Genomic DNA, 288,358 nt, shown 5'->3' on the forward strand with positions numbered 1-288,358 from the left:
CAGACACTGTTCAGAGAGGTGTACTGTTTTCCCTCCTTGTAAATCTCACATTTGATGATGGACCACAGGTTCTCAATGGGGTTCAGATCAGGTGAACAAGGAGGCCATGTCATTAGTTTTTCTTCTTTTATACCCTTTCTTGCCAGCCACGCTGTGGAGTACTTGGACGCGTGTGATGGAGCATTGTCCTGCATGAAAATCATGTTTTTCTTGAAGGATGCAGACTTCTTCCTGTACCACTGCTTGAAGAAGGTGTCTTCCAGAAACTGGCAGTAGGACTGGGAGTTGAGCTTGACTCCATCCTCAACCCGAAAAGGCCCCACAAGCTCATCTTTGATGATACCAGCCCAAACCAGTACTCCACCTCCACCTTGCTGGCGTCGGACTGGAGCTCTCTGCCCTTTACCAATCCAGCCACGGGCCCATCAAGACTCACTCTCATTTCATCAGTCCATAAAACCTTAGAAAAACCAGTCTTGAGATATTTCTTGGCCCAGTCTTGACGTTTCAGCTTGTGTGTCTTGTTCAGTGGTGGTCGTCTTTCAGCCTTTCTTACCTTGGCCATGTCTCTGAGTATTGCACACCTTGTGCTCTTGGGCACTCCAGTGATGTTGCAGCTCTGAAATATGGCCAAACTGGTGGCAAGTGGCATCTTGGCAGCTGCACGCTTGACTTTTCTCAGTTCATGGGCAGTTATTTTGCGCCTTGGTTTTTCCACACACTTCTTGTGACCCTGTTGACTATTTTGAATGAAACGCTTGATTGTTCGATGATCACGCTTCAGAAGCTTTGCAATTTTGAGACTGCTGCATCCCTCTGCAAGATATCTCACTAGTTTTGACTTTTCTGAGCCTGTCAAGTCCTTCTTTTGACCCATTTTGCCAAAGGAAAGGACGTTGCCTAATAATTATGCACACCTGATATAGGGTGTTGATGTCATTAGACCACACCCCTTCCCGTTACAGAGATGCACATCACCTAATATGCCTAATTGGTAGCAGGCTTTCGAGCCTATACAGCTTGGAGTAAGACAAAATACTCATTTGCCTAATAATTCTGCACTCCCTGTATGTCCGACAATATTTTCATGGACTTTAAGGTGTCGCGGATAAATACAACAAAATAAAACCAGTACCGGTACCAAAAAAAAGAAGATTTTTAAAGCCCAGAAAAGACTGCCTCTTTAAATTAGGACCTCTGACACTTGACATCTTCAAAGCTGCTTCAGAACAAATCTTTGCTGCCTATTATTTAAATGTGACTGATTTTTGACACTTTTCTTTTCCTTTGTTTTCTTATTTTGTCTTTTATTTTGCTATATTTTCCTGCTCTATCTTGTTCCATTTAGTTGTACAGCACTTTGGCCAACCTGTGTTGTTTTCAAAGGTGCTTATAAATATGTTGACTTTTTTTGAATCCCTGTGTAATGTAGTGCAATTTTTCGTGTATGTTAATACGACAAACAATATAAATCTTTAATACATTAGATTATTTACACCATCAAATAATATGATCACAAAAACATAGGAAATATTGTGGTAATATTAAACATGTGGACCATCAGAAACCTCTTATTTTATTGTTATTTTACGTTTCTATCCTACATTGGATGATTTATATGTGCAGTCTAGTTACTATGTTGTTAGATGTGATTCAGATATGTTGCTACAGGTGAAGTTAGTCAAGTTTCCTTTCCTTCTCGCTCTGTGTGTTCTTTTATAGTTTCGACTTTTTTTAATACCAGAGTACATTTTTCTCCAGACAGCGTGAAACAGAAAATGTTGTAAATTTAGATCAACTGAAAAGAGAAGAAATAATGTTTAAACAAGACACCAATGTATCATCCACTTAGTCTGGCAGACATCAGGATCATCTGTTTTGGTTGCTTCAGCCTGCCGCCTCACCCATCCACACCACTATCCACACACACACACACATACAGCCATCGCTCCACTCCTTAACCTCTGAGTGACAGCAAGCTGGAGAAGTGATGTGAGGAGCAGTGGAGAGGCGAGAAGTGGGAACATGTGGGGGAACCCCTACTGGGCACGACGACACATACCCACACACGTCAGACAGAGCCCTGCAGTCCCACCTTTGACACTAAGCTTCCAGAAGCAGGGAACTCTGGCTCATCCTCGCTAACACAGATTGGCAGGTGAAGCTAAGCGCCCTCTCGTTTCTCCTCCACTCCTCTCCCTTTTTGTCCGTCTTCTTCTCTTTCTCCTACCTCTGTGCGTTTCTTTCTTGCGCTCACTTTCGCTCCTAGTCCTCTTTTCCTATAGCCATCTGTTTCTTTCTCATACCCCACCACCTCCCTCCTTTCTTTCTTTTCTCTCTCTCCTCTGTCTCTTCCCCCCTCGGAGGCTGCAGGCTGGGGTTTGAACTCGTCTGTCAGGATCAGAAAGGGTCTGGAGTGACGGGAGACTCCTGTTTCAGGAAGATAAACAGCCAGCACAGATCAAAAATACTCTCCCTTAAACAGGCAAACACACACATTCAGACACGCACACCTACTCGCACGCACAAAGGTGCACACGGAACGATCCATCTCGTGCGACGTCAGATCGAGGGTGTTAGCTCGTTGTCAGCTTAGACAAGGTGCGGCATCCAAATTCAGCAGGCACCTGGTTATTTACAAAGTTAATCGCAGAAAATTCTGCTAAACTTGGCCAGAGAACTCAGGCGGCCTGTGATTGACGGTGACCGAGCAGAGACGCTGATATAGATCTTTAGAGGAGGCGAACATATTTTTGGATGAGACACAGAGACATCTGTATTGAATGATATGTCGAGAGCAGCTGAATATCTTAAAAAAACTAACTTGCTGCTCCCTCTCTCTCTCCTTTTTTTTCCATTGCAGACGAGAGCTACTTCAACACTTGCCAAGATGACAACGGTTGCCCAAATGTTCTATTTGATGTTTCGAGCCTCAAGAGCAAGTGGGAGAGAAAGAGTGATACAGAGGGGAGAGGGACCGAGGGAAAACAGAGAAAATAAATGGCAATAAGAGAGGGAGAGAGGGAGGGAGAAAGGGGAGAGTGAAAGCAAATGAGAATGAGAGGAGTGGAAAAGAACATTAGCTCGAGAGGTGCCAAGTTCACTATCTGCCAGCCTGAGGTGTGTGCAGTCCCGGGTGTCGTAGTGGCAGTGGAGGGGCGGGAGGGAATGGAGGGAAAAGAAGGGAAGGAGGGGTGAGGCAGTGGGTGTCAGGTATGTCTCTCTTTCTATCCAAGCATTCCAGCGTGCGCTTTTTTCTTTTTTTTTGCTGCAGCTGCTGCTTGCCCGGATAACAAATCATTCCCTACAGCGCCTTCTGGTAACCTCGTCATTCCCGCTTAATAACATTTGGAGATGCTAAGCTTGTAAATTAGCGAATCTGGACCGAGGAGATATTATTTATGCTTGTCTCCCATCCTGAAAGACTTGTCTTGATGGGTAAATTGTGTTTAATTCTTGGAGGAAGCTGTTTTTTTCTGCGCCCCAGCGTGAGATGAGATTAATCCCTTGACAACCTTTGCGGGCGCACTTCAAAATTGCTCCCAAATGTCACCACAGCCGCCGCCGCCGCCACTGCTGCTCCTGCCACCGCTGAGATTTGCAGAGGGTTGGAAAGAAGGGGGGGGGCCACCGTGCAGAAATCGGGGACACTCACGTTCCTCCCCTCGCACACGCGCGCATGCACATATTTTCTTTAAGTGTGTTTTCGTTCCTTCTCCCTTCTTAGCATTCACAGAAGAAGAAGAAAACACACACACACGCAAAAAACTCGAGGCACAAGCCATCGCCCGCCCACGTCCACAGACACACACACACCTTGCACCCTCCTATAGATTATGTTCTTGTTACACTGACACACACAAATAAAACTGTCTCACCTCGAACTGTTTGAGCAGCAACAGCAGACACACGCGTTCGCACGCAGGAGCAGTTGTCCTAACGCGCGCGCACACACACACACACACACACACACACACACACACACACACACACACACACACACACACACACACACACACACACACACACACAACACTTACAGCTTGTTCCCCAGATTGCCTTTTACTAATTTGTTCCCTCCGAGTGAGAGTTTGTCTTTGATTTAATGTGTCTTTATGGCTCTTGGTGAGAAGACAGTTTTAGATTTATTTAACAAGAAGACAGACATGGTTAGAGAGGCCCCCGCAGCCTGGAGTTGCTTTTTTATTTTGCACATAATTTCAAATCCTGACACACAAAAAAACCCCACCTCCAGGTCTCTCCACGCAGCTCTGCGCACCCTTGGAGTTTGGGGGGTTTGTCCAGAGGCTTCATATCCCTGATCAAAGTCATCCACCCTGTTTGCTGAGCAGGGGGGCCTGGATGATGAGTCTTGGTCCTTGTTCAAGCTCCTCCGGAGGGTCGAGATCAGCACCCCGGAGCAGAGCACGGGCAGCGAGGGTATGTCTCTCTTAATGACCCACAGAGTGGCAAACATACCAACTGTCAACACTCATCCTCCTCCTCTTCCCCCACATCACTGCATCGCTGCGTTTGTTTCTCTCTCCGCACCGTCTCATCTTCATGATTTACTGGTTGTTGTTGGTTTTGCATGTGTGAGTGTGTGTCCAACCCCCCCCCCCCCCGTTCAACTTGCAGCTGGGATTGGAAGTGGGGAGAAAAGAGGAAACGCACGTAATTAGATTGTAAATGCTTCATGATATCTGAGGACTTCAAAGGGCACAACCAGAACGATGAAGGTTCTGTGTTTGTCGAGCGCGCGCGTAGTACGTGCGACAATAATGGCGCGTCTCACATTATCATTATCCAAAGGCGGCCGCTGACCTCTCCTGCTCTGCCAGCTTTTTGCCGTGGCGGAAAACACTCACAAGTTCATTTCACACCAGCGCGCGGAGAGTTCAGCGGGAGCCGCGGCGCGCCTGAAAACAATGAGCTTTAATGTGTTAAAAATGAGTTGCAAAGTGCTGTTACTCAAAGTTCCACCGACATCTGACCGCCGCATTCAAACAGAAAATGACGCGGGTGACTGTTTTCATGCAACAAGTCATTTCTGGTAATTACAGTTATTTGTGGCAACCGTCCCCTACACACCAATTACACCCGTCTGGGGCATTTCAGAGACTGTGCCTATCTGCTTTGAGAGAAAAAAGAAAAGAAAGAAAGAGCGCCGTTTAAAGCAAACAATTGTCACATAAAAAGATAAACACTAAAATAAAAATTTGACTTTTTTTTCATTTGTTAAAAAATCAACTTTTTCTCAACAACACCAAAACCATGACGTTAACCTCTGACCTCCTCTGGCTAGAGAGGATTTGTCCACTTCCTGTCTGCTGGTCCGCGTCCAGGTCAGTTTCTCCGGGGCCTCTGAGCATGCTCATTGTGACCACGTTTATTTTTAGAGGAACTTTGATGAAATATGTTTCTTTGGTGTGGAGGGGGGGGTATTAAAGTTGTTTTTGCAGAGCTGAAGAGATGTCATTTAAACAGAACATAATCCATAAGCTGAATTACAAGCAGAGACGTCCGTTCCCTCCCAGCTCTTCCTCCCCCCCCCTCGCCCTCCTCCTCTGTGTGTGTGTGTGTCTGTGACACAGCTACATAATGTCTGTCTGTCGCCGTCTGAATGTAGGCTGTAAATCTGGCAACGCACATGTAACGGGCACACACACACACACACACACACACAGAGCTGTCCTCTTGCTCAGTAATGCTTATTTATTGGAACACTTTAGAGCCGACGTACTTGTGTCTGTAAATTGACAGCTTGGCACAGTGCTGCAGGGAAAGAGCTTGCTGGACCGCCGCTTCATTTCAAGACCGGCTGATTGGCAAGAATGAAAAATAGTTCCACTGTTACTGTACGCCAGTGACATTTTAGTCCAGAAAAAAAAAAGAAAGAGAAGCAGATTTAACTCTCACCTTCTAACGAGCCGCCATTTGTAAATGCTGCAAAGTTTAAACAGATGGAAGCGCTCGATTTCCAAAGGTACGTTTTGAGTGATTCATCGAAGGAAGCTTCCTCTTAAAAATAAAAATAAAAATAAATCGTGCTGGATATATGAAGATTTTACACAACAATGAAATGAAATAACAATTTATTTTTATTGTTTGTTTTTTTATTCTGCGCTTAATTTCTCTGGATTAATGTAAAAATGATTTCTCTGAAAGATGATGCACACCTTTAACTCGAGACATTATAAACGGATCATTTGGGATATACTGCAGAGCCGTGATGTAAAAACTGATCACTTTCAAACAGATGCATTTATTTATTTAGCCATATTAACGCCCCACTTTAAAATACAGGTCTTGATCAGGCAAACATTCATATCTGATAATTTGGTCCATAATCTCCAAAATGTAAATGAAGCCCTCACGTTATTATCCAGGGCCTGCTTATTTTTTAATTTCAGTTTTGTTTATTTTTTTTTGTAGTTGTTGTGCTTTTTGCTCCCCTGCGTGTTTGCCTGAGAATCATTTAGAAGGCCACATTTCAGATGTGCTTCACCTGTGGGGGCGGGGGCACATCAGCGGCGTCGTTTTTCGCCGCGGCGCGGTGGATGCAGTGAGCTCGGCGCGTTTGACGGAAATCGCTGTTATTTCCAGTCGTGTTATAAACAAAAAATATGCACCTGCTGATCAAACTGTTCTTTCTCTTCGGCTCGTCTCTGTAGAGCAGAACGAGCTCCTTGAGCGGGAAAAAGCCGTGACGGCAAATCAGAAAACATTTGGTTAAACTTGGTTTCGACCACATCAGTGACGAGAAAAGACATGTCCATCTCGTTGTGGTCATCCACACTTTTATGTATATGTATAAGCAAAGGACAAATCAAGCAAATTATGCTTCTCTTGTGGTATTTTTGCTCACAGTGGAAATGCAGTTCTTTCACATCATAGTTTGTAGTTTCTGGGTAATTACATTTGAAAATTGCCCCCACCCCCAGAAAGCTCCACTAATTTGTGCTGGTCCAACTTTAATGCACCCGCTGCAGCATATACACAGATATACACAGACTGTTAAATATATGCTTTACACAGAATCAGGTTACTGATGGCCAGACCTGCTCGTGAATTTAGAGCTCGCGTTCTTTTTATTTTCAGTGAAAAAACTCAGATCCACCTGGCTGCTCGCTCACCACAGAGAACTATTGAATCATTACTGACAATATAAAGTCAAAAGTTCAGATACTGTGTGTGGACATGTTGTTGGTGATGCTGATGTTGGTGTTTTAACGCCTGTTTTAGGAGCAGACCTTGATATCGGTGCATAAAGCAGGACGTGTTCTTTATCAGTTTTAAGCTTCATTGTTGTCAGCGTGGTTGCTCGAAGGCCTGCAGCCCTCGGCTCTGGGAGCTCTTCCTGAAAAGTGTTTACGGAGCTGTGTTTTGCGGTCGGTGTGGTCTCCCGCTCGTCCCCCAGGCCTCGTAAAAGAGCCTCACCACAGGGCGGCTCAGCCACAGACCGCAATACCAGAAGTCACACATCTGTCGAACAAGCGGCGTGCCGAAGCCTCAGATTTATGTCCGGGGGCCCGACGGGACACGAGGGAAGGGCTGCACGCTTCGCTGTGGGTTTGCAGTCATTTTAGCTTTCTGGCGCAATTCACAATCATCAAACGCTTTTGTTGCATGTCTCTTGAAGGTAAAGACGACTTGGATTCATAGAGACACGGGTCAGGTAGGGTTGCACTCGAATTTTCATTTGCTTTTATTGAAATTCCATCTCAATTATCAGAAACACTAAAGTCCCACAGATTCAGTGAGAAAACATGATTAGTCTTTCAAAGTACTTATTTTTCATCTAAAAGAAGCACAGTTTTGCTTTTTATATTATTTATTATACTATCTATTATTTTGTAATCACTTTTCTTTTATAAAATAGTTGGAACGAAACCGATGAGGTGAAAATAAATTGCAGTGATTGTGCATAATCGTTGGAATTTCCCATTTGATTAATGCAACCAAAAGCTTTTCATTATCCAGAAAGCATTTCGGTTACATAAAGCATTCATTTGAATTCGTTTAAAGCATTTTCAGAATAGTGTTTCGTATTGTGAACGAGACAGTTTGGAATTTCAATGAATATCAATGCCGTGAACATTTCATTGTCCTGAATCTTTCTCTTTCTCTCACACATACTCACACGCGCACACGAGCACGCGCTGCTAGCCCTGCGATGATGGCTAACGCAAGCCGTTTAAACAATCGTCCCAATCCCCCCCTTATCTTCAGGAGTTATGCCTCTAAATCTACTCATAATACACAGCTCACTGAGGGTGTAATCCCCGGGAACATCAGAATAAATCCACGCTATATCCGCTACATGCAGACCAGCAGGCCGAGCCAGGGCCATTATGGAAGGGACGGAGGAAGAGGAGGTGGTGTGTTAGCGAAGGCCGTTAATGGGTTGTCTATGAATACATATTAACACCAAGCCATTAAGACACCTCCATCCAGGAAATCCCTCTGACCCTCTGATGATACAACAGCTGTCCAAAGTTGAAACTTTAAACCCGCAATCCCTCCGCTGTCACGTCTCTTCCTGCCTCTCTTTTCCCTCGTTTTACTCTCAACCATACTGTGGCTGGATTGTCCTGGATTTGTCCCAATAGAGAGGAGAAAAAAAAATCTTCCACACAGGACCCAGAGGCAGAGAGACGGAGCCAACCGCTCATATTTGGGGCCCGATGAGAGAGGACGCAAAACCCAGAGGAGGACAAATAAATGACGACAATCAAGAGGGCACTTGTTTTTTGGGGGGAGGGGGGTTTTCGTGCGACCTTGTCTATTTGTCTATTTAGTTAAAACAAACAAACAAATCAAATTGATCGCAACTCTGACTCAAAGTCAACTGTCAGGACACATGGCTGTCTGCTGCATGGCTCGTGGCTTCCGTCCTGCCATCTGGAGAACATGAGTTCTGGGGAAATCCTTGTCATTTTAGAAAAAAGTCCAGAGGAAGATGAGGAGGAATAAGTGGGCTTTTTAAATCTTGGAGCAAAGTGAAGTGACGGGGCGATCAAATTAAAAATGCAAACTTGAGCACTTTCTCTCCGTCTCTCTCTCTGTCTTCGCTGCTCTCTCCCCGTGTCTCTCCACCCTCCTTTCCCAGGCCTGAGCGAGCAGCCAGCAGAGCCATCTTAGAGTCGGGAGGGGGGAAAAAAAGGAAAGAAATCGAGGCCCCTGGGCTCTTTGGCTCCTTGGCTGGACGACAGTTTCCTGGCCTGAAGGGGTCAGCGGTGGGCTGTCTGAGAAACTGGCAGCCATCGGGGCTCCAGAGGGGATGTTTTTCAGTAAAAGAAGGGGGTGGGGGGTGTATCTTGTGGCTGGTTGGCACAGAGCGGACACTGACAGTTTCCAAATAGTGTTGTTCCTGCCAGGGCCCGCTGAGCTCTTACACATTACACCAAACACAGGAAAAGACCAGAGGCACTTGAGGCCTGGTGTTATAAAGCCCCTGACAGACTCCTAAGAAAACGATAGGGTGCCTTATTTATTTAGGGTGCGCACGGCAATGTTTTTATAACTCTCAATTCTCCAAACAATTATTCATTGCAACATGGTGTATGGAGAGTACGTTCCCTGGCAGGAAGAAGCCTTCATGATTGCTCTAATAAGTGTTTTTTAATCATCCTTAATTTTTTTCTTTTTTTTTTACATGCTATATAATATAGTATTATTGCACTTTACTAACATTTGACAATAAAACCTTTTCACAAACTTTTTGGTTGAATCTACATTTGGTTGCTTTAGGATCAAAACTGCTCGCATTACATTAATATCAGACTGTATATAGAAGATGCACACATCCACCATGACATCACACACTGGTCAGTGGACTGTTGTTCCGAGGCCTTAACTTCCGCATTCGGCTGTTGCCATCATCAAGCTGGAAGTGATCATAGAGGGAGGAGTGCTCCACCACCACTACAACCACCACAACCACTGGGACAGAACACTGTTAATTATTATGAGAGCACGGACCAATGGTGGGATGTAACTTAGTACATATATTGGTAAAGTATATGTTTAATGTACTTGTACTTGTATGTCTTACTTTACTTTGCACCTCTGCGCTGATACATATATGCATATATTGTTCTCACACTGTTTATTAATCCTGAACACGCCTGTCAGCCAAACAAGCCACGCCTGCTAACACTGCCTAACTGTGAGCTTCAAAACAATTAAAGCCAAATTTGTCAAATAATTTTTTTTTTACTTTTTTTGTTTAATTGTGGTGTAAATTCATTAAATTAGCCTAAAATGGCTAAGCTACAGCAATGCATCCACCTTTATGCCTTTGGACAAAAATTGTCCCATTGAAACCCATTATAAACGCTATTTTTCACGCCAGAAAAATTACGGTCAAATCGATCGTCAGGTTTCCAGCTTGGGTTTCGTTTTGGACTACAGACCTTAGAGTTGTAATTTTTTTTATTTGTCCACCGGGTGGCGCCCTTGCTTCACATTTGACCTCTGCTGGAAAACAGCGGGCTGCTTGGACAGACCTGCCGGAAATGACGCCTCTTTTCCGGCGTGCAGCAGCGGCTTCGCCCGCTGATCGTGCGGGACCATTTTTTGGTCCCTAGGACCATGAGAGGGTGCATTTTTTTTTTAGTCAACAGGAAATGACGTATTTGTTGTCACGTGGTATCGGACGTGTGGGCTGGAAAAAGCAGTCCCCGGTGATCGTGCCCCGGTGATCGTCGCGACTTACCCCGGCAACATGCACTTATTTCGGCCTAGAGGAGGAGCATTTGCCGCCTGGAGACCATTTTCTGGTCCTGAAAAAAAAAAATAAAAGGCGATCGAAATGACTGTTGGTGGCAATCTTTAGTCCATCTAAAGGCCTAATTATAATAACAATCAAATATTACTTCAAATGTTTTTTTGGGAAAATATTTAGTTTTTTAGGTTTTTTTTTAGTTTTTTTGTAATTTAAAGGGTTAAAACAACGAAAATATAATTAAAACTTTATATGAATATTTCAGGGAGAAGTAGTTTTAAAAGACTGACCAATTTAAAGTGAAAAAAAATATGAATATATAAAGTTTTTATAGCACTTTTTGAGGAATGGACATTTATTGTCCTTAGGCACAAAGGTGGATGCATTTTTCTTAATGTGCTCCTGCAAAAAAAATAATGGCAGGTCAAAATTCATTTTGGTGCCAATCTTTTGTCCATCTGAAGGCCTAATTATAATAACAATCAAATATTACTTCAAATGTTTTTTTTTTGAAAATATTTAGTTTTTTTGTTTTTTGGGGCTAAAAAAACAGGGCGCTCGTGTAATGAAACTGGGATTTAAAGGGTTAAAACAACGAAAATATAATTAAAACTTTATATGAATATTTCAGGGAGAAGTAGTTTTAAAAGACTGACCAATTTAAAGTGAAAAAAAATATGAATATATAAAGTTTTTATAGCACTTTTTGGGGAATGGACATTTATTGTCGTTAAGCACAAAGGTGGATGCATTTTTAAGACGCCTCCAGGTGTTAATCCACTCAACACAGTGAAAATGGTTTAAAACTAAAAATTCAAAAGACAATAAATGTCCTTAAGAACAAGCGAGTTAAACAGAAGTTCAGCTGCTTTCTATTTGTCAAAGATGGCTCAATAAACTTTTGGAGCCAGCCTCCAGTGGCCATTAGTGGAACTGCACTGTCGCTTCATGTTTCAGTCCCAAATGTTGCCACCCAAGCTTCCCAGTAAAAGCCCGAGATTGGGACAGTGAGGAGAGAAACTGGGAATCAGTCACCACAATCATTTGTCATAAACATAACCAATGAAACACTCAGCGCTGCAAACATGCTGACAGACAAAGGACGTGATCTCTCGTCGAGTCTGGCACTTTCTATAAACGATTATTTTTACTTTAAGCTACAAACATAAGGAGAGTCGGGTCTGAGCAAAACAGTGAACCTGCGCGGCAGCTCTTCCAGCTCCAGCGTGTGACTGTGTGTGTGAAGCAGAGGAAAGTGTAAAGCGTTGCTGCCTTACTGCTTTGCTGATAACGCAGCCAAGCGCTATATGAGAGCAGTACATTTACATAATGAAGCCATAAGTTAAACGATGAGCCGTTTTACCACGGTTTACTGCGGGTCAAGAGCATCGCACTTAATTAATCATACCTGTGGGTGCAGTGTCACCTTCTGGACACATGCTGCACGCTGCACTCCCACACGCTCACCCTCGTTTCAGCATGTGAGAAAGAAAAGAGGGCGTCTTTGATGCAGAGCAACCGGTTCAGTCGTGAAACCGTGATGCCAGCATCTGACGTCAGGCAGAGCAGTGAAGAAAGGCCCGCGTGACCTCTGTGTGACCTCTGAGCACGACTGCCTGATGAAACATAGTTACAGCCTGAGTCTGCGCTACCTTGAGAGTGAGAAGGAGTGATTGCCTTCCATCCAGCACTATGTCGAGGATGCTTGGGGGAGAAACGCAGTTGATTTTTTATCTAAAAGAAAAAGAAGAAAAAAGTTTCATCCAGCCTGATGTGCACTCTTCCTTTTCCCCCCTGTATGTGAATCATATTAAGTTTAAGTGTACCTAATAATGACTCTATTATTACATGTTTGTCTTTGGGAAACCCAAAGCTGCAAGGCAACCAGTACATTTCACACAACGTACTTAAATACTCAAAGTGATTTATACATACATGAAGTCATGAAAGATAAATGACTTTTGAAGCTCGACTGTGTTGTGATGCTGCAGCTAAAATAAACTCCCTCATGGTCGTCCTGTGATGTTTCCATCCGAGCACATTTTTCTCTCTTTAATTGTTCTTTGTTCCTTTTACTTTAAATCTTTCTCAGGTGACTTTTCCCCCTTCGGACTGACAAGCGCTTCCATCTCCTCGCGTTCATTTCTCCTTTCACAGCACTTTTTTTTTCCAGCCTCCGTTACATCCCCTCGCCTTTTAATGTCTCCCTTTCAGCCTTTTTTTACTTATTTGTTTTACCTTCGTCCTCTTTCTTTCTCCCCTCACCGAGTCTTCCTTTTAATCCCCGTGTCTGCTCGGTAAACCCCTCTTTACCCCTCGTCCTCCTCTTATTCCTCTTTACCCTCGTCCCTCGGCTTCTCCTTCGTATTTCCATATCCCCGAGCTGATTCCCCTGTCCCCCTCACTTACAGCCTGTTGTATTCCCTGTCTCTCTTCTCATCCGTTTATCACTGGCCCTTGTTCTGTTAATCCCCGAGGGTTTTGTTTATTTGTGTTGGAGCTGCTTTTACAGCTTGCGACTGACCCCACCTATTTTCTCACCAGTCATTTGAACAGCAGGGCTGCTTTGCAGCTACTCCACCAATTAACATACCATTAGCATAATATTTGCATGTGTGCATTAGGGTGTTGATGGGAAGAGAAAATAACAGTTTTACAGGGTTTTTTTTCATGCCACAAAAAAATATACATATTTCACGGACTGACGTTAAAACACCCACGGGCTTCTTTATCTCGCTTTGATTCTGCTGCTGCGCGGTGAAAAATCATCCTGTTTTCAAGTTTACTGTGAAAAGTTCTGCTGCTCTCGTGTGATTGGCCCACCTACACGTTAGCATCTGATGGTGATGAGTTCAGTCATTTCTACTTGTCTAATTTGTTATGTCACCATTATGGTTCGATCAACCTGTTACATAAACGTCCATGTTTTTTACCTTTTTAGAGTAAAAGATAACAAACAAGAAAAACTTGGTGAAGGTCGGCTGTTTCCTGCGTATGAAATATAAATGAAGACTTGTATATGTTTTGTAAATATTTGCAGGAGGACGACAGGGACACACGAGGTCAAAGGTGAAGGGTAGAGGCTAAAGAGGAGGGTATAACAGTGCCCATTCAAAGTCTTATGAATGAAAGAAGAAAGGAGCACAAATCACTGAGAAAGACACACAGACGAACACTCTGCACAGATGCATGAATGGAAATAAACAAATGTCGATGGAGACGCACCGACGGGGATACAGAGGGCTGAAAGTAGGCCAGCTGCCGGCGGATTGAGCCGGCGATCGTTTCATGTGAGAGCTGCGGCTGAAGCGGAAGGGCGACGTGTCAGGGGCGGCAAGCCAGTTTTCCCGGCCTCGACTGGGGATCAGCCCCCTGGGCCTCACTGTTCCCCTGCGTGCCACGCCTGTCTCTCACACGCCGCCGCTCTCAGATCTGTCACATTAGGCCCGTCGCTCAAACACCGGCGACGCTTTGTTTTTGTTTGCCTCGTGTCACGCCGATTACTCCGCTCGTTGGAGGACCCGACTGAGGGAAGCGGATGAAGTTGCGCTCAGGTCACGCTGGCCATTTACCGCTAATGTCCGCTTGGTCACTGGCCATGTTTTCCAATCAACACCCCCACCGCCATCTCACCCCGTTTGTCTCAAGGCTCGTCTCGCATTGACTCACCCCCCTCCCTCCCCAAGAAAGAACAGATGCCAGACACAAGTGATTGAACGTAATTTGTCATGTTTGCATGCAAAGACACAAGGACCAAGCGGGGCTGTCATGTGATGATGCGATATGTTCTACATGTGAAATGTCACACATTAATCCGCGTGCAAAGCTCCTCACACTTAAATCACGGAGAATAAAGTGACTGGGTGGCCATGTGCCAAAATGATTTTTTTTCTTTTAAAAATATATTGAATATACCATATGCCTGCACGTCTATATTTTATTTTACATCTCTGCACCATGTGACTTTGTTTTTATGGTTTGAGTGCAAACACTTTCTGATAAGGGATTATTTTATGGACTCTTAATGCATCAGCCACCTGATATTAATGGCCAGACGCACAGCCTCTTCTCTTATTTCACTTTTCTCCCCCCTCTCTTATTTTTTCCCTTTTTTCTTTTACAAAATGAGACATGACTGATGAAATATTTGGGGAAAATGGCAGCTTAAGTACTTGCTGAAATCATTTTTATGATGCTTTCATTTTGGGGGGGGGGGGGGGGGGGGGGGGTAAATGATGCTGCAGTTTGTGTAGACATTAGTATGTTAGACTGAGGATTAGCTGCTCTGCCAGGATCAAAGATGAAAGAAGGAGGAGGGAAAAAAACAGACAACTAGACCCGCAATCGTGTAATGATCTGGGTTGTAGTGTAGAATTAATATATAATTGCATTTTTAAAAATTGTGTTCGCCTCTAGAATCAATGAGATAACAGTGCATTTTCAAAATAAAGGACCTAGTTTTTACCCTTCTTTTCTCATTTTTTAAAATAAAATAATAAACTATATTTAAACAGGTTCATTTTAGATTCAACGTATAGCAACAACGGCGATAATTATTAGCAATTTAGCAGTGTGCTGCTATCCTCCCCAGCTTTATCGATAAAAACTAATAAGTAATAAAACAACATTAATACAATCAAATTCAATTCCAGGCTCACACTGCATGATTTCAAAAGCAATTCCCGCCTTACCCTTTATGTGTGTGTGTGTGTGCAGTCCTACCTCCTGCATCGTGCAGTATAAATGGAGTTATATATAATATCTAGAAGGCCTGTTGGCCCTGGCTGCTGTGCTGCACTCAGCTCTCTAGCTGCTCTTGTCTCTGTATAATCCTCCTCCTCATGAATACATTAACGCCGGAGCCTTAAACTCAGCTTAGCTGGGGGCTCAGCGTCACAGCACATCCTATTACCGACTTTAAATCATTAATGTGACATCGTTTTCACTCAATTTCCAAACACCCACGGTTTGAAGAAAAAAAAAAAGCTGTATATTTGAGCCGAGGCAGTGCAGGCAGAGGGCCGTGCTCACAGTCACGCCAGGTGCTCGTTCACGCATTCAAGTTTTGTTGTTTTATTTTTTTCAAGCGATCCACGGGCTACTGGGCCTGCGCAAAAACTTTGAGCAAATTAAATCAGAAAAATAAGCAGGCATTCAAATGTAAATATGTGCTCATTGTAATAGTTTCCCCTCTTTGGTCTGAGCTATTGTGATGGAAATACCCGCTAGATATAAATGTGGTTTAAGCTGAGCAAACTCCTACAGTACACCTTAGGGTGTGTGTGTGTGATTTAATCTGAGTATAGCCACTGTTTGCTTCCTCCAGCATCTCACGTACTGCTGACAATAAAGAAGAAAAAAAAAAAGGGGGGGGGGGGGATCTGAATCCCCTCTCTGCTCCTCAACTATTCACACATAAACCTTTTCTCAGATTTTACCTCCAGGCCGCCTCTGAAAAATTCACAAAGCCCAGAAGGAAAAAAAAGAAGTCGTCCTCTTAATGTAGGAGTTGTGGATCTTCCCCCATCCTGCCTCTTTATTGCATCAAAAGGGTCTCTGTGTGTGTGTAGTTATGGTAATTACCAAAGCACGTAAAATCATCTCCTTGGAGTGCATTTAACTGTTTTCACGCACAGCGCGTCGAGCCGGGCTGTGGAGGGGGTTTAACATATGGACACAGATGGGGGGGACAGTGCTTTAATGGGCGCCCTGAGTGGGGTTTTGTGTTTTTTAACCCTTCAGAAGTGGAGGCACGAACATCCCCAACCTTCTTAAGCGAGCATCAATTAAAGATTTCACTTTTAAAACTGGTGACAGCAGCACAGCCAGCACTCTGACAGGCCGGGGAGGCTTATATGGACACTGCGAATATAGGCTACTCTTCTTCTTTTTATGATTAGCACACACACACACACACACACACACACACACACACACACACACACTTCATCACTTACACCCCCCCTCCAGCCCGTCTCCCCGTGTTCCCTTGTTGTGCTTAATTAGGTTATCAGGTTGCTAGTGGGCCATGATTCTTCTCCACGCCTCCCAGCTGGCCCTCTGATTGGAGGGGCAAGAAGGTGGACTTGGCATAATTAACACGTTGTTATGGAGATGATTGAATCGTTTGGCGACACATGGGCTCACATTAAGCCACTTTAGAAAGAGGAATGAAGAAACGTCGACACTACCAGCACTACTACTACTTTAAAAAGTTGTCTGTCTGCTCGTGTGTTTATGCTGTGGTGTGTTCACTGCACTATACCTTAAAAAAGAGGGGGGAAAGTGGCAGTGTACATTTGTATGTTGGTGTGGGGAACCGTAAAGCCGTGTGAATGTGTGGAGGAAAAGAAGTGACCAGGACCAGGACAAGTTTTTTTTACTGAACACATTGCTGTCTTTATTAGAGCCTTGTCTGGCAGTAATACTGAAAAAAAGTGAACTTAGAACAGATGGTGGCAGCCCACGGCTTTTTTTCCCCTGTTTTTCTTTATTTCTTTGATATTTTTCTTCTTTTTTTGTGCGAGCACTGTGACTCTTGCTTTTCTGTGGCATGGATAACATCAATAAAAGAGACAGTAGGGAGAGGAAGAAAAAAAAAGAAATATACAACTTATATTACACTGTGTTATGAACAAAATATAAATCTATAACTCTATGTTATATTTACATAATTATCTTTCTTGAATTTTCAAGTTGAGATGGTAAGATATTTTTTTTTTGTTTACTAGTAATAATTCTCACTTTGTTTTGAGCTCCACTCATGACTTTGATTGTCTTAAATAATATCATCATCATCATCATCATTTTCATTGTCTTGATATGGGGACGGACCTTGCCAGCAGGGATGACTGATCTCTTAATGCCCCACCCAAACACCCACCCTCCTGATACTGTTTTAAAAAATGGACTTATTCATTTAGTCCCCTCTTTCCAGCATGGGGTTCAACAAAGGTGTGATAACAGGGGTGACTATACAGCAAAATTAAGACCCAGAAGCTTGTTATGTGGCATGTAGGAAACATCTAGAAGCGAGAATGTGACATGAAAACAGCACACCTGAAGAGCAGTCATGGCTCCTGTAGCATCGTGTGGAGCTCAAACAAAGCAAAGGGCTCCTGATGAAGATACTGCAGACCCACACGCGCACACAGTGGAACAGCCTTGGTGGATCGCAGTAAACACTGCTTTCTCATGATTAAAAAAAAGTCACTGCTACCACAAAAAACAAAAACAACAACAACAAAACAAAAAAAATGTCTATATACAGGATTTTTTTTTCAAGAAACAAAAAGGACAGCATAGGATTTGTTTGGTTGTCATGATAATCTCTTCATTTGAAATGTGCCTGTATGTGTTGTATCTGCACATTTGGGATGTACTGATATATCGGTTGAATATATTATCAGCTAATATTGACCCTCGTTGACAGATATTGTCAAATAGGTTTTATTTGGATTAATTCTTTAAAAAATCCAATAAAAGACTCTAAAACTGGTCAGGTGGTATCTCTTTAAAACAATTTCATTGCTTCACTGGTAAAAAAAAAAAAGACAAAGGGGGTGTATAAATACCCCCCACCCAAAAAAATGTATATTTATATGTATATATATATATATACATATATATATATAAAAATGGCCGATATATCGGCCTAATATCGTTATTGGCCGATATTCAATCCTGCTGATTTCGGGATATTAACAAATAAGACATCCTTTATTCTGAATGTTCAAAAAATGTGTGATGAAGATCTGAAAGACTTTCAAACAGGTCAGTATATTTTTGTACAAAAGAAAGACACTGAAAAAATATTGGTATTGGCTGTCAGCTACATTATAAACATCAGTGTTGGTATTGGCCCAGAATTTCATCGGTGCATCCCCCAGTGCGCACACGTGTGTGTGTGTGTGTGTGTGTGTGTGTGTGTGTGTGTGTGTGTGTGTGTGTGCGTGTGCGTGCGTGCGTGTGTGTGGATCCATGCCAAAGATGTTCCACTGTGTCGCCGTGAGGCAGCCAAACTAGTAAACGGGGACGGGTCTCTGTTCACAGAAAAAGTGACAAACCAAAAACATGTAAAAATTAAAAAAAAAAAAGAAGAAGAAGAAGAGGAAATTCACATTATACATTATGATAATCATTACAAATAAAATTATAATAACAATATAAAATCATGTTCTTCTTCTCTGACTGCACAGAGTCTGAGTGCTTCTTAGAAATGGGTTCGGACATGATAAAAAGGGTTACGTCTTCAGTTCGGACGAAGGCTGGCGTCCATGTCTTTCAGTCCAGCTCACCCGCCCGCAGAGGATTAATAGGAGGGGATCAAAAATAAAATAACATAAAATAAAATTGCAAAACAAAGCAAGGTAAAATGACAACTTTTTGTTTAGATCTAAATACCTACCAGCTAAATAGAATAATGCTTCATTGACTGTTTCATATGGTCATAAAAACCCAATAAAGAGGAGAAAAATAAATTATACTGTACATAACTTACTAAACTTAGGAAACGTTGACCATCCTTATAATTATTGTTAATAATATTATTAGACTAGAGGCAGTTTGAAGAAAAATAATAATAAAATACAGTATTCAAATACAAACAGAAACACTGACTGGCTGACTTCACCTCAGCTCCGCCCACTGCAATACAGCAGGACAACGTTGATTGGAGGGTGGGGGGTTAGGAAAACACTGGACAGAACACAGTGTGTGCGTGTGTGTGTGTGTGTTACAGGAAATAACAGCAGCAGCATTAGTTGCCTGTCTTTCTGCAGTATTATTAGCTTTCTTTTTGCGAGCGCGTGTGCAAACGTCCAATGGTGGAGCACACACACTGACACACACTCGCACTGTTGGGATGTTTCGATCGAAGTCGCACTGATGTGTGGGTTTTTTTTGCCCTGGACGAGATCGAGATAGAGGGATGGAGCGAGAAGGAAACCGGTGGATTGTCTCGCAACACAGTGCTTTTGTTTCTGCTCCGTGACGCCAGAGAGACTTCCCTTTGCTGCAACCCGCCCCTCCCCACACACCGAAAATCCACTCAAAGTGGGACAGTCCACTTTGTGCTGGTCAGTCCCGGCTGGACCGTCCCATTTGATTCCATGCGATGCAAGGAGGGGAGGGGGGGTTAGCGGGCGGTCACAAAAAAACACAAAGGGGGAGAAAAATTGGGGGGGATTGCTGACAGCACACTGCGAGGTTGAAGAAAAGATATCTTTTTGTTAAAAATAAATGTCTCATGTCTTTCAGGTGCTTTACAACAAAAGGGGAAAAAAAGAAAAGTCTCTTTTTTCTATTATTATTCAAACTTGTAGCACAAAAACAACAAATCACATTCACAAGCCACTTATTGGCACCGTGTACCTGAGTGAGAATAGTATAGAACCAAAGAACAAAAAAAGCTGTTTTATTTTTAAAAATGTCTCTTGATAATAAACAGGTCCGCCATCTTAAAGTGTCATGTTAGCCTTTGACAGGTCCTCTGTTTTTCAGTTTTTCTTCAACAAACGGGACTAAAAGGTTGCTTTCTGAGAGCCATGTTGCTTTCTCTTCACTCGTGGCATTACACTCTAACACCTGCAGTACTATGTGGGTATTCCTCAGCGAGCTTCAGAACTGCCTTGGTCGTCTCTTCCTCCAGTCAGTGTGTAACAGTCAGTGTGAGTGACAGGTCCTGTGCTTCGGTTGATTGATCAAAGGATGCTGGTATCAGGACTCCGGGGGGAGAGGAAGGGGAGGGGAGTGGATCTGGCTCTATTAGAAGAGTCCATGTTAGTCGGGGGGGGTGAAACTGGTTCCAAAGCGATTGGCAAAAGTGAAAGGTTTCTTCCTGATTGGTGGGGATTTTGTGAGATTAACCAGCGGTGATTGGCTTACAAAAAAACAAAACAAAACACAAAAAGCAGGCGGTGCTGATGCCGTCCTATTGGGTGATATGGTTCTCGTTATCGCTGGCGTAGTCGCCATCTTCGTCCTCGTAGTCAAAGTCGTCGTACACGTCGCCATTGCTGTCGTCTAGCCTGAGCTCCTCCTCCTTGATTCGCGGCTCCTCCCCCTTGAGGCCAGGCATGCTGGGGTTCTGGTGGTGGTTGGCGTTGGGCTCGGGGCTGCTGGACATGCTCGAGTGCTCTGAGGGCATCTGGGGTGAGGGCATCCCCGCCATGGATAGGGCACCTGGGTAAACGACGCCTGCAGAGGACAACGGCAGCTGACCCTGCTGCCTGCACGCACAGAGGAAGAAGGCTGTCAGCACATTAAATGCAGCGCTCGCAACACTTTTGAAATCACATAAATGTTGAGATCCCTCCCTGAATGGTGACTCTCTCTCTTTGAGCCATTAAGAAAATTATTACACAAATGGGGAAAAACTAAATCCCTTTCATATCTGTGTGGTAAATATAAACCTACAGCCTGTGTGCTGTTAGCTTAACTTCTCATTAAAACTGGAATTGAGAGAAAACTGACAGTTTGACGTCTTCAGTCTTTTCTCAAGCACCAACAGTGATTCTTAAAGCATCACGTCTGAAACCTCTGACATTTACAGTCAGCGTGTTTATAACCTGAGTGCGTGTTCTCAGCTAAACACTCAGAAACAGCTCTTACTTTCTAAACACAATACTGCACTTGATGTGGATGAAACCTCATGGCCTGACCCACACAGAACGCATGATTTATCCTGATGTGTTTTTTAGAACAAATGTTTCTTTTTTTCAGAGAAGAAAAAAGAATTAAACTGCATTCAGTCTGTAATGTTTGGATTCTACATCCATACTTTACACATCTGGATATCCATGTGCATGTGTGGTCACTTAAGTATATGGCCAAACTTTAATGCAAATGGCTTCGCCATGTACGCACAACAGAAAAAAGCCACATTTGTAATTTTTACTCTCTGCTAATAATATTGTTATTAGCAGAGAGGTATGTTTATTCAAATAATGGTTTATGTTTCATGCAGGAAGACAAAACTGATTTATTTCTCTCATAAGATTTTTGGAACAATGGTTTGATTCATCGAGAGAGTTGTTGTAGTTTTTTGTTGTTGTTTTTTTCAACAGCCTTTAGTTTCAAAATACAGGATCTAAGCATATAAAATTAATAACATTAATACAACTGTAAAGGGACAAACAAAATCTTCCTATGGGCAACCATAGGGTTCAATTCTAAGTGGATAAAACCATATAAAGCATATAAAACTGTAGCTGTTGCTTCTCTTGACTCATGATTTAGGAAAATAAAAAAATAAAAAAATCAAATCAAAGGTAATATCCAAAAAAACCATCCAAACAAAACTGTGCATTTTGTGCTTATTATCTCATAACACTCACTGTGACCCCTTGTGAGAAAAGTAAGCCTGCATCCTGTAGTTTAATTTCTGATATTATTATTATTATTATTATTTAAAGGACTGTATTTAAAAACACTGAAAATAGGAAATTTAAATCACACTAAAGGAGAACACCTCCTGCTTCTGTTTATAACTAATTCAGCATCTTGTTGTCACGCCTGTTCCGACACAAAATTCAATTTGTTAAGGTGAGGGGCGGGCCTCGCTGCAGGTAGGTCGCAAACAACAAAAGGAAATTATGCAATTATGCGCTGACTTGCTTTCTCCAAATTTCTGCTGCGATCTTTTTTTTTGTTAGTAATTCATTAAAAACTGAAAGATTGATTGATTTTTTTTTAGGCATTTGATGTGACAGGAAAACAAAGAAAAATAAACAGTAACTCGTTTAAAATATGAAGTACAAAGTCAAACCAAAAAAAAGTAATTGTTAATCCCTGTTTTCTTACTGGAGAAAAAACAACCAACAAACAAAGAAAGCCAACCCACTCACCCCACACTGAAGTACTGTCTCATTTCCTGCCTGCGGGACCTCATGATGGCCTTGTACTCGCCGATGCGCAGCTTCTTGCCGTCCACCAGGCAGGTGCGTTTGGGCCGTGGCTTGTACTTGTAGTCGGGGTATTTTTCCAGGTGCTGCTTGCTGAGCCGAGCCTGCTCCTCGTAGTACGGCTGCTTCTCCAGGTTGGTCATGGCTTTCCAGCGTGAGCCTGCACACACAGAGCATGTATTGTTAGGGATGGCTGCGTGTCTTTGGAAAAAATAAAATAAAAACAGGCAGATGGGGGGTTTCCAAAGAGAGCTTTTGTCTAAGGGAGGAAACGTGTAAAACTGTGAAATGTGATCATAGAGCAAGACGACAAATAACAGCACAGAGATGAACGATAATGAAAAGCTGGCATCGATGTCGCTGCACTGTGAGCGCCGCTGAGATAATGTTGGACGTTTCACCCGGAAAGAGAACGCATAGAGCGCTAAAGGAGGTTAATGAGGGGAGCAGCGGGGACGACAGGTACTCATCTCAGCTAATGAGGACTTCACTTAACCTGCTGTCATCTCTCAGCTCAGTTTCTGCTTGCAGCATCAGCGCCCTGCATGTGTGTGTGGGTGTAATCTTGAGTATGTCTTCCCCCTGTGTGTTTCATATCTGGTCTGAATTTGCACTTGACTACTGTATGTTTAATGGTTAAAAGCTGTCAGCGCTCGGCTGTTCGCTCTCTCGGTCTTTCTCTCTCTGTTTTCTGCGATCTGTTAGCAATCGAGAGAGAGGGAGGGAGGGAGAGGGAGAGAGAGGAGGCTTATTAAAACCAGATTTCCCTGTGTTATAAAACGCTTAGGAGCTCTTTAAAATGTCAGGGCCGATCCCGGCGGTCTGGGGGAAATGTCAGGCGGCCTCGCGCTGCTTGTTTAATGCATAATGAATTATATCATCATTTGTCGAAGCTGTACTCTCCCTAACCGTTCATTAACAGCACTTACACAATGCCACTGCTTGTAAGGAAATCACAATTAGTGTATGTGTGCGAGTGTGTGTTTAAGAAAGTGGAAAATACAACTCACACCGCTCTTCCTTTCTCTAGGGTTATTCACATGAGAGGGTGGAGCAAAGCCACTTGTCATTCACACCGTGCGAGTGTAGGTGTGTGATTTTTACCAAGGATCTTGCTGATGTTGGAGTTGTGCATGTCGGGGAAGGCCTGGAGGATCTTTCGCCTCTCGTCCTTGGCCCAGACCATGAAAGCGTTCATCGGCCTTTTGATGTGCGGCTCGCTGCTGCTACGACCCCGAGACTCTCGGAATATCCTGGAGTCTGACACGCTGGGAGAGCCTGGGGAAGGGAACCAGGGTGTCAAACGTATACAGAAAACTGGACAAGTTTTGTTCATTAGACGAGCTAAAATGCTGGGAATTTTTTTCATGGGCGAGAAAAATCTGTTGCTCATTAAGCTAAATAAATATCATAAAAATCATTTTTCTCATATTATAAAAAAGTCTGACTGACTCACTGATCACACGTTTGGGAGGACAGCGACTACACAGAGTTTTACTCTGTATGCTCAAGTTCATAGAAAGGTAACGGTTATTTTCTCTTTTATTCAGGAAAAACAAAAAACAAAAAACTTAATTATGAAAATTATTGATATCATTAAAAGTCTTTCAAATCTTCATTACTCTGTCGTGGAACAATCAGTGAGCGAAATATCGTGGTGAAACAGATAAACAGCAAATTGGTAAACATGACCTCATTTGCAGGCAGGCTGATATCAGTTAATATAAATATTTGGCAGATATACGGTACCAGCCCTGGAAGACTTTCATCTTCTTGTCATCGTTCATCAACACTCACAGCCTTTTTCTCAGTTTAGTGACTCCATGCATAAACTGTGTGTGTGTGTGTGTCTGTTTCCCTACCGTCAGAGTCTCCACTCATGGTGAAGTCCAGCATGGCGTGGCTGAACTTGTTCTCGGCCTGCTGCTTCAGCTGTTGACTCAGACTCTCCAAGGCAGCTTTGTCCTAAACAACACAAACAGTTCACAGTTGCAGTCGGTCAGTGACTGAGTCAGGGAATATGTGAATGAATGAAACCACAAACCTGCAGTGATGCCGAACAATTTCCTTTTGCACCCACAACAAGTCATTCTTGTGACTGACTCTCTGTCTCTGATTTCATAACTATGAAAAGCAACGACTGTCTAATGTTTAAATGTGTCACAGTTTCAGTGACCGGAGAAGCCGACTCTCTGTCGAGAGATGAGAAATTCAGGAATATTCCTCATACTCGCCTTTGATCTGAAACAAATCTGTTTATTTATCGTTTTTCTATCAATACAGAGGCTGCAGACAAATGACGGTTGTAATTTAAGTAGAAAGGCAGTTTGTGTTTTGGTTCATTTCAGTGTCAGTTTGTGGAAGCATCAAATTGTTTGAGTGCGTTATGCCCGCATGTTTGAACACACATCTGTGTGTATTGTTTGCATGTGCAAGAATGTTGATTACATTTACTCCTATCTGGATGTTTGCCGCTTTGTGTGTACACTGCATATTCTGTGTGTACAATGGATTGTGTGAGTGGGCTTGTGTGTGTGGCAACTCCTGGCAGCCACCTGCGAGAGTGGAGTGCTGCGGCTTGCCTCTCTCTTGCAGAGGCCCCCAAGGGTCGACGCATTAGAGAGAGAGAGAACGAGAGAGTGCAGCACAGACGAGAGCGAGGCCACGCCGCACGGCCCCCTGGGTATTTATTACAACCAATAAAAGGCTGATTTACTGAGCATTTACATGCTTAATGCAAGCAGCCGGCACACTCTGCGCTAGAACTTGACTGCAGACGAGCACACACGCTCGCACACACGTACACAGAAGCGCACCAGCGCGAGCGTTTTACAGTTTAATTATACGATTAGGAGCGCTACCCAAAACACTGTCGTCTTCTAAAACAACCTTCCAAAAAGTGTCCCTCTCCATTTACATGTGACCCTGGCGAGCTGGCTGGCTAGATGGAGGGAGGGCAGAATGATAATGAAATGCATTTTCTCTGTTTTTAGTCCAATAGAGTTTAATTGTTAGCGATAATTTCCTCCCCAGATTGGAATAAATACTGCTAAAAAGACAGGAAGGGAAGCGGGAGAATAAAAGCCAGAGGCGCGCAGCGAAACATGTTTTCGCAAGCCTTTTAAAAAGTATTTTATTTGGAATTTTGTATGTTTTTATAAACGCTCAATAACCTGCCAATGGGTTGGAATTATCCAGCCATTCTGCATGCAAATCAGAAGTATTTAAAGAACCTTCCTCATTGCGCACAAATGAAAGCCTCATTCAAACTTTCTTCCACAAAAAAAGATAAGAGCACAAAGTGTGCTTCTTACTTTTAGATCATAAGATTAAATGTGCTGTTTCGAATGGTTTTATGCCATGTGTGTGTGTGTGTGTGTGAGGCAGAGATGGAGATGAACAGGCAGACCGAGTGGATGACAGCCTAGTCTGACATTAAACCCCAGTATAGTACATGAGAAACGTGGATTGAATGGCTGACACTGGAGCCAAGACACAAAGTAGCGACAAAACTAATCCTGTGTGTGTGTCATGGATGACACTGTTGTATGTGAACGGCGGGAGCTCGCCTGTTTCACACAAAGCCAAAGGGAACAGGAGTCAAGGTGAGCGTGTGAGGATGCAAACGAGTTATGACTTACAAAAAAATATTCCCAGTGCCGAAACTAAAAATGTTTTATAGTAACAGGATTGCATGTCAAAAAAAAAAGAAATGTAAAACAGAAATAAGAATTTCTTTCAACAATTCTCCCGTTATTATTAATAAGTAATTATTATATGATTCCACAGTACAACTGATATAAAAAACTTATAATAACAGGAACTTGAACTGATCTAACGAGACATGAAAAATGTCAGTGTTTAAGCACCTAAATGTCTCCACGTAAGGAACAAACCGTAAAATACGTTCCCTTACTCACTGGTATAATTATCATATTTCCAGTTCTCACTGGTTATAGTCATGTGTAATGCAGTATGTTACTATCTGTGTACAATGCAGAGATCAGTGTGGGTTAGACACTTTGAAATGTGTCACATCAAAGTAAAAAAAACAAAAAGGAGAAAGAAAGAGAGGGATAGAGCTGTTGAATGTCAGCAGTGCAGATGCTTCCAGCACGCTGTTACCCTGCATGTATGCACCCGAGTGTGTGTTTGTGCGTGTGTGTGCACCAGCTGACTCCCAATGTGTTTAACAAATAACCACAATTTGGCCACGCTGCCGAGGAGCCGGCGCCGTCATTTCACATTACCGTCTCCTTGACGCTCTGCTCTGCCACACACACACACACACTCACACACAGCCCTGCAGTGCGCCTTACAGACACACTCATTACCTCTGAGATGCCTCTGGTTTTACCTTATCTGGCCCTGTTTAGCTTCAACACATTTCAGCGAGAGCATTGTACACCGATTTACCTCCTACATAGTGCAGCGAGGATGGCATATGGCACGACAAATTATTACACGCTGACAATGAGACGGTACAGCTTGTGATGACTTTGGAGAGTCGGGTGGATTTACAGTATGTGTTCAGTCCCAACAATTCAGATTTTTAATTTTTTTCCTGGTTTAAAAATGTGTATTTATTTGTAAGAATCCACATACACTTTTAACTTAACTGAACACTTTGCCATAGAAATGAGGTCATAACTTTGATTTAGTGTGACCCAAAAAAAAAAAAACCATTAACAAAATGAAGAAGTAAAATAAAGCCCATCATGTTCTGTTACGTAGATGCAATTTTAAGTGCTTTACCTTGTCTGAGCGGCCGTTGTTGAGGCTGAGGTTGCTGACGGCTGCCACCTTGGCATCCAGCACCTGCTGCTCTCTCTTCAGCTGCTCCTTCATCTGCCGAGCCTCGGCGAAGGCCTTGGTCACCGCCTCGTGGTCGTTCAGGTAGGCTGTCGAAGACAGCGACGACAACAAGTCTGCTGAGGCGCAAAGACGGCAAGAGACGGAGACACACGCACACAAACACACACGCAGAGGACAATCAATTAATGTGGATAATCATTAGTGAGTGAATATGTAGGTGGGACTCATGTTGAGCATCTTCATCTCCTTTATTTCCTTTACAAGAAAAACACTGAATAGCATTTTGCTTTAACAGTTGAGCTCGGACGGGAAAATTAATATGTCTTGAGCGTGTGCTTGTTTATTTTTAGGAACCTGGCAGGAGGTTTTTCATGCAGAATAAATCTTCTTCTGAACCGTGAGGTAAAGACATTAACATACACTTGATGAGGGGACTTTGCCAGAGCATCTGTGTATGCCTCTCTCTGTGTGTAGACTCGCACACTCACACAAACTGACCATTTGACTGTTGAGCTGTGGATGTGAGTCAGAGAGCGCCCCTAGGTAGCCTTGTTGCAAGCTGCCCACCACCTCCCACCTGCCATCAGCCTTAAATACACACACACAGCCACTCTAAACCACTCAATATCCTTTAAACGACATTAAAACTCACTTTCGCACATCTGACGGCTGTGACTCTTTTCATCTGAGCCCTCACAGTCCTGCTTTGAAGAGAGGTGGCCACACTCTTATTACAGCTAAAAAGTCCTGCTAATTTTCCCAGTTGTGAACATCTGCTCTGCAAAGATCAGATCTCCCCACTCCTTCTCACTGCCTATTACTCGTATTATTTCTGCAGCTTAGCTTCTGATGAGGCATCTGCTCTGTGTGCACTGCTATCGCCTCTCCCTATCAGTCGGGTAGGTTCTTAACAAAGAGCCCCGGCTGGCTTATGAGGCCTTTATCTGCGCTAATCCGCACCGCTAATGCCATCTCAGGCCAGATTACCAGCTTCAGATTGGTAATGACAGAGCTGTGAACTCTTACAGAAGTCATAACCGGAAAATCTGGATGTGGAAAAAAAAAAAAGAAAGAAAAGAAAAGAGAAAAAAAGGGTAAGGGGCAGCACGGTTGGGAGGGGATGGAAGAGGAAGAAGACAGAGGGTGATGGAACTGGGTGGCGGTCAATTTTAATCTGGAGTCAAAAATGGGTTTTTTTCGTGCCTACAATCGTGTTCGTCGCCTAAACTGACTGCAATGCCAGACATCCAGACAAGTAGATGTGACCCAGATAGAGGGGTGGGGTTGGAGGGGGGTCTTGCTCCCTCGGTCAACTTTTTTCTGAAATCTCTACAGACAAGTGTGATACATTTTAGACCACACACACAAAAAAAAAAAAAACCTCATGCAAGAGGTCAGGGGGAGCTGCAGCGCTTTATGACAGCGACAGAGACGAATGTGTGATCGTGGTAGAAGTTACAGGAGCTGACAGCACTTCAGTTCAGTTTGAAATGAGGAGATGGACAGACAGACGAAGAGGCGGAAAGAAGACACATGCCTCAAGCTTGATAGGTGTCAGAATTTGAAAGGAAGCAGGACAGTAGGGCGGATATGAGCAACAGACAAATCCAAACTCACGCATATTGAAGCCTTAAAGAAAAAAAAGTCGACTTTCTCCAAACTTTTTCGTGTTGAACTGTATTTGATTATTAGCTCCAACATGTAAAAAGTACTTTTGTTTAATTTTTAGCTGTTTGTGCTCGAGATTGTTCTGATTCATTTTTGTTCGGGAAGCAGCAAAATAACACGGAACAAGCTTTCAGATAGCGATGTAAAAATAAAAACAGCATATCCCACAGGAATATGGTGGAGCAGAGAAAGAAAAAAAGCTCATTTTATGATTTCTATAGTCTTAAAGAGTTGACCTGAGAGCAGATGACTGAATTCAAATAACCTGAAAAAGGCAGACATAATCTGCACCATCCTGACAAACAACTCGCTTCCACATCAAAACAACCACTTCTCGACTCCATCCCAATTGGTCTGCTCCTTCCATCCCCGATAAACTACGTAACAGGAATCCCAATGCGGCTGTGAGTTGTAATAGCAAACGCTCCGGCGACCGGCTAAACTCAGTGGCAACAGATGGGACCATGAGCTGCAACATAACTGGGATCTGACACACTCGTCCCCACGCTCAAATAATTCAACAGGGATCACACACAAACTTTAAACACTGTAATCCATTTTTCTGAACAAAAAACATCTGGGACTGAAAATCCACTAATCTGATATTAAATCCGCCGATTTGTTGAAAAACAGTGAGATTAGCCGGGAAGTCGGAAAAACTGCCTATTGCACAGGAGGAGGAGGTGGTGGTGCTGGGATTGTGTTTCTGTGCGAGTGTGTGTAAGAGCCTTTGTGTGCGTCTGAGTGAATGTTTGAGTGCGTGTGCTGTCATTGTGTCATTAATGCTGGGTGTTTGCGCTGTCCCGGCTCATGTAAGAGGCTTGTCTAATCTCATTGGTGATACCTCCTGTCTGTCATGCACTCCTCTCTTTATTATTCCCCCGCTTAGTTGCATGGAGGGGAAAAAAAGTGCTAATCCTCATCTCTCTCTCTCTTCCCCCCCCCCTTACCTCCTTTCCCTCACTCCTCTGTCTCTTTCAGTCACTAATAAACACATAACAATGAAGCAGCCCCGCGGGCAAATAGCGACATGGAAGAACAGCACAAACACACTAATTATAGCCCGTTACATATGTGTAATATTTGAACTATCAGTGGTGCGTGAAAAATGGATTAAGAGTACAAAATAGTGATTCATTTATGTCATATTTTGTACGTGTGCATATGGCCGGGTCTGATTATGGTACTGGCACTCGCAACAATGGCACCACTGCGAGAAGAACGCTATTCTTGTCATCAGAGCTATAACTGTTTTTCTAAAAGAAGTTTATTGTCGTTGTGGTAACAACCTCCAAGCACCTTTCACAGGAGAGCATTGAAATATATAAGTGCTTATGGAACTGTGGTAAACATCCACTGACAGCTTATTGGCAGGAAAAGAATTCATTGTTTAGATCAGGGACACCAAAACATGGCTATAAGTTACATTTCCTATACTTTAAATGGCTTTGCTACAAATTACATCGAAGGCTTATCAAGCCAACGGTATATTCTGGGGCATTCACTAACATCAATGAACGAGGCTCTGCTGGTTATTTTGAGGTTTCTTCCTGTAAACTAAGGATGGATGGACTGAATGGATTTGCCATCAGAGCTCCCAAACTGTGCAGCAGTCCCTCTGAATCACCACTCTGGTGAATCTCATGATACATTCTTTATTCAGAAAAGATTTTTTTTAATGAAAGTTGGACATTGTGACACTTTTTTCTTATCACGTTTTCTCGTGATTTGTTTGTTTATTTTATGATCCTGGGATGTTTTTATCACTTGTGGTTTTCTTTTGTTCTTTTTTGGAGTCTTCCTGCAAAGCACTATATCATTTTGTTAAATACAAATTTGATGAGTTAATGTTTATTTTTGGTCCATCAACCTATGAACAAGTATGTGGTTTAAATAATAAACATGCACAACCAAACTACTTTGTTCTAAACACTGAATACCCAACTTTTGGCCAGATAAAATGGCTTAGCTGGTCTGTGTAATCCTGTGTAAACATACCTGTAGTGAGTTCAGCACCTGTCCCAATCAATGTGGAAACTGGAGTACCAGTTGCCCCTCAGTCCAAGAAAACAGATATTTTGGTATAGGTTTAACTATTTTACATCTATGTAGGTGTCTAGCTTTGCAGGAGTATGACATCAGCACAGTGCAAACTGCTGTGATTGTTTTTTGTGTGTGTGTGCTGTGAATGTGTGAGCATTTAAATCCACTTACCAATTGAGCTGACTCTGGTCGGTGGTCCTCCAATGCTGGAGGGGGCAACGCTGTGCTTCATGGAAGTGGGGTCCAGCTTGTTCGCAGCAGCAGCAGCAGCCGGCACCTGTGGGGAAGTTGGGGGGGAGTTGGGTGACTTGCTCTCGGATGCCTTAGGCTTGGCCGACAGGTTCAGTGGCTGTGCACCCTCACTGTCCTGCAAAAACCAAAACAGCACAGTTTCGCCTGCTGTGACCACCGAAGGAATTTGGAAGCGGGAGGCGCGGGGCCCACCCTCGCCCTCCCCTCACCGAGACCACTTTCAATGGAGGTGTGCTAATCAAACGGGAGCCCATGCACAGCAATCTGAGGCAAGCCCGGGCGGGACGAATCACAAGGTGCATGCCACTGCCCCTTTCCAAACAGCTCGTAATAAGCGAAAAGATAAAACATAAAAATAACGGCACATACAAAAATAAATATTTGCATATTTTGGTGCGAACCACTGACATTCACATGCAAAATAACCGACTTCCTGTCACAGCAAACTCGACCTTCAAACAAGGCAGTTCATGCACGTGCACACTCCACATGCAGGCTCCGGCAAACATGCACTATGGTACTTCACATGCTAAAAACAACCAAACACACGAGGACGAGAAACACCTTGAACTCATTCGTAAAACTACAGTCTTTCACAGAGAAAAACACCTCCCTCAGACAGTCTTTAGAGGTGTGAGAGTCTTAAGACACTGTCTGTCACTTCAATGTGCACTTGGTCCATTAGAAACGGGGGACCTTCATGGTCGGGAACATGCATGTGTGTGGGGAAAAGCAAAGAAGCCCTTTCTGCCTCACCCAAAAACGCACCCATAGCACCTAACAAACAATCAATACGATTCTTAAAGCAGCTGGTTTTTGAGGTCCATTTTGTTAACAATATTTATCAGAGATGAACAGAATCCCTCCACTTCCTATTACTCGTACTGCACAAACCTGGGCTGCAATTAAACCAGAGGAGCAGAAGGGGGCGCTCGTAAGATAGCCTTCAATTAATAGGAATTAATGGAGCTAAAATAATTTTTCTCAATCTGATTTTTATTTTTAGACCAAAGCCTCAAATTTTATTTCGCTATTTTAACTTTTTAGAAAATATGTCCGAGCTGAAATAGAATAACTTTATCTTCCTTAAAGGGAAACTTAGTTGTCCCATAAAAATGATAGCATTTTGCTAATGTGTGTTGATGGGTCATTAAGGTTAATAACACAAAACATAAAAACTAAAACATGGTTAAAATGACAGAGAACGACATGCGTACAAGAAGCAGCTGTTGGGGGAGGTTGACTGTGATCGCTATCATGTGGCTGCTCGTAGCCGCTGCACATTTCGTGAGTGAAATCAAAATGGTGCGTGCTGTTAAGTGGCTTGTGGTGTTGTGACACCCCAAAGATATTTGACAACAAATAAATGATGATCACCTTCTATTGGAAACAGAGACCATTTTTGGAGAAAAAAAAAAGTGTTTACTCCAAAAGATTTACATGCTTGACGTGTAACACAGTAAGGATCCATTTGTTGACCCTGAATCCTCCCTTAGTTATGCTGCAATAGACGTAGGCTGCCGGGGGATTCCCATGATGCATTGAGTTTTTCCTTTCCAGTCACCTTTCTCACTCACTATGTATTAACAGACCTCTCTGCATTGAATCATATCTGTTATTAATCTCTGTCTCTCTTCCACAGCATGTCTTTTATCCTGTCTTCCTTCTCTCACCCCAACCGGTCGCAGCAGATGGCCCCGCCCCTCCCTGAGCCTGGTTCTGCTGGAGGTTTCTTCCTGTTAAAAGGGAGTTTTTCCTTCCCACTGTCGCCAAAGTGCTTGCTCATAGGGGGTCATATGATTGTTGGGTTTTTCTCTGTATCCATGAAGCGCCTTAAGGCAACTTTTGTTGTGATTTGGCGCTATATAAATAAAATTGAATTGAATTGTTCTGTACCATCTTCTGAGCGCCCCGCATGAAATCGGAAATCCAGACACTAAAAAAACGTAAAGTATTCCTAAATTCTTTGATTCGATTAAATTCCCTCATCCATCTATCACTGTGTTGCTCGGCACACAGCAACATCCTCAACACAACAGGCAGCGCTCCTTAAGTAAATCGCCATGTGGACCACCACTGTTATCATGTTAACTGTCATGGCAACATCACCCCTGCTGATGACCTAATCCAATCAGGAGGACCCTTAGAAGGTCACATGACAGGAAGGAAGAATTGGATCGCAGAGGGGCCAGATGTACACAAACCACTCTGTGTAATTAAAACTCCACAATTAAAAGCCAGACACAACATGAGAGGATGGACGGCTTAACGGGTCAGCCAGCTAAAGGCGCACAACAGAGTCAAAATGAGGCCTACAAATACAGTTTCCTTGGTTGTTTCACAACATTCATCTTGTGTATACTTTGGAAAACAGGATAAAAGAGAAATTTTGCCATTACAGGTGTAGCAAAATTTAAGCCTTACAGCAGAGAGAATAGAGACATTATTTGTCCTTATTTTCTGGTCATTAGTCTAATTGCTGCTTAGGCAAAGTAGAAACTGGCATACAGTGGAAAAGAGAAACTGTTGTGTGTATGTGTGTGGTATATTCACTCATTAAGGCCGACTTTCCCTGATTCCCACTCCTTGAGTCTTACTAAGCCTTATGAGCCCCTCACAACTCAATTAAGCCTTTCCAATTAAGCCTCCCTACATGTGTACGTGTTCATGCATGTGCGTGAGTGTGTGTGCACGCAATGAGGCCTAACCGGATTGTCCTTCATTAGGAGGGGTGGGGTGGGTTGGGGGTGAGGGCTTTCTAAATAGATGGAGGACCCCCCAAAGATGCCTTCAGTGAGACAATGGGCTGGAGAAGATGAGGAGAGAAAGGAGAAAACTGAGGAGGATCTTCTCAATCCTGACCCACATTATGGTGGGCTTTGGCTGGGAACGTGTTTGAATATTTATTACAAATAGATAATGCCTATGCCTCTTGTACAGTGGATTGGGGGAGTTTCCCTTCGCGCCAAGCCAAATCCTGTGGTGGGAAGGTGGCCAACCTGCATTATGCCAGTGTGGAGGAATTAGTTTAGACAGTGGAGCTGAGAGGCTTGGACCGACTTGTTTGTGTGTGTGTGTGTGTGTGTGTGTGTATTTGTCCGCGCGTGCACGAGTGTGTGCGTGTGTCACTGTATGACATTGTTCAACAAGCTCTAAATCTCATGACAGTGTGTGTGTGTTTATGTGTGTGAGAGGCCTCTAAAGCCTCTGAAAGGCTTGGAATCTTGAATTAATACAATTGCTTTTGTGTCTCTCTTGGCTGATGAAACAGTCTCCAGCTTTGAGACCGAAAACATGCAGAGTGACAGTGAGAGCCAGAGGGACACAGAGAGACAGAGGAGAAGCAGAAGGGGAGAGATAACAAGTGTGTGTGTGTGTGTGTGTGTGTGTGTGTGTGTGTGTGTGTGTGTGTGTGTGTGTGTGTGTGTGTGTGTGTGTGTGTGTGTGTGTGTGTGTGTGTGGGCTGTATTTCACTTCTGTGGATGCCGACATGTGAACGCGACATCAGGGTTCTGCATCTTATCGCAGGAGCTGACGGTTCAATTAACAGGACAAGTGTGTGTGTCACTACAGTTTATCCCAGTCAGGCCTGCGTGCGTGTGTGTGTGTAGGTGTAGAGGGGTGTGTGTGTGTGTGTGTGGGGTGGGTGCTAAGGACAAGACCCTTAAATGTGCCTTTCACTCTTCATCTCTGCATCTCTGCATCTCTCCTCTCTTCCGCATCTCTTTCTTCCCTTCCAGCTATAAGTGACTGTTCAGATATTAATTACACTGTCATAGTTTCCTGTGTGGCACACACTCAAATTAACTTGTTGATTTGTGGATTTTCTATCTGACTCCAATCATGCAGGAGTTTTGAAGATAAAACGGGCAGGAATATTGAACACAATATACTTCTATTATTTGAGTAAATGATTTTCATATATGCCCTCTTAAATAATGAAGCACAGTATTATGAGTTATAGCAAATTACTGTAGACCCCTGAGGGTCTCCTGAATGCACTTTAAGAAGCACTGTACGAGGCTATCAAGGTTTCACAAAGGGAATTCTGTACCCACTGATAATGCACATCGCCATTAAAAGGATAAATAAGCAATGTGCAGAAAACATATTACTACACAATCAAATAGTCTCAAATAGGGATGCAGTATTGAAGCAACCGGGTTACGTGTGATGCATTGAAACAACATTGTGTGGGTCTGTATGCATCTGAAGATCCACTCTTGCATATAAGAAAGCTGCATGTAATTGCAGCTGCAGTGATTTGACCGTGTGTGTGTGTGTGTAGGTTCTAGTTGGTGCCTAGCTCTACACCTGTGTGTGCATGTGTGCTTTTTTTTTTTTTAATGTATGTGTGTTTGTCCGTGTATCACCAGAGGGTAAAGCACTTAAGCAGTGTGAGCCTGAGTCCAAACAGCTGTGAGCAGAGGCGGGCAGTGGGCCTTTAAATGACTAGAGACCTGAGATAGAGCCACAGGGAGAGCACACCACTGAAATATACATGTCACTTGACCAGAGAGAGAAAGAGTGTTAAAGGGAATCAGTGAGAGCACCTCAGTGGTCAGCCTGAAAGAGAGAAAGAGGAAGAAAGAAAGAAAAGAGAAAGAAGAAATCAAGAAAGAAAACTCTCCAAAGCACTTATCTAATGTTTGTGAACAGCTCTGTGGTCAGTCTGCGATTTTTCCTCTATGGAGACTGTCGGGGTCCGCCTTGGTCCACTCCCCAGTCAGCCACTCCCGCTGGACTGGGGAGGCCATTACGACTCCCTGCTTCTCCTCCATCACAGGCCACAGAACTTGCCTGTCTTCCATATATATGGTAATAACGTGTGTGACAGTGGGGGCAGGATGGCTGGATGGCAGAGTGTGTGTGTGTGTGTGTGTGTGTGTGTGTGTGTGTGTGTGTGTGTGTGTGTGTGTGTGTGTGTGATGGAGATGTAGGGAGGGGCTGATGGACAAGGAAGTAGGGGTGCAAGCTCTGGGGTCAACCACATGCTTTAATATCTGTCATGAACCAGTCCTGTGTGTGTGTGTGTGTGTGTGTGTGTGTGTGTGTGTGTGTGTGTGTGTGTGTGTGTGTGTGTGTGTGTGTGTGTGTGAGAGAGGTGGTATGTGTCCCAATGGCCAACCAGATATTCATAGAATTCCACTTGGATGGTCACAAGGCTTCTCCTCGCCCCTATTGGGCAGCCAGCCGAGAAAACGGCAGAAGCACCAATACATCCTGAATTCCGACCAGATACCAGCTGGAAGTTTCTGATCAACCTTTGGTGTTTGAGGTGAACTGATCGAGGACCAAGTTGTACTAAGGTATAGAATGAGAATAGAATGAGAAGCAGATCGCTGCTTGGGGCACTTGTTTGATAAGAGAAAAAAAACATAAAAATGTGTTTGCGACACTCGGGAACACATTTTTCAGCTCATGCACTGGAAGTCATTCACTCTCAGCTAGCGTGGTCACACTGGAAAGGCCAGCGTGTGCGCAGTTCGAGTAATTAGGCTGTTAAAGCCTTTTTGAGCATTAATTGACTGGATTTTTTTTTCTCCCCTGAATGAACTGGAAGAATTTACCCGACGCAGTAAGAATATTTCAACTACCATCAAGAATTTTTTTTAAAGAAATAGAGACTGATGCTGAATTGAGAAAATAAAACTTATGGAAAATACTTCCACAGACAGAAAGCTGAAATATTCCATTGACAGCTTTCTTGCAAACTTGTCGAAAAATAACACTTTAGTGATATCAGAGACAGGAATTTGAAAAGCAGATGTGATTGCTAATTAAAAACTTCAGGAATTAAATGTTATTTCCTAAGCTGTGGATTTTTTTTTTTTTTAAACATTCATGAAGTCGTGCTCGTTATTGACGAAGAAACCTTGTTAGCCAGCTTTCAAACCACAAAAACATGCGCACACACACAGATATGTTACATTTCTTCTTTCTTACCTTGGTTTTATTTGGTGGCGGGGAGCTGCGGACCTTGTCACTCTGTGAATGTGTGTTGGTGGGTGGCGAGTGCGTGCCCAGGTTGGCTTGGGGAGGAAGGCTGCCTCCATGCTGCTTGGCCCCAGGGGAAACCTGCATGGCTGCTAGCTGAGCAGCATACAACTGCTGCAAGGTCAGAGAGAGACAGGTAGAGAGACAGGGACGGGAGGGGGAGACAGGATAGAGGCAAGAGTTGGGTCGGTGGGACAGCAAGAAAGGGAGAAGAGAGGGGGTAAAAAGAGAGGGGAGGAGGAGGAGAAAAAAAGGAGAAGAAAGGATGACATGAATAAATGAATAGTCAAGACCACAAAAAAAAAAAAAAGAAAAGAAAAAGGCGGCTAAAAAGCTCTGGAAGAAGAGGCCATTAGTGGCCCGGCCTCTGTTTGTGTGACAGAAAGATAGAGTGGGACATCTCCACTGTCAGCCCCCCTCCCACCCCATGGGAGAAGCGCTAACAGCCTCTCTGACAGGCCTCAAGACGGCCATGTCCCCTCCAGGTGCATCGTGGGAGAAAGGCAAACACTCTGCCTATCGAGGTCACGATGGCGAGCCCAGCTCTTGCTCAAGGTAAAAAAAAAAAAAAGTGATGATGGAGAAGGAGAGAAATTTGTGACGCTACATGCCAGATGGGACATGCCAGGAGTGTCTAGTGGCCCTGTGATGTTTTTAATGCGTCGACAATAAGATGCAAAAACAGACGCAAATGTCGTGAAATAGGTTTAAAATAAAGATAAATTGATTCAATAACTACAGTAGGAGGCAAAAAAAACCAAAACACTGTTTTCGTTATTCTTATTTATGTATTTAATTAATTTCCAATTAAATAAAAGCATTATGGTGTGAGCTGCGATGGTGCGAACATACTCTGGGATATTTATGCAATAGCATTGTATCACACAAAACAGTCTCTGGCCAGTATTTCCACAGCAACAGACACAGCATAATATTCACAACTTGGACGAAGCTTCAATATTCATAAATGCCTCTTTCTGTCTTTCTGCTCAAAATCATCCCGCAAAGCTCAATTACTTTCATGTTGGCTAATACAAATCTCTAAGACGCTGGTTTTGTGTTCCTCTGAATTGTTAGTGCTTCCTCTGAAGAGCAACATAATGGTTGTTTTTGCACGAAGTAACTGATGTGTTGTTTTTCTTTTCTTTTCTTTTTTTTTTTTGAATAGTTATAATTGTTATTATTTATTTCTGGTGGAATATTTTTCTGGAAGAAGACCATCCTTTTTTTTTTTTTTAGTTTAACTTCCGTCCTTCTGTTGGTGCTTGGCTGCCGGCCACCGGCGTCAAACAAAGGCCTGTTTATGCAAATGGACAAGGAAGAGATGCTGTCACTGCTGTTTCTCTCTCTCTGTCCATTTGTACCTCACTCTATCTCGCTTGACAGCCACATTAGCTCCTTCTCCTCTTTGCTATCTTAAAGTAAGACATTTATCTCTTTACCAAGGGGGAAAAAAACAGAGACATTCAAACTGTTGGCGTGCGCGCGCACACACACACACACACACACACACACACTTGCACAGCGGCATACTTTTTGGAAGAATCTCATATTTGAATATGAAATAATCTCTTCATGACTGCCATTCATTCAAATAGTACAATATTTACTGTCCAACAATTCAACAGCAACGCAAAAGCATGTTTTCTACGACAGTTCTCTCTATCTTTTTCTATTACTTTTATTGATTTTCTAAACTTGTAATTTCACTCTAAAACAGATACCTGCCATTCCAAGAATTGCATTCAGAGGTAAAATAAATAAATAAATCAAAAATACTGTGAAAAGTAACTTCATCCCTGATAAACACTTTGGAGTTATGGAGGGAAAAAAAGGGCAATCCACATTTTTCACTGACTGTTGAGAGCCTTGCCCCCCCCACTCACTCTAAAGTGTAAGGCTCTCACACTTTACTGTTTGCTCCTGAGTAGTCTCTTGTAAGTGTAAAATACACATAAGCAAGTATTTCTTCTCTGATGAGTATCTGTATAGATTTCTCAAACATGAGTGAAGTGCATGATTGAGGTACATAATGTGCACTGGATGTATTGCTGCTGCTGTGAGTTCCATGGACGCGGCACAGTTGACCAGCTCGCTGAGATCAGATCAGCCGGTGCTTGTTCATTGCTCTTCAATTAGCTGTACTGTAGCTCCTGCAAAGGAGGGGAAGGCGGGTGGTGTGGGGGTGGACTTCCAGCCGAGCATGAAAACCCCTCACCCCCCCTTCCCTGCTAGCCAAACCCCCCCGGCGAGTGGACCACAGGCGGTGTGTCTGTGTGTGTATGTGTGTCCTGCCATATTCGGACCAGTGGTTCAAAGGCCTCTTTATTTACGGAGTGAATTGAGTTCCATTACAAGGCCAGCTCTCGTCACTCAAAGCCTGCTCAATGGGCCGGCGAGCAATGACACACACACACACACACACACACACACACACACACACACACACACACACACACACACACACACACACACACGGTACAGAGGGCAGAGGCACTGTGGAGCGTGCCCAGAGCGTAGCCACAACGACATACATGTCAACAAACAGGAAGTGACAGCGCAAAGCCCCCTGGGGTGACTAGAGGAGTGAACACACACACAGATTGGGGAGGGGGTGCAATTGCAGTTGCAGGATGAGACTAAGGAATTTGAAATGTCACTCACAACCCAGGCACACTGCTGAGCTGTACAGCCCTTCCCTATTTATGTCCCTAATCCCTTAATGTGAAACAAGCAATATGTCAATAGAATTTTTACATGTGTGTCTGTGTGTGTGTGTCTGTGTGTAGCCCGACCTCTACTGACATCAGGTGGGGAGGTGATGGGAGACTGCTGGTGTTCTCTGACTGAAAACATGGGGTCACTCTGTGGTATTAGTAGTACTGACACTATCTTGTGTGCATCTTCCCTGACACACACAATAAGCTGTGTCCATTCTCTTGTTTTGCTGTTTCTCTTGTCAGCTTAGTCACTGGGGATCTGTGTGTGTCTGTGAATCTTGGTCAATAATCTGCAGCCTTAGACAGATTACAAGCTTGCCTCATCTTTGTTGTCCGAGTACGCGGGCGCCTCAGAGCGGTCTGAGCTCTATTGTTTACGTGGACATGAGGACTATTGTATAGATCTTAATGGATTCTTCTCTGTCTATCTAAGCGTGTTTTTTTCACCCCCACTTGTGGGTTGTTTTGGTACTTAGAGGCAAAAAAAAGAAGACAAGCCTCGGTAAAACTGATAATGAGTCAGAAGCGTCTGACACAAACGCTGTCCGATCTTTACGTCTTATCAACCTCTTCTTCGATTTTGCTTTCGAGCCTTTGTTCTTGTTTGGAAACCTATGTGAGATTGAACTACAATAAACTGAATAAAAACAACCCACACAGAGAGATTACTTCACCACAATATAGTGGTCAAGTTTAAATAAAATAACTACAATGCTTTCTTTATACCTTGACAGCAAACATCTCAAGTATTTTGGCTATTTCTTTTTCTTTGTGCTCTCTTTAAAGTATTGAATAGAACGAAATAACCAATATTTAGCTTTTACTTTAACATCGCTGGGTTACTTAAAGTGAAAAATTTCTCAACAATGCAGTCTATACTTTATTTTGTAATTTCACCAGAATTTAAAGCCGGAATATAAAAACTGCCGCTCAAAGTACGTGGGACTTATACACCAAAATGTTTCTATGAACTCTATTTTCTATAAAAATCTATTTTTCTCTTAAGGGTTCAGAAGTTTTATCTGCTATCCCTGCTGCTCACGGGCTCACAGTGCAATCTCAAAAATAAATCTCTCAGCACCTCCAACACTGAAGCATCTGAGAAAACTGCTGTGTTGCTATCTGTCTTCCTTCCAGATAAGGTTTTGTAGAAAAAAAACGACTTGCGCGATTGATTTCTCGTTTACCTCTCTCATCTGTTCCTCTTTCCCCCTCCCCTCCTCCCTCTAACCGCCTATCCGTTGTTCGTCCATCTATGTCTCCGGTGTACAGTGCGGTAATCCAGGACAATATGTTCCAACATCTGCCTCTCCATATGATGCCTGACCCATGCCATTGACCCTCTTTATACCACGCCACACACACACTTTGTTGCGCACAAACACACTTTATTCCAGTGCTTACCTCCGTTCCCTCATCTCTTTTTCTCTCTGTTTATCCTTTCAGCTGATCATCCTCTGGTACTTTTGCCTTTTCATCGTTACCTCAAATCTCTCTCTCTCCCTCACCAGGATAAGTGGATTTTCTTTTCATTTTTCAATTCTCTGTCTGTCCTTATCAGTCCATTTGTGTGATGTGGATGATATCAATGATATCAAGGGTCAATAGGGAGCCAGATTAACATGCTCTAATGCACAATGTCACACTCATCCCACAGATTAAGATGCTAAATGCCAACCTTGTACACTCCAAAGCCTCCACTGCCTTGAAAAGCTTCTGTAGAGGATTCAGTGTTAAGCTTCTATTGACTTTAAGAGCCACTCTGTTGATTTCTATGGAGGACGGTTCAAACATAGAAAAAAAGCTTTAAAATCATTGAGTTTAATACATTTTTCTAAGAACTGCACTTATCTCGACACTGTGCTTTTGAAAGGTTTTCTTTCGGTCTTCTTTCTTTCTGTGTGCACATTGGATACACACAGATTAAGCCATTATTCCAAACTTGATTTCTTGCTTCGTATCTACAGTCTATCAGCTGCAAGGAACAAGATTCCAAATAGGACTGAGATTTCTGCGATGACAGAAATAAAAAAAAACTGGCACAAAAGAAGTTTCAGTCAGAATCACTTTAGTCAAAAGAAAAACATTATTTTTTTATCTGCGATTATTTATATTTGGCTGTAAGGCTGTACTCTGTTTAGAGCAGCAAAAGGACCCTCATACAGAACAGAGGAGGCATTAATGACCACAGATGAAGTCACACAGTGTGAACGGAGGAGCTGTGGTGGAGGTGGGTCGCAAAGCGGCTTCCAGTTGTGCAGGAAATGTGGGCAAGTTTAAGCAAATACTGCGCCCTGTGTAAACTTTGCCACTTGGATGCATAAAAATGTATAAAAACGGAGCTATCAGCTTATATGAGCTGACTGCCTGACAACTAACTTTATGCAGGATTGTGTCAAAGTAACATTCTTGTTCATATTATGGACTTTAAGGGAGAATTCATCAATTTAACAGTTCTCTAACTTTAAATTACAAATATGTTTGTTTTTTTACATTTTAGTGGGTTTGCAGAGTCCTATGTCACAGAAAATAGGACATAAAAGACAGAGGTGTTAGTTGATAACGTGCCAACAAAAGATTGTGGGGTTCTGTGTTTTGGCACTTGACAAGGAGTGGAGCCAAGGGGTAACCACAGCCACGACAGACTAAAAGCTGGCCACCCAAGACAACCAGTGGTGAAGCCTATTAGAGGCTACACTCATACTCATAAAACTAGAGTTACATAGAGTAACAGCTGAACAGTTTCTCTGTGGCTGTTGTTCCTACACAGACAGCTTAATAACACAACTGCCCAGTTAGACTACAGCTCTCCTCTAACAGCTTTATCAGCAATAAAAAAAAAATCACATTAGCAACTGCTCAAAGTGTGAGCTACATAGAGAAGCTTAATATATGAGTGTATTTAAAGGAAGTATTCATGCCTGCATAGGCAAATAAGTGAGTGAGCAAAAAAAAAAATCCTGCACCTATACACTGGAAAAGGAAGAATATCCATAGCTCAGACTATACTGCTTACAGTTTCATCAATGCAAGCTGCTTGTACAGGAGCCGCTGCTGTTTTTAAACAATAACTTCAGTCATTTATTAGCAGAAAATTAAGAGGGATGTATAAAATTGCCAGGTATACTAATTTAAGCAAACTGAACCAGCAAGGTACCAAATGCAGTTTTTGATCCTATATTGTATCAGTGGGTGTATATAATATACCACTTTCCCCAAAGTGAGTCAGTCAGATGTGCTGTGATACCAAAGTTAACGACCTAAACCGGATCAATAGTGCTTAAGATAAGAAAGGCTCTTTATGGACTGTCAAAAAAGCCCTTTAACTCCTTTTCAAATCAAAATGTATTGGATTTGAATTTAATTCAATTTGGACAACAAATATAGATTCTTCATATTGTTGAAGACTAAACCTTAGACCCCAGGCGCATGGGAAGTGTAGCATATGTGAGAAGCGTGTGTACAAACTGTAATCACTATGTTTGTGTGTGTGTGTGGTTCAAGTCCAGCCCACATGTTGAAATAACACACCCGTGGGCATGTCTGCATGTTCCCCTGAATGCACCTTAGTTTATTGTCCATTGTATCTGAAAATCTTTCATTTTCTGTCTTCATTTGTGTATGCGTGTCGGCTGAATGGGTTCACTCGTGTCTTCCCCGCCAAACCGCTGTGTTGCCGTGGCGACCCGGGGGCCGAGCTAACTGTCATGTCTCGTCTGGGCGACAGAAACACCTCCTTATCAAATGAGGGCGCAGAGACGATCCCAAAGGAAATCCATCCACATTGAGACATCTGTACTTGTGTTAGCCCTGGCAAATCCGTTTCTTTGTGACAAAGCCTTAATCTCAACGTGCGCCTGCGTTTGTGTGAGCGTGCATGTGGATGTGTATTTCTCTTGGAGGATTGGAAGAAAGAAATCTGACTGAGTGAGATGGGTTTTCCTTTTTTTTTTTTTTTTTTGCACTTGTTGTGTTCTTTTGCCCCTCCCTGCTTGTGTGTGTGTGTCCGATTGCAAGGTGGACAAAGCTGTTCGACTGGAGATTTTGAGTGAGTCTGAACACAGTCGAACATATGGACAGCTAGATTGAGGCAGTGATAACAGACAGAGAAAATTATTCTGGGGCTAAACACAAACGTGTACACACACACACACACACACACACAGGCGCGCAAGCAATAATGAAATCAGTGACGACAGCGGGGTCCGTTCTCCATGATAGAGTTACACAGCTATTCTATTCTCCCTGTAGTGTCTAGCATATGGAGCTGCACGTTTTGGCTGACAGGTGCAAATATATTACACACCCTCTGTCTGACCTTTAACCCATATTTTCTCATCATTCCCCTTGTGTGTAAGTGAAAAGACGTGGAGAACTACATGAAAACATGTGTGTCAAATGCAGCTGTTTCTCTCAGATGTACACAGGTGGCCAAGTGTACTGAGGGTGAGCCCTGCACTAGTGCTTAATGTGTTTCAGACAGGCGAGTGAGAGGATGCCAGTGCAAGCTCTTAACCCCTCTGAGAGGGGGGCCCAAAGCCGACGTGGATCTCTGAGTTCTAGTCGTGTGAGGGCAGACAGTGGTCAAGATTACATAAGTGGCCGCCATAGGGGCACCTATTTTACATACACACAGAGGAAAAGCACGAATCTCATCCTCCTTTTAAGCTGGATAACAGATGTCAGCTTGTTTTCCCACCTGTGTTTTACCTTTCCTATTTAACTCTCTCTCATCTCTGCCCTGCTTTCCACAGAGTCCCCTGAGGTGCATGTAGATGTAAGCTGCCCCTTAAATCCTGGGTTCAACTTTGTCATAGTTTCCTTTGTTTGGTCAACATCTCCGAAACAGATAAAATGAAGAATGATTGATTGAAGAATGATTTAATGCTTTGACTTCTGGTTTGTGATGCGAAAAGTTTTGGACACTTCATTTTAAAGGCATGCTTGAGTACAGTGATCCAAACCTATTCCTTAGGTTAGAAATATCCCTCTTTTGGTTTATTCAGAGCCTTCGGTAAAGTCTGTGCTGTAAAGGGAGATTGAAATGTCTTCAGCATCACCCCCAAATTACCTCTGACAGCCAATCTGAATATTTCTGTGCTCTGCTCTCCATGCCGGCTCCCACTGAACTGCATCAACCACATTTGCTCCCTATCACAGGACAAAGCCGAGGGCTACGCTTACATTTGTCACATCTCTCTGTTTGTGTGTGCTTTTCTTTCCTGAGCGCTGATCATAAAGATCATGTTTTTGTGGGATCACTTTGGTGTCAACACTTTGGCTGAAAGTGACAGCTGCGCATCCCCCCCCTGTGGCTGTGTTTGTGGTCTTGTCTAGCTCAGTGAGCAGCAGAATGTGGTGTGAACACTGTCAGGGTTAGGGGAATTGTTCACAATGGCATCATCCCAGTGAGAAGAGAAACGTCTGTGATATATCTGAAGGTTTGTGGCTACTCCTGGAAGTCATTTTTATGTTTCTGGCCCCTACGTTTATTTCTGAGAGCTCAGCTGTAGGTGCTATAGCCTTACCTGGAGCTGTAGGGGTCCCAGACCTGGTGTGGCGGCAGCAGCAGCAGCCATCGTTGTGGGGATGAGCTGGAGAGGGTAGGGGTCACCTGAAGACAAGAATCACATTTTTTCTATATAAAATGAAATATCAAATTAAAAACAATGACTGCTTTCGAGCACTTTACACACCAATGGCACCTTATCCTCAATTTCTCCACCTCCCCCCTGTTAAGACTAGGATGGCTCTGTGACCCCTTCTCCACCCACGTCTCCATTTTCCTCTCCTATCAGCCTCCATCTCTCTTGTTCACTCTTTCCCCTCATCCTTTTGTTTTTCTCCTCCCTCTCATCCCGCTTTAGTCTCTTGCTCCCTCTCTCCTCTCCCCCATAAACCCTCTCTCCCACCACCACCACCGCTGCCACCTGAGTCCCTTTCTGCAGCTGTTAAAGCCATCCTTTGTGTCCGCTGCCGGTAAGGCCCTAATGAAAAGCCTGATTGTGTGTCCTCCTCCTTAATACCCCCTGACAAAGAGCAGTGAGGTGAAGGGATTCTGATAAAGCCGGCCCCAGCACCGTAATTAAGAGCCGCGACTGCCGATTGCTGTTCTCCGCTCTCCCTTTTTCCCCCTCAACTGTCTGTTCTCCTGCTTTGTGGACACAGCGCTGCTTTCACTGCTCCCCTCACTCTTCTCCTTTGCTTCTTTCCTTCTTGGTGCCTTCTTCACAAGTTACTCGCTACCTCTCCATTTTGTCTCTTCCTTTCCTTCATCCCTCTCTCGCCCTTCTGTCAGGAGTGATAAATCAAGAGATAGATGGATGAACAGGGCGGAAGAGATGACAGAAGCGAGGTGGAGAAAGAAAGGGGAGAAAGGGGCGAGTTTGGATTATTAGTTAGTAAGTGCAGATAGGCTGCACTGTAATTACTCAGAGAGAGAGAAAGAAAGAAAAAGAGGGACAGAAAGGTCAGAGATAACAGGAAAGAGAAGGTGGAGGGTGAGGGATAGCAGCGAGAGGAGCAGAAGGGAGAAAAGAAGAGGATACGGTGTTTAATTATGGTCATATTGTGCAAACATGCTGGTTGAAAGCTCCGATGTGTATTTGAACTTGCTCTCTAACTAAAGAGGAGTTGGTGGACGAGATCGGGCTTTTGTGCTGATATCTAATCCAGGAAACTTCTTTCATCTGAAGAAAACTCGAGAAGCTTCTCAGTGCTTGACCTTGCATTTCTGACCTGAACCTTGAGCACAGTGATCAGCCTCTTGGCTCTATCTATTGTGTGTATTTGCCCGTGTACGTTTTGTGTCCTAGCTTGGCACAAGCCAGACTTTCCTTACAACATATTTTCCCATATATCTTCACTCTTAAAAATAACACACACAAAAAAGAAAAAAAGAGGGTGAAAGCAAAGCTGAGACATTCCTTTGTCCAGTTGGGAAGGAGGGCAGGAGGGATTAAAGAATTATTTCAGGACTGTGTATTCTAGGAGATTGGTCTGTTCTCCTTGCTCCCTGGACAAACATGAGCCCAGTGGATATTTATGCTCCTCCTGGGGGTCGCTGTAACAAAAGGGAGAAGGACAGAGAAAAGCAAACATGTTGCTCTTGGCTCGGGGACAGCGACCTAGGCGGACGAGGCTGAGATTTCTCACTGACAAACAGACGAATGAGGGAGATGGATGAGGGCAAGTGATATATACAAAAACATTATCAGTGACACTTTGATGTTACAATTTTGCACATTTTTTATTTTTAAAGAGGTATTATAGAATCTTTCAACATGAAAGCAACAGTGAGACGATGCAGTTTTCTTACCATACAGAGTAAAGCTTTCTGTGTTACTTTGTTCGGAACAATTTCTCAAGTTACTCAGACTTAATTTTTGAAAAGAAAAACCTGTGTTTTGAACTTGGGATGTTTAGTTTAAAACACCCTTTGAATCACTTTAGTCTCATCTCCAAATAACAAACAAATAAAACAGAGTTTGTCAAACTTTAGAGCGGGAAACAGCATATTTAGGCCAAAGTTTTAGGTTTTTCCTGTTTACTCTGAAAGTTAAAGATATAAAACATGGCCAAAATTTCAAATAACAAAGTGATCTCTTAGTATGAAGTTGCACACTCAGACATGTTTTGATCCATATGATATCATAAAGAGTAAACATTAGATCAAAGATCTTTGATATGGTCATCTCAGCCTCTCCTCCAGACTCAAGCACAGAAATGCCACCCAGCTTCTGCTCAAAGCTTCTGTTTGAAAGTGTGGGCCCATCTGGGTTTAAGGAAGAAAATCTAAACTGGCACGTTTCAGACTGTGGATGAATTGAGGGGCAGCGTCAAGGTTTAGTATCAGATTAAAGAAGAGTATTTTGAACTGTTGTTCATGCAAAGCTACCCTAAAAATAGCTGGAATTAAGCTTCCAGCTTTTTTCAAAAAGTTACAACCATAAACGCAGGTATGTTTTGCACTTATTTATTCGTTATCCTCCCTCGAAGACGCTAGCTGATTTCTTAAACTGCAGCGTGAAAAAAGACTGCGTTACTGTTCAAGTGCTTAAACAGGAGAGGCTTGGAATGCGCAGAAATCCATACTGTGCAAATAAAATGTATTCTTGTCTTCCAAACTGCGAAGCGCCGTGAGAATATGTCAGCGCACAATGCTACACATGTCCTATTTAGAGCTTCACCACCAAACTACATCGACTCACAACAACTTCGAAAGTTGCCAGAGAGTTTTCTCAGGGGCGGCTTGGCCTGCCGCAGTGTGCCAGTCCGGTTGAAGTTGGCTGAGGCAGTGAAAAGACAAGCCCACTACTTGACAGGGTATTTACGTGGGCAGTGGGCGTGGGTGAAGATGGCACTAATTAAAATGGAATGGACTTGTTTGGGAAGCTGTGAAACTCTAAGTGGGGTGGGGTGGGGGGGAGTATGCACGAGCCTGTGCGCACACTTACATATTTGTGTCTGATTTGTGTGTGTGTGTGTGTTTGCAATTCCACAAAGCCATTTCTGGCTGTCTGGACGTGTGTGTGTGTGCGCGCGCGTGTGGGGGCTGCTTTGGAAACATGTTCTGGCTGCGTCCCGTGTTAATGTGAGGAGAACCTGGGGCAGGTCACATTACCACCCTCCCTCCCCCCCCTTCTGCTAACCCCCCCCACTGTGCATTTATTCTCAGCATCCCCTGGCAAGCACCAACCTCTCCTTTTTTCCTCTCTCTCTCCCCATCTCTGTGTGTCTCTCTCTCTCTCTCTATCATGGTAAACAACACATTGCCACACAGCCGGAGCGTGATAGCCAAAAAAAAAAAAAAAAAAAAAATTCTGCAGGACACCTTCATTTTGTTGCTTTTATACATCAAAAAATAGACAAGACAAAAGGAAGGAGCCAAAAGGACTGAGTGAGAGAGGGAGAGAGAGATAAAGAGAGTGTAAACAGGAAGGGTGTATTTGGACTGGTTTTTCTATTAAGAGGGAGATGTTGTTATAGGGGCGAGCTCGTCTTTTGGGAAACAACCAGACTCCTTGTGTGGGAAAATGGTAGGACTCTACCTTGCTTGCTTGGTGAAAAACATGTGAAACATCACACATAAAAGCTACTCTGAAAGTTGCACCTATTCATGAATGTACAGCATGTGTGTGCGCGCACGGATGCCACTCACTGCAGCCAGGCTTGTAGTTGAAGCCAGGGGGCATTAGGAAGCCCTGCTGGGCCGCAGCTGCCGCAAGAGTTCGCTGGTCTGGGGGAAAGACAGGAATCATCAGTGGAGGGAGTTGGCCCTGGACCTGCTGATGAAGGAGGGGGAAGAACAAGGGGGGAGGAAAAGGGGGAAAAGAAAGGGAAATGAGAAGGCATAAACATTACGACCTGTCCATTTGTACAGCTCTTCATGTGTGCATGCACTGGGAGCGATATGAACAATGCTGAAAATAAAGGTGTGTTTGCACAGTGACACAATCAAATGCATTCATATACATACACTGTATGCATGTAATCAATGCGGAACACACGGCTGTAAAGAGAGCATCATGTCATTTCAAACACAAAAAGCCACGTCACGAGGACAGTTCACTAAACTCTAACAACAGCTGGCCTTTTCGTTTTATTTGGAAGACAGTGCTCTCTTCCCTTCTCCCTGCATCAAACCTCCCACCAACCAAAACACACAGACACAACGCTGTGTGCGCGCCTGTCGGCAGAGAGCCATACGACTTCATAAGGTTTCCAGGATTTTAAAAGGAGACGAAGGGAGAAAAAAAAAGAAAAAAGAAAAAGAAAAAGAAGCTCCTCCGATGGGTGACTTTGGCAGGGATGACAGGAGAGAGAGAGAAGGAGAGAGAAGTAGGAGACAGATGGTTGCACTAAACAGCGTTCTGCCAAAAACAACACACAAAGACTTGCGCGTGATGGACTGACTGACAGTTTGAGAGGAAAGATAGGAGAAGATAAGGCGAGGAAGACATGGAGAGTGGAAAAAGGTGGGAGAAGGAAGGAAATAATGGAGAGTTTCTACCTATAGCTAAGGTGTAACGCGAGATGAAGACAGCAAAGCATCCCAAAGCAAAGATGGTGAAATTGTTCTAAAAAAAGTCAGAATGTAAAAAAATAATGCGACAATCTTGCGTAATCCTCTGAGCCAGCCCTAGGACACATCTTGCCCTCTTTGTTGTTTTTATTCAGTAACGAGAAGCATACAGTTTGCCTTTTTTATTGGCCACCAGTTTTTTGAATATTAAATGGCAAGATTACAACAATGCTGCGCCCACACTGTACTCAAATAAAATTAGAAGTACAAGAAGCAGGTCTTGGAAGTGTAATATATTTAATTAACAATTTCACAGCTTCTGTCAATTTAACTATACCTTTAATGATGTCTTTTTCTGTTTTACAGTATAAACAGATTTCTGTCAGGACCACTACAGTCAAAAGGAAGATTGTTTTTTCCATCTGCAGTAATTTGTATTTGGCAGTATGCCTCTGTTCCGGGACCTCCCTGTGCATTTGTGGAAAGACTAAATTCAGGAGTAGCTCAGAACAGAATAGGCATCAGTGACATAACAGATGTGACACTGACTGAGTTTAAAAAGGGATGAAAGGAGGTGAAGTTGGGTTCCACAGCGGCTTGCAGAGGCCACACCAACCAGGCTGATGATATGCAGCTTTCAAATATGCAAATACGATGCACAGAAAGCTATTAGCTGAGCCATCAGCTGATGTGACTGTCAATGAGAACAGCTGATCTGCCAGGGCTGCTGCCTCAGGCTGACTGTGAAACCTGCCAGAACTAATGCTATGTTCAATTTAAAAGAAAAAAAGCAAAGGAAAGACGGGCATCCTGAAGTTTCCATGTTAAACTGTGAGGCTTCCCCGCTTAAATCAAATCCCTGATAATGTCTTAAGGCCCATGACCTGCACATGTCTGGTTGCAAAGCACTTTGCTCCCTCTTTGCAACTAATCTCTCTTCCTCTTCTTCTGTCACTCTTATTTTGCCAGGAGACCAGAGAAGGTAATGGCTGAATAGGATAATGGGTGAGTAAAAGCTGACTGATGTGGAAAATTGATCTGGAATGAAGGAAATGGCTGCACAATCATAAAGAATGGTGGTGGTGCCACGGTACAATCGGGTAATGTCTCAGCAATGTGAGCCCTTTAAGTGGTTAGTGTTTGAGACAGGTAAATAGAAAAAAAGAGAGAGAGAGTGGCTGTCGCTCAGTATCAACAGTGATTTTACAGTGTACTGTAAATTCCTGTGCGTGTGTGTGTGTGTGTGTTTCTGTGTCTCCTCCTCATCCCCCTCCTCCCGCTCCTGTGTGTGTCGGCACGCGGCAGCCAGCAGCACTGTAATCAAACTATCACAGCGCAGCTCCTGTTCCCCCCTTACACCAAAAACAATAATTACTCCACCATTTTGGTTAACCATAAACCGTCGTGCCGCCTGCGACGCACGATCAGAAGGGGGAGGCGTTCCAGAGCGACGCTCGGACAGGACCCCTGCGGGGACGAATCACAGACAGAACAGTTCTGCTTTGCCTTTCAGGCCTAATTGGACATATGCTGGAGTAGAGCTGGCTAGAAATGCTGTAATATACCGGAGGGAGGAGAGGGAAGGAGAGCAGAGGAGCAGAGTAAGATAAGTTTGAGGCAGATGTAGCACATATATACTATACATACACACACTAGTATATCTATATTGTGTGACTCAGTGTCTGCACATGACTTTGCTTCTTTCTTTGCCAATGAAAACGCCAGAGAAAAGCTACCTTCTCCTCTATATCATCCCCTCCTTTTCTAAATCTCAGAACAATATGCCTGCATACAATAGGCAGACATTAATCAGCCTACAGAACTGTTGCGCATTATGTACAGTATGAGTCATCACAATGGGATAAGAAGATCAGGAGGAAGAAGAACAAAGGGATGAGAAACAGAGACAAGAGTGAGATGGGGAATGGTTTATAGAGAACAATTCCCATACATAGGTTGCTCTCATAGTAGCTGAGTTAGTGTAACAGCTGCTGAGCCGATCAGTAGCAGCAATCGCCTAACGTGCTCACTGACACTCACACTTATCGACTTTCATAAGCCACACAAAGCAGGAAACGTGGGTCGCAGCAAGTTGAGCGAGGGACTCAAAAACTGAGAGTGTGTTTGTTTGTGGAGTGGCTATCACATAATACAGAGGATCAATCACTCTGATACTGTAGGAGCTTTCTTTCCCATTTAATATTGAATATACAATAATGCCTTAAAGCAACTCACGAGCTCTGCCTTGTGATCACGCCGTAAACTTTGAAACCAACAAGAAGAAGAGGGAGGGAGAGTGCTATAAAAATCAGAGACAAAGATGAGCTGACAGAAGGAAAAAAAGAAAAGCGGGAGAAAGTAAGAGTAGGAGAAAGGGAGAGCAAGGCTGGATCTATCAGACAATCTCCAGATCTCACATAAAGGAAAAGGCACATCTTAAACAGCAGGAGCTTTGGGAATAATGCGCTCCTCAGCTTCTCTTTCACATCAGGCCCAAAGCGAACATGAAAACCTACAATACACACACACACAAATCTTCACACTGCTACTGCTGACGTGGAGAATAAGAGGCGCTGCCGCTTTCATCTGCAAACCCCACCTCCACACCCAAAACAGAAACCTGAAACGAAACCGGATCTGAAAAATGCCTCTAATCAGTGAAAGCTAAATGCAAAACAAAGAAAAAAATTACTCTAAGCAGAAGAAGAAGAAGGGAAAAAAAAAATCACATATATTAAGAACAAGTGTGAAACTTTTTCTCGAGAAATTTCACAGGGGCAAAGGGGACGGAAAGAGAGAGAGAAGTTGACAATTCACCCTGGCGAGACAACTTCTCAGGAAATAAACAGCAGATAGAGAGAACAGAATGAACAAGAGAGGGAGAACGAGTGAGAGGAAGAGAGACGGAGAGGGGAGCAAGAGTTGGATAATTGGCAGCGAGTCGAGGCTGCGTTCACCACGCGCCAGGCGGCACAGCTTGAACTTAAAGCGCCGCTGCGGCATAATGAAGATGTGGCCGCTAATTAACATATGGGGTGCGAAACAGGTTGGTTGGCACGCGCTGCGCTAAAAACTCCAAGGTAAAGTTATTATTGGGGAGTAATTAGCTCTATGAAGTTAATGCGCCGAACAATAGCTGCCAGCGCCGCACAATATGGCTCGCATCTGAGCGCGCGAAAAAATAGCCCTCGCTAAAGTGCGAGTCCCACAGCTAAAATCTGTTGGCGACCATATGCTCCGGCAATTAATGCAAGACCTGTATGACCTATTGCTGAAGAGGGGATGTGCGAGCGATAGAACCAATAATTAATTTGGAGAGAGAGAGCGAGACCGAGAGAGAGAGAGAGGGAGCTGGCTTTTAATATTAGTCCATTAACTTTCTATGGACAGTGGGCTATTAGGCCAGTGTGCTGTGAATGTAGGGGCATGGTTCAGGTGGCAGTGCCACTGCAGGATGCACACACAGGTATATCTGTGCCTGAGAAAGCGTGTGTGTGTGTGTGTGTGTGAGAGAGAGCGAGAGGGTGGGCCTCAGTGGGAAAGGCTGTTTGGTTGCAGTCCAGTTTATTAGTGCATACGTGTGTGTGCATGCTGACACACACTGTGTAAGGAAAACACAAATTACACTGGCTGCGGTGTAATGGGGGTGATTAAATAATTACACAGCCAATTGGGTTAGCTGCTCCTATGCAAAGACTACAGAGGTGCTCCTGTGTTACGTTCATGGTCTGCACCGTGTGCGTGGAAATCAATAAATGTTTTTCAATGTTTTTGTCTGCCTCTTCCCAACAATGAAAAACACAGATAGAGACAGGAGTTTGTGCTTGTGATTGCATCAGGTATTACACTTAGCTTTGTGTATGTGAGATAGAGTTACCAGTGTAGGATGGCCTTAATAGAGACCTTGTTAGCTGCTGTCGCCGCCAATTCTGGGCTCTCTTAAACCAGTCAAAGCATCAGGTGGCTTTACTCATTTTCTGATTTTTTTTCTCCTTTCTCTCACTCTGCTCTGCTGCCTTTGACCTATAGCAGTAGTGATTCTTGATGAGATTAAAGACAGCACACAGGGGCAGCGCTACAGGAGCAGACACAGTTGAAAGTGTGTGTGTGAGTGCTTTGCATGAGTGAGTTTTGATTCATTAGGCAGGCCACACTTGTGTTCTCTCATCCCTCTGTTTCAATATATATTGTGCATTTGTGTCTGGCAATTCTATAAAAATGTGTGCGTGTTCTCAAGGTAAGCCCTGAGCCTCACGGCAGGTGAGCTGCTTTCATCCCTGTCGCGCTTCCTCGCACGGCAGCAACAGTCGTCCCCGGCAAACACCGGGGGGAGCCTCGGAGACAAGACGTTTAATTAGAATGAGACGAGACGAGAAGGAAAGTAAAGGGAAGTTTGAGAAAATGTGCTCACCCCTTCAAGCTTAACAAGAAGGCCCCTAGCAGGGGGTAGGAAAGTGTGTGTGCATGTGTTTTTGTGTGTCTTGTACGTCCTTATGTTCACACATGTTCCTGTTTTGGAATTTCTGTGTGGACAAGTTAGACTGAACCCTTGGAATGAACACAAAGTTTTATAACATAAAGGGTGTTTTTCAAGGTCTCTGCTTAACCAGAGGGAAAGGTTTCGTCATGTTTGGGGTTTTGGTGTAGGATTATGGCAAAGTTAGAGATAACGTACGGTCAGGACTTCAATTAAAGGTTAGGTTTAGACGGTTTATCACAATAAAAGTAAGGGTTACATCCAGGGAAGATTGAGGATTAGGACAGTGTATGACAGCTCACTCAAAAGTAAAACAATGTGAATGTGAGGGAGAGTGTGTGTGTATGTAGTGGATGATTAAAATTAATGGATTGTAAGTGATGCTAAATCATGGATCATTTCAGGTAGAATCAATTAGAGTGAGAAGACAGCCAATCACCGACTTGTGAAGACTAATGAGCGTCTACACAATGAAGGTGCACATGTGCGTGTGCTGCTCCTACTGTATGCCATTAGCCTCTGCTGCTGTTATGCCCGTCTGTGCAAATGAACTTTCTTACACCGCATTCGGCGAGTGCTGCTGGCCTAAATAGCGAAAGCTAACACGCATATCGCTAGCCTGAGAGGGAAAAAAAGAGAAAAGAAAGCAGACACAAGGACAATAAATAATTTGTCCTCTTTTCATGAAGGATGTGTGTCACTCTCCTCTCTTTTTCATGAGCTTGATTATTCGTTTCATTTCATCACCTCTTCCAAGTGGACGGTTGAAAGCATTCTTCACAGGCCTTTGGGGGTTCAAGTCTAACAAAGCCAAGGACGGAGACACACAAACACAAACACACACAAACACACACACACACACACACACACACACACACACACACACACACACACACACACACACACACACACACGAAGGGACAGCTGAACTCAGCCTTGTTAGGGGGAAATGCAATCACAAGGGGCTTATCATACAGACACAAAACACACATACACGTACATACACACCCGAACACACTGAACCTGGTGCCCTCTCTCTGGCAGGCCATTGTATTGTGGGATTGTGTGGACAATCTCTTCATGAATGATTAAGCAGTGTATTTCTCAACCAAGTCTTTGATGACGAGTGTGTGTTTGATCATCGAGCGAGTGTGCAGCACTCTCCACGACCGCTTGTGATATGTGTGAACGGGCAAGGGAAGGCGTATATTTTGGATGTTTGTCCGTGTATTCGCATACTTTGTTGTGTGCAACATATATGTGGATGTCTAAGTGTTTTGAGCTGCTGTGATGAGCGCCTGTTGATTGTGTGTCTCTCTTAACGAGGCTGCCTACAGCTGCCCCTGCTTGTGAGAAACTATTGTTGGGCCTGTTCAATGGAGAGACGCTTGTTTGGGAAAAGGTTGCAAAGTCATGGGAAAAGAGAGCTTTGTCTCGGCGGGGTCGTGAGGGAGTGAATCATGAGCGGACGTGTTTATGGCTTCACACACACAGCTGTAGTGCGCGCGCACACACACACACACAAGCGCATGGGTTAAGAAACGAACGCATGGAGAAGGCACAGAGAACTCCTCAGACGCAAACATGTGCTCGCTTTTTTTGTCAGAGAGACAAAACGCGGACAATTAAGAATTTAATTCGCATAAAGCAAATAAACACAGCTGCTTTACACAGTATCGTGGACACACACAGACACACGTCCTACACACATGCTATCACAAGGTTTCTTATCACACAAACCGTGTATGGCTAAACTCTCAGGGGAAAGGGAGTGTGTGTGTGTATGCGTGTGTGTGCGCTTTCTTGGACAGGGTGTCTCTTTATGATACAAAGCCCAGCTTTCTCAGCTTAAAATTCAGTGTCATCTGCCTTTACAAAGGGCTGGGCTATTCGTTCCAAGCCACCTGGACCAAAATAGAGGCTCCAGTGTATGGACCCAAAAGTACAATACTTCCATTTTTAAGTGTTACATATATAAACCCACCCATTTTCTCAAGCCGAGGACCAGGCTCACATTCAAAAGGGACTTTTAATTTGAATTACTTTGCAGTTTTATTTGACTTTACTGGCTATTTAACATTCACTTTTATACACCACATGATAAGATTTGGCCATTACTAAATAAAGGCCTATTGATTTTGCATTTAATAGGATTCGGTGGTGATGAAAGTCCCTTACAAATCTCCTTTGAAGCGAGAACATAAACAAGTATCTCATACAACAACCACCCAACTCAAAAATATCACGCAATATTAATCACATCTACAACTGAAACGTTTATTTATTTATTTTTTAAACACAGGGTACTACTTGGCCTGCAGTATGAGAGTGTGAGGATTCTTATTTTATTATTATTATTTTGCAGTGTTAAGAGTGTTTCTGGCATCAACCTCTGTTCAAAAGGGGAAAAAAGTGTGAGTCGTAGCAACCAGGTTAATCAGGTAGGGGCTTAGCTACGCACAAAAAGAGCAAGGATGCCATATTGGACAGTATAGTTTCTATGGGTTTGCAGTCGTACAAAAATCAACAATGTGGAACTTTCCTGCAGAGCTGTGCCGAGGTGGGTGTGTTTATTTGTACTTTAGAACGTAACAGCCTTGAAATAATCAGAAAATAAGGTTTTACTTGTCTGAGTCTCTCTTTCACACTTGCTACCATTATCTAGGTTGATTAGCTGGTGCTGTATTCCTTTAACAGTCACTCTCAGACACAATGGAATAAACATCAGAAAAGTGGACTTCACCGACAGTGTGACAAGCAAGTTAGATTTAGGTAATAATCACTTAAACCGCACATACTGCCAACAGAGTACTTTTGATTTTTCCAAGCAGACCGACCTATTTTTAAGTGATTACACAGGTTGTGTATGAGTGTATGTTAGAGGAGGAGGGGTCACCATTATAAGTCAACGTTGATTCAGGCCCCAAATGCTGATGGCTGAGCATAGAAAAGCTGCAACAATCACAATCACAAAATTGCTATTGTGGGTGATGCCGACACGCGCGCAGACATACTCGCACGCTCACACAAACCCAACACACAAAGGGCACATACACAAACATGCGCGCACATCATATGGATGGCCATGCAGACACAAGCTGGCCTCACCTGGATTTGTTGCTGCAGGAGGTTGATTTTGTGTTGCTGCTGTAGAAGCTGCTGCTGTTGCCGGGCAATCTGTGGACAGAGCACACCATGCGCTTTTAGAACTGCATACAAAGTGCATGCGTGTGCGTTCGTGTGTGCAGAGCCTGTGGGAGATGCGACACATCTGCAGGTCTCTGATGCCCCAGTTGCACGACAGAGGGTCAGAGCCCTGGTATGAAATATTAAAAAGCTCATTTCATATGGACTCAACACCGACCCACTTACTGACATGCTGACAACTGACTGCTTTTGATATACTGATGTTAGCTGAAAAATAATGAGCACACAATTTTTAACAGTTAGCCTCATATGATAATTTAAAGCTGCTTGTTTTCACTTATGTGACTGCGTCTTTTATTTAACTAGGAAAGAATTACACAATTATGTGAAATTTGGCTTCTACAATCCTAGAAAACAGACAAAAATACAAATACTTTTGTTCTTGAAAGGTAATTTTTCACTTTCTTTACCTTTAACTTTTGTTTTGCATTCAAAACAATGCTTTCAATGAAACACAACAGCTACAGCGAAAACATAAGTAACTTTTGAGCTGAAACTCCAGCAACTCCTAAAAAGAAATGGAGAAACACAAGAATTCACATAGAGTACAGTCTTCATAATGTCAGAGTCATGCACTGTGTGCTGGTGCAGGATGAAGCCAGGAGCACTGTAATGCATTGTGTTTGTCACAGGTGATTTGTCCTTACAGCTGTATTTCTGTGTGTGTGTGTGTGTGTGTGTGTGGGCCCATCCTTCTCTTTGTAAAACCAAGCCTTCCAGGAGCAAAAAAGCATGGCAAAAAAAGGGAAACCCTTCTCTATGCAAATACCTGGCAGACTCTCGCCTGGGAGCTGGGAGTGTGTGCATGTCTCTTCTACATCCGCTCCAACACTACATACCCTCAGCTGATTCCTGTGTAATGTCCTTGTGTTTAAGCTGCCAAAGGCGCATGTCTCTGGCTGCTTGAGCGCTGCATGAGATGTGTGTGTGTGTGTGGAAGAAAGAGCGTGCAGGGGACAGAAAATCCTGTGATTTGTTGCTTTTCAAATCCACCTTCTGTTGTAGACCTATAAGATGCATTTTAAACAGTACTGACCTTTGAAGTTTACATTTTGCAATGCGATCAATCAAACAATGTGCTCCATATACCAAGTAATGGAGACTGAATGGCTTGTTAGTATGGACATTTTTTTTTCTTTTTGCAGCATAGGCATGGAGTAAACGCCATTTCCAAATGAGGCCCTTCACATGCACCGTGCTCCTATACCTGATCCTGCTGCTGCTTGGCGAGCTCCATCTGCTGCCTCTGCTTCTCCATCTGTGAGGCGGCCAGCTTCTTCTGCTCCTCATGGGCCGCCAAGAGCTGCTCCCTCAGGCTGCTCAACTGGCCAATCATGCCCATGAGTTGGCGCTCTTTCTCCGCCAGGCTGTCTGGGGTACCTAAAGGGCAAGAGTGAAGAAGGGGGGGCAACAGAGGTCAAAGGTGATATGAAATAAGCAGTACTCTGCTAAGGTTACCCCGTGCTTTTTGAAATTCCACTTCCAGTTTTTAGACTTGATATTTCCTTTGTTAAATTAAAAACAGGCTGGTTACAGCTGGATGAGTCCGAGCACCTCAAATATTAAAATTAACCCTGTAGTTTACTGTTTTTTTTTTTTTCAGTTTTTGTAAATTAAAATGGCTATACAAAGGATGGCATGAATCATTGGGGTTGAAGTCAGGGTCAGAGAAACCAAAAAGAAAAAACAGAGCAAAGCTATCCATGACTTGTTAGCTGACTTAATATATGACTGGTTAGGGGCTTTGAATGGTAGAAGGGGGCATGTCAAAGGAAGATGGGTAAAGTGCCGTTTGTGTGCAGCAGGGTTGTAAAACCAGATGTTGACTCATTCTCCTGGGCACAGAAGGCCAGCAGTGATTAATCAAGCCACATCCATCACCACTTTTATTGCCGTATTGAAATAAAGAAAATAAAGCTGGCTGAGGAAGTATTTGTAAACAGGCAAAATGTGGTGGGAAGAAGAGGCAAAGCAAATGTAATGTCTGAGCCAGAATCGTACGTTTACCAAACAAAACGAATCTTCAGCCAGGTTTGCAAATTGACATTCTTCACTAAAACTTAAAGTACAATCAATATTTATCCGATTGGTGCTGAAATATGGATAAATTTGGAAGTGCTCCGTAGCAGTATTGAGTTGTATTTTTTTTCCTATGAGTGTGCTTGTGAGAAAAAGAGAAGGAAAAGAGAGAGAAGGAGAGTGTGTCTGGTCTGTGTTTACCCTGCAGTCAGCCAACCTCCTGCTCACATTTAGCATGGCCTGACCTTTGACTCCTTAGATCCTGACATACCAGCTCCATTACAAACACACATACACACACATGCGCGCGCTTCCACACAAGGCCTAAATCATTCAACAGGATGTAGTTAGAGAGAGGCACACGGAGGCAAAATCAGTATGTGTGTGCGCCCATGTCTGGTCATATATATTGATGTTTGCCTACATGCCTTTGTTGTGTGTGTGTGTGTGTGTGTGTGTGTGTGTGTGTGTGTGTGTGTGTGTGTGTGGAACAGCACAATCCCCCATTGTTCTTCAGCTGCTACCTTTAACAGGGCCACATTCCTGCACCAGTCAAACCAGATGAGGACAAGAAAAGAGGGAGAAAGAGAAGGAAGAGAAGGAAACGGGAGAAAAGAAAGAGAAGCACAGCAGGGGATGAAAGAGGGGAGCCAGAAGACGAGATCTGTGTCGGGGGGGGGGACGTAGGCCATGTCTGCTGACCTGGCCTTTGACCGCTCGGGAAGGTGAGAGCCATCCATTTGTCTTCCCCTGTTGGTAGCTGCCGCCTCACCCACCGCCACCCCCACTGCACCCACCGACACCCCCTTTCCCCCCCTTCTCCCTCACTTCCCCCCGCGCTCCATCCATCCGCCAACAATGAACAATAAAGGCAACTGTCGGGAGCACTGGCCGCTGGAAAAATAAACACGCCGCTGTCCTAACTCACAGACTCACCTTTGTAGAGCCAGAATGTATATGTGTGTGTGTGTGTAGCCAAAACTGACCAAGACAAGAAAGAGCCTTGTGTTACAAACGTTGGCATGTTCAAACGGAGGGGTGAAGGGGTGTGAAGGAAGGGGAGAAAAAAGAAAAAGAAAAAAAGAGGCTAAGAGGGGGGTTGCAAAGGTGAAAGGATGGATCAAAGGAGGCTTTTTATTGTAGGGCTTTCTTGTTAGGGTTAGCCTCCCTCTGCACACACACCCACACATATAGAAAATTGGTTCCAAACAGTGAGCGCGTGCGCGCCGATGTGAACGGACATTCTTCGAACCAGGAGCCTGGAAGACGGTCCTCGTTCTTTTTCTGCAAGCTGTTTCCAGCTCCCCTCTAAGGCCGGGGAAAACGACACGCTCAGTAACTGAGACGAGATGTCGAAAATCTCCAACGCCGACATGAGGCGCCCCCGTCTTTTGCTTCTCATTTCTTCCCATTCACACTTTGAGAATTTCTGTGGTCACCCCATAAATCAGCTCGCGTTGCCTTGTTTCTTCAGCTGCTGCGAGGCAGGCAGGTGGATCGATAACTGGTTTCCTCCATTGGTTTACACACATTTCTCCTTAGGCTGATTGCCGCGGCCTGAGCTTACCTACAAACTCCCCGAATCGACACCAACTCTCTCCCTTTTCGCTCTCTCTCACACACGCACACACTCGTGCGCAGGGTAATTAACCAATTTGTAACAATGTAATACTTGTCACTGTGTTCGGTGCTAATTAATGACCCCGGCTGCACTGATAACTCCCCCTGGGTAAGTAAGGAGGAGTGGGGATGAGATGGCCAGGGAGGGAGGGAGAAAGAAGAGGAGGAAATGGATTATAGATGTGAAGTAGAATAAGAGAATGCAGAACATATGCAAAGAAGTATATTTACTTGGACACAAGAACTTAATTTCTCTGAATAATCAATTTAGTTGATATCATCAAGTCAATACTAAGGTGAGAAATTAAGGTACTTAACATGGTGGGTGTTTTGTGGTAGTTTGTAGTAATAAAAACCAGAAGAATTGGTTATCCTAATAAAGTTACTTATAGTCAGACCTTTCTATTGCATTTATTGTTTATTTAAAGATAAATGAGGAGTTTAAAATGCACATAGTAAGTACATTATTAGGAATACCACTGTTGCTCCTGCTAGCTGTGTGTGTACCTGCCTGATCCTGTTTGCCTAATTTGTTTTAGGAAGACCAGTCAACAATTACCTTCTCCTGACCGGTCAGTGGAACCAAGTGAAACTCCTCCAACTCTCTTGCTCTCTCTCAGCCAGCATCCTCTCCCCACACAATATTAGCTGTTCCTTTTAATTGTCGTAATGACTTTAAACCTGGTTTTGTCTCATTCTGTATGGGTGGTGTACAGAATGAACCTAAAGTACCTAGATGGTCATATTAAACCAGAGTAAAGACAATAAAGATAACAAGGTCAGTGAATAAGTAATCTTTATGAGCCAAAAGCTTAGGTTTAGCCCTCCTCCAGAAGCTGTGTTTCAGGCAGTGTTTCTATTCTTCAGCCAAAGGAAGAGGATACCTCGGGTATCTAATCTCAGAGTCCAGAAGCCTAAACTACCTGGTGTTTGCGAGGGTCAGCCAATCACAGAAAAATGGCTTCAAGTACAAAGCTACTATTTAAGACTATAAATGGCACCAGTTTATTTTCTTTTTGTTGCTTTTCTCTTCCTTTCTTTTGAGCAGCTAAGCAAAGCGATCATTTCACACTTTGGAACTTTGGAACTAGACTTTACAGTGTCTTTTCACACAACTTTATTGTAAAAAGGAATGCAGTGTAGAGATAAATATTTAGCAGAGATTTCAAGCAGAAGTAAAAAAGAAAAAGCAAACAGCTGTACAAAGATTATCCCCCCCCCAAAAAAAAGAGATTGGTGCAGCTTTAAAAGTCTCTTGTATGGGGTTTAAGCATTTCCCCTCATATAAACGTAATGATGAATAAAAATGTTATCCAGATTTCAAGCAATTGTTCTCATCTGTGCTGTCACTTTTTAGTGTGGGGGAGCGACGTTAATAGCATAACACCGTGGGGAGATTTATTCCAGGACTATGAGTTCCATAATTGTGTGTATGTGTATCGCTATGTGAACCGCATGGGGCCTTTTTACCAATGTTTCTTCTCAATAAAGCCAACGGAGCAGGAGGCAGTGGCTCACTTTGTTCCCCACAAAATGCTCTTCAATGGAATTCGATGGGGGCAAAAAAAAAAAAAAAAAAAAAAAAAATCAAGAGATGCGCTGACAGTGTGAGAGCAATGTGTGCGCTCACCTACACACTGACGCTATTAAAGCAAACACTTTAGTATCTCCGCAGCTCTACCTTTTCTCACAGATTCTTATGTAAGACACGCACCGGCTTAACAGACACAAACGTGCATATGTGTGCTTCCGCTGCATGCACACACATTGCTCCCCAGCTGTTGGTGTGTGGTGCACCAAGCGGGACGCCCCTACACAGAAATGTCAGCGCGGCAGGGAGCTGGGAAAAGGAGGTTTGATCAATGGAGCCCTGCTCTCGATGGCCACGCTGCTCCGCGAGGCTCTTTGATTACATATTGCTTTGCTTCCTAATGAAGCTCAATTACTGGAGGAGAACGACGGCTTTGCCCTGGAGTTACAGGGAATAATGGCCACAGTCTCTTCTGCCTCTCTTATATCTTTTCCCCTCTCTCGCTTTCGTTCTCGTTGATTCTTGCTCCTGCATATTCACAGCACAGCTCCACTTGTTCCCTTTTTGTATCCCCTGCTGCCCTCTGTCCTACTCCGCCTGTGTCGCTCTTGGGTGTTAAAGAGGGTTGTTGTGGATAAAATGGTCGATTAGCAGTGAATTAACAGCGAGCTGCGAGACTAGCAGAGACGCCATTAACTTTTTTTTTTTTTTTGACGCGCTGGTCATACGCACAAGATGAAGCAGGTGTCCTGGTTTAGTTCAGGACAGATCAAGTTCATTTAGGATCACTTCATCTGAATTCAGTTCATATTAGTTCATTTCAGGTCAACTTTAACCTGAGCTGTCATCTTTACAATATGGCCCCATCACTAGATGTCATACCTACCACGCTTTAGGCCTTTCTGCCTCATATATTTAATCTAACTCTAGATGTTTTACTCCCGCAATGGACATCGTCAGTGCCTCAATCAAGTTCACAGGGTTAAAGTCTTTAAGTTCTGGCATAATTTAGTTTTACCGTACCTTTAATTTCTCCGACGTGCCCTGAGCCCATGGCCAAAAGTTTATCCTTCCAGTCCTTTGACAACAGCCTCTCAATGCTGGGGGCCTCTGTTTAGGGGAGGATGAGGGGCGGGGGGGCAGGGGAGAGGGAGAGAGAGGGATTCAGATGGCTGGCCAACATGACAATAAAGCTCATTTAAAGTCCATTTGCTGTAATAAAGGCAGCAGCGGCTCAGCCTAATGGCCGCATCAGCAGGAGAGAGAGGGAGAGAAAGGCGGAAAGAGAGGAGCTGATAATCGAAAGAGAGGAAATCTGAAAAACAAAAACAAGTGAGCGAAAAAGGGAGAGAGCGAGGGAGCGCAACGCAAGATAAAGAGAGAGACAAGTGGAGGAGATGGGGGGAGAGAGAGAGAGACGAAAAAAGAGAGGCTTTTTTCCCTCTCACCTGCTGCTAGAGAATCATTAGCCCTGTGGGCCCTGAGACAAAGAGGGCCTTAATGCACCCGCCACAATGGACACATTATCAGCTAGTGCTTTGTTTTCAACACACACTCCACACAGACGCTTACAGGTGCACGCACATACACACACGCGCACAAACCACTACCTAAACACACACTCGCAGACTCACTAATTACAATCAAACTATGGTAACAGTTGTGCACACAAGTACACATACAGTGAGGGGAATGGAAATGTCACACGGGTGAGTGTATACTTGGAAAGATCCAATCCTAAGATGTGTGCACATATAAGCACCGGAAAAAAACAAACGCGTACACAGATATATGGCCATGAACCTCGAGTAGTCACAATGTTGGCTGTGATTGACGTGAACGAGAAGGAGAGAGGAGTGATCAGACAAAAGAGGGAGAAAGAAAGAGAGAGTACTTTATTTACTGGGAGCCATCTGCACTTGGGATGGGAGGCCTTCCTAAGGAGAGAGGTTTTACACTTTGAGTACGGAGATTAACCCTATCAGCCAATGCAAACACACACACGCTTGAATGTGCTCATACAGTATATGTGGCTCCACACATAGATGTATACACACTTGCAAACGCTGACAGCAGGAAAAAAGTTTGTTTGTCCCCAGATTATTTTCCTTCCCCTATAATGACAAGACTGATTTAAGAAAAGTCTTAATCTCGCTGGTGTGAGACAGCCTGCATGCATAAACCCATACACATGCATACTGATGCACAAACACTCAGGTTTTCCACAGAGGAGAGGGGGGGGATGTCCGGTGTGTTGAGTTGAACAGCTTAGTGCATCTTTTCCTCTAAAAGAGACACGAATGTACACATATCTTCCACACTCAACAACAAATCAGAGTACACAAAAAAGCAGCACTTTGCCTAAACTTCTTTCTTTCCTTCTCATCCGTCTATTTCCCTTTCTGTCCACAGTGGAGTGTTGACAAACCACCTGGAGATTTAAAGGATTTAAACGACACCCGATCACCTGCAAACCTGCACGCAAGCCCCCCTCACATAATGACACACACTCAAAAAATAGAGCACATTAATTTCTGCTTCCCTCAAGGCCTGAATCAGGTCCTTTCCTCTGGCGTGGAGACGACAACATCCATGCCCCGCTGATTACAGTGAGCACACATTTGCAAAAAACACACACCTCGGGATCAACGCTGAACTTCGAGCCAAGTCCACTTCTCACTTTTTCCTGTTCGTCTTCCCACTGTCCTTGCCCTGTTCTGTCCTTGAGTCTTCAACGCTGCCACTTAACCAGTAAGACAGCAGCCCTAGTGCTTTCACTCAGAAGCCACTGTAGCCTTCAGGGAATCGGTTCACAGCAGGATGAAGGTAGGGCGAAGAGGAGGAGCACGAGTCGATAGAGAGTCTTTTGCAAAAACATGCATAGAAAGAGTAGAAGAAAGAGTGTGCTCCTGTGTCCCCCCCCCCCACCCTCCACGACAGCTGTCTCACCATCACCCCAACAGGTGCTATTAGCCCCTGGCACTGCCTCTTTCTCTCTCTCCTTATTTTTCTCTGTCTCTCACTCCCCTCCCCCCAGCCCCCTCTCCCTCAACAATGACAGAGGCTTTTAAGCCAAAGAGCTTTGACAAGTGAGAGGGAACAACAAATGGCAGTGTCGCCTGTTCTCTTTCCATTGCACTCCCTCTCTGTCTCCATCTCCTAGTTATTATTTTTATTTATTAACAGGGCTGCAGCCATTGTCCCCAGTGACAGGCTGGGGCCACTTTAACTATTAATAAAAGCCAAGAGGCTCTTTCATTGTGCAGCGGATGGCAAAATGGGAGGAAATGGGCAGGAGGAGCTGAGAGGGAGAGAAAAGAGGGGATGAGAAGGAAAGAGGGGATGGCGTGCTGTATCTTTTAGTGGGATGTTGATTGATGTGGCGAACACTAAGAGAAATGAACTTCCACTGTCACCCATGACAAACTGCAAAAATACACGCACACAGAAATAGAGGTCAAGAACCCACACATACATGTGCGAATCAGTTAAAATGATCTGTTTGAACCACAGACTGTAAAATAAAGATGGACATGGACTCTTTGACATCACTCATTGCTTTCTGGGCTTTGCATTTTGAAGCCACAATATTTGGGTGCTGTTTTGGTATCAGAAGTAACCATATTTGGATGAGAGGGTGGCGTGCCAAGTTATTGGCTTAGACTATCCAGCTACCTCTATAAACTGTATGAATGTAATGCAATGATGTTCTGTACCACACAGCAGGCTGTGTTATTTACTGCGTAATTCCATTTAAATTCTCCAAAAACCACAAACATCACAGAGACAGCTGAGAAGATCAATTCAGTGACTCAAATTAGTGGTGGTGACACCTGACAGACAGCAACAGACAACATTTGTCTGCATTGGTTAGCTGTTGTTCGACTGTTTGCTACTGTTAGAGAAACTTTCTTTGAAGTGGAGAAAACATAGTTAGACTCTGACGCTTTTTAAATAAAGTCTCATACGATGTGCGAATTGAATGAAACTGTTTATAAGAAGTAAAGTGTCATTTTTAGAGCACTCGACATTAGCTATATATATATATAATGTTATATAATATGAGATATAATGTTAGCTTATAATCAACTGTTGTCGTTTAGCTGGTCCATTGTCAGTCCTCAATCCAGTTCAGGAGTTGAGGCTTGAGGTGAGGAGCAAGCTGTGTTGTCTCTTTCCTTCACATTTTCCCTTCTTCAGTGAAGAGGACCCCTTTTCAGCTTTTATCCTGTTTTCCTTCTCTCACCCCAACCGGTCGCAGCAGATGGCCCCGCCCCTCCCTGAGCCTGGTTCTGCCGGAGGTTTCTTCCTGTTAAAAGGGAGTTTTTCCTTCCCACTGTCGCCGAAGTTCTTGCTCATAGGGGGTCATATGATTGTTGGGGTTTTCTCTGTATGTATTATTGTAGGGTCTACCTTACAATATAAAGCACCTTGAGGTGACTGTTGTTGTGATTTGGCGCTGTATAAATAAAATTGAATTGAATTGAAAAGCTGATCAAACATAGGTATGATCCTTCATATCTTGAGTTTGAAGGTGCAGACATGAATACGGGTTAACTTCTTTTCACCTTTGGTGTACTACATATGAGGCCATATGAGGTGGTATTTTGTTGTCCACTGTGTGTTCAAAATGGCGGGGCAACATGGCACCTTCCTCAAAATGACACACACTCCTATGTATTTTTAATAAGTTATAAGATTGCTTTCAGAGATATACACATCGTATACTAATCAATAAATCTTTATTAAATAACCTAAAAAAATGACCGACTGTGCCATTTATACTTAAACTTTAAGTGAAAGGCTTTTAACCATGGGAGACTGTGGGGATTAACGTGCTTTTGGAGCCATCCTAGTGGTCACTAAAGGAACTGCAGCCCCAAACTTCGTTTTTAAGCCCCAGAGGTTGCCGTTTGGTTTAGAAAGCCTGAAACTGTGACCTGTCTATGCATTATCTTCTTGTTCACTAGTTCATTAGAAGCAAATCGCTTGTTTTTGTCTTCCTTCTAAAAATATATATATAAATACGTCCACGGCTGATGTTCCACAACAACAAAAACAACTTGTCCAATACAAATCGGTTCTTGAAAGACTCTTTCCACCTCGTTCAGATTCAAGGATTTATTTCCTTCAGCTCAGCATATGGAAATGCACTTAATTCACTCTTCATGTTCCATAATGTTTTAAGAAGTCTTTTTTTTTTTTAAAATAAAATCTGCTTGATAGCTGAATGGAAACATAGCAAGAATCTACTAGTGCTAATTACGGGCCAAAAATCACATAATAAAGGAGGACAGCACAACACTTTCCATGAAAATACGAGACACTACTCCCTGTTTCTCTGACGTATGGGATGCTGAGTGTGTATGCGAGTATGTGTCTGCGTATGTTGGTGTTGTGTGAGGTAAGCGGGTGGAGTCTGGTGCCCACGCACGGGTGTGGGTCGCATATTTTCAGGATTGGGTGGTGTGAGATGAGGGTGAGGGAGGATACCCCGTGAGAAAAAAATAAGGTGTGAGGGGAGTTTATTGTGTTAAAAGAAAAATTAGGCAAGAGGAAGTGTTGAGTATTTAAACTGCAGTTCTCTCCATTATTCGCTTCTTAAGTTGCTTTAAGGATGTAAATAATGTTGAAAATATCACACATACATATTCTGAAAATTCTTCAGCTCCTTGTTTAAACTGTATGATGTCTGCACTGAGTAAAATACCAACACACGTCATTCTAGATGTTTTTCTGCGCATTTCCTTCAATTTATATTTTTTTGCCTGCAACATTTTGGCGCTTGAATCAATCAGAGTGGATTAGGCAGTTTCAAAAATCATCTTTCCTTGTTTTGTCTGTATGGTTTGGAGCGTACAGTACAAACAACTGGTGATCCCACTGTTGTATTTTCATGCGTAAGCGAATGAATTCATCCGAGGGCGACGTTCTGATTCGGATCCCGCACAGCTGAGAAGGATTCTGGGAAAAGCAGAGGGGGGAAAGCGCTGACAATAACTCTGGAATCGTCGGCTATTATTTTGGCTCATTGGCTCAAACGGAGTCAAGCTGCTGCCCTGCAGCCGAGCCAAAACAACCCCGTCCACCTGCCGAGAGACGGAGAGAGAAACAGTGTGTGTGTGTCTGTGCGTGTGTGTGTGTTGCAGCAAACCCCCGTCCGGCTTTTGGATCCACAGTAAGCTTTTGGTTCGGGAGCTGCTGGAGAGAGGAGAGAGAGAGAGAGCGAGGGGAGGAGACTCAACCTCAGTCCAGCTTGCTCGGACCAACCTTACGAACAATGCCATCTCTCTCTCTCTCCCTCTCTCACTTTCTATTTTTCACTCAGACGTTTTGCCCTGAGTCACCAGAAGCAGCCAGCTCTATTTTTCCTATTATCTCATATTTGTGAAGACTGGAGACCTTTAAAGGAAAAGAAAGGGGGGTGGTGGTGAGGAGGAGGAGGAGGCGGAGTGGTGTGTGTGGAAAGAGAAAGAAAGAAAAAGAGAGAGAGGCAGAGAGGGGAGGAAAAGAGAGAGTATGAGAGACAGAGAGCCCGGGTCCTCGGGTGCACAACAAAGGGGCCTCTGTGCCAGCGCCAGGCCCAGCCGGGCTCAGAGGAGGGTGGAGGATGAAGGAGGAGAACGAAGACAAGGAGGAGGAGGAGGGCCCACAGGAAAGGGCCCTGGCTTGGGACCCGTGGCCGGCGCTTATATCCCGCAAAACAGGCTCCACATTGACTTGGGCCTTGGCAGCCATGAGGAGACTCCATCTACTCCTCCCCCCTCTAACCCCTTCCTCCTTCATTCTCCTCCTCCCCAACTGAGCAGGGGTCAGCTTTGAATAAGCAATTATACAAGCACTGGTGCAGTTTGTCTAAGACTGCCACCCTGAACACAGAAGTATTGAGATGGCAGGAAGAAGCAACAGAGAGGCAGCGAGTGGGGCACTAAAACGTGTGGTGACTTCTGCAGTTAAGAAAGCAAAAAAGCACACACGCACATTAGCTGGTGGTCATCACAGAGACAGAATACGCATGTCTACATGTGATCTAAAGATTAGACTATAACTAGATTAAGGTAACTCTGTGCAACAGTCATGCAAACACCTTAACAAGGTTACCCTAAATGAATCAAAGTCAAAATCACAGAAACATAACTGATTTGACCTGCTCGTCATTTTGGATTTATAGCCTTTAATCAGAATTGTCTCACGATACAACAACTGATGAAATTTCTTAATGCATCTAGACATTCGAGTCAGCTATAAAACAAATCTGATTATTCCGAGCTACATAAAAGCACTAATCAAACTTTCACCTTGTATCTGGGGGGTGGTGTACTGTACGAAAAAGACTTATAAGCACCAGTTTGAGGATGGAGTCAAACACACCTACACATGGATTCGTAATTAAGAACGACGTTTGATTCCAGATAGCTTCAAGCTGTAATTACCTGACTTAATGCTTCACCTAAAACAGATTTATTCCGGTATATCTATACTTACTCCAAAAAAGCAAAAAGGTTGGTTGTTACTATTTACAAAATTGTAGCTAACCCAGTCTCGCAGCAGTAAAACGCTTCAACTTTAACAGTCTTTTACATTATGGAGGTGTTCAAAGAAACTTTTGAATTTGGAATACAACTCACTTATTTACACCCTCTCGATACCGCAGCTCTTGCTTTGCACAGTCTGTCTACCCCCGACTCCTCCCTCACGCTGACGGCGCCAACACGCTCCATTACGAAATGATGATGTTGATATTTTGATGATCAATTCATGTCTGGTTGAGCTGGGCCATGTGTCTGGACACATTTTCATCGATTCCTTCTAAAGACAGTCCAATCGTTCCAAAGCAATGAGGATGGTGCCAAGATTATGGGCAGTCTCTTGTTTATAAAAAAAAAAAGGGAAAAAAGGAAAAAGAAACAGAAACAGGGGCACTATGTTTCAGAGAGGAGATGTATCAAAAAGCTTTTTGTCCAAGCCCACCTCGCACCACCACCTCCGCAAGGTTAGCTGCTAAAAGTACCAATTACTGGCTTGTTGTTGGGGAGAACGGCGCTTGGCAACAGTTGCCGCGGTGGCCGGGCCTCTGTGTAAACACTAAAATCCCTCTCCTCCTCCTCATCCTCCTCCCTCCTTACTTTCTACCCCCCCCCCGCCCCCCCAGTGCTCCGTTTCTCCCACTGAAGCAGAGGATCGCAGCAAGAAACAGACAGAGGATGTGTGTGCGTGTGTGTAGATTCAGTCCCTGGTCGGCCTCAGTGTCCGCAGTGACTCTTCATTCAGAAGCTGCTCCAACTTTAGTTATTAATAAACACCCAGACCACTAGACTAGGGAGGACACCAGCACACGCAGACTCAAAGTATCTGGCATGCACTCACGCTGAACAAAATCAACTTCAGAGAGTTGCGAGGTTGTTTTTCACCTTTTAATGTAAGTTAGGTTTTTGGGTGAAGCGACGGGGAAGGTGGGGGGACATATGGCCCTCCCCTGAAGTGCTGTGACAATCTCAGCTGTGTTTCGGTGCGACACACCTGTTAATACAAACCGTCACACACGTTATCACTTGCCAAAACACCTGAAGTCTAACCGAGCGGGGCGCTTTATTTTAGTCTTAAGTTGTAGAAAAAGGACACGTTTTTATTTTTTTTTCTCTCGTGCTGCAAAAAGAAAAGATCGAACTCAAAACAACAGATGCAGCAGGACTTTTTTTTTTGCATTCTAATATTAGGAATTGCATGGATGTATGGCAACATGTTTCCATTAAGTTCTAAGAATAGGCCGCGCCACATAAAGCGAACATTTACAAGGGTGTCAGTCAACAATTTAATAAATTGAAAATCCATTTATCTGAATGCAGAGTTCTGCCCTTCACTCCACTGCCTTTCCCTAACAGATGGTGTTGTGGGTGCTTATGTCCAATTTGATTTGAACCAAACCCTCAGCCAATTTTTACACTGGCATGAAATCTCAGCGAGCCAGATCCACACACTGGCAGTCAGAAATAGCAGCGGAGAGGGCGCGACATTGTGAAAGAACGATGAAGGGCAAAATCTGGAGCGACATTCGAGAAAGTCGCACAGAAACTTTTCCTTGTTGTTTCATTTCGCTTGTGTGTTGTTGCATTATTTTTTTTCCCTCCTTTCTTCTCTCCTCTGCGTGTTGTTTTTGTGCCGAGCCGGTGAAATTAGCGATGCTATCTTAATGCTGTGTTTTTGCGGGAGACAGAGAAACGTTCCTTTCACACACACAGACATACACACAGCATTTTCCCAATTGCCTCTGTGACCTCCATTATCATTAAATGGTGTTTGATAGGATCTAGACATTTGAATCCACTGCGGACTAATTCAGCTCAGCCCCTGATAGCCGCTGCCACCACACCTTATTAGGGACAAGCTATGGGACTGAACACAGATCCCATTTTCATTTTACTGCCTCATACTTTACAGGCTGAAGAGACCAAGTGTCAACTGAAGTACTGATAACCACCAAATACTGCCTGCTAATTGCCTGGTTAACAAACAGAGCCTCATGAGAGACTTTTGAATAGATAATAGAAGTTCACATGCAACAATGGGTCATGCTGTATTTAAAACTCAATGTATTCACTGAGGAGCCTCTGAAAAGCTGCTCTGTTGCCACATAAAAAACCCTGCATCTTGTGACTGTGAACTTTAAAAATAAAGAAAGAAATAAAGAAATACAACTAAGAAAATCTCTGTTTTACCTTTAGATTTTTTAAATGATCCAATATGTTTTCAGCCTGTTTAACAAGGGTTTAAATATGGCTTGTGATGTAATCTTTCAACTAAACTATGTAAATCGCTAAAATTAGGTTTTCAGCATCTATTAGTTACTTGCAAATTCAAATGCAATTTACCTGAAGTCTTTACTTTCATGGAAAAATCTGATTCATACCAATGAGCTGTGGCTCAACCAATCAGATAAGCCATCTAAAGTAAAAGGGAAAAAAAATCATTAAATGTGTTTCTATAAGGATGGAGTTAAATACTAGGGGCCAGTGCTCTTAACGCATGCACATCTCTCCCTGTCAAAAGCATCCTGTTAAAGTGGGCCAAGGCATGTGCACCTTGTGTGCGTGTGTGTGCATGTGTGTGTGTCACACACAGTGGCTCAGGCTGCTGTAATGGAAAATGACACTTGCAATCTGTCTCGTGGCAATAACCCCTCTTCAGTGCTCTTGTCTCCACTCCATGCACGCACGCACGCACGCACGCACGCACACACACACACACACACACACACATGCACGCAACACACTCGACGTCTCTGTCACTGCAGCAGCCCCCGGGCCGTCCTTGTCATTGCACAGCTTTATTGCATCACTTTAACGTGACAACAAAAGAAGACATTGTGTATTGGGCCTGCCGAGTATAGAAGGGGAATGGACCCACGCATTAACTACACAAGAGACAGACTGAGAGTGCGCGCTTCCGTGCGCGTGCACGCATAAACACACACGCAGACACACAGCAGCAGCGTTTTCTCTTGCGAGTCATGACATTTTTCGTCTGCCTGTCAAAGCAATGACAGAGAGACAGACAGAACAGCAAGACACTGCTGACACACTAATGCTGTTTTGCATGTTGGAAGCCTATTCAAACAGTGCTGAGCTGTGACTTTAACCTCTTATGTGTGTGTGCGCGTGTGAGACTGATGGGTGAAGACCGTTATTTCTGATGTTATCATAGTTTTGCCCTGTGTTGGCTGTTTGATTGACAGTTGGCTTGGCTTTAGAGTGGCTTTGCTTTGCTGGACAGCGGAGGCGGGATCCGCCTATTCCAGTTAACGCGGACGCCGCTGACAAGAGCAAACAGACGCGCACACATGCGCACACACTTCTCCCTCTGTTTATGTGTCTGTTTGAGTCTTGATATCCATCTCTGTCTCTTTTTTGTCTTTCTTCTCTATGTGTGAATGTTTGTTCCATCTGTGCGCTGAACGGCTTGAGACAGAGCATGTTGTAAAGTCTTAAGAATAGCCCACATTGTCCTGTGTGCAGCTCAAAGATAGGGCGACAGACATGTGAGAACCATTAGACCAATGGCAACAACAGTCCAAACAGCAGTGGAATGTTCTGCTGACTAGCATGTGTGTGTTTGCGTGTGTGTGTGTGTTTGCGTGTGTGTGTGTCTGACCTGTTGGAGCCTTATGGGTCACCGTGCACCAATTACTCGGGCATGTCAACGTCGCTCCTTGTAAATCTTTTCCTATTCTCAAGTTTTCCTGGCAAGATTACGCCGCAGTTAGGCGAAGAAATAAGTTTGGTTGATGAGATGCCTCGTTGATAACAACTGATGGTTAGGTCACGTTTAGATCACTTAGCCATCTGTGGCTAGCAAATAGGAAGAGTAAAACTCGCGCATTAAATGACAGAGTTGTGGGTGTCTTTGCCTTTATTTTACGAAGCAAATGACAGAGATAGACAGAAAGAAAGGGGGAAAGAGCAGGAGAAAGACCCGGAGTAAAGGTCTGGCTAGCCTGGATTTGAACCAATGCCTCTGCTGACATTTGAGCAACTTGATATAATTAAACTATAACGAGGGATGACGTAACAACAGTGAAGTAAAACAACAACCCTGTGGAGGTGACAGTGATGTCATCAGGGTTACTGTACTTCCTCTCAGTCTTTAGACTTACAATTTTTAACAAAAAGCACCAAATACAAGTTTCCAAGTCAACATTTTGGGAGCTGGAAGACAAAGTGTTTGGGAACTGAAAAGTGAACTTCTGCCGCTGCTTTAAACGGCTCCTTTCTAAAGTTGTGAGCTGTGCTTGACGACCCTTTCAGACATATTCACTCTCACACTTAAATCATACAGAGCCAGCAGAAGAAAAACCTGCCTGAAACCAAGCGTTTAGAGAAGTCTGGAGCCCGAGCTTATGCCTCACGGGTATTACTTGTACAAAATGTTGACCTTATTATTTGAAACTTTGGTCTTGTTTAATATGAACATTCACCTCTATACAAGTAATATACTATAGAAGATAACAGTGTAACAGGTCTACCCACTACCAGCTGAAGTTTGAAGTGGGTTAAAACAGCTGTCAAAAAATTCAAATTCAATTTACTCAAAGCCAAAATCTGATTGGAATATCTGCTACGACACTGCTTCAGCTTTTCTTTGGAAATAAACTAGAAACCAATGTTTATCAAAACATATTGTGGTTCTTTTTTTTTAATTAAATCAACCCGCGCTTAATCTTATCATTCATATCTTTTTCAGAACAAGATAACTGAGTCAAGTCGGGTGCATGAACTCTATTGATAAATATCACATCACATTTATTGTAAACCCTTATAAACACAACATGTTGTGTGGTACTTATTTTCTCCCTGAACATTCCTGTCTGTGTTGACCCTCTTTTCCTCCTTCTCCCACAAGACACCCATGACTCCTTGATTGGACTAATTGTCCTAACAACGTTTGGCTTGCTGGAAACTGGAGACTACAGTGGGGTATAATAACCTTGGAAATAACTTTGTTAGTGTAATTCAACACACCAACAAAATGGACGAGGCCGTGATCGGCAGTAAAATGGGGTAAAATATGGTTCAGTTGGTGGGTTACAAAACAGCAACAAGCGTAAACTGACAATCTTATCGTGGGATTGGGAGGTGGGGGGTACACTACAAATAGGGCTCAATATTAGAATATCTGAGTTTGGGAGAAAGAGTGCCAGATAAACCAGCACCACCTTAAAAACGTCTCTCTGTGTGGCTCTTCTTAAGCCACCATCATGAGACTGAACTGATAAAAAGATAAAATATGAATATATCACCACCAGTATCACCACTACAGGGCCAGCAACCCACCATATGACACACACAGACACACACGTGTACCTCCAGTGAGTCTGCAGTCTCTACCCACATCTGATGGAGCCATAAATAGCACTGTTACTAATCGCTGATATTCACAGTTGATCATAATTTTAAATCATCATTTTACTAACAAACTTTAACAACAAGGAACCACATTCTAAATTTAAGCAACTGACAGGCAGAAAATGGTTCTTCATCAAATGTCTTTTACTTGAATGTACCGATTGTGAACATTTGGGTTGACGCCAGTATTTTTGCTGTGTTTCTATAGTTATCTATTCTCTCTTTTGTGCAGGAAACCTTTAAAAAAAACTTAAAATGAGAAAACTGACCGTGTTTCACAAAATCAGAAAATTTACAGAGAGGGCAAAACTGATTTGGCAAAAGAAATTGGCAGCTCCATCCATCCATCCATTCGCTTCCGCTTATCCTTTTTTTTCAGGGTCGCGGGGGGCGCTCCAGCGCTAAACATCACTAATGACATCACTAAATGTCATTTCTTTTGCTATTATCCACCAACAAGGAAATTCAGCTGATCCATCAGAGGTTGGTTAGTACTACTTGTCTTTTATTATTATTTTTAGACAAATATCTAATTAAAACTAACTTTTGAATGACAAACTGCTTAATTTAAGATCCCGAAATGGTTAAGTGGTGTCTCTTCACTTCAAAGTAACTGTCCACAACAGGAAGACTTTTAGCATCGTCATTTAGTGCGCCAAGATTTCTTCTATTAAATTAAGGGACTCACAAGAGTCATATTTCCTGTCTGCTAAATGCCCGCTCCCATGGTTTACAGCCCCGAACACAACTTAAGAAAACGCTGGTAAAGTCATTCTTTGAGTTTAGAAAATTCCTCGAGCCCCACTCAGAACATTAAGTATTCTTCTTAACTGGAACCGGTGTGAGTATTGCTATGGTTAAAGACAAAAAAACCCTTAAAAGATGACTGTCTAAGTGAGTCTTTAGCAACTCTGGCAGTGTATTAATGATCACTGCAGTATCTTGTCATATACTCTTTTATACCGACTGTCTGTGATGTTTTGGAAAGGCTACAGAAACACACACCTGGGTTATAGAGAAGACTGGCATACAACAGCTGATTTGCTCTGTCAGTATTACAAATGAGCCAAGAGGCCAAGTGCTTGTGTGTGTGTGTGAGTGCGCGTGTGCATGTGCAAGCACACTTGCATCTGAGCATGTTTGGATGTTTGAATATGTGTGTGTGTGTGTTTGTGTGTAGGTGACAACTCCAGCCCCAAACTGACTGGCATCTGGCGGTGGCAGTTGTTTTAACAGCTGAGCTGACAGCATTAATCCGAACGCACCCAAATCAAAAGGAGACAACACCTGTTCACTGCTCCTGAGCCCAGCCGAGGAAAGGATGAGGGGGGGGGGGGAGAAGAGGGAGGATGGAAGAGAGAAAGACGCAGAGCGAAGTATGAATGAAGGCAGGGAGTGAAAGAGATGGAGGGTTGGTGATTAGAAGCAGGTGGAAAGAGTGATGGGGACAAAGGGAGGTGGAAGGAGAAAGATGAAGGGAGCGTGGCGGAGAAGAAGAATTTAGGCATAGATAGGAGAGGGGTAAAAAGCACGGAATGAGTGAGAGAAGAGAGAGATACGAAGGAAGGATGGCATAAAAAGCAAAGGAGGGGATGGGGAGAAAATGATGAGAGCGGGCATACTGCCAGGCAATACACACACGGCACTCTTTCCCTTGAGCGAAGCGGAAAGGGGCAATGGGCCAAACAAGGAAGGAGGGGGAAAAACAGAGGGAAGGGAGGGGGAGAGGTGAAAGGATGGATCCCACAGGGAGACAGAGAGAGGGAAAAAGGTGGGGTGTGGGGTGGCAGACAGAGGAGAACAGCAGCGATCTACCCAGAAGAAAATCAGAGCTCTGACTCGAGTCGCTGATGGTGACCGCTCTGCTGGCCAAGCAGCAGGGAAAGAAAAGAATGCAGCGCAGACCCTTGCTCCTTAACATCTGGCTCAAATAAGGCCGGGGTCATGCTGAAGGGGCAGGTCGTGACCTATGCGGCTGACAACACAGACGCTGCCACTTCATCTGCAGGACCTTACCCCTTTGAGCAGCCAGCCCGGGGTTAATTAATAAAGACCTTGTGGTTTCAAAGACTGACACACTGACTGGCTGCTGGACCAGACTAGGACTGGCTTCCTGACACACTACAAGACAGATTTGTTACTCTCTGCGTGCTGAAGAACACCACCTTAATATCTGTGATATAGGACGGAGCAGAAACGGTGGGGCTGGCTCGTGGGTGGTGACTACGTGGATAGCTGGCGTGTGGCCATTCGCTATCCCTGATGCATCATGGGAAGCTGTGACTCCTTGGTCAGGTCAAACAGCTTGGTGCATTTATCATGCATGTGTATGCAGACTTGAAAGTATGTGTGTGCAGAGAATATAACTAGAGCTATGTGGTGACATCAATCCCACGCCTCCAATCAGGTTGTTAAAGCCCCTTTACATCCATGTCAGGCTTTAAATCCTGCTCTGGACGCTGCTGACATGGGCGAGAGCGGACTACAGCTCTGACGCTTTCACATCTGTGTTAGAGCTGAGATGTAAAATTGCACTGAGCAGATTGTGCTACTTTGCAACAAGCCTACATGGATTATACAGGGGAAACCGGAGTGCAGTCCCTTACACACATACTGTATACGTTACCACAATGTACAGCAAGAGATTTGGTTAATGTATGGAATAAAAAGTACAGAAAGTCTGCTAATAAGCTAATCACGGAGGATACTCGCTTCTGTTTAAAATACATGTTTTATATCCTACAGAAAATTATACATTGGCCTTTATAGTTTTGATTTTAAAGCTTTCTGGTCTTCAGGCTGTATATCAATTACACTACAAGTAAAATTATGTTTTGGTGGAACTTTATAAGACAGATTAACTGAACATGCAAAAGGTTACTAGTGTAGCACAATGATATAGTCAATGAATTATGAATTATGAGGTTTTTATCAGCACCAGAGCACATTAAGCACATTGTTGTGCCCAGTAAGTAAATGACAGACCTGTAATTAACTGAGAAATACAAAATATAAAACAGGCAGCTCATACACTACAGCATATATGTTACTCAAGTTCTCAAAAGCATAACTTGTGAGCAATTTCCACCTATTTAAAGTCAGCTCAGTGCCTTCCTGTGCACGCACTACAAAATGTACACATTAAGAGAAGTTTGTGGAAACCTTGCAGCTAAGTGATACCTTTTTATATTTTGTTGTGGCAAAGAGTCAAGATGAAAAAAAAAAGAGAAAAACTCGAGCATTTCTTTCCAAAATGCAACATCCACCTACTCACAAAGTAACTGCTGGTATGTCACTAAACTACTTAATGGAAGATTGTTGAAGTTGTTGGCTAACTTGACAATTTTTCTCACAAAGTAAAAATGTTGGAGGGCACAGTTATTTGGCCCCTTTGAAAAACTGGTTGAACTCCAAACAGCAATTGCACCACAGTGTTTCTCAGAGTGTTCTTGTTGCTTAAGTGCCTCGGTGAAAAGTTTGGAGATTTTCTGCCGCATTTCATATCCTTTTGATAAAGTAATTGAGGGACAAATGAAAGTCAGCGCACTCTGCACAAAACTCATTAATCTTGCAGCCATTTTGCAGCATAAAAACATTCCTCTGACTCTCCATGGGAATGGGAGAAAAGACCAAAAGGAAAATGAGAGAAAAAGGAAGAAAAACAACAAGTGGGTGTGCAAATGAAGAGAGTTTATGAGAAAGCTGAATAGATAAATCATGGATTCCGCTGATTTGGTCATGGGACATGACGCTGAATGGAAATTAATGGGTGAGTGCCAAAACACTGGGGCCTGTCTAATATTTGGGAGTTAGGCCTTTATGGGAGACTCACACAAATACACGCGCACAGAAGCCCAAACATGTAGCACACATGCACAATTACAATCTCACCTTGAAGAAACGCACACCTCTTGCCCAACTCATCATCAGATATCCACAAACACACACACACTGTACTCTAGGACAGTCAAACTGTGACTAGGTCACAGCAGCTAAGCTATGGAAGCCCCGGCTGATTCATGAAGCTCGAGCCTTTGTCCTTAACTTAATGCCACGCCGGGGGGGCAATAATACACACAGGCGCCCACACACACCTTAAGAAAAACCACAGGACCCTCTCTCCTCTGTGTAAGCGCTTTTATGCTCATGTATTGGACAAAAGCTGGGGCACTGCTTTTCCCCTCAAAAACACAAACACACACACACTATTCATCTACTTAATATTGCTCATCTGGACACAGAAGAATGGCAGAAAAAGAGTTTCATCCTCAGCGATTGTCTCGTGCAACGCTGGAGAGAGAATGCAACGCTGAAAAGCGGACGCAAAACAATTCAATGAGAAAAGTGACTTGAATGCGCCTTTCATCAAGCCAACAATGGCCAGCCCCACAATAGGCCTCAGGTTCGCCCCATGACGTTGCCTGTTTCTCATGCCACAAAAGGAGAAAGAAGAAAGAACGAAAAAAAGGAAAAGAAAAAGAAATGCCAAATTGACTCGATTTGAATTGTGAGCCATGTCCATGATGATTTTTTCCCCTTTCTATAACAAACCCAGCAAAGTTAACTAGCACAATGAGACTCGGATAAGTGGAGAGAACGATAAATAAAAAGGTTTGGTTTTCTTGGATAAGCAACATGAGGCGTCCACTTTTTCCTGCTTCAAAGTGAGTTTTATTTCAGCAAAAGGTCGTTGTTTCTTTCTTCTTCTTCTTTTTTTTTTTAATGTGGAGATCTTTCTAAGCAAAGAATGTTTGAATTTTTTACTACTGAGGGCTTTTTTCTTTTTCCACCAGGTCACCGAATAGGTGGTGAAGCATAAAACACAAAACACGAGTCCACATCTCCTTAGGAAAGGGTTCAAGGTAGCAGCAGTCTCACAAGCATGGTGTCAACTTCTCTTCGGCAAATGCTGTCCGTACATTTGGAGCGCTTTGATTGGCGAATGAGAAAAATCACGCCTTTTCTTGCTTCATCCCTTCATTTTTAGCGAGTTGACAAAAGCAAAAAGGAAAAAAAAAAAATCTCTTTCAACGCCCCCCCTCGGTTTGGTTTCACTTGCTTTCCTTTTCCCAGTGCGACAAGAATAATCGCGGCAAACAATGGCTGCGAGAGTCCTGCTGCACTTCATGTTAATTTATACAACTAACTAATTACCAACAAAGGGTGGAAATCACATAAAGACGTTCAACCCGCTCCCACGCTAGGGGTGTGAACCTGCTGCTGTGTGTGTTTAGATCCATATATGTGTGTTGCAGTCTGCAAATTCCCCTCAGGGATCTCTGCTTAAAAAAAAATAAATAAAAAAATCAAGAGGTCTGTGTGGTGACTTGCAAGGGCCGTACATGCCATTGTTGATGTTTGTAGTGTGTGCATGTGTGCGAGCGTGTTTGACGTAACCCCCCAGATAGCAGAGAAGAAGTAGGATTAGGCAAAGTGAGGATGAGGAGGGGGTAGAGGGGAGGTGACGCGACTGATGGACGGATGAACAAGAAACTGCCTCGATCCCTCCGCTTCTCTGCCTCCTTTTTTCCCCCTTCCTTTCATTCTCTCTCTCCTTCTTCTTAGGAAGAATGTATCCGCCCTTCCCATTGTCACCCATTGGAGTGTACGCAGGCGTGAGGGAGCTCCGGCCACTGTGCGCCTGTGTGGCACAATGGCCTCGCCTAAGTGCTGTCCTATAAAATGCCTCAGTGCTCTCTAAAAGCAAGCCCCTGGTACCCCTCCATGTCTCGAAAATAGATGAAGTGCTGCGCGTACATGTGCGAGCATGTGTCGGTGACTGTGTGCTGCATGACATCTGTCACTGAGTTGGCATTTTCAGTATGGAAACCTGTGCCTTCGAGGAGCTCGGGGCGGCGAGTACGCTCAGCAGTAAAATACCGTTTTGGTTGACCTTAAGGTTGCAGACCGGCGTGCGAGGTTACAAGTGTGTGGGGACGAGTGCGTCTCTTGTTTCTGTGCACGTATGTACAAAATTAGGTGATAAAGAAGAGTGGCGAGGCTCTGACCTCAAACATGCACGCTGGCTCGCTGAAACGACAGCGTTGCCATTTACTGACCCCGACAAACACTCTGACAGGAGAGACACATACATCAAATACATGACAGTATTATTGCTTGTACTCTCATTCATATCGATGGCAGTAGACTCAGGTACATTTTTTCTTTTATGCAAATGTTAACGTTTACTTTCAAACTAGTACAAAACTCTTTCCCAAGTTGTATGAAGGAAAGGAAGTGTCACACTAAGAATCCAGTTTCCTGCAGACTTTGGTCTGAATAAAAAGCAAATACCTTTAAAAAGATATTTCAAGGCTGTTTCTTGTTTTTCTCAAATCTTCAAATGCTAAAATGCCTAAATGTTGTTAAGTTGAACGGACAGCTCACCCCAGAATTTAATTCACATAGCTTTCCTCTGGCCTGTGGTGCTATTTATCCATGTAAACTGCTGTGGTGTGAGTTGCCCAGTTTTGGAGACATCTGCTTTCTCTTAAATGTAATGGAATGAAACAGGACTTGCCCTGAGGTGCCCAAAGCACCAAGGAAAAAAAAAAGTACCTATAAAAGTAAGCTACAATGTTTCTTTCTTGAAATAATAATAATACATTTTAATGATATAGGTAATATAATGAGGTGGTTGCTCAAAGAACAGCTTTGAGCCTTGTTATAGTGTAATCACATTCGTGTCGGGACAATTTTCATTCTAGAAAACTACACCTAGCGAAACATTGAGATGGTGTGACAGGATGTAAGCATTAATGGTGTCTCCCTCACCTGCGCTCTTTGATTCGTTTACTGTTCATAGACTGTAAAAAGTAAATACTGTCCACATTAAACTATTTGCAACAAGATTTTTGACTTTTCTGAGTAACTGGGTCTCAGTTTTTGCAACAGAATGTAAGCTAAATACAAAGTCGAAAGTTGTATCTACCAAAAAACACATACAGCAGATTTTCTGAGCGACTTCAGGCTGGGAAGCTTTGTTTATCCCTGTAACAGCTGAAGCTAAAAAAGAAAAAAAAACATTAAAAAAAAAAAAAAATCCCAAAGGCTATGAAGCCCCAGTGACTGGTAGCTGTAGCTGGGTAGCAGAGGGTCAACAGACGGGTCCAGAGATGGAGCTCAGCTGGCACTTAATGTGCGAGCCACTTACAGTCCATGCCGCCATGTAGTGAGACGAGGAGAGGAGAAGAGAGGAGAGAAAAGGAGAGGAGAGGAGGCTGAGTGTCTGGTGAAAGTCCAGGGCAGTGGAGGCACCACTCCAGGGGCCGAGAGGAACATCTGTGCCCCATTTAGTGATGTTACTCCTCCTTTTAATTCCCCTCATTTTTCCTTTTGCAGCTTATAACTTCTGTCTGTCTGTATGTCTGTCTGTCTGACTGGGCTAATAGGTTATCACTGGGGGTTGCTCTGTGGCGTATGGGTCACAAAAGGTTAAATGATGACTCCGAGGTAGCTGTCCAGGTGTGCATGCGTGTGCTCGTGCAGCCATCTCTCTTGGGTTTCTGCACCGCGTCTCCTCTTGACCCCGAGCCTCCTGCCATGCTCTGCACTCTGCACTCATAATTCCATGTAATGGCACAACGCACACGCTCCAGCATGAGCCGCTTGCCTGACGGCCTCTCGCATCGAGTTGAACGCACAGGAACGCACATGCACGCACGCTTTGTCATGGCATTTTTATCTTCGCCTTGTCACTGCTGAAGAATTTATTAAAGACAGAACGCTGTGTGTCTGTGTGTGTGTGTCTTTGCACATGTTTTGGAGCAGTGTGTTTGAGAGAGTGTGCGCGTGTGTGTGTGAGTATCTCGCGGGTAGCAGGTGGCCGTGGATTAAGACAGGAGATGAATGTAGAGAGCAGGAGAGCGGTGGAGCATGGTTGGGCCAGGCCATGGGGGACAACATGGCTAGTCATTTATTAGAGGCCAACACACACACCTTACATGTATGCAACCAAATGCAATCCTTCCCACAGCAAACACACACACTTTCTGCCACAAATACATATGCAAATGCACATGCGCAAGTATATGTGCTCCCAAAGGCTTTAACAGCACTCACACTGACCTAGTATCTACTATCTCCATTCATCTAGCCTAAGTAGAGCAGCACTAGCCACAGACACAAAACTAAATCTTTCAAACTTAAGGCATTCTTAGCGAGCGTGACTGTCTGTGTGTCTGTGTGTGTGTGTGATGTCTAAAGAGCTCAGGGCCTGCCTTCGATAAGTCAAGCCCCTCTTTCTGTTTCAAGATGTTTATCGTTTTCTGACCCATTTTGTGTCCCTGGCCCCTTGTTCACATCCCTCCTGGTGTCAATGTTCGTACACTATGAATGTGTATGTGTGTCTCATTGATCCAGCTGGAGGCTTTGTGTATGTGTGTGTGAAAGAGAGAGAGAGAGAGCGCAGTAATATTCCAGGCCTTTCATAATGATTAAAGCCTTCATTAAATTTTCATCCCAACCTGCTGTTTGCTGCTAATGGCCTTTGTGAGCCACACAGCCAAACAATAGCTAGCCGGGCACAGAACACAGAAAAGGGATTTCTATCTCACGTTCAATACTGCCCCTCATCGTCTCCCCCCCCCCCCCCCCCCCCCCACTTCCTCCATTTCCCTCTGCCTCTCTTCATCTTTTCTCAGCCTCCTTTTTCTTCCTTTGCTCTCTTTTCTTTTTTCTTTAGCCTGGGTTTGTGTGTGTGCGTGCTGGGTCTTGAGGCGCTGGGGCCTTTTGTTAGCGCGTCTCATTTAAACATAGAGAAGCTAATGCTCCAGGTCGGTTTGGATGCTGCTCCGCTGTGGCACTGTGCTAATGGGGTCTGTGAAGACACTGGTCTTTCTCTTCTTCACTTTCCCTACCTTCACCTTCTGTCTCTTCCTTCCCCTTCTCTCACTCTCCGCTGGCTGACTCATAAAGATCCATTATTGTTGTTTTTTTTCCTGTGCAGCCAGTTCACGAGGTCCACTGAAGCAGCGAACAACCCAAAACACACCTCAATTACAGCTCTACTCAACAAACAGTTCAGTTTTTCTCTCTTTCTTTTTTTTTTCCCTTAAAATGTGCCACAACAGGTCTCTCTATCGACTGGAATAAAAACAACCAGACAGCGAGAGCTGACCAACAGTCTCGGCCTTTTGAAAACTCGGCAGAAAAGCCTGGAAAATAAGGTTAGTGCATCGCAGCTTGAAATGAAAGCCTGTTGATGTACTGGCAGAATACAAACACATAATGCACCTACACTTTAAAGGCAAATCCACACTGCACCACTGAGCTGTTTTTTCACCTTTTGGGTATGCGGCAGCACGGTGGCACGGTGGTTAGCACTGTTGCCGCACAGCAAGAAGGTCCTGAGTTCAATTCCACCATCAGGCCGGGGTCTTTCTGTGTGGAGTTCGCATGTTCTCCCCGTGTTTGCGTGGGTTCTCACCGGGTACTCCGGCTTCCTCCCACCATCCAAAGACATGCAACTTGTGGGGATAGGTTAATTGGATAATCCAAATTGCCACTAGGTGTGAATGTGCGAGTGAATGTGAGTGCGAATGGTTGTCTGTCCTTATGTGTTAGCCCTGCGACAGACTGGCGACCTGTCCAGGGTGTACCCCGCCTCTCGCCCTATGACAGCTGGGATAGGCTCCAGCGCCCCCCGCGACCCTGAAAAGGATAAGCGGAAGCGAATGGATGGATGGATGGATGGGTATGCGGTTATGTGAGCTTGAGGCTGCTTGGTCAGAGATGTACAAATATTAACGCGTTGCAGACTTGAAAGCTGTTCTCCAGCGACCACTTCAGGCTGGGTCCAAAAGCTCGTCCATCCCCAATAGATGATAAAACACTACATAAACTGCATCCACGGATCGTTCCCCCTAATTGTAACACCTATATGAAGGGTGCATTTCTTTTAAAACCCACCTGTTTGGATTTTTTTAAGGCTTTGCGTCCGTTTTGCTTATGGAAGCAGCTTGCTCACAAACTTGACTACACTTAGCTGATAACTTAACGCTTCACTCTCGCCTAAATATCACTTTCGGCTCCAAAAACAACAAGCATACTGGAAGCCACAATGCAAAACATTCAGTCCACAGACCAACAGGTGACATCATACCAACATCATGTCCAACTCTGACAAACTGTTTTTGTTTTTGATGGAAACTGACTCTTAATCAGCTCGTCTCAATCAGGATCTATTCGGGTTAATTAGATAGGACTTTCCTGCACAACAGGTTTTGGTAGGACCCCAACATGTTGCAGGCTCTAAGCTGCATTTCTTAGGGGTGCAGTATATCCTTTAAAGTTGACACTGACTTCTCTGTGAAGCATCTCCACCAATACAGTAACCTGTTATTTATATTAGCACATCTTCCTAAAGGGGATGGACACCTGTTGTCACATTATCTCTTAAATGCATTTCATGGTGACTTAAGCCCCCATTTGTGGGAGCAGTGGACATTAGTGGGCTAACTTTATCTTCTCTAGACTCCAACTGTTTAGCCTGAGGATACATTTGAGAGTCAAATGTGGGGGCTAATCGAGCTTAACTATGGAGGCCCTGCAGAAAAACAATGTTTGGAATCTGTATCCAACAGAACATGTTACAAAATTACTAAGAAAGGTGATAAGATGATCACTGAGCTGAGAGAATTTTTAAGTAACTGCTTCAAATTAAAGCAGGGAAACATTTGGTGATTTGTTAATCTACTAAAGTATGTTTGGAGGCCTTTCACTCTCACTCCAGTGCACACTACACACACAAGCACGTGCATCCACACTTGCATCTTATTTGTCAGGTTGTGATAAATATGCAAGGCACGGTGGACAATAGGCCCAAGCAGCCAATGTTGTCTGTCTGTATGCTGGAAAAAAAACAAAGGCTGGCCTCTCATCTGAATGTGTGTGGGTTCAGAACAGAGGGAAAGAGTGAGAGAGAGAAAGAAAATAAGACAGAAAGAAAGAAAGAAGATGATGAAGAAGAGGGAAACGACAACAGAGTGTAATAAAAGTCGGGCGCAGAGCCAGGGAGATGGTGGGGACCTGCAGATCACACATCTGGCTGTAGCAAGCGTTTCCTTTCATCACTGACCTTCTGGCTCGTTTTTGATCAGCTCCTCCATCTTGCGTTGTTTCAGTGTGTCCACCACGTCTGCCAGGCTGCCCTTGCGTCTCTCGGGGGTGCCCAGGGTGCCCGCGGCCGAGCCCCCGTCGCTGCAGAGGCGCCCCCCGCCTCCACCCTCTTCTTTGCCTGGTGAGGTAGCATTGTGCTGAGGGTAAGGACTCAGGGAGCTCCCCTTAGTGCCATCCTGCTCCTGGAGAGAGGAAAGAAGAAGAAGGGGATAGGGATTAATCAATTCTTAGCTTCAAAAAAGCGATTTTAAAGACACAAACAAACTGTAGAGAAAGAAAATTAAGAGGAAACGAGGGAGGAGCTGGCATAAACCCATTCATTATCTCCATCTTTCTTCCCTACTCTTGCTCCTGTTTTCTACATCTCCTGTTCTTATACCCCAAAGCAACAACTTTCATCCCTGTCCAGTTATCTCAAGTTAGGGCATACTACTTCTCTCTCTCTCAGATCCTCTGGAATCTGCATTTGACTGACTTGGAGGTACTTGACAGAACGAGCACATGAAACAGTAAAAGACTGCACACTCTTTAAGTGTCACGCTAACTCTTCATTACAAAGCGTTCAATGGCTTCCTTTGAGGGATGTCCAATGCTACAAATTCCAAGCCCAACTTTCAGCGCTGGTTTACTTTTGTCCTAAGATTTTCAAAAATTAATGCTGTGGATGCAACTCCGTCAAATTCAGAGATAAAAAAAACTCCAAAAACGGCTCCGTTGTGAGGTCAAATCATTCCCCTAAACTCATAAAGAACTGAAAGGGCAAAAAACATCATTGTAGGAGAAAAGACAATCAGCATGTCAGCAACTAATTATAACGTATACAGCTTACAGTAAAGCTCTCTTCTATTGCCAACACGTTTAGTTTAACGATGCTTGGAAGTAATGACTGTGGCTGAAAAAAGATATTTAGAAAAGTGGACTTTGCAGAAGAACAAGTTTACCTCTTTCCACTAAACAATGTTTTTCTTATTGTTTTCTTATTATATTTAGAAATCTGTATCAACTTTCACTGCCATATTTTTGACCACCGACAGCTCGAACGCACTTATTTACATTTAAATAAGCGAGTCTGAGTACGGACGTTATTGTTCCCTTTCAAAACGAAAGCTCAAACATGAACAACAAGCCTCAGGACAGTAGCCGAGTGCTAAGTAACTCTTAGCATCTTAATCTGTGACCCCATAAAACCTGTGTTTGTTTCTACAGGCGGCGTTATAGACTTAACGCCGGCTCAGCCCAATTAGCGGTGACACTGAGAGTGAGGATGCCGTCAGCTTCGAGAGGGAACGCTGTTATCTCTTTGTCACATGCACAGATGGATTCATGAGGGTATATATGCTCTACATGCACAGAAGTGCGCTCCTTCTTGAACTCGCACTCAGGTGTGGTAAACTGTGCGTGTTGCTGTTTAATTACAAAAACAAATGAGTCAGTCAATCAGCCACGCAGTCTGTCAGCTCAGCTCTTCGTGGGGTCAATGGTCCACAGGGTTAATCTTTGGCTAATCTCACTACAGTATGGGGCACGCCACCTGTGACAGCGGCACACATACACCGTACCTGTGTTTGTCTTTGTGTGGGTGTGCATCTGGGAGAGACACAGAGATGGACGGGCATGGGGAGGCGGTGATACATTCCACCTTTAATAATGACATTACAGAGCATTAAGGTGGAGATGGTTTTCTAATCATTAACTCGCAGGCTGCCGGTGGAAGTGGAACTTAATACTAAGATCAAGGTCCACAGTGAAGTCATTTAGAGTCTAGACAGACTGATCTGTGTCTTTAATTTAAAAAAAGCATTTAAATGGGACAATTTAAGAAGAGAAAAAACTCAAAACAAAGTCTCAAATTACTTTTTCTTGTCCTTTTAAGAACATAAAGCCAGGCAGAGGCTTTCCATATCGATGATGCTTTTGTTGTCGGAAGCCAAACATTGTATGAGAGGTACAGCAGACCATTATCACTTGGCATTTTTGACACTTCGCTGACTCTCTGTGTTGGGCTCTGTGTGTTTCCACACTCTGAATAAGTCAGCGCACTCAATAATTCACCCATCCTCTCCTTGGCGTTCTTGCACATGCATTGTAACAGAGGGACAGATTGTGACAGCAATGATAAGGTTGGAACGTTTGTGTATACTGTATATGACGGGGTAATGAGGTTTCAGTCAGTCGCTGCTGAGGCCGCTAACAGCCTTGTGTCACAAGTGTCTTGTGATTTTAAAAGCCCTGAAAGACTTTGCTCTTCTCCTCTGACCACCTGACCGAGTTGGTTGCTCGTGCCTCTCTTTGTTCCCTCACCCTCTCGCTGTTCTTCAGATTAGGGAAAGTCAGACTTCAAAAATGAGCGGATTTGTGATTAGGAGTTGCATCAGCGCCGGCACGACGTGCAAATGTAACGAGACGGAGGGAGAGATAGAGCGTAAGAGTGTAAAAGTCAAAGAAAGCAAGAAAGAAAGACTGAGCGAAATCCCCAGAAAAAAAAAAGAGAGAAGCAGCGTTATTAGAGGAAATGAGAGTGAGCGAGAGCGTGCGAGTTGACAGAGAGATGCATGGAGAGAGAGAGAGCAAAGAGGAAAGCAGGCATCTTGAAGGCAGCGGTCACACCTGTCACATCCCATTTATCTAATCCAGCGCCTACTTAAAACAGCTGCACTCTTTCTTTCGAGAAAGATGTCGCGCAAACAAAACAAACAGAACAAGAATATGCAGAGGGAGATGTGGGGGGGGTGGTGGTCGGAGAGATGGAGTTGGAGAGGAGTGGGGGTGAGGGGTTGTCGGATCTCTTTACTCTGCCGAAAAGCTGCCAGAGAGATGTCATCTCGCTGCGTCCAACAATGAAGGTCATTTCCCCAATCAAAGGGAATTAGCAGGGAGCCATGGCTTCTTCAAAGACCTGGTACATTACGGCCTGTGACATTATTTATGTGTGAACTCTGACAGACAGCCTTATCCCGAAGGCAACTTAAATGGCTTATGTTTCTCCCCCCACCTCCCGATCAGTCTCCCGGCATATAATCCACACGCCTCGCTGGCGATTTGTACGGCAAAGTCCAAGACAGAGGGATCAAAAAAGAGACAAGACACAAGGCAGATTCTCCGCTGTAAATGGGTGTCAGTCAGCCGATCCCGGAGTAACGCAGGTGGCGAAAACTTTTTCTCATCAGCATGCATTTATTCATGAGTGCAAACAGAAATTCTGGCTACTGTAAATGTTCATGCCCTCCTCTCTGTGCATGTCTGTGCGAGCAGGTTTTTTTTGTGCATATATGTGTGACACTGTGAGTGCACCACATAGCCTGTAGGTGTGTAAATGTGTGAGTGTCTGCATATATGTATTTATATGCACTGGATGTGGCAGGCTGGCAGTGTGGGCGGTTCTGCCTTTAGTTTGCAGATGTCAATTCTCTTCCAAATGACTGGAACAAAGTAAAAATTGCGCCCCACTCTCTTTATCCTTTTACTGCCTCTGCAATGGAACCGAATTAAACAACTTTTGTCTTCTTAAGCTCATCTGTGAGGGGAGGTTGGTTTAAAAACACTTAACTCTTGCCAAATGCTATTTTTTTCCTACAGCCAGCACAGATGCCGCTGTTCATGTTCTTCTTTTTTTTCTTCCTTCTCCTATTCCTTCCGTCTTCTTCTCTCCCTCCTTCTCCGTTGCCCGACAGAAGAAACTCTCTCTCCCCCTTCTTTCTGCGCCACAGCCTGACATGTCTCGGGCTGTGCAAGGTGTATGTGTGAAAAACAATATTTGATGCTTGGCGCGTCGTCGTGGATCAAGGCATGGACAATGTGGCAGTAGGAAGAGCTGGAAACAGCTGCTCAACTAAAATACGTGCCCACGAATACACACCGAGAGAATGTCACCGATCGCTCCTGCGAGGGGGGGGCGAGACTCAGCCCTGTGCCAGAGCCTGCCAATCTCCACAATATATACACTTAACACACCTCAGATACAGCAAATCCCTTTACATGCCATGGCTAAACACAGACACTGTCAGTGGTGACTCGGGGGGTCCTTCAGGATGAGGACAAGCAAGAAAACACACAACGACACGCATTAGTTTTCTCCTTGCGTTCCAACAATATTGAGCTATGCGACTGACCCCCAAAACTGAAGAGGAAAAAAAAGCCAATAAATTACAAAATTTTAATTTGCTGATTCTAATTGTCTTATTGCACACAGTTGCCCTTTCCTTATCTAAAAACCTGCAGCTGTATTTTAAGTAGCAGTTTGGCTAAAAAAGAAAAAAAATACGCCAGTATATTTTACCAAGACCTCTCACTGTTGACAGGCAAGCGTGTGTTGATTCATTAGTGCATCACTGGCATGAGAAATTAAGTGTGACCACTGTGTCTCAAGACTGCTCAATGACTGTGTTAAATCTGTCAAATTCACATTTACACACACACACACACACACACACACACACACACACACACACACACACACACACACACACACACACACACACACACACACACACACAGGAACACACATAATCACACATACAAATTAGACAAAAAAGAGAGAGAGGAAAAATGAATAAGAAATAATGCTTGATGAAATATCTTTATAGTTTTCTAACGTGTAAGCGTGCATCTCGCCTGTTAATGAAATAATTAGTGTTTGTCCATTAGCACATTTATGAGAGAAGATGCTTGCCTCTGCCTGATGTGAAAACAGTTTTTTTTTTTGCCAGCATCTGCAAACATAAACATAAAAAGATCTAAAAGAAAGAAAGCAAGAGAAAAATATCTCATTCACGGGCGGTGGGCTTAAACGTTTCCTGTTGTCATTTACAATTTTCACATACATTTACACAGATTTTTGTTTCCCTCTGTAATTTTGGCGGTGTCATAACTGGATTTGATTGGTTGACCTCGCTGAACTCCCGACTAAAATCCTTCCCGTAACGCATTTGAACTCAGGTGCTCCCACCCAATCAGGGTCCAGCTGCATAGCGAGAAGTTCGCATTCAATAATTTTTTTTTAAAGACACCCTTTTTAGCTAAACTACATTCATTTGCAAACCATTATGAGCAGTGCTATTCTTACTCACAGGCAGGGGGGGGGGAATAAAACACATAAGAAAAAAGGAGAAAAGTGAATAATCCGACACCTTTCACGCTTTTAAAATATGCGCGGGTGCCGTTTTCACTCAGTGTGGTTGTGCAGCTGTAGTGGGCAGGTAGAGCAGCCGAGCCAAAGCCAAACAGGCAGGCGAGGCAGCCAGAATGAAGAGGTCAGTGTGGAGCTGAGCGCTTCTCCACCACCGTGTTAATTTACTATGACAAGATAAGGCTGTAATCTGCCCCCCACCCTCTCTCTCTCGCCTCCCGCTGCCCCACATCCAAGTCAAGCAGTCGCCGATGAGCCATTTACTTCCCCCTATCACTTTACAACAACTGCCCTGAGAGAGAGAGGGGGGGAGAGACCATCCCCCCCACCTCTTTGTAAATCTCCCCTATTTCTCCTCACTCTCCAGCCACTCTTCACTGACAGTCAGCGCTGAAGGGATTGGCACTGTTAAACACCCCCCTCTGAATCCCCCTTAAAAAAAAGAAGAAGAAAAACTTAACACACATCTTACAACATGCCAAGCAGGCAGTCGGATAAGCCCCCATTCCACCCCCTGCCAGACACACACACACGCGCAGAGGCTTGCACTTAATAATCCACATCAACTATTATTAATAAGACTTTCCACATACACATACATGTCAACAGCCTCCCTTCTGGTGTCCATTAATGAATAAGAAAGCAGCTGTGTGTCATTTTGTCGTGAATATTTAAGGTTTTTGTCAGTCTCTCTTCATGATCACCTAAAGTGGTCAGCCACAACGCCTAAAATATTCATGAGGGTAATGTTTGTTTGGATAGTGTAAATCTAAATGAAGTGGGAATAATCTCAACTACAGCAGATAACCCAGTATGAAGATCTGCATCTCTGCACACCTGTGTGTTTCTTTATGTATTCCCCTGCAATCCCAGGACTTTGGTTTGCAGTCCACAGCTACCACACATACAGAGTCCACAGTAGGAGGGGCTTACTGGCTAATCAGCAAGCTAATTACAGAATTAGCTTTTAATTACAGTTGCTAACCACTGTTTCATTGTTTTATAGCGCGTGGGTATTTATGGTCAGTATGGGGGAAAGGTCGACAGGTGTTATGAGAGCACTGGTATGATAAGGTGTGTATCAAGGTGAAGGGCCAGGAGAAGTTTCCTTTAGTTTTTTTTTGTTTTGTTTTTTTGCCGTTTGTTAGGTAGCTTGCGTTAAAAAAATGCACAAGTTGCCTTGTGCCACATTTAGCTACTAGCTAACATGGATTTCCTGGCAGCTAAGGTAGTTATAGGTACATAATGAATCTACTAGTCGAAAAACATAAATAATATTGTGTTAATAACCCCAACACTCTTATCTCAAATTAAATTAAATAATTTGATCATCATTATATAAAAATAATACAAAAGTCAGGGAGGAAAAGATTAAATGTGTTGCGTCAATACTGTTTGTGTCAACATATCACAGCAAGTTTAAAGAATAAATAAACGTCTGATACTCACAAACTAACTAGCAAAAATACAGCTCAATATTCAATTTGAATTACGCAACTTTACATATACACACACTGACACACAGACACCTTTACAAATACAGCACCACCAAGCAGCCTCACACTTCATCCCCAAGAAAATGACTCACGCAAATGGCTCACATTTTAGCAGTCACGCAAATGTGCATCAAATGGGCTCAAGGCAACGGCTGGTGGCGCACACATAAAAGTGGAAAAAAAGGGGAAAAAAAACCTCTCTCTCTCTCTCTCTCTCTCACACACACACACACACACACACACACACACACACACACACACACACACACACACACACACACACACACACACACACACACGTGCAACCAAATTTTATCCTTGAACCTAAAAATGTTCATATTTAAAAAGAAAAAGTCAGCTCCCAGAAAGAACCTGCTTTCTACTTGCAAAGAAAGTCAATTTCTGTTTTTGTTTTTTTAGGGTTCTGCTTCTTTTCACATCTACCGTCAGTCAACAAACAAATAACCTCGTTTTCTTTTATCGTTGTGGAGATACATGTACCTTTTCATAGTTTGGCTGCCATAAGAAGAGTAAACAACATACCAAAGTTAAAGCAGACCCAAACTGTTAATGCATTCAATATGTGAAAAAAAAGCTGTTTACTTATCCAGAAATGACTGGAAATCCCATAAAAGCAAAACCATTCTAATTAGTTAGGAAATGCTTAATTCACGAAATTAAAATGACAAATACACAAGGTCGAGGAAGTTAATTTCCAGCTGAATGCATCTGCAAAATGAAACATTTTGCAAGCAAAGATTGTAGATTTTTGTCATACAGGTACTAATTCCATTTTCAGCCTAGGCTGTCTTAAAAACAGAAAACTGCTATGCTTTCAATAATCACTTAATTCGAAGGGTTGAAACTACCATGACCACAATCTGATCTGGGGTCTGAGCCTTGGGGTTACTTTCAACCCCAAGCCTCTCAAACGCACACAGGTAGACAGCCTTATAGGAAGGAATTGGAAGGGCAGAAAGCCAATGGAGATAGAGAGATGAAGCCAATGACCAAGCCTGCAGTCTGTAAAACTGAAGGTCTACATTGGTAACTTAGACACATTTCTATGCCAAGTGGTTGGTTGTGGTTAAAAAAATGTTTTCTTTTTTGTGGCCTATGGCAATGCAGTCCCAAAGTCACACAAATGTTAGCATCACTAAAGGTAGAGTCATAGTTTTTTTTTTTAACAACTAATCATAACAGCCTGGACACTGACATCATCAAGTACCATTAATGGATACTGCACTTCTTTGGGCTCCAGCTATAGTCTTAAGCACATGAGAGAGCAAACATACAGAGATTCCTTCATGTATTGGTGAGAATCGCATGACTAGCTAACATGGCTAAGTACCATTCCGATGCGGTTTACTGATGACACCAACTCACAGGTGGCGTACAACATCACTGATCCCACCAACGATGTCACCTCTGTGGCCTCTTAATGCTGCCTCTCGTTCTAAATACAATAGCTCATAAATAAGGCTTTAAAAACAAATATTCAACAGCTGGCTGCTCATAATCACTGTGGCATTCAAATACCTTTGCTGACACTAAACATATCTGTGAATGTAGGGTCTGCATTGTATCTATGTATGGGATAACCATGCAAGTTTAGGGATTATTCTTCTTCTGGGCATGCAAACATAAGATCAATTTTAACTCCTTTTTCTGGGTTATATCTGTTTATATTTCAGAAACTGGAAGCGTGTAGGACCTGCCAACGGTCATTTTTACAAAGTTTCTCTACAAAGACTTTTGACTTCTCTGATGAGTTCAGACACAAAAGTTCCTCCAAATGTCTCTTCAACTGTTTCACCTGTAACCCCAAATCAGCTACTGTCACCCACAGGTGTGTGCCCCAAGCGTGAGAAACGATGGGTGAGACTGATTTGAAAACCGTTATTATTTACCATGTTGGGCGGGCTGTCCAAGTTGCGGTTGGGGGGCGAGCGAGGGGACACCTTGTTGCAGTAGGAGGCCAGGGGGAGGTGGATGACACCGCCCAGTCCCTCACTCTCCTCATCCTCCACTCGCTGTCTGCTGGTTGCCATGGTTACCTCTCCATCTGTCCCCCCATATGGAGAGGCTGGTCGCTTGGAAGACATCCTGGAAAATAAATAGGAGATAGAAAGACAAGAGAGAGAAGGAAAAACAGGAGGAAGAATGAGCAACACTCAAAAGATGATATAATAGGCTGACAACTCCACTTATATGTTGGTAGCAATGAAAAGTGTGGAGGCTCCAAACTAGTTCTCAGAAACTCCCGGATAGTTCAAACTTTTAAGTGTTTACCCCTCTGCTATCCATTTACTGCCTTCCGGTAGACATTCATCTGATCAACCTGCAACATTTCTCCATCTTAAGTTTTCTGGGGAAACCCTTGCCCTCATAAAGACAACAACGGGGCATCTCCTCACATCGACTTTAGCGAGCTTCTTGGCAGACATTCAAACGCACTCTCGGGTCTTACAGTATGTTTACCATCGGGGCCGTTACTGCAAAAGAAGCGCGCTTGGACTGGCATTGTGGAGGAAATGACCATGTCTTGACAATGGGCTTTCACAGAGAAAAACAGATTGTGAAAGAGAGAGAGAGTGTGTGTGTGAGACAGAGAGGGAGAGCAGTATGTACAGTGACAATAATGTGTGTTTATGAAAACCTCTGGACAATAGAGTGACGGGAAGGAAAAAAGGTAGCAGCACGACAGCCCCCGCTGTTTGCATTTGTTACTCTGCCTTTGTTCCCTTGAAAAGAAGCAAAGGATATAAAGCCACATCTATTAGGTGAACTCTGTCTCTCACAAGGTAAATTTGCCTCCCTGTACTTCAGCTGAATAGGGATGCAGTGACTATGCGGCAATAATAGAATTTAATGTGGTTCTCAGCATCGCCTGAGTGCTTTCAGATGCACTTGTCAGCCTTGAAGCCACTGCGACTATGACCCTGGGTAATAGGCTGCTAACGCTCAGTCGCACAGAGGCAACACATGACAGCGATGGAAGGATGGAGGGATTGTGAAAACTTTAGCGGAGGGTTGATCCTGATGAAATAAGCAACAGGCATCTGACTTTCAAACTCCGCTAATTTGTTCCTTCTTTTGACTTAACAAGCTGGTTTTTTTCACTCATCCGCTCACTCTCTTTATCCGGCATCCATATCGTGCCTGCCTGTGATTTCCTCCGTTTTCCTCTTCAGCCTTTCTCCCTCAAATTCTTCCCCTCTCTCCCCTGCCTGTCTCTGGTAAACTGATTACACTCTCAACTCTATTGGATTTCCTCTGGACTGTACATCTGGCATTTTTCCTAGGAGCAGCCCTGCTGCTAATTCATTGCTTATTTACCTTATGACAGTGGAAAGGCAAACAATATTGAGTGCAGCTCACTGGAGGCGATGAGGAAAGCGCCATGCTAGGACACGCAACATGCGGCTTTATCACATCGAAGGAAGGTTACGGTCAAAATCAAATAAACTCCGCTGAAGTATAAGGATTAAAGAAAAAAAGAAAGAAAAAGAAACGATAAAGATAAAGAAAGGAAACCGAAAAACCCCTGCACCATAGTGACCTAATTTAATTACATTTAATTGATTTTGGAGGATGCTTGCAATATTCATAGATATACATAATCTAATAATTTAAACTGATTTACAAATTGAAATTTGTATTCTCTGTTTTCGTACTGAGTGTATTTTGTATACAGGATCTCTTTTTTTTTATTTTATGTAAAACCCCAGGTTTTCAGGATCATGGAACTTTCCTTCCATGCGTTTTTGAGTTTCAATGGGCTCTGCAGAGCTGTTTAACGCTGCACCGGACTATTTCATCCACTTAGAAGGGACCCTTCATTTGAAGTTAAATCAGAAAATTGCTAAATCACCACTACAGATATATATATATCTTTTACTACTAAATCAGAAAGTTCTGTACAGCTACAATTGTTTCTTTTCAGTGACTTTCTCACAGCTTTAATCAAGGTTAGACTGGATGAAGCATGTTCTAGTAGTTACAATAATGTTGACGGTGGCTAAGTGCTTTCATGAAGGGCGCCGTATAAAGTACACGCAACCAAACACAGAGACAGTTGTCGAAATCAACTGGCTGGTGTATCTGCAGCTGATTTCTTTATCGGTTTCTCCTGGACGCTCTCTCTTGCTCAGCAAAAACTAAGGCCATAAATGACAGCTGAAGAATGTGTATTGTTTCGAAATAAAACTGCACAATGAGAGCACTAAAGCAAATTGATATTAAAACTGACTTGAGATAACATTTATGATGCATGTTGGAATGACTGTGGGGAAAGCTATATCTGTGCGTGTGCGCGTGTGCCGCCGCGCTGTATAATGCAAGCGGCAGGCCCAGCTGTACAAACTACACACACACACACACACACACACACACACACACACACACACACACACACACACACACACACACACACAGAGAGAGAACAGAGCAGAACACTGCAGGTCTGTCTTCATCACCGCCTGTTTACTTTACCTCCTTTCACTCTTTCACACTAAGGCCTTTTGTTTCAGACACACACACACCTGTGATCAGTTTTGAGAGCTCTTGCCTCGCTAATGTTACACTTTGGCTATGTTACAGAGACATCTTTGAAAGCATGGGAGGATTTTAATTTGGTTTTTACAACGTTGTTATCCATCATTTAACCACAGTAGCCACAGAAACATATCGAGATATATGGGCAATCCATAGACAAGAACAGTTACACATTAACACAGAAGGCAACACAGGTATCCAAAAGCTCTAAGGGGCAGGGAGCGACTTCAATCTCTGGATTTCCTTCTCTCCTCTTCTCATTTGCCCACTCCTCTCCCGCAACTCTGCTACTACTTCCTCAGAGGTGGGTGTCTATGAATGGGGAGGCCATTCGCAGCTCCTCTCCGGCTATAAAGTCCCTCTTTCCCCCGTCTGTTCGCCTTTGAAGTCAAATTACTATACAATTGGGCACAGCGGGTGTGCAGGTTTCGCTGGCTACTTCATTTAAAAGTTTGGCAGGGCTGTCATGCTGGTGGTAGACCTAAAGGAAGCGGTCTAAACAGCGAGGATTTAAAGAGATAATGTGATTAATTTCCAGGCTGTCTTAGGTAATAATTAAGGGAAATTAGCATAATTTTGTTTAAAAAAAAAACGAAACAAAAGAACACCAAGGAACATCTCCTTCTCTGTTAAACACACGAGACACATGTATGTTTCTTTAACATTTCTTTAACAAATGAGATGACGACCCTTTTTTGCCGTATTTACAAATTCAAGCAAAAAGAATTTTAAAAAGTCATCTTTTTGCCCCCCCGCCTTCATCCAAACTCATTTCTTTCACAGAAAAAACACATACACACGCAACACCACACAGTGAGAGTGCTAAGCTGAGATTAGAGTGCCACTTCCCTTTGGCTTTTTGATGATTAGTGGCTCCTCAACTAAGTCCCTCATATCACATATGTCCACCGCAGCTAAGTCACTAATCGGACAGCGACGGACGTCCATTAACAGGCCGAATAATCGCCATCAGCGGTGGTTAACTGTCTCCTGGCCATCGCTTACTGTAATCAACACGTCCATTTCACGTTGGCACGTCAGCGACGGAAAGCTTACGCAAGCGTGTTTAAATACAGGCAGCGAGCTTATGAACACGCGATCGATGTTGCTCTCACACGCAAAACATCCCCCAGAAATGCATCCAGACACATTTCAAATGAATTAAGCAAAGTGGGGACAAAGATTTGTTTAAGCTTTGAGGGAGAGCGAGAGAAAGACAAAAGCAGCCATCACAGAAATGTCACAGACTATCGCACACACACACACACACACACACACACACACACACACACACACACACACACACACACACACCCCCGGCTCTTTCACTCTGTGTGTCTGGCTGCTAACATAATCATGGTGCTAACTGCTCTTGTTAACTCCTCTACTCAGAACAAGCTTTCAGGGAGCGTGGGAGCCTCCTCTGGAGAATTCCACAGTAAAGTGTGCGTCTGTGCTTCGGCATATGCACGCGTGAGTGTGCGTGTGCGTGTTCGCACCCTCGCTTTAAATTACAACCCATTATTTCAGCCACCACACAGTCAGTTGGATCTATCGTCTGCAGTAAAAATAAGCGCAGAGGCTAATTCCAAAGGGCTGTCAGGAGCCAACGTGACATTTGTGTTTTCGTTATTCCTCCCCCCACTACCACCACATCCACCACCACCTTAAGAGCGCTAAGAACTGCCTGCCTGTCACTCAGGTGTGGGGTCTATTTGCGTGGAAATGTGAGCTATCTTTGAAATTGTTCTCTGAGGGGATGGAAGGGCATATCAAAATAGTTGAGCGGAATGTGCCTTTTAGATAAGGCGCCCAGAGCGTTTTGCCTCAGAGGAGCAGACCGCAACATTTACGTATGACACCTCAGGCAGGAATTTCAACAAATGTTTCCCCCTTGTGTCACGCTATCGCTCATTTTATTGCCATCTTTTTCTTTTTGTTTATCCTCCTCTTTTTCCTTCTTCACTTCCCAGCTTTCAAAACAATTTCCCCATCTCCTTCTACCTCCGTCTCTCCGTCACACGCTGTTGAACTTATTTGAACACTGCTTGTCCTCCTGCTCTTTCCCTCTCCCCGTCTTTTCTCCCTCTCCCTCCCCCGGTGTTGTCTTACTCACTGTTCCCTCTTTACACAATCAGCTGTTTGTAAGAATGTCGCTCCATCGCTCCCCTCTCTCTCCCTCTCCCTCCTTCTTTCCCTTCTTCTCCGAGCAGACTCTTAAGGATATTGCCTAATATCTATTTATAGACTGTCCTTTCGAACAGTGGGATGAGTGGGGCAGCAACAGAGAGGAAAAGCTGAGATGGAGGCGTAAAGATTAGGAAGGAGGTGGTCAGCGATATTCCCTTTTACTTTGGTGCTGCTTTGCTATATTTAAATATTCTTGACAAGCACAAGATTTCGTTTTGGACTCTGAGAGAACTTCGGACCAATAAGCCCTCAAACATTAGCGACTTGTAGACAAAATACCAATTTTATAGGGAGACATTCTGATGAAGTGTGAAAATAAAGTTTAAAAAATTTGTACGAATTTCACTAGAACTGCTGTAAAACGCTGAACTTTCCGTAATCGTTTTCTCTCTTTAAATAAACAGCGCATAACGGGAAGAAAATGTGAACACAGCTCCTGCCTGTATATGCTCATACACTCACAGAGACACACCCTTACACACACACGTATACACAAAGGCGCAAACACACACTCAGCCTCACAAACACAAAGCATCCTCTGTGAGGTGCCCTAAATCGGCGCCCGGCAGCTCAAACCGTGTTTCCTGTCCAGCTTAACCACAAAAGGCAATAACACACAACCCTAATGTCACCACTGTTAATCACACACACACACACTGGAGAAAAGTCATGCGTGTAGTGTGTGTGTGTAGAGAGAGAGACAGAAAATGAGAGAGCAAAGGGGGTGAGCGCAGAAAGACGTGGGCTAACTCATGTGGCCTCTGAGACTACCTCTCTCTCTCCCTCCCTTATTCTGTCTGTCTCGCTCGCCCATTCATCCACCCAAAGCTTTAGTCACCAGAGGGGCATCGCTCCACATACTTACAGTTTCATTTTTCTCCCTCTTTAAAACTTTTATTTATGTCCTTACACGGAGTCACTACGTGATCGTCACTGGCGTTTTAGTGACAGAGAAAAGATAAAGCAAAACGGGAGAAATAAGGAAAGCCATCAACGCAACGGAAGGCCGTGGGAAAATCTCAAGTGCTGCCATTGAAAAAGGAAGACGAGAGGCAGAACTGGGGGAGAAGTGGGGAGTGAGGGGATGCAGACGGCGAGAGGAGAAAAAGTGCATCCGGTGGACGGCGGCCCCGCTCCCCTGGTGTTTTGCGAGGGGGAGACGATGCATAATGTTTATTGAGCGACGGACAGTGTTTTTCCATTGTTGTGCCAGGGCCACTATTTGTGCTGCATTTGTTAAGCAATCCATAAAGGAGCCACAACATTTGTCTCACTGTCAGCGACTTGGCCTGCCCCTGTAAACACACACACACACACACACACACACACACACACACACACACACACACACACACACACACACACACACACACACACACACACACACACACACACACACACACCCAAAATGCAAGCTCATTCTCTCACATAAATGACAACACACAAATACGAGCGCACACAGAGTCCCAGCTGGCCTCTTTCTTTCGTCCCCGCACTTTGAAACTCTCCCACCTCGGCCCAAATGGTCTCCTCCTTTTTCCTCCGACCCCCCACCCCCTCCCTACCCCCATCTCTCTCTCTCTCTCGCCCTCGCTACCTGGAAAAACAGAGGTTTCATTGTAGCGCTCCGGGAGGGAGCTCCAAGCTCCTGAAACTGTCTCCTATTGAAGATTCGAAGGATGGAGAGTGTGTAAATGTGAACGGCAGAGAGCGACAGCAAAAGCAACATAGTGGGATTAGCACAACACAAGCTGCCTGGATTGATGGATGGCTAAAGAAATGGGGGAAAAGAAGGAGAAGAGAAAAAGCGAATATACAGTGCATGCACACTGCTAAGCTTTCTGGCTCTGCTGACAACAGAATCCCACCACCTGACCTTTGACTCCAACCCTATGACCTCATGTCATATGACTACACTCTAGTTAGCCTGGAGGGAACACCTCTGTCAGTCTCTCGCTTTTTTCGCACGCACTTTTTTTCTTCCCCTAAATCGCTTCTCATCATTCTCACTTTCTTTCATCCCCTCCTCCCCCATCCATAAACACAACAACAAAAACAAATGTGGCCTAATATTTCCCTGTCTCTGCTGGCTGTTGGCGAGGGTCAGCTGAGCACACCAGGGTGGGAGGTCGCGGTGGGAGAGAGAGTTGGAGGGGTGAAGGGTTGGGTAGGAGTGTGCTGAGAAAGGGGAGGAAGTGGGGAGGAGGGGTGGGGAGAGGCTTTGGCATTCTCCTCTGGTATTTTTCTGTCTGTCGTTCTTTCTTTCCCTTTCTTTCTTCTTCTTTTTTTTAACCCCCCCTTCTCGTTCCATGGATGGAGACACGGTTATCAAGCCTCTCTGGGGACAGACAATATGGTCCAGACAATGGCCTCCAGTCCAAGGTGGTGGTGGAGGGGGCGGGACACAGAGAGAGAGAGAGGGAGCGAGACAGAGAGAGGGAGGCCAGGACAGGGCCACAAGGGAAGAGAAGGGCAGAATGGCGCATTAGTTTTCAGAGCACGGACACTCTACTCAATTACTCTACTCTCTCTCCTTCAGACACACATTCTCCTTTTCCTCCAACACACACATACACACACACACACACCACTTTAATCTCACCCCTTTTAAATGAAGTACAGCGACACTTGCACTGCAAGCAGCACTGCTCACTCAAATTGGGAACAAGTTGTTATCGGCCAGCCACAAGAACTTGGTCTTTAAAAACTGTCCGTTCCTCTATAATTACAAAACGAAAGCCAATAAATATTCTAATAAACAGAAATAAACAGCAGCGGAAGACTCGAGTCTGATTTAGTGGAAGTTGCAGATTCACAATAAAACGCCGTTCTTATGTCTACAAAAAAAGAAAAAAAAAAAATCACAAAAGTTTGAAAAGTGTGCAAATCGATCCTACAATGGGAGAATTATTGCTGCCTGACCGAAACAGCTGATTAATATGAACAATTCATCCCATTTCAGGTGTTTATCTGAGAGGGTAGTTAACAATTAGAGGTGCCTGTGCTCGAGTAGAGGGCATGATTAAATGTGCTCTGCCACTGAAGATAAATTAAAGTGACAAATATTGAAACTGTTGAAACGTGTCGAGGAAACCGAGTCAAGTCCTTCCGGCTGCTAATGCCGCTCTAGCTGCTGAGTCCAACGCAACTACTATCACTCCGTATCTGAGTGTGTCCTGCTTAAACTGTTCAAAGTGTTGACACATCCACTGTTGTCTGTCTCTACCCCCTTCATCTCCACTCACACACACACAAGACGGAGGGGACAAATGGAGGGGTGTGAAAATCCACCACTGCTTTAACACCACATTGACAGGGACCTCTTCCTCTCTTTCCTCTCGTCCTCTTACTTCACCCCATCACCCCCACCCGCCCTTACCCTCTTCATCTCTGGCACTCTCACTTTTCTGTAAACCTGCTTCTTTTTCTTTGTGGGTGAGGAATGTGTCAGTTTGACCACATCATTTCTTTTCCTTCATCTCTCCGTCCACCAGCAGCGGCATCAGCGGCTCCTTCAAGTGTCTGTTTTTCTCTCTTCTTCTTCTTCTTCTTTTTTTAAACCCCCTCTCATGATTTGGTTGCTTTGGCTTTCTCCGTTTCTTCCAATGTGTATATTTCTGTTCTGTTTGTGCAAACAGATGAGGCCGTTCTAGCGAAGGCAGTCTGTTTCCACTATTTTCAGTTTCACATTGGAAATTCTGATACACAGCAGAGCACTCAGAGAAGCAAAAAAAAAGAAGAAGAAAAAGTGATTGAAATCACAAAAAAGCAGAATGCAAAATTAGAACATGAAATAATGTAAATTGCAAAATTATGAGTCTTTGTCAAAGCAACAAGAAAAGACAAAAATGAGATGAAAATTCTTGCATTGTTAAGTGAACGACACAAAAATATGACTTCTCACTTGCAAAAAAAAATAAATCATACATTTACATAGAACTCTTTCAAACTCTTCCCCAACTGCTATTTTTAATAAAAACTTAATTTTAGCAAACTGCATGATTTTCAAAGAAGAAAAGAGGAATTAGAGAAGAGGAAGTTTGATGGGAAGATGAAGAAGAAGAAGAAGAAGCGCGGGTGAAGGAGGCGAGCGGGCACTTACAGAGACACAGGAACCGAGAGCATCTCAACCACCGAGGCTGGAGCGCACACACACTCTGGCAGCTCGCGCGCGCTCTGCTCGCCGAGAGACAAGTGCTCGACGCACACACTCGAAACGCACCGCTCAATGGAAGGTTCACCTCGCTCGCCCGCTCATATGAAAATACACACACTCACGCACACAAACACATGTAGCACGGCCACAGTGATGGAGTGCATTACTGGAAAGCAAGACTTTTAAGCGCTCTCCTCCTAAGTCATTGTAATCCCTGCATTTATCTCCATACATTCTGCTTTTCTGTGTAATCCTTTAAATTTTTAATTCCTCATAGCTGTTGTCATCTTTTTTTTTCTCCCCTCTCTCCTCTAACCACTTTGCCGGATTGAACGGTTTATTAAAAACACTTTTTTTTTTGCCACATCTAAATGTGTTCTTAATTCAAGGGGGGCCCCCGCCCAACACACTCACAACCCACCCGCCAACCTCAGTTTATCTCTGAACAAAAGATTAGTTTCATCAGGGCATTAAAAAAACAAAAATAAACAGAGTGCTACTATAATGCAATAAAAGTCAAGCAGGCAAAGGAAGACAGGAGTGTGTATGTGTGTTGGTATTAAATCGTAGGGTATTATAACATAATCTGTCTCTCGCAGCATTAGCATCAAACAACCATTATTCCGCAGGCAAAAGCCACTTGTGTTGACAGTGTTGGGAAAGGGCAAGGTTAGAGGGTTGACACCTCTAAATGAAGCAGGCCTGCACAAACAACATTGAAATTAACATTAGCATAAGGCAAGGGGGGAAAAATAGAAAAACAACACCACTGCCATGGAGACTGACAATAGGATTACTAAGGGTTTGCATGAATTTGGATTAAGTGAAAAATAAATCTCAAATAAACAGAACTTTAAAAAAAGGGAAGCGGGGCAGAGTGAAAACACTTCAAATACAGGATGGCATATTTCTATATTTTGGCCGATTATTTTTAAACAATTTAGTGTTTGAAAAAGAAGAAATGTTGAGTTTATTTCTGACTTGCTCAGATCAACTTCTTATATATTAGGCTGGTTTAGGTTTACAGGAGGAGTTGCGAGTGGACGCACGAGTAGAAGTTGAGGTGAGTAAGTGGTGCAGACGAAATGATGAGAGGAACGGCGCACACGTTCTGACTTTAACACACACACACACACACACACACCTCTGAGTTTACTTTTTCTCTCTTACAGACACACCAAGGTTTTGAATGAACAGAACTTTAGTCAGTAAACTCAAAGGAGGGGGAAAGAAAGAGTCCTTTCTCTCACTGTTGTTACAAACGCGTACACATATGTTGCTTGATATACGTTTCCTTTGCATATACCAGAAGCATAGCAGTCAATCATCAAGTCTCCCCCCCTTACCGTCTCCCACTGTCACACACACACAAACACAGAGACGCACACACACTCTTCCAGACTCAAACTCAGCGGACTCGCTGAGACAGCTGCTCAACACACACGCGCGCACGGAGTCCGAGTCTTCTCTTCACACACAGCAACTTTCTGCTTTATACCCCTATCCTCCCTGCCTGCATCCCGCTCCGTCCTCACCCTCTGTCATCTGTATGTGAACGTGTGTATGTCTGTGTTTGTGTGCGTGTGTGTGAGAGAGAAAGCGTCACGTACCTGTTACACTCCTGAGGTAGCTCAGGCTCAGTGAGCATGCTGGAGTAAGGGTCCGTCTCTCTCGACAACAACAACATAAAACAGTCCCACAATGCTCAGATGAACAAGGTTAGTCTCCCAAAAACAAGACGGGATAGAAGTGATCCTTCAACCTCACACACACTGCTGATTCTCTCTCTCTCTCTCTCTCTGTGTTCCTCTCTCTCTCTACTCACACACTTTCAGCCTCACACCCTCCCTCTCTCTCTTTCGCTCTGCCTCCGTCCCTCCTCTTCTCCCTCCCTCGCTGTAAGCTGTGAGATCTATGCTCTGCTCTTAAAGGGCCAGAAGCACAGTCTCTTTCTCTTTCGCTCAGTGCATGACTGTGTGTGTTGGGGTTTGTGAGAGAGTGTGTGTGTGTGTGTATGCGTGTATGCAAAGGGGAGGGGCTGTTTGACCAGAGGGCTCATCTATCTCTCAGCGTAAATGCACAGCAGTGCTGCCCCCTTCCACAAGTCCATCTCTCTCTTGCCCCCTCTCTCTCTCTCTCTCTCTCTCTCTCTCTCTCACACACACACACACACACACACACACACACACACACACACACACACTGTTCAAACACTCAGTTACAGATCATGTAGACACACTTCAGAGTGATAGGACCACTACAAGCCCTCATACACTTTATTATGCAATAAGCAGGGAATTAATGACATGACACCTAATAGAACAAACTACACGCCTCGTCTGAACGTGATGCTAGCCGGGTTTTTTTCCAGGTTTAAATTGCACTACTGGGAACTTATATAGTCGTTTGCCACACACAGAAAATCCTGAGCATTAACTGCATTTAACAGGTAATCATTTTCAACTCTTCTGGAAAAACACCGCAAACAAAAATTCACTTAACTTACCTTAATTAATCACTTTTACTGCATTGCTGCAACCTTTTCGTTTGGGTTTATTTTACTTTAATATTAAAAGCTACACAAGAGTTCTACAGAAAGAAGTTGGTCCAAGTTTGACAAATGAGTAACTCAGTTTGGGCCATTAAACACTTCTACACACTTCTAATGCTCTTACTGAATGTATACATTCTGCTTTCATATTATCCCTACTCCAATGCTGTGGACTCATCCGTGCTTAATTGGTTATCTTGTCTTGTCCCAGCCTCTTTCACTGTCCCTTTGGTTCCACCGTGTTAGGAAAGTGAAGCTGTTTTGTGCTCAACTTTGATTCACATCACGCTTTTGACATGATTGGCCATGCTAACAGAGTAAAGTAAGAGAACAGTGGATGTGAAATAAACCTTGAAACGAGATTAATACGAGGTACCCCAACACTTAAGTGTCTGAATTATTTCAGAGTACTGACTTCCCTACACTACAGGTCAAAAAGCAAAATTAAATGACATTAATACTACTGCTGTGTCCTCTACCAGTCTTACTTTTCACCACACCTGCATTCGTACTTGAGCACTATGCCATCTCTTAAGTTGTTATTCCTTTGATATGCATTTAAAAGCTAATTTTTGTCATCTGGGCCAAGCATGATGCATACAACTCACATCCACCACCCAATCCAACAATTTTGCACAGTCCAAAGCACATTTTCTCACCTCTGCTTCAGACCCAGCATACTTGTGTAATGAGTCAAGTTTCTTTTAAAAGAGATGTATATCTACCAGTAGTCTACTTTAATCACCCATCTCTTTGTTTGTACCATCTTGACCTTTCCATGTATTACTGTGCTAACATTTGTTGCTATTAACATCAACATAATGTTAGAATATTTCTTTGCCTTTAATTGATGTAGGGGATAATGTCAAGGATATGCACTACAGGTATTGACGAATGACTTCTATCGTCCAGCCAATCAGAGTGCGCCTGTCTTCATGGCCATAATATAACAAATAAAACCCTTAAGTGACTTTAATTTCCTTTCATTTTCCTTTTTCTTTGATACAGACATTTCATTCTGCCACAGAGAACAGTCTCGTTACAAGAAGACAGCTGAACACTTCCAAAAGAACATATGCCGACGCTCACATGCATGAATGAACGCATGCACACACGCGCACAGTTTCAAATCACACAATGCACATATGCAACTCGACTGAAACCTTCACCAATCAACTAAAACCATTATGTCCTTAGGTGTGCGTACAACACGAATGCCTGTGTGTATGTGTGCATCAGTGGTGCATGCTGCTTGCAGCCCTTAGTGCTGTCAGTCACTATTAAGGGTGTGTGGTCTGCGTGTCACACACACGGCCAATCCAGCTATTGTTCTGCGGAGCACAGAGAAAAGCAGAGCTGACAGACTGCCACTTCTGTGATACTTTAACACACACAGACACACACATACACACTCAGACACTGAGAGAGGCACACACAGAGGAAGGAGGGAAAGCAAGCCCTGTCACTGTACCTACTGTAGACAAGCAGACACCTACTGTATGTGTGTACACACACACACACACACACACACACACACACACACACACACACACACACACACACACACACACACACACACACACACTGCTGTTAATATAGTGAGAGTACATTAAGATGTAGTGATGAAATCAAAAGCTCATTTTTGACTTGAAACAGCTGGAAACAGCCTTTCACAACATCCATTTGGTAGCTCTTTTAAAAGCAATATTCCTAAGCAGTTTGACTTCAACCAGTTGGTGTGAAAGTAGATCTAATGTTAAGTTTTCTTTTTTATTCTCTGTATTTTTAGTATTTTCTGTCCATGAACATATATAGAAAAGTCAAGCCTGAGACTGCATTACTACATAAAAAAAAAAGAAGTAGTTCAAGGTCAGTGAAGTCCTCTTACCTTATGCAGGATCAAAAATTAACTTTCAGTCCCTAGAACTGTTACAAATGTAAAAACTGGACATATGCAACTATATATTTTTTTCTATCTTATTACCCATTTGCCATCTGCGAGTCTGTCTGCCTGTGTGTGTGTGTGTGTGTGTGTGTGTGTGTGTGTGTGTGTGTGTGTGTGTGTGTGTGTGTGTGCGTGCGCGCGTTTGTGTGTGTGTGTGTGTGTGTGCGTTTGTGTTATAAAAGCAAAATGTGGTCCGGGGAACACCTACTGCAGCAGGAAGTACCACAAAGGCAGTACTGAGTATTGTGTTTATTTGCCTGTCTGTCTGTGAACAGATTTTGTCAACAGATTTTACAGGTGTGTACCGGTAGTTCAGATTAAAATAAAGGCTGACTTCAGGGATGGTTGCAGTTTGACCTATGACATCAGAGTAAAGACAGCTGGAAATAAGGGGACAAGAGCTTCTTACCTCATCTGTATAATATTTACTCAGTTCAGTATCATTTCACGTTCTTTATTTCCTGTTATTGGGATACTTCACTAAATTGTATCCTTACACTTTGGCAATCTGTTTTTATAAGCTGACATGCTGATAAAATACTTCTAAATTGATCTGAATACAACAAAAAAAATTGGTGGAGACGTGGAGCACAAACACAGGAAGACCCACTAAATTCGGGTGAGGATCCAGATAAATAAAACTGAGGCAGGGGGTTGCGAATGACCTTTGAATGTACCCTTCAATGTTTTCTAAAACATTATGCTTAAGCTCTTTCTTGTGAATTATGTTCTCATTACTAACTCTAGATTTCTATTGTTGGACTACTACTAATATTCAGTATTGGTTCAGTCCTGCACTTCAATTTATGTCTGAAACAAGCTCGATTCTTCCATCCTTGAAGGCAGCTTCTGTTTGATTGGCTGTCCATCAGAAACAGCAAGTTTGAAAAGCAGGTGGGCTTCTGTGGTTACAGCTAAATCCCCCAAAAATAAGATGCCCATATTAGGGTCATCTGCAATTTCTTTGGTTCTGGCTTTGACTTCTTCTCCTCCCATATCTGCACTAACATGGCGTTATTATCTGTGGCGGCACCTATTGCAGCGGCTACCTGCGAGTAAAGGGAGCAATACACTTGTTGCACATTGGTTTGTAGCTGATGATTAGCCACAGGCAGATGTTTTAGGGAGCGGTTACATAGTAGTCCTCTAATGCATTTATCACCCTGTCATGTGTCTATCAATGATATCTTCCACACTCATTTATAGTCCCTTCAATTGCTGACATCGAGGACAAGAAAGAAAGAAACTTCTAGTTATTTCACCCATTTTGGAAAAGTCAGTAAATGTTCCTGGCTCCCTACGGTCTTAAGTCACCACATTACTGTGAATCGCCTCTCTTTAAGATTTTAGCTCATCCTACTCTCACACATTATTATTTCATTTATTTTATAAATACACTGCTACTTCTGGGTTTTCTGTAAATTAATGCGAACAAATGCAAACATAAAATGAATCCATCAGTATTTAGTTTACTTTATGTATATATAGTATGCCAGTAAATGTTATGAGATGGTTTTATCCAAACACAAAGCTACTTAGAGGGGAGAAAATGTCATGCGGAAATTAATGTTTTATACAAAAAGTTTGAGCCAGCAACTCAACACAGATGTCAGATATTAGCTTCTTTGGATTATCAACAACACTGGGTATAATAGGCAAGATTTCAGCAATGGCAGTGGTGTTATATAAACTACAGCATTTTATAGCATCTGAAACAATACAAAGTTGACCTTAATTGACCCATCAAAATTTAACAGATACCGCCAATGGACGGTAATGTCTTTACAAGCTGTAGATGACAGAAACACCGTGACTTTATAATTAGATAACCTTTTAACAGCAACAGGTTGCTTTGACAGGACTAAATCTAATCACATTCCCAACTAAATTGAGCCTCGATTGAAAACGGCATCTCTCCTTGACCCCGTGAACAGCTGCAAAACCAATGATAACCTCATTTGTGCATTACAGAAACTTAATTTCTCCATTATGTGTCTGAGTCGCCAGCAATTGGTCAACATAACGGAGCAGCGCTGACCTGGGCACACTCTTTAGCCTGCTCTCTGTCCCCGCTGGAGAACACTTTGAGAATGAGGATAAGACTCATATTTGTTGTGTTTTCAATACATGTTTATGAGAATAACACTCACACAATAGCCATGGCCAACAGCAGCTATGAGAGTTCACTTGCCATGAACTTAGTTGAGATTAATTTTTGACTTGACAATGTATTATATAGTCGATAAGATGTTGCAGGGACAATGCAAATGCACAGCAATCAGCCAACCCGAGCGTCATGTATAAAAAGCCTTCTGTGGAATTTGCACAGAAAGCATTTGTGAAAAAATAAACTTTTCTTCTTTTTATTTCAGGGACAACCACAAAATCAACTTTGTTTTTCTCTCTCCTGAAGTGTTATTTAGGTTGTTTTACTGGAAGTTTCCCCAGTTGTGCAGATAGAAGTGTAGAAATATCTCTCTTCCCTTGGATATAAAGGAAGCAGCTGGCATTCCACTAATCTAAAAATCCACAAAATTTGTTCGGAGCAGTTTCATCGACATCCGTCTCAAAGAAGCATACAGCTAGCTAGCATTACAGCTGACTCAATTGGAACATCCTTACTGTTTACACTGTGTCTCCAGTATGAGCCTTCCATCATAGATAGATGCAGACTGAGTACCTTACAGGTATATAACCAACCGACACAAGCGGAAGCCTCTCCAATCAGTCTCACCTCTGTCTTGGACTGCAGCTGGAGAGCAGGAATTAGGGGCACATGAACCGTCAGTTTCTCGGCAGAGTTTCCGTACAGCTCAGAACTGATGCTCCAGGCGTTACCACCTGCAGGCCATGATAATGGAGCTGGATTATTCAAGGATTTCACAGGCTAAGACAAAAGCGGCCTGTCCAGCAGGGCAGTCACAATTCATCAAATATACTTGTTGCATCACCAATGTGCTTCAGCGGCCTGCCCAAGTAAAGTCTATGTGCAGGAAAGCCTACATGTCTAGAGCCAATATCACCAAAACTGTGCAACTCACACCAAAACAACCTAGAAGGCTCTGTCCTCTAACACAGAGTGCTCTAGGAACAACCAGTCTCCCAATAACAAAATACTGCCTGCAGTTCGTGTGTTGCAGAAGAATTCAATTAAACAAAAGGACCAGAACTTATTGTTTTGGCTGATTTAAAAAACAGGATTCTGAAGTCATTCCTAAGTTTCAAATGTTTGAGAAAAGAAAGTGTCACAGAGCTGCCCTTCGAGGACAAAGCGCACACAGAACCAAACACACCATCACAGAGACAGGAAAAAAAAATACCCAGGCGATACAGCAAACATCCACTGTGCTGCAGATACACACACGTATCACACACTCATTCACTACCAAAGGGGAAAAAACACAGAGAGGCTAACATGTACAAACAACACACACACACACAGTCCATTACAATGAAACCGTTGATGGGAGGCCCCCGTGTCGGGACCCTAACAGCTGTAGTGCATTAAGGGCCGACTATGTGCAAGGGCAGGGAGAGACCGGCAGCAAACAATCCCAAAGCCCGAAGATACACACACACAGTCGCACACATCACCCCCACATTTTCACAAACATTCATGCGCCATATTATGCAAATGCAGAGACACACACATCAGACACAATGTGGCAAATCAGTAGTTATGGACCTAAGAGGGCTTTTCGTGAAAGAGCAAGATCGCGTCTCGAAAATGACAGTTTGCGTTTAAATCGGAGAGAAATGAGCGTGCTAAAGATTGTTGAATATTCCTGTGCTTTGTTGCTGTGAATCAAAGTTCTGGGGAAGAGCTGTCCAAAATTTTGCATTTACCTTTTCCTTTTTTCTGTTGCAGCCATTCTTCATAAGACAGAAACGGTCAATAATTTGCTTTCAAAATGACTGCTTTATAGTGATTAATGATTATTGGGTCTAGGATCCTAAAAATAAGTTCAGTAGGCAGCTGTACACAATTTCAATGATAAACAAGAGTGCATCAGACTGTGTGTAGTTACACTTCAATCATTAACGTGATCCTCTTTGATAACATAACTATACCACAGTTTCTGTGGCCAAATATTGTGGAGAGAGATAGTCGAAACAACAGCTGACAAAATTATTTCAGCTCAAGTTCTGTTTACTCGTTTATCTTGGGGCCACTGACTGTACCACACTGTCTTAATAAGCAGGTGCAGTATGCTCAGTTGCCAGAGCACCTCCAGGACTTCTTATGTTGACAAAGAAAAAAAAAAAAGAAAAAAAGGTTGAGTTGGAAAGAACAGCCAACAAGTCTTCTAAATTAAAACAACCATTTAGTTGCATTAAAGAACAACACAAGCATTCTATTCTTGCTCCCCCATCTGCAAGTCAAAATCATTGGAGGCCAAACTGCAAAGCTGTGTAAACACAAAAACTGTTTCTGCTTCTCTTATGCTTCTTCTTTCTTATCGTCTTCTGCCGTTCCAATCTATAGCAACTCCTAGAAACATAAAATTAAAAGTTTTCAAATTTGGCACCAGTTTTTTTAATCAGAGTTGGGAACTTTGGCACCACCAATGCACTTATTATGTTTTTTAACCATAAGCCCAATTTTTATAAGGTGGAACACGAGGAACTGTTCAATGCAATGAATTAAGCAGAGTTTAATGGCATCAATTTTAGTCATATTAGATTTTTGGAAAAACCTTAAAAACCCTAAAACTGGTGATGAGGTGGCCCAACAGGGAGTGAAATCAGCAATGCGTTCGTCTATCAAGCAAGCCTAGGCCTGCATTTTAAGAAGCACACACTATATTAAAGCTTTGTCAACATGTTAACCCATTTGATGCTACCACCATACTGCATTTTATCAAGGGGTTTATGGGTAATCCTCAGACCGCACCTCACAAAATCCCTCATATAGAACTTAAATTTTCAAAAACCATCATAGTTAATCTAATTTTACACTGAAGTAATGTAATATCAGCAATTATATTGACACCAAACTTGGGGAAAAATATCACATTGTGTTTTTCTCTATAATAATTCCACCAGACTTTTATATGCTTTTATAACCCCAGTTGCTGCAGGGGGAGCTTTGTCACTTGAAGGTGACCAGATGTCTTGAGGAAGCTGCTGAAAGAACCGATGCTGTACTTCTTATGAAATCATCTCACCTCATGTTCCACTTCTGAACACTTACAGACTCTTTTTTTCAAGGTCAAGAAGGAACTGCTAGCCTTAATGCTGAACCTTTGGCATTTGTCCATCTTACATAGCAGCTTGAGTTATCCAGACGTTGAGGTTTTGAAATTGCGTTAAATGAAGCAAAGCTAATTATTTCAAGTTGAGCTGCCTTACTCACACCTGACGCGCTCTCAACCAATGCCGTGGCAACAACTAGTTCAAGTTTAAAGTGAGAATCAGAATGGAGATGTTCTCTGGGTGAAAATGCTTGCCTGATGTCAGAGAAGAATGGCCAGAGAACTTCAAGCTGACAACATGCCAACATTTACTTAAATAAACCCCTTATTACAACCAAGATCTGCAGAAGAGCATCTCAAATGCAAAATGCATTGAACCTTGAAGTAGATGGGCTACAGCAGCAGAAGACCACACCGGGTGACACTCCTGCCAGCTAAGAACAGGAAGCAAAGGATACAATTTGGGTTCACCTAAATTGAACACTGGAAAAACATTGCCTGGTCTGATAAGCCTCAATTTCTGCTGTGGTGTAAACATGAAAGCATGCCTTGTGTAAACAGTGGTTGTGGTGTAATGGTTTGGGGGATATTATCTTGGCACACTTTGGACCTCTTCGTACCAACTGAGCATTGTTTGAATACGACAGCCTACCTCGGTATATTGCCATTCTTCAAGACCATCTTCTGATGGCTGCTTCCAGTTGAATAATTCCGGCATGCCACAAAGCTCAAATCATCTCACACTAGTTTCTTCTTGAATAAGACAGGGAGTTCATTGCAATCAAATGGCTTCCAGAGTTACCGAATCTCAGTCCAATACAACACCATTGGGATGTAGTGAAACAGAGCATTAATATAATGGATGTGCAACAAGTTTGCAGCAACTGTGTGATGCCATATGGACCAAAAACTCAGAGGAAACCTTTTTCAATCTGTGTCAACAAGAATTAATGTAGTTCTATTTGCAAAACGCATCGAACAAAAAGTCTAGTACTACTGAACATATCTGTCGAACCTGCTAGGGATGCATCTATGGAGGGATATTTAATTACTAAACATTTCCTGCTGATAAGGGATCAGTACAAAATGTTACAATGTTATCTACCAGTAGAATAACAAATGACTAAAACATATCTTATATTGTTCACCTTACATTTATAACACTAGCACTAGAACTAAAGTATCAGTGACACAAAGAGACACCAGAAAGAAGAAGAAAAAACAGATCCAAAAATACCTGCAAAGTCTTATTGTTTCTCTGAAGGTCTACACAATTGACATTGTTGCATCAGATATTACGTTCTAGGTTACATCGCAGGACAGTCTTACACAAATATCAGATAACATTTCAGAATTGCGCATGCAGGCTCTCTCTCCACCTGTCTCTCAAAACTCTTCTCAGTCTCAGGGTGAGCTCATATATCAATACCTATGGCATCTTTTCTTCTCTCCCTCTCTCTCCTCTTTCTAGGGAGAGGAGGACAGAGGAGAGGCCAGTGTGGAGAGGCGCAAAACCGTGTGAAGTGGCTTTATCGTTGGGAGACACGTGCAGGCAGAAGACTCCGTCTGAAGGCTGAGTGGCAGGCGGCAGAAGCCATTAAGATAGAGCCGCTATCTCTTGCTGCCAGGGTCCTCTTAATACGGGCAGGGACTCGGGCCTCTGTCACCCACACATGCGCACACACACACACACACACACAGAAGCACACCTTCACTCCTGATGTACTTTAACTGACACACAGCGAACATGGATGTAGACATGTGCGTGTTCATTTACACTTACAAGCAATTCCTTATCTGTGTGTCTATTTTACCATCCTGAACCCATCAATCGTCACATAGGGAGGAAAACTGAAGAGATAAATGGGCAGGTAGACGGGTGGAGACCAGAACACAGACAAACAAATTACTGTCTCTGCCTCTTTTACGACCAAAGTATAGTGGTGTCAGTAATGTGAGGTAAAGTGCACGCCACATTTACTGTTTTGAGACATCCATGTGTAACTCATAAGATGCCTCACCCTTACCGAACTTGTTTGCATCCACAATTTCTCTCCTTCTCCCGTAGAAGTGGAGGCACTAGTGGAATGGACTCTAGGAGGTTGCAGACTTGTCCTGAAAACTTTTAACTGCTTTACAATTAAATACTAAACTGCCAACATTACTGCATGAAATAAATATTTTGGTTTGGTTGTTGTCAGAGCTGTAGAGTAAATACAGAAACCTGGAGATTCTTGTTCTCCTACAAAAACTCTTCACACACCTTGGATCTGGCTGAACCAACATGACAGAGAACAGTCATGGTAAAAGTAAAGTAAATTCTAAGATTTTCGGATGTAATAAAAATGATCTGGTCCTTATGCATTTGATTGATTGATCCTCACCAAGTGTGAGCACCTCTATAAAAACAGAGGTTTTGGCAGTTGGGCAGTAGAAAACGACTAAACAAGTATGGCTTGTTGAGAAATCACCTTCCTGTTTAAAACGCATGCCTCCATGCCTTAGGTCTGCTAAGGATCTGAAAATGCTAGAAGACTCTGAACAATATCCTTTAGATTTGGGCCATAATGCACAGCACCGTGTGCATACACATGCATATCAGCACAAAAAACCATCATCTGTCAAACACAGTGTCATGATTGTGGCTTGTTTTGCAGCTATAGGAGCTACAGGAGCCGGGTACCTTGCAGTTGTGCAGTTATCCGTCAACTCGTCTGTGTACCAAATAGGGCTGCACGATTTTGCATAATATGAGAATCACGATTTTTTGGCTTAGAATTGAGATCACGATTCTCTCATGATTCTCTTTTACAGTATAAATATTTATTGCACTTATTAACTGCACATCAACTTCGTAACAGTTGAGACTGAACATAAAAACAATAAATAAACATAAAAACAACAAATGTCTCACATTTTGTCAGTGCTGCAAAATGTTGTACTGCTTGAAATTCCATCTCCACCGTTGCTCGACACTGCGTGTATAGAGCAGGTAGTGCAACAATAGAAAAATAGTCGCGGGACGGCACTGTGTAGCGTTTGTCTAGGGTGTTGATCATTTTCCTAAATCCCTCGTTTTGCACAGTGTTGATGGGAGCCATATCTTTGGTCAGGTGATTAGTGATAGCCTCCGTAATTTCTTTGTGCCTGCGGGAGTTCGACGTGTATAGGGAAGCGTTGTATAAGGTTCCCGTTATTGATGTTTGGGTGGTTGACCGGGACGGATTTTCTCCTGTCACTTTCTCGTCATCCCTGACGTGCACTCCGTTGTTTTTTCCCTGCTAATTTTAGCATCACAGGGCACAGCTTCTGTATCACGTGGTATAAGGCTCCGCCCTTGTCATTTGTTGAGCAGGAAGAGTGAGCGCTTGTTTTCATGCAGATTACGCCCCGGATCAAAATGCGGTACAATCGTCGTCATCTTTTTTTTTTTTTTTAATCGTTGTCATTTGGAAATGAGATCGCACATAAGTATGAATCGAGATCGCAATTTTCTAACGATTAATCGTGCAGCCCTAGTACCAAAGTATTCTGCAGTCAAATGTGAGACCATCTGTCCATGAGATAAAGCTTGCCTAAAACTGGATCATGCAACAGGACAATGATCCCAAGCACAGCAAATCTGCAAATGGCTGAAAATGAAAAGAGTCGAGCTCTAACAATGGCCCAGTGAAAGTGTGTGTATATATATATATATAACTAGGGATGGGTACCGGTATCGGTTCTGACACAAACGGTAGTAACCAGACCGAAAAACAGCGCACATTTCGGTGCTTTATTTCGGTGCTTTTTTTTTTTCCTGAGCTATGATAGATTCTGTGTTAGATTCTAGCCAATCATTTTACGTTTCCAAGGATAGTAGGCGGGTCCAGGTACGTACGTTCTTTTAGAGCAGAGCTACAGATTAAAAATGCCCAAGGCGAAGCGGTCAAAAGTCTGGCTGTACTTCACAGCAAAATATGCAAACTCAGCAGCAACAAGTGCTTCAAGCTGATACTGTGATACTGTGCAAAGGAGGTAACACCTCAAATCCGATGAAACACCTGGCGACGCATAGCGTTTTTTTAAAAGCCGAGAAATGCGCTGTATTTGATAGCTTGCTGCAAGACCTCACACCGTGCACATCTACTGCGGGTGTGGTGCCTGTTATCGGACCCGGAGTTAGCAACATCCCCCAAAAACCCGAAGAGGAGAGTCCTGGCCCCTAGCCCTGCCAGTGTAGCAGAAATGATGACGGATGATGATGCAGCAGCAGCCGTTCTTCTCTGCGTGAGTAGCTTAATGTTGTTCGTGTGTAATTTACGTTGAGTAGGCTAACCACGTTATTACATTAATGCATGTAAGGTGAACTAGCAAACATCATCATAGCTACATGCGGCTGTCTTCTTGTTTGATGGCAGGTACTTCCTTCACCCCGGCCAAAAAGGCTAAAATGACCAAAGAAAAAGGAAAACAGCTAAACACGAGAGGTTGTTTAGCTGTTTTCCTTTTGTTTAAGCACTGCTTCCAGCCAAGAGTGATACCATATATGCCCCATAGCTGCAGAAAAGGCTAACATTGTTATCTTGTCACAAAAAAACAGCTGAACATGAGAGGTTTGTGGACAAATTTTGTGTTCTCCATTCTTTAAGCACTGGTTTGAGCACCGGCATGGTTTCAAAAGTATCGGTTTGGCACCGGTATCGGATAAAACCTAAACGATACCCATCCCTATATATAACAATTTTTATTTTTTAAATATCAAAACTTAGAATTTCAAATCACGTTTTCTAATGCACTAAATTGACCTAATTTTAAAATCTTGTAAGGATCACTTTTGATGTCCATCTCAAAACGACAGAGGATGTACAGCAATGTACATTAATTTTTTTATTTTTGTTTTTATCATGGCTTTATAATGAGGAGACATGGCACTGAAAAAAAATCTGAAAAGAAATCTATGGAAAGAGTTTATTTTTAACATGACTTTATCTGCACTGGAAAGGTTTTACTCCCTCTGAAAAATAATGTGGGCCATGAAGTCCAAGCCTCAAACCTACAGTACTTATAGTAATCTTTGGGATCTTTATAGAGAGCCTATTTTTGTAGCACTCTAAGTGTTTTACTCCACTTACACATCTTTTAAAAATAATAGATAATAATAGATACGAGCATAAGTAAAGTTGATATAAGTAGGGATCACTCTTATGTATCTGATGAGATCAAGTGAAATCTAATCGAACAACTACAACATCTGGCTATTTCCTGCCCTCCACATGTAAACAGAGGATAACAAAAAGCTAATGAAAGTCACATTGATGAAATTTATACAAAGTATTCAAGGTAAATGTAAATAGGTGGTTTAACTTTAGAGAGAGCCAGCCTAGCTGTCAAACTATGTTGATGACTTTTTGCCTCTTAGTCCAAAAATCAGTCCCCTCTATAAGGTAACACCAAAACATGACACAAAGCAGGAAACAAAATGATCTCAGAGGTTTTCCACACTTTTCTGCAGAACATCTCATCTTTTTTTAAAGTTGCAGCATTCTTCCTGTGTGCCATCTGGGTATTCCTACGCTCCTGCATGAATGTATCATAGAGATGTCTATAGACACAGACCTGTTTACACACTGGCGCATCGTGCTCATCCGTGACGGCCGAAGCGACACCACAGCACACGGCAGCAGCGATGACTTCACTTTTGGTGTTCTGCAGTGAGTAAGAACAGCAGCGAGTATAAGCTGCCTGTTCGATTGTGCTTGTAGTGCCAACTTTCATGCTATAAGTGTCCTAAATAATAGAGTTTATTGTTTATTCTTTATATCAAGAAAGTGATTTTTGGCAAATTTTGACTTGTGAAACTACTAAATTCACCTGTAAACACACAAGCTTGAGTATATTGCAAAAGTGTTTTTTAAGGAGCACAGAAAATGAAAAAGTCGGGATGTCATGGATCTACATCAGCATCGATGTACAGCAGGACATTTTTTATCATTTAATTTCTAATTATTTTTGATTCCATCTTATTTGAATGAAACCACAGGGTCATGCCTTCCATCATCCATTCATTTGACTCTGAGACAGTCTTAATCACACATTTTCTCTGCTTTGGCACAAGGTTACCGGACAGAGAATGCACATGCAGTGTTCAAGCCAGAACCCTTTTGCTGCCGTGCCCCTACGGTGAGCACGCCGCTCTAACCACTAAGGTAAACGCTGCACTGTAAACAAAGCTGTTTTCTTCGCCGACAATGGCAGCGTGGAAAATTAATTAACGATCTGTACTCTTTGTGAAAATTTTAACTCATTCCTAATTAGCTCCTCTCCTTGAAAACATCAAGTCAGTTAATTATGTCTGAGGGAAAAAGGTCTGTTTCTGGTGTCACTTATTTATTAGTAAGCTTCAGTGCTGCGAGAGAGGAAGCGGCTGGAGCAGACAAAGTAAGACGAGAATGAAAGGGAGTCTGTGTCACGGCAGGGTTAATGAAACACTAGCCTGGGAAGATAAATAAAAAGTGAATGATTTACAAAAAAAATGTACAGAAGCACACAAATACACACATGCAAACACAAAGCGTGTTTTTACTTAAGGACACAAACTCACACGCTGTAATTGTCCTGCCACTTGATTACAACACAGACACGGGAGACATTTCCTTGAATTCTTTCTTCTCAACTAAGAGCCAACTTTGGACAAGCATAATTCTGCATCCATTCTTTTCTATGCATTTCCTCTAAAGGTCAAAAGTCACTGCTGCTACTTTTCATATTATGATAACCTTGAGCATCGCATTGTATTTGCACAGGCACACAGTTAAGTGACTCACACATAGAATCATACCTTATAAGCAATAAAGTTAAAAATTATATGCCAAATTCCTGCAGAATTATGACACCTTATACCCCCAGAAGTCAAAGTTTTAGTAATCAGCATTCTTGTTTAGAGTCTTATCTAATTATGTTAAAGAAATTTGGTTAATTGTCTACACATAAGTTTTAAAGTTGTGTATTACAATGTCTAACAGAGTCTCATATATGCTGTTTTTTAAGAAAAAAACATTTCTTTGCAAGGAGAATTACTGGCGTTCAAAAAATTAACCCTTTTCCCATAAGCTTATAGAATCTGAACACTAACACATGAACTTTATAGTTACAATAGTGCCATTCAGGAAACTCCAGGCTTAAATTCTTGTCAAGACGTTTTAAGAATGAACAAGAATTGAATTTGTGTCTTAAGTTTTGTGGCAACAAGATAAATATCACTGGAGTGAGAGCTTTGAATTTGAAAATCTGTCGATAAGGATAATGTAATAAGATCCAAAGCACCAGAAGACGTACTCTGTACTAAAAAAGCAAAAGTCAAAAACTACTGAAATCTGGCCAATGTGCCCTTCAGGGTATTCTCGTTGTAAAGCATTGAACTGCACCCACCACCCTCGAATACTGTTTGATCTTTAGGTCATAGTCGGAAAACAAGCTCTCATTGTCAATGACGATTCTCAACATGACGGTCAATTGGGCACGGAGGTAAATTTTTGCTGTGTTAACATAGAGAATGTGCACGTGCAGGTGGTCTGAATGGGAGTTTAAGGCTTGAGACAACTCTGATTAGGTTAGCGGATGACATCCCTGAGACGAAGCAGGAGAAAACAGCAACTCTCTGCCCAAAGTATTTTCAAATCTGACAGATGTGACAGGTCAAACTAGAGGCTGATTTCTAGTCTCATCATAAAACACAGTAAAATACTTTTAAATATTAAAAAAACAGCATAAATCTAACACTTTTAGACTCTACGCTTTGTTTGTATCCCCAGGAGCTGACTTTACCTCTTCATCCCTTTCTCCCGCCTCTTCCATCACAATCTCTCCCCTCAGTTGTTATCTCTCTCTCTCTCGTTCTTCTTCATTCTTCCCCCCCTACTTTTTCCCCCTGCTCAAAGCTGTCAGGATGTTGCCTCCTTGGGTATGAGGCTGAATGGGGGGATTTGGCACAGTTTCCCTCTCCTTGCTCGCTTCAGCCGTTTTTAAGAGCACATGTTTATGCACCAAATCTCTGCACTTTGTGTTTCTCCACGTCAAGGCACAAGCTCAGCCCCAGATTGATGCGGCCTGGCAGCCCCCTGTGTACTTGCTCTAAGCAAAGAAGGGGGACGACAGAGAGAACAGAAGAAAAGAGAGAGAAATCTAGAGTGAAGAGGAAATGATTTTCTGATTTTCTACACAGGCTTTGTGGTCCTGGAAGGCTGTTTAAATGTGTGTTTTTAAGTCCATTGGTGAGAACAAGAAGAGACTGTGCTATCCACTGCCTGAGGGCTATGCTGAGCCTATATATATATTTAAGCCCCCCCAATGTTCCTTGCTTAACAATAACGCCTACTAGTTTTAATTTAATTCTGTCATTTTTCTTACTAAATAATCCACTTCCAATTTCTGTGTCACAGCTGGAGAAATAAATCTAATCTTATCGCATAGCAGACTGAGTGTGAGGTTTGACAGAGTTTTCTTTTTCATCAGCACTACTATATGTGAAAAAGAACAATAAGAGACAGAAGTGTTTGAGAGTGCGCGCCGTCTGCAGAGGGACAGGTGGGCTAAGAGGACAAGCGCAAGAGCTCTGACAATATGCCAAAGTAAGACACGGGCACGGAGAGCTAAGACGACGACAGACAGATAACAGTCGCTCAGAAATCTGAGAAAAAGAGCAGCACTACTTGATCTTTCCTAGCCAGTTGGCCCATGGGCACACCAGTTGTGGTGAGCTTCCTAAACATCGTGCGGCCCAGCGGCCTCCGTAAACCAGCATGCAGTTTACACCCACACACCATCATTACCAGAGAACAGCTTTTCATACAAACTATTTACATCAGATTTTAATAATGACCAGATCTATGGCCAGTGCAGATGTGTAGTTAATCCTAAGGTGTTGAAACATTACTACAGACATGCAGAAGAAGCACAGCTACTTTGACACTTGGGTCAAAGGAAAAGATGATAAATAGCTGCTTTCTAGTTGTAGTCTGGCTTTTTATGGAGAAACCCAAAGCAGGATATGTAAAGTTACACAAACTGGTGAAGCGACTAACTGATTAGAAACTTTTGGTACTTATACCCTCCATCACCATCACTATGGAGATTCAAGTCACACAGCCTAAATCAACTTTATTTGTAAAACTTTGCTTTAATCCCATTATATATGGCACCTTCAAAAGCTGTGTTTACAAAGTGCTTTGACAGCCCAGCAAAATCCTGAAGATATAAAGAAATTTAACCTCCTAGGACCTGGCGTCCACATATGTGGACATCACATTTTGGGTTATTTAGACTAAAATACTCAATTTTGCTCTACATGGGCCTGATATCCACTTACGAGTGCATTATACTGCTACTGTTCTATCAAAATTTTAAACGAATATCCTCTTATTTTTCTTAAAAACAAAAATAAGGTTGAAAAAAAATCTGGTAATTCTTTTGTTTTTACATTCATTGGGCCACAATATGCCCAAATATCAAAGAGAAATTAAAAATGCATGTCGTGGAAGAGTTCGGGTCTTAGGAGGTTAAAACTGCAAGAAAAAAACTCTCAGCCAAAAAAAAAGAAAAAAAAAGAAAGAAAGAAAGAAAGATTCAAATATGGTGAAATTAGAAACATAAAAAGGGCAAAGACACAAGATTTCAAATGCACCAAAACAAAAAGATTAGATGTGAAGACATCATTAAATTTTAGTTGTGGATTTCTAAGAGTTAAAAATACTGCAGTGCTGTCTCCCTGGAAGCTGTTCTACAATTTCCTGAGAAATCAGTGTAACACTACTTTTGACAACTCAGAAAATTGGAGAACCTGGAAAATAGAGGCAAACTTTAATTTTGAAAAACAAGAAAAAAAGCTAAATGTGGAAAAATTGATAGAGTATCAAGACAGGCATTTGGGCCCAGAAACAGCAGCGTGGAAACTTCTCAACAACAGTAGCTAACATTAGCCAACATTGATCAGCTAGCTAACATGTGAGCTGCGTTGGAAAATTACTCAGTGTACCTTTTCCCTGCAGTAATGGTGAGCACTAGCACGGCCGTTGGACTTACCTATATGGGCAACAATAAACAGTACAATTACAACATGAATGCATGATCGTTAAAATTAAAAATGCATCATAGCTACTTGCTTCTCTCGTCTCTGTACCGTGTAAGCATAAGAGCTTAGTTTCTATTCTTAGCAATAATGTGTGCTACCTTTAAGCCATATCATCGATTTCCTTTACACATATTTTATTGCTCACTTTAACTCATCCTGGAAAGTATGGAAGCTGAAGCTTAAATGGTAAAAATAAAGGGTCTTACGTTTGTTTCATCCAAATAATACTGCAAGCTATACATGGGATATTATAGGCTATTATTACCATGCGCTCACATATCACTTCATGTAATCTCAACATGCAGTGTGCCATGCCGTTTTTATTTTCCAATGTCTGCCGTGGCAACCCCAACACCTTTTACTACAACCTCCCACCCCCACCCTCAAGTCCTTCTTTTCAAACTGTGGGAACACACTGGCACACAGATGGTTAAGCCCATCCTTGTGATGAGTGGGAAGGGTGTGTGTGGTGGGGGGCTTGCTGCAGATGGCACAGAGGGCATCGCCAATCAGCCTACATACACACACATACGCACCTACACAGGGAAATAAAGGGAGAAGAGGAACAAGGTAAAGACATATGGGGAAGAGTTAGAAAGATAGGGATGCATGTATAGATGAAGGTGGGTGTGTGAGTCCTGTGTCCCCGGGCATGCAGTGTACTGTGTACGTGCGATGGCTGCCGTTAATGTAGCGTGGCACACAAAGCCCTGGCATCTCGCTGGCACCTCTGCCCACGCCGTGCCACACTGAGAGGCACGGCGAGGCCTGCCAGAGGGGCTGGCAAGGCCGTGTATGTCTCTGACTTTGTGTACGCATATGCATGTGTTCATTTGCTTGGTGACTGGTTCGGTGTACCTTCTATCTAAATATGTGTAACAAAGCACAATATGTATATACCATGCTGCTTTTGAAGGTGTGTGTCTAAGTATGCATATATTGTGACCCAGCCAAATACCACACACACACGCACACACACACACACACCGGTACCCCTCTCATTAGGAAGACCCTACCCTGTGTCTCTAATGGCTAAGCCTTTGATATGCAATGACGACTAATTCCCTCCTGTGTTCCACTCTCCGCAGACAGCGCAGTCATTAGACCACGGACATGGACACACACATACACACACAGTTGTGTTTGAGTGGGAATCTAATCATTTAACCCGTCCAGAGGTTCTGATTCTCATCTGTCTTTACCTTATCTTCTGAATTGTCTACCGGGGGACTCACTCCCCTCACTTGTAATGTAAATAGAACAATATTTACATAAAAACATTTGAATTTATCATTAAAAACAGCTCTTCTTGATGTGGAATGCGTCTTTCTGCTCTTTAAGGCAATAAGGTGAAGCCTAATTTGCTCGTTGGACTGTTTGTCTTGTATGCATAAGTTATTCTGCCATCAATCTCACACTGTAATGAGGAGGAAAAATCCGAACATTTAAATGTGCCTACTTTCTAAAATAGAGTATGCATTCTACACTGCAGTGCAAACAACTAGCTTTCTTTTTAAACAAAGTTATTTGTAGCATTAAACTCAATTGGCTGGTGTGGAACATCCAAATGAGCTTCACAGCACCTTTAAGGAAAAAAAACAATCATATTTTTAAATGTTTTTGTCAAAGCAATTTCTTTGTTTTTTAAAGATGCTGTAAAAGTAGTGCCCCTCTCTTTTAGCGCATCCTGATCTTAATGGTGTAGCTAGCAAACTGATGAACTTTATTTACTTCTCCATTTACTCCTGTCTCTAGATCTTTGGTTTGTGACTGTTTATGTCTCAGTGAAACAAAACTAAAACTAGGACGGCAACCTCCTTGCAACTAGGAAAAGTCATATACTGAATTATTTTGCCTTTAGAGACTGACTGGAAATAGTTCCAGTGACCAACTCCCACAGGTTGAATGTGCAACATCATTGACAATCGCACATGTCATCTGCAAACAATCATGATCCAACTCAGTCTGGCTGCAACCAGTCTCAGACAAGATTGGTGGAAACTGATGAATAATCACTGCCAAATTCACAAACACAGACACGCCAACACGTTGCAATTTATCTGAGTCAGTATGCACCAATTCATCTGCTACGTGTCTCTTTTCAGTAGGGTGCACTGGTTGGCAGCTGGTTTTATTCTGGTTATATTCCTATACAAATGCAAAAACAAGATTGTCCTGCAGCAACTATGATACTATTTGTGGAGGAATTTCTGGATTTCTCTCTGAAATCTATGAGGTTCTGACTCTGATTTCACAGGTAACTATTGTATTATCACAAATCCCCAACATGACCCCATTCAAACACAAACTGATAGCACACTGACCGTGTTAATGCTGTTCTATCACCCTCTTGGCATCTTGAAGACGGACAGCCGACTGCTAGTGGTGCAAACCTGCTCCCCGACTTTGAGGCAACCATTTCAAAGGAGTTGTTCCTTATAGAGGGTCAACCGCCTGACATCTCTTTATCTTGCACTAGTGAAGACTTGCTACCTCCTCACTAATTTGAGCCTTTTAGCATGCATACACCTGAAGACCACATGTAAGTGCCAGCCTAAAAAGGAAGCAGAGAGTTTTGGTTTAAGTTATAGAAAATAAAGAAAGAGCGGTGAAGTTATGGTCACTGATCTCTTTGTTTGAAATGACAAAGACCTGCAACACAGGTCACATTTGAGTACAGGGTAGTCATGGGGACAAAAACGAAGGTTTTTAGTCATCAGTAAACCTGAGTGTGTGTGCCCATTGTTCTAATAATGCTTCTAATAATACTTTTCTGCACGTCCCAAATAAAACACGATTTCAAACTAAAATGAGGTCAGGAACATTTCCAAAAGTCTCCATTTTAGGAGTCCTAAAATGCCAGGGCAGTGAGAACACTTGGCAAAAGAAAAGGTCGCGTATCATCTATTGCTGTGGGCCATTATTTATTTCTATCTGCCTGTAAAATGATTTAACACTGTTGCCAATTTTGCTTAACGTTGTATTCATTTAAGCTTTAGATTGCCACTAATCTAATCTTATCAATAACACACTCAAGTATTGTACAGGTGATTAAAATAGAAGCAGCAGATGCTAAGACATCATTCAATTTGCTGTTCAGGCTGGATCGAGTGCCAAACACACTGGATCCCACATACCTCTACAAACAAACTAAATGCCCTCCTTTAAAGTTACTAATATATTCACACCACTATTGCTACCTGATGAGCGTTTCCCCCCTCATTTCATAGTCTCTCCACCATCTCTCTCACTCACTCTACAGTGTTTCCTGTTTTTAATATATCTGCAATCCTCACTTAACCATAACCATCACCCTGATCTCTTTGCCCTCTCCGTCTCGTTTCTCTTTTGTTTAATCCTTCCCTAATCCAGCCCTTTTCTCCACTCTTTTCTTTTCCCTTCCCTCCCACCCCTACTCAACCCAGTCCTGTTATCGCTTTATTACCGTGTCCTCAGTTCATTCTGTAGCTATTAACGTGGTGAACAGCTTCACCCTTGCTGATTCCAGCCAGCTAATACAGGTTACACACACTCGAGCTCAGCTGGCTGTGTTGGCACACTACCCTGCTCCTGCAGTCTCTCATCCCGGCATTATAAACCCCACCTAATCAGCCTCAGTGACACATCACGTGTGTCATTGATTTTTAATTAACAATCTGAATTTGAACAACGGATCAGCTTTTAGAGAACTGTTGAATAACTGGTGTGCAAACTATACAACATCAGGAAGTTGTGGTACACCTGAGAGGACAGTGTAAGCGTTGAGTAGCAACACTGAGTCAGAGAAGGGGCTGCGAGGACATACTTAGCAGAGGCCAAGGAACGATTTTGATACTGACAACAGGCTTGGAAATGTGACTATTAAAGTCTGTCACTAGCGACGGTTGCCACAGTTACATTTTATCGCTACTGCGTCAGTAGGTGAGGGTAAGAAGCCAAGGCTCTGGTCAACTGTGGAACAGTGCTCTGTGATGGATTGGGCTTGAACCGATTCTCGATGACAAAAGGTGATAACAGGATTTACCAAATGCTGAGGCGGAGCCAGAGCAGGAGAGGAAGTCATTTATTGACATCTGATTGGCCAGCAATTGTGCCAGTCTAAATTTCATTGGTTGTCACTGATTGCACATCTTGTATTCAGAAGCTCAAAAGGACAAACATGATTTACGTTGTATGATTTCTCCTATCAACCTCAATCTTTAAGTCAGAGAAAATGATCTAAACCACAGACAAAATCCGTTTTGTTTACTCATTTGCTTTAGTTCAGTTCAATTCAATTCAGCGTTTTTAATCTTTCACAATAGACACCAACCCCTCAAGGTGCAAAAACCCTGTAACATTTGATAACACCAGATAACCCCAGCAATCAGTCATCTTCCCTATGAGCACAACTGGCAAAGGAGGGAAGAGAGAACGGCATTTTAACAGGAAGAATGATTCAGCAGAGCTATGTCAGGGAGAAGGAGCCATCTGGGTGAAGGGAACGAGAAGTGAAGAGAATAAAGGACAGCAAAGAGTGACGAGGACAAATCAAATTATGAGAGAGAGTCAATAACATGCAGCAGTGGTATATCAATACATGGGGAGTGAAAAAGAGGTGAGCGCTGTGGGTAGCAGGGGAAGTCCCCAGCCTACTGAAGTATAACTAAGGGATGATTCAGGGTCACATAATCTTAAAAATAAAAGCTGATCCTTTTTAGAATCGCGGGAGCGATGACCCGATCCAAGATGTCAGACAAAGAAGCAAGAACTGGTGGTCAGTAAACAGCTCTTACTTTCCTTTGCAAGCTGCACAGTGCAGACATTTATGTTGAATAATGAATTGAAATATATCAGTTTGCTCCTTGAATTTGGCAATCAGATGATAGTAAAAGCGCAATCTGCTTGGAATGCGAATACTCCTCCAAATGTTGTACGATGTGTTAAAGGCAGTATAGCTTTCTTTTTCATTTTGTTTTTATTTTATCTTTTCCTATAATGAATGAGAAATAACATAACGTATATTTTTCCGGTGTTTAGCAGCAGGCATTGACATAAAGTAGGTATGAGAGAGGCAAAATGACGTTGTGTCACTTACAACAAATACAATAAAATGTTGTATTTAATGGTTAGCTTCAATTTGTCTCCTTAACATTCCGTATCAATGACTTTCATCAGCCCAGTGCAGTGTTATATGTAGGTGATTTTATAGGTTTATAAGCATTAAAGCTCTTTAAGTTAGGCCAAAGTTCTTCCCACCAGACGAGCAAAGGCGTATTCCTACCCTTAAAGATCATTAGAGTCAACACAGGCATAGAGGTTGCAGATTCACCTGTCCTGGTCGACTTTCACTGTCTGCTTTCCCACTGACAAATCATGTAGTCCGCTAAATCAGCCTTATCCATGCTGCTGGAACATCCAGCAGAGACACAGTAGAGACAGAGAGGATAGCTCTCAGTAAGCACTGACACAAAAGCTGGTTAATACTATTGTTCATGACACAGTGGCGTTTGGCACCGAGGCAGCATGTGTTTGTGTGTTCATATATGTACATACAATTCCTTATGTCAACACACGTGTGTGTGTGTGCTTGCGTGTACATGCATGTATCCGTATGTGCGTATCCACAATACCGGGCTGCAGTTAAGTGAGTAAATGCATTAAAAGGGCTGTTGCGGAGCCCTGCTCGCTCATTGCCCGAGATAATGAGGACGTTTTCTGTCTTCAGTTCAATCAGCACTCCCGGCTCTGTGAGACGGGAGAGCCTAGCAGATGCACGGCACGTAGCAGATGTGTGCTATTGGAGTGACATCTGAAAGTAAAACTCTAGAGCCTTTTTACGACATTGTGTGCTGCTGTTTAGATGCCCGCGATTTGCTGGCACCGAGCGATGGTGACAACAGCAACTCAGGGAACAAGCAAAGGCGCAAAAGAAAGAGGAGAGAGAAAAGGAAAAAGGCAAGGAGAAAAAGGGAGGAAATCTTTGGCAAGGGCCTCGTCTTTGAAGTGATTTGGAGAGAGATGACATACAAAATTAGAGAGTAGCATTTCGCCCTCTCCACTTTGACTACACATTAAACGCAACAGGGAGAAATTTTTCCCCACAAAGATAAATGGCGCAGGGGTGCGCCGCGGTCCCTAAACAACAAAGATTACCTTGTCTGCTCGCTTTCAGAATCTGTTAGGATTTCAAGCCGTTTGATTAAAGTTTTGTTGGGTTTGTTTCTGATTCAGGTACATATAACTTTCCAACTATTCAGTTCCAACTTTTCAAAAGCCAACTGGAAAAAAAAATTACTCTTTTTCTCTTCAATCATCTCTCAGCCAATCAAAAACAGATCCTTGGCCAAAAACACTTAAGAGGAAAAAATATATACAAAGTGTTTGTCGCATACAAAAGGCAAGAAATCTGAAAGAATAAATGGCGAGGATTTATAGAGGGACTTCTTTCATTGTATACTATAGAAAAGGGAGACGGTTTAATTGGACCAATAGTGTCTCGCTGGCTCTGAGTAACATGATAAGTAGCTGCTATGTTCAGATCCTATATGTCTGTTCATCTATATATGGCGGTGTATCAGAGTCATACGGTTTCCTTATTCTTTACTAACAAACAACTGCTATTTACTATTCATTGTGGTATAAATTTCACAAGGGTCAAATCAACAGGACAACTTCAGCCATAATTACTTAGAAACAAGATGCTTAAGTAGGCTGTTTCATACCACACCACGCAACACTTGCCTCTGTTCAGAGTTATTAAAAACAGTGAAAATTGCGTGAAAACAGAATATGTGAATAATGACGGCGGCGTTAATAAAACAAAAGCACGTGGAAGATTTAAATAAGCATCTGGAGTCGAGTAGAAGCAGCCATATACCACGCGTGAGTCACACAGAACGATCCTATTCTTCTGTGAAGAACAACGAGGTGCCCTAATTTATTTGTCAATTAAGCAAAAAGGAAACTTTTCAAAGCTCTGCAAAACTATTTTACCCCCGATTCCCACAAAAGGAGACAAAATGTATTCAAAGATATATTCACCATAAAGATAAAGATCCAATTTAGACGGTGTGTAGGTGAATGTTAAACAGATTAGTGGGCACACTTGGTGAACATAAGAGCATTCTTCATTCACACGAACACACACACACATATTTATTTGTGCCTTTGAAAATGATGCATTGTGTGAACATATATTGTATAGTGCGAGGCTGATCTAGAGGGAGTTTTATTGTTGTGCCCACGGGAGCAGATGTCACTGGCACTAACTCAATACTTTCTCTCATTCTGTCTCTGTTTGCTCTCATGCTGCGCTCCTCTCTCCCTCTCTCTCCATCTCGGGGTGTGTTTTTCTATCCGTCTCCCTTTTTTTGCTTGGACCAGATGGAGAGATGCTCTGCTCCAAACCTTTCTCACTCAGGATCACAATGCTCTCAGTCATGTGATCCGGTCTGCTATTTCCTGCCTCTCTCTCTCTCTCTCTGTCGCTTTCTCTTTCTATCCATAAGCGCTCGTTCTTCTCCTTCTTTCTCAGTATCCTCTCCCCCCTGACAAAGCCTGACAAAGGCCTTTCATTTCTTCTAGCCTGCTTGTCCTCTGTGTGTTTGTACTGTACCAAAGTAGTCTCCCTCTCTCATTGTATTCTCTCTCTCTCTTTGCAAAGAAGGTGTCTAGGGGCTGCGGGGGCCCTGCTCTGAGACAAGGGGCCTGCCTCGGCTCAGCGAGGGAGGTGGCAGGGGTGGGAAGGGGTCTGTGTGGTGAGTGAGAGAACGAGGGGAAGAAGAAAGAGCAAAAGCGACAGAGTATATTATTTCATTAACTGCTTTGGAGCTCGGCAGGGATTGGGGAGTAAAACCTTGCAGCTCTGTGTGTGACAAGGGCGCGACCTCCCGCAACCTGGGAACTCAATCCACACACTGCGCCGCTTTCATCTGATACTGGGGGTGTGTGAGAGCTCTCAGTCACTGGTGCTGGCTGGCTCGCTGAGGGTGCTAAGCTTTTTAGTCAGGGCCTGCTGAACGGAGGAAAGGTGGCGAGAATGACGGAGGGAAGGGACGCGAGAGGAGGAGGAAAGGAGGGAAGGTAAAGTGACTAGAGTAGGGAGGGTAGGTAAGGAGAGGACAGGGGGGGTTTGCCTGAGCCCCGGTAAGACAGAATTGGGCATTGTCGCCGAGCAGAGTAGAGCCGAGCTAGCCCATTCTGTTGATCTGAGCAGGATCCCGGAGAAAACAAAACTGCATTGTTCCCCGCAGATGGAAGCCAGTGTCTCCTGGGTAACAGCATTAATCTCCCCTTTTCTCCTGCTTCCTCTCTTGTCGGGGCCATAATCGGTGGGCTCCTTTCAGCAGCCGAGCCAGCCTCAAAGCCCATGCTCCTAACTAGCCTCCTAATTAGCTGCAATTACAATGAAGACAACATGATGAGATAATAGAAATTTGCAAAATAATGACATACCACGGGAAAATATTCCTCCTCCCCAAGCACCATTTTTTTCCCTCCGGGAGAGGCACAATGAAGAGCCGGGGCCCTTTTCTGAAAGCGGGGAGCTCAGAAAAATGGTGGCGCATTATGTGGCATAGAACCCTATTGTCTGCCTTCTGGTTGCTTCAATCAACAGGCCATTGTCTGGCTGCTTAAATCAAAATGACTCAAATACGGGCTCCGTAATGATGCCCTCTCAGCACCGCATACTGAACACAGAGACAGATTGAGGGAGAGAGGAGAGGAGCTAACCATGCAATGTAACGCAGGGCAAAATAATTAAGATGAGGTAAGAAAAGGGCCCGATCATCAAATATCCCAAAGTGTTGAAAATCAGGTGGGAACAACAGAGAGCAAGGAAATCAGCAATGGGACTGCCATTGACATTACACAGTAGTTTTCATCTGGACTTGTTACACATTAAATATTTCTGAGTACAACACGTCACAACTTCATGAAATCGAACGTGACAGCGAGTGAAGCAGTAGGAAAAAGGTGGAAAGACAGAAGCGGAATAGCAGGATAGAGGGAGGAGGAAGATGATAGAGGGAAGGAGGAGACTGAGGTAGACAGCAGGTGGTAGTCATGCACAGAGGAACATTTTTAACAACTCTGATCGGTAACGAAGGACAGAGTTACTTTTCTATTAAAACACTTTACTTAGAAGAAGAAAACCGATGGCATGTTTACTCTTTGCTTTTCTATATGCTTTGTTATAGCTGCTGTGAATACTATCAGTCCTTTTGTTGGTTGTTTTTCAATATAACTAACATTAAAGTGTTAATAACTTGTGTAAATTAGATATAAATAAATATTAAGGAGCTAGGATTTTTAATGGAATACAGTGACCATCACTCCTGTGTTCCAGTGGCCATGCTATTGTAACAGATTGTTGTGTTGGAATAGCTTTTGTTGGTCACAGAACAAATAGTGTGGCTAGGTTTGTCCATCATAATGGGTTTAATGATAGTCTTAAAATATCCCATAAAAAGATCTCTTCTATCCAAAATTCCAAAAACAGACTGACCGTAATAAGAACAGGAAGAGAGACAGAACTTTCTCTGCTCCCTTTCAGTTATTTTCATTCCCGTCCTTTTACTTGACAAAATTCAGACGTTTTTGGTTTGTCTGGAATAATAATTCAAGCATAAAAATACTGGCATGAACCAGTGTTGTGTCTTCACGTGACAGATATGTTATATGTCAAGGAAAAACTATACTTTAAACTGTATCTTTGTTCTCAGTTTTTTTGGTTGAATATATGGAACATTTAAAGATATAAAATAAAATAGCATTTCTGTACCAACAAGGCTGGCCTTTCAGTTAATCCAACTGCTGTTTATTGAAGCCTCATCATAAACGACCTCAATGGAAGGGAAACAGGGAGAAAATACTGAGGCATGCCAAATTACACAAGAACTGGACTGAGCGATGAATCAATTTAAAAGGAGCTCTGTCATGGTTTGGGGCTGCATTTCAGCCATTGGTGTTATGGATGTTATCACTGATCACTGGTCATATTTTGATCAACCACGCAACACCATCTGAAAAGCAGTTAAAGCATAGGTGGAAAGATAAACACAGGCCTCTCCAGTGCTCGGGCTTCAACAATATTGAAGAAGTGTGGGATCATCTTGATAGAGAATGGAACAAACATCCAAAGAAGAGCTGTCCTTCAAGAAGCCTGGAGAACTATTCCTGAAGACTACTTAAAGAAACTACACGACAGTTCCTCAAGAGAGTTCAGGCACTTTGGAAGAATAAAGGTTCAAGCTCTTTACAACAGTACAGATTCTGTTTTGGCCTTGCATCCTGTATTTCCATGTGTGTTTGCACATGTTTTAATAAACCACTGCAACTAATTACTCATTTCAAGAAATGAGGGACAGATCAAGACTTTTGCACAGTATTATACCCTAAAACTCTCTAGGTTGGAAAAAAAAAAACACCCGACAAGTCCTCAGCTGGCACTTCTATTAAACAGTACATGCAAAACACCAGACACAACACTCAAGAGGAGACTACTGAAGGCTGGCCTTCTACACAGGGTTGTTAAGAAAAGGCCATATGTGACCTGACCAAGAGCAGGACAAGATTAGAATGAGCAAAAGCACACTGGAGCGAGAAATATCGAAAGATGAAGGAGAGTGAGTGTGAGGCCAAAGTCTGAGGATTGGTACTGGATAAAACAAAGATTATCACAATGCTATGACATGCTGCTTGAGTCGAGTGAGTTTCCTCTAACCACAGGATAATTACCCAAAAGACAGCTTCAAACTCTGTAGGAACTATTTAGAAGAGTAGTTTGTAGTTTGTACAGTTTGCTCTGAGAACAGTGAAGTTCAAGGAAGTATAAAAACCCCCAACTTTGGTATTTTCTTTGGATCAAATATATTTTCTTTTCTCCTGAAGTATTATTTTTAGCAAATAATTAACATGAGAGGCGACTTTCTTTCTCACCTGTCTTCAGGCTCGGCGTTCTTCATAGCTCTCGACTTCTAGCAGGTTTGTGGGTCTGAAGCAGTCTGTCTGACACACAAACACACAGCAAGACTGACATATTGACAGACAGATAGGCAGAAAAACATGCAGACAGACAGAGAGACAACAGACATATGGACAGACAGACAGGCAGATGGACAGAAGGGCAAAGGTTAATATGCAGGAGAAGGGCTGAGAGTGTGTGAATCTGTGCATGAATGTTGGGTGTGCATGTGTGTCATGACAGCTGGAAGCTTGTGTTGTGAAGCTGAACACCTGAGACTGGCACAAACACAAACACACATCCGCACTACGACAGTAGCACATAATTTTCTTTTTCGTTTTTTTCCATTAAATGTGATGTTAATTAATCCTGGTCTCTTGTAGTTTTAATCCCTGTGGCTTCTTCACTGGATACCAGATAATGCCATCACTACCTTTTGCCCTCACATGAAAAAATACATACAAAGCAAAATGGATTCCTTCTGAAATGACAAACTTTATTTATATTTATAAAGCTTGCTAAAATTTTTATATCAGCCACTCGTAGATCCCCAACATGACAGATCTGCGGATCAGCTTATTTGCTGAGTTCATGTGCTTCAAAGTCTGGTTTGACGTTGAAGTTAACCCTCGGAAGTCAACACTAAACCACCATCCAACAGCCAGCAACCTCCTACAACCACTTGCCAACCTGTCAGGGAATATACATTTTTCCCTAGCGACCAGTGTTTTTCAAGGAATTGCTGACTAGTCTTCTAGCGATGTGTTACCGAGGCCTAGACAAAGAATTTAAATGTATTTACAGTGCCTATTATAAAGTGTTACCCAGCTGAGATGTACATGAACCAAACATGTTAATTGTAATCTCATGTGACTGATCTGCACCATTTAAAGTAAAATGTTCTTTCACAATTCCTTATAGTAAAGTGGACCGGAATTTATATAGCCTTATCTAGTTTAGGCTTAGTACTCAAGGTGCTTTTGCACAGCAAAACCCCAACTGTCATTCAGACAGCTAGAGTGATTAAACGATTAGCAGTTAGTGATGCAGTTAAAAACTTCAGGGTAATCCCATTGAAAGATGCTGGTATTAATCTGCCGGGTGTAGGAGGTCACAGGCAGAGGTGCAGCAACCTTAAAAAGCAGAAGCTTCGTTACCTCTTCCTAAACACAGAGGAGTCCTGTTGAGTAATTAGCTTGTGTCAGATAAGTTGACAAGCTCGTTAACACGCCACATCATCCGATACTGCCGCCTTTGTTTGTGTAGGCTTCTGAGAGGAAGTTAGCAGTCTAATTAGCATAATTACAACTGCTGATTTATATGGGTGTAATTAGCAAGCAGATTTCTGCATGTTGTGGTCTGATGGAGATATGCTGCTGCGAAGGAAGAAGCTGGAGACCAGATTCTCTTACGCTTTGCAGTATGCCAGAGTCATGTACACACAGTTCTTTTAGTCCTCCACACACATATGGATAAATACATTTAGTACAAAGATGGTTAAAAATAAATACATATATGTCTAAACTGTACATACACACCAGTCACTTCCCTCTAAATATTTTCAGAATAATAGCAGCAGGAGAACATTGAAACTTTTTGCCTCCATTAAAGGTGAATAAATCTAACAAACGGTTTTCGGAACCTCTACTTAAAGCATACCAGTTTGTTTTTTTTGATACCAGATTACATGGTCTGAATCCCCGTCAGGAGATTTAAAGATTCTTCAAAATAAATTTCACGCGCCTAATAAAGAAGCACTTTGAGTGGAGGCACTGAGAGAACAAGAATGGAGGAACAAAACAGAGGCATGATCCGTCTGACAACTTGGCCTTAATTGCACCAGACGTTCACAGTAGGACAGTGAATTAGTGCAGTTACCTCTCATCACTACTGTAAAAGCCCGGGGTCGGTAGATTATTGTACCACACTCACATACAGCATAGACGTGCTAATACACACAGTGCCGGGTGCTGTCTGGTGATCTTAGCAGTTTTCTAGGTGACATGGGGTGAAATTGGGGTCAAAATGAATCTCAGTGCCAAACCAGTTAACACAACAATGTGGACACTGGGAGTGTCCTGGTGGGGCACCATGCTAAGACTTATTTTGTCTCCCTGGCATGGCAGAGGACAAACCTCTTATTTAATCATCAAGGATTCTCTCATGAGCCAGAAAGGTGTTACTCTAATTGGAAAAGGGTAAAGTGTAAAGATAAAATGATGCATTTTAAAGCAGTGTGTGTATCAACTAAACTCAGACATGGGTGGACAGTTAGTTACTTCACCCCTACAGAAGAAGGACAAAAATGTTAAAAACTAAGAATTTTCTAGCATACAAGAGCAACAAGACTGCATCGTCAGATGCTTCTTTTTTTGTCATGTAATAATGAATTGAAGCTTTTAAGAAATAACAATATATAACAAGTTAATGTGACAAAACAATATCACAGTATAAAAACTAAAAATCTTGTTATAAACTAGAAAGTAAGTCACAGGAGCCCAAAAATTCTGAGGATTATGAAAAATGACCTGAAACATAGTTTTTTTTCTCCCCTCTGTTTTTGCTGGTTTGTCAGGATAAATTCAGTCGCTATTTGACTTACAAGCGAATCATTTCAGCTTTATTAAATCTATGGAACAACATCTATCTCATGTGGCCCTATGAAGGGTTCCCAGCCCTCACAATCGCGAACTATTGCCCTCTAAGACTCATTACAAATCATAATTAGAGGGTTTTTTTTATTTAAATTGATGTCTTTAGCCTCTTATTATTATGCAGCATGATTTAATCTCAAATATTGACAAACAGAATTAGCAAATAAGAGGATCCTGATTCCAGGTAAGTTGACAGTCACATGCTGTAAATGTCATCGAGATGACAGTATGCATCAGTTTAAGTCCTGGCATGTATTTACACATGCACAGATTTCCTTTTAGCCCGTGTTCGTGCCATGGCCACACACACAGACACACACAAGCAGGGACCAGTATAAAGGCCTGATTGATTTCCTCACACACACACACACACACACACACACACACACACACACACACACCAATGGATTGGGATGTGTGCATTTGTCACTGAACATGCGTGCATGTAAGTTGTGGATTGACTGTATTAATTAATGCAGTGCAGATGAGTCCCCTCTGAGCTGTCTAATTAGACATTAGCATGGAGATGTAATTACCTGAGAGGGCTCAACACGTTTCACTTAACTACTCTCCCTCCTGCATGGCACACTGAGCAGGTAGGGCTCAGGCTGACTGGTTTGTGTGTGAAAACGCCGATGTACTGTACTGAATGTGTGAATTTGGCTGCATTTTAAATGGAGTTTTTATGCTCTTTCAGATGCAGATGGTAGCAGTAGATTGCAAAGACCTAATTGATCTGCTCCTAAAAACAAGCTCCCCTTGTCCATCCCTCTGTCCCCTACTCTTTGTCAATCATTCTTTCTTTTTCTTCCATCTGTGATACACTGTAGCAGGTCATCCTTTTTTCCTTCCCCTCTCTTGAGTAGAAGTGCATTAGGCTTCTCTACTGAGCGACATAGGTTCGATTCTTGATCAATATCCACCACTCTACTGGCGGAAGAAAAATAAAAGGTCCCTCTCTGCTCTTCAGTCTCAAAAAGCCTCCCTTCCTCTTGGAGGAGAGAAAGAGAGCCCAGATCTGTGAGATCTGTTTGCCAGCGTCACCATAGCAACCATCACTGCCAACCTTGACACTGGAGTTGCATTGTCTGGGACCCTGACATTAGATAAATAAATTACACAAACCTTTGCTCAAATATCAGATAAATACATACAAAAAAATGCAAAAATCAACAAATTTCTACGGTCTTTGATCAAAATAATCCAAAAATGAATGCATAAGCATGACGCACGATTTTATATGCATGTACAAACACAAAATCATCCACAACCAAACACACACTAAAAATTTGCCATCCTCTTTGATAAAAACAGACTGTTAGGCTGAGCTCAGAGGAGACTGTCAATACAAGACAACAGATTGTGAGAACCCCATGAACTCCAATACAGCCTGCAACACACCTCTTAGAGCACCAGGAAGAAATCTATGGGCTGCTGCAAGCATTGTCTTCTTATCTGTAGATGGTTCTGTCCTGCTTCCTATGAGGATCAATAGCATTAGCATGTCTGACAGAGAAAGAGAAAGACAGCCAGAAAAAAACAAAGATTAGAAGAAAAACATGCTACAGCCGACTGCTGCTCTTTGTCCAGAGTCCAAAAGTCTTTTAAAAAGATGATTAAAAAATATACGTTTTTCTTTTAAATGGGATGAACCAGCATTAAAAGCAAACTGATTCTGGTACAGTGTTTAGTTAAGGGAAAATAAGATTTTTTTAAACTAACCCGATGAGGCTAACAGGACTGACACAACTACAATAATGAAAGCAATGTCCAATAGCCAAAAAAGCAAGTATAGTAGTATGGACATCACCCAGTTTTGTGAAAGATGGAGACAGTAACACACTGTATCTAAATGAGAGTATTACATCTGAAATAATTAAAAAGAGTACTCATTTAACTTAAACAGTTAAAGCTATCAAAGACACCAAGAGCACACAAGCTAGCTCACGGCTCTAAACAGCTGTGGTGACACGGATGTGCTGCACATCATGAATGTGCAGCAATACAACTTGCTGGCATGGCTACAGCTAATGACAATTCAGATGACACAGCTACTGGCGGTACTACAGAAGAAGCGACAATTGATGTAGTTTTATAAATAAATCAGTTCAAATTCTGACGGGAAAATACAAAATGTGACAAAGTCGGGCAATACATTGAATAAGTCACAGCAAATTTCTGTTAATTATTACCAAGGTGAGACTATGAACCAACAATCGCAGAAGTTTCTACAGAGCTGAATTTCAAGTTCTTGCTTAGCTGCTGACTTTATCTGTTTACAGTAGATGCTAGCTCCTACGGAGGAGCCTATCCAAGCTGCCGCTGAATAAGAAGCCGGCCACAAGACACCTATGATCAAATCCAGGGTCACCAGTTAGCCTAACGTGCATGCATCTTTAGACATGCAAACTCGACACAGCAGGATCCAAGAGAGTCGGCTCGCTCAGACCCTCTTGCTCAAGATTGTTTGAGGGTGCTAACTACTGCAGCACCACGCTGCTTGCCATTAAACCACATTATAATATAATGAGCTGAAAAAATGTTAAAGAGCTCAGCAAATCCTAGAGATAATAAATAAGCATGTGGTCTAGTCTTGATGCTGATTAGTTCAGTTACCAATGTATACTTTTTAAAACAGGAAACTAACTGATTTACACAGAGAATAAAGGGAGATATTATGATAAAATGCTTTGGTTTATATGTACCCCCAAAAGTATGAAAACAGTCTGAGGTGACCTATTTTCCATACTGAATGTTTCACGGCTGTTATTCAGCTGGTCAGGCTAAGATAAATTGAGTAAAAAGTTTTGATTCCCCAACACTAAAGTGGTGGCGGCTACAAGAGAATACTAATGGAATCGTGAAGCAGCTTATCATGTGAATGAGAACAATAATGAGGAGACAAAGCAGAGACAAATCCATTGTAAGTGAGGTGGAATTATGTCGGCTCAGTGGATTATAAAAGGCCTTGATCCAGTGGGAGTTGAAAAACATGGCGTCTGTTCTCACACATTTTTACACGCGCACACATTCGTGCACGCTACAGCATGTCAGAAACACGCACACAATAATACACACTAACATCAAAACACACATATGCATAACACACAACTGTACACACACAGAAATAACCACAAAGACATAAACGTCAAACCTTGATATCTACTCGTGCTGCCAGATAATTGAATTAATTCAGCCGAGGAACAACTTCACAGATTAGTGACTTAACTTTCCAATAATAAGAAAAAACTCAGCCACGCGTGATAATTACATTTGTCTCAAATGAGGGCAGCCGTCGAAATGGATCATGTATTGCCATGCGTCCACAGTTTAACCCACACGCTCGCATGCACACGCACAGACACCTCCCCTAAGTGGCTGTGAGATAAAGACATTTTTACAATTGGAAAACAGAAGAAAGGCAGTGTGAACGTGGTTTCAGTGTATTTGCTGCAGATACATCAGGCTTCATTACTTCAATATGGAATATGGTATGTATGCACTGTCTATGTACTGTCAAATTTCTGCTTGCCTTTTATTCCTTCAAGTAGTTCTCTTAGTTCTGATTAAAGGGCAGTTGTTTCTACCACTATATTTTAATGCTATGGGGTACCATCACCAGCTGCTCTCCTAGGCTGTGATGCTGGAGTTCTTCAGACCGCTGAATTCAAGCAGCTGGATGACATTAAGGACCAACAGCAGCAACTTGGCTAGCAAGCTAGCTGACGGTAAGTACCAAGGCTAGTTGGTAGCAACAACTCAACTTTCAAAATGAGAATGCTCTGCCCCTTTTACATCGGAAGCCAGACGTCAGAACTAGGAGTGAAGTCACTCCTGATTTGACATTGTTTCAAGTAGCAATAGTCGGAAAAGCAGGCTTTCTTTTGGTCCCTGGCAAGGTAAAGCCATTCATGCATCTCTAGCAGTACAATGCAATGCCTTCTTTTTTTTGCACTTAAAAACACAGCTGTGCCATTTTCATGGGTTGAGGCTGGTCAGAGCTCTTTGTGTGGCTTATTTAGTGCGGCACAAATAAACAACAGTGATAATACAGATTGCAAAAACCATAAAACCTGCAAAGTCGGGTTTGGCTTCTCGACTTTTCGAGTTGGAAATCCAACTTGGAATTTCAAACTTTATATGGAATGTAGTGTAAGAGTGAGGGGATTCAACCAAACCATTTATTGGGAGTAACACTAAGCAATGCTTTTTTCCCCCAAACTGTCTTAAACCTCATTTGGAAAAACCAAATTTAAAGCTGATAGATCATGTGGAACTTTAGTTTGCATAGCAATGCCAATCTGCTCATTGTCAGGCCCATCCAAATCCTCTATATTTTTGCTTGTGAAACAAGACGGAAAAAAACAGAATCCCAACTCTATCAGAGCCACGGCTGAGTCACAGTTCAACCTGTATTCAATTCAGCTGTGTCCAGTGAACAGTCAAGGTTAGAAATATGTGGCATCAGTGGCTGACCCTTTTCTAAAATGTATTAGAAAGCTTTCCAAGGAGTTAGCTGTTGTAGCAGCAAATTAAAGCTCATGATTGCCAAATTAAAGTGTAAAGTGAAAAGCAGTCCAAAAACTGTAACAAATTTAAGCCTTTACCTTAAACATTAAACGAGTTACAACAAATTCCCTTACTAAAGAGGTTAATTTTATCTGGATCTCATAAAAACAGCATGCATATACACACACAATCATCCAATCACGAGTAACGTCTTGCAGCGGACAGGCAGGTAGAGAGGAAGCTAAGAAAGGTGCCATGCCGTACTTCATAGTCCCACAACACTGAATTCTCAAACTGCAAAAACAAGCCATAAAAATTCCAGAGAGTTCATTGAAAACCTCTCTAGTTACCCTTCACTCCCCCCTCTCCTTCACCATCCCTCTCTTCCTCCCTCTTCTGCCTCTCCTATTTCTGTCTATTGTCAGTACAAAGCATCACATTCAGGCCCCAATGACTTCTCTTATGGCTGTGGTAGGCTAAACGGACAATGGCCGTATGGAGACAAAAGCTAGTTTATTAGGCTGAAGAGTGACAGAGTAACAGGCTGTTTGTGTGTGAGAGAGAGAGATGGAGAAGGAAAAGAGGAAGACAGAGAAAGAGTGGCCCTCTGCGTTCCATTGTGGCTGGACCCACATCTGGTGGCCATGTGTGACCGGAGCAGCAGGGCTAATGATGGGCTTCCTGAGGCCAGCTCAATTAGGCCAGGCCTCACCGGACTCCCAGAGAGAGAGAGGCAGAAAGAGAGATGACTATCGACATGCTGGTTTACCGTTTGTGTGTGTTTGTGTATATGAGTCAATCTCCACTATATACATTCCCCTCCTGCTTACGTGTGTATATAGACAAGCGAGTCTTTCCTCTACTGATGTGTGTTTTCAGGCATTTGTGTACATGTAGTTCACCCTGACACACTCCTGATTTTCTTTTTTTTCTTTTTTTTTAAACAAAACAACACCTCCCTTCAACACACATACACAAGCATGCGTACACACACCCTCCCTCCTAAGCAGGCTAAAACTAACGAACAAGCTGTAAAGCCATTAACGGTTAGGGCACTGCTTTGATGGCCCCAATATACAATTTCCAACACACTTAAAATTACACAGGGCAAGAGCTTGCAACCATGTCCTAAGGCATCTGTGCCCATATCTGTGTGTGATGTTTGGTATGCGTGTGTGAGTGTTACATTATGTACAAGTAAGCACCAAATCAGGTGGGTTTCTGTGACAGTCCTTTATTATTCCTGGTTTGCAAACCGTTCACCCCAGAAGTCACAGGCTGACAAATACAAACCTAATAAACAGCAAAGAAAAGCCCGTCTGTTTGTGTTAATAAAAGGCTTTATTGGGGAAATTTGATGCCAATTCTTCCCATAATCACATGTTACTGGTCAGATGTGTATAATTAGTATTGCATAAGCAATCGCACAAACAAGAACTGGGGTTATTTGAGGCTTTGAGTTTTAGCGAAAGAAAAAGGACACAGGTTAAGGTTTCAAACATGATGCTAGTCTGCGTCCTGTGTGTGGTATACGGTGACAACACATGTTAAGGTTTCAAGATTTCAGTCAATTGCTTAATTTACGGGGTAATTTTGAGTAGATGGAAACACTAGTACTGTAGAGAGGAACAGTCCTACGAGAAGGAATTACTCCCAAAGCCATTACGCAATACGAATCAGCAGCACCCCGTGTGTAACAATTGAATTTCCTATTCTTTAATTAGTAAAATATGACACAAGGAAAGGAAGATATTATCATATGTTAAAAAACAGAAACTATCAGAAATCTACCTGGAAATCACACACACTTTGTCTAACAACAGGGCTCCCTCTGAACCAAAATATGTCATCTGGACAGCTTTTGTAGACTCTGAAATGCTCGTAATTGGGTACCATTTCATCCTTCTGCCCCTGGTTTTGTTTTTTCCTTCATGGCTTCCTCACTGATCAGGTCTTTGTTGTGGTGCTTCTCTATCATTCAGGTGTGGTCTGTGGTAAGAAACCCACTCCACTGTCCGTGACTGCAGCTGGTGATTGTAGTCCTACTTCTGGTCTAAAGAGCCACATTGCAAACATGAGAGACATTGCTTGGTTGTCTTCCCCTGACAATCTCTAGTGCTTTCTTACAGTTAAAATGTTGATGAGGCTGATAAAAGGATCTAAATGTGTGAGAACGTTCACGAGATCAAAGATTCAGTTTAGCTGCTGAAGACGAACTTGAACCCAGAAGCAGTTACTTGATCTTCTGTCCACATCACCTTCTCTCTCTCTCAAACATTAAATCAATAATAGTCAACTGCAGTGTTCGATCCCCATCTGTTTTCAGTGGCTTCTTTTGTGTGGCTTTACAGAAGGTTTCCGTGGTTACATGCGCTCCCTCTGTGGAGGGGAAGTGGTTCTTCAGCTGGAGAATCACAGGTTTCAGTCAGGCCATTACTGCCCCGTGTAGGCACCATGAAAGCTGATTATCATTTGCGACTGCTTCTAACCTTCCAAACACAGCTGTCTGTACCAGTGTTGTTCAACAGGTGTCTGTCAAGTGCTGAAAACACCTTCTGTGTGTCTAATAATTGTGTGCATGAAGCAAACCCACTAAGTTAATGGTGTCTGCTACCTGTGCTATTGTGGGATTCAAAGTGAATGACTGGATTAACTTTGGGTTACACTGTACTGCTAAAGGTTTGCTGTATTAGAATGTGATCCTTTCTGAATACATTTTTCTTGGTAATTTCTTGTAATGTCAATGTTGATGTGTAGCTGGTGGAAAATCTTGCCCTTTCAAAAGTGTAGAAATGTACAGACATGTGTAGTTTAGTTGCGTTTGGGAGGTGAAAACAGTTCAATGTGAAAGCACATGGGAACGGTAATTAGCTAAGATTTGCTAGCTCTCTTACACAATCTAGTGGTTGCTAGTTTTGGGGTCATAGCAGTCAGTGTGAGACACAGGCAACAAATAATACTTTGGTTAAGCTAACAATGTCTTATTTCATTAATTATAATAATAAAAAATTATTACAGGTTGTTACAGAGTGTGATGGGCGTGGTTTGTGGCACACCTGAGCTCTATCGGCTCATCACGCCTCCCCTATTAAACGTGCTGGCACCTGAGGACGTTGTTGTTGCTGTTGTTGTTGTTGCTGTTGTTATGTTGTGTGTGGCTGGCAGCTGAAAAGCTGCAGCCGAGTGTGTAAAACGACAACCGGGAAATAAAAGTGTATAAACTGAAGTATGCGGTCGGGTCCGTCGTCCTCCCTGTCACACAGAGATTAAAAGAAGCGCTGCAATATAAGCACAGCGGGGGAAAAGTTTGCTTGCAACACTACACACTAAAGTCTGACCGATATTAGCTATTTGCCAATCTAAGTATCTGTTTTTATTTCAGCTGACAATTAAATGGAAATTTAATTACATTTTAAAGTAAAGCAGAGACAACAGAAACACAACAGGGAGTGAACAGGAACGTGGGGAAAAAGTGAGAAGATGACATAGGAAATGGTCCAGGGTGGAATCAAGCCCCAGCTCCCTGCAGCCTTTTGGGATATGGATCTCCTGCTCAACACAGTAAGCTATAGCAGCACCCTAATGGTTCACTTTTAACCTTAAAAACAAGATTATACAAAACAACCACATGATCCTTGTGACTAAAGTATTCTCTCGCTTTCAATAAATAGAGCTTGGGAGAGTTATTTCGCTAAAGGTGAACTCAACATAACTTTTATAAAAAACACCCAAAACAGTTTAAAAATTACGCAGCATGGGCGAACAAAAGAAAAAGGCATCCAGCCATTAATGCCATAAAGCCGCATAATGTACACAAACACACACAGTAGGAGAGCAACTTTGCTGGTCATCAAGGACAAACTGTACCACCTGTTAACAAGGCTACAGCGGCAAACCACTGGCACTTCTTCCTTCAGTCTCATTCTCTGTCTCTACAGGAAATGAGCGGGCGAATAAGCAGACAGAGATAATTACAGGCCAAACAATAGCTGTCATTTCTTTCCACATCAACCTCCTGGCCCTACCCTCCCACCGACACAACACTGTTCACTGTAATCCGTGTCCACTTGGTGGACAGAGTGGCTTCATCCATCTATTCTGTTTGTTTGCCCCTCTCCTCTCTCCTTTTGCTTTGACAAAACAAAGCATGTTAACCTTGAGCTGAGAACAGCTTTCTGCTGGCGTCTGAGGAGATATTAAGAAGGTGATTAAGTGAGATTGATGGTACTTTAATTCCCCGACAAAAATAATGGCTCTTTCCTGTTGTTTAATCTTCAATCTTCATTAAATGAGGGACACTCAAGAGACTATGGTTTTTAGCCAAAAGAAGGCCACGCTAACAAAGGACACCATCAAGGATGGTATTTGCATGTTTAATCAAAATGAATTGTAATTGAAAGTCCAAAGGAGGGTTTGGGAATGCAGCAAACTGGAGCACGAAAACAAATTGTTTAAACATGTGAAGGTAATCCTTGATTCTTTTTTTGGAATTCAGAGCATTTGACTGCAATTTAGCCACAGCGTAATTAGAGCACAATCGTCTCCTATGCATATTACTATTGTGAATTTTATTTCCGCTGTTGGTTTGGGCCGACTTATGGATTTTGCTCGCTTCTGCAACCTTGTAGCCCAGGAAAGCTTATCAAACGAACTAAAGAAAAATAAATAAAAAGTTCTGTTTTCTTAACTTGAGAAAAAGTAACATTTTGGAGATAGAAAGTTGTGAAAAAACAAAACAAAAAACAAAACAAAAAAAGGAAACAAAAGCTATTTACATTTTCCCTGGAAGGTTCAGGACTAGTTTGAGAGTATGCTGAGGTTTGTGCGGCATTAGGTAAAATGCCCTATGACCTCCAGAACGCAGCAAGGTCCTGTGCGGGAGTTTTTGTTTTACACAAAAAAGATTTTTGTGTAAAACAAAAACTCCAGCACAGGTTCAGTTCTTTTTTTTTTTGGTGGATGGACTGTCCTTGAGCAAACCAGCAAACCCCTATCATTTCCCAAAGGCGCTGTCTCGAATTTGACCCTGCATTCTGACCTCCCAGTGGCGAGAGTCTAGTGAATATAATATTCTTACTTTTGGGTGATCAATTCCAAAAAAAAGAAAAGGCCAATAGAAGCAGCCTCGGTTTTTCTCTCCTACATGGAGGTCAGAACACAGGGTCAGCCGAAGAGCTACGCTCAAACAGCCGATAAGGATTCAGTGTCTTGCTCAAGGACACTTCAGCAGGGAGGGCAGATGCTGAGATTCCTTCAGTTCAAGAGCAGAGCCTTCACTAAATACAGCCCCCTGCTGCTCTCAAAGAACCCGCATGAATAATGTGTATTCAGTATTTCAGAACTCTGTAAACAAGCTTACCGGATGCTAATTATCAGATACAAGGTCTTACATTTAGGGTGACTGCTCAAGGTCATTTTATATCACGGGAAATCAAAAGAAGAATTAAATAACAGAATGAAGAGAATGCAGGCTTTTTATTTGACAACAATAAAATAAACTGTGGCATAAATCTCTTCAACATTTAAATCGAAATCCAAACTGTGCTCAAAGTCTCAAAAACGGGATAAAGAAAGTAAGTAAGAGGCTGTAACGGATATATTAAACTAAAGACTTAATTTAAACCCGTTACAGAAAAACTGGTAAAGAAAATGGCAGTTTACTTCCATCCCCTTTGTGTCCTTTTCTATATTTTTCTATCAGTGACATTCAGTCAGTTTTGTGTGGTGGCCTAATGACTGACTGCAAATAGATGGACTGTCAAACAGCACATTTAGATGAAAGGGGTCCTGTCGTGTCGCGCCAACATTTTGACACCATATCTGTGCATGTATAAGCGAGCTAGTTTGCTTCCGTGCGTGGGTGTGTGTGTTTGTGCATAAATACACGTGATGAATTGACTGCAGATTCGTCTATAATCGTCTCTCTGTACAATAGAGGCTATAGCAGCCACAGAAACAATCCTTTTAATCTACTGCATCTTTCGCGGCATCTCAGTCTGATGTCCGACTGCACAAAGAAAGGTTGGGGAGGGCTCGGCTTGGGTGGGTGGGTGGAACAAACAACTGGGATGTGCTGTCTCTCTTCCTCTAAACCCTCCCTCCCTCTCATTGGCTTCAAGGTCTGCTTTGGCGTGGAGTTACAGTTAGTTTACTCACCATCAAAGCAAACCCAAACTTCTGAGTTCTCTAATAGAGTTATGTGTGTACATGCTCCATGTGCTGGTGGACAGAAAATGAACGATTGGAGTCTCTCTTTTTTTTTTAACAACTTCCTAGCAAATGAACTGCACCAGCAGAAACTAAACCAACTTTCTTAAAAAGTTCATCCTATCCGTCATCCTTTCTTCTTTAGTCTGTTGCTTCTTCATCTATTTTCTATTTATCTCTTCCTCTGTCATATCCACACTCACACACAGTACCAGCCGCAAGTTTGAACATTTAATAATCGTTTCTGCCTTCAAATCATTCCCTGTACTAAACCCATGCCTACCAAATAGTGCCTAATCTAGCTCATCCTCCTGAGTTCAATGCAGTTTATCAGCAAGAGATGAGGGAAAAAGGAGCTGCTAGAAAAGGTGGGGGTGGGGGGGGGGGACCTAAAGGAGAATAGAGCAAGAGGAGAAGGGAGGAGGAGAGAAGGGGTCAGCAGAGGTAGAGAAGAGTAGATGAATGCAACCCCTGTTCCTTAAACAAGGCCTGGGTAAACAGGAAGTACAGCTGTGCTTTCTGTCCCCGTCCCTGTGACTCTCTGTCTTTCACCTCCTGCACCTCCCTCCTCGGCCTGTCCAAAAATACACAGCATTCCTCCTAGAACACAATTACGTTTCCCTTATCTGATACTCTTAACTTGTGAATATAATAATGCACAAAAGCCAGTAAAAATGGAAGCAAACACAAATAACAAAGGTCTTGTAGAATATCTCGTTGCCATCTCGTCACATGGTGAGGAGTCATGATAGTTGGCAATCTAGACACGCAGCTCCCCTTGGTGGGCCCTAATCCCCCTATTTCTTTAAGAGAGAGAGGGAGTAAAGAGGAGGAGAAAGGAGGCATTGTGGTTCGAGACAGTGCAGTAAAAAGAGGAGCGTACAGTACCAAATTGAGGTCGCAGCAAGACAATGGCTGCCCTTCACTGGCTCATTCACACACGGTCTTCCACACAGCTCTATCAAATGCCTCTTTCTTTTCTTCTTCCCCTCTTCTGGTCTGTTCTTTCTCTTTCTTTCTCTCACGTCCGCCTTTCTTCTCCTCATCACAGAGGGATGGGGGATAATGAAAGGCCGGCTCACCCAGGCTGTTCTGGGGCCCATTGCAGAGAAGAGGACCCCTCTCCCTCTCTCTTCTCTCTCAGTCCCTCCTGCTTTTGTCACTGGGTGCCTTCTCATCTTCTCTGTTCAATGCCTTACACTAACTCCACCCACAGCTTTTGTTTTGGAGGGGAGAATGCATAATTCAGCACGATGCATAAAGGTATCGAGAAAAAAAGAAGAAGAAAAACGGCACAATCACACCTTGAAACCCATTTCTGATTTGTGTTTAATGCCTTAATTAAAGAACACATCCACATGGAAAGGGTTAATATGAGCAAGGTAAAATTCAAGGAAAGTACAAACCATTTGGGGTTAAGAACAAAGTGGATTTTGCAGCATGTGCTGCCAAAAGAGTAAAAATCTTCAGCACCTGTGGCTGTTGATGCTGTTGGTGAGCACAGTGCTGAAGATGATGGGAGGGAGACGGTGCAGTGGGATAGTGTCACACTCCATGCACTCGCTGGTTTTGGCTTTCATCTCAGTGCAATATATTCGTTTGTGTAGGCTTTACATTTAACATGGTTTATATACGTACTCAGGATGATCAGCTGTGCTGTGCTCTTTTTAAAATGTATGTCATATACTTTAGAGCCCCCTTTGCCTTCAGAACTGCCTTAATTCTTAATTCCTCAGAGATCGTGGTGCATATTACCACGATGACTTCAGACGGTTACTGGAGATTTTTTTTAGTTGCACATCCATGATGCCAATTTCATGTTCCGCCACATCCAAAAGGTGATGTACTGGCTTGAGACTGTGGAGGCCGGGCTCAAGCACAGTGAACTCATTCTCATGCTCAAGAAACCAGTTTGAGATGATCTGGTGGAAGGAGCCATTAGAATATGGGTACACTGTGTTTAATAACTGAATATAACACAGAGCACATTCAAATCATTCTGATGCTTGGTTTGTCTAGACCACGTCTACATGCCTTAATGAGACGCTCCCATCTTATTAGCTGAAGATGTGCGCCTAATGAAATGGCCTGTCCGTGTAGAATCTTATATGATCTAAAAATGTTGGCAAGTTTTGCTTAGTCACTTGGTCCTTGATTGATATTTGTATTCCCGGATTTACATCACGGGACTTGAGGAAAAGCATCCAGAGTAGACAAAACGGTCAGTTCACACGACCATGAGTATCAAGCTAGGCATCCATCCATTTTCTTAACTGCTTATTCAACTAGGTCATTGGGTATCTGCAGTCTATCCCATCTGTCAGCAGGCAAAAGACAGGATACACTGTGGTCCCTAGTCATCACAGGGCTAACAGGGAGAGGCAGACACACTCTCACATCACCACCTACTGTACAACCAACAAACTCACCAAACATACATGTCTTTGGACTGTGGGGAAAAAGGTGAAGCACCCAAAGAAAAACCAAGCAGGTAAGGGAACACAGACAAATTCCACTCACAAAGGTCCCAGCCAACCGAGAGGTTTCGTTGGTGTGAGGTGTCAGAGACACTCAGTGCATAACCGTGCAACCCTACCACGACTATGACAATTAACATGTTTTGTAATCTTGTTTTCTTGTGCGCTCTGACGCACATGTGAGCTGTTATGGAAGAAAACAAATGTAATATTCTGTATTCAGGAGGACACACAAATGTGTCATTCACAAAGTCACATAACCTATGGACTGCTTGTAAACAGATAAGACCATGACGAGTAAAATATGTGCCGATTAATAGAATCCAGAGTTTCACACGCAGACAAAAATCTGTGAATGCGTCTGCACAGAAACAAGTTAATAAGTGAAGAGGGCAAAAGCACCTTCGGGCTACGTGGGTCACAAAGGCTCATCCTCAAACCTAATTTGGCTTGGCAAACCTAATCGTTCAAAACTGATCGAATACAGAATCTGTTGGAGGCCTTTAACCGGTTTGCTGCGAGACAAGGGAGAAACAGGGATTGGCATTGTTATTTAAACCAGTGAAAAACTGTCTCGCAAACGCATTTAAGCAGAAGGACATGGATTGCCTGTAGGGTTGAGCGCATGATACTGTTAAGGTGGCCATTATTGCCCCAGTGGGAAAACGCTCATGTTCTTTTGATGGTCAAGTGCTCTTCAGGGGAAAGCAGTCATATCTCATCCTACATATAAACAATGGCTTGTAGTTCAACATGTACAAACAGTGGCGTAGAGAGAGGAACCTTGATATATTGATATATAGGCAGTGAATATTAACTAGAGATAAAGGCGGGGGTTAGAGGTGTCACAACTTGGTTTTCTGTTAAACCACAATATTCAAAGCAGCTTGATTTTTATTTACATCAAAGTCACAGTAAAGAGACATAAATGTACTGTATATAAACATGTATTCTTCATCTGGATACCATAGATTACAAGTCTCCAACTGTTAGAATACAGTTTAGACCAAGCAAGTGTGTATTAATATTTGCAAAATGGGAATTTTGACAGCAGTGAAGTTTGCGTTTTAATATAGCTAAAATAACAAGAGCAAAGAATTTGCGCCAAAGGGCTTTGAAATGCACAACACAGATCTTTGGTCCCTCTGGTAAATCTTGTTACTGCCAGCCTTCTTCAATCCTGAAACCTTCTATTTTAAACTTCATGTAATCAATCATATTTTAATGTGAAGTAAAATTAAATTAAATATCTGTTTATTTCTTTAGAGTTGTGGGACAGTTGTTAGCCCAAGACCAGGAATTTATCTTGGGATCTTATCATATTTTAACAGCATGCCAATCGTGGCTATTTTTTTTAGCTTGTATTGGAATTAATGCGATAACTTATTATCAGATTCATATCAAATTTAAATGTAATCTGCCCTATTAAAGTCGGCATACAACCAGTGCACGCAGACAACTTCATGGTCAGCCCTCTGTCCTCTTGTGTGTGTGGAGGGAACAGCTGCTTGATCCATCATAAACAAAATGAGACAAAACAGGAAGTCATTTCTGCCTTTTGTTTTGTTATCTGCCTGTTATTGAGTTTATCTGCCTTCCTTAACTTTTTTCCCACTGGGTGTGTTTGTCAGTAAAAAACTGGTGCATAAACCCACCCCCCAAAACATAGTCTGAGCAAGTCAAAAGCATAAGCCTGGAAGAAAGTAAAGTAACATGTCTGATACCATTTTAAGTTGTTCAGCTGAAATACAGTCTGTGTCTTTCGTCTCACGCTAGAAGTGGGAAATAAATCTGTATGTCTGTCTGCCTATCTCACCAGATAGCACTGATCTGTTTATGTGTTTTGGTCACACAGTCACATCATGGAGAGTGGATAGCGTTACCTTAACTAGGTGCACACAGGCCCCATCCCCCAACCCAGCAGCAATGCATCAGTTATTGGCAACCGCACAGAGGTGTGATAGGACGACTGGACTGTGGAGCAGATCGGCCAACCCCAACAGGCAGTCTATGTTCCAATCCTCATCTATAGTCACGAGTTCTGGGTAGTCGCCAAAAGAACTAGGTCATAGATACAAGCAGCTCAAATGATTTTCCTCCATGATGTGGCTCGGCACAGCCTTAGAGTCGCTGTGAGGACTAACAGACAGGAAATTAATGACACAATGTAACATAATGGACATGCGTGTCACAATGCACAATGTCACAACTGAATTATGAGTTCGTCAATATAATACATTATAGCGTTCAATCCCAGAAGTATTCCGTCACCTATCCAAATAATTGAATTCAGGTGTCCCAAGTGGTTTTCACATATGTGTAAAATCAGCACCTAGGCGTGCAGACGGCTTCTGCACCTGTGACACCTGTGCAACAAGTCCAGTCGAGCCAGGCCTTCTCAGCCAACATCAGTGTCACTCGAAGAAAGGTCAAAAATTCTCAGAAATACACTCCCAAACCTTGTCTTCAGGGAAGAGTTGAAGCCATTATGGGATGTCACTCGAGTTCATATGTGTGCGAAAGCAGACAAGTGAATACTTTTGTTAATATGGTGTATTTAAAGGGCAAGTATTAAGTTGTCAACAGGTACATTTTAAAATCGCTTGTTATAGACTGTGCAGCAATCCAAAAGTTGGTATTAAATGGTAAAAACAGTCACTGCAGTGCTCTAATTCAGGACATTGCCATTTTTCTTTGCAGCTTACACAACACATACAATTTCAAAGTACCAGACAGGAAACAGGCTGACCATAAAACAGTTAACTGGAGGACACAACACACAACAGGTGGTCAGACAGACATGGTACTAATGGAACTGATTGTAGATCTAGTCAGAGAGGTGACGCTCAGTGGCCCTGAGGGAGCAGACAGTGGGCCTGACCTTCCAATCTTACATACAGCGCAGCCACTCTCATGCTGTAATTACCTGTCACACTCTGAGCGTGTGGGTTTTGGAGGAAGGGGTGTGGTAGGAGACAACACTTGCACTTGACCCTATGTGCAACCCAACCCTCTGTTTGGCAAAAAATGACATGAGAAAAAAAAAAGCACTAGTGACATGCATGTCTACCTGAGACCCTGACTCCCCTGGCCCTCTCCCTTTCTGGTTCCCAGTAATTACCTGTGGGCCTACTGAGCGGTGGGGACCACTGCGTGCTGCCAGTGAAGCACTCAGGGAGATGTGGGATTGATGCACACTCGGCGACCTCTGTGATTGGGGTTAACAACAGCCTCATTTGCATTAAGAGATGGGGCTTTCATTAGCTACAGTAGCAAGATCTCAGGTGAAGAACACACATACCTGCACACATGGCCACACATGAAACAATCAATCACACACAAACACGCACGGTGAGGATATAGCATTTAACTTTTCAGACATAACGCTCTTTTTGCATGTTTCTGTAGCAGAACTTTTACACGACAACACATTTTCTTTGATTGAATCTTGGCAGCTACACTGGTTACTGAACAACAGTACATACACGGTACATATGATGAAAAAAGTAACTACCTCAAAACTGGTTCACAGGCACTAAATAACTATAGACTTTGGTTTGTACTTATTAGCCCATAATGTCTGATAAAGAGCGGATCTATGCTTAGTTTGGCCTGGTGATCACCATCTATATATAAAAATACAGGTCGGACCCTCTCAGCCTCCTATTAGGTGCACCCATGTTATTAATGTGAAACTCCATCGTCACTGTGAGTTATATAAGAACGCTTCCTCATTCGCATATGTTTGTGTTGGTTACCTTACAAGCAGGGTGACTATCAAACAACTGCAGCTGTGATAACTTCTTCAACAATCTGCTTCAAAGTAATAAAAACTGTTGATTACTGATTAGATACTGTATATAATCAGCATTAAACGAGATAAATGGGCAACTCAAACAGGACCTTATATATATTAGCTTCTCAGTGTATCAGCATGCCTACACCAACAAAGGCTGGCATGTGAACATAAAAACTGCTTCTCTAAAGATTAGATGCAAAATAACACTGGAAAATAAGTAGGTGGGTTTTTCTGACGAGCCAACGTGAAACAGCGCACCGTGACCAGCAGTGTGTGTTGCTTCTTACACATTCAACACCCAAAAAGCAACACTGGAATTTATCTGAAATTTACTTTTTCACAACGCAATGGTCCAGGATCTGTAGAAGATTAAAAAAGTCAAAATGAGATTCTTGGAGAAGGTTTTGGCAATGACATACTTAGCCATGTGCAGAATATTCCTCCATATCATCTCCCAGCACCACTTAGCAGAAGCAAATCCTGCAAGCACCCCTGAGACAAACAAGCCAGAACAAACTGGGGTTTTTTTTTTCTACCTTCACCAGAATGGGCGCTTGCAGGTTTTGTTCTGGCACCGAGAGATTCTGGCAAAACTACGGTGCCCCATCTTGAACTGGAACAGGTTTGATTCACCACGTTAAAAATGAAGTTTCTTCATAACACTAAGCGATACAAACATTTGCAAGCACAGAAAAGCCATCACAGACAATATACAACCTAGGACAACTCAGTGTATGTCAGAGGAAAACAGAGTCACGCTACAAAGCGGACACTTCCCTCTGTGACACCTACAAATGCTCACACACACACACACAGTCACACACTCTGTCCTGCACTGTCATGTATAATTCAGCGTGTGGCCGGGTGGGCAGATGCCTCATCCCCAGGGGGTCCCATCATGCCTTCACTAGGATGAAACATTTAACAGCACAGGACAAAATGGAACACGTTCAATGAAGAAACAGGAAGCGTTTTGGAAGAGCACAACATTACAATTGTAGTCAGCACATTATTGCTTTATATACTTACATATCAGTCCTTTAAGCCTGTTACTAGTAGTACAATAAATGAATAATAAATGAAGGGATGAAGTCAAAGTCTCAAAGCTGAGACCACTGCCATGAAAACTGACACACAAGTTAATATCTGAAGGCTGTTGGGCTTTTCCTTTAATAATATTGCCCTTGAAATAGCAAACATTCAAGTCCAACATACGTTTAATCAAAATTAAAAATGAACAGTTTGTAATCTAAGTGTGTCACAGCCTGGCTACCAGTTTCATCAGGTCGTTCCATATATTTAAACACAAACAATATAGAAATGAAAAAAAAATAACAACAAACTTTAAAAAAATGATCACAATTAAGTGTGAATGAAGTGATGGGGATGCTTTCAATGAGTAAATCATAGTATGGGATATACAAGTACTACAAGGTAGCTGAGGTTACAACTGTGCTGTCGAAATTTTCACAGAAGTTGTTTCCATTCAGGAAATAAAGTGGCAACGATCAACCAGAGACTCCTTGTCTTCTTAAAAACACAACGCAACAGTCGAGGAGTCCGTTTGGGCTGACCTGTTGCAGCGGGGTGAAGCAGAAACCGGTTACACGGGGAAAACTAATAATTCAAAGTACCATGTGAGTTTAAATGGGACTCCCAGGGTTCTTGCTGGAAATTAGACTTCCAATTAAGCCTAACCAAAAAAAAAAGTATTTAAAACTGCCCTACTGATAAACATTTAAACATACATTTGAATAACACTGGCTGAAGACTGCATTCAAACCTTAATGGGAACACACTTTCACACAGAAATGTAAAGGGCTGACTCAAACACAGCTTCTCCTTCTAAGACACAGATACTTGGAGAAAACAAATAACCACTTGCCTGCATGCACACAAACACACAGACACAGACAATCACACACACAGTAGTGGGTCATTAAGCGAATCGCAGCACAGCTGTAAAAGTGCTTTTATAGCAGCCTAAGTGAATATCGGTACAGAAACAATATGGCTGCATAATATCAATATCATGTTCCATATTCAGCGCATGATGATACAAAGAAGAGGAAGCTGTGCGTGAATGCGTGTGTGTCTGCGTGAGTGTATATGTGTGAATGTGTGCCAGCGCTTGATGGAGCAAAGGCGAAGAAGCTCTGTAAGTGTGAGCAGATGCTGATGCTTTGTGTGTGTGTGTCTCTGCGTGTGTGTGCGCGTTTGTGTGAGAGAACCTAAGCAGGCCTGGAGTGAGGCCAGGCGGCTGTAGACTGTGCATATTAATGTGTTATAACCTTGACACAGACGGCGCTGCTGATGCTGTAGAGGAGCTTCCTCTGATGACATCATATAAGAAGACAGGAACTCCTGCCTGATTTAACAAAGCGAGACATGACTCCTTACAATACCTTCCATCTCCACCCCTCTCCCGACTCCTATATTCTATCCCGTTCCTGTCTTTTTCTTTCCTTTAACGCAACACCCTCCTCCACCTCCATCAGTACCTCCCGTCCCTCATACTGTGCCATCTGTGTACCTCTCCAGTGATTCATAACTCTTCTTCTCTTGAGTTTGTCAAACAACTCTTATCCCTCCCAACCAAACACTGCGTGCTCACACACATCATCAACCCATTCCCTTCTTTCCTCACACCTGCTGAACCATTAGCTACTACTAGCATTCTACTTTCTCCTCAGTAAATCTTCTGCTTTTCTTTCTTTAATCCAACCTGTCCTCCTCACATTCCTTCCCTCCCCATCCACATTCCTTTTTGCCTTTCATCCTCATCTTCTCTCCTGTATTGTATCACCATCATATCTTTTACTCTTCATCACCTACTACCGCTTACCTTCTATTTCTTCCTTTTGTCTAACCTCGAGTGCTCTGCATTAACTCCATCTTCTTCCACTTTCAACCCCCTCTATCATAACTTCTTATAACCTTGTCTCCTCTCAACTTATCCCTCCAAAGCATGCACACTCTGCCCTTCTCCCCTCATCTATACTATGCTACTATCCAGCTGATCACGCTGCTGCTGTTTTTTTCCTCTAACCCTCGCCCTTTTGTTTCGTCTTTTTCTTCTAATTTCATCAACTTCTCTTCTCTCCATTTTTCACCCAACCCTCACCTCCTGTGCCTACTCGTATTTATCCTGACTGAACCAACTCTGCCCCTTTTATCTTCACCTTACATCTTTCAGCTTGTCCTCTTTTTTTCTTCATTTCTTTCAACTTTGTCCCCTCACACCCCGGGTCTTCCACCACCTTACTGGCTTCTCCTTTGCCCTTGTGGATCATTATCATCATTCTCCTCCCATTTTCTCTCCCTCTGTCTCTCTCCTTTGTGACTGTATACAATTCTGGCTTCACTACTAAACTCTTTCTCTCCCTTTCGGTCTCACTGTGTTTCCATTCTCTCTCTCCTCCACCCCCCTTTTCTCTCTCTCTCTCCCTCTTTCAGCTCACTGCCAGGCTACCACAGCCCAAACTGTTCAGCTGCAACTGTTCCAAGCCCAATAATTACAGCTTGTCAGAAAGAATTAATTTTCTCATTTCTCATAAAGACGTGTAAAAAATTACCATGTTATTATAACGCTGCCACTCTCTTGAGGCACCAACGAAAACCAAATTTAATTTCGGAAATTCTTCCCTCGCACATTAAATTAAACACATAAATAAGAGTTTAGGAATTGGGGGGAGGTTGTCGGGCGGGGGAGCATATGTTCGTTAGGCCAGCCCCAGCTCTGGGTAATGGCCGTCGTAATGTTTTGATGGGCCCGGCTATTGGTAAGCACCAATACATTTGCATGATCACCGTCGCGGCAGGCAAGCGAGCTGCCAATTAGCTCTCGTACAGCTCTGGACAGTGCTGGGAGAGAGAGAGAGGGAGGACATGAGATCTGTTTGGCATTAGAAACACACAGCAAGATATGGAACAGAGCTAATTAACAAGCACGTATGGAGAAAAGCAGATTTAATGCAGGGAGATGCTCTAAGGGACTTTTCATGGAGGATCGTATCTGTTTAATATATGTTAAGGAAAGTAGAGCAAGGCTTGCTTCAGTGCTGATAGACTGAGATGCAATAACATCAATTAGAAATACATTGTCTTTAAATAAAACATATTGAGCACCATTCTCAGTTACTGGATAAAACACTGCATCATATACTATACTGACCCTACTTCTGGCATGACCTATGACCTCAGTAAACACTTTCCTGATTTAAGCTCTTATTTAAGGGTGTTCATTTTGTATTTAGAGCCAGACAGAGCCCTACAGCAGGGTATGCTCTGACTTTACTGTTCTGACGATATAACGTCGTCTTGAACTAACCCCACAGCAGCTTCAGAAAAAAGCTCCGCTTGAAATATCACAATGTTAAAAGTACAAAAGTTTAAAAAAGGTATTTGCTGATAGGTAAGGGATGGAAGTTAAGTTGTATTTTATTTGGCCTTAAACTTTGCATTATTAGATGCATTGCCACTGTTACTCACACCTTTTTTTTAAGTCCTTTCCTCTTTCCTCCGCCCTTCCTTTCCATTTCACAAAGACGTTTGTTTCTGTTATCTGTAGAGCAGAAGGTACCTTCAGGGAGAGGCCTACATGCACGGATTCATGTGCATTTTTAGCCCACAAACTTGTGAACATTGCTGCTGCTGCGCGACTCAGAGTGTTGTCCTGATACTCATTCCTTCTTACTGTTCACAGCAGGCCAAAACAACCCCCAGGCGAAATGTCCCGATACTCCCAGCAGGCTGATGATAACGTAAGTGTAAGATAGATGACTATACATTAAAAATCCCTGTATGTACAGCAATGTTTCAGCATTCCTACATCATACAGTAGATCAATGACAGTAATGTAGTACTTTAGGTATCATTTGCCAAGATTATATCTCCATCTGGCAAATTATCCAGTTCATTAGAAGACTTCAACATGTCGTCACACATGTATGCCAGGCCAAAAGAGAGAAAATGCAAGGGAAACAAGCAAATGCAGGTGTCACAGCTCCCTTCTGAGCCTTTGAGTTATTTCCCGATGACAATTCACACACTGTTTGGTGCTTACAAAATGCAGAAGTCGAATACTAAAAGCGTGAAGTCAGACGTTAGAAAAGTGTGATCAAACTGATGTAGAACATCAACCCCTCTCAATCTGATGGGAAACTCCCACAATGACACAATCTCACCCAAGCACAGATGAACGAGGTGTCCCCTCCAACTCCCCAGCACAGTGAAGACAGGGACTTTCCCTGCCTGCAGCACGGCACGCATATACACACACATTCCCAAGCCCACACACAGAGAAAAAGGTCACCCCTGGTTGGCACACACGCAGTAGGCAGAGTCATGGCTGATTTGACAAGGCCGCGACAAACGTTCATACATCCATACAAGTACACAGTGGAACGCACGCGCACACACACGGAGCATGGTCAGTGTAACCAGTGCCAACTAAGTCTCCTCAGCAAAGCAGCGATGGGTCTGCAATCTGTGATCGTGACACTGCTTTGACACACACACTGTCTGGATTTCCACTCACACGTGCAAACACACAAAGAGCAAGAAAACACTACCACGCTATTTTATGGTCATTTGTCTTGTATCTGGTTTTGCTTTCACTGTCTTCTTCTGACTCCGGGCCCTGCGCACCACACAGTTCTATCCACTGTGACATGTCCTTATATTTATAGGAATTCAAACTGTCGAATTTATTTCTTAAAGTTTTGAGATGAGTAGTGAAAGTTCCAGAGATAGAGGCATATGAGTCTCAGGGCGTTTTCACACCTGCTATGTTTAGTCCGTTTAAATCCAACACTGGTTTGATTTCCTCTTTAGTGGGGTTCGTTTTATTTTGTGAAGACTTCGCATTAAAGACAATATTCATGCTGTAATAAACTAGAACTTGCCAACCGCAAGCTAAGTTTAATAAGTTAGGGAGAGTTTAATAAACTCCTTGCTATCTAAAATATAACGGGACACTGGAGTATATTCTCGAGCATCTCACACTTCTGATAATCAGCTGTCTGCTTCACGTTTATTCAGCTGTGTAAAAACTATAACTTTAATCTCAGCCAAACCGATTTACTCAGGAACAAATAAAATACTAAAAAAAGCCAAACAATAACATTTTGAAGTTATCTAAGTGACTCATATATGTTTAACCTGAGTAGCGAAAGACGGCGGTGGGTTTGAAAACGATTTGCCGGGAGTCCGGTGTTTTCACGGCTCTAGTTAGCCTAGCCCCCGGCTAGCTATCGAGCTAGTGGGTAACAGACGTCTCCGAAAACGTCGGAGCGCTTTTGAAAATATGTGGTGTCCTGATAAACTGAGCAGATGTTTGAAGTTTACACAGCTACATTCTCGCCTGAAAATATGTTAATCGTTTATTTTGTGACCCAGAAAGAATAATAAGAGTAATATTAAAACTAACTAGCTGCCGCCATTGTTGGAAACTGAGCTGGGCTGCGCTATGAATTCTGGCACACAGCTTCTTCTTCTTCGGGGTTTAACGGCAGCTGGCATCCTTGTACATGCAGTGCTGCCATCTTCTGTTTCAGTCCGTTATTACACTCTTAAATCCTACTACTTATTCCTGCGTCTTTTGGGATCTTACAAAGCTTCGAACGACGCGTCAGTCGTCGACGATTTTGATAGTCGACGCAATCGTGACTAGTCGACTAATCGTGGCAGCCCTACTGTATATCACTAGATGATCTGTTAGAAAGCTCTCATGCACTGGTTTGTGACATGTTTCAGTTTCAGTCTATCATGTGGAGGATACTGAAGAACAATGGTGTGTATGGCAGGGCTGCAAGGAGAAAGCACTGTTCTCTGCAGAGAGCGCTTCCCATCTGCACATGCATGAGTCAGAAGACTGTTTGAACAGTGTTTCTTGGATAGATGAGATTAAAATAGACATTTTCATTTACGTGAGAAGGGTTATATATATGGAGCAAGAAAAAAAAATGCATCACACTATTAAAAATGTATCCCAATCAAGAAACATGGTGGCATTGGCATCTTTGGTTTTTTGCTGCATCTGAGCAAATATGGCTTGTCATCACTGATGAAGCAATAAAATTATTCAATTCTAAAATCATCAGGACATCTGTCAGTGATCTAAATGATAGGAAAAGGTATGATGATAGGAAACAATGACAGAAATAACTGAAAAGAGCCTGAAGTGAGCACTGAATATGAGGACACAGACCTCAGACCTGAAGCTGTTCTGAGTACGACAATGGTCTAAAAGTCTTCAGTGCTAACCCAAAGGACGGTTCACCGGGCACCTTAAACATTTAGCTGCAGTCACTGCTGCACATGGGATCAACTCAGACACTAAAAGCAACATTTCAAATGCTTTTTCTCTTCACTGATATGCAATGGATCGTTTTCCTTAAAACTATTTTGTCTAATATTTTTAATGTTTTTAATTTTTAAACCTCACTTTAGAAACTTATTAAAGTTTCAGGTCATGTTTATGCAGAAATCTGGAAAATAATAAAGGGTTCACATTTTCTTCCCATAGCTGTATGCCTATGTAGACTAAAACAATAGACTATATCTGGAATATCTGAGTTATAAAGTGCACCACTCTTAACAGGAAAAAAGGCCCTTACCAGTTACTTGATGAGCAATATGAAGGAAAAAAATATCCAGAAGTAATCAGCTGCTCTGTCCACTTAGCCCCTTCAAACCTGGACACAAAGAAGAAAACAATAAAATAAAGTAATTGTATGACTATCTTGTGGTACATAAAATTTTTATTTTTAAAAAAAAAAATCAAAGAGGGTGAAACTGAGAAAGGGAGATTTATCAGTGGGAAAGTCACAAATAAATATAAGTTTGACTATTTGACTTTTCAGCTTTTTGACATTTCTCCCATTAAAGGCACATGGTATGGTGAAGTAAACTGCAGCCATACTGAGTCCAGTGGTCATCAGACTTTCCAGCACACAGGGCTTCTATGTGACAAATTGCTCTGACTCATAACATGAGAAGTAAAACTGATGGTTTACAGAATAAAGACACAGAAAGTTAGAGGAAGGAGGAGAACGAAAAAAGCTGAAGGCGACAGTCAATAATTCTATCTTAAAGAACCTTTCCTTCTTTCCTTCCTACTCCCTTTCCTCTGCCTGACCCTCCCCCCTTTGCTCCCCACATTCTTCTTACCCTCGCCCCTTCATACCAGAATTCTTACATCTATAAATATCAACAAGAGAGTCTATAGAACTACATACACACATACTGTAAACACACACACCAGTCTAAACCAATGAGCACAGTGGCGTATTGTGCCAGCAGAGCCAATACACACTTCCACGGCCATTACTCCCCATGGAAACAGGCGAGCGCGTTCGCACACACATGTGATGTTGACATTGTACCCGCACAGTGGCTGCCTTAGACAATAAGCTATTTCAGGGCCAAATCGCTGACAAAAATCCATTTTTCCACCCCACTAAAAAAGATCAGGAATGAGGGAGGGAGAAAGAGCAGGATAGAGAGAAAAGCTGAAATCAAATAAACAGTGGCGTACATCTCTCTTAAGCTGGATTTATCTCTGTATTTTGTCATCATTCTAATTTATTCCCCAACCTGCTTACAATTACCGCCTTTTCAAAACTCATATTGCCGGCTTGTTGTTGTTCTAAGAGAGATTGCGTGGTAGCTGCAAATGAATGAGTGGGGGACTTGCATAAGGTGGAAAAGCTCCTAGTGTACTTTTGTAGATTATCCACTTGATACCGATTCATTTTCTCCCTCTCTTGTCACAGTTTTCTAAAGGAGGCGATGTAGGACAAACATGCAAATGCACACAAAACACACACACAAATGTACGCGTAGATACAAACGCACACAGTACTGTAGCGGAAGGGAGTGGGCTCATCATCTTTAGTTGTGATTACAACACTTGGCAAGCTCTCCCCTGCCTGTTTGCCTGCCTATTGCCTTACAAATGGATTAGTAAGCCCTGTTCCATTTGTGTGTGTAGCTTCTCTGAGATTTAGGCTGACTTACAAATAACACCAATCAGATTTGGGAGCAGCCATTGTGTAGTCTTTTCTGGGGGAATATTGAGCGATATGATTTTTGGGACAACACTGGAAAAACCTTAGGACTGTGTGTACTTGTGCGTGTACGCATGTGTTGAGAAGATTTTTACATGTCTCGTAACGAGAAAGTCTGCCTTCAACTTTTGGAGTCAGTCAGCAGTTAATCCCTGAGAGGACTGCTCACTCATCCCCACTTTGCCTGTAATATAAAGGACGACAACTCCAATCTGAGAAAGAGAGGAAAAGCAGGCAGGCTTTCCAATGTACACGATCTACAGAGCAGAACTGTTCAGTTCATTGTGAAAACGACTGACGAAAAAGACAGAAAAGCTTTCTGAGAGACAGACAACTGTTTCGGTCTCGTACATTGTTGGTGGATCCCAAATTTGAAGATAGAACAAATGTTCTACTAAAAGCTGCGTGTGCCCCGACATCTCAGTGTACATGATAAATGCACTGCATTTATATAGCACTTTTCTAGTCATACTGGCCACTCAAAGTACTTTACAAGCTGTGTAACTGCTTCTGTGTGTGAATGTGTGAGGTACTTTTTGAGAGGAAGGTTACAGCAGAAATAGTACGCAAGAAGCACCAAACAAAAGAACAGTCGATCAGCATGCATTTGGCCCCATTTCTATGGAGAGAAATTTGCCTCAAAAGTGTTACGAATGCGTACAATATGATTCACAAGCATAAACAAATGTAGTCATGCAACTTTTGAGGACTCACAAATGCGTGCTCCGATCCAGATACAAATATGAAGCATTGTGATCACATGGAAACTATTTTACAAATGCGTACATCCAAACCTGAATAAATGGTGATTATTTATGCACAGCGTATTAAGTTCAGCTTCCCGAATTGGATCGTTTTCTCTTTCAGTGCATACAAATGTTTAAAAATACAGTTAACATCCCTCTCGCTCACTTACAAAACCTTAAATGCACATGCACCAGTCGCCTGACACAAGACCAGTCATTAAATTTCCTCCCTACTAAATATTCGACAGTCAACTGTTAGTGGCATTAAAACAAAGTGGAAGTGATTGGGAATTACGGCAACTCAGCCTCAAAGTGGTAGACTACAGAAAATCACAGAGCGGGGGTTTGTGGATGCTGAGGCAAATGGTGTGCAGAGGTCACCAGTTCTCTGAAGCCAATCGATACAGACCTCCAAACTTCACATGGCCTCAGATTAGCTCAAGAACGGTGCACAGAGAGCTTCATGGAATGGGTTTCCATGGCCGAGCAGCTGCATCCAAGCTCACTGCAGAGTGTCAGATGCAGTGGTGTAAAAGCCCACCAACACTGGACTGCAGACCAATGGAAATGTGTTCTCTGGAGTGACGAATCAGACTGCTCTGTCGTGCAATCCGATGGATGAGTCTGTGTTTGGCAGTCGCCGGGAGAACGGCATTTGTCTGACTTTGCCAAGTGTAAAGTTTGGTAGAGGGGGCATTATGGTGTGGGGTTGTTTTTCAGGAGTTGTGCTCGCCTCCTTAGTTCCAGTCAAAGGAATTCTTAATGCTTCAGCACACCAAGACATTTTGGACAATTTCATCATTCTAACTTTGTGGAAACAGTTTGAGGATAGCCACCTCCTGTGCCAACATTCCAAAATCCCATGAACTCCTAAACCCTATGGAAAGTGTTCCCCAAGTGGCAATACTACTGTACTACCTCAAAACTTGAGGCAGGTAGTTGGAAAAGTAATAATCAAGTTTAGAGTTTCTAGTCATCTGTAAAGCAGCTTGGCCCAAAGTTAAATTCTTTCATTAGTTTAACTTATCAGTTTAACTTCATAATTGCCCAATTGTTTCTCTGATCTAACAGCATCTAATTTATTTATTTTTTCCTGAAGGGGAACAAAATATCTCACTAAAAAATTATGGATAAATCATTTTTAAACTGGATTGACTAGTTGAATTCACAAGCTGCGTAAGTATTTCTAAAATAACGCATTAAAGTTCTTACATATAAACCTGAAGTCACCAAAATACATAATGTGGAGTTTGGAGTCATACCACAAATGCAACAAATCTCTATCAGAAAATTGGCTGCATGGATATTGCCAAATCAGATTTTTATGCCATAGGGTCACGACTCAATAAATGCCTAAAATTTGGTGAGACTAATAAATCTTAGAGAGCATACAACAGTTATTCTGGGTGTAACATGTGTTTCAGTAACCAGTATGATGGGAAAAACTAGACGAATCACATCCACAACATTGTTTACAAATGTAGTTACACTATGGGGAAGAACAAAACATACTGAACTTGTAAATCTCAAAATTTATGGGAAGGGTGAAAGCTATTTACTGTGAAAAACAAAATTATAATAATGCTCACTTATTAAAAACTGGTTTGTAAATCATCAGTGACAATTATCTGAATGGTTATAAAAAATTTATATGGTTAATTAATATTGCAATAACATATGAAGCAGTGCTAAAGCTATAAGCAGGTGCAATATAATACATTAGACATGTATGATTTATAAAGTAATCAGATTTCTTACACAAACTATCTTGACTGGTGATCTTAACACACACAAAGAATTATAAGTGCCCCCAACTTAGTGAAAACGTAGCTACAGTGGACACACATAAAAGACAAAAGCAAAAGCATCTGTTTTAAAATAAATATGAAACCTTTTTCTTTGATGATTTGCTAGAATATGCAGAATTTTCTGGTCTTTTTTTTTCCTCAATACAATAGCAGAGTTGTTTTGGGGGGTTTTTTGTGTGGAGGACTAAAAATTCTTTGTCTAACTCTTGGTGACTGAGCAGGATTAAAACAGTATTAGAAAAACATATTGACATATAATGTGTGTGCACAACAAAGGCTGGCTCCTTGAAAAGAAAACATTTTTTCATGTTTTTTTTTTTTTTTTTTTTTTAAATGACATCAGAAACAGCAGTATGCGACATTACGTGATGGCAGAGCTTCAGTTCATCCTTTGTCTTTTTTTTTTTTTTTTTAATAAATAGGACAGGGGGAATGAATGAGAGAAAGAGGGGGAGAGAAAGAAAGAAAACCAAAGGGGAGAAGAGACGGTGAGAAGGGGGGGGAAGAGAGAGAAAAAAAAAAAAAAAGAACTCCTGGGTCACCTGTATGGAGAAAAAAAAAAAAAACAAACAAACAAAAAAAACAAACAGAGGAGACAGCAAACAACAAAGAGTAACATAATAATAGAGAAAACAAAGCACCATCACAATAAACTAGCTAGTCATAGATATCAATATTTACTAAGTAATAAACGATATTGTGCAGCACGCAAGATAGACAGCGCACAGTGTGCTTTGAGGCAGCAGCCAAGAAAGCTTTAGTCCGCGTCTGTGAATACCCATGTGTGCATACCTGTGTGGATCAGCATGCTTGCATTCCAAAGGTTTCTCCATGTAATGATCTGCTAGGGAGTGTGGGGGGGCCACAGCCCCGTCCTCCAGGGTGTGAAGCGGGTATGGAGGAGATCAAAACTCCAGACATCCAGAGGCCCCCAGAACACAAGAGACCATGGAAGACCAACAGAGGGGCAGCCGCGCCACTGTTCCAGTAAGAGCTGAGGAGAGTCCCAGATGAGGGCTCGCCCAGCAGCCGCGGAGCAGAAGTCAGGGGGAGTTGCAGTGACGCGCCCGTGAGCTCCGCCGGCCCCCAGCTGTGCCTGAGTGACCGAGCCCCAGGCCGAGAGGCCGGGGGCACCCCACCTCCAAAGGGGCCCGAGCGAGCCCCAGGCCCCAGGCCCCGACAAGCGGCCGCCAAGGAGTGAGCCGGTGTGTACCCGGACGCCCACCCCCAGACACAAAGAACCACCAACACACCGACACCTGAGGGAGTCCGCCACCGGCAGGGGAAGTGGTGGTGGGTGGAGATAGGCCTCCAAACCTTGGAGGGCCTGAGGTGTCCCCAGAGAGGTGGCGTCTGATACCCAACCTGACATATAGACACAGACATACAGGCACACACAGACACAAACATCCATTCCCACCCTCATGCTCTCATATGCACTCACTCCACACTCAACCAACGTGGAGACAGACATAAAGAGACGCTGTACACACAATCACACTCCCCAAGCGTACTCTACAAACCGGGTCTAGGTACCCTTGCCCCTGGAGGGGGGAATTGCACCCAGACCCAGGTGGTGTTACCCTTTTCCCTGCGGTGGGGAGAGGCAGACCACCCCGACTCCGCAGCAGCAGGGAGGCCCCACACCCCAGACCGCAGTCGGACGGCCAACTCCTCCTACTAGCCCTCCCGCTCCAGCAGGCCGCAGAGAATGGGGGTGGGAGAAGACTCCAAACCTCCCTCCACCCGCTCATTGTAGTGTTGATGCATATGTGTTCTAAGGTGCAATTAAAACCCAGGAGGGCATGGAGCTACCTGCCAAGGAGCAGCAGGTAAGCGCATAGTCCCTCCTGCTAGCCCTCAATGACTAAGTGTATTTAAAATTGAGAGGTGGGCAACGACGTCAGGGGTGAGGTATACACCCTGATGGTGATTTGGACTCCGTGATTGTGCCCACCCCCAAGATCCTATATGTATGTGTAATGAGAGTGTGAATAATGTGAATGTCTAAGTTGTGAGATAAAATTGAGGCAGAGGGAGCCAGAAGGGGACGGGGGGGGGGGTAGCCTCCTCTGCACCCTGGTGACATACCCCCACTCCAAGGCCCTGCATGTGTGGGTGGTTGTGGAGGAGCGGGAAGAGGGAGGCAGCTGGAGATGGGGAGGGAAGGAAGGGAGGGGCAGGTAACCCCTCCCTGGGGCCAGCTCCCCCGCTGACCCCAGTAGGCACTCCCACCCTCCGCGACCCGCCAGGGAAGGGGGGCCCAGGCCCATCAGACCGGGGCCCAGTGCAGTAGCGCCCCCCGGCTCCACAGAGCCCGGGACAGTCCACCCAACCCCACCACAGAGAAAACTGCACCCACCCCACCATCCACACATCTTCCAGACTACATAAGACGGTAAACGCCCAGGCTGAGATCTTTCTCCACCTCTCCTGTATCTCCCCCTCCTGCAGAGAGTTCCTGAAGAGAAGAAAGCTCCTGCAAGATGTGACCATCCCCCCCACCAGTTGAAGAGCCCCCCAGGCGGCTCGACGCACCGGCGGCACCCTGCTCCAGGGCCGGGCCCCCATGCACCCACCCGCCCACAACCCCGGCAACACACCAACCAGGACCCAAGCCCCCGAGGCCCGGCCCGGGCCCCAGCCCAGAGACGGAGCGCCCCCAGAACCTCACGCCCATCCCGGACCCACCCAGGGGCAGCCAGGTTGCCAGGTCAGTAACCCACGTCCGTCAGCACAGACCCTCCCCTAGCCCCGCTGCACGCAGCCGCGAGGAAACAGTCACCTGAGAGCCAACAGAGCCCCCAACCGGACGTGACCGCTACCCCGGGTTGAGCTCCCCAAGGAAGATGCCTCCGGGGAATCCCCCGACGCCCTAAGCCTGTCCCTACCCCCTCACCAATCACAACAGTGAAGGCGGGACCAAACTATGACCCCCCACCCCCACTAGGTGATGGAGCTGATAAAAGGGGCCCAGAGCAATTGATCTAATGTGGTGGCAGAGGCTGTGTCAAGACTAATGTAATCTAATAGATAATTTCTATATTGGTTAGAATTAAGATTATTTTTATTTTTCCAGTTCATGAGGACTGTTTTCTTGGCTATGCATAGGGCAGTGAAGATCATATGGGCTATATTCTTTTCTGAAGTGACATTATCTAAGCTGCCCAGTAGACACACTAAGGGGGAAGTTGGGATGTTACATTTCAGACACTTTGATAAGTCTTCACATATCTCGCGCCAAAACTTTTGCACTGGTGGACAGAACCAAAGAGCGTGGATGTAATTGTCTGGTGTATTGCCTTGACAGTGTGAGCAGTTGTTGGAAGATGTAAAGCCCATCTTGAACATCCGATGACCTGTATAGTGCACTCTATGAAGTATTTTGTATTGTATTAATTGCAGACTGGGATTTTTAATTAATTTAAAAGTTTTTAAGCAAATCTGAGACCAGAAGTTTTGGTCTAGGTTGACTGATAAATCTGCTTCCCACTTTGCAGTAGGAAGGGATATTGATTCATCTAATTTAGAAAGTGTTCTGTATATTTTAGATAATAATTTGGGGGGTTTAAGAGTAAGAAAATGTGCCGCACTTAGTGGTGTTTGTAATTCAACTTGACTGAGGTTAAATTTCTTTTTTACTATGGATTTAATTTGTTGATATTCTAAAAACCTTGTCTTGTTGATCCCATATTGTTCAACTAGTCTGTCAAATGGAATAAATTCTGTTCCCTCTAATATATGTTCTAAGTATTTAATTCCTTTACAACTCCATTCTGGGAAATTAATCATATTATTGTTTTGTAATATGTCAGGGTTATTCCAGATAGGTGTACGTTTGCATGGGATTAATGAAGACTCCGTTATTTTTAGAAACTCCCACCATGCTGTTAGAGAAAAGCTGATGTTGATACTTTTAAAGCATTCATGTCTTTTGATGTTTGAGCTAATAAATGGTAGGTCTGAAATCTCTAGATCCTTGCATAGTGCCTGTTCAACATCTAGCCAGGGCTCAACTAAGAAGGTATGTTTTAACCATTCTGAGATGAACTGAAGCCTGTTGGCTAAGAAGTATTGGTGAAAATTAGGCAGATCTAATCCTCCTCTATCCTTGGTTCTTTGTAGCGTTTTTAAGCTAATACGCGGGGATTTATCTTTCCAAAGGAATTTGGAAATATATGAATCCAGAGATCTGAACCAATCTTGTGATGGTTTGTTAGGGATCATCAAAAATAAGTAATTTATTTTTGGCAAGATCATCATTTTTTATAGTGGCGACCCTTCCCATGAGTGATATGGGTAAAGATTTCCATCTAGTCAGATCGCCTTCTACTTTCTTTAGAAGTGGGATGTGGTTTAGTTTAGTTAAGTCTGAAAGCTTAGGAGAGACATTAATACCTAAATATTTAATATTTCCGGATTGCAGTGGGGCAGAGGAAGAATTATGGAAGGAGCAGTTAATGGGGAGAACTGTAGATTTTGGCCAGTTAATTGAATAATCTGAAACTCTTGAAAACCAGTTTATTAAAGTAATTACCTCAGAGAGGTTGGTTTGTGTGTTTTGCAGAAAAAGCAACACATCATCCGCATAGAGACTGATTTTATGTTCTATGTTCTTACATTTTATGCCCTTAATTGTTGTAGCCTGTCTAAATGCTGCTGCTAGAGGTTCGATAAAAATTGCAAAAAGTGAAGGGGAGAGTGGGCATCCCTGTCTGGTGCCCCTCAGGAGACAGAAGCTGGAGGATGTCTGGTCATTTGTTCTGATACGAGCCGTTGGGGAATTGTATAATATTCTTATCCAGTTTATGAAAGAGTTTCCAAAACCAAATTTGTGTAAAGTTGCGAATAAAAATTTCCAATTAACTCTGTCAAATGCTTTTTCTGCATCTAGAGATAATATTATGGTTTCGATGTTTTTATCGTATGAGTAGTCTATTAAATTAAGTAATCTACGAGTGTTTGTTGAGGAGTGCCGACCTTTTATGAAACCAGTTTGGTCAGGATGAATTAAGAGGGGGGTCATTTTCTCTAATCTCTTTGAGAGAGCTTTGCAGATTATTTTAAGGTCTACATTTAAAAGAGAAATTGGACGATAGCTTGAGGGAAATAAAGGGTCTTTGCCTGGTTTTAGCAGGAGACTAATGTTGGCAGAATTCATATTTGGTGGTAGTCTGCCCTTTTCCTCGATTTCCTGCAACATGCTGTGGAATACTGGTGCCAAAATTGTCCAGAATTCTTTGTAGAATTCTGCAGGGAAGCCGTCTGGACCTGGAGCCTTATTATTGGGCATACTTATCAGGGCTTCCTGGAGTTCACTTGGCGTCAGTGGCGAATCCAGTTCCATTGCTTGACTGTCTAGTAATTTTGGAAGAGTTACGTTGTCAAGAAACAGATCAATTTCATTTTTAGATGGGTTTATTTGTGGTGAGTATAAAGTTTCATAGAAATCCCTAAAAATGTTGTTTATTCTTCCAGGATCATATATTGTGTTCCCCGATAAATCTTTAGCAGCACATATAGTTATTTTTTCTTTATTTATTTTTAGCTGGTTAGCTAGAAATCGACCTGATTTGTTACTGTGTTCAAAATTCTGCAAGCGAAGTCTTTGTATAAGGAATTGTGTTTTTTTATTAATAGTTTCATTTAATTCTAGTTTTGTTTTGCATATTTTGTTCAATGTTTCCTGATCTTGGTGGGACGCGTAGGCTTCTTCTAGTGATTTGATGTTTTTTTCTAATTCCTGAATATTTTTGTTTTCTTCTTTCTTTTTGTGTGATGAGAAAGAAATTATTTTACCTCTCATCACAGCTTTCCCTGCTTCCCATAGAACAGAAGCAGATATTCCGGGAGTGTCATTAAAGTCTAAATATGAAGTCCATTCCTTTTTAAAGTATTTAATAAAGTCTTCATCTTTAAGTAGTGATATATTAAATCTCCAGTTTTTACTTGGCGTAGTATTATTCTTTCATGGTTTATTATTTTCTAGTTGTGCTCAGCATTGAAGAGGTGATTCGGGTTAGTCGATCAGAGGTGAGAGACTCTGTTACCCAGGCACCAACTGCGTGTTTTTTTAAAGCAAGCCCGATCATACATATGATTTTAGCCTGAGATCAGCACAAAGAGTTTGAAGTAGCTTGCTCCAGAGCAACTATCTGGTCACAAACTCTCCTCTACCATTTATAAACATTATAAAATGAGAGCACCAATTTTAGTGGAGGAGAACAAGGAGTGTTTGGTATATGGGAAAAGTGATTGTGTGCGAGTGTGTGTTTGTGTACACATATGTGTTTCTGCCAACCCAAGAGTACAGTTTGTGTGAATAAAGCTTTAAGCTGAGCCTCCATTAAGCCCCTTTCAACACAATGCCTTTCTCTCTGAGAAACTCTCTGATGGAAATCTGCTTTTGTTGCTGCAGTTCAATGTCCCTGCTATCTCCTGATGGAAGGAGAGAAAGGAAGGTCTGAATGGGCCTCTATAGTTTTATGTTCCAGACAGTTCACACACACACATGGCAAATAACACACAGTCCTTGCTCTTCTACAATGAAATCAATGCTCTCAGTTTTCATCTCTGCGCACAGCATCTCACAGTGCCAAAGGCTTCTTGTGATCAAACACCACATCATGTTCTGCAACTTCTGATACTGTTGCTAACACAGTGCTGCTTTTGTAGTTCAGTGTTGCTGTTCATTCACATTGTATTCAGCTGCAATAAAGGATGGATTTTTTGGGGGGGTCAAACAATACAAATCTTTTTTTTCTTGCTTACTGATTATTTATTTCCGATGCCATTACCCCTATATTTGCCTTACCTTTACCCTCAACTAGTATTGATTATAGTTTATAGAGCTTCATTTAAAGTCATGTATTATTCACCTGCAGTCCCCTTGAACAAAGTTTTAAAAGCTTTTAACTCCAAAATTACATGATCATAGTAACAATTTGGCTTTTATTGTTTTAGAAGAACAATAACATTCTCATACTCATAACACAGATTGCCAAACAGAGTGAGCCAGTCTGTGATGAGTCTCTTGGCAAAAGGGGACTCGACTTAACTGGTTATATTCCAGCTACATTCCTATATAAACCAGGTTTGTAAGCACCTGTTTCATTTTGCATTTAAGCTTCTGTCCTGCATCAATTATGTTATTATTTATGGAGGAATTTTGGAATTTCTGTTTCAATTCTATGAGGCTCTGGTTCGACTCTGAATGCAAGTAGTTAATGTGTCAGTACATGGCAACAGGTTTACAATTTTCACTGATTTATCACAAACAAATTACATGAAATTGCCATTTTGAGCACACTGACTGCATTTTATTGACGTCTTGATGCACTAAACTTGCTTTGAAGACTATAGCTGACAGCAAGCAGTTGCCGTATTGGTCCCATTGCACATTGTCTCTAATATGACTGTTTTCTTAGTATGACTGTAGCATAAATAAGGCTGATCAAGACCACACACCAAAGCACAATAGTGACAAAGAATGTTCCTCAATTTAGCTGAATTGGGACTTTTAAAACAAACAAAATATATAAAAAGAAAAGTGAACCTATGTTAGGAAATACATGCGTGGTTTGAACAGGTGTGCTGAGCTGTTGGTGCAAAAGTTATCATGGGGTCAGGAGAGTCTTAGAATTGAGCCTGATTGTTGAGAAGGATAAGACTTTAAAAAAAGGGAAATGGACAAAGAAGACAGAGAAACACAAGCACAGCTTTAAAGACGGGCTTTAGTAAACAGAGTGGGAGGATCACAGGACTGTTAGCCGGCCATGTATCACAGAGACATTTAAAGTAAGCTTAAGAAAGAGAATCCTTTTAATGCAAAGATTAACACTCAGAGATAGCAGCCTATTGACTGCTACTGTATTGGTTTACATTAGACGGTACAGGTAATGAATACAATGGCTGTTCAGTGTACATGCAAAACACTGATTAACTGGAACCATCTGCATGCAATCTACAAAGACACTGTCACACACAGTTAATAAACCTCAACCACACACACACACAAAGATTAGTGCATACAGAGCCTCACAGAAGACAGCAACAGAGGCATGAGGAGTCTCGAAATGAAAATGAGTTAATGCACAAACACAGACAGTGACTTCCACAGATGGGTGACTCGAAGCATCTGACTGGGTGAAATGTGAGTGATCTGATTGAATTATAGACAGGATACAATGGAGACAGACCGCCAGGGTCCGGCCTGAAACCTCACATCACTATTGTGTCCGCCAGCATGCCATCAGGGTGAACACAGGACAACACTGAAGGAGAGAATGAGAAACCAAGCCTGACGATATTTTCTGGTAAAAAAAAAAAAAAAAGTGATTTTTTTGGTGAACTAAAAGAGTTTGGTTGCAGTTGGGGCAGAGGCAGCTTCCATTAAATATGGCATTGGGGAAACAATTTTCAAAGGAGACCTCCAGCCGGTCATAGCAGATGGCTGCCTAACCCTGATTCTGCAGGTTTCTTCTTGTTAAAAGGGAGTTTTTCCTTCTCACTGTCGCACTTGGGAAGGGGGTCATCTGACTATTGGGGTTTTCTCTGTATTCTTGTAGTCATTACCTTAAAATATAAAATTTTTTAGGGTAACTGTTGTTGTGATTTGGGGCTATATAGATAAAAGTGAATTAAAAGGAACATGGGGAGTTTCTGTCATTTGCCATTTCTTTGAGCACTGCAACTTCAAACTGACTCACATCCTATTTGTGGTTACAAGCAAAACTCAGAAAACCACACCCAAAAACAGCTATTCAAGTCATCCTAGCCCTTAGTATTTTTATTAGCACTATTTTTGTGTATCATACCTTTAAAAACTCGTGGTGCATGCTCCAAACTCAACATTTGACACACCAGTCCAACTCTTCTTCTAGCCGTATAAAAGTCCTTGTACCTTCCTGGAGAATAACCCCAACCATACTTTTTTCTTTTTACAAATACTTCAACCAGAATATGGTATAACATCTCTGAATGCCCACTTGCTCCTTACAGATTACTGCTAACTTTTAAATCAACCCAAGCCTGAAAATTCGATTTTTCATGGATATATGGATGCTAGACTTGAGTGGAACATGTGAGAATAGCTACACTGATCCCTTCATTGTAGTCAAAGGAGTTTGGAATGTTTTTAGCTCTTAATGGTGCCTCTGTGCTCAGTTAATTTATAGAGCGTGGAGAGCATCTAAACCCAGAAATGGCTAATCAAGTCGGACTTAACACACAGTTATGTATAGTTTGTGTATGAGCAACAGCAGTAGCAGCATCTGCTGGGGTCACAATGTTGAAGTCCAATCTTGTTTTATCAAATTAATACTGCCCTTCTCAGCATGCTTCCGTGAACACACACAAACACAGTTGCACAGTTGTGCACCTTCATCACTTAATCATGTTATGCATAGCATGCCGCAGTACAACACAGAGACAATACACACAGACTCCAAAACACTATTACATTATTGAAGGGTAAAGGTTAAGGAGAGAAGACATCATTGCAGGGTCATCTTTTCAACATTTCTTTACAAAGTCTAATATAAACCGTTATAATAGCTTTATAAACTTATGTTGAAATTAAGTTACTGTTCCATCATAAATATTTAAAAAAAACCAATGAACTATTCAAGCCTTCAACAGCAAACATCAACAGTACGTTACACTATTCCATCCTCAATTCAACATAGAAAACAACATTGCAACAGCTATTTCATTTATTCCTTCATTCATTTAAAATGGATTGTGGTTATAATTCGGCATTCTGTAAATGATAATGTTAACAATAACGAAAAGCACTTCATTATGTTCCACGGGCAAATTAATGCCCTGGAGAGCATTATATGAAATAAAGGCTGGTCTAATATTATACAGACAATGCACCACTGAGTCCAAAGATGTCATCCTGAACTACAACTTGCTGGAACAAATGTGCTTAGCAATTATGCATCAGTGACATCAGGGTATTGTATTGTTGTATGGACAAGGACGCGTCTCAGCACCTTGACCCTTTCTCAGAGCTGGCCAATAGCTATTCAGAGAAACGGTTTCTTTTGAAATACAACATCCCTACTTTTCTTTGCCAAGTCTAAATCAACCCAGGTAATTAGAATTCTATAAACAAGGAAGAATAAGGCCTTTCCTGTGCCGTCTTTGTGAGCCGGAATGGGTACAATGCATGACTGATGGATGTCAGGACACCAGATTCAGAGCTCTGAGACCTCTACAGAGCTACAAACAAACAGACAAACATTTTAGAGATGGAACGTCACAAACAAAAATCATAATGCCGTTATGTCCTGTTGTCTAGAACTCTCAAACAAATGCCTGATTATTCCTTTGCATCATGAAGTTCATCCAGTGAACTTCATGATGCACTTCAATTTTTTTTAGTTGTAATAAACAACCAGTGTCTGAAGCTTTGGCCATGGAAAGAACAGGGAAGGACACTTGTAGTTGCAGGGGTACTACTGGCAACTGTTGGCTGAAAAATTCTATAGATTTGTTGCTAAAGCTCAATGAAAAGTTGATAAAGTTGTTGCTAACAAAGTGAAGTCTGAAAATTACTGCTTTGAGTGGGAGAGATGGCAGACACCCAAGCTAAGATTTTATATTTACATACATTAAAAAAGGAGACTATTCAAATACGAAATTAAAAACAAAATATAGAGTAGATGAATATTTGAATAGTTGGAGATGAACATAACTATGTTTTAAAATCAGTTCATGCAACATGAAAATACTAATTGAAGTTCCACATCTTTAATGCAATTACTAGATGTTAAGGTTAAGAACACACAAAGTTCTGGAAAACACAGTGTAAGTTGCGATGAAAGAAAAACAGTGTAAATGACCCACGGCAGATCCGATGACATCAGCATCTCTTTTATTAACACACGCGGTTGCTGTTCACAAACACCAACAACAACACCACTAACCGAGACCCAGTACAGACTTTTTATGCTGGCGAGGCGTGACTGCAGATGCCGTGCAGGTGCGTCCATCTCCCCTGCAGCGGCAGTGCAGTCCACGCGCTGCCACAGAGAGTTTTTCAGTTCAAACAATTAAAATGGTCAGCCTCTATTGTGTAGTTTATCACCAACAGCAACAATGAACTTATGGAATATGGAACTTTTACCATCTACATTTCCACAATAACTAGCAAACTTATTTTAAGATTAAAAGTTCATTTCACTTATTTTCCTCTCCGAAATTAGCCGGGGAGACTTGTAATCATCGTTATTATCATCCTCTACTTTTTTTTGCAATGTTACATTATTTTTATGCTAAAGCTGCTCCATCAACACAGCTAGCATTGAACCTGTTTCAATTCAATTTTCTGCAGGACAGTTTATGGAAAAGAAATTACATTAGAAGTAAAGACGTGTTATTTGCTGAATTTTTTATGTTCAGTTGCAGGTTTCACGCTCTGCGGAGTATTCATGGTTAGTTTGGTGTAGGTCCAATCACTGGCATATTTAAATTACTGAAGATACTAATCATCTTCTAAACCCTTACATGCTTATTACTTTTAGTGACTGTTTTGTTTCTGGTCTCTAACAGGGTTTCATTCTTGCACTGTCAAGGACAGCCACCCAGTTTTTTTGTTGTATTTTGAATGAATTAATGCCTTTTATTGTCACAGCACACTCATTCTCCTCCAGTGACTACATTCACGTCTGAGAGAAATAAACAGTTTCATAAAAGCTCTGTTACTTTAACACAAAAACCCATATACTGTCTAAAAGGGAATTTCATCAACACCATAGCTGTATCATTATGCTATATTATATATTAGATGCGACCCTGATGGGCAGAGAGGTAGTGAAAGATTAGGAGAAAGGCCAAAGTGCATCACTCAGGCTTGTTTTTCCTCCATTCTCCCTCTGCCTCTATGTTTCTTTCCACCTTTCTCTCTCTGACAGTTGCTGTACCACTAACACCGCCTCCACAATTAGTGTCTTCTCACCGACTATACACAGATACACGCACACACACATACATGGTGACACCCCAGGGCCCTGCACAACCCAAACAGCATAATTAGACATCCCCTAAACAAAGCACACACTCTGTAATTACTCTGTAATGTTACATAGCACAGGGGACTCAACAAAAGCCATTTTCCTTGGATCAGCCAGTACTGTGCACACACTCTATACTCTTCTCTCATGTGTCTCTGACTGTGTACATTTTTATTGATTTCACTGGGCAGAGAATAGTTGGGTTGCGGTCACGTGGTTCTGATGACGTGCGGAGGCAGCGCGATTTTTGAGTGGAGGGCGGAAGTAAACATGGAGGACACTGTGGAGAGTCAGGAGAGCAGCTATTGTGCAACTTTAGACCCCGTTTCTCGGGAGAGATATAAACAGATAGTTAAAAAATATATCGGACGTGATCCGTATTCTTTGAAAATGTCCGAATACACCACAGAAGTAAAGGATTTGCCTACTATCGAGGCTGTGGATATCACCAACTACTTGGTCCTCCAGACTTCTTACTACACTAGGCAGCAAATGAAAGCTTTCAAGAGTCTGGAGGCGTACAATTTTTTTGTCAGCGGGTGGGTCCACAACCTTGGAACAAAACGTCTCCGTGATGGATACAGTTTGGTGTTTGCAAGGGTGAGTGTTTGTTCTTATATTGCTTTATCTTAAACACGCTAACAGTTAGCGGTAGCGGCTTTAACGTCAACAAACATGCCACATCCTTAGGACTTCGTTAGAGTGACAGTTGTTTGTTTCAAGGTAAACCATTCTCAGCGGTCTAACGAGACACCTCTGAAGACTTGGGTAATTGCAAAGGAGGATGGAGAAGTGATTGCAGCTCATTGCAATTGTATGGCAGGGTTAGTAGCCTGTTCTCCACTGTCACTAGGCTCAAATCCGGGCTCTCAGCCGTCTGTTGCATAAATCGCCTCTGCACATCGATGCTGTTCTGCCTTAAGCTTCATTCTTTTCTCTCGTTTGAGAACTGATTCCGATCTGGGTTTTCGTTCGTAGCCGAGATTGACCGTCGGAGCCCAGTCCTCCGACTCTTCGTCATCCAAAGCACTTGGGCAGCCTATAGTCCCAATCAAGTCAATATTAGACTACTAACTTAAAAGCACTAAGTAAACGAGAATTTAACGACAACCTAATGCTAATAAGTTCGTTTGCAAACATAACATTACCTCTGACGAAGTGGTCGCTGCAGACACGGGCATTGGCAGACTCTGCTCCTCCCGACTGTAAACGTAAATTTAAAATCCATTTTTCCTACGTTTTTCGGTTAGAATTTTCCATTTTTCTCCTCTTCGTTGGGCTATTTTTGGTACCCTAAAATACCGTTTATCAGTTTCTCTGGTCGACCTACTGGAGCATCCGTAAACACAACAGGACATAGGCATTTTGCGTACTGTCTGTCTGTGATTTTGCGCTTATCTTTTTCACTTCCGACCGCCAGTCAAATTTCGCGCTTTACGTCGACGTCACGTCTACGTCAAATGAAACCTAGCTATTCCCAGTGGCTGTGTTCTGGTTTGTGAGAATAATGCACAAGTCGCTGAGTGCAAGCGTGACTGTATCTATAGGTATGTATGCTGTTGCTTACATATATGCATGTACAGCATGTGTGCGTACACACACAGACCTCGACAGCACATGAAGTGGCAGAGCTAACAGGAACCAAGATGGCGGCGCGCACAGACGCAGCGGCCCGGAGCTCCTACACTTTTGCACTTTTGGTGGTACTGTGTATTATTTCACACAGTCTGGGGTTACTTCAATACAACAGAGATGATCTACTACAACTAAGCCGTGGAGATCTTCAACTAACATCCGAGTATCTCATCCCCCCGGAGATCGTTAAGCAACCCCCGGGGCTACCAGCAACAGCAAGCCGCAGGAGGAGACGTTGCGAGCGGAGGCAGAAGAGAGGCAAGCGGGGAGGCCTGTGGGCACGGCTAAAGACTAGTCCGTTTAAACCACCACTCCCGATCATATTCCTCTCCAACGCCCGTTCAATCCGTTACAAACTGGATGAAATACGACTGCAGATCGCCACTCGACGGACTTTTAATAACTGTTCGTGCATGATTTTCACTGAAACCTGGCTGGACAGCGCCATTCCCGATGCGGCTATCGATCTAGCAGGCCGCACCGCCTATCGAGCCGACAGGTCTGCGGACTCGGGTAAGAAGACTGGCGGGGGGCTGTGCATCTATATTAACAACCTTTGGTGCACGAACGTCACGGTAACGGAAAAACTGTGCAGTACAGAGGTAGAACTGTTGGTGTTAAAGTGCCGTCCATTCTATCTCCCTCGGGAATTTTCTGCCGTTTACATCTGCGCTGTTGACATTCCACCAGATCCTAATGCTAAGCTAGCGTTAGCACAATTGAGCAGCAGCATCAATAACAGCCTGGTAGCACACCCGGACAGTGTCTTTATTGCGGCTGGGGATTTTAACCACGCGGACCTGAAATCTGTACTTCACAATTTCCACCGTAATGTGAAGTGTGCTACCAGAGGAGATAGAACGTTGGACCAGGTGTACACCAACATGGCGAATGCGTACAGAGCCCAGGCTTATCCCCACCTGGGTCTGTCAGACCATCTCTCCCTTCTGCTACACCCAATATACACACAAAAGATCAAGAGCACTGGGATTACAACCAAAACCGTGAGAACATGGCCGCAGGATGCTATTCCGATGCTTCAGGACTGTTTCCACTGCACAGACTGGGATGTATTCAAGGTGCAGGACACTGACAATCGTGTCGCATTGGACAGTTACACCTCCACTGTCTTGGACTACATCTGTTTCTGTGTGGACAATGTAACAACTTGGAAACGATTCCGTGTGTTCCCTAATAATCCACCCTGGATGACACACGGAGTTCAACAACTTATTCGAACAAGGAACAACGCTTTCAAATCCGGGGACCAGGAGGCATACAGTGCTGCCAGGGCCAACCTGAGAAGAGGCATCAAGACTGCCAAGCAGCAGCACAGGAGGCGTATCGAGGCCAGGTTTGAGAACAACACAAACCCAAGGCAGGTCTGGGAGGGCATCAGGGCTATCACGGACTACAAAAGAAGAACACCATCACCCTCAGCCGACAGTTCTACTCTGGCTGAGGATCTAAATCTCTTTTATGCCCGTTTTGACAGGGAGAACACCGACCCTGTCCTGTCCCCTCAACCGACCCTGCTCCGGTCCTGAGCACTCATGAGCTGAGGCGTGTGTTCCGGAGCATTAACACCAGGAAGGCGGCCGGGCCGGATGGAGTGCTGGGCCGGGTGCTAAAAGACTGTGCTGCGGACCTGGCGGACGTCTTCACCTCTATAACACCTCGTTGTCCTGTTCACTGGTACCATCCTGTTTCAAAGCAGCAACCATCGTTCCCATCCCAAAACAGTCAAATGTCACATGTCTGAACGATTTCAGACCTGTGGCACTCACCCCCATTCCCGCCAAATGCCTGGAGAGACTGGTCATTAAACACATCAGAGCTGCTTTTCCACCATCCCTGGACTCGCACCAGTTTGCATACAGGGAGAACCGGTCAACCGAGGATGCGATCGCCACAGTGCTGCACACATTACTGAAGCACTTGGAACACAGGAACACCTATGCACGGCTCCTCTTTGTAGACTACAGCTCGGCTTTTAATACCATCCGGCCATACAAACTCCGTCCCAAACTCCACCAACTGGGACTTAACTCCTCTCTGTGCAACTGGATTGTGGACTTCCTCACTAACCGTAGACAGAGTGTCAGAGTGGGTAAGAACACCTCTTCCACCCTTGTGGTCAACACCGGTGCCCCTCAGGGGTGTGTTCTGAGCCCTCTGCTATACACTCTCTTCACCCATGACTGTATTTCCTCCTGCGCGTCCAATCTCATTGTTAAGTTTGCAGATGACACTACAGTGCTCGGACTTATATCCAACAATGATGAGACAAACTATAGGACAGAGGTGCAACAACTAGAGTCATGGTGCCACGACAATAACTTGGTCTTAAACACCAAAAAGACCAAGGAGATCATTGTAGATTTCCGGAAGAGGGGTCATAACAACCATCTGCCTCTCTTCATTGGCAGTGAGGCGGTGGAGAGGGTGAGCAGTTTTAAATTCTTGGGGGTAACTGTGACCGAGGACCTGTCCTGGGGCAACCATATCACCTCAGTTGTACGGAAGGCCCAACAGCGCCTCTACTACCTGAGGAGACTGCGGAGCGCACACATTCCCAGATCTCTGATGTTGAACTTCTACAACTGTGCCATCAGCAGCGTTCTGACGTATGGATTTCTAGTGTGGTTCCCCAGCTGCACCAAGGCCGATCAGCAAGCATTCCAGCGGGTGGTGAAAGAAGCTGGCAGAATTATTGGAACAAGTCTGCCAGAGATCAGTAATATCTTCCCCACTCGCTGTCTGAGGAGGGTGCACAGTATCCTGCGGGACCAACATCACCCTGCGCGCCACCTTTTCCATCTGCTGCCCTCAGGGAGAAGGTACAGGTCTATACAGGCCAGAACATCCAGACTGGCCAACAGCCTGTATCCACAGGCTGTGAGGCTCCTGAACTCTCTGCCCCCCTCTCACGGACAATAACCATATCCAACTTCTTAATAGCAATGAACTGGTCTGCATTGGTGCATCATATCTTTATTCTCTTCCCCTCCTGCCCCCCCCTCTTTCTTAAATAGATAACTATCATATCTGATATCATATCTCACAGTACAATAATATTGAATGGGTTGCATTGTTGTATTTTGTCATGTTTCTCAGGTCTTTGTCTGAATTTCTACGAACATTATTGCTAAGGATTGTCTTATTGCATTGGAGTCACACTGGGTTAAATATGTACACTTGGGTTTTAAGGGGTATTTATTATTTTCTTCTTTTTTTTGGGTTGTATGGAAGCCCCAAACGCAATTTCATTGTTCTTGACAATGACAATAAATAAATAAATACTAAATACTAATTGAATGTCTTCATCTAGCGTTGCTCAGTCCAGAGAGAAAGACATGCTAAGTATAGAGAGAGAACTTGCACACAGACACAAACACACACTCCTCTTTTCTCTCTCCCCGTCTTGTTGCTTCTCAGTCTCCAGAATGGGACATGACTAATTTCTCCAGACAGAGCGACAGCATAAACACAGTGCTGAACACATGTGCTGATACCGTTCTTGGCAGGACTCCCTTCAGCTCCAACAATCTAACACCACCACCACATCTGATCACAACATGACAGACGCCCCCAAACACATCCACCATGTTCCCCCTCCTCCCTCTCTCACCACCCCCTTTTTTCACCACCGTGTCCCCGAGTCAGCACAGATATTTCACTAAGTCCAGTGGCAATAAATTATCTTGCTCCGTGCCAGGCAAAGTAGCGTGAAATCACATTAGATCTTAATCAGAGACTATTGTGTTTGCCTTGTTGGATTTTTTTCTTTCATAACGGGCGTTATGTTTTGTTGTGTTGAGTTCGAGCTCTGAAAGTATCCTCACTGTGGGGATATATCAGAAAGCATTTCTTCTTATGCTGATGCTGCTATAGAAAGAAGTCTAAACATTTCCCCCATTTTGGTTAAAGACGATAAAAGTTTAGAGACTCTATCCAATGAAAAAAAACAAGATATTCATTTCTGCACCAACTTTTTTTTTTTTTTTTTTTTTTTAAAGAACGGTCCATGACGGGTGATGATCCTCAACACAAAACTCAGGTCCAGTGGTGCATGAGAAAATAATCTTGAATATAAATGTATTTATTTATAGTTTTTTGTTGTTGCTTTTTTTAAATCTGAGTCCTTCAACCGTATGATGTGACACCTTGTTTTGTAGTTACCTAAATGTGCTGATGCATTTTATTTGGGACAGCTTGTGCAAAAGCGAATATATCATTCAAAAATCTTTGTGACACATTTGATGACTTTCATTTGAAGATCTGAAGTCAACAACTGTCGAAGAATTAGGCTGTCACCAAGTTGTGGTTTTATATTCCACAGACAGGTAACAAAAGGAAAGTAACTGAGTAGTATGGGAATTACTTCTGTTTAATAATCCATCCATTCACTTCCACTTATCTTTTTTCAGGGAGTTCAGAGAACTGAACTCAGAAGACCTTTACACCAAATGCGTAAAAATGGTGTGAATCTCTTAAAAATATTTTTTTAACTGTTTGTTCAGCCATTCACTGTAATTTCACTGTTGAAATTTGAGACATTTTTGGGACCCAAATAAACAGATCTAACCAATCAGACCACTGCTTATGGGAAGTAGCGGTACTGAATATGCAATTAAATGGAAATGGTAAAAAATACCATATTACCTCAGACACACAGCACATAGACACTGCTCTGGGTCAATCAGCTCTCTTGAATTATTTCTCTGCCTCCTCCGATGTGGTCCCAGCTCTGCTAACAAGAGCTCAAAAGCCTGTCCTGAAATTCGTGCAAGCGGTCATGATACAGCGTCAATTCTTGGATCAAACTATCCCTGTGGATGCCTTCTCAGGAGAACTACATTTACCCAAATTCTCAGTTTCTTATATTGTTTCGAAACATGACGACCAGCTCATCATTGGCCTAATGTCAAGAAAAAGGCAACGCATTCAGTGACTATATACCTACTAGGGCTGCCACAAACGATTATTTTTTTAGTCGACTAGTCACCGATTATTTTTGCGATTAGTCGACTAATCAGATCATGCATACATTGGACGTAAAACTACAGCTTATTGCACCAGCAGCATCTGCTCTTATATAACTATCATTAGCTTACAGCTTTAAGTGTTTAAGGTATGTGCTAACTAAAAATAAAGACAAGATGATAGTTTATTAAACTTTTAATAAAATTTGCAGATTGTTTCGGTGGAGTTTAGTAAACTCAGCCGTCTGCTCCGTGCTATCTAAAATATACCAGGACACTGGAGTATATTCTCGACTAGCTCACACTTCTGTTTAATCAGTTTTCTGTTTGACGTTTATTCAGCTGTGTGAAAACTGTAACTTTAACCTCAGCCAAACCGATTTACTCAGGAACAAATAAAACACAAAAAAAGCCAAACAATAAGTTTTAAGTTATCTAAGTGACTTATATATCATGTTTAACCTGAGTAGCGAAAGACCGCGGGGGTTTGAAAACGATTTGCCGGGAGTCCACTGTTCTTGCCGGCTCGAGTGACCATTGAACCTCCCGGCTAGCTATCGGGCTGGCGGGTAACAGACGTCTCCGAAAACATTGGAGCACTTTTGCAAATATGCGATGTCTTGATACCGAGCAGATATTTGAGGCTTACACAGCTACATTCTCACCTGAAAATATGTTAAACGTTTATTTTGTGACCCAGAAAGAGTAATAAGAGTAATATTAAAACTGCCGCCATTGTTGAAAACTGGAATTGGCTGAGCCGTGCTATGAATTCTGGGATAGGTTGGGGCACAAAGGATATGCCCGACCCATCCTTCAAATCTGGGGAAAAGTAGGATGCATTTGTCAGCTCCATTTGCAGAAGTCTTCGAATTCGGAAAGCCTTCACCACGTCGCTGTAACGTAATCGGCCTTCAAATGCGGCCTCTGAAGGATGCGACCTGAATTTGGACAACGCTGCGATACCAGAGTTGCTTCTTCTTCTTCTTCTGGGTTTAATGGCAGCTGGCATCCTTGTACATGCAGTACTGCCATCTTCTGTTTCGGTCTGTTATTACACTCTTAAATCCTACTACTTATTCCTGCGTCTTTCAGGATCTTACAAGGCTTTAAACAGCGTTTGATAGTCGGCGTAATCGTGACTAGTTGACTAAGCGTGGCAGCCCTAATACCTACACAGCAAGACTGAGCCAAAAAAATAGGAAATTTCCCGTTAATTTTCACTTACATTCTGTGTATAACAGCCTTGAGACTCAGTATCTTGTCTTTTAAGGGTAATTTGGTGATAGATTGGCCTAAAAAGATTTTTCGTTAACCAATTATTTTCAACTTATCTCAGTCCTTGTAACAACAGTTAATTGCAACAAAATTACCAGCAAATCTATCATTTAGATCTACAAACATCTGTGGAAAATCTCTGTGAAATGTGTGGAACATGGAAAATTTCGGCATACAACAGTAGTGGGTATTTGTTGAAAATAACACTGAAACTATATGAGGTTGAGTAAGCCACATCATAACTCATCACCGTTTCTTTCCAGATCCAGGTGAGTGAGAGTGTCAAACTAGCAGGCTGACCTTTATGAGCAATTTCACTTTCAATAACAACAGCCCATGAACTAGTGTGACACAACGAATGGTCTCCATGTGATGAGCTTCCTTTAATGAGCTGCACCTCACTTGACAACAGATAAAAATGAACACTCTACCTCTTAATGATGTCCGTTAGGCCTAAAGATCTTATCTTCTTCCTTCTCTCAGAGACAATCAACACAACTTAACAAGTCTTTTCAATCACGAAGTTAATGATCTTAGGCATTAATTAACCAGTCCACAGGAAAATGAGCCTTCAGTTAATCCAAAATGCTGTCCTCTCTGTGCTCTCCTGTTTTGGCTTCCCTTCATTGGCTTCCTGTTAAATCCAGAATTGAATTCAAAATCCTGCTCCTCACATACAAGGTCTTAAATAATCAGGTCCCATCTTATCTTAATGACCTTGTAGTACCATATCACCCTATTAGAGCACTTTGCTCTCGCTCTGCAGGCCTACTTGTTGTTCCTAGAGTATTTAAAAGTAGAATGGGAGGCAGAGCCTTCAGTTTTCAGGCCCCTCTTCTGTGGAACCAGCTCCCAGTTTGGATTCAGGAGACAGACACCATCTCTACTTTTAAGATTAGGCTTAAAACTTTCCTTTTTGCTAAAGCATATAGTTGGGGCTGGACCAGGTGACCCTGAATCCTCCCTTAGTTATGCTGCAATAGACGTAGGCTGCCGGGGGATTCCCATGATGCATTGAGTTTTTCCTTTCCAGTCACCTTTCTCACTCACTATGTATTAACAGACCTCTCTGCATTGAATCATATCTGTTATTAACCTCTGTCTCTCTTCCACAGCATGTCTTTATCCTGTCTTCCTTCTCTCTCCCCAACCGGGCGCAGCAGAAGGCCCCGCCCCTCCCTGAGCCTGGTTCTGCCAGAGGTTTCTTCCGGTTAAAAGGGAGTTTTTCCTTCCCACTGTCGCCAAAGTGCTTGCTCATAGGGGGTCATATGATTGTTGGGTTTTTCTCTGTATCTATGAAGCGCCTTGAGGCAACTTTTGTTGTGATTTGGCGCTATATAAATAAAATTGAATTGATTGAAATATATGTGTAAGGAAACACAACTAATGGATAAATCGCTAAAATAGCTGTCTAAATTTAAGGGTGCACAGCTTAAGCAGTTACTAAATCCAACAGATAAATTGTGATAAAGCTAAAAGCAATAGCTACATTTACTTAATGTAAAAGATGGATAAAGTGTGGGAGCGACCGTGGCTCAAGGGGTTGGGAAGCGCATATGTAACCGGAAGGTTGCCGGTTCGATCTGTCCTGGTCGTTGTGTCCTTGGGCAAGACACTTTACCCTACCGCCTACTGGTGTTGGCCAGAGGGGCCGATGGCGCGATATGTCAGCCTCACTTCTGTCAGTCTGCCCCAGGGCAGCTGTGGCTACAACCGTAGCTGCCTCCACCAGTGTGTGAATGCGAGAGTGAATGAATAGTGGCATTGTAAAGCGCTTTGGGTGCCTTGAAAAGCGCTATATAAATCCAATCCAATCCATTATTATAAAAAAAATTTAATAAATGAATGAAAACAATAAATGCCGATAAATGAATACATACTTAAAATAGTTAGTTATAATAGACCATTTAAAATCTTTTGCCAAAGCCAAGATATAAATGGAGAAAAAGCTAAAACTAACCGACAAATGGCTAGAGTAGTTAGCTAAAATGCTGCCAATCTGCTGTTAATGGATTAATGACAATGGCTGCATTTGTTGTGTGTCCATTTTTGTTTTTGATACTGACAATTAAAATTACCACCAGTAGCTTTGGCACTTAAATGCTGTGCTTCGTGCCATCATCACCTTTTTAGTATTGGTATCATAAAAATATTTTCAGCATTTGTAGTTATTTGTTTAAATGACAGCAGACATTGATTAGAGCCCTATCCTACTAGGCAGGTTCAACATACCCAGGGCACCGTCCTGTTATCTTAATTCACCCTAACATCAGCAGTCCGCTTCGGTCGCACAAAGCTGGTTATCAACTTTCTAAGTTAACCCACGGTTTCCCCTGTGCATTCACATGAAAGGGCGGCAGCTGATTTTACAAAGGAAGATAAAACTACAATATTAGAAAAACATGACAGATAATACAGACTGATAGTAACACAGCAGCTACAGATAAAGCAATGATATAAAAAGTGCTATACAGTAGTTCAGTATTCAAAGGGCTGCATGAATGTGTGAGTGCTTTAACTGCTTTGTTCAGTAAGACAAAAGCCAAGTCTAGTCTATGAATAACGTCTAGCCTGTTTGAAACTTCGAACGAAAGCTGGTAAAAATCTCGACTGCGCAAGTTAACAGACTTAGCAATATGACAGCACTATCACTACAAATCAGATGGATTATATTCCTTTACTTGTGATTTTTCAATATCCCTATAGGATATAATCTTAAAGAGTTTTTCCTCATTTTAAATGGAATAGTTACAGTAGAGACAGACAGTTTGGGGAAGGAGCTACTGAGCTACCAACAGGATTTTCTCCCCGGCAGTATGGACCTTAAGCACTCTGCCTTTTTTCTCAACCACCTGCACAAAACACTATTTGTCTTAGTCTGTACATAAAAGAGGGATGGAGCTTTTAGGTATGAAGTGACGCCAACACAGAACAGATTTAATCCTACATTCTTTCAAACAGCAACCAGAAGGCAACTCCTCTGATTGCAAAAAAGAAAAAAAGTCCAGTTGTGGAAGCATCAGTCTTGTAGTAGTCCATGAGAAAATTACACTTTTTTTTACTTTACCTATTACTTCAGTAAACATTTACCTAATGAGGAGGACATTCATTTGAATTATGGTGACATATAGAATGGAAAAAAAAAAACAACTAAAGCAAGGTATGTTTTAAGGGACAGCTACGCTGTAACTGACGAGTGACTATTGTAGGGGTAGTCAATAAACCAATAAACCAGTGGATGACAGAGTTCATAGATCATCACCAGATATTTATCTGTCTTTATCTTGTTTATTCGTGTTTCCTGACTGAAAGGCTCTTTGCAAGAAACTCATGCAACGACCTTTTTATAGACACCGATGTTTAATGATTAAGTTATACAAAGCATGCATTTGAAGCAGCACTCATCATTTAACTAACTTTTCAACTTAGTTTCATGTGCAACTAAAATAAATACATAAATTAGGGCTCTAACTATATCTCTTTAAAAATAACAGAAGGTCATTCTAAACAGATGCTTACACCAAACCATTCGTTGATGATGTCAACAGGAAGATGACTTGCACCGAAAAGTGTCGGCTTCCAAATCAAAGTAAGATGCATGAAAACTAAAACTCTACATTAGCGAATCAGAAAAGAGCAAACAAGAACACTTAAGAGTACTGAATGAACAGAGGATGGATTATCCACAAACTCGGTTTTATTCAAACAACTTTGAGAAAGAAGAAGGAAAAGGCGAAAAATGAAAGGCCAAGTGTTTACAATGAAAAGGTCGCACACAGTATAAAAATGAGTTCCATGAGTTTGGAATTAAACTCACTCTATAGGGGCATCCACTACAATGAGCCCAAATATTTACTTCCCTTTTTGATGTCATACTGCTGCTTATTTCTGTCTTTGCAAGTAAACATATGCCTGATATACAAACGGAAAAAAATGTGTGGGTTTACCTTAAGATGTTTAGAAGCTTAGTGTACACAGACACTTCCTATTATTTGTGGTCAACACTATTTTACATGTTCTGAGTTTTTATACGTCTTTGTGGGCCTGCCCGCATTAGCACATTTGTCTTGCTAGTGAGTGTGTGTATGACACTGTAGCTGCTACGTGTCTTTTGTCAATAAACTTCCCCATTCGCTGTCAGGGAAAGAGTTAATAACCACACAATGTCATGATCGCTTTTGGTATTACATTTTTACGGTAAAGACACTGCACAAGTTTGGGGCTTTAAACTTGTGTGACACAAGCAAAATACAAGTTTAGAGTAAACGCAACAAAGAAACCATCTGCCATGCTGCCATATTAACAATCTTTCCAATAACAGAACTTTGGCGTTTATGCTATATGGCTCAGGTGGCCAAAATGCATAAATGTTTCACAGACGGTAACATCAACCTTTAACTGTTTGACTACTTTCTGAAGTAAAACCAAACACACTTTGCAGGAACAAGTCACTTAAAAAAACTACAAAAGCCTTTTAAATTATTCAAAAGAGCAACGTGTTCTGCAAAAACCCCACATCACATTCATGTTTATATTTTATATGTTTATATAACTGAGCCTCTGTATGAAAGAAAAATCACAGTTGAGACACGTGGGGTGGATGTAAAATTGGGTTTGCTGCAGTTTGTAGCACAGCTTACATCAATTCTTCAGGCCTGAAAACTTGACTTAAATATATGTCCTTTTGAAATTAAGATGGCTCAAAATTTCAGGAAAACAAATATGAAATAAAGTCCCACTTTACACTCACTCCTATGTACTCCAGTAAGTATCAGATAGAGTGAAAGTAAAACTCATTCTTTTTTAACTTTTTTCAAATGGTTGACTTTTATGACCAGAGAGAGAGCGAGAGAGGAACTGCCTTCCCTCAATATGACAAAATCTTATTTATTTACTTAGTTCATACTAGTGAGCAAACATTATGCTTGGAATGAGTTATGTAAAGTGCAACATGGTGCTTGAAACTACTCGAGGTGAGAGCTTCAACAACCAACTGTCAAGGTCAAGGTCAAATTTATTTATATAGCACATTTCCAGACAGACAATGCTGCACAAAGTGCTTAACAATATAAAAACGCCATTAAAAAGAAACAATATAAAAACAATAATAACAATATAAAACAATGATAGGACATAATTAAAACAATAAGACTATAAAATAAGACTAAATAAGACCAAAAAAAAACCAACAAAAAATATGTCTTTAGTAGTGATTTAAATTGATCAAGTGTTTGTGCAGATCTAATATTTAGGGGAAGACTATTCCAAAATCTGGGACCTGCCACAGAGACGGCTCTATCGCCACGAGATTTGAGATCAGTCCGTGGGATGGACAGCATTAATTTTGAGCTAGACCTCGTGACTTTTCCTGGAGCATAAACAGAGACGAGCTCAGACAGGTAAGAAGGGGCTCGGGCGTTAAGCGACTTAAAAACAAAAAGTAAAAGTTTAAATTAGATCCTGTAGGAGACAGGAAGCCGGTGCAAGGAGGCTAAAACTAGAGATATATGATCTCTCCATTTGGTGCCAGTTAGCAGGCGAGCAGCTGCATTTTGGACCATCTGAAGACGATGAATGGAGGCCTGGTTAAATGACACGTTCGGGAGGTATGATTTTACCATAGCTAGTTGTCTTAACTGAAATAAGAAGGATTTGACTACTGCACTCACCTGCTCATTCAATTTAAAAGAAACATCAACGTAGACACCAAGGTTTTTTTTACATGTGTTTTATTGTAGGTTGATTTTAAATTTAGCACATCATGTAATAAATATTAAGAATACTGGCGGAAGCTGCTTCTGGCCCTTAGCCTCCGAGTAGCTGCACCTATGGCATGAATTTCAAAATCCTACATCACCGCATTCTTGACTCATCACTTTCATAAGATTTTCAGAAAGCTAGACTTCACCAGGATTCAAGCTTATCTGATATTTACTTGCAGAAGCACCTATAGTATGAATACATAAATCCTAGGAGACTTCCTTCTTGAGTTATCACATTCACAAGATTTTGAGAAAACGTAACTTTTGTCCTTGACCTTGAGGTCATCGAAATTCAAACTTGTCCAAGACTTTAAGTAGCTGCACCTATAAAATGTCAAAATCCTACGTCACCCCTTTCTTAGTTATTACATTCACAAACAGGGTTTCCACACCAGACTGCCTGGTTGCTCAGGGTAGAAGCAGGGGGAAAAAAAGTAGAAACCATTTTAGCCATTTCCCATTTTTTCCAGCAAACTATAGAGAACATAGAGAACTATAACTCCAGAGATATTGGGATGCTCGCCCAAATTGCAATGTGTAAACCGATGTCTAAAAACAACTCAAAGGAACAGAATGACACACTTGGTGGAACGAAAAGGGTGAAAGCCTTTTTGTCATCCTTCTGTTCAGACAAAGCTCACCTAACAAGCTTTAGTTGATCAAACTGCAGCACAAGAGTACATGGAAACATGAAAGTGAGGACAATGAACCAGCCTTGAAGCACAAGCATATACACATACAAAAATGTAAGTATATAAGCCATTTGCACTTTTGTATGAGTGAGTAAAGGCCTGTTGACAAACATGGAGGCCACACATTTGCAGGAACACTTCACTGGTCCTTTCTTACTTGCTTTCCTCTCAACCTCGCTTCCTTTTTTTATTTGCCTCCTGTTTTTCTCACTCTTCTTCCCTTTTATCCTAGTAACAAGGGACACAATCAGTTTTCATAGTTCTCCCTCTCCCAGCCAATACTATCTGAGCAAGGAACCACAAACAGACAAAAGGCCAAAAAAAGTGAAATTATTGATTTGATGTCATTGTCAATTAGAGCCAAGAGAGGAAAGAAGCAGCACAGAGAGGAGACAGACTGAAAGTGAACCGTTGGTCTCACATAGGTAACATAAATGGAGAAGACAAAATGGAAAAATAATCTTACGTCGACCGATGAAAAGAAACACCATTAAGCCTGGAAATATCCCCTCTAAAAATGTTCACATATATATATTTATTAACCACCATGTAAACATATGTGTGTGTCTCTCTCCCTCTCTCCACATGTGTAAAAGAGCTTGTCACTGCTGGTGGCGATTAACACATCATTTCTGTACCAGTGCACACTAGGAAAGGCAACAGCATCACAAAGCAAACACAAAAAGTCATGTGACACAATAGGCGGAGGACCTACACCAACCCACACGTTCTTCAGCTTGTGTTTTACAAGCACAGCTGTGTCTTTTCTCAACACCATTTTCAATATAAATTGATAACTGAGATTATTTATACACACATATATATATATATAAAAAACACCCAGCACGCCCCTGCGGGCGGTTTATCCTTCAAGCTCGGGTCCTCTACCAGAGGCCTGGGAGCTTGAGGGTCCTGCGCAGTATCTTAGCTGTTCCCAGGACTGCGCTCTTCTGGACAGAGATCTCCGATGTTGTTCCCGGGATCTGCTGGAGCCACTCGCCTATCTTGGGAGTCACCGCACCTAGTGCTCCGATTACCACGGGGACCACCGTTACCTTCACCCTCCACATCCTCTCGAGCTCTTCTCTGAGCCCTTGGTATTTCTCCAGCTTCTCGTGTTCCTTCTTCCTGATATTGCTGTCATTCGGAACCGCTACATCGATCACTACGGCCGTCTTCTTCTGTTTGTCTACCACCACTATGTCCGGTTGGTTAGCCACCACCATTTTGTCCGTCTGTATCTGGAAGTCCCACAGGATCTTAGCTCGGTCATTCTCCACCACCCTTGGGGGCATCTCCCATTTTGACCTCGGGACTTCCAGGTTATACTCCGCACAGATGTTCCTGTACACTATGCCGGCCACTTGGTTATGGCGTTCCATGTATGCCTTGCCTGCTAGCATCTTGCACCCTGCTGTTATGTGCTGGATTGTCTCTGGGGCATCTTTACACAGCCTGCACCTGGGGTCTTGCCTGGTGTGATAGACCCCAGCCTCTATGGATCTTGTGCTCAGAGCTTGTTCTTGTGCTGCCATGATTAGTGCCTCTGTGCTGTCTTTCAGTCCAGCTTTGTCCAGCCACTGGTAGGATTTCTGGATATCAGCCACCTCCTCTATCTGCCGGTGGTACATACCGTGCAGGGCTCTGTCCAACCATGATGGTTCCTCGTCTCCCTCCTCTTTCTTGGGTTTCTGCTGCCTGAGGTATTCACTGAGCACTCGGTCAGTTGGGGCCATCTTCCCAATGTATTCTTGGATGTTCCTTGTCTCATCCTGGACTGTGGTGCTGACACTCACCAGTCCCCGGCCCCCTTCCTTCCGCTTAGCGTACAGCCTCAGGGTGCTGGACTTGGGGTGAAACCCTCCATGCATGGTAAGGAGCTTTCTTGTCTTTATGTCAGTGGCTTCTATCTCCTCCTTTGGCCAGCCTATTACCCCAGCAGGGTACCTGATCACGGGCAGGGCGTACGTGTTGATGGCCCGGATCTTGTTCTTACCATTCAGCTGACTCCTCAGGACTTGCCTGACCCTCTGCAGGTACTTGGTGGTTGCAGCTTTTCTAGCGGCCTCTTCATGGTTCCCATTCGCCTGCGGGATCCCCAAGTACTTGTAACTGTCCTCTATGTCTGCAATGTTGCCTTCTGGTAGTTCAATCCCCTCAGTTCTGACTACCTTCCCTCTCTTTGTTACCATCCGACTACACTTCTCCAGTCCGAACGACATTCCAATGTCATTGCTGTATAGCCTGGTAGTGTGGATCAGTGAATCGATGTCTCGTTCACTCTTGGCATACAGCTTGATGTCATCCATGTACAGGAGGTGGCTGACAACTGCTCCGTTCCGTAGTCGGTATCCGTAGCCAGTCTTGTTAATGATCTCACTGAGGGGGTTCAGGCCTATGCAGAACAGCAGTGGGGACAGAGCATCTCCTTGGTAGATCCCGCACTTGATGGTGACTTGTGCTATGGGCTTGGAGTTGGCCTCTAGTGTTGTACGCCACATCCCCATTGAGTTCCTGATGAAGGCTCTTAGGGTCCCATTGATCTTGTACAATTCTAGGCATTCCAGTATCCAGCTGTGGGGCATTGAGTCATAGGCCTTCTTGTAATCAATCCAGGCAGTGCACAGGTTGGTCAGTCTGGTCTTGCAGTCTCGGCTGATTGTTCTGTCTACCAGTAGCTGGTGTTTTGCGCCTCTGGTATTCTTGCCAATTCCTTTCTGTGTCCCGCTCATGTATTGACCCATGTGCCTGTTCATCTTAGCCGATATGATGCCTGACAGGAGCTTCCATGTAGTACTGAGGCAGGTTATTGGTCGGTAGTTGGAGGGGACCGGTCCCTTCTTGGGGTCCTTGGGGATCAGGACCGTCCGGCCTTCAGTTAGCCATTCCGGGTGTCTCTCGTTAACTAGCAGCTGGTTCATTTGTGCTGCCAGACGCTCGTGGAGTGCAATTAGCTTCTTCAGCCAGTAGGCGTGAACCATGTCGGGCCCTGGTGCTGTCCAACTCTTCATACTGGAGACCCTTTCTTGGATATCTGCCACTGTGATGGTTACTGGACCCTGTTCAGGGAGGTCGCTGTGGTCTGCCCTCAGATCCTCTAGCCACTGAGCATTGCCGTTATGGGTTGCATCCTTCTCCCATATGCTCTTCCAGTATTGCTCCGTCTCCAGCCTTGGTGGTGCTGTTCTCTTATTGTTCCCTTGCCACTGAGAGTACACCTTTGCTGGTTCTGTGGAGAACAGCTGGTTTATTCTCCTGCCTTCTATCTCTCTGGTGTACCTCCTCAAGCGGCTGGCCAAGGCTGTGAGTCTTTGCTTGGCAGTTTCCAAGGCCTCAGGTATGGACAGCTTGCTGTATTTCTTAGGCACCTTATTCGTCGCACCTTTCGGCAACTCCGTTAGTTGGCTAACCTCTCTCCGTGCTACTTTGATCTTGCCCTCTAGCCTCCTTCTCCATGGAGGGTACTGCCCCTTGTGGCTGTTCAACTTGTAGCCAAGCATCTCACTGATCACTGCTGCCGTATTGTAGATCAGCTTGTTAGTGTCGGTAATCGTGGTTGTAGGTATTGCCCGTAGTGCTGCATTAACATCATCTAGCAGACCTTCTGAGGGTACTTCACGTAATCTTGGTAACCGGCTACGGGGGATCCAGGTTTCAAGCTTGGCCATGATCCTATTTTTCAGGTCAGTTCCTCTCGCACTCAACGATCCTTCTCCTATCATACTTGGGGCTATGTACCCAATCTCGGGTGGGGGTGATGATATCTATCTATCTATATATATCTATCTATCTCCATAGGTCCCTCATCCTATTCATGTAGCCCCCCTTATTTATTTATATATATATATATATATATATATATATATATATATATATATATAAAAAACACCCAGCACGCCCCTGCGGGCGGTTTATCCTTCAAGCTCGGGTCCTCTACCAGAGGCCTGGGAGCTTGAGGGTCCTGCGCAGTATCTTAGCTGTTCCCAGGACTGCGCTCTTCTGGACAGAGATCTCCGATGTTGTTCCCGGGATCTGCTGGAGCCACTCGCCTAGCTTGGGAGTCACCGCACCTAGTGCTCCGATTACCACGGGGACCACCGATAGACCCCAGCCTCTATGGATCTTGTACTCAGAGCTTGTTCTTGTGCTGCCATGATTAGTGCCTCTGTGCTGTCTTTCAGTCCAGCTTTGTCCAGCCACTGGTAGGATTTCTGGATATCAGCCACCTCCTCTATCTGCCGAGGTACAACACAAATGCTACGGCAAGGAGGAGTCAGGACGCCAGGTCAGGGGGGAGATATCATCACCCCCACCCGAGATTGGGTACATAGCCCCAAGTGCGATAGGAGAAGGATCGTTGAGTGCGAGAGGAACTGACCTGAAAAATAGGATCATGGCCAAGCTTGAAACCTGGATCCCCCGTAGCCGGTTACCAAGATTACGTGAAGTACCCTCAGAAGGTCTGCTAGATGATGTTAATGCAGCACTACGGGCAATACCTACAACCACGATTACCGACACTAACAAGCTGATCTACAATACGGCAGCAGTGATCAGTGAGATGCTTGGCTACAAGTTGAACAGCCACAAGGGGCAGTACCCTCCATGGAGAAGGAGGCTAGAGGGCAAGATCAAAATAGCACGGAGGGAGGTTAGCCAACTAACGGAGTTGCAGAAAGGTGCGACAAATAAGGTGCCTAAGAAATACAGCAAGTTGTCCATACCTGAGGCCTTGGAAACTGCCAAGCAAAGACTCACAGCCTTGGCCAGCCGCTTGAGGAGGTACACCAGAGAGATAGAAGGCAGGAGAATAAACCAGCTGTTCTCCACAGAACCAGCAAAGGTGTACTCTCAGTGGCAAGGGAACAATAAGAGAACAGCACCACCAAGGCTGGAGACGGAGCAATACTGGAAGAGCATATGGGAGAAGGATGCAACCCATAACGGCAATGCTCAGTGGCTAGAGGATCTGAGGGCAGACCACAGCGACCTCCCTGAACAGGGTCCAGTAACCATCACAGTGGCAGATATCCAAGAAAGGGTCTCCAGTATGAAGAGTTGGACAGCACCAGGGCCCGACATGGTTCACGCCTACTGGCTGAAGAAGCTGACTGCACTCCACGAGCGTCTGGCAGCACAAATGAACCAGCTGCTAGTTAACGAAAGACACCCGGAATGGCTAACTGAAGGCCGGACGGTCCTGATCCCCAAGGACCCCAAGAAGGGACCGGTCCCCTCCAACTACCGACCAATAACCTGCCTCAGTACTACATGGAAGCTCCTGTCAGGCATCATATCGGCTAAGATGAACAGGCACATGGGTCAATACATGAGCGGGACACAGAAAGGAATTGGCAAGAATACCAGAGGTGCAAAACACCAGCTACTGGTAGACAGAACAATCAGCCGAGACTGCAAGACCAGACTGACCAACCTGTGCACTGCCTGGATTGATTACAAGAAGGCCTATGACTCAATGCCCCACAGCTGGATACTGGAATGCCTAGAATTGTACAAGATCAATGGGACCCTAAGAGCCTTCATCAGGAACTCAATGGGGATGTGGCGTACAACACTAGAGGCCAACTCCAAGCCCATAGCACAAGTTACCATCAAGTGCGGGATCTACCAAGGAGATGCTCTGTCCCCACTGCTGTTCTGCATAGGCCTGAACCCCCTCAGTGAGATCATTAACAAGACTGGCTACGGATACCGACTACGGAACGGAGCAGTTGTCAGCCACCTCCTGTACATGGATGACATCAAGCTGTATGCCAAGAGTGAACGAGACATCGATTCACTGATCCACACTACCAGGCTATACAGCAATGACATTGGAATGTCGTTCGGACTGGAGAAGTGTAGTCGGATGGTAACAAAGAGAGGGAAGGTAGTCAGAACTGAGGGGATTGAACTACCAGAAGGCAACATTGCAGACATAGAGGACAGTTACAAGTACCTGGGGATCCCGCAGGCAAATGGGAACCATGAAGAGGCCGCTAGAAAGGCTGCAACCACCAAGTACCTGCAGAGGGTCAGGCAAGTCCTGAGGAGTCAGCTGAATGGTAAGAACAAGATCCGGGCCATCAACACATACGCCCTGCCCGTGATCAGGTACCCTGCTGGGGTAATAAGCTGGCCAAAGGAGGAGATAGAAGCCACTGACATAAAGACAAGAAAGCTCCTGACCATGCATGGAGGGTTTCACCCCAAGTCCAGCACCCTGAGGCTGTACGCTAAGCGGAAGGAAGGGGGCCGGGGACTGGTGAGTGTCAGCACCACAGTCCAGGATGAGACAAGGAACATCCAAGAATACATTGGGAAGATGGCCCCAACTGACCGAGTGCTCAGTGAATACCTCAGGCAGCAGAAACCCAAGAAAGAGGAGGGAGATGAGGAACCATCATGGAAGGACAGGCCCCTGCACGGTATGTACCACCGGCAGATAGAGGAGGTGGCTGATATCCAGAAATCCTACCAGTGGCTGGACAAAGCTGGACTGAAAGACAGCACAGAGGCACTAATCATGGCAGCACAAGAACAAGCTCTGAGTACAAGATCCATAGAGGCTGGGGTCTATCACACCAGGCAAGACCCCAGGTGCAGGCTGTGTAAAGATGCCCCAGAGACTATCCAGCACATAACAGCAGGGTGCAAGATGCTAGCAGGCAAGGCATACATGGAACGCCATAACCAAGTGGCCGGCATAGTGTACAGGAACATCTGTGCCGAGTATAACCTAGAAGTCCCGAGGTCAAAATGGGAGATGCCCCCAAGGGTGGTGGAGAATGACCGAGCTAAGATCCTGTGGGACTTCCAGATACAGACGGACAAAATGGTGGTGGCTAACCAACCGGACATAGTGGTGGTAGACAAACAGAAGAAGACGGCCATAGTGATCGATGTAGCGGTTCCCAATGACAGCAATATCAGGAAGAAGGAACACGAGAAGCTGGAGAAATACCAAGGGCTCAGAGAAGAGCTCGAGAGGATGTGGAGGGTGAAGGTAACGGTGGTCCCCGTGGTAATCGGAGCACTAGGTGCGGTGACTCCCAAGCTAGGCGAGTGGCTCCAGCAGATCCCGGGAACAACATCGGAGATCTCTGTCCAGAAGAGCGCAGTCCTGGGAACAGCTAAGATACTGCGCAGGACCCTCAAGCTCCCAGGCCTCTGGTAGAGGACCCGAGCTTGAAGGATAAACCGCCCGCAGGGGCGTGCTGGGTGTTTTTGTTATATATATATATATATATATATATATATATATATATATATATATATATATATATATATAAGCTGAGAATAAAAGCATGGTTCCATCATAGTGCAACCAAACACTAAATGCTTCTAAAATTTAGATGTGTGGCACCAACATTCAGCACAGACCTGCCCATAATCTGCCTCTGATTGGTTCTGACCCTAGTATTCTTCTTCACTGAATGCAGCTGACGGATAAAAACGGGCATTTGTACATGTGGGGCGATCGTGGCTCAAGAGTTGGCAGTTTGTCTTGTAATCAGAAGTTTGCCGGTTTGAGCTCCGGCTCCGACAGTCTCGGTCATTGTGTCCTTGGGCAAGACACTTCACCCGTTGTCAGAGGGCCCGGTGGCGTCAGTGTCCGGCAGCCTCACCTCTGTCAGTGCGCCCCAGGGCAGCTGTGGCTACAATGTAGCTGCCATCACCAGTGTGTGAATGGGTGGATGACTGAATGTAGTGTAAAGCGCTTTGGGGTCCATAGGGACTAAGTAATGCGCTATACAAATACAGGCCATTTACCATGTGAAACCGCACCCTGGGTTTCTCCTTAAGAGACATTGCAACCTTAAAAACATACTGGTTATTCAAAATAAAGAGAACTATTTGCTTTTTTTATCAAGAAAATGCTGTCACTGGCCCTGAAAGGCCTGGTCCGGACATCGTCTGCGGAAGTAACTATTCCGCCACCCGTCTCCCCTTGCCCTGACGAGATACCAAATCGTGACCCAGAATCCTCCATGGTGACAGCCTTATCTGACTCGGGGCCACAGCAAGATCCTTCCACATGCAAAAAGGCAGACACATAGGTGTTGTGCAAAGAATGCTTTGTCTAGCTTCCATGGCTGAGACATGATAAAGATCCAGAACAATGTGCTACACCACACTGCAAAAAACATTCCAGGAGTAACTTGAGGAATCGGACAAGGAGTCCAAGACACTGACCAAGCCAATCACATCATGGTCCCATCCTCCAGTGGAGAGGACCCAAGGGATCTGCTGTCAGTGACATGCATGCCCCAAAGGGTCAGAACTATTCCCACAGAACAAAGGGGCTGCTTATGGTTTATCGGTATAAATGAAGAAGCTGACACACCAACCAGTCTTTATGCATCAACTGAATTAAAAACAAAACAAAAAAGGCCCTCAAGCGTCCAAAGCAAATTATAAACATTTTTGTTAGATTTTTCAAGTAAAGTTTGAGCTTCTGTTGACACAAGGTTGGTCTCTTTATAGACAAACAATAAATCCAGGTCTAATTGTACAATTTTTTTCCAGGTAAGGCAAAAATGCTCTTTTCTAAATCTTTATATTAAAAGTATGCTATAATCTTGTCTGGACCCTACAGAAGGCCGCATACTGCTGTCATAGGAAACCAGTATTGAGCTTTATTTGAGCAGTTCATGCATGCAGAGTAAAAGGTCTGTGAAGAAATTGTGAGTGACAGATATTGAGGAAAGAAGACAGTGTATTGATCTCTAATACAGTGGCTGAGGCTGAAGAGCAAAGGGAAAGAAAAAGGAACATGGCTGAATGAATAACCTGTGATAAAAACAATTCACAGCATATACCCTTTAATCTGAAGACTGCTCTATTTTCAAGAGTCCATTACATACAAGTTACAGTGGAAAATCTTTTTGAGTAAGTCAGAGTAATTCACCATCACGGCATCCATCGGTGGGCTTAACTCATTTTTAAATAAAAATTTTATGAAATTCTATTGTATGACACAAAACTCATTAAATACAGCCCAAATAATACCACAAATATCTACATGAATCGTGAGGGCTAAACAAACTGTTAATAACACTGTAATATTGTCTATGGCATCGAAGTTGCACTCTGAATGTAGTTAAACCACCCAAAGGTTAGAGTAGTTAGAAGAAAATGTGCAAAAAAATGCCAATTCACGTGCATAAAAAAAATATTGCAAGGAATCAGTCATAATTAGTAATAACACATCTGAACGTTTATACATGCTGTGCATACACTAAAGATAAATGCTATGAGATGAAAAGGGGTTAACAGAGCAGAGGGAAGGAAACAAGTGAGGTGGGGGTGGAGAGGGGGAGACTGTTTGCCAACTGACTTCGGACTAGATACAACTAGTGGAATGAAAAATGTGTGTGTTTATGCGTGTTTGCATTTTGTGCACATGTGTAGGAGATGGGAGAGGGCAGGGTGAGGATACTGTTATTTTTCAGAGGACATGATGTCTCATTGCACATCACACACACACACACGTGCACGCATACAGTCAGGCCAACACACACGCCGTGTGTCACTGCGCATTACTGTTGCTTTCTGTGGGCGCCGCGTCCAGACAATGACAGGCAAGCAGGAGCCACAGCATAATGAGAGAGAGCAGGGGCCTTCACTTATACACACACACACTTCCACGTGCACACACACATGCAGAGGGCAGTCGGCTTCACTCCGTCCCCTAGCCTCTCAATTACCCAGCAGGCTTTTAGTGCCACTCTGCTCCACTACAGCAAATTACCCAGGGCCCTGTCTCACTTAGAGACCTGTGACTGTGTGTGAATGTGTGTGTATGTTGGAGGGTGTGGGTGCTTGACAGAGGTAGCGAAAAAGTGTGTGTGTGTGTGTGTGTGTATGCGCGTGTGTGTGTACACCGTGTTAAAGCGAGTGGCTCTGAAACAGTGGCTGGAGCCCAGCAGAGGCATGTGAAAAGCTAATAAAAGTGTTTGAATGCAACTGCCATTAGGCTAATACCTCTCCACAAGTACGACACACATGCACACACATAAACGAGCACACACACACACACACACAGTAGGAGAAGGGAGAGGAGAGGCGACAGGGTCAGCTACCGTGCCCTCTCTTAGATCAAATGTAGCTCTCTGGCTGGCTGAGAGAGCTGGCTTTTATTGAATGAGATATTAAAGAGTTGTTAGCTGAAGAATACTGATACAAATGGCTACTGATGGCTGTTTAATTGCATCACAATTTGGTGTAACTTTTAGAAAATCTGCCCTCCCACCCACTCCAACTCTTGCTCACCACTCTGTGTTTGTGTAATTTATAACAGCGTCAAAATCTGCTACAATCTCCATCCACATGGAGCTACTGTTTCTACTGTAATTGATGCTTGACACTGTATTAAATCTTTACTTTCAAGCATCTCATTGTTCTTGACCAAAACTCCCTTTTATATGTGAACAGAACAAGCCAGAAATGTGAAGTCACAGAGATGAGAACATCGACCACTCATCGATCCATCGACCCGCTGACATTTTGCTCACTGGGTAGTTTAAGGATAGAGACGGCGTCTGTACAACTCTGGACTCTTCACTCTGACCCAGTTACCTTACTTGAAGACATGTGGTCCATGAGTTCAGTTGGATGACTGACATATAAAAACAACATTAATGGAGAAAGGGCTCAAACATTAACTGATGATCTGGTTTGTTGAACTTATGTGGGCAGATCAAGAGAAATGGACAGCAACTAACTGCTGTCAGCAGCAAAAACACAGCAGCGGGGTTTAGTGAAGTGAAGATTTCAGTGTGTATTGATTAATTTAACATGTTCTTTCATGTACTATTGTAATATGACAGAAAAGAGAGTTAATACATTAATGTAAGTGATAAGAGTGGTGTTAGCATGACTTTGGTTCCTTGAGCATTATGTGAGGATGTCAAATAAACTGAAGCTGCCGCAAAGTGGGATAACTGCAGAGACTGAGAGAATAATCCTTGGACTATTCTGCTTCAGGAAGCATTGTGTTGTCTGAACTGTTAATTTCATCCAAGCCAGAGGTCTGAATCATCATGAGTTTTCTTCTTACCTTTCATCTTCTTCTTTTGCTGACAAAAGACAGTGTCCATGACCTGCCAGGGTAAGGTTGTCAAGTCAAGTAGTCATGCCCACGTGTTTCTTTGATTTACAACAGTCAATCATTTCTTTGTAAAGACAGCAGGCTGGCTAAAGGTTGAAAACTGTTATAATGGTAAAATCGTACATAATTTTCTTAAGACACCTCAGTCTATTCATTGTCTGTTTTTTGAATGAATGGTGCATTCAATGCGAGCACTTTCAGAACATACTTGAACTTCTTTACACTACAAAAAAGTTTTTTTGTTTGTTTAAAATTAAAAAGTTTTCATGCATTGGTCCAGTTCAGTTCTGATGAACTTGGTTATATGTATGTAGCTCTTGAAATAAAATGCCTAAAGTCCTTTATTTGATAGGCTATCCGGTTGTTCAGTCTGACGTCACTAGCCGTGTCTGGGTCTAAACTCCGCTGCAGGTCCATATATCAAACGATCACTATGGCATTACTGAGAGTTGAAAAACTGTCTAAAGTCTTTCATCTTTAATAAAATGATCAGCGTTCTGCTCTACCAGGTGTAACAATTGAGTTTAACATCCAGGCATCCATGAAAACGGAATTTATGACATTTAACGGAGTTAGAAGTTAGCAGGGAGTTAACTCGCTAGCTTCTATCTAAATACAATATAGCATGTCCTGACTGCAGGGTTTTGGAAACAAATTAAAACGTACATCTCTGTTATCACTTCCAACATATATGAAGACAGAAAACTAAACAGCAGTGACGTTTGCAGGGTTACTGAAGTTTGGCTAGCTGGTATATAATGATGTGCTACGTGACCGCTAGCGACACAGCTATGTTAGCATAATATAAACAAGCTAACTTTTTTCCCACTCGATAAAAGTTAACGTGAGTGTTCTCGGTGGTCAGGAACAAATGTAATCGCATGGCAGGATGCTGTAAAAGGACCAAACTTCAGCCAGGAGAACAACTGAGATAATCCATCCACAATACGAGGTTAGTCATTCATATACTGCTGCATGGGCTGGGCTGTAGTTACATCCTAAGGTTTTAAAAACTGAGCTTAAATAAATGATTAGCGGTAATAAAAGCCGAGGGAGGTCAGCAGTGATCACTGACTGTTTTAGGAGCTTTTTGAGATCAAATATAAGAAAATACATAACATTAAACATGTTAACAACACAAAAGCCATATTAAACGCAGACTACTTTAGACCCGGAAGTAGGATTCGTCGCATCATCACTGAACAACCGGATAGGCTAATTGATAACTGCAACAACAATACGTCATTCAAGTGGAACAGCGAAGCGCAAGTACGAAAGACAAGGGGGTTGTCACATGATTCGGAAGGCATTGTGGGCATTGTAGGAATTCTGGGCTCAGCCAATCAGAGCCAGCGGATTTCGTTACACGGGCATTTTGCCGTAACACGGGCAGAAATATTGCCGTTAAGTGCCCCATTTAACGAAACTTGAATTTTTCGTTAAATGGGGTATTCATAAGTCGGGGTTCCACTGTATTACGATTACCTAGAAATGTGTGGTAGTCTCAGTGTGATAACCTGGAATCTAGGACGGTGCAAAATGCAATATTGAATGTTTTGATTGATGATGATTACCTGAAATCCTAGGAAACGGAAAAAAAAGTCGGTGTTTGCTAAATATAAATGTTAGAATTACGACTCTAACATGCTGTACAAGCAAAATGATGGTCTAAATCTTAAAATCTCTTAAAAACAATGTTAAAATAATGTTTCTGGTTATTGCAAAGAACCCACCACACAGGTTTTGGTTATTAGCATGGAATTAAATATCATCTGTTATCTTTTACTAGGATGTTACTACTACAATACTATTCTATTGCTAGCAGGTTGTATTATTATCTATATATTACTATACTATTATTGTTTAGTCTTGCCTTATAAGTATACATTTGTATCAATACTTATTTTCTGCCGTTATTACCCAATTAATAAATATAGAAGATCTTGATATTGCTTTGGTAACTGATAATCTTCCAGTCTTATATTATCAGTGTTTCTTTCTTATTACCCCACTATTACCATATTATTACCGAGCTGTAACAGAAATTGCTGCCAAAATTATTATCTCACAAAGTCAAAAATATTGCTCTCGCACACGTTCTTGAACAGAACAGACATTTTAACAGAATGAAACTAAATTTCACTTAACCTGACAACGGCATGACATGAAATCAAATAAAATCCACCTGCAGCACACATCTAATTGAGCAGATTGGTATCACATTGACTAAATTGCCAAGGAGATGATTTGTGCCAGAATAAGATAAAGATAAGTGAAATTGGTTAGAGTGAGTCACAGAGGGGGAACGATGTGTGTTTGTGTCTGTGAGACACTGTGTGTACACGGTCTTTTTTTCGTCTCTGCTCGCTTGTTAGCTGCGTTACCGTGTGTCTGGGTCCACATTAATGTTCACTCTACCAAAAACGTTCTTGCTTGTGTTTACTTGTGTTTGGACGTGCATGGATCTGTGCCTGTACTGTACATCCCTTAACTGGATCTGTTAATTACCTAGAGCCCTGCCCTGGTGATATGGTGAGAGACAGCAACAGAGAGGCAGACTGGGAAAAAGAGAGAGGATCAAAGCGGGGGTCTGTGGCCAGGGGGCCCCCTCAGCGCTTAGATGAAATGCTGTGGCTACAAACTTTAAAGACTTCCTGCCATTAGCCTGGACCTTGTCCCCTCGCAGGCCTGGACCTCCTCCTGCTTCCCTACTCCCGCAAACAATGGCACAGAAAGAACAAGGGGGAAAGACAAAGCACAATGCTTATAATGACAGTTATAGAAGTGTAAAATATCTACAGTGAAAGATGAATAGGATTTTCACACACAGAGTACAATATAACTAGACAGAAAGGACAACTGATTCCTACATGTCCACACTATGACCTAAAAATAAAGCGCTCTCAAATCATTCAGAAGAAAATGATGTGTGCATCTGAAAATACAGTTCATTATAGTTTTTCGATTACTTGATGATGAAGTTGCAGCCATGGATGAAACAAATCTTTGTCTCCTTGAGTGGGTTTTTAACTTAACTGCCTCTTTTTCATAACTACAGTAATACAACAGGACAAAATCACATTCAAAAGGCATTTCAGATCAAGACAAAGCACAAAGGTGGATTAACATAGGATTAATATTGATAATAGATAATATTGTGTTTAATTAGCATATTCATTTTCTCTCACTAGTTGACCCAAACTAAAACAATAACTTGACCATGTTTTCATACGAAATTGAGCTACTTTCCCTACAGTCCCAATAATACTGCGCAGCAAGTGCCAAGTCTTGCTTTACCACCACACACAGGCGCAGCCCTTGTGTCAATGAGTGGCTGCAGCATATTCTCTCAATCGCATGGTAGCTTACATAGACATGAACGAGCTGCTCATGTGAACTAACTTTCAGAGTTTTCATTTTACATCTAAATATAGATGAAAAAATCTTATGCGTGTAGTGATTTTGTCAGATCACAGCTTGGTTATGAAATAAGGATATTAACAGCACAGGATAAGAATGTAGTTTTAATAGAAATGATAATAGAAAAATATGTAAATAAGAAGAGCTTTATTAGGAGTCTAGTTGTATTAAAGTATGCAGGAAAGCAGAGAACAGCAAAAAAGCAAAAAGATGGAAAGAGTTGAGAAGTACTCATACTATACTAGAGGATACGAAACGATACCACTACTATGGTAATTAGTTCACCATTTCTAAGAGGCTTTTCCAATGAACGACGGTAGCACTGCAGGAACACGGATGGAGAAGGCTCACTCTTTAAGGATCAGACACGTTATAGCCAACTTTGTGGAAAATACCAAAATATATATGATTCTGTCCCCATGACCCTTCTTGATAAGAGAGCAGCCAAAAGTAGCAATCACCCAGCACTAACAATGAGTGTGCACGTTCACATACTTTAGCCATATGTGACTTTGCACTTTTATTCTTGCGAAATCTAAGACCTCTCTCAGTCTTGTATGCGTGCTTTAATTCTTGGCTGTCTGAGAGCAAGCGCCTCCACCTGGGCTATATTAGAGAGAGGAAGTGTCTTTACTGTCCTTTTTCTAGGGCACACTCACAAAGACACACACACACACCATGGAGAGCCAGGGGCATGATCTGACCATCTCTCTGGGCGGCGGTGAGCATAGGAAGCTCACCAAGGGCTAACGAGGGAGGATCAAAGAGCGCATTACCATGCCTCCCCTCTTCCTCTCGCTCCGTCTCTCTCTGCCTCTTTTCCTCTCTCTGCCGTTCACAAGCAATAAGAGGCCCGCCGGCCGCCTGTCCTTGTGCTTGTTAGTCGGTGACAATAGGACGTGCCCTGAGCCAAAGGAAATGAATTATTTACCCCGCTCCCTCTTGTACTCTTGAAGAAAGAAAGGGGGGGGGGAAAAAAAAACCTTTTCTTGTTTTACCATTGAACTCACAGCCCTCATATTACACACGCCTTGTTCTGCGGCCTCAGATGTTAAACGCTCAGAATAATCCTGTTTCCTGCTGTTGATGAAGATGTCGGTCCCCAGCTTTCCAACGCAGCATACACAACTGATTAAAAAAAAGACACATACTCCAAGAGATATGCAGAGACCGGGTGTGTAGACAAGGTTATTTCAATACCAACACAAACACTCAATCACATCTTGACGCACATTTCTTTTACACTTGTTGAGCACAGGGCAGCTGAGGGTACTGAGAAACAACAAGGAAGATATGGTGAAGGTTGGAGGGGAGGGTGTTGTGGTTGATGTGTGTGTGTCTTTGACTACACGGGTATGAGACTGCCACTGACAAGCATACGTCTGCTAATTAATCTGATTATGAAGAGACAATTAAATCCACGATGAGACTTCATATCCCATGACCCCCGGCAGTGCAGCGAGACCCTTACAAGCTAACACTGGCCTAACCAAAGAGCTGAGGAGAGCTGACAATGGCTGACATGAGTGAATCTTTACAGCATGTGTGTGTGTGTGTGTGTGTGTGTACTTGAAGCTACTTTCTGCACAGTACAATATGCCCTTGGTGAAGTGCTTTCATAATTATTTCATTTATTCCCACACGTACTCTCTCCCCACCTCTCTCACTTCTCCAATCACACTTTTTTCCTCATCATAATTCTTCATCACACCCCTTCCTCCTCCTCGTCTTCCTCTCCTCTCTTTTCTCATCTGTCCGCCCCTCCTTATTTTCTGTCTGTGCTTATCTTTCTTCCTGGCCCTGGCTCTGTTCTTACAAGCCATAATGACTGTCTTTGAAACAAGGGGGAGTAATGGTCACCTTGATAATGATGATGGTCGTGTTGGTGAAGCGGCAAGAGTGGCGGAGGCGGAGCTTAGCCTGTCAACACAGACTCACCTCACTTGCTCTCCTGTCCCAGCAACAGCGTACGAGCAGAAAACTAGTGAACAGTTAAACTGGAGATTGTTCTTTTCTTTTCTCTTATTTCCTTTTCTTCTTTCATTCCCCACTCCACCGTTAGATCAATACTGAGCAACTGGGGGCCCTTACAATGTGCTGCAGGCTACACTGGGGCTTATGTGGGCCCTAGACAATCCATCTCTATACACTTCTACTGGTGGGGGACATGAAAGCAGCTTCATTAGCTGCGCCAAAAGACTCATATATTTCTCACAGGGCATAAAAGGCCATTGTAAAAACGCCCTCTGTTCCCTTTCAAACATAAAACGTGTCAGACGGCACAAAAGGATTCCAGCCATCACAGAGAGCGAGGATCATTACCGAACAAGTCGGCAAAGGAAAAAGAAGCAGGCCGTGCAAAGTGAGCAGAGCGACGAGAGGAAATCATGATTAGAGAAAAAAAATGGATGGATGAAGAAAAACGGCCATGAAGAGAAGAATGTGATATGCCCACATAGCAGAATATTTCCAGATAGACCTTTATGCTTCAGGCAGCTCTGTGTCTTTTTTCTTTCTGACTTCCTGTGTGTACAAACCTTGAGTTAGGGGAGCATCTGCTCTAAAAGCTTCGTTCTAGAGTCCTTGAACAGATAATGACTGTATTGCTAGTCTATTATAAACCCCACAGGCCTTGCACACCGTTGTCACAGCCTCTCCCAAACAGCCTCCACAATGGAGGCGGCTTTCTGGATTTCAATAGTCCTGTTTCCCCCTTCACCATCCGGCACACATCTGCAGTTAAACTGACCTCACACATGACTGGCAAAGGAACTCAATTACTGGTAGGGTACTACGGTGAAAGCCATCTCAGTTTCACAATGGCCAAACTGGCATTGTTCAGGTAGCAGATCACTGCGCTTGTGGGGAGGTTGTCCATTATGAAATATAAATGGAATTCAGATGTTATGAGTTCTATGGGCAAGAAGAAAAAAAGAAAATCGATGCTTTGGATGTCAGTGCTGAGACCCCTGACAAAGGAGACTGATTGAGATTGACCTCTGCCATAAGCGGTACAACAGACAATACTTTATCTCTTACACAAGCTCTTTATGCGATGAAACGCAGCCAGCAATGACCCCCTGATCTGCAGCATTGTCGCCCGGAATTCTTTTCAGCCTTTAAAGCACAAGCAAATGAGTGTGCAGCCATGACCAAAACTAATGCAGTGGCAGATATTTAGGTAGGAAAAAGAAGAAAGAAAGCAGATAAAGCAAGGTGGAATGAAAAGGTTCGGAAAATATGAAGAACAGTGTATAAATCTGCATTAAATTACTAGTGTTGGGTCATATGTGGCAGTAATCCAGGTGAGCACTTGGTTTTGTTCTTGCAAATCCACTGCTTTCACGAGGGCTTTGTGATTTTGAGTAGATGTAAAGAAGAGCATTAAACACACTGAAATGACTACACACATCTATCAAATTATTTCAAGGCAGTCTTCAGAGTTGAAAATGACAGATTTAGCGATATTTTTTCTTTAGCATCAAAACGAATGCGACTTCTAAATACAAAGTTCTTATTTAACGGTCTTTTAGAAAAAAAATGTGAGAAAAACGCCTGACTGGTGTGATAAAAGAAGCATTTGAGACAGTAAAATTTGCATGCCTACTCTGTCGCTTTGTGCTTCAATTCAGACAGATGTAACTGCAAAACCTCATCTCTGACTGACCTATTTAGAAATTACTGCCCTGATAACACAACAAAAACAACACTTTGAAATGGGGTGAATGTGTGTAATGAAATAAGTTCCCATATTTGTACCGGAGCAGATCAACTTGTCTGCGTGGCTTAAAAGTCTCCTTACATTATTAAGCTACACTGCAGTGATTTGTTTTCAAGTACAACAAGGCTTGCTGTGCCTTAACCACCCGTGTTGAGCTAAGGATGTGTGCGAATATATGTGTGTACGTGTGCGCAGGATGGGAAGAGGAGGGGGGGATTGGAAGGGACACCAGCGATCACAGCAGACGTGTTCAAGATGGAAAAGCCACTGGTGACCTGCGTAGGAAAGACTACAGTATTAGTCCAACAGCAGAGATTACATGGTACTTACAGGAGGTCAGGCTCCAGAGAGCGCACCGGGGAGGGAAACAGGAGGGGTGAGGAAGGAGGGGGGGGGGGGGGGGGGGGGGGTGACAAGAGAAGATAGCGGAACTGCTTCAGTACGTCTTCACAGCTTTTCTATTAGTAGGACTCTACGTGCGTTTGCTAAAGCGAGCGCACACTAGTTCTGCTTGTTATCATGACCCATCAGATTTGCCTAGAAACGGAGCTACAGTCAGTGTTACTTCCCAAAATCAAAAGCCTCTTTATTTTAAGTTATTCACTCTGACCTGAGCACCAGAAAAAACAACTTTTTTTTCCATGTGCAGCTTTGTAAGATTTTATTCGACATATACCAGTAATTTTTAAGAAGAAAGTTACTCAGTGCATGCAAATTCTAGTTACAAGTATTCAGTGAAATTACACTGTGTTAAAGAGTAAAACTTGTATAAATGTGTATAGATCTTTCCCTGTTAATTCATTTTCTCCACACCGTTTCTTCACATATGATCATTTTGGTCATAAATGAGAATTCAGACCTAATGTGAGGTTCTTCTTACTGTAATTTATCACGTTCGTGTTTTACATTACTTGACTTTTTTTCAAATTTATTTCAACTATGATACAAGCAGCGTGAAGAAATTTGTTGTGACCGAAATGTTATTAGAGAATAAGTGATTCTCTCTACAAATAATTTTTAAGTGTTGCATCTATGTGAGTGTTTTACTATCTGCTTCATGCTTTAGGGAAAAGAAATGCAGAAAGGATTACGATTAAATTAGAATCTGTGTGAATCTAATAATACATCTTACTACTGACACTATAATGGAACTATTTCTCAGGCTATTTATAATGGAAATGGGCCCGATTGAAATGACATTTATCTCCGAAATCATCATTGACTTTAATGTTTTGATTTTGATTGTGATAAATGCTGTCAGTTAGACTGTTAACCGAGAAGAAGTCACCAAGAGTGCAGGGGCATTTGGGGGTTAATAAACAGGTGATGCTCAGGAATCGTCTCCTGATTTCACCCCTTTTTTTAAATCTTTTTTCCTCTTAGGTTTTATTAATATGCTCAGGTATCTCAAGTTTGCTGTTTCACTTTGTTTGTACTATCGTTTGACCTTGGCAAGCTCGTGTAGCCATGGGCACCTTGCCAGAGACCCTACTAATAAGGTAGTTATTGCGAGGCTGCTCTTTTCCTCTGCACAGGTAAAGTGACTGAAGTGGGCGCACAAGTGAAACTTGTGGAAATACAGTGATCCGGTTTGGATCAGCAGGTGTTCATTACAAAGACTTTTATTAAAAATACAGCAAACTAAAAAAAGCCTTTTAGTTTAATGAGTTCCGTATCCAGTCGCTGGGGTGAAAAAGAAATGTTGGGGGCAGATCTCATACTTCCTGATGGCACATCAGTTCACTCTGCTGCACCGCTTGCACTGTTTTCTGAAGTGTCACTGCTAGTTATTTGTTTGGTGTGTGCATGTTTTTTCATTAATGGGGATTGTGTGTAGCAGAGTTACAAGGCCATGTGATGGAGGAGAGAAGAAGAAAACTAAATAAAACAGCATGCTGTAAAACATGTCCAGCAGCAGCCTTGACGATGAGAAATTGCATTCCAACCATCTAAAAATGCCCCTCAGTTTTTCTGATTTTGTCACACTAATGTGTGGTCATGTGCCTGTTTCCAATACACTTCAACACACAAATTGTAAAGACTTCAGAGCATGTCATTCATATGATAATCTGTTGTAAGAGGCAACGTTAGTACATTACATTTGTACCAGTTAATCTGACAAGGCCATAACAAGAATTATATAAAGTTCAGTTCAATCTTAAATCCACTGTTGGGGTACTTAAGCACATTAAGAGTAGTCTGACCAGTATGAATGCAGACTGCAGTCTATGTAAAGTGAGTCCAAGTGTATCTGAATAATATGTTCAAAGTGCAGGGAGGCACAGTTGATGGAGATAACTTATCTCTCCCAGTCGGCAAGGGAAAACTTCTGTCACTTGGCTGGAGCATATGATTGCAGGTATATGCAGATTCTATCGGTGAGTCATGAGTATGGAAGCTTATCTGGAGTTTGCAGGAGGCAGCTCTCCTACAGTGGGATCCACAAACACCTGTTGAAAAGGCGAACAGGAGCTGCTGAACTCCGCACGATAAGAGGCAGTGGTTAACGCACCAGTCGGACTGAAAAGTCCAATGTTGACGGTAAAAACAAATGGGAGGAGAAAAAAAACAAAAACAGAAGTTGTCATCTAAAATGTGTTTCTTTGCTCTGAGAAAACACACAGAGCCCGGGCACAAGCAGAAATTTGATACACTCACGCGGTGCCGTTCTTCTTCTTTTTTTTGTCTGTTTTAACAGGGGTGAAATGTTGAAATCCAGACTGGCTACGTTGAATCTTTGTGAAGATTAGCAAGCGGAAAGCACATGTGCTCTGAGGGAGGTTCACCGCAATAATTACCGAGCGCTCCCGGTTGCATCTGCCTCATGCTAACTGGTGGCAGGCCAACCAACAACATGCACTGAAAACAACAGTCCCTCTCTGCTGGCACTGCTGCCGCTCGCTAACTGCTTCCCCCCCCCCCTTTTTTTTTAATCTCTCTGTGTCCCTCAGCCTTTTTCTCTCCCCCTCTCTGGCCCCATCTGTCTCTCTTCCTCTTTCATCTCTTCATCTTCTGCAACTTTATCACATTTCCTTTTTTTTTTTTTCTTTCTTTTTGCTCCTGAGCGTTCCTTTTCTCCCCTCCTACTCTTGTTCCCACTCCTCCTCTTCCATTCTCTCATTCCTCTCTGCACCCAAGGCCATGTGGTCCAGGCGAGGTAGCAGGGTGACAGAAGCCGGACCCTTTGGTGTTGCAAGTTTCTTAGCTCACTGACGAGGTGACGCTGTGCATGTGTTTGAGTGTTTGTGTGTCTCTATGCCGTGTGTGGTTTGTGAGAGCAGGGCACTGTTCTCGAGGGCAAAGCGAGGTGTGAGAGGATGATGCACTTGATACACTGTGAGGAAGAAGCGAGGGAAGTGGAGAGAGAGACTTCCAGAGGGTGGGTGGGAGGTAGGAAGGTGGAGGCCAGGACTGAGATGCTTGCTCTGAGTACGCCTCCTACTGGACCTCGATTTAGTCATCAAAGAGCCATGAGATGACTTGGTGTTTAACCAGGAGGATCTCCTTACACATAAAACAAGACTGGAATTCTTGAAATAATTTTCCAGACTTTATACAACCTCGTTATATTGTGCAACGAATTCATGTTGCCAGTGTTTATTACCTGTCAATAATGACATTTAAATAAAACTGAGATGGGTAAAAAAAAAAAAGAAAAGAAAAAAAAGAAATAGCTATTAGCTATTTTGACATAATGAAAGCTAGATGAATGTCCTGTTAAACTTGGGAGCTACACTTTCAATAGGTTTAAAAAATAAAATCAGTGTACCCTCTCTTAAAACTACTGAGTTTTATGAATACCAAAAAGATGTCTGTGAAGGTTCTCAGTCATCCAGGTCATTGTAGTCAAAGGGGCTTGCAAAGAAAAGCGTCTGGACCTGAAGGAGCCTGAAGGAAAAAAGAAGGAACACACACATGTAAAGGAAGCACTCAAAACATGCGGCTATCCTAATTGGGCGTTCATAAAGTCAGCAAAGAGGCACAGAAAAGAAGATCAGACACCAGCGAGGGAGGATAAGAAGGGCAGACGTAACAACATTGTCATCCCCTATGTAGCCGGTGTATCAGAAAAACTCAGGAGAGTTTTCTCCAAGCATGACATCCCGGTGCATTTCAGACCCAGCAACACGCTCAGACAAAAACTGGTTCACCCGAAAGACAAAACTCCAAAACACAAACTTGACAATGTGGTGTATGCTGTACAGTGCAGCGAGGAATGCCCAGACCTCTACATTGGAGAGACCAAACAGCCACTTTACAAGCGCATGGCACAACATAGAAGAGCCACCTCCACAGGACAAGACTCAGCTGTCCATCTGCATCTTAAGGATAAAGGACACTCTTTCGAGGATGCCAATGTTCACATTTTGGACAGAGAGGACAGATGGTTTGAAAGAGGATTGAAAGAAGCCATCTATGTCCACTGTGAGCGACCATCTTTGAACAGAGGCGGTGGTTTACGACACCAACTCTCTGCCATCTATAATCCAGTTTTGAGTTCCCTCCCCAGACGCCTGAATGCCCACTCACATCCTGGGCCATCTGACCTCAGGAAATCACATGATAAGGTGGGGCCAGGTTTCACAATGAGCTCACCCGAAACTCTGGCTGATTGGGACCCACACCCAGTTTCACACCTTGGCTCAGGTGATTAGAGGATCATCAGGGGGTCCTTTTGTCCCTCTTTGGGGGGATACTCCCACTAGGTTTAAATCTGGGAGTCTCTGCCATTTGACCTTAGAACTGAAGAAGCTTCTCGGATGAGAGGTGAAACGTCTTCAAGCAATACGAAAAAGACTACAGTAAAATTGTATACTGTTGACTTGTTGTTGACATTTGTAGAGGAATTTAACGTTGCAACTTGGAATGGTAGTTGTAAGCATTTGATAGGATATATATATTAACTTTACATTAAGCCATTTATTAGAACCAGACCACTATAATACGGGTGGGTTTCAATTATTGATTTTCTGATTAAAATCGATTTTAGCTTGAATAACGCGATATGGATTCATTAAATCCTGAACTGATTTTTAAATATAAATGTTTTTTGCCAGAAACGCCAGAATGTCAGGTTAAAGCTTTCATTTCAACAACCACCAAACAGCTAAAGCAGCCAATGAGAGCCAATGAGAGCAGATAAGCAGATTCCACACAAAGACATAAACACAAAGCGCGGAACAGACGCATCAGAATCTGTGGGGTGACGGCTTTCTCACCGATTACTTTTTGCGATTAGTCGACTAATCAGATCATGCATCCATTAGACGTAAAATGTACAGCTTATTGCACCAGCAGCATCTGCTCTTATTTAACTATCATTAGCTTACAGCTTGAAGTGTGTAAGGTCTGTGCTAACTAAAAATAAAGACAAGATGATAGTTTATTAAATTTTAATGAAATTTGCAGATTGTTTCGGTGAAGTTTAATAAACTCCTTGCTATCTAAAATAACGGGACACCAGAGTATATTCTCGAGCATCTCACACTTCTGATAATCAGCTGTCTGCTTCACGTTTATTCAGCTGTGTAAAAACTATAACTTTAATCTCAGCCAAACCGATTTACTCAGGAACAAATAAAATACTAAAAAAAAGCCAAACAATAACATTTTGAAGTTATCTAAGTGACTTATGTATGTTTAACCTGAGTAGCGAAAGACGGCGGTGAGTTTGAAAACGATTTGCCGGGAGTCCGGTGTTCTCACGGGCTCTAGTGAGCCTTGCCCCCGGCTAGCTATCGAGCTAGTGGGTAACAGACGTCTCCGAAAACGTCGGAGCGCTTTTGAAAATATGCGGTGTCTTGATAAACTGAGCAGATATTTGAGGTTTACACAGCTACATTCTCGCCTGAAAATATGTTAAACGTTTATTTTGTGACCCAGAAAGAATAATAAGAGTAATATTAAAACTAACTAGCTACCGCCATTGTTGGAAACTGCGCTGGGCCGCGCTGTGAATTCTGGGACACAGCTACTTCTTCTTCGGGGTTTAACGGCAGGTGGCATCCTTGTACATGCAGTGCTGCCATCTTCTGTTTCAGTCCGTTATTACACTCTTAAACCCTACTACTTATTCCTGCGTCTTTTGTGATCTTACAAAGCTTCAAACGACGCGTCGACTATTAAATCAGTCGTCGACGATTTTGAGAGTCAACGCAATCGTGACTAGTCGACTAATCGTGGCAGCCCTACTGTCGGCCATTGTTTTTTTTTTTTGGTTTTTTTCCAAAATGACTTCCGACAAGAAAGCCTCATTTCTGCTGTTCAATACCAAAGACATTTAAACTTTTTAAAATTATGCCAAAATAGCTGTGTCTCTAATAAAACCTCTGCAACTTTGCTCTCCTGTCACTTCTTTGCATTTTTAATTTTCTTTTGTCAGTCATTATAAATGCAGATGTAGGTTACTGATTTCTTGATATTTCCATTTTATATTTAGAGTACAACAACGAAGTTGTACAACAACTTTGTAAAACTAATTACCTATCAATCAGACCCACCTTTATAAAAGAATCACAATAAGTAGTAACAATAAAATACACAAAGAATGTTTTCAAATGATTGCCACATGTCCTTTTCTGCAAAACAAAGCTTTTTATATTCGGTTCTACTGGTTTAGAACATCTATAAACACTTACCTTCACATGTAGTTGGACAGTCAGTTTGTTTTGAGCGTAATGACACCTTAAAGCACTTAAAATGTTTTTCTCCAATCTGGACTACCATTTAACTGGCCATTTTTGTTGATGATATTTTCTTCAAAACACTCAACACAAAGTGGATGTATGTGAAAACACTGGTCTTACATTGTGAACAAGGACAAGCTGCTGTAACGTACCAGTGCTAAATTTGTCACTGGGTTTATAGGTGAAACTACCACAAACGCAGTTCCGAGTAGTATGGCTGGTGTTTGTCTGCCTGGATCTTTCTGAGCCACATCCATGGTCTCAAGGATCGACAATGGTCACAGTGACTATCAAAGATTTGCTAATCAAGACTATATGTAGCTTGTTTTATTTTAAGTCAATTTTAATATAAAATCTAATATAATCTAATAAATGCCACACTGTAACATCACACACATAATTACTGCTCTGTTTTCTTTGAAAGAAAACAAGGGAAGGGATGAAAGGTGTTTCTGGTTATATTTTTAAATTAAAGCTTAGTGTAACTATGCATTTGTAGAGATGCACAAACTTTGCTGTTGGGTGAAATACTGAGTGGGAAGAGTACGGTGCAGACTGGAGGAGAAATAGGTGAGAGACGATGTATCACATAATGAAAATTTTACACAGTGAGTACAAGGAGAAGCCTGCCCATGGATAAACTTTGTCAAAACATTAGTGCTGCAAGCGTAAAAGACATGCTAGCAAAACTTTATAGATGTGTACAACTGACTTCTTATGTTCACAGCTCTCATTTTTCATAATGTTTTATCTATTTGAAACCCACTTTGACCAGGAAAGTTGTTAGCAACGGCAAGTTGTTACACTTTATTTACTCTTGCACTTGATTCATGTTGCACAATGTACCCACAGACGGGGCCCATATATGCAAATCGGTATGCAGGAGGAAAAAAGGACAGAAAAAAAAGGCACAAATGAGAGTTTATTTCACCAAAATTATTATAACACTGGTTAAACCGTGAATCACAGTTCATTTTGTTTGTAGACAGCAAGAACTGGTTTAACCTACCATTATCAGTGAACGTAAAAAGAAGGAAATCAGCTAAAGAGGTAGAACAGTCTGGTTCTTAAATTCTTTTGTCTAATTAGTTTGTATAAATACGTGTTATACACTATAGAGGTCCCACCGTTTAATCTCTGAATTCAGGTATTTTCAGTCCCATTGTCACAGGTGTATAAAATCAAGCATGCAGTCTGCCAAGACAAACATTTGCGACAGAATGAGTCGTTCTAAAGAGTTCTGTGAATTCAAGCATGCCACTGTAACAGGATGCCATCATTCCAACAAGTGAGCTGTTAAACTTTCTTCCCTCCTAGATATTCCCTGACCAACTCTGAGTGTCAATTTTACAGAGTGGAAGTCTTTAGGAACCACAGAAACTCAACCATGAGCAGTGTCAGTCAGTGTTAAGGTGTGTTGGGATTAGATAATTTGCAGTGCCTCAATAATGTTATGCTTTTTATTAATAAGTGTTATAAAGTTATATAGTGTAGTATTAAGTGGACACAGCCCTAAAAAATAAAGGCATTAGACCATGTGTCCTTGGGGAGTAGAAAGCTGCAGACTCTCGCTCATGCTTGCTGGGAAAATGTAGATAAGAGGGGACCATCTCTAGTGGAAAGTTACTGAGACCCTGTTGTTTAGACTAGAATGAGAGAGCTTCCGTAATAAAACTGTTAGGGGCGCATCACCATTTTGAGATCCGCGGCAACGTGTCAAGCAGGACGCATCTCCCTTCTAGAAGTAATGTGAAAGAGAAATAAAGTGTTAAATGGTCTACGGAGCAGTGTTTTGTCCTCCATCGGATGCCTCTGAGGAATCAAAAGAACTCGGTGAAGTGTTGATATTTACAGGTGCACAGTGAGTAAAAGTCTTCAATGATCTACTCACTCAATAACAAAACCTCCTCCAAGACATGACTTTCCATGGCTGAACAGCACCTGTCGGTATAATGTGTAAATTTAAAAATTCCCGCTGCTTAGGATTGGCAGGTCCATGCTTGCACCTGTCCATGAAAGCAGGGCATTTATTGTTTTTACGTTGTGAATGCATGCCACAGAAATACCCAGACCACAAAGGTGGATTCGAGCACACTGTCTGCTGTTTGTCTGTGGACAGATTTTGTCACTACCGTGGCATCACATCCATGCAGAATACAGTCAAGAAACTTTACCCAACATCAAACTGAAGCCCAAATTCAATGATAGTTCTCTCTCTCTCACTCACACACACACACACACACACACACACACACACACACACACACACACACACACACACACACACACACACACACACACACACACACACACACACACACACACACGGAAAAGTAAGTGTTGTATTAAAACTGAATATTTATTTGGATTTCAAATCTACCGTCGCTAGCGCAGGCATGGCTTGAGAGTGCATAGCAACCTTTCATCTATATATAAAGAGAGAAATAAAAAGTCTCCACAGTACAGATTCTCTTGTTGAATATACGTGCGTTAAGAGGCAGAGGTCTTTAGCTGCCTCTGCCTCTCTTCAGCCTTTAGCTGACAGACAGAGCAGAATGGCTTGACTCTTGGATTTGAGCCCTTTTGTGTGTGGCACAGACGCCGAGCAGACATTGCACAGCCGTTGCGTGGACGTGGAGGCCTCGGGTCGTCGCTACACTGTTATTAAAAACAGTGTGATAGCATGTGGGCTGTTCCCTCTCCTCTCCCTGTTTCTTCTCTCTCTTTTCTCTCCTTCAGCACGATCTATCCCTCCTCTCCTGCCCTTCTTTTCAGTAATAGAACTACTGCGTTCTGCATATCTTGTTTATATGTATTTCCCAGCTTGAGGCATTGAGGCAGCTTTCACACTGAAGATCTGCAAACTGTATTTTACAAGAGCAGTCTCTGAAGCCCTCTATTCCTCAACCATACATTTCGTACACTGTTTATCTAATGGGCATCTTCTATCATCTGTTTTTCTACTTCTCGTAAACTTCCTCGACTCTCCTCAAGAAGAAAAGAAAGAAATTACAGCCTTGTTGCGAATCGTCAGTTGACTTGAGCACCATCCTAGCACACATCCCCAATTTGTAGACAAGTGCTTTTCAAAGCTGCTTTTTTGCAGGGCCTTGAATAAGATGGCGACTGTTCTCAAGGTTTTCAAGTAAACCGTGGGGAGAAAAACACATACTGTCATTCAGCACGATGAGGTGAAATGGTAAGTATTTGGAACCAAAGGCTTTTTTCTGACCGTCGGCCTGCTCTTTGAAGTAAACAGTGTTTTAAAAAAAAAAGAAAAAGAAAGTCTGTTTTGGCCTTTTGAAATTGTCAGTGATTTTTTTAAGCAGGTTGTACTCTTCATCCAGCATTAAAAATACACTTCCATACTCACATGCACACAAACACAAATACAAAGAATAGATTAGAAACATCATTAAATACAATAATGATGACCTTTTCTCACTATTTCCGAAGTCTTTTACTGTGTTGCACCTCGGAAACAACAGACAGAGCCATAAACTATCTGAGATGTGATGGCTTATTCTAACAGAGGCAAAAATCCTCATTTCACTCTCATTTCCCTGTTCACTTTCCCTTGTGAGTGCTGTAAAATGGGTTCTATTACAATACCTATCACAAGCCCCTTTTTAAAAAGTGGATACAGATTCATGCGCGCAGGTATTCAGGAGGCAAAGCATTCACATTACAAAGACTTGAGAGAAACGTGTGCGTTCAGGCGGAACGACTCATATGCATTGGCAAATTGCATGCAAAAAGTTAGCCTTAAAGATCTGGTCTTCAAACCAAACATGGGATGAAAGAACATCAGGAAAAAAAAAAACCCCACACACGCTGGCAGAGCGGTGCAGCCAAGCAAATGCTGTCAGTTCAACGTTTAGTCTGCCAGTTATCCATTCTTTTAAGCCCCTCTCAGGTGATTTGTAGAAAACCATGTAACATAATGCATGAGGTCAATGTTTTCTTAACAGCTATATTTTGATAACCGCTCTGTTAATTAAAGAAGGCATGTCCTTCATGTAACTATAGGAACTCCAACATAAACGCTTAAGTAGTAATTATTAAATGGGGCACAGGGTTGAAAAAAATAAATAAAAAACTGAATAAAAATAAATTCTCTGCAACAGTATTGATACCAACTGTACTGTATTTGCTTCCTTCTGTTGACACAACTTCACACAGCACCGGTGCAGACACGAAGGCACACAGCCCCTCCCCTCACTGAACAACACTTAAGGAATCATTTAAAAGGTCAATAAACCTCCCATTTCAAAGACAGTCAAGTATTAAACAGTTATCATAAATGTGAACCTGTCTGCACAAACGTTAATGTTAGCCACCTAACTATTAGCAATTATGCAATAGCCACAAAACCCTGCCTTGGGGGGGTCACCAGGTAACTCTGGTCCCAAGTCTGGATAACTAGGAGAGTTATCAGAGTCAGAGACATTTACTGATTAGAAAAATGTTAAGTTATGAGATTTCAGATGATGTTCAAAGACATCAAGCACTCCGTTTTAATCATACTGACATCATCGGTCAGACAGAGTTGAACCATTTTCACACATGCAATGTACCTTTGAAATTTTCTCCCAGCAAAACTGTCTGTATCAACACAAGTGATGTGTCAGAATGGGCATTAAATAGTCTTTAACGAAGCTCCTTAAACCTAATGGATGAACCTGCTAGCTCTCAAGTACAAATGTAATTGCTAAACTACGCCCATGTGAGAGAAGCACAGGTAAAATTCAATACTCTTTTCTGGCATCGTTGTATTATACTCAATTGTATATAGCATTTGTATTCTATTTTATTCTTTTGTATATGGTATTTTATTTTATTCTATTCTATTGCGCACAGTATCTTATCCCAGTGTTTTTCGAATTTTTCTATGTAGCTTTGCACTGTCCACTTTCTGCTGTAACAAAACAAATTTCCCACGTGTGGAAAGGTTATCTTATCTTATCTTAATTACACGCTGAGTTTTGCAGCCTCTTGTAGCATATACTCATGTGGCACAAACTGAGTTGCACTGGAGGTAGAATATTTTCTGGAGTGTCCTACATTTAAAAAACAAAACAAGCAACAACAACAAAAAAATCTTCAGATTATGTTGAGACATTCTCCAGCTTAGAGGTGGAGTCAGTCCAAGCCTCGATCTGTAAGTATGCAGAGGTGAGAGAATTCTTCTTGTAGTCTCATCATTCCTTTACTTTTATGTGGTCAACCAAGCACAACACTGTACAGAAGTCAGGTAGTTCAGCAGTCAGCTAATCAGTCAGTCTGTGAATACAGAAACAGGTGGGTTCGAGTCCGACGATCTACAAAATGTCCATCCACGCCTAACCTCATTACAGGTTTGAGAGGAGCATTTATACCCCACTCCAGCCATTCCACCACCCAATTTGAGCCCACTATCTTTTTGTTCTGTTTTGTGGTACTTGTTCATCCTCATCATTCTCTCCTTCTGTTTCGTCTTTCTCATCTGTCTCCTCTAGAAGAGATGCGTCAGATGTAAACAAAGACCAACGCCAGCCACTAATTAAATAGATGAGCGGTATTAACATAACCTGAAAGCCCAAGCCAATTGTACCCCCACCCCAACTTCCCTTTAATATCCCTCCTCCTCATCCCTCCATCCTTTTTTTTTTTTCCTTTCTTTTTTTTCCCCCTTCTTGTTGTGATCCAAGCAGTGAGCGCCAATTGTGGGCAGTGTAATTACCATTAGGACAGAAAAGCCTAGCATGTCTTTGATATGGTAATGATGCTTCATGTACACCATGTACACCCTTCACCCCCCCCACCCCATCACTAACCAGCACACACACACACACACACACACACACACACACACACACACACACACACACACACCTCTACACCTAAATAATCTCACCCATGAATATCAAATAGGGCAACTCGTCAACACCTGATAGTGACGGCTACAGTTCTGTTTAAGGGTGATGGGAGGGGTGAGAGAGCAAAAGGGATGGAGTGGCAAAAGAAAGAGTGGATGGATGATGGACAAAGCGGCGAAGGGCAAGGTTGGAGGCAGGGGTGTGGCTTAAACACAAGTGGCAAAATTGCACTGCCGGAGAGAAAGGAGGGAATGACAAAGGGAGGGAAAAGACGATAAATTCTTGACTGAAGAAAAAAGGTGAGAGGGTTGTGAAGAAGGCAAGTATACCCTCAGTTATTGTCGCCCCAGCTTTAATTATTAATTGCATTTGTCAAGAGTCATTTAGCATCTCAGTGCTGTTCTGACTGGACAGGAACAGCCTTGGACTGCTAAAATTGTTATAGTAACATTTCCATCTTTTCTCTGTCCTTGTTTTCTTTACCCTTTCTGGTCTGATCATAGAGACCTTGTGTCTCCTCACAGCTTCACCTCTGCCCCTTTCTCTTTTCACTTGTAAAAAGCCTTACTTACCCTCTCTTTTCTGACTCTTGCTCCCCTCATCTCCATGAGTTCTCATCCTCTGTCCAAGCTCTGGCCTCCAGCCCATGGATGGAACAGGAACAAACCGACTGCACAGCTCCCTGCTGTCTCCCTCTCATCCCGACTACACACACCACCCCGCCAATGCCCCATCAGTCCAAATCCCGCAGCCTTTCCCCTCAACGCCATGCGGCCCTGGCCAGCAACACAAAATAGCCATGGACCTGGATCCCATAAACAAGAGAGCTTGACAAGTCTCTAAGGGACACAATGCACAATGTCACATGCACTGTACATTGCTTTTGTGATTGTGTTTTAAAAAATGAATGCCATTGGCTTAGCAATTTGAATACTTTGCCACCTTAAGAAAAATTTGCATCTGAGACAAAAATGGCAAAACTTCAAGTCAAAAAGAAACTTTATGGACAATGTAATCACAACTAAACCTGTTGAAATGAAACCCAAGTGTTTACTTATCAGAGAATGGATATATAATGTTATGATATTGCATATGCATTACACTGGCACAACCCTCAGGCAATGTTTGCTACAACTTGCCCACATACTGGAAAGTTGTGGCAATTGTTTGCGCATTCAATGTGCATACATTGAATGCAAGTCTGAAATGATCTCTCTATAAAGCAAACGTTTTTCACTGTACTCATTAATTTATCACATTGGTATATTCTAACTCATACCTGTCTCCTTTAAATTATGCATTTGTACAACTGTATAGCTTTGCCAAAGATGCTCTGGAAACAATATAATAGGTCTGTTCTTAATGCATAGAGTTTTAGAAAGATGGTTAGGGGAAGGTGCAGGGTCCAAGATTGTAGAAGTGATCCTGTGCATAATTAGATTTAGTCTACTAAAAAACTGTTAGAAGACAACTTTTCTAATTTTACAACATTCATTGCCAGAAAATGCAGTTTAAAAAAAGGTTATGTAGAAAATGCCCATGTACTCCATCCTCTTCCTTGTCAAAACGTGGCACATATTAGCCCTCATGGAAAGTGTCTATGAAGAATTTTCTGAAGGGATATCAGACCCCCAAATAGAGCCACAAAAGCCTTCACAGAAATTGATTCACACGTGTAGCTGAACACCCCAAAATGTACAGACTTTGATGTGTGAAGGAATTTGGTCTTTTGGAAAGAATGCAGTTTCAATTAAACACCATAAAGTAAACATGTCATGTCTCAGGCCGCAAGCAATGTCTTTTAAAGCAACCAAAACCAGCATATTGCCATGAAAATGTTAGTCATAGTTAGGTTTCAAAGTCAGGAAACTACATGTAAAACTTTCAAGGTTCAATAAGAAATGGGATCCAAATGACTCAAGAGGAAACCAAATGTAAAACTGACCATTATAGATAAAGGTAGGAAGCTAATATCAACAAAGTGCAAAAATTCACAAAAGAAAACAACCTGAACTCAAGAAATCAAAGAAACCAAAACACAAATGGAGAGACATGAGAGGCTAAACAGATGCATTGATAAAGACTATAAATAAACACATGAGGCAAGCAGGGAGATACCAAAATAAAACAGGAAATGAAACATGGAGAACTTAGCACAGGAGGGAGTATACATGGAACAGGAGCTCGCAAAACACCAAACTGTATCCAAGACTAAAAACCCAGTAGGAGCTGGAAACACAGAACTCAAGAGAATACTTGAACTATAAACACCTGACGTGAAGCCAACATAGAGACTAGTGAGTAAAAGAAACTCAAACCCTGAGAAACAATTAAACTCTAAACAGAGAAGAAAATTCAAAAGACATGTAAATTATACAAAACAGGAACCAAACCAATCATATAAAACTAAAAACATTTTTAAATATGACAGACATATTTACTGTTCATATTTTATGTTGCGACAGCTCTTACTAAAGTTACTGCTGTCTGGATCAGTTTATACTAGAGGGGTTTCCAGAAGAAAAGATACTAAGTTCAGTGGCTTAGAGGCAGAAATAGTAACAGAAGGCCTTTATTTTGGGGTCTAGAGGCATTAAAAAAAAACCTAATAAACAAACAAATCAGTTAAACTTGTTCACATGAGGGAGTGATCAATTGTATTAAATGAACACCACTGGACTGATGTCAGCTGATCAGAAAAACTACACTGAATCATAATATTTGCTGTGTTCTTTTTGTTTTCTTTTTTAAACTTATAAAACTGTTTTAAGCTGTTTTGAATGAAGAAATGATTAATGGGAATAGCTGACTAATTCAGATAACATTAGCTAACTTTACCACTGTAGTATAAGCGGATGCTTAGGTCCGCCTGGCCATCCTGTGTTTAATGCAACAATAAAACCCTGATTGGATCAATACTCTGACTAACTCAAACCATACAGTGTTTGAAATAAGGCAAAATCCACACAGGATCTTTAGTTAACACAAATTGCTGTTGTTACTTTTGCCCAAGTAAGGGCCTGATAATCAATTTACAATGACATAAGATGTGGAGGAGAAACCCAATTAAACAATATTTGTTTTGCTTGATAAATGGAAATAAATGATTATGCAAGCACCATTACGTCAAATCTGCCGCTTCTGGGCAATAACAACTTTAGGAAATTGTGCGTGACGTGCTGATATCAACCACAGGCCAAAGCGTGCGTCTCAGTCACATCAGGTGAATGAAAAGTGTGACTGGAGCAATATTTGATTCATTGTTACGCTGCAGTTAATTTACTGTAGGTACTTGCTTTGCGACTCATTCGGGACGTTCTTATACATGTCTTATTTTCTGTTAACTGCATTCAGCATTTTAAAGGAGTTCAAAACATAAAAAAAAAAAAAAACCCTTGATGATCAAATAACACTGAGGGTAGGAGAGTAGGTGGAGGTGAAAGAGGGTGAAGGTAGGCAGGCCATGCTGCTTGCTTTTCCCCCTCGATTCGCTGGCTCCCCAGTGGGTCACGGAGAGCAGAGGGAGCCCCGGTCGATCAGAGGGGAGCCCAGATGGACCGAGACGTGCACGCACACACACTCACATACACACACATGCATACACACACTCAGTCACTCACATGTCATATGTTATCCCATCTGCACCGTCACCAAGCTGCCTGTAACCCCAGGGCCTTGAGGGGAATACGGACATACACACACACTGATACAGTATGTACACACAAGCAAACATAGTCAGTCACACACAAAGGTTATGGAACTGTGTGACTGTGCACGCACGCACACAAACACACACACACACAAACACACAGAAGAGGTGTTTACAATATGTAACTGGAAGTGAAGATAGCTGCAGCCTCTCTTGTTCACTTGAATGGAAAACCTGTGCTGTAGCGCAGACACACACACACACACACGGTTCTCAATACGAGGCTTTTCACATGTTCAAAGCAGTTCTATAGGTAAACAGAGTTGCCTGATCCACCATGCATTTATCCTATAGAAGTATAAAGACACTGAATCCAGAAATACACAGAAACAGTTCTCATTCAATGTAAAGAATGCATAGACTGACGATGTGTAAATACATATAGATACTGCCAAAGTAAAGAAATGCTTCATTTTACAGCTGACAAAGGAGCTGGTAGGCTTTGCAGTACAACCAGCAGTACATGAAAGAAAATGAAGAATGGTGTTTAGGGATATTCAGTACACACTGGATTTGACTGCTTAAAGAACTGATCTGAAGTTTGAACTGAAATTTTAAGAAGAACTTCTAACTTTTGCATTACTGACTGTTAGTTGTTAGAAGCAAATTAGTTCAGACTTCCACCCGGTCTGCATTTGTATTACATAACTGTAATTGTTACTGTACTACTTTGTATATTGTCGTAATCTGCACTGCGGCACTTGTGTGAAGCACTTTGCACTGTGGTCTTTTTAAATGAGCTACAGAAATAAATTTTGACTGATTGACTTTGAGTTACTCAGCTGATTATGATATTCAGTGCAATTTAATGACACCTGGCCATATCAGACATATAAAAAAAAGTGAGTACATCTGAAATGTCAGTTGTGTAAAGGTTTAATACCCACAAATGCAGCAAGTACTGTGGGACAACGTAAAAGGCAGGAAGTCAAAAAGCAAAGTAGGGTTACAGCGGGCAGTTTGGATTATTATTTTGTGTTTTTTGTTCATTTTTTGATAATGTTATTTATTTATAACCAGTCTGTTGTAGTAGCAATATTTTTTATTTTTTTAAATACTACAGTACTAGAGTGCTGTGGGTGATATATTGAAAATTTCCAGGCATCAGTCCGGCATCTGGTGATTGCTGCTAAATTTTAGATTTAATGTGTGCATGAAAGTGGGGAACTGGGGGTGTACACACCCACTCCCCACCTTCATGCAAAACTCACTCATTGCAATACATTATAATAAATCACCCATTTGAGATCATTTAAGTTCTAATTTAGAAAGAAAACTATTACAACTTGGGAGATATTTTGTCCGTGTCTGCTTTAAATGAACAAACACGCGGTTGTAGCACATTACATTAAGTGATCAGGGAACACAACCTGTAATTTGCAGTGATGCTGGTAAATAAATAATGATCTTAGAAATTTGTTAAACACTTAAATAGAGACTTCCTCCCTGGTGCTTTGTTGCGTTAACCTTGCAATGCCGCTGCATTCACTAGTCATACATTTCATCATCGTCAGTGCACAACTATCCACTCTAGCTCAACGCAATAAAATGACTGGAGTAGGTACCTTGTAGTGCTTTGCAGCAATCACACTTCACAAACTAATTGTTTAATGAGTTGAATTCCCAAAGAGTAAACTCCTAAGTTACCAAAATCAAACAAAAAAAAAAAAAAAAAAAAAAAAAAAAAAAAAAAAAAAAAAAAAAAAATCACACAAACGATCACCTAACAGTCCTAAAATAGAAAAAGAATATCACCAATGGACTTATACATCATCAGAAAGCCTATATTTTTTCCCTATTTGGCCAATCTTATACAGTACCAAAATTTTTGATTTGTCTTGATGCATGCTCAATCAACCAAACAACCTCTGGTGAAGCGGATGGCACAACACAGAAGAGCTACCTTGTCAGTCCAGGACTGACAGTTTATTTACACCTACAGGCCAGTGGACACTCTTTCAATGATGAGGATGTAACATCCTGGACAGGGAGGAACACTGGTTTGAGCGCAGAATCAAGGAGGCCATTTACGTGAAAAGGGAAAGACCGTCTCTGAATCGAGGAGGGGGCCTAAGGGTACATCTTTCGCCATCTTACAATGCTGTGATTGCAGCCATTCCCCAACTCTCTGTGAATGGGACTCATGGCCATTGATCAGTGGTCTTTGATCAATGGTTGCGGATCAATGGTCATGGCAATTTGCATATTAACGATCAAGGAACTGACCTCAGAGCCCGTTGTTCATTCAGTGGGCTGGTTTCAGTCACTGTTTATAAGGTTGGTGAAACCTGCAGTCAGCTGAGACTGAAGAAGTCACTTGGATGTGTGACGAAACGTTTCTCCCAGTGACAACGCTACTTCCAGATGAACAAAATCAACCTTCAAGTTTTTGATTGTTTTTTTTTCCCATTATCAAATGAATCGAAATTTTTAAAAATCTGAATCAATAAAAGCAGCCATACAAAAGTGTGCTGAAATTCAAGATCCTGCAGTTTTAAGTTTGTTTGCACAAACTAAGTTCATTAGTACATTGTTATCATTACTGAAAGTAATGCCTGACACAACCACTAAAAGCAGACCTTCGTTATAAGAATTTCCCTTTAAACATCATTTAAAGGGAAATTTTGCAGTTGGAGCAGCTCTCATCCAGCTGCACACAGGAAATTGATCAAATGTCATGTCTACTGTTTGTTCTCACACATACCCTGAACTCTGACTTTAAATAAAATCACATAGGAGAATGAACTAAAGGCCTTAAAATGGATGAATCTACATGTCTAAAACAACAAATATGCTCACACACAGACGCCTTTGTCTAACAGAATGAGACCAGTAATCTTTCCTCCACTTATCTTGGGCGCGTCAGCTAAATGGGAAGTGAAAAGTCAAATATGAGATGTCACATTCAGTTTACCTCCTTGCCTACTCACTTCATCCCTTCTCCCTCTCTCTCTCTCTTCATCCATCCCCCCGTTTTGTTGTGCATGTCTCTATTTGATTGCATCTTCCTCCACCTCAACATAATGCTTACACAATACAGCTCCCATCTGGGTGATGGTTGTGTATCGGCATGTTGAGTTAATGGATTTTATACAGAGCATGGAGCGTTTAATCGGAGAGTGGAGTAAGAGCTTCTTAAGAGACTGACAAAAAGAGAGACACAGCGGGAGGGGGATGAGGAAATGAAGAGAAGACAACATGAGATGCAGAAAAGGAATCTTTGGGACTTAATCCTTCAAGTCATCTCACCTGATAGTTGGAAAATTCATTTTACTTTATGGCCAAAAAAGGCAAAACCATATCACACCTTCTTATCACATCTGCACGAGCCAAACTAAGCTTGGTATGTGTCAGGCACATCTGCTGTGTGTGACTGACTTTTAGATATGTTGATCAACTTAATTGTGCAAGTTTGCGGATTTTTTTTTAAGTACACACGGAATTGTACTTTTAAACTATGCATTCTTTTTTGTTAAACACACATGAACATAAATAGGAACATAAATGGGAAGTTCCTGGTTCACAGCCCAAAACTCTCCACAGAAGGTATGATTACCTAATTAACCAATGAGCTGGAGACTTAAAAGGAAAGGATCATTTATCAGGTCAGTATGACATCACAACATGCATCTCAGGGCTAAAAGGAGTCTTGTTTAAAAGCTGCAAAGTTGTGGCTTCTCCGCGTGCCTGTGCAATCCTCTCAAACTTGGTTAATTACATAACACACCACTTTGCAGGTGTAAAAATCACTGCAGTCCATTGAAAGTCCCTCTGGAGACTCCAACTGATGGGAAATTGCAGTAAAGAGTTTAATTGTTGAATTGAGAACACTGGGAGGTATAAATTCTTTATCTGGCACTCTGGAGAGCGTTTTCTTTGTTCCTGTCGGTGGGAGAGATAACAATTCCTCCCACCGTTAACTACCTGCCTGCTTGCCGGCTGGGTTTTGTTGTGTTTTTCTTGTGTTTTGTTGCTGCTAATAGGCCTAATTGGCCATAACCCAGGCACCCAGAAAGGCGGGGGGAGTGGTTAATGAAACTACCTGCTCTTTATCCCTCTCTCCTTCGCCTCTGTTCTCCCTTTCTCTTCAAGGAGAGAGAATTCCACAGAGGAACAGAAGGCACATTTGGAAAGGCCGTTAGCCCAGACAATCCATGTGGCCCACAGCTCTTTGCACATAGATGCAAGTCTGGGGAAAAGGTGGAGGAGAAGTGAGCACGAGCTAACAGAACATAAGAATGAGGAGCAGGAAAAAGAGAAAGGTTTGTGAGGGCTCCGAGAGAGTAAAAGAACAAAGCCAGGTAATGTTTATGGATGACGATCTTTAAAGGCCTACCGTTTACTGAGCAGCACTTTGATACTGAAAAGACCCTTGATTATCTCTGGGTCAGGATATAGAATGTCTGCTCTTGATGTTTAATTAACGTAGCTGTTTTGTGACGGTTTAATACGTCAAGCAGGCGTTTTGATCTCGCCACAATATGCCATATCATATAGCTACAGAAAGCCATTGATGTGAGATTCATTTATTCTGCGTCGAAAGCCCTGCTCCCCCCGTTTGATCTGTACAAGGTTAATCTCACTGCATGTCTGTGTGTGTGTGTGTGTGTGTGTGTGTGTGTGTGAGTGTGAGTGTGAGTGTGAGAGAGAGAGAGAGAGAGAGAGAGAGAGAGAGAGAGAGAGAGAGAGAGAGAGAGAGAGAGAGAGAGAGAGTGTGTGTCAAGTGTAATTGTAATTGTACCAAAAGCATCAGAAATTCTTTAAATGTGACTGTTCTGACTAATACTCCTCTGAGATAAAGGCAGTCAAACTGCCCTGCCTTCACTCTGAGGTAATACTATGAGAACAGTATGTTAGTGGACAGATTGTGTGTGTGTGTGTGTGTGTGTGTGTGCGTGTGTGTGTTCACGCATTTGGAGCAATGGGACCTGAAGGAACACCGTCAGGACAATCTGTCGCCCCTCCGCCTGGGCCCTGGGTGACAGATGATGTGCTCCCACTGCTGAGCTTTGTGTATGTATGCATACGTGTGTGTTTGTGTGTGCGTGTCTGATGTATGGCATCAGGCTTGCCATGATAACAATAGCTTAATCCCAGCCATGTTGTGAGAGGTTTCACCGATATTACCACAAAGATTTTCACTTTCATGCCTCAACGAGCTTTTATAGTACAGTGCATGCCTTTCTACCATGTGGACTACAGGATCTCCTCTCATGATGAAGATGCTCATCATGGTGCACTGAAGTCCTTATAAGTGCTATAAAGAAGCAGCAACTGTACTGACAAGTTTGGCAGTCTCTACTGGCCTTCTACATTTAAATGTACCTCGTGGAGTTTAACAACCACAAGCAAAAACGACTAATAGCAATGTGCACTGCCCGTGTCATATATACAAATTAGGATGCACACACGTTACAGTAATATACAACAAGACATATTTCTACAATGTGCAAAATGCACCATCTGACCCCTTTAAGATATACTCTTACAATATTTTCCTCGAGCTACACGGCCAGCATGTGAACAATGTCATTTGCACCTTGTTGCTTATCTGCATGTATGCACTATAAAAAGCAAAAAAAAAAAAAAAATCTCACAAGCCTTAAGGCTGCAAAACATTCAGCATTTACAGAGACTAGCTTTTATCTTGCCATTTCTCCAGTTCCTCCTAGATGATGTGGATCCTAGCCTGGTTTGGTGCAGATGCTGGCACTCCCGATAAAAACCTCCAGTCTCCTGTTGCAGCATTGCCTTTGTGTCATGGTATGGTAGCTGAACCTTGTAGTGAATCACACAGTGTTAATGTTTCACAGTTAAAAGTGACAAGCTGCTTCCAAAGACTGAGTGAGCAAATGGAAGACAGTCTCTCCAGAAACTAGTTTTTGGCACATGCTGAGTACATCTTCCTATCTTGGCATATTCCATTTAAGTCAAATGAATGTAAATTCTCAGTTTTCTCATGGAGCACCTTCTTCTTGTCTTCCTTTCGAGCGCCATGTATTACATAAAATCGGTTCGAGGTCAGTAAACACAACCAGAATTCATACATAAGGCGCAATCTCGATTTTTGAGAAAATTAATGGATTTTTAGGGTGGAAAATATGTTATACAGGAGAAGACAAAAAAATAATATATTGCAATATATATCATTACTGCACATGCTTCAAATTATACTGCGATATGGATTTTAGGTCATATCGCCCAGCCCTAGTGGATATTATACATGGTTATGCTGAGGATATGTCGGCTAATTTCCACTGGAAATGCCTTTTGGTTAAACTGTCAGCGAGGATTTACATTTGCACTGTTAATTTTTTATTTAATTTTAATGCACTTAAAAAAGCTGCTTGTTTAAATGAAAATACATTGATGTTTTTTGTTTTGCACTAATAAAGTTGAGGAGTTGTAAAGTATTTTGTCTAGTGTCAATTATAGTGTCAGTTATATCGTTATCGCAAATTTTCAAATGTATATCGTGATAAATATTTTTGATCATATCGCCCTGCTCTAAACACACAGCACCTTCAAAAAGGAACATAGAGGGACCACAAGGCCCTTAGAAATACTGCATACTCCTACCCATCCAGCCACACACTTTCTTTCACTATCTCTCAGATGTGCGTGGCTTCAGTGACCAAAGGCCAGCCTTTTTAGTATTACTCACCCCCGTATTTACAGTGGAACGCAGGGATAAACTAACCCTTTGTTACAGAGCACTTAAGTTCTGACGTCTGGTGTATACATGCAGCAGAGTAAGGATGGTGCGCCTGTGTGTGTGTCCATGGTTGTCAGTGCATTTCGGACAGTCGTTTGTCTCTTAAACTCAAACAAAAGAGCATACATCCTCCATCACAGCTCTATCTGTTTATGCCATCAGCTCCTCAGCACCCGCAAGCTTGTAAACACACCAACCCACCCACTCTGTGCCTCTCTCAAACACACACACAGACACACACACCTAAAAAAAGTGGTCACATCACATGTTCACATTCACCTAATAAGTCCTGGTTAACATTCATAGCCAAAGCACAGGTCAAAGGATTTAAGGAATCCTATTAAAAAAAAAAAAAAAAAAAAAAACCCACACACGCAGACACCCAGTTAGATAAATGGTAAATGGCCTGTATTTATATAGCGCTTTACTAGTCCCTAAGGAACCCAAAGCGCTTTACACATTCAGTCATCCACCCATTCACACACACATTCACACACTGGTGATGGCAGCTACATGTAGCCACAGCCACGCTGGGGCGCACTGACAGAGGCGAGGCTGCTGAACACTGGCGCCACCGGGCCCTCTGACCACCACCAGTAGGCAACGGGTGAAGTGTCTTGCCCAAGGACACAACGACCGAGACTGTCCAAGCTGGGGCTCGAACTGGCAACCTTCCGATTACAAGGCAAACTCCCAACTCTTGAGCCACGATCGCCCAGTTAGATGGTTTACCGCCTCCATCTCAGGTATACACACCTGGCCTGAAATGATTTCTTCTGAGATTTATAACTCGTAATGTGTGTGTGCATGTGTGGAAAGTATCAGAAAGACTCTTTTTCCATCTCAGCCGACTGGAGGCTGGAGAAGCGCGTTGCTATTAGTGTCTGATGGACAGAAGATAGCAGCCTATGAGAGTGTTGACGTAACACTGCAGAGAACAAGAGACAGAGTCAACAAACTTACAGAGTGTGATTTTAAGAAGGACTGCCACGCCAATATGTCTGTGCACATCTATATGAAAGCTGTGAGGACTGAACTCTGACACCTTTTTAGCACTTCTGCAAGATTACAGGAGGGCCTTTTACAAACTTCTTCAAAGTTACTTTTTAACAGTTAGTTTCTGCTCGTTCTAGTTTATTTTTAATCCATTTACTTTTAGTCTAGTTTGCATTATTACTATATCTAACTAAAGTAACTTTTACTTAACTGTATTTCTATTTATGTAGAACTTTTCAAAACCAAGCATGAGGCCAGAAAATGCCATCCACACAACCACTGCAGGTTCACATCACACTGACTATGTTTAAGATTTACGAGTCCTGTATACTGGAGTGAATGGACCACTAAAGCGTTGAAGAAACCAGACCTGCTTCCCTCTGGATTTTTACTCAACAACAATATAACTTTGAACAGAAAAATAACATAAGTAAATGGGCTAAACAGATGTTTAGCCCAAAGTTTTCATTGATTTTTGACTGGAAACCAAATGAAAGGCTGATTTTAGGAACAGCATGTAGGTAAGCTATTCGCAGAAAGTGTGTCTGTCACATTGACTCATGGTAACAACCTGCTCCTCTAACCTCTGCTGCTGACCCAGAAGCTATACAGGAAACCAACACACAACAAAGTGATCCAAGCATTTGGGCCGATGACCCCATTAGTGGAGCCTCGCTACTACCCCAATTTCAGCTAACATTAAAGACAACTGGACTTGATGGAAACTGGATCAAACCCAAAGCTCCATTCCTAGCCTGCCCACTTGGCCTTGCTTCTTGGACAGAGCAGAGGAGCAAAACCCATATGTCAGACAATATAATGCCCTGTGAAGCATGCCACTCTAGCGGTATCTGATAGAAAGGAAAAACTGAGCGTGCACACATACACACAGGGTCCGATTTGAGGACGCGGCTTTCTGGATGGCCGCTCTGGCAGATGAAGAGACAGCAGTGACATACAGTCAATTTCAGTCAAAGGGCCCACAAAAGTGTGTGCATGTTTGTGTGTTCACATGCACTTGCCCACACGCATATACATAAGTTTACACAAGTTTGTGTATGCATGTTAATGTTGTTTGTGCATGTCTATATACATCTTCCACTGCATGTGTGCATATATGCCTGTCAGTCTCAACAGGCCTGGGAGTGCAGTCCGTGTTCTAAAGTGGCCGTACTGTTACTGGGGCGTGCTAGCCATCACTCAATCTGTCATGCGTGCACACACACACACACACACACACACACACACACACACACACACACACACACACACTACTCAAGCCATCTCCTTCTCTTTGTCCCTTGTCCAGATGGCATGTTGGTCTTTTCTATCCTATTCTGTCCTCATGGTCCCTCAGTACTGAGTCTCTGGGCTGGCAAGAGCCATATGCCTAAACTAAGCTGACCCAGCTCACACCTCACTTTCCATTTGCCCGACAGGCTGTCAACTTACCTATCTGTCTGCCTGGATGTTTTTCTTCCTGCCTTCCCATCAGCTCTCTTTGCTCTGCTACTGCAAATTCAAAGCCATAAATACAACATTAGCTCACTTTGTTTTAATGAAACTCTGAAACAAGCCATAGAAGGACAAACTGACCTCAGGGGTATTTTTCAGTGCTACCACACAAAATACATTTCAAGAGTCAAGCTCCATATGCCTCTTTTGTCTCAGCTGTACTTATCTGCCTGCTTCTCCCTTAGCTTTCACTAACCACACATAACAATAATTAAACAAATAAATAAAGATCCCACTCTCCCCGCCCGCCATGTGCCATTTCTCCATCTCACCGTTTACCTTTTAAATGGTCTCACATCTCCAGATCCCTGTGCCCTAATTTACCCTAGTTTAACCCCACCTTTGGAAACAAGGAAAATTCAGCAAGGGCATTTTGCCCAACAAATTCTCGAGGTCCACCACTATAAACAAAACTTCTCAGTCCCGAAAATTTGATTCTGTTGATCTGGACGTAGAGTTTTCAGTGGGAGAAATGTTTCGTCAATCATCCGAGTGACTTCTTCAGTCTCAGCTGACTGCAGGTTTCCCCAAGGTGGTTGATCAACAGTCATGACAATTTGTATATTAATGATCAAGGAACTGACCTCACAGCCCATTGTTCATTCAGTGGGCTAGTTTCAGTCACTGTGCAAAGGCACTGTTTCAAAGATTGGGGAAACCTGCAGTCAGCTGAGACTGAAGAAGTCACTCGGATGATTGACGAAACATTTCTCCCACTGACAACGCTGCGTCCAGATGAACAGAATCAACCTTTTGGGATTTCCTTGCCTGGATGATTGAGCATGCATCAAGACAAAGCATCTCAGTTCAGAAACCTGGGATATCTGCTTCCCAGATTCAGTGAGCTGCCAGTTAAAGTGATAAAAAGCAACTACAAAAAAGTCAATCTTGAATCAGAAATAAAGACTCTCTCTGGATGAGCTGTTTAAGGGTTTAAAATTTTTTTTTCTTTTACATTTTACCTGCAACTGTATATTGGAGTATAAAATAAAATAACAGAAAAATAGAATATAATTCATGTAAGCATAGTTACGTCCACAATGACGATGCATAGAGGCAAAATTTAGCAGTTTTGCCTTTAAACGTCACAACGGTGGATTTTTAATCAGTCAATCAGGATATGAAAACTTTCAGCTTTATTTTAGGGGTTTAATAACAACTACACACTTGACTGAAAGTTTCATGTCCAAGTAAGGCCATTGTTGTTGTTCTTGTTCTTGTTCCATAACAAATGGAGTAACTTTTGAACTTGCATGTGGTAGTTGTTTACTATAATTCTCAATATGAGGTCCAAAAACATGTTGAGGCAAGTAGCGGAAGCAGTCATTAGACTGAAAACCCAAATAAACCCATCAGAGAGATTAAAAAAAAAAACCTTTAGGAGTACCCCAATCAACAATCTAACATTAATAACATCAACTGATCACAGCATGCGTTTCAATTACTGAAAACAATACTGAAAGCATCTTAAGGAAGAAAACACAGCATTTGTTGAACGCTGAAAGTCTGCATCACAATCATATCTTGATTATTTCATTCAAAAGTCACCATGCTGGTGTACAGAGGCAAGAATACAAAAAAATTATCATTGTCTTATGGACCCAACACTGTTTATTTAACCATGAAACACAGTGACCTTGACCCTGAATGCATGCCTCTGGATGTACAGATTACTGAGACAAACGCGAGGAGGTTTTGTGGCATATGTAAACATTTGTCTAAATCTGGGATGTTCGTTTCAGGTCAACTGGAGTTTCAGATGCTTTTTTGTGACACTGTCTTGTCAAGAAGAGAATTTACTGGCATGCTCTGTATAGTGTCTATGGAAAGAGACAGAACTTCCCCTTCCTCATACTCCTCTCTCAGCTTTCATTATCTTGGTTACAAATAAAATACAAAAGTTTAAGAGCAATTTTTAACCAGTGCCACCAGTTAAGGCAGGGGTTTTCCTGTACAACGAAATTTTCAGTGCCCCCCCGCAAAAAAAAAAAGAAGAAAAAAATCTCCAGTGTTGTAATAAAATTACACATTTAACCAACATAACAGACATTTTTACTTCTCAAAATACCACAAATGAGAGGAAGACTTTCTGTAACATTTATTTTTCTATTTCTGTAAATACAAAAAGAAAATAATAGTTGGGGATTTGTGACATGTTACAGTAATAGATCGTTCTTTACCTCATAGCCGTTCTTCTGATTTCCACATCGATTAATAATTTTAGCATGGGTGGTGGTGGTGATGGTGGTGGGGAGGGGGGGGGGGGGGGGCAGCTGCACATTATATAACTCAACACTGAAGAGAAAACTGTTTTAACAAAAAAATAAAAAATAAAATAAAAACCCAACAAAACTATTGTGTATGTGACTCATGGCTGTGCACTAATCTCCCTCCTTTATATCTAAACAGACGTGCACCCCTCTTCCTCTATACTCTGTCAGATGTACAGATATGATGCTTACTGGCTGCCCACTGGCCCCACAGAGGCCAACTGAAAATGCCGATTGGCTGGATGCTGACTGTGTAGTCATGGAAACTGACTTGAGCCCTGTGTGTGACCTCATGAAGGCCACATAAAAGCTAGGTTACAGAGAGAGAGAAAAGAAGAGACAGAAAGGGGTGTCCATGCATGTGTTGGACAGTGAGAGAGCGACAGTGTGTGTGAGGGAAAGAGAGCATCAGTGACAGTGTCATTCAACCCACTTGATGTATGATTATTTGGCTTACTTTAAAAGTAGTCGCTTGTTCACTTACTTAATATGGTGTGCGTGTGCGTGTGTGCGTGTGCGTGTGTGTGTGTGTTTGGTGGGGGGTTATGAAAATAAAAGCTGACCTACAAGCGTCTCCAGAGAGGTGGCTCTGCAGCCAACCCTGTTAAAAAGAGAGCTTCAGCTGCACTCCACGTTCAGAGAAATAACAGCCAGGTTGACAATACTACAGCCACACATATACTCACCCAGATGAAACACCACTAAGGAAACATTACAGCAAAGTAAGATGAAATAGAAGTGTGTTGCAGACAGAGAGATAAAAGGACAATGTACTGCAAAGAAAACAGAAAATCGATAAATATACAACAGAGCAGAAAGAAAAGAGGCAAGAAAAACAAGATGGGATAAAAAGAAAAACAGCAATGACTGTAAAAGGAAGAACTACAGTTGGTCTACCAAGGTAGAGTAACACAGAACTGCCAGCATAAAACAGCAACTCAGAACTTTGAATAACCGAATATAATGGGGGGGGTTTGTTTGTTTGTTTTTTTCAGAACATCTTTTGTGCAAAATCTGAACAAAAGAACGACTCTTTCCTCCAGGAAATGACACAAGAACTCTGGAGGTTGTTTACAGCACTCGTCCTTGTCCTACAATTTCGGAAAACAAAAGGAGCAACTGTATTTGCTCTTTAGAAAAATAAAGCTGTAATTACTCATTAAAATACGACTTTGTGGAGAAAGCGCTGCGCTTTCTTTTCTCCTTCCTGGTGTTTTTGTTGGTGGCACCTTGTCTCAAGTTGTGTTTTACTAAGATAAAGGAATTGGGTGAAATTTTGGGAACTTCAAAGCAATATTTTAAAATTTTCCAAGCAGTTAGTCTCAGTCCAGCCACTGGACTGACTGTCCGTTGAGGTGGAGGTGCGTAGGTCTGCAACACATTGCTAGCTTACTCATATCTCATGCTCAGAAATTTGCCAGATATGAGAATGAAGATGTCTACAGTGCTGCTCTGATTCAAAGCACTTAAAATCTATCACATGTGGCACTACATTTGCTAGTCATGCACAGTTTTAAGATTGAAAGCAGAGCGGAAAAAACTAGCCTGGCTATGTAGAACAAATAACCACCAGTAATCATCGCCTCCCGAAAACGAACCAAGAATCTTTCATGTGTTTGGTGAATATATATATACACACACACCACTACTCTACGGAGCAACAAATTTTTAGCAGTTTAGCCTTTGTTTCTCTCACAGAGTGCCAAGGTAGTCCCCCTCACCTATTTCTGGTCTTTGTGCCAAGTTAGGCTAATTAGCTGGTAGCCATCTTTCCAACCTTTCAGATGGAAGCATAGCTTTACAACCTGGTACAATAAGTTTCTACCTAAAATCTATAAAATGATAACTTCATATAAATATGGGAAGGGGATAAATTTTTGTACCGGAAGCTTCTGATTTCCATTTGTAGTCCAGGTTCTACAAAACAATAATGTGAGCATGCTTTGGTTGCATGCAGGAACACACAGCTCACAGCTTGAGGTTTTTTCTTCTACATAAACTCCCGACAAACCAGGAAGTTTATTAGTCTATAGTTGCTACACAGATCTCTGCAGATCTATATTTATATGTTACAGCTGTGTATTGTCAGCAAAGGGAAGTATAAAAAAATATGTTGAACAGCCAGCAATGTGGGCTAATTGTTTTATCTTACTGAGTTCTGTTCAAAACTATGCAACTATCTAAAAAGTAGGCAAAGTAGTATTACATTACCACAAGGGTAGATGGTGTTGCCACACCTTCTTGCAACTCCTGCACATTTGTAAATGGGTAATAAATATGCTCACAAATACACTTATAGATGGCCAAACCGAACATCACACACAGTCAAAGGCACACTCAGTGCAGCCGCTGAGAACGGGGACACAGCTAATGAAGCTGAGGACAAAGACAGCTCATTGCCTGTGTGAAAAACAAACTGTGGGTAAACATCCAGATCATTGGATCTCCTCTTGGCAAGCCTCAGCTGCCTTTCTGCCACATCCAGTCGCAAAAACGCCACCCTCCTCCCCTTGTTCCAACCCAACACATCCCTCTTAAACATCAGCCATTAGATAAACACTCACACAGGCACACACACACATATAGTTCCATTTATTACTCTTTAAAAAGGTCACCGTTTTCTCTGGCTAAGCGCCCTGCGCTATTGATAATTTTATGCATAAACAAATGGCAAATTTGTGCCACATAAATATGTATTAGCAATTAATAATGGTGGTGTGTGTGAGGGGACGCCAGGTGCATGCCGAGTGGGGCTGGCTGGCTACTGGTGGAGCCTGTGAGCTGGACTGGTGGCTTTATGCAGCTAGCTGGTCTCCCTCTCCTCCACTGTGACTGCACAATGGCCACTTAGGCACTCTCAGCAAAAATAAGAGACGCATGCACACACACACACACACACACACACACACACACACACACACACACACACACACACACACACACACACAATTTGGAAGACACATACATACACATTTATAAAATGTAGAAGCAGAAACTATTAGAGCTGCATACAGTTAAGATGCTAAGAAACAGATTTGCATATGAACTCTGCACATACACGGCAAGATGTGCAGGAACTGTACACAGAGGCGGGATTGAGCGAGTGCTGGTCCAGTGGGTTGAATGTGTCCTCAACCTCACTCACTTAGAAAACAATGCATCTGTTACTGCACATTTCACACTACTAAGAGAAAATGAAGCCCAAATACAAGTTTGAGACATCTCGGGAAGTTAATATTTTCAGTTATACCCAGAAATCTGACGTGGTTCAAGCAGAGATCACAGATTTAGTTTGCTTAATGTTTTTGTCCAGCTATATTGAGCATATTCATACAGAGTATAACTCTTCAGGTTTTGAACAGTAGAACAGTTGCACTGCACCAAATAAAAATATGTAAACTTGCATTTAATAAACACAATGATCTGCCTGAGTTTCAAAAGTCAAGAGAAAACATGGAAGTGTGTGAAAAAAAAAGGCTGATTCATGTTCACTGAGCTACAGTATGACAAGTACGTGCCAGCATAGTGAAAAATGTTTCAAGTTCTGTATTAGTGCTGCATGATAGATATCAACAGAGAAGTACAGAAGAATGTGCCCAAGTTCCACATTTTTGATATTCATCATCTTTAACCAGAGCAAATTACAGAGGAGGGTCTTCTAGCATGATACAATGAACACATTTGCTACTGATCAATCACCCGTAAACACATAAGTCAATACAAATCAACCCCAACAGGACATTGAAAGAATTTAGTCAGAAAACAGAAAGCATTTAAATATGGTGCAAAGGTTCTCAGCTGATCTTTTAGGACAGTAAAACCAGAAAAGGACATTTAAAAAAAAAATACTGTGCAGGAGTTGCAGTGGCTGTGTGTGTGTGTGTGTGTGTGTGTGTGTGTGTGTGTGTGTGTGTGTGTGTGTGTGTGTGTGTGTGTGTGTGTGTGTGTGTCCGTCTGTATATGTGTGTGTGTTATGTTGTCCGTCTGGCGTGGAGAGAGCAGGCTGGCTCCCCTGTAGAGCAAAATCACTCTGCTTGGCTAAACACAATCACACAACCTCTACCCTACTCACATGGCCCACTGAGAAACAGAGAAAGCAGAGGGAGCCTACATAGATATATATGTATATGTGTGTGTGTGAGAGTGTGAGTCCCCTATGAGCACTCGCAGTACAAAAGGCAGCCCCATCTGTTCCATTGTCACAGGGTCTTTAATACGGATCAGATAAACATGACATTTGGGATGAGCCGCCAAGCTCATGTTATAAACCCTGACATAAGAATCCTGTCTACCACTGTGTGTGTGTGTGTGTGTGTGTGTGTGTGTGTACACCATCCTGTCGAGTGGGAAAGCAGTGCAAATTGACCTCTATGTATCCTGTATATGTAATTTACAATATTACTTCTCTTTCATCTACCTGTGTGTTTGCCCCTTTGTCGTGCCTACCCCTGTGTGTGTGCGTGAGTTACATAACCCACTAGTGCTCTCAGAGGTGCAGGGCACGGCTGACACGCAGGATCTGTAGCGGCTGTGGGAGGATTAGCGACCCATTGGCCTAATCAGAGAAGGTAATCAGACCTTCTCTGTCATCACAACAATCAGTCAAGAGAGACACACATCTGCCTATTGAGCTCAGCTCTAATGCCATAATAGTGATGAAACATCTGGTCATTTAGGGCTCAATGCAATCAAGAAGAGGGATTGGGACAGTTGCAGATGGCAAACCTATACTCATTATCTTTTTCAGGCAACTGACACACAGACAGGGGGATATGCACAACACAAAGGTTATAGGTCACACTGCTTCAGTAACTATGAGCTCACACTGTGAGAACTCGTCATCCAGAAGGGAGAATGAACTTGATTTCCATCATTTAAAGCACCTTTTCAGACTTTGTTCTGTAGGGTTCAGAAGAATCATTGCTTTATGCAAAGCGATAACTAAAGGATTACTTGATTAACGACAACTGTAAGCGACTTCATGCCTCCGCCAAGGCTGAAAATTCCCTCCACAACTCCCATGAAACGAGTCCCCAGATGCAGATCGGTATCTAAATCTGGATTTGTTGGCGTAATCAACATAGTGCCCCCCAATTTTTCTTTTTTCAATCTGATATTTGTGAAGATAATAATCATAACATTTCTGATTCCTTCCCCCAAAAACAGTCCATCATTTCTAAGATAGGCCACGGTGCATCTCTGCTAAAATTTAATGCAAACACATCTGGAACTTTTAAAGCAATCAAGCTAACAGACACAGAGTCAATCACATAAGCTCTTTAGAATAGGTAATCAAACAAATTACTAATAGATTTATATTGAAAAACAACCATTAATCCAAGCACTTGTAGTTGTCAAATTCATTTTAATAGTGACCGTGGACTATAATATCAATAATGCCTGAAAATTCATCTAAAAGCTTGCAACAGTATTCAAAATGTCTAGTCATGTTTCTACACCACATGTAACCCACTGTCTGTAACTCATGTACAGTAACTACAGTAAAAGCATCATCCTGTGGCTTCTACGCTCATGTAAAAGCAAACAAATAATCAAAAATCAACTTTATTTTTACAGAAAATTTGTAAAGGCAGTTTTTTTATTATGTGTTTAAAAAAAGCTCAACATTTTAGTTTAGTGTTGTTTAATACAGAGCAATGTGTTAGATTTAGTCATATTTTAATGTGTGTAAAGTAATGACAGGTCATTGCAGTCCTATATGGAGTGCAATGTTTAATAAATGCCATAAAATATTAACAACCAAACACAGCCTCTTCTGGCTTAAAAAGAATTTGGTTGCTACAAAGGTTTCCACAGATTTTGTTTCCTTTGCCCTGCCCCCTCAAACCAGAAGTGTAACCAACCACCACAATCACATTCCACACTGTCTGAAGCTGTGGGCCAAATTACCTTACTGACAACACACACACACCAAAACACAAAAAAAGAAAAGCGCAGACACACATACACACACGTGTCTAGTGTAAGTGAAAACTGACCCCCAGTGAATACCCCAAGGATTTTGCGAATGAATGTGTGAAGCCTTCTGTATGTGTGTTTCCTCTCAGGCTCTGTGTCTGTGTGTGTGTAGCTGTTGCGACGCACAGTCCAGTCAAATGTTCTGGCAGAATAAAAGAGCCATTGTTCACCAAGGTGGTCCCAGCAGGAACTCCAATTCTAGCCTTACCCCTACACAGAGATGTACACACACACACACACACACACACACACACACACACACACACATGAACACAGAGACATATACATGCATTTACAGCACACACACATTTATTCACACACAGCTTGTAGGACGTCAGACAAGCACACATTATACACACTCCTCTCTGACTAATCATAGCATTTTGTTGGAGGGTGGCAGTTGCACAGAGGTAAATATTTGGCTGTGGGATGTAAACGCTGGTCTGTGTAAATCAGACATGCATGCACACACACACACACACACACACACACACACACACACACGGTAGTCTGTGTAATTCAGACATAGTTACTTCCTTCCTATGGGGTGATGATGTTTAGTCTCCCCACACCGCAATCTGATTGGTGCGTTTGATCTCATCCACTTCCTGTTTAAAAGCACCCTGACCTCTCCTTGCTCAGATCTGGGATCAGCATTCGTCAGACAGGTTCATGTGAGCCACATGTAGGAGGGTTGATAGCTAGATAGCTGATTCATCCCAACTGTCTGCGTCATCTGGTTAATGGGAGCGCACTGGATGAATGAACTGGTGTGTTACAGGAAGCTGTTTACATCATTTGAAGCAGTTTTTTTCTTTAAAAAGGGAGGAGGCTTGCACAGAAGCAAGTGCTACTTATTTTTTTCTGTTGCGCATGTGTGATTAGGGCTTAGGCTTAATGCAGCCTTGGTGGTGGTGGTGGTGGTGGTGGTGGTGGTGGTGGGGGGGGGGGGGGGGGGGGGGGGGGGGTGACCACGGCCATCAAATGGATGTTAAATGTAGCTGCATACACAAAACACAGTGTGATCAACCTTTCACTGAGGAGTGTAAACACCCTCAGAAAGATTTATTAGTTTGTAAGTGTGTGAGATGTTAATGTGAAGATATCAAACATATAAAGGGAAAATGACAGATGAAAAATTTTAAATGCAATACGAAGCATTTTGTCAGTCAACTTCACGTTCAATATATCCTTACAGCAGTTATTTGATAGTAATAAGGGAAGTGAACTGAATATTCAGAATCTGTGATAATACATTGTGTAGTCAACTAAAATATATTAGGAAATGGCAACATTGTGTTAACTTTTTTTGACATCCACAAAACCCTTCAGTATTTTAACAAAGTCAATGATTGCACAATCTATAAGAGCAAACGGTTTACATGAGCCTTAAAAAGAAGATTACTGGTGCTAAAAGTTGTAATCTCTTAATCTCTTTTTCTATTTTAAATACAGCAGCTAGTTAAATCTAGCACAGTGGCCTTGTGATCTACGGTCATATTGGCTGATTTTGCTCCTCTCGATTTCCATCAAGAGTCAACCTCCAGTGCTACCACAGGAAGTGGTGTGGCCCTGTAAGCAGCGTTTAAAAAGAACTGCTTTGTCCACCTACAGTGAAATCTAAAATTGATCACTCTTTCAAGGCCTGGATTATAATCTTTAAAAAAGGAGAAAGAAGATGTGGCAGTTAATCAAATATAGAGGGGATACACATGAGATGTATTATGAGAAACCTTTTCTATGAGACTTTTATATTAATTCTTTGCGCAACTGTTTATGTTGATAGCTGCATAAACACTATTTAAGCAAACACGTCACCTCCACAGACCTGACCAAATGCTGCATAAAGTGGCCATGAAAGCTGGATTACCAACTTTAGAAAGTCATAGAAATTGTCCAACACAGCCCACAAATTTGGATGCAGTGCAGAAGGAAAGCATTCCTTCAAGACGCTGCTTGATGATCCAACAAGATGTTGAGTTGCTCTGCTGTGCGCTACTCAGAAAAGCAGACCTAAAGCAAACCCACACATAAAGCAGCTGAATAACAGTTAAGCACAAACAAAACAGAAAGTGGAATTTCACAAACACTGGGCAGAGTGTGGGTTTTTAAAAAAAAAATATTTGTTATCAGAGTTAGACAATTATTCAAAAATATTCTACCATGCTTGTAAACTCCATTTAAAAATTCTGCCAATTTTAACTGATCACAGTGCAAAGTCAGTGGTAACCAAGGAGCTTTACCGAAACATTTCCACAAAGTATGTACAGTCTTAAAAAGATTCTTGGTGGCAAACTATTCCACTTTCAAATACACAGGACCCAGAAACAATCAGTGGAAGAAGGGATCAGTATGTAGCTCTGTATGTAGAGTACGACATGGAAGTATTTTGCGTTTGAGATAACGGATTTGCAAAAGCCAGTCAACTCCAAACAGCAGCACCCACCTGTTTTCAAAGAATTCAAGCTGAGTTAAGTTTCAGTTCATAATAATATCCGAAGTGTAATCTTTCTTATCTTATCCTGCAATAAATGTAACTATTTTGTTTGAGACAGCTACATTGTAAAATCAGTCATGTTCCATAGATTAAAGTGTTAGCAACAGCTAAGTTTAATGAATAAGCTAGCGCATAGTGTTTGTACACTACTCAGCCAGCAATCCTAATCTTTCAGTCTTGTTAAATATAATTTTAACAGTTCTTGGTCTGTACTATTGTTGCTTTTACTTATAAAAAATAATAATAAAAGATGTTCTGAACAGAAACGTTTGAGGAGTTTAGGTGAATCACAGCACCACCCACAGCGACTAGAGTGGAATTTTTGGTCAGCTACAGAGCTGCTTCACATTTTCTTTTACTGTTTTTTTCTTACAAACAGTTAGTGATATGGCAAATAGGAACATGATAAAAACTTCCCATAAACTGATGTTTGCAACATGTTTTGTGCTTTTTGACAGTTTAAAAAAATATTATTAAGTCATTATAAGGGCAAAATAAAACAGGTTTATTTGTATTTTATTTATGGAGTTATAATTTTTTTATGTAATTATTTTCCAAGAATGGTTTAATTCATCTGGTAACAATTAAACTTTTGGTATTGTTATTGCATATCCAGCAAGCATGGCTTATAATATAATAAAGAAAATGATCCAGTTCACTTGTATGAATATTACTTGTATTTACTAAACAACAAATGAAATAAGCAGATATATTAAGGACGATTTTGTTAATTTGTAGTCCTAAGGCTGCAGAAAGTTCTCAAATCTCTTGGATGTTTGCCATTTCTGGTACACGTTACAGAGCGGATTGAGTGGTTTGAATTAGTGAAACAAAAAAGTGGTCACTTATGAGAACAATGTAATAGGAGTACTGTTAAAAAAAAAAAAGAAATCACACTACCCACCACCCTATCGACACACTCTGCAGTCTTAAAATAACAGACGTTAAGAAGGAGAAACTTCTTTAAGAAGAAAGGGGAAGCAAAAAGGGACATGTCACAAAGAAAAGCCTTTAAAAGAAGAGGAAGGAATTAAAGACAAGACATGAAAATGTGATTTTGCTAAACGTGTGCTTCTGAGAAGTTACACATAATATCACTAAAAGAAACACAAAGTCATTTTACACCAGTCTGGTGACAGCTTCTTCAAATTAGACACACACGCATCAATTTTATGATTTTATTTCTTTGCGAGACTAAGAGCTATAGTAAATCCTATATTTCTTTCTCTTTAAAGTCGAAACACATGCTTAGAGATATTTTCAAAGGAACTGCTGTGGTAATGAGAGGACATGTCAATGTTTTGATCCTTCAATGGCTGATGTGTGGCAAAATCAAATGGCCACTAAAGTCAGCGCTCCAGCTGCAGTCCATTCTTTGATATGACCTACATGGTCACTGTGGAGGTGGTGAGTAGTGGGAAGCACTTGTTTGTACTTGTTAAGACATTACAGTCTGTGTCTGAGTTTGCCTTTGACAAGTGTGGGTTCACACAAACAAACACACACGTCCTTACACACTGTAGCGTGCACTATGGGGTCTACGTACTACCAAGAGTGAAATGTGGCTCTGTGGAGGCTGGGCTCTATTGCAGATTTACACTCATGACCCAATCAGTAAGAGTTATTAAACATAATAAGATACTGAGCAACTTTCATTAACTCTGCTTTGGGTATCATGGAAAAGGTGAGGTCCAATCTATGCAAACAAGTCAAAATTTTCAGGGACAGGTGAACTTCCAGATTAACAAATACATGCAAGAGCAGTCGATACAGTGCTTTGTGACTGAAAGTTCTGTTGTTGCTTAGCTGTGATACACAGTGCATTACTTCCTCACTTACAAGTTTACCAAAACATCACACAAGCCACAGAAACAAAGAGAAGATGACGACTCTCTGAAAAGAAGCGGATGCTAAGAGACTGGCCTTATCTGATCTGCTTGTGTAGATTTTACACTTATCTCATCATAGCATCATCATTTAAACAATGAAAAAAGGGGAAAAAAGTTGTCGAGTGTTCAATGATTTGAGTGGCATCGGTACTGGTGAGATTAGGAGGTAAACCAAACAAAAAGGAAGGATGTGGGTGTTGCCCAGCCAGCTCCAGCCTCCTACCTGCTGCACATATCTCTTTTAGCGGTAACAGCACACACATGGACACATGCACTTTTCCATACTGAGCTTTGACAGGGAGAAGGAGAGGAGGAGGAGGAAGGCTGATAAAAACACTTAGAGCTGTCTTAGATTTGACAGGGTGAGTAAAACACACCAAGCACAGTTTACTCCTCATATCCACAAAAAACATGCCCGCTCACTGATGTGTCTATTCATTTAAGGCGTCACACACACCCAAGAGGTATCACTTCCTCTGTCAGCCAGCTAAATTACAGCTCTTCTTCTTCTTCTCTTTTCTTTTCTCTCCATCTCTGCTACCTTTGTTTGGGAGACAGAACAGCACAAAGACACCGTCTTCTCATTCTTTCACTTTCTATCCCGCTCTAACACAAAACCAGTCTCTGCTCAAATCTGAGCAGGCAGACGTACCAGATGTGCTGCTTAATGTTTTAATGTGATTAAATGTTCTGAGTCAACCAGCCGCATTAGAGAGAGAAATATTTTTGAGGGGTTGGCAGAGGTTGTGTGGGTCAGTGTCCTCATCTGCCTTCTGAAGACAGTCAACGGTTGTTTGTGGCTTGGCTGAATTTATCATTGTGGACAATAAGACTCAAACCCACCTGACTGTCAGGCAGGGAAATTAGGAAAACAGCAACAACAGTTTCACATTCTAAGTATAATGAAAGCATTTAAGCATTAGGGAAAGAACATGTGGAAATAAGCAAAGTTACTGGAATTCACCTGTAAAGGTATTCATCAAGCTGCAAAATATAATTCAAAACAATTCATTCACAATTACAAATGACAACCTTGCACTTGCACGACATGAAAGATCAGGGAATCACAAAACTCAACAGGAGTCATCCTATTAGCCTCCCACTAGTGCTGAGCAATATATTAAATTTTCATCATCACAATACGAGCATGCACAATGAGCCCCTCACAAAGGACTTGCTAAAAGGCTAACAAACTGTTTACTTGATATTTTGTTACCCATTCCATGCATTCACACTTTGTGTGCAAACATAGATGGATCACTGCATATGTTAGATCAAGTGTTGGAGTTTCCCTACAATTATTAGGCTTAGGTGCAGTGAAGAAAGCCTAATGAATGAGAGAAGCTCTGCTGGATGTTTTCTGTTTCGTTTTGGTGTCTCAGTCTTCAGCCTCTACGCTGTCTGACACACACAAACACACACAGCCAAAAGCTGGGACACCGAAACCAGATGAAGTGAAATATAACGTTTTACTAGAGTTAAAAACGACACTTGATTAAGAGCACTCAAAACCTCTAAGAGCCACCTGTTCATCCAGCTAAAACATGTCGCAAAGCGATCTTAGCTACTACCTACATCACGTTTTAAACGACCATAGCGGGCTTGTTAAACTAATAGTAATCAGCATGAACGACTTTACAAAAAAAGTTGTTCATATCTCGCACAAATGCTAGATTAGACTGCCACATATTTTGAATTCTGGCACTTTCTTAAGATCTAAGCTGCAGGCTGAGAGAACTGTCTTGGCTGTCTAGCAGCGTTACCTTCATTTTTTCTCTCTAAATTTCACTCAGTGTCTTCATGTCAGGAGGTATAATTTTTTTTTAAGTTTACATTTAACCAAGTGAGATTTTGACATTATATTGTGAATTTTCTCATGAGTTCATTGCTGCAGCTGCTCAAACAAATAAATGCAGTAGAAATGAACTGGTTCAAAGTTTTGAAAACTTTACATTCATTATGAAAGAATAGATTAAACTTTACAACAAGTTACAGGATTTTCTCTCACACAGTTTTGATCCTTCCATTGCTCATACCGAGGCTGCTGGCTTGTGGCTAGTTTTAGCGTTGGCCACTTTTCCTTTGCTTCTTTAAAATGCCCATCCTCAGATGGGTCTGATTAGCTTTGTTGCTAAAGATGTCTTAGTGGTGGTCTTCCAACTATTTACACTGGTGAACTTTGTGGCTTCACTCATAGTGAGAACACAAAAACATGTTGGCTGTGCTTGTGCTGTGCATGCATCAAATGGACTGGTTAAGATTGGCTTGTGTCCCTACCGCCTTGGACACACACATTTCACTGCATGTTGTACTTTGTAAGACTGTGTATGTGATGAATAAAATTTGAATTTATTTGAATTTGATTCACCAGTCCAAACCAAGAACCGGCTGACTCCTGTGCTGATTTATAGACCTGTTTCATTTCTTTTCAATTGTTCAGAATAATAATAGGTTGTAAAACATTTAAAATTACATTAACGTAAAATACCTTCAGAAAAGGAGAAAGAGTATCCATACTACAGTATAAATGCACCCCCTTTTACACTGTAGCCATAGCAGGCACAATGACCTCTCCAATCTCAGCACCTAAGCCTTACTAAACCTGTGCCTGTACTGAAATGTATAGATAATTTTGGGGAAAGCCAGGGAGCACCCTCAGAAAAGGGATGCACACTTTACTTGTTAGATTACCACAAGTCATATAATTATCATCAGCAACTCTTATCCAACACTGCAGATATTCCTCGCAAGTGAGAATGCTAAACAATTTACGCTGCATGTGTAATTCTGACCCACTGGGTCGTCTTAGACTTTAGGCCTTGTGTAAAAACAAACAAAAATGAAAGAAGTCAAACCAAATCTGATTAAAGCCAAAGGTAAGTAAGAGGAGGGAAAAAAGTCTGGGATAAATGGACCTGTGTCCCATAAGACTCAGGCTGAGAATCGAAACTCTGGGACAAATGCACAGATAAATCTACTTCAAATGAAATGGAACAAATAGATTCAAACATAAACAGACACCTAGAGTTTAACAAGACAGTGATCACCAAAGTGAAGACTGACTTGCCTTCCGTTTTCATCATTTTGCAGGCAAATCTCTGAAATATTGTGCTTAAAGGGTATAAATACCTCAAACACAAACAAATAGACTATTTCACATCCAGAAGTGGAACAAGAGTGTTAATTCTATCTCAGCATGATAACAAATGCTATTTAAAGGAGATTAATTCCACAAGAGGATTAGTCTTCACACTGGCGATAACGGGAAGTAGGCTTGGGAAGCAGGGGGGTGGACAACATTTGATCTCACAAACATCTAGCTGATCCCAGGTGTAAAATGCACTGGGGTTCAAAAGACAACTGCATATCCGTGCATGCTCAATCTCTTAATTTGTATTTGTGTGTTTGTGTTGTATTTTGCATGAGTTGTGTACGTTTGTCTGCCAGCTCTACTCTGAGAGTGCGTTTGCTGATTCCTGTAGGCCAAAACATAAGCTGTGCCCGCTGGCTTCTTCCTTACAGTGGTAGCATTGATGTCAGTTGTATTACCATTTATCTTTGAGTGACATATCCAGTTCAGGAAAAAGCTTTCATTCGCTCTTCAAAACATGCAGCGTCACACAGGAAAGTCATCTGTCATGCATTAAGTGATGTGATTTACATTTCTGGTATTAACCAAAACAACTTATTTTGAACTGAACAAAAAGCTAGGTGCTTAGCAAAAACAGCAATACTCGCCACAACAGTACACAGAGCAGGGAGAAAAGGAGCAATGGACACATTAACTTAATAAAAATGGACAAACACACAAAAAGCTGTACACCAATCCTGTTTGTGATGTAAACATTTCTTCCCTACACGAGTGCTTTTGTACATTTTTAAATCACAGAAACACACTAATTGCAGATATCAGTTATCGTGGCTTTTTAAAATAACTGTCTTGGTATAAAACGAATAAAGGACCTTAACTTTGAAGTAGGTTTTCCGTCTAAAGCAAGACTGTACATAAAGGATGTAAGGTAAGGTAAGGTAAGGTAACTTTATTTATACCTAAAGGCAAGGTAAATTTGCTTTACAGAAAAATGACAGCATTTGACATCCCTTTAAAAACACACATACCTAGTAAATATATAAAACTCACTGTGACACATACTTTAATATTTCGAATCAAAAACAGTTCTTATTTAATTCAGTGACAGCAACGGGGACAAAGCTATTTTTATAACGCTTTGTCCTGCATCTCGGAAATAGAAACCTCCGTCCTGAGGGAAGAAGCTGAAATTCACCCCTTAGAGGATGGGAACCATTTTTAAGGATTGATAAAGCCATCCTCTGTACCTGCTTAGAGTACAGGGAGGCTAAACAAGACTGTGGCTCACCTATCAGACGACTGGACCATCTCACTATCTGATTTAGAGAGTTTTTCTCTGTGACAGAGGTCTGACCAAACCATGCCACCAAACAAAAGGATAAAACAGACTCAATAAAAGAACGATAAAACAAAGTTAAAATTTTTTGGTCAATGTGGAAATGAACAAGTTTCCTAAGGCAATAAAGGTGCTGGTGACCCTTTTTACAAACTGATTTGCAATTTTGATCAAAGTTCAGTTTTTCATTTATTATGGTCCCAAGATATTTATATGATTGTACTTGCTCTATTTTCTGACCTTTAATTAAAGTGACTGCTTGCCCATTTTGTTGTTTCCTAAAATCAACAACCATGTCTTTTGTTTTAGATATGTTCAGCTGGAGATAAGACTCCTCACACCACTGAACAAAGTCATCAATGACTGGACCGTGGTTAATTTCACCCTCTTTCAGTAAGCTGACAATAACGGAGTCATCTGCATATTTAATAATGACCCTGTTTTCATGTCTGCCCTGACACATATTTGTATAGAGAGTGAATAATAAGGGCGATAGGACGCACCCTTGAGGAGAACCTGTGGAGGAGAACACTGGGTCAGACAGAACCCCATTTATTCTCACTCTTTGTGACCTGTCAGTTAGAAAATCTAAAATCCAGCCCACCAGGTTTTTCCTGATTTCAAACTGTTCTAAAAGTCTTTTAATTAAAATATGGGGCTGTATTGTATTAAAAGCCGAAGAAAAATCAATGAAAAGAAGTCTTGCAAAAGTCCCTTTACTCTCTACATGTTTAAGAATTAGATTTAGTAAAGTCAAAAGTGCGTCCTCCACTCCTCTGTTGGGCCTGTATGCAAACTGCATTGGATCCAGCTGACCTTCAGTCTCTTTCATAATCACATTTCTGATGATTTTTTCAAAGACTTTCATGACAACTGAAGTGAGGGCAACAGGCCTGAAGTCGTTTAGAATTTTTGGACGACTAGATTTAGGGACAGGAACCACGACTGCTTCTTTCCAAAGAGAGGGCACATGTTGTGTTTGCAAGGATTTGTTAAAAATAACCTGAAATATAGGACTGAGTTCATCAGCACAAGATTTAATTAGGCGGCCACTAATATTATCAGGACCCTGGCTCTTGTTCACATTGACTGTATGAAAGGCCTTTTTAACATCGCTGAGTTCAATGATAAAGTGCTGAGTATCTCTCAGTTTCTGTTTCAGTTCCAAAATATCCTCGCTAAAATCAGAAGAACTAAAACGAGCATAAAACATGTTTAAAGCATTTGCAAAATCTCTGTCTGAATTAAAACCATCTAAAATGACCTGACTGCTGCTCTGGGGATTTTGAAACCCTGCTATGGTTTTCATACAAGTCCAGGCAGACCCCAAATTTTTTGCAGCAAATTTGCTTTCAAGAAGGTTTTTGTAGCTCTGTTTTGCTTTCAAGATCTCGATTTTCATTTCCTTGGTGGCTGTCTGAAAATCCATGTATCCATAAAATAAAAAGTGACACTACAAAGGTATAACCTAGTGGTTTATAAAATCTTCAGATTTGGTATGTTTACATGCACAGAAATCAAAATGTTAAAGGATGGATTAGACTGATGAACTGACCACACTGAACACTTACATAGTAGCAGCTTATCAGACTGTAGCCTCACCTTAAAGCATACCTTTCTTTTATTTGTCCATTTCACTCTAAATGAGACTATAATTTATTAAATGTTCACTATGTTGTACTAAAAATTAATTATTGAGACCATAAAGCCCCTCAGTAAAGTGTTTATTGGGGTTATAAATGTGAGAAACATGGTCACAGACATGCATACAGTTTTCTATACAAAGAAGTCGCTCCCTACTGCCCATTAGAAAGCATTCAAGTTTAAGGCACTTTCAAATTGGATTCCCTTTTATGCTGTACCCATCTTCTATGGACTAACTAATGACTTATGAATAATGATCTTAAATTGTCCATCCATTCATTCTCCTTATCCATGTCAGGGTCATGAGGGTGATACCATAGGGCGGAGGCAGAATACATCCCGGACAGGTCACCATTCTGTTGCAGGACTAACACAATTTACAATTATCAGTTAACCTAACCCCACTAACTGCATGTCTTTAGACTGTGGCAGGAAGCCGGTGTACCCGGAGAGAACCCATGCAAATACAGGGAGAACATCCAAACTCCACACAGAAAGACTTCTTTGGTTGACTTTTATCTCTCCTGTTTGGTAATAATGGCATGGGTGGACTTTATAAAGAATATTCAGTTGTTCACAAACAGGCTTTGATGAATCAATTGGTCATATCAGTGACATCATCTAAACCACAAGATCCTTCAGGCTTTAAGATACAGACACAAATAGATGCTGACTCACACATGACACATTAGATACACACTGACGCACAAAACGCTTTTGCATTGGTAAATATTCTCTCACTCCCTCTCTCCAAGTCTTGTGCTCTCTCTTACACACTAACTCTCTGGAGCCCACTTAACACGAGTGCCCTCTGTCTTCGTCAGATGCTCCCTGAGACTAAAACATAAATGCAAAATCCATCCACAACAACAGACAAAAAACTAAGACTTGCCAAAATTTAAACTTTCTTTTCTTTGTCAGAAGAAACAAAAACAAAAATCAAATCAAGGCTCCTTCTCTCTCCAAGAAGTTGGTGTCTGCACTTTAAGATTGTTTTGGTGCTCAGTTCAATTGCTGCCCTACGCTTTTAAAAATCAAGACAGCTTAGGTTCTTCCAAGTAAATTACAGTACTGTGTAAAAGTCTTGACCCAGCCCTCATTTCTTACTATTTGCTTCCAAGGACCTAGATTTGTAATTTCGCAAAGTGATCTTGAACAATAGTTCTCCAGGCTTTCTGGAGGTCTATCAAAGTTTTTCTTTTTACACTGGCTACCTTTTCCATCGGCTTCCCCAGAGCCCAGACGTTAGAATTACTAAAGCAGTGTGGAAACTTCTAGCATGACAATGCAACAAAAGGCAGAAAAAAGGCAAAGAAGAGCCTCAAGAAGCTCTTGACCTTCAAGAAACCTGGAGAACTACTCCTGAAGACTAATTAAAATACAAGAACATTTGCCTGAGAGAGTTTAGGCTGTTGAACAATAAAGGCGATCACACCTTTGTACAGAATTGTATACACCGTTTTTTTCTTACATACAAAAACTTCCATTTGTGCTTCCATCCATACTGAATATGTACACGAGACAAATAAAGCTTCATTATTTTTAACCCCCCCAAAAGAAAATGATTGCATGTATAACATTTAATCTAAAACATCTATAATTACAGTACAAAAACTGTAACACAATGGAGCCAAGTGGTATTTTAAGATTCATTATGTTACATGTGCCTGTTGCTTCCTGTTATTCCTGTGTTTGTGCTGCTTGTTCACTCACATCATCTCTGACCTAGCCTTTGTTGTTTCTTAGTCAGTCCACTGCAAAAAAAAAAAAAAAAGAAAAGTTCTTATTGCTTTCTTTGCTCTTGTTTGTTTGGCACAGTACAAAGAATATCACCAGATAAGTTGGTAGTTAGAAGTCATGTTTAGAAGTCATGTAGCAACATCTTCCAAACAGATCAGGAGAAAGGGCCAGTGAGGAAGCCAACGCTGTATCTTGAAAGTCATTTTACACAATGACATGTGGCTACTTAAAAAACAAAAAACACCTTCATGTAAGCACAAGGTGGCGAGATGTTTGGACGGTCTGACTGCGCATCCCTCCCCCTGCCTGCTCAGAATTCGCAGCGCCGCCTAATCATCGTCATTACAGCTGTTTGAAAAACTGTTTCCAAACAGGCAATCAAAGCCTGTCTCGATAATTAGCGAAGGGGAAGACATCTTTGTGAGCAAGCTGCTCCTCTCCCTCCTCCCATTGCCACCAATCTGAGAACACAAAAATCAGATCCTATGAGAACACAACAAAACCTGCACATTTGTGTGATTCTCGGGATGTGTCTGTGTGTGCGTATGTGCATGCAGCGGTTGCACTTATTGTGCTGCCGAGACAGCTTGACTGAAAACAAACTGACAAAAAACATTTGAAGCAGAAAAAAGGGGGAAAAACGTGCACACACAACAACCTGTCAAGAGCGAAATGCCTCTAATTTTTCTGTCATCTGCCAGCCGTTTAACAAGACGAGAGCGCTCTGCCCCCACACTCCTCCTTCAAACCACAAGAGACAGAGATGGAGTGAGGAAGAGGAGGGGAGACGGGAGGAAAAGAGAAGGATGGGAGAGACAGACAGAGCATCTGATATGTCTTTTTCCTATCTGAAATCATTCAACTCACTTAACCTTTTACTTTCTCTCCAGGTTGTGATCTTTTGCTCCTTCTCTTCATCGCCCCCTCTTTCCTACCTCAGACAGTAGAAGAACAAAGTGTATATTTGTAAGTGTCAGGGGAGGCAGGGTAATAAGCACTTAGCCACTGGCCCAGTCTCTCTCAGACCAAACCTCCTGCTCTATGCCTCTGGCTCTCTCTAAGGGGGGAATGGGGTTTATAGTAAAGCTCCTGCTCACTTTAATATGGTACATTACGCTGATGCTGCTGTCAGCTCACATGAGAGTGCAGGCGGTGTGTGCGTGCGCACGCGTGTTGTCTGTCTCAGCAGGTTTTCTTCTGGCTTCTACATACATTTGAGTACATTTAGAGCAAACGTGTATGTAGCATGTGTGTACGTGTGTGTGGTGGCAGCTTTATTTCTCTTGCTTCCTCATCAGAACAGCCTCGGGGAGACAGGCAGACACATGAAATATTTAACTGTCGTGTCTTTAAAAGAACAACAGATGCTTTGTTCTGCTAATTAGCACTTAGCATAGAGAGCAGTTACAGTACAGTTGTGTGTATGGATGGGACTGTTATTCAAACTCAGCTGGGGCTTTAAGCAGCCCACTTGACATGCCATGTCCAATTCTGCTCCCTCTCCATCGAACCTGGTGCCACAAGTGGGGTGGGCAGTGGTACAAGAAGGTAGATAAAGACCTCCAGCCAGCACTTAGCAAGAGGCAAACAACTCCAAACATGAGTCAGCATCAGCTATATTTTAACTACCAGCAATGAGCAAAAAGCCAGACCTGCGGAACATGTATAGTTAATTTATGTTCTTATTCTCTTATTAACATCAACTCCATCCTTCTAGAACAGTAAAGGAATAGTTTTGGTTTTATTGCATTGGATGTCTGTGAAGGTTCTCTGTCATCCAGGTCATTGTAGTCTAAGGAGCTTGGAAAAGTATAATTGTATTGGATGTAAAATGAGAGATTTGTACTGGAAAGACGTGGAAAAATACCCATTTTTTAGATGCCTAATTGATTTACTTTTTCAAACAAACTCTCAATGAGTAAAGTTCCAAACTATTCAAGAGATATAAAAAGCAGTCAGCTAGCATTCTCTCTTTAACAGAGTCCTCAGCTCTACTGAGCAGCTCAGTAACATCAAAAATTGCAGAGTGAAGCATCTTAGGAGTCATTTTCATGTACCAACTCTTTTGTCAGGAGTTACAGGTCTGAAAGTTTGGTAATGTTCACTCTGACTGCGTTAAACATTTGCACTCTCAAATGCATCTCTGTAGGGTAATTACAGTTTAATAAAGTTCAGGACTGACAAAAGAAAAGCTTGAAGGACAACATTCCTAGTAACATACTTGTCAATGTCATAAACAAATTTCTATTTACTCAACCAACAAAAAGTTTCACTTTTTAAAGGCGGTAGTGTACACCTCCACAAGGTCATTAATGAACAGCCTTAAATTTCTCCATCAATTCAAAAATCTCAGAGCAGCCATGATAGCACAGTGCAACCCAAAATGATCACATAAAACATGAAGAGAAGAAAAGAGGGCGAGCACATAAGTGAGATCAAGTCAGAAACACATGAAGGATATTCTCACTAGTCCTCTGGAATGTAGGTTTGAGGTACATTAGACAGTTGTTTGTGAAAAGACTGCAATCTAAACGCAGCACAGCTCAACCCAGTCCACTAGCTTTGTCCTTATATAGGGCAGGCTGGTAGAGGGTCATATAACACCCGAGTCATAGTAAGCCACAGCACAACATAAATTAAGACTGAGACAACCAAGGCTAGTTTGAGAAAACAAAAGGCTAAGACTGTCTGCTCCAATTCTGTCACACAGAACAAAAAGGGAAAGAGAGCAAATTGTGTAAAAGTAATATTGTACACAATATGGGTCATTGTTACAAGCAAGACTCTCATTTGTTGGTACCTTTTTCAGTAGCTATGTCATTCTTGATAACTGAACTCTAACTGAATTCTGCATGTGTGTCGGGTATTTGTAGTGGCATGCCCCTCTTGTCCCTCCTCTGCTCAGAGATGCTCGTCTCCTCTCCTCTCCTCTGACACTTAATCAATGCACTGGAAGTAGCCTTTCACACACAATCTAATTATATGGAAATGAAGGAAAACCAGGGGGCCTATGCTAAGTGTGTGAGCATGTATGCCCGCACGGATATACTTGCACTAAGGTGACTGCTCACAGTGACAGAGGTAAGGAAAGCGCAGGAAAGCAAATGGGATCCACATGCACATAACAATAGAGCTGCAGCTGTTGTAGGTAACAACAGGTTCTTATGACCTCTCGCCATAAGAACAGTTTCTCTCGCTCTGCTGTTGGACTCATGAACAATAACCATAAGACTGTTCCCAGCACGTGCTCTGATTCAAACACATGACCCTGTATTGTGTTCTGTGCACCTGTTCCATTTTTGCACTGATCATCCCCTGCATTCATGTATATATCAATCTGCTTCGCACGTTTTATTTTTATTTAAGTTTGTCTTATCGTATGTCTCGCACAAAGTACCACAGCAATTTCCTAATGTTGTAAATCTGCTCAACATTTGGCAAAAAAACCCCTTTCTGATTCTGATTCTGAACAGGGCATGCACAAAATACAAATTCTGAGCTATAACTCAAGAATAGGCCTACATATTATCTGAACTGTATTGTTATTGGTCCCTATTGTGCTCTATTTCTTACCATTCATCAGGATCTGACACATGCATGGAGCTGTAATCTTGTCCCAGAACGAGCGTGCATGTGAGTGTGTGTGTTTGGTGGTGAAGGTGATGATGTAGAGTGGGGTCAGGGTTAACTCATAATAAATCCTGCATGTGCAGCCATTAAAGTGAAGCTACTGCCCAGGCATTTGTCTATGGAGTCATCAATAAAGTGTGATTGCTCAGTTTAACATGGCTACTGTCCTAGCTGTCTTTTTCACTGTTTGAGTTTTAAATCAGCATACAAGCCTATTTATTCATGAACATGTGCATTTTATCTAAACCTTTATTTCCTAACAGGCCATTTTGGATGTTGGAAAAGTTTAAGGTTTGTTTTTAGCACTCTAACTGTACTGCACTATTGTCTGTCACAGCCTCTTTTAATGCTATGCTGCTACTACTACTACTACTTACAAAATCAAATCAAATCCTACAAATGAGGATACTAGCATTTATTTAAACTGTTATGAACAATCATAATATTAAAGTACTGAAGCAACCCTGAAATGAATAAGATGATGGATGGATGTGACAGTCATTAATTAAAAAAAGAAGCGTAACCCCAATGTGGGCACTTTTGTGAAATCACACTGGTGCTATTGGACTTTTACTAGACAACATATCTGGACATACCACGTCATCACAACAAGTTTCACTAGTAAGCAGGCTTTATCCATCAAGCCAAGAGCTATCAATTTAGTCAGAAGAACAAGTTAGTCCTTAGGACTTTGGCAGATTGATGTTATGATCATGTTTATCAAATCAAGCGTTTTATATGAAAGCCCTGATATCTTTGTCTAATCAACTTTGAATCGTAAAAGGGAAAAGATTGCTGACCTCTAATTGTGTAACTTCTTCCTTGGCTGCAGCGATGCAGAATTCCAGCATGTATCAGTAACACAGAGCAGTCATAAAGAAATTATAAATGCTTTATCAGGTGGTATACATTAGTAGTATATAATGTTCAATGTTTTTCACAGCAGAGCTTGCTCATGCATATTCATTTTTTATACATTAATTATTTTTTTATTACCATTTGTTTGTTATGTACACGCATATAGATTTTTAAGATGCCCACCCTGAAGCATGTATAACTAACTATACACGTAGTTATGTGTTTCATTGTGTTGGCTCACTCCTTTATGGAAAAAAAATGATATGTATGATATTTTTCAGATGTTCTTTTTGTAATAAAGATTATATAAAATAAGGAAGTGTAGATTTTAAGTCTGGAAAATCAACCCATTGCAGATGTGCCTTAAACTTAATTTACTTCTTATGAGTAAGCAGAGCAATCCTTTTGGTCTTACTGTTTATAACATCATTTCTTTAAAGTGTCGAGTCTAATAATATAGCAGAAGGTGGCCTCACCTTGTGATTGACAAGTTGCTGTTATATGACCATGCAAGACCCTCAGTTTAATTCCAACTGTGGGCACTGTAATCTATAGACTTTCTAAGTTCATTTTAGTTTAACTGTAACTGATAAATGAATAGACTTCTTGCAACAGTGAATAATAAAACAACGCTAATTCTCAATCCACTATACAGTGTGCATAAGGCGATAATGTTTCCACATTACTGGATAGAGTTGGTGCTACTTTGGTGTGTGCATGTCAGAATATGTGAATAACAGCAATACAGTGAAGCTCACGATTGAGTCAAGTGATCTGACAGCTGTCAGTTGAACCCATTTCAGCTCAAATACACACAAACACAGACAAGCATACACACACGTCAATTATGGTGAACTGAGCAGTGGTGAGCTGATTGGGTAATATGTTTACTCCCTGCAGCCACTGTCAGCAACAGACCAACTATACAGTGGACATCACCTGGCACACCAAGAATCAGACAAATGCACAAACATATAGTAATGTGCAGTGTGGTCAGGATGGCAGGATAGTACCACTACCGAAGCTACCAACAAATCGTAAAGAGTATATATAACCACAGATGCAAAGACTGTACCACATGCATATATAGACACATTTACATAGACACCTATTTAATCTCACTTAATAAGGAATTCCATTTGTTGGAGCTGTAGGGTGGCATTAGGGGTGTCACCAGAACTGATAGTTAAGATACCAATAAATATCAGAATTCAAATTAAGTACCACCTCCATGATGCTTCTATGTTCCATACTTGATGGGCCATAATAACGTGATAGCACACTCTGTACATACCGCAGGGGCGTACCAACAGAATTTAAAAAGAAAAAACTAAACTCAAATGGGAAAGACTACGCTGATCGGCTAATTTTCAATTAATTGCCCAGTCATAGTCCACATGCACAGGAACAAAATAAACTACACAAGACAGTGGAAGAGAGTGACCTACGTGCAGTTGCCATGATAGCGCTGCTCCACCTCATTCACAAGACAGACAGTAAAGGTCAGCTATGGAGGAGCTTTCCATTTGTTGGACAACAAATTGTGTGTGTGTGTTTGGGGGGGGGGGGGGGGGGGGGGGGGGGGGTGCAAAAGGCATCATGTAAATGGTGGTATCATGCTTTTCAGGGCAAGGGAGGAAATTCTTCCAGTGTGCCAAGTACCTAAAAGGACCTCCATCCATTCTGCTACTACAATGTCAGTGGCTTAAAACCACTTTTTAAACAAAAGAGTTTATGTTTAACTAAACTGGACAGGTATTTTGTTTTGGTATTTGGTATCAAGAATCACATAATTCAGCTTGTACTGGTATAGACTACTAAATTCATCATATCGTGACAACACCAAATGACATGGCTACAGCGCTGTGATTTTCAAGCATCCATGGCAGCAGCACATGGAGGCTCTACTTACACAACAATGCTTCATGATTGTTATGGCCCTGTCCATAATCTGTTTTGGTGGCTGTTGTTGTCTGTGTCTTTAAGTCTTTGCAGGCCCCGGAGTGGATGAGCTGACGGCTGCTGATTGGTCCCCTGGTCATGTGGTCTCCTTCAAAATCCCTCACCAGCAGTTGTCCCGGGGCAGCCACTGACAGCAGCAGCAGACCTGACCCTGGCCTCCAAAACCTGAGACATTTGTGCCTGTGACTTTGTGCGACTTTCTGAGTTCTGTATATAGTGTGTACATTAGTTTTCATTGTCAATAGCACTGGGACAGAAGGGGTGAGCTGCCTTATTGTTTTCCTTGCACTGTTTTCTCCTGTTTATTTCAGTTAGGTGTAGCGCTTGTCTTTTGTGATGTTTGATTTCACATAGGGTTTTAGATAGCACCTCCTCCTGACTTAGCTTGTTTTGTTTGTTATTTTGGCCTTTGTTCACCCCGGAGCTTCATTTTTGCAGTGTAGAAAAATAAACCACCATTCACTAAGAAATTGGTTTTCCCTCTGTGTATGGTTTTGGGGACCAGGGCGGGGCAATCTTTTCAAACTTATGTTGCGTTCCTGTACCCCTAGACTGGGGCGTAACAATGATAAATATTCATGGTTAACGCTAACATGCTGATGCTAACAATGTAGATCGTTTACTTTTGTTGCCCCCCGAGAGATGAAACTTTGAGGTATCAGTTCAAGATTCTGGATTTCGCTCCTTATTGGAGGAATTTACATAACAATGTGCTGCACCCATGGTGTGCTGATGAAAGAAGTTTGAAATCTGAGTAGTGACGCTCTTGTTAGCAGTAGCTGCTACAGTCAGAAATTTGTTGATGCACATGTCTGTGACTGAATTACCACCACAGACCATAAAGTATTTGCATACAGATAAGCTTAACTCCAACAATTGTTATGCATCGTTATTACTGGCTCAAAAAACCTTTTTTTCATTTTTAAAAATACAGTTACTGATACGGTATACTGGCTCATGCAATATTACTGCAATTCCTTTCTTCTCTATGACTGCTGAAGAGTTGCTCTGAATACTACAGGCTAGGAGCTAAGCAGACAGTAAGACACAGGAGCATCTAGAACTTTAAAGCAAATTTTAAATATTGAAATAAATCAACCCTCTTTTATCAAAGACTAACAAATTAAACTGGATTAGCAAAAATATGACTTGGAGAGAGCCCTGTTGTTTACAATTTTAAACAAAGCATAAAGTTTGGACGGCAAACCAAGAAGTAACATTTTGACTTGATGTTGTCACTTGCCTAAATTAAAGGTCAGTGGATCAGCAAAGTCAGGGCCTCTATACCCTGGGGTCTGGACATATCTGCACCAACTATCTGTGCTATCAATGTAATAACTGTTTACATATTTCTGTGTGAACCAAAATGTTCAGAAGATTAACTGACAGAAATAGTGAATTATTTTACACCAGCTATTATTATCAACTGAGTGAAACTGCAGGTGCTGAGCCAGGAGAGAATAACAAAACAAGTTATGATTGAAGTCTTCAAGTTCAAGGCCCAAACAAAGAAGTCAGAAACTCTGAATCCATGTCTATCAACATCAACTGAAAATCAATCCAACGCTAGATAATGACTATTTTAGTACAGATATGAAATATTATTAAAACTAACAAACTGATCTGCAACATGAACGAAGTAAAAAGAGGAAAGAGGGAGATAACAACAGTTCATGTGAAGCAGGAACACTGGACCACACCAATAAAACCACACACATCAGAGACAGAAAGGACAAACGAGAAGAAAGGAGCAACACAGGAAGAATTAAGAGGATGTAGGCAATAAAACAAAAGACCAAAAGACTTTAAGAGACAACAAGCGATAGATGGAGACAAAGTGATAAAGAGTGTGTGTGCGCATGTGTGTATTCATTATAAAAGTGTTCAAATTGTCTTGGCGTCCTATCAGGTGGCATCAAACCCATGCGCGATCTGGAGGGGGAACTACAAAGTGGATCCTGGGGCCTGCAGAAAGAAGCCTTTTTGATCGCGCTAATTAAAAGCCATTTTGTTTAAAACAAACAGACACAAGTCTAATTGGCTCTTTTCCATAAGAAAGGGAAGGATGCTGAAAGTGGAAGAACGCATGAAGGAGGGAGGATGTGTGTGTTTCTGTGCGTGAGGTAGAACTGGATCAGAGGGAAGCTGTGCTCGGCTGGCACATTCACTGCTTCAGACACACAAGCATACGTAAACAAGGAAGCACACTTTTTTTATTCTTTTCTTCTTCTTTTTTTTTTTTTTTTTACTGTAACCCACTACTAAGTATTCCCTAAACATAAAGTAAGACAGGAATGCAAGTCTGTAAGGGGATAACAGGTGGAGATGCGGACAGTTAAAACGCACACAGACACAAATCCAAACAGGCAAAACATTTCAAAGAAAACTGCACGTCTAACTCCACCACACAGTCTATTAAACATCAGCTATTAGTGCCATTACTGTTTCTACAGCACATAACATCTTGTCAGCTTTCATTCATTTGACTGTTTTTCTTCAAAAATCACAGAAAAGTCAACTGGATTATAATAATTTTTCACTACTTTTATAATAACGGTGAGAACGGGACATTCACTCAATGCTCATGGATTGAACACTGTGTCAGGTAAAAATTTGCATGTGCTAAAATTTGAATATTTTCAGTAGGATGCACCTTAAATTAGTCCATGATATGAAGATGTTGTGTAACAGCAAGGTCAAAAGTCAGACAAATGGCTTTTTAGAAAGTCAAAAAAAATGAACAGGTGTATGTATATTTTAACTCCACCACATTATAAATGGTAACGCTGAAATCTAACACACAAAGCTGTTCCTTTCCAAACTGTCAATCGTTAAATTGGACTAGAGGTAAATAGTTTCTGTTACGTTGCTTGTCAACATCACAGCAGATTAAAAATCCCTGAGGAGCGCAGTATGGATACACTGAACATATGAGGGTACATACACGCACACCTGGGTCTGAAAATGGAACATATTGTCTCCCTCCATCTCTGAGTCATCAAATCATGGCCTGCAGCTCCTGTGGTCGATTTCATGTTGTTCTCCTAAGTGTGACTGAACTTAACTGAGCTGAGCTAGACTACAGTCTGAATGATGCTGGACCTGACTACTGACTGGGTCCAACTAACCCAACATAGAGACAGTCTTATTTAACTGCTGCAATCATGCTAAAGGAGCTTTTTATTTCAGGAATGCCACAGACACGTGCCTAAGTGTTCAGGGCTTGGCAGAATAAAGTTGTGAGACTTAAGTATTCCTGCTTTCATTTTATACACATAACCACAATACATGTCACACGCACACAAATAAGTGACACCCAAAGACTGTTTGCATCCTGAGAGATGTAGGAGATTTTACATTTTTTTCATAATGTGTCTTTACAGATTTGCCTGTAAAATGAAATGCAACATGGAATGTCATCACACACTTCCGCTTTGTCTGCATCTTTAAATATCACACACAATGCAGAGGCTTCAGTCGACCCATCTACTGTTGACTGAAGCTCCATTCTTAAGGAAGGGAAACAAGGAGAAATGTTTGAGGTAATTTGAGGTCAAATTACATAAGAACTGGGCTAAAAATCAGTGGCAACTGGTCTTTTGGTGTAGTGGTTTCTGGTTCAAATCTCCATCAGACATAACTGACTGCTTACAGCTATCTGAGTCATCTGCAAAAAAGCAAAGATGAAATCTTAGGCCACCAAAGTGGAGACTCTCTACCACCTGGCACAGATATTCCACCAATAAAAATTATGAGCAGAATCGTGACAAACTGCACACCTGGGGAAAACCAACACTCACCGGAAACAAACATCCACTGACTTACTGCAGGAGGCAAAAGCCATATATGCTGTTCTGTTTATGTTTGCACGTTTTAATAAATCCTTGCACATATTCCCCCTTTTTGCAGTGAAATATAAAGAAATTAGAAGTGGTTTGAGACTTTTGATCAGTTTTCTACCATCGCACACTTTCTCTAGGCATAAATTGTACACAAGGAAAAACTGCCTCTCTGACATCACAAAAACAAGTTGCAGAAAAACACACAGCAAACATCATCTTCCTCACACACCACTCACAAAAGTTTCACAATCTCTCACGATCATGTTCACAACTATAGCAACAGAGAAATGGGCCGCTTGAAAGGCAGAGGCAATAGAGGCCAATTTTAACAACGCACACAATACACTACATTAGAGTAGCACTTCCCAGTCTTACCGCAACACAAACATTCACTTATCTATATGATAATAGGAGGGCGCAGAGCTCAATGTGACAACAAGAGAGAAACGCAGCACAATGCCAAGCAACGCCTGTAGACAGAAGGATGTGAGATGTAATCTTCTCCAACGAGAACAAGAGTAAGAGGGAAGAGAAAAGAGGGAGATACACGTCTTTATATGCAATACAGAGTAGGGTCTGTTGACAATGAAGCTGTCAAGGAAAAAAAAAGTGTAGACAACAGGCTGTTGTTTGGGGAGGAGTATCTTTAGAGGAGAAATTGATGTTGGAAAGGGGATGAAATGCAGGGAGAACTGTGATACAGGAAGTTCTGACAGCTTTTACAATTGCAACTGGTGAGTGTAAATAAAGTATGATTCTACACCTGACACACGTACAATGTCTCTCTTATATCTAATGTACGTTTGAACTGCTCTAGGTGAAGCATAAAGTGGAAAAAAATAATGCGAAGGAGGATGTTTCTATCTTACCTGTGTGGCGTTTTTATGTATGAGCGTGCAAGCTTAAATGCAAACCATGCTTGTTGAACTTCAAATGAACAGCTCATAATTCTGGAGAAGTGCTTATTCGTTACCTTTGACGAAAAATTAGATAAGATCCATTAATAAGTGAGGAGTAACGACATGTTTAGCAGATTACAATTTAAAGACTGTGTGTGTGTTGATGACAGACTAACTAGTATTTGGTCAAATGTTTTAACTAGTTTCTTAAAACGTTTTTCCACCGTGTAGCTTCATGCACAATTTCTATCCACTGTGTAATCTCGTGGCACTGGGACGGCTGGCAGCCTTAACCCAATTTCCCTTGGGATGAATGAAGTATGATCAATCAATCTTCCTGCCATATTAAGTGTACCTATCAGTTGCTTGGTTGGCAGTGCTTGGTTATCTACTCTTGGGTCACACATCACCAGCTTCCAGCATCTCCTCCTCGTTGACAGTGTGTTTTTGCCTCAAGTGGTGAAGCATGTTTGTTGTTCCTGCCTTTAGCAGGAAATGTTTAGTCGCATATTTTGCAAAGTACTGTTCTTTGTTGGAGGTTGCTCCCCTTTTTACGCACGAAATCTTCATCAGAGGCTGAGATGCTATTTTTGCTCTCATATTTCTGAGATTGTACCACTGCTGTACACGGAAGGGAGCGTCAATGCATGACTTCCCTACATCATTGCTTCAAGATATGACACTTGTTTAAACGGTATATATATTTATACTGGTATTATCACAGATGATGAGGCACAAATCTACCTGAAACATTCTGAAAACTGCACTGAGGTACTTATAGTCTACAGACATAATAATTTCTTGAGAAACTGGCTAGATAAATAATGGAAAATTGACTGAGGGGAATTCATTTATCTATTTTAAGTGGATCAATCAAGACTTGTGATTATCAGTTTACATTCATGCATACACACTTCTGTGATAGTCTCATTTGCATGTGATGCAACCTCTTAGGAAATGCAACCAAGTGTAAATAGCTATATCTGGTAGAAATATAACATGTAAAAATGGAACTCAATATAAACATGAAATACTGACTTGTGCAAAGATGTTTCTTTCAAATAACATGCAATACGTAACAGGCTGTGACTGTACCTAGCCTCTTCCTAGTAGTAATGCTAGCCTAAGAGCCAGTAGTTCTGGATAATTCAAATTAACTCAGTTGCTTCCAAAGTCTTCCATCTTTTTACCCTGCAGTGATTTCTTCTGTGGTAACTGTTGTTCAAAGTTTATTAGCTCCAACTCCATCATGGTCAGCTCAGTCTTAGTCTGAAATACAGAGTTAATTTTATTTCCTAATAAAAATGATCAGTAAAATAATCAGGAGATCAACAAATAATAAAAAGCGATCCAGCACGGGTGCCCTTCTTCATGTCCCGGATGGAAGGACCCTCACTCTACCCCCACGACAATTACCACCCATGGCGCATGGCAAAAGAGCTTTCTTACCCCTTTCATCATTTTTCATCTTCTGATGTTTTGCCATGTTTAGTGGTAGTGGTAGTGGGGGGCCTAGCTAGATAATGAGATAACATGATAGAATAAAAAAGGTTCTGAATTACAGTGGAGCAAAAGACCATGCTTTCAGCCACCACGAAAACCAATAAAAACTTATTTTTGTAAAATGAGTCACAAAACTTTCACAAATACGTATTTTTTTTGCCTATAATACAGTCGAGGTCCTTTTGGATTCCCCCTGTTTCTGGTATATGCAAATCTGGGCAGATATTTTTCCTGTCATGCTAAGCTAGGCTAAAAAAGCCCTGATGTTCCAATTCCTGCTCTCTACTTAACAGAGATTGCATTGATCTGCTCATCTCAGCACTTTCTCCAAAATACTGACCTTTTCCTCTCACGCTAGCCTGCGTGTGACAGGACAACAAATAATCAGAAAGAAAGAAAGAGGGGAAGAAAAGAGCAAGAGAAATCACAAAGGAATTACACTTTCTCCTGGCTCATATGATCTATTATTAATCCAATTTTGCACGGACTCTTAAATTTTTGGGGGGGAGAAAAATCACATTGAGCAAATTAATGAGGTAAACGTAATGATCTGAGATGATCAAAGGATATCAGTGTTGGGCAAAGTATAGCCACCAATTAGTAAAACAAGCGCAGGAAAGGGACTAAAATATGCACCAACGCTCCTGATGAAAAGACGGGGTCAGAGAGAATGGACTAATTTCACAAATGAAACGACGTACAGCAAGACAGGCCCGTGTGTGTGTGTGTGTGTTCCAGAAGGAGGGGTGTGTGTGTATGCGGGTCATGTTTGGATTCCCCCTGGGTCTACAAGCAGAGAGAGTAAGAGAGGTCCCACAAGAGCAGCAGGAGAGGAGCTGGCTTTACTTTGATAACAATAATAAGGTAGTTCTCCCTCACTCTCTCTCTCTTTTTTTATTTATTTATCCAGCTTTGGCACAATGTGTACTGCCACTCTCGTTTGATCCATGAAAGAAGCTTGTTATGTTTTTCTTTCCCCCCCCCCCACCCTTTTTTTTTTGAAGAGTTTGATGCACAAAGGAACAGGAGAGTGGAAAAAAAAAAACTTTGGAAATAGGCGCCCTCTGTCCGAATTGGACTTCGGTTCGTTAGGAAGGCCTCAAGAGGTGTACTTCTTTTTGTTGGCTTTTGTTTTGTATATTTCTGGATTTCGCTTTTTTTTTTTTTTTTTTGAAGGGGTGAGAGTTGCTTGACCTTCTGAATAAGTGTCTGCAGAAACTAGTTGCAGGGGATCTTATACCCGGTTTCAGTTCCATATTTTTATTCTTCGGCTCAACTAGCTTACTTTGCATGAGTGACATTTCAAAATAACTGTTTTTCTTGCACTTGGCTTTAGCTCCTCTTTCTTTAAGCTAACTTCACTCAGGATGGATGGATGAGTTGTGCATATAAAGTTGATTCTGCATGTAATGGTGCACTTAACAATATAATGGTAGCTGTAAGGAAAAGATGGATGACGAGACAGAGGTTATGCACCACTTCACAGTTGTTGCCAGTGAAACAGCACTACAGTAAGTCAAATTTAAGGTCACTTACAGACAGCAAAAAATGACCTAGTGTATAGTAATTCTTAATCCTTCAAGTGCATCAGCTAAAGAACTAAAACAATATAAAACGTTAACATTTGCCCAATTTTTTTTTTTTTTTTAAATTATAGTAAAGTGTAAAATGCCTAAAAACTCTTTAATATGTGCCTTACAGTTTCTACTATAAGCTTTTAACATTTGCCAACTAGATTATCATTTATTGGACGAAGGGTGGGTATCATCCTAATGCCCTTAAGGGGTCTTCAGAGATCTGCTCAATGTTAAAGACTTTAAAAAAAGGGTTAAAATTTTTATTGATGGTGTTGATTCCCAAAACAGAACAACCCCATAATCTGTCTCTGCTCCACATTGTACTAATCAATCAATCTTGCTCAATCTATTTAGTCCGGTCTCCTGGTCCATAGAAACAAGACAAGCAAACAGCAAAAGACAGCAAAAAACAAAATATATTTGCTATGTCAGTGATGTAAAGTACAAAACTTCGATTTAATTATGCCAAAAATGTTAAAAGTTGAAATTCAATCATAACTGAAGCTCCCAAGGCCATAAATGACAGATAAAATGAAATCTAAGTGGTTTTCTGGTATATGGAATGAGAGAGTTAATGTGTACTTCGTGAACAATGACCAACCTTCACAAACACACACAGACACCGTAAGTGCCATCGAAAAACCCCCAAAGATATTTCTAAGCTCATGGAATGAGCTAACAGTCTGACTCTTCTCCCTTCCTGCTTCAAACATATCTTCCATTTCATTCCACACACCTCCACAGATCATGTGTTCGACTGTCCCTTTCCGTTTCATCTTTTAAAGTCAAATATTATAATTGCTCCACTGGGAACAAAAGTACACAACACATTTCTCACTTTAATAACAATGGATCATTTTATGCTTTTAATAAAAAATTAAAAAATAAAAACATAGGAGGTAGCGGAGAGGAGCAGATAAGACAAAAATTAGAATTTTAATCTTAACCTTGGAAAAAAGAAAGACCGGTGGGGAGTAAGGAGGGGCGTATTTCGCTGCCATCCTAATTTTTTATTCTTGGCTCATGTATCTTACTAAGTGCAATAATCCTTTCTGTCATCGTTGTATTTTTACTCAGTTGTATATAGTATTTGTATTTGTATTCTATTTTTATCTTATTGTATATTTATTTTATTTTATTCTACTGTATATAGTATTTTATTTTATTCTATTCTGTACTGTATTTATTCTTATTGTATTCTAATTTTTGCCTCATAACTTTTGCATTGTCCACTTCCTGCTGTGACAAAACAAATTTCCCACGTGTGGGACTAATAAAGGTTATCTTATCTTATCTTATCTTATCTTATCTTATCTCTCTAAGCCTTTGTATGTCTACATGCTGGACTGAGATGCTGGTAGGACAAGTCACTTAAGCCCATTACTCTAATAATTTATATGTCTTGGCAGCACACTCCTCAACCGCATTCAAAGCCTACAGATACATAAAAAAGACATCTGTTTGAGAGAAAAAACAGAAATATCAGCTAAAGCGAAAAACACAGCGATTCAGTCTGCAAAGGTGGACTTGTTTGAGGTTCACTGATAAGGCCAATGATAAAACTTATAACTCTCAATATAAAAAATAATGATAATAATAATAAATAAAGCAATGAAGACACAATCAAATCAATGTCAGAGGGGAAAAAAAGAAAGTTAGCTGGCAAACTCACAGTAAAAATCACAAATTGCTGGGCATTTAAAAATTCCAACAAATAAGAGCTTGACTGATATCTCATATCAATGCAGATATCTGGCGATCTAAAAATCCAATATTTCCATATATCAGATGATATTTTTATTGCTTTTGGGGCAACCCTACCTTCCTTCTGTGGTAGAACACAAGTAAAACATAACATATCTAACTCTGCACTGTTTGCAATCAACATCACCGTTACCTTACTTGGTCATGCTGCCCACAGTATATATATTATTTTCCTCATCATTTGTGGACGACTCCTTCACTGCTGCTATCCCTGCTTTTCGCATTACCTTTCCCCCAGCCTGACTACGTCATCATTTTGGTAGTCTGCTGATGTCTCTTATTCTCCCAAGAGAATTCTCATTTCATTCTTATTCTCATTAAACTGTTCTAAATTTTCACGGTTTTCAGATTTTTAAAAAACTAAACCTATTTTGGCTGCTCCTCTTTTCACAAGGGATCACCACAGAAGATGGATCTACATGTTTGATGTGGGAGACTTTTATACCAGTAGCCCTTCCTGATGTAACCCTCCAAGGAACTTATCCTAGGTTCATTGGCATATTAGCCAAATGCGCTGATCACCAGACTATGAAGCCACTGTTTTCTGACTTTTAAAACAATCAACTTTTCTTTTCTTTAAATTGGGATTCATTTTACATTTGGGATTTTTTTGTCATTTCACCTTTAATCTTCTAGTAAATTAGTCACCAGAAAAATACCTTAACGGCAACACAACTACTGTTGGCAACTGAAAAAAATTAAGTTTATTTAAACAAATTGTTCAGCTGCTCCTGAAATCCACTTGCTCAACATGTTCTTACTGTTGGAATTCATAGGCTCACTTTTTCTTACAAATTTATGAAGCCTTCAAATAGGGCTGTGCAATATGACCAAAACCTCATATCCCAATATAAACATTTATCGTCTTGACAACAATATATATCACAAACATTTTATGTTTCTGTAAATTCTGTGAATCTTGAGCAACTGGACTTGCATGAAGTGTTTTCAGCTGGGCGTCGTGTAACCGGAGTCGAGTGTTTTGACCGATGCATGAAACTATACATTTTTAAGCATAAGTTGTAACGGCTGCCGTTTTCTTTGTGAGGATTTATTACACGGCATGCTGCGGGGAAAAGCCTGTTCTAACGTTTGAGTCTAAGCTTTATTTGGAGCACATTGTAGCATCCCTGGCTGAATGATGGTCTCTTATACTGATGCTTCACAGAGGTTTTATTGGAAATGTCTTTATTGAAACATTCAGTGAAGACACCGTAAGAGCTAGGAGCAAAACAAAACCAGCAATATTAATACCATAACATCAAAGGAAACAAATTTCTCCTGCTCACATATAGCATATACATCAAATTTACATCACTCAATTCATTATATCACCTCACTAACTTACAACTACACATAAAGGTCAAGGTCAAGGTTAACAATATAAACTCTATTAAACGACATTTTGATTGCATGTAACTTATTCCGTTAAAGGAAACATTAACAACCCTTGTGCCACTGTCAGCCAGGTACTAATTGGCAAAGTAAACGTACATATTTTTCACTCTAAGGCATACCATTTACCATATCCTAAAAGAAACGTTAATGACAGCCCTTTAACGGTTTTGTGCCAGTTTCCTGTTTCAAAATAAAAGCATGGATTTCAAAATAAAACCGAAGTGCCTTTCAAACAAACAAAAAATATTTACCAAATTTAAAGGTCATTTACACACGTGACGGCTCTTTTTTTGTATCACATCCATAAACTCTCTCCATACTCTTTCACGTGATTCTTACGTAGGCGGTAGAAAAGGTTTCCCGTGTTTGATTCTGAGGTAGGGACCAGTTTCCTCCAAAATTTGCATAGTACAGTTTTCTGATCGGTGTCAGACTTTTCATAACCAAACCATGTCCATGCTACAGAGGTAGCCCCATGTTCGGGAGCAAGGTCCTCAATTTGTTTTGACTGGCCTGTTTGTCATTATTTCAGTTTATTTTGAAAAATCTCAACAGGATCTTCAGCTTTATTGTGAAAGGCTTATGTGGAAACTAAACAAGCGGACGGCGGAGCCACTAGTTGTGTTTACCATCGTTGTTGCTAACGACAAAGAGTAAAAACAGTTGCTTATTCGTCTGTAGTGTGGTTATTATAAATATAAGAGAAAAAGAGAACTTCAAGAAATTAATATACCCACTACAGTGACCATCAAAAAAAAAATAAATATTGCCGTAAACAGTTTATTTTGCGACACCACAAAACAAACGATAGCATAATATAAAACGATAGACGTTTTCATATCGTCATCCGATATATATCGTTATATCGAACAGCCCTACCTTCAAACAACCTTCAACCTGACATGGATCAGACAGTGACTGTCCCTATTTGTACAATTCATCATAAAAACCACCCAGTACTGGGCAGGGCTGGGAGGCAGTGATGCTCAGATTTTTATGTACTATCAAATTGAAGTTCATTAAACTTTCATTGCATGTGTTTATTATTTTCATTTTGGCCAAATTTATAAATTGGCTAAAGTGATGTTTAGGGAAATAAGATGCATTTCACAAACCCCATTAACCACATTTGTAGATTATAAATTTAAACTAACCAAATTTTTTATTGTATTCTCCAAACTGATAATAGCACAAGCATTTAAGAACTACAAAGTGCAATTACTGCACAGCCATATCTCTCAGTGAGCTAAAAATATGGACAGTCATTCAAAGATAACACACTTACTGGAAGTTACTTGGAAGGTGTTTAATGAATAATTACTGTAACCAAACAAAGCTCCACTTCAAATGCCTGCTGTCTGTTCCAATTTACACTCAGCTGTTATATTTCATTAGTCTACAAGTCACACAAACATACTCTGATAGCGAAAGAAGAGAGGGATATGCTCCAGCAAGTCACCACATGTTGGGGGATTTGTTTACAGCTTCCTGTCTTGTACGAGATCAACACCCCGTTAAATCAGTGACACTCAAACGTGCAGCTTCTTCACCTGAGCCCTAACCTCATATGCGTGTGCACAAAAATCCGTGTGTGCGTGTGTGTGTGAGAGAGAAAGAGCGGGACCATGACCGAGGGAGAAAGAGCACCTCATCAGTCGCATTGGGAAAATACCATTCAGAGACTGACAGATGTCTCTCTCCGTCTGACTCTTACCTGCATCTAACAATGTGTCTCGCTCCGTGGGCCTGGGGACATGCATACACCCACTTTGACACACATGCACAACAATGTAACAAACAAACTCAGTGTGCCTGTCTGTGCGTGTGTGTGTATTTCTGTGTACAGTACATGTTTGTGTTTTCATCACTGTCTAAAACAGAGCGGAAACCAATCCCTGATGCTACGGACAGATAACAATATCCACCGCTGCCAAGCTCCCACAATAACAACTGGGAGCGCAGCAGCAACTGATACTGTAGGACTGTAAATAGCAGACGCACTTCACATTCGGTGCAGATACAGTATCACTCAGCAATGACTGCAATTGGTTGTTCAAATAAAACAAGCACAGAGGGTGCAGGGAACTCTGAATACAGAATAGCACAGAAAAGAATAGCCTAATAATAAAATCCACAGCTCTGATGGCAATATGTCAGAAATAAAAATACAGCTGCTTTATCCGTCATTTGTCATGTACTATAGATGATGAAGTCAGATCTTGCTAATGGAGAAAAATGGTTTTACCTCAGTAATCTTTAGTAGCTCAGTTATACTAATAGTGTCAGACGAGACTGGATGGTAAAAGAATGAGCTTTGCAGTCTGCTTTAGAAGTAAAAACGTAGATCACACAGAAGCACAATCCCTGAACCAACAGAACACTGTTTTATGGCAGAATCTCTTTACACCTGAGCAGCTTTGACTTTTACCGCCTCTCATTCTTTAAGTCTCTTAAAGAACGACGGATAGGGGAAGATGCTGACCCTAAAATTACACAGTCACTGACACAGCACCACATGCAATAAAGGGAGGCTTTACCCTGCAGGATGCCGAGGCAAGTAAGGCACAGATAAAGTGCAAACAAATAACAAAAGCTACATCTCAGACCTCATTTAATATGTTATATGTTAAAGTTCATGACAACATATTTAGAAAAAGACTGAACAAGTACAGCTTGTTTGGAAGGGTTGCCAGGGGAAAGCCTTGTCCCTCTAAAAATAACACGGCAGCACCACTTAGGTTTGGAAAGTTGCATCTGACCAAACCACAAGAGCTCTGGAAAGATCGCTCTGGACCAAGGTGGAGATGTTTACCCATTAAGCAAAGCAATTCACAGCAAATCAGCACAAACACTTCGTACCAACATCAAGCATGGTGGTAGTGGGGTGATGATTTGGACTTAGGCACCTTGCAGTCAGTGAATCAAACTCCTCTAATGGTGTTAGTGAAGTATTGTAGGAGTGATGTAACTCTTTGGAGGTGAAATTACAAAACAATGCAGACACATACACATGAAAGTTAGGTGTACCACAACTCATTTTCACAGGGATTTATTATTTATCCAAAAAACTATTTTGCTTGTTATTGGCTTAAGTGAGAGTGGTAAAAGGTCGCGTAACCTGAGGTCGCTACTGATGGTCAGGGTTTTAATCTGAACATAAAATTTCCACCGATCTTCATCTGCTTATCCCATTCAGAGTTGTGGAGGCCTGGAGCCTATCCAAACTGTCATAGGGTGAAAAGAGGCATACAGCCTGGACAAGTCACCAATCGATCGTAAGGCTAATGCACAGAGACAGATTTAGAATCACCTCATCCATGTGTTTGGACTGTGGGAGTATCCGGTGAGAACTTACGCAGACCCATGGAGAGCATGCAAATTCCCCACAGAGCGGCCCCAAGCAGGATTTGAGCCCAGGACCTTCTTGCTGTGAAACAACACTAAAAACCAGCCAAAACTAGAAAGCCAAGCTATCTCACTGTGATTAAGACAATTTTAATACTGAATAAAGATGCCCCTCAATCACTGTCTTGTAGATAATCGTGTTACTATAATTGTCCTAATTTGAAAGCTTTGACATTAGCACAAGTCCTGTTCTAAACTATTTTCCCTGCTGCCCTTCATTCTGTAAGCCTATGGAGTTTGATTAAAGACATTAAAGTGGATGCATAATTTAGACGAACATGGCAACCAAACCAAATGACAAACTCAGCTAATTCTGTTATAGCAAAATTACTGATAGCATCTTCTCTGATGTGGACATCGGGTCAGCTGGAGGCGCAGTCGAAGATTGCAGCGGTCCCAGATCAGATGTACACACTGGAACTCTTTCCCATGTTGCTTGTCTGTGTTTATTGTGTTATGGTGTGTTGATATCTGTGCATTCCTGTATTATCCTTTTGTGTTACACATTTCGATGTTTCTTTTTCCTCGCTACCTAGCCTGACCTGTCTCCCCAATGTGATGTTTGTGTATTGTATGTACGGTCGGCAAGGTCTGTCATCTCTGTTGTGGGCAAAAGACCTGCAACTGACAAATAAAACACATCTCATCTCTCATCTCATTTCTAGGAAATGAGAAGCAGCCATAAAAAAAGTAAAATAAACCCAAAATATTCTGATGAAAACCTTGAACAATTACAGATGCAACTGAAGCTGATTCCCTGCAAATGCAGAACGGTTTTCTTTGTTCACCAAAGAAAAACACAAATGTGCACCTCATGCACGTGTAATTTTCTAAATCCAGTATAAGCACAGCCCTTTAAAAAAAGTTTTCCACATGCTTGCTAATAGATACTTAAGAGATCCAGTTAATCCCACACAGACCCACAGTGTCAACAAAAACAAAAGCCACGGGCAAAATGTAAGTATCTATAGAAACATTACAGCATTAGAGAACTACCGCTCTCTCTCCTCAGCTCGTCCACCATCCCTCTCCTGCTTTTTGAGAGGCAGGGCGGTGATTGGCGGAAAAAAGCCTCCCTCAATCCAATCCCTAATCCCCAGCAGGCTTTTAAAACATATGACTGGAGGAGGACCAGCGGCGGCTCTCTCACGCTGTCCTCTTCCAAGCGATATTTTCTCTGTGCTATAGCTGCAACAGAAGCAGCCGTCACAGAAGAAGCGAAGAGAAGCTGTGCGGTGGGGGTTTAAAAATTTAAAAAGGTGCTCATCCACGACCGTGTACCCTGTTCTGCATGCTCTGAGTCTTGGAGAGCAAAGTCGCACTGCCAGGCTGCCCTTGTTGCCTTCGCTTCTGCAACTTTGACTGCATGGTGGGAGGTATCCCTAGCTCTTTAACGACTTACCGGATGCTGCGCTGCTGAGGAGCCCGTCTTTCCTGTGACTCCCGTTCTCCACTGGTCTCTCTCACTGAAAGACAGGGAGGTGATGGAGGTCGGTAGAGGGGGAAGACTGCCGCCGCTGCTGCTGCTGGTGATGGTGGTTTGGGTGCTCACATTGATTTGTGTCACTTCTCTGTCTCTCTCTCCCTCTTGCCACACCACCTCTTTTCCACTCTCTCTCTTCACTTCACTTCACATTACACACACATGCATGCACACATACAGGACAAGATTTGGGCAAATTACACAAAGCTGAGACACTAAGGGCAGGAGAAGTCAATTTGTTTCCTCTTCACAATAGCTACTCCTCAAGTCAAGACATTTCTCTTACCAAGAACAAACTATTAAAAGTCTACAACTGATGTGTAACCAGAAGGTAAAATCTAAAACACATGAGGTAAAATCTGACCTGAAGCTGTAGACTGTCAAGAGGAATAACTTTGAATGTGCCACTATCATAAGTTGTAAAACACTTCAAAACCACAAGCTTTATATTCCATCTGCCTTAGAACCAGGTTTCTGCCAACTACAGTAAGTAGGCTCCTTTGAATGACTACCAGGCTAGCAAATAATACCAATTTTAAATGCTGCCTTGTAGTAGGTGGGTTTACTCAAAAAAAAAAAAAAACCCCAGACGTGTAATGTAAAATCCTCAGTGTCACCTGCCCTGCACTAAACTGCGAGGGAGAAACCACACCTTGAGCCGGAATAGTTGCAGTCAGTCATTTAAATGATTTGGTGACGTTTACATTTAGCCCGAGGCTAAACTTTGGCCTACAATGAAAGCAAGCTAGTCCAAAACTGGGATATTTTCGCTTAAAGGCAGTTGTGGCTACTATTTCTTTTTTTAGTACGTCTACTGCTATCGAAGTATAATGGTTAACTTTCAGAATAAAACACTCACCCTTCGGCTGCAGAAAAACAAGAAAATAATTTTTTTTTTCACACACCTGTTAAGCTCGCGAGGACCTTGACTAAACTGTCTAATTTGCATACATCGCAGTGCCCCCCTCCTTCTTCCCCATTGGTCCAAACCGCTCTTTCCTAGTTCACTCATTGGCTGATTTAATTCAGATTTTTCATTTTTAAAAATGACATCGCATACTTAATTTAACTTGAACTTGAACATTGGAAACTAAGTAAATTTGGCAGGTGGTAAATATTGGGGGTTTTCTTATATGTTACGTAGCCTTTTTTATGTGGTGCCGAAATTAATTAAAAACTGGTCCTCATCCAGACTGCGAAAATTCACATGAAGGCCAGAAAAAGGACTCAAAAAGTGGAGAAACGTTTGGCACATGGTTTGTGAAGTAGAAGCCAGACAGAAAAATATATCAGATGAAAATAGGCCATGTTTTTGCCTAGATAACCTGTTTGATAAGACAATGGTCTTTGGTTGGAACCATTAGTTCATGTCAATGAAATTAGTACAACTTGTGCATTTATTAGTAGAACCCTGACTTTGATAACTTGTGAAATAAAGCTAATTATTTGTCATACAGTACTGTGTAAAAGTCTCAAGGCAACCTTTATTTCTTCATATTTTGTTTGCAAAGTACCTTCTTGTAAGATTTTTTTTTAATGCTCTTGAGCAATATTTCTCAAGGAATTTTGAAGGGTTTTCAAAGTTTTCCTTTGGACTCATTTTAGATAATTTAGCAAATAGCCAATTTTAAATAGCATCTGTAGACACTTTGTTGCTAGTAGTTTGTTGCAAAAACACATAATTTGTACCAATTTCTTTAGCTGAATCTATGAAAAATACCAAAGATAAGACAATTCGACAGGCATGTGTTTGTGCACCAACATTGTGATTCCCAAATGCATTGAGGGAAAATTTGGCATATATTGGCAGGTTGTCCTTTTAACGCAATTGAGGACACTACATGCGTTCACCATTCAAAGAAGAGCTTTAAATGTTCCTCAGCCTGGAGAACTAATTCTAAAGACCGCGTAAAGAAATTACAAGAAAGCCTGCTAAGGTGATAATACCAAATACTGAATTTCAAACTCATTATAATTGTACAAACTATGGTTAGGGCTTAAAAACTGTATTTTATCTAAGTTTGCACATGTTTCAATCAATCAGTGGATATTGATCACATACTGTGATTTTATTTCACAAAATGACAGCATGAAAACACCCCATGAAGATTCCATATGGGTTCACACTGCTCCCTTTCCTGAAAATCATCAGAAAACATTCAAATAAGAAGAGACTCATGACAAATGCACAAATGGACAAGTCTGATTTAATGTTTGAGCCACAACGTTTTGTGCTATTGTTCAACACTCAGCCAAAATTGTAAAAACAAAATGCCAATAACTATAACAATAAATGCATGCTGGGCACAAGTCAAAATTATTCTGCAGCTTTCTAACAGAGTTAGACCACATTTGTGATGCTACATTAACAACTGCCTAAGCCGTTAAGTACAATTTTCCTGGATGTTAAAAATCTTGGCACCCACCAGAGAGCTAATGACCATTCACCAAAGGAGAATCACCAGTACTGTGATACAAATATTGCCATTTTTTAGATGTTGAAAACAATTGTGTATAGCCATAAACAACAGGCAAATGTGCTGACTTACATCAGGTAAATTAACACAGACTTGTTTAAACAATATGCATAGCCAGTTGTGCTTAATTCATTTTTACTGATACGCCACCAAATCACAACAAAAATCACTTTAAGGCACTTTATATTCTAAGGCAAAGGCCCTACAATAATAAAGAGAAAATCCAAACAATCAAATAACCTCCTATTAGCAAGCACTCAATGACAGTGGGAAGGAAAAACGTCCTTTTAACAGGAAGAAAACTCTGGCAGAAGCAGTTTCAGGGAAGGGCGCCGATCTGCAATGGCCTGTTGGGGGCTAAAGCACATAATAACTTCCTAAAGACCCATTCTAAGCCAGGAAAAACCCTGCTGTTCTTTTAAAATAGCGCCTTAAGGCAACTGTTCCTGGGATTTGGCTCTATATATAAATAAAATTGAATTGTACTGAATAAAAAACAAAAAACTTCTTTTGAGTAGTTTGGCCCATTTATCTCTTTGTTTATTTTTCTCCAGGAGTGCTTCTGATTGAGGTAGGGTCTTTTCTCAATGATGTTTTACTAAGTCGCCCAATCAAAGAACAATATGTAGGCAATGGCATCCCCCTGCTGATACTGACTGAGCTGGGAGCTGCTCAAGACTGGGCACCACAACCAAACAGGCATCAGACACAGGACCTCTTAACCAGGAAGGTAAGCAATGACCGAGCTGTAGCTCAGAGCAAGAAGGTGGAGCCAGCGATAAATAGTCAGTCTTGCCCTGGAGTCTGAGTGAGCAAGGTGCTCACTTGTCATTCACAAATACAGATCAAAATAGGCGGGGGGTGGGGGAGTGGGAAACATCATTTTCAGGTTCTGAAGAAAATTTACTCACACTCAGTGGTTTAAATCACATATTCTTTGCCATTGTCAGACCTCAGCCACTGTACATATATAAGAGGTTTCAGGCTATTTTGCACCATTAAAACATGAGTGAGCGGGTATCCTGTGAAAGAATGCCTTTCTCTGCAAATGCACAGCACAGGAAGGACAGGCTGTACAGTACTCATTAAGTCTCTTGAAGTCTTTAACGGTGCTACCAGCCTGCAGCAAAAATCCATTCATAAATTTTCTTCACTCATTTTTGTTAAATCGATAGTAACAGTCTACTGCCACGCTGGAATATTCTTCATCCGGACAAACAATTGTGATGTAAGTTGTTGTTATTGATTTAATCATTAAAAGGATCCAAAAATATATACTTTTTTTCTTAAACATATTTTTGGGATGCAGAGACTTGGAAAAGCTTGGTGATATCATGGTGGAGAGGACCGATCAATAGACACTTTCTGTTGTTTTCTCCTTTATTTGCCAGCCATCTCCCAGATAAGCTTCCCTGTCTTGCACTTAGTAACAGCATATTTTATAAAATATGTTAACATTAAAGCATTTCACATTGATTAGTGGGCACTACCTTTTCCTTTGTGATGGTCACCAGCTGCAAATTGTCTTTTTGCCAAGCTTCTTATTTGCTATCGCATCGCTGTTTGACTCAACCAAAATGATTCACCCTAAATCACTGTTACCTCGCTCTCCATCCATGTATGCTTAGTTGTTTCTAATGTGCGTCCCGCTGCCCACTGTACCTTGTAAATGCCACAGTATGCCTTTGCAGAGGAGAAAGAGGGCTCAGGGGCAATCAGCAGAAGTGTGGGGGCAGAGCGGATGCGCTTCAAAGGCTGTCAAAACTATATTATATGGTTGATCCCTGTCCAATTCACTTTCACAGTTCAATAGCTGCTGTATGTTAAAGCTGAAAAACAAAGACAATCATTGGTGTCTCATCATTTTAAAGTTAGCGCACAAGAGGCTTTTTCTGTGTGTGTTAGAGAGGAGGTTGGGGAGGCGGTCAAACAAGGGAAAGTCTCAGCAGAGTGACCGCATAGGTCAGGTTTGACACACTTTATTATTCATTCACTGTCTGTCCTCAGCTGTGCTTAGCTCATCAGTGTGTGCGCACACACACACGCACACAGAGTTTCCCCTAGGTGCGGCTTTTACTGCACATATGCGCCTGGACGATGCACAAATGTCAAGAGCAATAACTGGGATGTCACTCCAAATTCACTCTCCTCTCTTCAGTGTTTAGCAGCTAGGTAACTCAGGGATCTGTCTTTCTCTCCGTCTCTCTCTCCCATGGTGTGAGTGTGTTTCTACATATGTGTGAGTGTGCCTGCGTGTGCCCTAACGTCTCAAGGTCTATGATGTTTTTGTTTATTCATTTCAGTTCAATTTACCTTCAGGTGCTTCAGGATGACTGCTAAATTATCAATATTATTACAGTATAAACATATAATCATTTCTCTATTTTAAAGATCCCTCGTATCTTTAATATCACACCTGGAAATTTTAACCACCATCATCCTGCAACTCTTTGTCTTCTTAATTTACTACAAGGTGAAAACTGAGATATATTTACTAAGAAAATAGCGCCTCCATTCCTGGAAGATTCCTGGGAACTCGTGGGTGTAGAGCAGGAAGGTCCAACACTTTATTTTAAAACAGTTTATTTGTTCTGTAAGCGTTGATATGATCCTTAAACACCACACCTCTTAGTATTTGTGGGTCAAATTTCCATGTACTCTGATGAATTTAGTTTTTATATTTGTTCTTTACTCTTTGTTTTAATCTTATGACATACTATCAGATTCTCCTGTGACCTAATGCGATCTGATATTACGCTGTCTGTTGACTTACACAGTCTGCATGCCAGCTTTCCTTCTTGTCTTCAATATAGTTGCTCTTTTCCAGTCTTACTGACTAAAGCTCACATGCATTCATACGTTCTTTACACTAAACTCCTGTACAGTGCTTTTCCTCTCACATTCACTCATATGGCAGTGCTGTCTGCACTGGCTGTGTTGCTTTCACGCTGTAGTATGTTTAACCTCTTCATATTTTTCTAAAATTATAGTTCTCTTCCTTTGTTTGATCAGCCAGTCTTCTGCCAGGACTTATCCACGTTCGTGATTGGTCAGATGGTGCCAGCAGCAACCTTTTCATGTGAACACACTCATAATTAAATTAGGAAACCCTACGTTAATTTGACAAGTTGGTAACCAGCTTCATGTGACTGCTTATCGTCAGTGCTGATGTTAGGGTTAGTGAATTCACTTAACAGAAATATACCCCTAGCATGCTGAACTTACTTCATAGTGCAGGCCTCTTGCTACCTGTATTAGCTGGGATAGTCCCAGTACCCACCTTCCTGCAGCCCCATACTGGATTAAGTGTTTTAGAAAATTAAAGGATGGAAATCGCTGCATAAGCTAAGAAATAGTTCCGAAAGCAACAGTTGCATTCACAGACACTGTCACCTTCTCTGTAGCATGACCTGGCATAAAGTGGAAAAATGTCTAAAAATATCACAAATGCGATGGCATACATTGCATAGGGAACTTTTACATTTGTGAAGGTACCAATGCCTTATATACAGGTTTCTGAGCAATGCATGCTATCATCCAATGCTTTCAAGAAGTCATTACTTATTTCAGCAAGACAATGCTAAAACAACTTTTGGAGGTATTCCAACAGCACGGCTCAGAGTTGGGAAGACTAGCAGCTGTCCAGACCTGCCACCGACTGACACTTTAACATATAACGTAATAAAACTCTTCCAGCTGAACTTCCATATAAAATAGGAATGGGAAAATATTTTGCTTTAAAACCTGGCTGCTGATGCAAATACTTACAAACACATACAGAGCGCTGTTAAAAGAAGCTGTGATGACACGGCCCCTTTTTCAAAAGTATGCTACCGGCATAAAATTCAAAAAGAGCAAATAATTAATTTTATAATTTTCATTAGAATTAAGGCTTTAAGTAACGTGAAAATCATTTTTGTAATTGTATTTGACATTGCATTTGACCTTTGGGAAAATTGGAGAAATTATTAAATCCCTCGGCACGAACAACGATCTTTTCCAAGCTGCAAAATAATAATAACAATAATAATAATAATACCCTTCAGCATAGCTGTATGATGAAAACCCAAATGAAGGCACAGTCAGGAACCTAGACCAAATCAGAATTTAAAGCATGTGACCGGTATTTCATAGGTCTGCAGTTTACAACATGTCGAAGGAGTAATATTAGTTGGAGTTTTGATAGCTTCCCCCAGCTGAAATGTACATATTTAACATGTTTAACTGAATGAACTGTTTATGTAAACTTTCGCTTTTTGACTGACTTTTTGTGGTAAGGCTGACAGGATAGCTGTTCTCAAAGGATACAAACTGAAAACCTTTCTCTTTGTCTAGACCTGCATTAATATGTTGCTAATACAACACTGTAAGAGCCTCCTTGTTTAGGTTTAAAAGGAAACGTTGCCACAATCTGTATTGGTATTTTTTTTTACTTCAAACTGGGCACCAGAATTACCCTAATTTGTTTAAAGCTGTTCCCAATCAAGATCATGTGCAGCCCTCTCCCTGCCTCTCTCTCTCTCACTTTCTTGCATGTACAGTCGGTTCATGAATGTTCTCATTTGTTTTTTGTGTCAGCCCATTATGAACATTACATTTAATGCTTAACATCTTATAATCAATTTCCTCTCTTTTAAGAGCACAAAGCTGTCTTTGACCCCTCAGCCATTCCCACTGGTTCCTTTGAAGATTGTCAAGATTTCTGTGATGCCATATAACTTCTATCATCCCATCAAATAAATCTCGAATATTAATTTTGATGTATTTCTTTCCTTACGCACAAAATATAAATTGGAAAAAAAATGCATAGCATATAACTACTAATTGTATTAGACAGAATAAATACTGTAAAACGTTAGGGGGCAATTCATGATCTTTCCCTGGCAAATACTTGGCCTCAGAAAGAAAGCTTTGATAAAGGTCTTTGATTTTATCAGCAAGTACAAAGGGCGCGCAGACACATATTAATCATGTATCGTTCTTTGCTTTGAGTAGGTTGTAGTACAGCTACCTTCTCAGGATTTGGCAGCTTGTATCAGACCCCTGGGGCCTGAAGCTCAAGTGTCTGGCCAAGAGACGCCCCGCTGGGTCAGTAAGGATGGGTCCGTGCCCCACGCTCCTGCACTACAGAGCAGTCCTATAACCAGCCTTTGAAGACCAAACCAAACCAGTGACATTTGCTGGCGTTTATCATCACAAATCTACTGGTGAAAATCAAACTTGTGCTGACACTTTTTATTCAAGACAGTTTAATAAAACAAAGGAAGAGCGGTCTATCTCTCTCTATCACACACACACACACACACGTTAAACCTTGAAAAACTTCTGAGCAGAGAATACAACTCGAGCCGTTTGTGGATAAAGTGGAATTACAGTATGCGAAGTTGCTGCAGAGATAATGTAGTCTCGCTGTTTTGTATTCTTCTCTCTACATGTACCGCAATAAGGCAGACTATAAAAAAAGCAGCACTTAAACACACAAAGTGCAAATACATATAAAAACTGTCACATTCTACTTACTTTACTAAGACTCTCTGCAATTATTGAAGTCTGTTTTGGGCAAACTTAAAAAGCAAAAAGCAAAAATTATAACACTGGTAAGTAAAACAATTAAATCAAATCAAACATTCAGCTCCTTTTTTTTTTTTTTACATGTATGTGTCTGAACTCTTCTTTTCCTATTTAGCCCGAATGCCAAGAATGTTTCACACAGAGCAGAGATCATTTTGTGAAACATGTCAATAATCTTACCTCCTGTCAGGCAAAGTATCCCCACAGCTGAGTCCCGCTCACATAGCTCAGGCTCAACCACCCTCTAGTGACTGGAAGCCGGCATTACAATCACACCACAACAATCTGCTCTTCTTAGGAAGTATCCCACCGCCTTTAGCTTACGTTTCTACATGTATAAGCTTTCGCTAGACAAATATATCATGATGTATCTATCCACTGGCCAAGCCTATTCCAAGCCTGAGAAATGACAGAGAAATGCAGGAAGTCGTTGGAACATAAACAAGGCGCAATGGAGGAAGCAAGGGTCAAGGCGGCGCTTCCTGTTCCGAAACCACCACTGTGTGCCTGCAAGCAGACGCCAGGCAGCTGTGACACAAAACTTCTCTTATTAGTGTTATGATCAGATATCCCCCTAAAACTGCTCGCTCTGCATATTCAACTCATCTGAAAAACACATAGTACGATTTAGGGAAGTATATAGTCATTTCCACCATGTGGTTGGACCAACAACTAGTAGGCTACAGTATACAGATTTCTGCAAAACTAAAAATGTTACACTTGTGTGTTTCGGGGGTTTTCAGCATTTGTTTTTGTCATTACTTTGCTACTTTTTTCTTTCATTTTTGATGTCTTACTTTTGCTCACCAGCTCTATAAGTGAACTTATCCATAATATAAAAATAAACAGTCCCTCAGTTACCAGCGCCTTGTAT

The 288,358-nt window shown here is 42.1% G+C and overlaps 1 protein-coding gene across 9 annotated transcripts; it reads right to left on the reverse strand.

The window, feature by feature from the left end:
• Positions 1-18,164: 18,164 nt before the first annotated feature.
• Positions 18,165-180,067, reverse strand: sox5 (SRY-box transcription factor 5). 9 transcript variants are annotated; one of them, XM_085386798.1, is made up of 17 exons: positions 179,733-180,067; positions 162,559-162,636; positions 135,269-135,361; positions 95,554-95,749; positions 86,982-87,204; positions 64,029-64,115; positions 59,043-59,215; positions 57,737-57,805; positions 49,288-49,414; positions 45,656-45,741; positions 37,357-37,521; positions 31,330-31,525; positions 27,388-27,563; positions 24,495-24,597; positions 23,737-23,910; positions 22,576-22,792; positions 18,165-20,958 (listed from the first exon to the last, which is right to left on the reverse strand). In XM_085386798.1, exons 3-17 carry the CDS (start codon positions 135,292-135,294, stop codon positions 20,661-20,663), a joined length of 2,316 nt encoding a protein of 771 aa, XP_085242924.1. In that variant the 5' UTR covers positions 135,295-135,361; positions 162,559-162,636; positions 179,733-180,067; the 3' UTR covers positions 18,165-20,660. The 9 variants fall into 9 exon arrangements, with proteins under 9 accessions (XP_085242924.1, XP_085242923.1, XP_085242927.1 ...); XM_085386797.1 differs by lacking the exons at positions 135,269-135,361; positions 162,559-162,636; positions 179,733-180,067 and adding an exon at positions 106,157-106,415 and having other exon boundaries at positions 49,288-49,411; XM_085386801.1 differs by lacking the exons at positions 135,269-135,361; positions 162,559-162,636; positions 179,733-180,067 and adding an exon at positions 106,157-106,414 and having other exon boundaries at positions 27,388-27,560; positions 31,330-31,435.
• Between the last annotated feature and the right edge of the window lie 108,291 nt (positions 180,068-288,358).

Source organism: Rhamphochromis longiceps, linkage group LG17 (assembly GCF_057381845.1).
Source record: "Rhamphochromis longiceps isolate RC_006_pf linkage group LG17, R_longiceps_female_GT1.1, whole genome shotgun sequence".
NCBI lineage: Eukaryota > Metazoa > Chordata > Actinopteri > Cichliformes > Cichlidae > Rhamphochromis > Rhamphochromis longiceps.

Coding starts and splice junctions, on each gene's coding strand:
- sox5 (XM_085386794.1), bottom strand. CDS start 106,233: ATGTTGTTGTTGTCGAGAGAGACGGACCCTTACTCCAGCATGCTCACT. Junction 57,806..59,042: donor CCAAGCAGCAGCAGGATCAG/GTATAGGAGCAC, acceptor CTCTGTCCACAG/ATTGCCCGGCAACAGCAGCA. Junction 20,959..22,575: donor AGACAGTACTTCAGTGTGGG/GTGAGTGGGTTG, acceptor CTGTGCGTGCAG/GCAGCAGGGTCAGCTGCCGT.